The following is a 270779-nucleotide window of genomic DNA, read 5'->3' as shown; positions in this document are numbered from 1 at the left end:
TTGGGTTCAAAGATTACCTTCATCCACTCATTCATTCAGCCAGGATGTATTAAATGCACATTAGATGCTGCTGCAAGCTCTGGGACTATAACAAAAAACCAGACAAAGTTTTTTATCTTGTGTTGTTACTATAATGACACGAGACAAAATCCAATTATTTGTGAAGAAAATAATGGGAGTTAGAGCCAGGAGACGAGGAGGCCACTCAGCTGGCGTGGTCACAGAAGTTCTAGATGAATGGTGTGAAGGAGCTTACTATCTGGAGATCTGCCAGAAGTCGAGGCAGAGGGAACAGCAAGTTTAAGAGCTGGAATGTGGAATGAGTTCTGTGTGTTTAAGGAGGTGAAAGAAAGTCAGCGCCTCCAGAGCAAGGTGAGCAAGGGGGAAGAGGCAGGAGATACAGTTAGGCAGACAAGCAGGGCTCGGCCACAGAGAACCTCACTGGCTTTGTCCAGGACTTTGAAATTTAGACTGAGAGGGATGGGAAATTTTTGCAGGGGGTGCTGTTAGAAAGTGATTTGCATTGAATTATCTGGCTGATGTGTGCACAACGAAGGTCACAAGTGCTTTGAAACAAAGAGATCAGTTAGAAGTGCTTTGAAACAAAGAGATCAGTTAGAAGGTGCTCAGGAGTTTCTGCAAGAGATGCTTGTCCCTGCCCTTTGGAGGTAGCAATACAACTGGAAGATGTTTGTACTGATGGCGTGACCATGGGAGTGCTGCCTTGTTTCTTTGGGTTGCTTTCAAGATTAATGAACAATGTGCTTGACGAATTCAATTATTATGGGGCCTCTGGCTCATTGTGGGCACTCTGCAAAGATGATTCAAGTCAGATATGAAAGCTAAAAAGGAGACACAATACTCTACTGCGAAGTTGAGGACAAACTCGTTTTGAGGTCATCTGGCCCTTGTGGTTAGAGCTTTGAAGAAAGGGGATGAACCTTTGGGATATTTTGTGTCCTGTCTGTCCATCACATCCTTTTCCTTACTCACAAATCAAAATCCCCAACCTCCCCAAGTGTTAACTGAATAATTTTTTAATTCTGAAAATTAAAGTAGCTTCGGTGATCATTTCTTGAATATTCACAATACAGTTTTTCTGGGACTCTACTCTGACTTAGTGGCCAGTTTCCTGTAAATAAGATTAGTTGAGGTCATTGTATCTCCCTGATGGGTAGTTTCTTTAAAAGTGCCACAAACCCAAGTAAATCTGGAGCATACAGAAGTCTTATATTTTGCCAAAGAAGCTCTGGAGTTATACTAGCTCTGAATTCAAATCCTGGTGTTGCTGTTTAATAGCTGTTCACCTTGGATAAATTCCTTAGCTCCTCTTAGCCTCATATATAAATGAAGGTAAAAGTGCCTGCCTTTAAGTTTCCATGGAGTATATAGGAGGGATTGGAAGAATCAGTAAAGTGGGCAGACATAACAGTAAATGAACAGTATATGTCATTTCTCTTCTCCCAAGATTCACTAATACTTTGCATCACAGTGTGAACCCACTCTTTAATGCCCAATAAGCTTTGTCTCTCTTTCTTCGTATGAATACTAGAGCCAACTGCCTTCTCAAAAAAAAAAAAGTTATGGTACAGATGAACCTATTTGCAGGGCAGGAATAGAGACACAGACATGGAGAACAAACAGGTGGACATGAGAACAGGCGGACAGGTGGGATGAACTGGGAGATTGGGATTGACGTGTGTGTACTGCCATGTATAAAACAGACTGAGGGAATGCTGAGGGAAGCTTCGGTGTAGTGTAGGGAGCTCAGCTCCGTGCTCTGTGGTGACCAAGAAGGGTGGGATGGAGAGTGGGGTGGGAGGGAGGGCCAAGAGGGAAGAGAGATATGTATACGTGTGGCTGATTCACTTCATTGTACAGCAGAAACTAACACAAAATTGTAAAGCAGCTAAACCCCAATTAAGAAAAAGGATGCCATGTGAAAATAAACTTTTAAAATGTATACAGGTTATGGGGGAACACATTTTAATGACATCCTTTGTGATTCATCAATATAGATTTAGCATTTCACAATTAGTAATGCTAAATCTATACATTAATATGTGTCTCTCAAAAGCCGTTTGTCCTGGGTGTGTCAGCGAGGGCCGAGCGAGGCCGCATCATTCCCACTTACAAGAAGGAGAAGCGAGCTGAAGGCTGGAAAGGTTTGCCCCAGGCAGTCAGTCTCCTTCAGAGCCAGGATGACTACTCCAACCATGACACAGGTTAAAGAAAGTGTCCTTCGGTCTGTGTCACAAGATGTCCACCTGGTTGTGCCAAGTCCTTTGACACCTTCCATAGAAGTATCCCAGCTGTGAAGTCGTGGCGCCTTCATGGGCCCAGACGAGAGAGGTCTGTGTTTGGACACAACCCTAGAAAATAAGCCTTCTGACATCTGGCATCCACAGAGGCAGCATTCTCAGTTTAACAAAAATATAAATGATTTTAATCATAAGAATTCCTTTGGAGCAGTTACTGCAATCAGTATTGGTTTAAGACAAAACAAGACAAAAAGGCAAAGGATTTACCCCCCCCCCAAAAAAAAAAAGCCTCCTACCCCCCCCCCCCCCAAAAAAAAAAAAGGCGAAGGATTTGTAGTCTACGTTCACATGGAATAAATCACTCATTCTCAAAGGACAGCCCTTTTCAGGCTCTACTCACAGCTGAAAGGCAGGTATCCGCTGAGTGGGAAATGAAGAGTTTTACGTTATGGTGATGCAAACATCAGGGAACTCATTCATTATGTCTTTGATCAGACAATTCTAAATGTACCAGCATCTTTTGCCATTTGGGAGGTCAATGTCCCCCTTTTCAGGTCTTGGCAGAGAATAATGCTGAGGAAGTCCAGACACTTCATCCCTAGTAAAGAAATTCTGCTTTGATGCTTACGAAAAGAATTCTTCCAATATTAGCAAAATATTCAAAGTCATTCTGCCCACAGAAGGGTCAGCCTACCTTGCTGATGACCCTCCTCACCACTGCCAAACAGACAATTTATTGAATTTATCTAGAACAGGGTTGGATAAGCTATTTATTCTGACAATCATCAGAAAAGTTTCCACATTTTTGGATTACTTCTGGGGCTGACTCTGCAGCATCTCAGTTGTGGCAATGTGGCAAGTCCTTGCAAGAGACTAATACGAGCTGTTAGCTGAGCCCGATAAAAGCTTCTCCTGGCTGAGAAGGTGATAAACGTTGCCACGTTGATCTGCAGATGAAAGGCGGTTGACTTCAGTAATATTATTTAAGCTGTTTTACCCTAAGTGCTACCAGCACAACAGGAACAGTCAGCAGGTGATTGAGCCCCTTCACCTTCAGAAAGCAAGACATCTCACCACGGCACCTTAAAATAACTAAAGCGGACTAGTGATCAAGGAACCATCCAAAGGGATTTGATCTTTCTCCAGAGAATGGATGAACTGAGATCCTGAATTCATTACCAGCAATCAGCACCCATTCACGAATGCTTTCTGTGCCAGCCCCTCTGCTAGGTGCTACAGATTCAGAAATACAAGACGCTCACAGCTTGGTGCCTGAGACAAAAATGCAAGTCAATCGACACAAAACTACTTATAGCTAATATCGTAAATGTCTGTACGGACTAGCAGAGATCCATAAGAAGCTATATAGTTCCTTCTTAGAGAAACTATGTTTACACTGAGTCTTGATTGGTAAATAAGAATTAGTGAATCAAAGAATCAAACTCTGCAACATTCTGGGTTCACACAATATTGCAATACAGTCCTTACTGAGATGTTGAGAGGATAAAAACTCTTGTCAAGAATCTTCATTTGCATATGCATAGTAGGTACTCAAGAAATGTTAGTTTTCTCCCTAGCCCAGTGGTTTAAAATTCCTTCTCCTTGTTATGTGTGAATTGATGCACTCACACATAAACTTTCTTATGTGGTTTGTATGTTCAGAATCCTTTAGCATCCAGGTCAGTTTCTTTGCTACATCTCTTTTTTCCCTTTGCCCTAAGATATCCTAGTTTGCTTTCTGCTCCAAATTCTTCACTACTTCTCTACAACTCCTGGTGATTCCTTTGCCTGCATACTGATTTATTCTATGGAGCCTGGAGTTTCAAAAAAGACTCCAGTGACTGTAGCCTGCCAGGCACCTCTGTTCATGGGAAGAATACTGGAATGTGTTGTCATTTCCTTCTCCAGGGATCAAACCGGTATCTCTTGCTTGGTGGGTGGATTCCGCCTCCCCCACCCCGCCCCATACCTGGGAAGTCCGTGTCAAGGTTTCCTTAAGTTATTCACTCATCCACTGAAATGTCCTCTGCTGGTAATACTGCTCCAGTTCTGTCAATCAAATTGCTGCCTACCCTTTATACAAGACACAAGGGTTAGTTGCTCAGTCGTTATCTGACTCTTTGCGACCCCATGGACTGTAGCCCACAAGGCTCCTCCATCCACAGGATTTTCCAGGCAAGAATACTAGAGTGGGTTGCCATTTCCTCCTCCAGGTGATCTTCCCAACTCATGGATTGAATCCAGGTCTTCTGTACTGCAGGCAGACTCTACCTTCTGAGCCACTAGGGAAACTACTCTTCAAAGCCCAGTCCAATCTTTCCGTTTGCTGAAGGAATCTTCCTTCCTCTGAGACTCCTATAATATTGATTGTCTATCTCATTCATTGAACAATTTTGTGCTTGCCAGTACAATTTATTCTTGGGTGTAATATGCCACATTGCCCTCCCTTGCTCTAGATTGTCAATTCCTTGAAAGTAAACAGTGGGTTTTACTCCACTTTGTCTCTCCTGGCAGTCCTTGGCATTTGATGTACTTATTTAATTGACCCTGAGTTAATGTCTCTGGATTGAATGATTATTCACTACCCAAATGACTTCACTTGGATCCAGGAATCAGTTACAGCAAGACTTGGAACTATATCCAGGGTTAGATATGTCAGGCACCTCGGAGCCTCAATCCGTACTCATCTCCAGTGATGTCAGAAATTGGTTAAGTAAGCAGATCTATAGGTTAGGAGAGAAGCTTTGGCTAATGATCCATGTCTGAGTCATAAGCACATAAGCAGCTGAAGTCATGAGGGTAGAAAATATCTAGAGTGAATAAGAAAGAAAACTGAAGGAACACAAGTATTAATATTGAATAAGTATGAATATTTACGCCTATGAGGAGTTTAAAATGATAGCCAAGGAGGAGGAAGATAAACCAAGAAGCAGTGTTGACAGGGAAAACAAAATAGAAGGTTTCAAGGAAAGTTCAGCTGTCCTTGATTCTGCAGAAAGGTAAGTTTAAGACTATAAGTTGTTTATTAGCTTTAGTAATATGGTGGTCAATTGGTAACCTTGATAAGAAAATATAATGAACAAGGGTAAATTGTTTGATTTCAAGATTTACTATAAATCTACAGTAATCAGGATGGCAGTGTTGGAGTGATGATAGGCAAACAGATCAATGGGAAGAATAGTTCAGCAGGACTCACACTTTTCATTGGCCATTGATTTTTCAACAAAGGAGTCAAGGTAATTCAATGAGGGAAAAGATCTCTTTTCAACAAATTGTGATCGTGCAAGTGGATATCTGTATGCGAAAAAAATGTCCCTCAGTTCTTATTTGATACACAAAAATTAACTTGAAATAAATCAGACTCAAATATAAGAGGTAAACACCATTTAACTTGTAGGAGAAAACAGAAAAAACAGCTGGGACATTAGGTTAGACAAATATATCTTAAATAGGCCAGTGGAAACAAAAATTAATAGACATGAAAATTTTAATTATTTTGCTTTTTTAAAGACAGTTAAAATGAAAGACTCAGGGATATATTTGCAAAACACGTATCTGACAAAGAGCTTTTATCTAGAAAAAAATAACACTTATAATTGAATAAGACGACAAACTACCCCATTTAAAAATTGGCAAAAAGAATTGAAATTTCACAAGAGAAGACACACAAATCCCCAGTATGCACATGATACTTCTTCAATTATCAGGAAAAGACAAAGTCACAATGAGATCCACCATGCACCAGTTAGAATGACTAGAATGAAAATGACTGACATTAACTTTTTGTGACAATGTAGCATAATTAAAACCCCAATGTATAGCTATTGGGAACATAATGGTTTTTTGGAAGACTGTGGTAGTATCTTAAAAAATTAAACATATGCTGGTCATATGAACCAGCAATCTCATTCTTATTTATCTGAAGTGAAAATGTATGTCCACCTAAAGACCTCTTTCTGAATATTCATGGCCACACTATCCATAATAGCCAAAATGTGAAAACAACTCTATTTTCCATCAACTGATGAAATAATAAAAAATTATTGTGTATTAATATTATGTCATTCAAAAAATGATATGGCATCCGGTCCCATCATTTCATGGCAAATAGATGGGGAAACAATGGAAACAGTGAGAGACTATTTTCTAGGGCTTCGAAATCACTGCAGATGGTGACTGCAACCACAAAATTAAGACACTTGCTCCTTGGAAGAAAAGCTATGATAAACCTAAACAGTGCATTAAAAAGACTGAGTGCTGAAGAATTGATGCTTCTGAACTGTGGTGCTGGAGAAGACTCTTCAGTCACTTGAACAGCAAGGAGATTCAACCAGTCAATCCTAAAGGAAATCAACCCTGACTATTCATTGGAAGGACTGATGCTGAAGCTAGAACTCCAATACTTTGGCCATCTGATGTGAAGAGCCGACTTGATGTGAAGAGCCGACTCATCTGAAAAGACCCTGATGCTGGGAAAGACTGAAGGCAGGAGAAGGGGACAACAGAGGACAAGATGGTTGGATGGTATCACTGACTTGATAGACATGAGTTTGGGCAAACTCTGAGTTGTTGATGGAAAGGGAAACCTGATGTGCTGCAGTCGATGGGGTCGCAAAGAGCTGGACACAACTAAACGACTGAACTGAATATTATATCATACTACTCTACAATTAAATTATGTCATACAATTATGTCATACTACTCTACACCACAAGATATTAATATATACGACATACATAAGTCTTAAAAAAGTACTAAGTAGAAAGTCAAAGACTATATATTGTATGGTCCTGTTTATAGAAATTCTAGAAAAAGCAAACCATAGTGAGAAAAGCATATCAGTTGTTGCCTGGGATCAAGGCTTGGGAGAGAGGATTAACTGCAAAGAAGCATAAAGAAACTTTAGGGTGATGGAAATCTTCCCCATTTTGATTGCGGTGTAAGTTACACAAATGGACACAATTACCAAAATTCATCAAACTTACACTTAAAATGAGTGGATTTTATTGTACGTAAATTATACCACAATAAAAAAAAGTCGGTGAAAAAGGAGTCTTTAGGTATACGTCTGAGAACATAAATCTACTGGGCGTGGGGTCAGGTAAGCAGTTCAAAACCAAATTAATTACTCCGAAGTAGAACTTCATCCTCATCCCCTTCAACGCACAGTACTGGGGTTTTGTGCAACTCTAACTTCAGAACCTAGAGCTGTACACGTATCTATGCAGTAATTAATGTTCAATTTATGCCAAAAGCATAAGTCCTTGAAAAATTTAAAAGTTATATTACACGTGCATTTAAAAAAACTGAGATCACTAAAAATATGTGATACTAGTTCAAAACTGGCTAAACTCTAAAATGTGGTAAGTTTACCAAGGAAATAACACTCTTGGTAGTCACCATACTGTCAATTTTTCTAATGTCAGGTCTTCAAAGTAAACATTGTTTCCATATGTAAAATTGTGCTATTTATAATTATTCTAAACTATTTAAAGGCATATGGGAAATTTTTAAAAGAGGAAGCTGAAAGCAAATCAAATGAGTTTCTGTTATTGCTGCTGTTGTTTAGTCACTAAGTCATGTCCGACTCTTTGTGACCCAATGGACTGTAGCTTGCCAGGTTCCTCTGTCCATGGGATTCTCCAGGCAAGAATACTGGAGTGGGTTGTCATTTTTTCCTACAGAGATCTTCCTGACCCAGGGATGAAACCCATTTTCTCCTACGTCTCCTTGCTGGCAGATTCTTTACCACTGAGCCACCTGAGAAGCCCAAGGACATATTTTTGGACCCTCCCTTCTATCCCACTGATCTATATGTCTACCTTTATGGCACTCAACACATTCATTACTGTAGTTTTGTAGTAAGTTTTGAAATAAGAATCAGAAGGGCAAGTATTACCTTGTCACTTTTCTGTAAAGATTATTTTGCCTATTCTGTGTCTTTTAAATTTCCATGTATATTTCAGAATTAGCTTATCAGTTTCTACAAAGAAATCAGCTGGAACTGGTGGGGATTGCACTGAATCTGCAAATTTGTTTGGGAAGTATTCTCATCTCAATATCAGGTCTCCTGATCCATGAACACGGATGTCTTTTCATTTATTTAGATTATCTTGAATTTCTTTCAGTGATATAGTTTTCAGAGTATATAGTTTCTTTTGTTAAATTTAGTCCAAAGTATTTTTTTGTTGTTGTAATTTCATTTAGTATTATTTATTGCAGTTGTATAGATATACAACATGTTTGTATCTTGACCTTGTATCCTGCAACCTGTTGAACTCATTGATCAGTTCTAATAGTTTTCAGTGAATTCCTCAGAATTTCATAAACATGAGGTCTTACCATTGCAAGTAGCAATAGTTTTACTTTTTCCTGTCTAATCTGGTTCCCTTTAGAATTTTTGAGTGGTAGGTAAAGTAATGAATAACTTAATATTTGGAGGTATTGACGTATTATATATTGTTGTTTAGTTGCTAAGCCATGCCTGACTCTTGCCATCCCATGCTCCCAGAGTAGCCCGCCAGGCTCCTCTGTCCATGGGAATTTTCTAGGCGAGAATATTGGAGTGGGTTACCATTTCCTTGGGCTTCCCTGATAGCTCAGTTGGTAAAGAATCCTCCTGCAATGCAGGAGACCCTGGTTTGATTCCTGGGTTGGGAAGATCCACTGGAGAAGGGATAGGCTACCTAATCCGGTATTCTTGGGCTTCCCTTGTGGCTCAGCTGGTAAAGAATCCACCTGCAACACGGGGGACCTGGGTTCGATCCCATTTCCTTCTCCAGGAGGATCTTCCTGACCCAGGAATCGAATCTGTGTTTCCTGCATTACAGGAGCATTCTTTACCCCTGAGCCACCCAGGAAGCCACAGATTCATTTTTTTACAAAAAGGGAAAGAAAAAAGTGCTATAAAAAAGAAATCTGGTTCCCATACCACTATTAATTAGTTGCATGATCCTGAGCAAGTTTCTAATCCTCTTCTGGTTATACATTCTATTTTTCAAATCTTTGTCTACTTGGCATACCTGTGAACCTCTGGGGATATGTAAGAAGTAGCTTTCCAAATTTATTCAACTACTACAACCATGAGTTTCACTACATATAAAATTTTGTGAATTTTATTTCACAAAAGAGAATGAGATTACCGAAACTGGAAGAGTAGTTGAAAGTATCTTCACACTGAGAGTAAATATAACTCCCAGAAAGGCACAAGAAGAAGACATGAGAATGCAGGCAATGATAAAGAGTTATCCTTTGGGAAACAAGTTGTAATATCCAAAAATGCTTCAGAGGCTTGTGGAAGAAATGAGTAAAAATGAACAAATGGGTGCAGCACTTACTCTGTCCAGTGCTATGCTAACACTTTAAGGATATAATTAAAGCATAATCAATAAAGATATTTTTTTAAATGGAAAAAGTATGTTATAAAAATATACATTATCTGGAATTTTCACTACAGAGGATAGTGCTTTAAAACAGGAGTTTAAGGGAACATTTTAATTACAGTTTTGATTAAAATAGCAAGGGTCTCATATAGAACCACATTAAATTTTTCTACTACACATTAATCAGATACCTTCCTTCTGCTTCTGCTAATGCCAACAGTACCAGAATACTAAGTCATAGCTGAATATTTTAAATTTAAAGTGTTTTGGAACCTTAGTTTTAATCTCTGACTTAAAGGAAGAGGACTATCCAAACAGGTACCAGAGTCATCTTTATCCTTATGGTATCGTAGAAAACTCAGAGACTCATCTGGGAAACAGGCTTCTTCATTCCCAGCTGTTTCATAAGCCTGGACACACTGCTGAGTTTCTTTAATATATGCCTTAGGGTTACTCAACTTGGCATCATTTTTCTTGAACAGGGTTGGGCTATGCTTCTGAGAACTCTGCTTCATTTTTTGAGTTGTGGATTTAGCTTTCCCAAACTCTGGGACACTTTCTTCATCAGAGGAAGGTCTGTCAAGGCAAACGCTCTTTTTCATTACAGTTTTCTGAGCGATTTGAACGCCAGCTTTTCTACTATGATATAAAGCAGCATTTGGTGGCCCAGTTCTAACTTTGGAGGTCTTCGTTCCTGGGTTATTGACAGACAAGGGTACAGATGTATTTGATTTGTTAGTTTCTTGAAACAGCTGGCCTCCTTTTGGAATTTTACAGTTTCTAGATTCATTTTGCCAATGAATTCCTAGAAGATCCTTGGAAAGATGTGATGGACAATGAGAAGTATTATTAGCAAAACACTGTTCTTTTACAGTAAGTAGGGACAAAGTTTTTAGGTCAACATCTGGTTCTACAGTATTCTGAGGATATGATTTTATAAGTATTAGTTCCTTTAAGGGTAAATCCTGAAGACGTAAATCACTAATGCCAGAAAGGAGGTCCTCCTCAGGATTAGTCTTCTGAAGATCCCAACAGGAGAGTTTATTAACACTGGTGGTATGCCGTTCTGATTCACAACACAACTGCTCTGGATTATTTTTAAAACTGTCAGGAATAGCTGTTTCAAGTTCCGATTTTAAACCATGAGTGAATGTGTTCCTGGGGCTGGCCGGAGAATTACTAAAAGAAGTACTAAAAGAAGTACCTTCCCAGTCGATGGTGCTCAAGTGCAGATCAGCAACTGCGGATATATTATGGGATGAGGTACTAGGTTGACTAGATTCTGCAGTTAGAGACTTACTGATATCTTTAATTTGCTGCATAGCCAAAGGTCTTGGAGAAGATATTAACTGTTCTTGTGTAGTCAAACAGGCAGCATCTTCAGGTAAAAGCAAGACATTCAATGATGTGGAAATAAATTCCTCGGGTGATGTAGAATCAGGGGAAATTTCCAAGCCTAACTTGGATTTCTGCTTAGGAAAGATTTCCCATGTGGGTTTTAAAGTCATGTGTGATTGAACATTCATCATCTCATCTGATTCTGGCAAAATGTTTCCTTTAGACTTAATTTTCATGCCTGAAAAGAAACAAATATATAATACAATTAAAACCTATTTTAAATCTATTTTATTTTCTTTAACGTGGGTAAATAAAAAGAGTTCAGATCAGAAATCTATATGATCAATTTTTGGCTCTTTTGTCTCAGTGCATTCCTGAAAACTGTTTTATACCTAATTATAACAAAATAATTATTAATAAAATATTATAAAATATTTTCTTTCAGAAATACTGTTATTACTGTCATGTTATAAAATAGTGTTAAAATTTCTTCATTGAGTTCTGGGAAATAAAGAAAATGTATTTATAATCCTAAATATGTTATACACGCTAGTTGCTCAATAAATGGTTAGTGTAATTACTATTATTAATACTAAGTTAAGTTAGCAGACTCAGAGCAGAATGATTTTTTCCTGGTTTTTAGATTTTAAGTATGTCAAGACAAAGTATGTCAAGACAAAGGAGCAAGAGTATAATCCTTACTCTTGATTTTACAGAACTTTCAGCAAAATTTGGACAAGGTAGGTTCAAATAGGACAATTTATGTATGTTTGCAGCATAAACAGTTATCAAACGTGATACATACTTTTTTGTTTCTTCCCTTTATTTTCTGACTTTTGTTTTTGGTAAATAGCAACAATCTCAGGATAAGCTGCTTCAAACAATGACTCTTCTTCTATTGTTTGTAGAGCCAATTCTCCATGTTTATTTTCTATAGCATAATGTTCTAAAGGATTAAAAATACAATAAAACAACCTTACTAACAGATCTGAAATACTCCACTTTCCCAGGTAACTCAGTTTACGAGGTCAACTAGGTCATTCACAAATGGGTAACTCATGCAAATCTTACTTTACAACATCTCTATTCTAATAATCTGTTGATACAGAAGTGAGCTTTTTCCACCTGGCAAGAGCTGGAAAGAAGTTCCACTTAAATTAGAACTTTAAATTTCTCTTGTTTCAGAGATGGTAGGAACAGCTTAGAGAAAACTTTATTTATATAAGGTTAGTCAGTTTTGATTCAGTATAATAACTGTAAAATTCCAGATAAAGAATGGAAACAATTTCCTAAAACTTTAACATTGGCTTTCTTTAGTAGTAGCTTCTGAAAAGGACAGAATTGATAGGTCATCAAAAATATTACCATTTTCCAGATCATGTTTCAAAGATTATCAGTCTCTTGAGGAAATACCCAGGCTTATTGGACTCACAAGAACTCAATAAACAAAAATGAGAATGCTAATGTGTACATTTACAATGAAATACATAAATAGCACACTGGATTCTTATGTTTATCCTATATGAGGGCAAAACTATATAAGAAGCCAAACTATCATGAAATGTAAGTTAATGTGTCTGAAGTAGAAACAATGGAAACAAGTGAACTTAAGAGTATTTCTTCAAGCAACCTGGGGTTCATTTTCTCCTTAAGGGATAACTCCAACAAGGATAAGTGAAAGTGGGCACCTAACCCTGAGTTCTAGACAGAAGAGATGCATGGCCAAACTGGGTTAATGCCATTGTCTTTCCTGAAAATACACTCTAGTAGGTGAAATTGTTTCTACATGGTTTTCAAAATTCATTAGCTACTTTCCTATTATTCCCTTGAACAGCTTATGTAATTCTTTATCGTTTATCAACTAGAACTTTTATTGACAAATCTACTCTCTCACTCAGTCACATGTAATTATACAATCTAATTTTAAAGCCAAACAGAAATGAATTTGGGATTATTTTCCATTTTAAGTGCTCAGTACTTCCCCTGCCTTCAGTTTTGGAGCTAATTCAGAGTTCACTGTATTTCTGTCTACAGAAAATAAGAGTAATTTGACACTATAAATTCCCATAAAAACTAAATATAGTAAAGAAAGAAAAGGAAGGAAAGGAAAGGAAGAAAGGAACGGAAGCACCACAGGTGCTATCAGCAACCTTCATTTCTTGAGAACTGACTATACAGTGAAATCCAACGACCAGACTATTTGTAGTAGTATTTTCTTGAGAAATATATATCAAAACCATTTCCATATTGCTTTTGTAAATATTAACTACAAAAGGAATATCAATTTAAGACATTTAAAATTTACTCTGAGTTACATATAGCACAGGTACACTGGTGTATGTGATCTATTTCTTTTTATATACACGTTTTACACATGATATCTGTTAAACATACGTGACTAAATGTTATAAATTTTCCTTAAAGTATGTACATACCAGGCTTTTCCCATTCTATTTCAAAACAATGAACTCCATTTCTGATTCGGTTTTTAATGATTCTGGAAAAAAAAAAAAAAAAAAACCCACATCTAATGGGGTCTAACTGCATGAGTTATTTGGAAATCTTCAATTTGTTGACTGAATAACTCAATGCCCACTAATTTTTATTGTTTTAATAATATTCTAAAGATTCTGTAAGGAACTATTGTGTAGTTATTTCTGATTTGCTTATTTAAAAGATAGTGTTTACATGTAAATCCATGACTGATTCATGTAAATATATGGCAAAAACCACTACAATATTGTAAAATAATTAGCCGCCAACTGATAAAAATAAATGAAAAAAAAAAAAAAAAGATAGTGTTTATAATTGTTAGATCTTATCAGATTTTCCTCTCATTATTATTCAGTGTTCCTCTTTTACATAATAACAATTTTTGTTTTAAAGTTTATTTTGCTTTTATTAACTTTGCTACATCACTTTGGTAAATTTTTGCCTTGGTAAATATTTTAAGCTCTTTTATTTTCAAACTTAATATAGTTTTATTCTGCTTAATGCACTTAAGTTTAATCTACTTACATTCATTAAGATTATTGACATAGTTGGATTCATTCATACATCTTATTTGTGGTTCTGGTTACCTCATCTCAAAGATCACCTTTGTTATTTTACCTTTCCACCTTCCTATATCTTTTGGTTGGAGTTTTACATTCCTATTTTATGTACTGGTTTTAAAGACAGAAGTTGTATTTCTCATGTTTTAATGGTTATCCTTAACTGTTTACATGCATACTTTGGGATGTCAGTTTATTATCATAAACACATATTAACTATCAAGCATTATAAAGATACTTATATACACATTTTTTCCATTCAGTTTATTAAATTAGCTAAATATATTTTATCAATTTCTATGGCTGACCGCTGTTTGTTATTATCCTCATCTTCCCCCAAGTTCATTTTCCTTCTTGCTGAAGTCAACTTGTAACAGTGCTTTTAATGAGGGTCTGTGAGTGGCAAACTTTTAATCTTCATACGTCTGCAAGTGTCTTGCCAACCAGTGAATAATTTTATTTTATTTTTTCCAACCAGTGAATAATTTTAATGATGTCTAGGTTGCCAATTATTTTTAGTCAAAGCTTTGAAATATTACTCCATCATTCTGACGACTACTATTGTCATCAAAGATGTATGCTAATGGATTGTGACTCCTTTGGAACTTATCTTTCTTCTTTAATACTTTCCCAAAACTTTTTATTTTGAAAATTTTCAAACTTTAAGAAAAGTTTCAAGAATAGTAAAATGAATAATCATATACCCTTCACTGAGAGTCACCAATTCTCAGTTTCAGCCCCTCCACTTACTTTACCACTTACTGTTCCCTTTCTGGTCCACTGAGATAATTATCTAGTTAAGCCTAGCTACAACTTTTATAGGGGCCTCCCAGGTGGCACTAGTGGTAAAGGACCCGCCTGCCAATGCAAGTTAGACATAAGAGACGCATGTTCAATCCCTGGGTCGGGAAGATCCCTTGGAGCAGGGCACAGTAACCTACTTCAGTATTCTTGCCTGGAGAATCCCAGGGACAGAAGAGCCTGGCGGGCTAAAGTCCTCAGTGCCGCACAGTCAGACGCACCTGAAGCAACTTAGCACAGCACACTTTTTATATTTCTTTCTTTAACAGTCTATCATTACGACATGTTTGAGGCTGAGAAGTGTCAGAGCATGAACTATGTTATCCTGACACTAACCCCTGAACTAACTTTTAATATTCCATCAGACCTTTCCTCCATTCTTCTAAAACAAAGAGATATATTGATATATCCTGCTATTAAAGATATTAAGAAAAATATTTTAGATCATAAGATGTTCCAAAGAAAACACAGGGATTTGTCCATACAATTCTTTATATTACCGAATTGGCTGCAGCTGATTAGAGTTCCTTCGACCGAGCTTCCTTTCTGTCATGTCATAGTGGGTCAACAGTGTCAACAATTTCTCACATGCATAGTGACTGGGCCACTCCATTTTTTCAAGAGTAAATCTCTGTAAATGTAATAAAAAATATAATAAGACTTCATTATCTCTTGGTGAACAAATAGCACTCTCAGGTGATCTTATCTTTTCCGTAAGAGATAACTAATATTAAAGTTGTGTCAACAAGAAGATTCCCGTAATGGGCAGTGAGCCTCCTAAGGAGGCAATATTGCATGATTTCAGTGTGAGGGTTCTGGGTCTGAATGCCAGCATATTTCCTAGATGTTGGGTAAACTACTTAACCTCTTTTAGCCTCAGGTTTTCTCACTGTAAAATACAATTCAGCACACTGATTATGAAGTTAGGGAAGATTACATGCAATGTGTTAAATATAATATCAAATTTTAAACATTCAATAAATGTTGGTTGCCATTATTATTACTGTGGTTGTAGAGCTAAGCAATAAGCAGTTACAATTTATTGAGTGACTGTTTCTCTACTTACTATACTAGGGGTTAACACAAATAGTCTCACTTAACCCTCAAAGTGACTTCACAAGATAGGTAATCTTATTTCTTTTTTTGAGGAAAACACATATCCAGGGTTACACGGTAAGTGACAGACTGTCCAAATTTAAATTTAGGTCAGTGCACTTGTAAACTGTACTGTCTTCCATAACAATATACTTGATCTTCACATTCTCCAGTTATTAGCATCTCTCCCTCAACACAGTCCTCAACACAGCCCTGAAAACAACACACCTGCGCATGGTCCTTAAGGAGTCTTGTAAAGAACAGCATAACTGTGATTTGTCTTACAGTCTGCAATACATAGCTACTATGTGATAAAGGAATGAAAAGTAGATATAAATGTTTGTAAAACACACATGTACTCAATAGCTTTCTACTTCAAACCTCCTTTCAGAGCAATCAAAGTGATTACCCCTTCTTGTCTTTCTAGTATCCAACTTTACACTGTAAAGTAAGAGTTTATTTTCAGATACCTGAAACAATAATAAATCAGGTCTTTGGTACCTGACTGCCTTCACCAATTTATCCTTGTTCAGAAGGAATTCTTGAGTAACCTAGCAAGAGACAAGAAAGTAAGAATGGAGACTTCAAACTTTTATAAAAAGCTTCTGAGATAAATACATAGTTGAATTGTTACTCATTACCTCATGGAATGGGAATCCCTCACAACTGCAAGCTTTTCTGAAAATAAGTTATATACAGGTTATTAATATAATCAGGCAATTTTAGGTAGATTCTAAAATCATCACCTCTAATCTCATCTCCTTTATTGAAAAGTGTTCTTGCATAGTATACCAGTTATCAACCTTCTCACTGAAATATTATTAAATTACTATCTTCTAAGATGGCCAAATTTTTTAACAGAATCAAGAAAGGGATTTTGTGAAACATTATTAATCTACACATGAGGGGAAGTTATGTGGAAATAATTCAACCAAAGGTATATAAACAGGTCCCATGGCAGAAAACACTGAGTACAAAAATAAAACCTTACTTCTTAATATTGTATTCTACTACATTCAGTTGCCTCTCATGTTCTGTACGGTGCCATTCACAAGGACAACAGTATTCATAATCATGTGGATCACAGTATCGATCAGTTTGACATAATTTGCATCCATTATGTTCATGATCCTTAGATGAACCTTTACGAAAACACAAAAAGTATAATTTTCACTGCCTTTTAGAATTATCTTCTATATACATTTTTTTCTTTGCCTTACCCAAATTTTTAAAAACAAATACTGCCTAGCATAACACCTAGCATATAGAAGGGTTTCAATACATTTAGGTTGAATAGAGTAATAAACACAACAGTAATTCTGAGGATAAACTAATTCCTTAGCTGTTAGCATCACTGACACTATTTTAACTTTTTGTAAATTACTCTTCTATCTGAAAGTGTTAATTTGTAACATGACTGTACATTTAGAGTAATCAATGGAAGACTGTGGAGTAAGTGGTAGTTACACACAAGAAGGATATTGTTGGTAAAAAATTATAATAATCCTTAAAATTTTAAAAAATAAGAATATGAAAGGAATACAGCAGTTATTACCTCTGCTAGTGGCTAGCTCTCAGTTACCTATATAGCTATTTTTAAACTAAGCTTGGAACATAAACAAATTCTGGTTGTGGCCTGGATGTTGGGCCCTAATGACCATTAAAAGGAAAGCATGACTACCTTCAACACTGTCTTGAGAATACATGAGAGCTTACATAAGTGATATGACCCAAAACCATAATTCATGAGGCATCAAAAAAACCCCTGCAGAATGGCATCTTATCTATAAAAACATTTATTTCTTCCACGCTATCATCTATAATTCTTAAATGCCAATGAAAATATATTAAGAAAAACAGATAGAGCAGAATTTCTTTTAAAAGATGAGCTAACATGATCTCCTAATCTCTCCTGAGAGCAAAAGGATTTTTTGACCCAGTACAAGTCAGAAACATCTTTTTTTTAAAAAAAGAAAAAAAAAAGAATTCTTATATTACAAAGAGAGAGATGGGTTCTTTATCTATTTATCAGTTCCCTGATCAGGGATTGAACCCGTGCCTTTGGCACTGAAAGCGTGGAGTACTAGCAACTGGTCTGCCAGGGACTTTCCATGGACGTCATTTTTTAATCAAGACTAATGAAGAGAATCCAAGCTATTTTCAGTAACAGTGAACATGTATTAGAAATTAATGTTAAGTCACTATCTTCACACACAATAAAAATATACCATATAAATATAAACAAATCACTGATATAAAAACAAGGGGCTTCACTTCCATTTTCCCCTAAGATTTATCAGAATTTTTTCTTAAAATGGATTTCTACATTGAAAACATAATTTTAACACTGAAATAATTTGATAATGCAGTTTGAAACTACAGTTATCCTGTATCTATCATTGATACGACATTACTTCAGTCAGTAAGTATTCACTGAGTGTCTACTGTGCGTATGTGACACAACTCCTGACTCTGCAGGTCCCCAGTCTGCTAAGGAAGGGAGGAAAGTAAAAAGTACCACAGGAATAGATACAAAACATAGGCATATACTAAACATAGGTAGCTAGACAGCAGTGTTAGAGAGACATCATTCCTTATGTCTGCTCACCTGGATGGGAGCACACAGAGCAATGAGCCAGTTTGTTAACGAGTGCTGGTTGTGAATTAGAGTAACAAGACTTTTCACTCCACTGATTAAACCTTTAAAAGAAAATGGTTTAAAAAAAAACAACAATAAACAAATACTAAGGTCACCAAACTGCCATGTTCTCAAAGGTCAGGCTATTCTGCTCCTTTCCACTTGCCTACTTATTTTCCCTTTGGCAGTAAAGTTGCTATCCCAGCCTGGGAACATAAAAACATAAAAAGATTTAAAACTCAGGGGAAGGTTAGTCTAAATTAATAAAAATTAGAATGACAGATTATTATAAGAAAATATAACCTCATTATTTTCAACTGTGAAGACAAACATAAAATACTGCCAAAAGTTCACCTTTGCTGAAACTGTCTCAATAAGAAAGATTTATAGTTAGCCAAGAGCCATATTTGCTTGCTTTTCCTTTTTTATTTTACTCTTCACAATTCCCAAATCATTCCTTAACTCATCCCCATGCCAAAGTACACCTTTGCTTTCCTGCTTTGGAAAATGGTAATTGCTGATATTAACAATGAGTTTATTAAAGTCTTAGATCTATCATTAGTCTTACAGTGGAAAGACAGGCATCTTAGGAAAGAGCACGAATATCTGAAATCTTTCTCATGGTCATCCCAATCTTCATTTCTACCACTTGATGCTTCTTTTCATTTATTCACTATCTCATACCTACTGGAGGCCAAGATTATTTTAACTGTCCCAGTGTCCTGGTTCCTTTCCTTCTATTCATTCTATACTTTATTATCACCAATATTCATTTTTTATAAAAATTGCCCTCATCAAGCAAATGATTGATAGATTCATTTTGAAAGCTCAAAACAAAACAGCACAGTTTGCAAACTTCAATATACTCTAATCTTAATTTTCCTGAATCCTCAAATGAAATGAAAGTGTTAGTTGCTCAGTCATGTCTGACTCTTTGCAACCCCATTGACAGTAGCCTGCCAGGCTCCTCTGTCCATAGGATTCTCCAGGCAAGAATACTGCAGTGGGTTGCCATTTCCTTCTCCAGGAGAATCTTCCAGACTCAGGGATTGGATTTTGCTCTACCGCATCACAGGTAGATTCTTTACCTTCTGAGCTATCAGAGAAGTCTGAATCCTCAAATCATATAGTCTAAATTCATTGGAATTTGTGAATATAGAACAAAGGATAGTGAAGTAAAACTTTTGTTCAAGTGTTACTAATTAAATATTTGCAATATGTCAGGCATTTCATTTATAGAAAAATATAGTATTGAAGTATTTATATAAAAATAATTTGAAATATAAAATTAATTATGTTGGTTTATCTCTACTTGTTGATAAAATAGTCTAAGATAGCTTATGGCAAATGTCCATGGTTATAAATAAACCCATTTGATATCTTACTACTTGTGTTTGTAGTGAGCTAATAATATTGATGATGCAAACCACGGCTTAGGACATGTTCTTTTCAACTTTCTTTGGAAAACATCAGAATAAATAAGTGATTGTCAATGAAAACATAGATCAGCTTCAAAAGACAAAACCCTTTTTTGGAAAGTCCAATACTTATTGTATACACTATTAAATTCAACAAGACTAGAAGACTAATGTCATAAGCAAAAATAATTTTTAGTTACCTCTGAAGTAAACTTTGCCCTTTCAAAATCTTTATCAGTTTTAATGCTTGCTCTTTTCCAACTCCAGGGACTCCCTTTCAGAAAGTAGGAAAAGAAATTCAAATGTTAATCATTAAGAACAGATAAAATGAAGGATGATGCATTCATTCAATGTAGGACTGTGCAGCTCAGAGAAGGAGGTAATTCTACATGTGCAAGATGCATTGTTAGGTGTAAATGAAAACTGCAGAAGAGAATAAGGTGTGGCTTAGATTTGTAGGTTAAATAGCAATGACAGTGTTAACTTATGTAACCAAAAAAGTCAGAGTTACATACAAAAGCTCTTACAGTTTATTTTAGGAGAGGGAGGAACAGCATTTTAGATGAACAGCATTTCATTTTCTATGTTCATTATTTTGATAATATTTTAATTTAACCTAACTATGCAATATTTATAATCCAGAAAAGGCATGTTCTTTGACTATATGAAACATTTAATATTGAAAGATCCAGACATCCAATAGAGCAAAGGAGAATTCCAAGTAAATTCCTGAAATTAGTAACTTAAGAAAATTAAAACAAGCATTTAAATTCCAACACATCTAGATATATCTAGATATATATAAATCTATATCTATATATATATATATATCTAGATATATATAAATAAATCTAGATATATATATAAATAAATAAATGTATATTTACATGACAATTTCTGGTTTAGAGTTTTCTAGTTCCTGTAAAAGTTTATTAATATGCCTTTGTAAGCAATGCTGCTCTTTAGCCAATATGCATCAGGATAGACACACCAGTGTTAAAATACTTCCAAACTGGTTAGTAAACAGTCACTGCCCACATATCTTGAGCGCCTGCTGGCAAAGGGGTCTCCTCCCTAATCTGAGTTCCTTTCCCAACCCACCTACACTCAGGATTAGGGTAACACATGGCACAACAGAGGGTGCCAGAAACTTGTTCCATTTCTACAGCCTATGTCTTTAGTAAACCAGTTACTAGATATTTTGCATATGACCCTTCTTGTATCAGCATTTAGTTACATATTAAATTTTTTTCCAAAAATTTTTTCAGCAAATTATGTTATTATAGTAGTGTCTTAAAGATCATTAAGTACAATGATATAAATAGCAGTTTTGGTTGCAAAGATATAAAAAAATCAAAATAGGCAAGGCTAGTCTGTAACGTAATAAATACCACTATAGCTGAAACTGGTTCTTGTGAGTTCAAGTTTGCAAATTTCTTCTTATGTTCAACACTGGGCTGTTTCCAGACTTTAATTATGATACAATTACATATAGGGAATAGGAATCTTCTATTTCAGAATGAGAACTATAATAATTATTTTTTGTGTTATTTAACAGCTTTTTTTCCTCCTGTTTTCTTTTCTTGTTAAAAAATTTGTTGATTTCTCTATTTGGTCACTGGTGACATAGATTAGAAATCAGAATTAATAATTTCCTATCCTATTACTTTTTCCCTCTCCTATACTCTAGTGAAAAAAAATACATGTCATCCCTCTTTAGACTTCTCTTATGGATACAGTCTACAGTATAATGAAGGATTTAATAAGGATACAAAGATGATCAGCAGGGACATAATAATGGGACTATATAAAAACAGTAGGAGCTACAATATAAATCATTTTGTATTTTTAAATATCATATTTATGAATGGGGTTATCACTGTAATTCTTAATTCATCCCTCACCTATTATACCCGTCTGTCACTGAGTATGTATTGTTATCTTAAGATATAAAATAAAAAGCCTTTCATGAGCAAAACTCAATGCAATGCTAAGAGGCATAGAGGGATGAATGACTTAGCCCAATAATCATGTTACCTAGCAACAGTAACAATAACATGGAGCATGTGTACAGTTAGAAAGTTACTATAGAGATTCAAAACCAGAACACAGACAAACAGTGATAGAAACTAACACTGGCATGAGACGAGAAAAGAGTAGCTCCTATATTTCTCTAAAAGGAGAGTCAAATGTGAATGTGGATCTCTTAGAGTAATGGTATACTGAGATTCAAGCTGTAGTACCAGTTAGATTCTATTCTCACTTATAACATTCAGTGTCACGGTGCGCAAGCGTTTCAATGCCACCTGAATGTTGATTATTTTAGTTACTGAATAGTTTATTACACCCATATCTATATTAGGTCCTTAACTATATAATACCATATTATATTCATATTTATGTAGCATGTAAGGTATCAGAAAAAGCCACTATGAATAGTAAATAAATACAATTTCAGCATACCTTTGGAAGATAATCACAGCCAAGCAGTACTGCCAGCCCAACCAGAGCATCTCTATTCAAACCTAGTTTACTCGTGATGGATGACATTGCATAACAGTCAACATGTGGGTCCTAGAAGAAAGTACAGATTTAGTTTCATCTTCAGAAAACCAAACAAAATAAACATTGTAAAACATAATTTGTCAAAGCTGCCTCTAAATATTTATTCCGAAAAGTTTAAAATTATCTTGATCACCAGAGTCTTCATATAAGCTAACATTTTAACATCTGGAAATAAAATCAAGTTTCAAAAATAGCTTTAAAAAAATAACTATAGTAGTCATTTTTTTCTTCTTGTTTTTTGGTGTCTACAAAAGTAGATTTTCATCTTACATAATTAAACATAAAATGTATATTATAGAAAGTAAACATTCCCTGTAAATGAATCATCTGAAGTAACTATTATTGACAGCCATGCATAGTCCTCTAAGAAACTCTTTCTTTAACACATATATACAAATGCTTATTTAAAGTAAAAGTAGGATTATATAAAAATACTATTTTGCAATATTTCTTGCCCACTAATACATTTGGATATCTTAGTCGCTTCAGTCGTGTCTGACTCTTTGCAATCCTATGGACTGTAGCCCTCCAGGCTCCTCCCTCCATGGATTCTCTTCAGGCAAGAATACTGGAGTGGGTTGCCGTGCCCTCCTCCAGGGTATCTTACTGACCCAGGGATTGAACCCGCATCTCTCATGTCTCCTGCATTGGCAGGTGAGTTCTTTACTACTAGAGCCACCTAGGCCTTAATGACTGCTTACTTATTATATTAGATGGACTCCAAGATAGTTTTTCTTGATGGGGACACTGGAAGCATTTTCAGAAAGATAACAGAATTTTCTGGCAAATGGTTTAGTTTTTCTGGCTTCAATACATCAAATGTCCATAGTCTCCCTCGCTCAGCCTTGAACAGTTACAATGAATATGTCCCATGTAGTACCTGCCTCCATGAGAACCATGGCTGTATTTAGCCATTCCCTATCACTGGGGATTTGGGTTGTTTGCCAAGTTTTTGCAAGTATTGACAAAGCTGCAGCTACTAATAACATCCTTGTATATCTCTCTTTGCATACTTGGAGGTGTTTTCAGGCTTACTAACAGTGGAAATTCTGGTTCAAGGTAGTACATATCATATGACATTTTGTAATACATAATTGAAACTGATTTAGAGTTAAACCATGTGAAACAAATCCACATTTAAAAGAGAATGAACCATGCAGTAGTGATATTTTTAATATGAGTAAACATTTTATTTAGCAATTGCTATGTACCAAGCATTATGGTAAAGAATCCCCCTGCAATGCAGGGGATGCTGGTTCTATCCCTGGGCTGGGAAGATCCCCTGGAGAAGAAAATGGCAACCCACTCCAGTGTTCTTGCAAGGAGAATCCCATGGACAGAGGAGCCTAGCGGGCTATAGTCTGTAGGGTTGCAAAGAGTCAGATAAGACTTCACAACCACGTGCACACACACAAAAAACAGTATTACACAAGCATTACAGTAAGCATTTTACAAGTTTTAGTTTATCTAATCCTCTAGTAATCCTCTTTTAAAAAAAAATAGTTTTTAAAACAAATGCTGAAAAAGAGAAAGAAAAAATACCTTGGTGTTCATAGTGAAATTCCTATAAACAGTCTGGGCCCCATAAAGGAAAGCATCTCCATCATTGGTGAGGCAGCCATCCACATAACCACTGGCGTTGAGGTAGGCACACATGGCTTCAGCTTCACCAGCAGCTTGGACCCAGGGAATTCCTAAGCATTCCAGCATATCAAGACACTGAGAAGAAAAAGCAGGTGCGACAAATCTAAGAACATTTGCATTACTGTTTTTTACGGTGTTTAACTTACGGCTATATTACAAATACTAATAGTACCTATTTAGGTGTGTTTTAAATTATGATATTTAAGAAATAATTGGAAATTTGAACACTGAATACTTTAGAGCATTAAGGAATGATTGCTGAACTTTTATGTACATTAATAAATACTGTATTGAGTCATATTTTTATTTTTTAAGAGCTGTATCATTTAGAGAAAGGTATTGACCCATTAAGAGAAACAATACTATGTCTGGGATTTGCTTCTCTTGCCTGGAAAATCCCATGGATGGAGGAGCCTGGTAGGCTGCAGTCCATGGGGTCCCGAAGAGTTGGACACAATTGAGCGACTTCACTTTCACATTTCACTCTCACGCATTGGAGAAGGAAATGGCAACCCACTCCAGTGTTCTTGCCTGGAGAATCCCAGGGATGGCGGAGCCTGGTGGGCTGCCGTCTATGGGGTCACACAGAGTCAGACACGACTGAAGCAACTTAGCAGCAGCAGCAGCAGCAGCAATGTAGAAGTAGGGAAGCGGGTGGGAGTACAGGTGTAACAAAATTGCTCAAGTTGATAATTTTTAAAGATTGGTGATGGGTTACTTTTGTATTTATTTAAAATTTTCTGTAATGAAAAGCTAAAAATTTTGATGTCAATTAAAAAATAATCTGTATCCAGTTAAAAATCAATTTAAAAATTATATTTTTAAAGTAATGAATATTCAATTTTCACTGTTCAGTGTTATCTCAAGAGTTTGGCAATATCTTTAAATTATAATAATTAATCACATTAACATTTACATCCGTAAAACTATAGCAATCTTTTTCACATGATCACCATCCCAATATGAGCTCTTTCAAAGAAGTCTCAAGTACACAATTTTGGCTTGAGACCTTAAAGTTCAGTTTTTGTTACCTGCCCTGTATAATGAAACTCTCTTATTGTGGGAAACCACACAGGGGCTGGTTGTTGGAGTGCTCCAGGGAAGTCACAAGTCTGTGCAGGATGTTTATTATCAATCTGCTGATGTATAATAATCTGCTATAGCTTTCTTTGGGTTATGAATTTAACTCTGTTGGGTAGCTTATAGTTCAGCTTCACAGCTTAGTGCATTATTTTTTGTTATATATCACACTCTCATTCTATCATTGGGGAATACTGGGTATGGTGAGGAAAAGTGGCTATTCACTTGTCTTTTCTCGAGGGACAGAATAAATATCTCTCTTTTTTTTAACTGATTATTTACATGCTATATTATGTAATAAAAAACCTCTGCCAGATGTTGCCCAAGGTGGACAAGGTTCAGAAAGACAAAGTACCATGTCAAAAAAAGGTACTTTTCAGGACTCCAGCTGGGCAACCTTATTAGAGAGACAGACTTGTTACAGGTGCTGCTCAACTGAAACATAGTTGTTTCTTCCTGCTAGTTAAAGTATCCTTTCGCAAAAAACAACAAGAGTTTAAATTATTCCAGATTCTTGTGTATGTCCTCCTCACTCTTTTCAAAAGCTAGCAGAGAATTTGTGATGAGGTTGGCTGGAATTTTCCCTGCCCTAAGTCTCTATGATGTGGGGCAGAGGTTGTTTTGGAGGACTAATTTGTGCTTTTCATGCTTGCAACTAAAAATGGCAGTAGATTAGAAGAATGTAAGGCCTAGTAAAAGACTGGACGGAAATATGATAACGATTAATGGGCAGGCAACACTGAACCAACATAAAATGTCTAAGAACATCACAATTGGTGAAATAAATAAGAATAGAAGCATTTTCTCAAAAAGACAAACACCTGTTTGCTTTATACTGGGTGTTTAATGCCTTCAGTATGTGAACCATAGATATTTCTAGGAACTGATTATATAATAATTAGAATCCAGTACAGATATTTTCTTCAATTATTGATAGTCATTAAGATGGAATAGTCACTAATTGAAAATTACTTTTTTTAATCACATGAAAATAAAAAATAGAAAAAATAGACAAAACTTCTGGAGAAAAAAGCTTATTAATTTGTGCAATGTCTTTTAAAAGAAATTAAAATTTTAACCAACATTTAAGAAGAAAAACAGGGATATGAACTCAAAGCAAATATCATAAAAGGTTTATATCCTTAGCCTATAAAGAAACTGAACAAAATAAAAAGTAAAACCTCAAAAAGGTTAAGTGGAAAAAGGATATGATGGTCATTACTTACAGAAGGACTAAAACTAACTTAATGTTTAACCTCATCATTAAAAGAATATGACATTTAAGTATGTATTATATGTATTCATATGTATTATATAAACCAAAAAGTCTTTGACTTTGCATACTAAATAGTACAAAGATAAAACTCCTAATATCCAAAGATCGTGTGGATTCACTGAAATTGCTATCTCATACCTGTATTGGTAGGAAGTAGTTGGCAAGAATTATAAAACCCTTCTTAAACTTAGGTCTATCAAGCCCACTTTGGGTAATTTTATTTTCAAATCACAAGAAAAAGCTATGTTCACAAAAAAATGTTTCTCACGATTTCATGTATAATAGAGAAGAACTGAAAGCAAACAATATACAATATACAATCATGGGGAATGATTTCAAGTACAACCATTACAAGTAATAATTCTGAACAGAATATGGTAACAAGAAAATACGGGTATGCTACATTAAGTGAAAAGTCCAAGATAAAAATTACCTGTGCATGATTATGGCAACTTTAAAAATTAAACACATTTAAAAAAATACAACATAGTTATAGCTTCCTATTGTTTTCCTTACATACTTTATCTTGTTATAGATTTATCTTTGTTTTAAGATATATAATATTTTATAACAGATAAATATACTAAAATAATAACTTTTTATAATTACAAAGCCCTGAGAGAAGCCAAATCAAATTATATCAACTACCATTAATCCTGAATGAGTAAAGTATGAATTAATGAGACTGCTATTCTGGGAATTTGTTAAGTGCTGAAGGTTTCCTAAAACATTACATATTAAGTCCCAATTATGTACCAGTTGCTTTAGATATATGTATATTTTCTCTAATTTTCACTATAACCCTGTAAAGTATTACTACTCTCATTTTACAGAGTAGGAAATGAGGCAAAGATAGGTTAAAAATATTGCCCCTAGAGTTTCTAGATGCCAGAATAGGAACTTGAACACAGGTGAGTTTCACTCCAAAGCATAAACTCTGTTCTCTATTCACATTGGCCTTTTAGTGAAGACAGTTAAGTATTAAAGATACTGACCAACAAAGTTTATTACAGTAAAATCCATTCTCTAATTCAAATCAGAATTATTGAATCAGGCCCGAATGCTTACCTCCTTTAAGACTGTCTTAAAATGTGATCTCCCTGTTTTCTGAGACCGTGTTTTTCCAGAAGGTCCATACTGGATCTGATTCCTCTTACTAATGACATCAGCTTTCAGGTGCGGGGGTTCCCCTTCCATAACAAACACCAGCTTTACATCCATTAGCATTAAATATGAGATACGAAAAAACAGGTTTCTGAAATAGTAAAAGTTAACGATACTTTAATCATCATACATGAATAGCAGAAGTCAACATTGCAGAATGTTGACTAGTATCAAAAACTAGTATCAAAAATGTATCAAAGACACTAGTATCAAAAATGTTACATGCAATAATGTCTTACTTATGATTTTAAGTGGACTGAACTGAGAAACCACTACTTGATTTTTTAGCAAAGGAGATTTATGATTATTCTAATTGCTATGTAGAAAATGGTTTGGAGGAGGAGGAGGCCAAGAGAAGAAGCAGGGAAGCTAGTGAAAAACTTCATCTCAACAGGGCAGATAAGAGACGTTGCCATACACTGAGGTAGTGCTTCTGGAGAGAAGTTTGTGAATGTGACATATATTCTGGAAGGGGAACTGGCAAGACTTCAGATGGATTGGATATGGGGAGAGGTAAAGCAGGAGGAAAACGGCTCCCAAATTCCTGCCTTTTAGTCACTGAAACATCCTAGGGGATAGGTTAAATAGGCAGGCAGGTATATGAGTCTGAAGCTTCAAGGGCATGAGATACAAATTTGTGAGTCACCTGTATGAGGTGACTCAGTGGTAAAGAATCTGCCTTTCAAAGAAAGAGACATGTGTTCAATCCCTGGGTCAGGAAGGTCTCCTGAAGGAGGAATTGGCAACCTACTGCAGTATTCTTGCCAGGAAAATCCCCTGGACAGAGGAGCCTGGTGGGCTATGGTCCACAGGGTTGCAAAGAGTCGGACACAACTGACTGAGCATGCATGCACACAATATGGAGACGGCAGATGTGGGCATGTTAATACATTTTAAAATCTCAAAATGCAAAACAGCAACAACAAAACAAATGAAGTGGAAACAAAACCAAGACAACCACGGCTTATGCGATCACATATCTATATTCTGAGAATGTTTACTCTACCTGAGGTGGGGCTTCATGACTGTCCCAATCATTTTTTTGACTGTCTGTGCTTCACACACCCAGAGACTCAGATCAACTGCAATGGTTTTCCCACTGAGACTGTGCAAGTGGACGTGTTGTTTAACAGGCTCCAGAATTTGCCACAAGTCATTTACTCCCATCCTGGTGGTTACCTGCTGTTATTTGAAACAAACTTTTCAAAAGATTGTTAAAAGACATAGAAGCTCAAAACAAAAATTTAGACAGTGTATTTTGAGCTAGTTGGGGGTGATTCATAAATAGTATTCTCATTTCTTTTACTGGTCAGCTCTTCAGGATGAATCAAGAATACCTGAAACATTAAAAATGGTGGTAATACACTCAGTGGCGACAAATGTAGCAGCTGATGTAGCAGCTGAAAAGTTATTAGCAGATTATAGCATGCTGAATTTGTCCTTAAAATCCACTCATGTCATCCAGTATGTTTCTCTGTATTACTGAAAAATAAAGTAACTTTAAAATAAAAAAAAAACAACAAAACTTTAAAATTTAAAGACACCAAATGTCAATGGTTTTCCCTCTTCATTCTTTCTTCTTTTCCACGCTGCCTGTAGCAGTGGCTGAGAATAAAATTTTTCACATGGTCACATTAATATTGCATGAAATCTGGAAAATAAAGGAAAAATTACCCTCATCCCAAAGGGTGGTAATTGTCTTTGCTCCAGTGAATAATAAGAGCTAACAAATGCAGAGAAAATCGAAGGATCTGGTAATGTGTATGTGTCTTCTTGAGAATTCACTCCTTGATTTACATACCTAAAGAGAGAATAGGACTAGTCCTCTATCATAATCAGGAAAAAACAAAAAGACAAAAACAAGGAAGAATGCAAACACATGAACAAAAGACAAAAACACAGGGTTAATGAAGGAAAACTGATGGAGAAGTGGCAGGGAGATAGAAAATGAAGAATTGAAGGAATATGCAATTATTTTTTTAAAAAAGAGCATTGGCTTTTTAAATTACAACATCACACATGTTCATTGTGGGAAAATAAAACATCTTTTAAACAAAAATATTTTAAAATGACCTAATGTCCCATTTGGGCTTTCCTGGTGCCGTAGCAGTAAAGAATCCACCTGCAATGTAAGAGATGCAGGTTTGATTCCTGGGTCAGGACAATCCCCTGGAGGAGGGCATAACAACCACTCCAGTATTTTTGCCTGGGAAATCCCATGGACAGAGGAGCCTGTAGGGCGGGCTGCAGTCCACGGGGTTGCAAAGAATTGGACATGACTAAAGCGACAGAGAACAGCAGGCACAGTTTCACTATTCAAAAAAACTAATGTTAATCTGTTCTCTATGTACATGATATTTTAAAAACAAAATTGGCTTAAGCTCTGCTATCGTAACCTGCTTTGGTATTTTCTATATGCAAGTTTTCCTTTATTAAACATCTATAGCTGTTTTTATTTTCCTTTATCATTATTTGATAAAAACTATTATGTAGCATTTGAAGATTCAGTCTGACTACATAACAGATCAGTTCAGTCGCTCAGTCCTGTCTGACTCTTTGAGACCCCATGGACTGCAGCACACCAAAAGCTTCCCTGTCGATCACCAACTCCCAGAGCTCACTCAAATTCATGTCCACTGAGTTGGTGATGCCACCCAACCATCTCATCCTCTGTCATCCCCTTCTCCTCCTGCCTTCAATCTTTCCCAGCATCATCAGGGTCTTTTCCAACGAGTCAGTTCTTCACATCAGGTGGCCAAAATATGGGAGCTTCAACTTCAGCCTCAGTCCTTCCAATGAATATTCAGGACTGATTTCCTTCAGGATTGACTGGTTGGATCTCTTGGCAATCCAAGGGACTCTCAGGAGTCTTCTCCAACACCACAGTTCAAAAGCATCATTCTTCGACACTCAGCTTTCGTTATGGTCCAACTCTCACACCCATACATGACTACTGGAAAAACCATAGCTTGGATTAGACAGATATAGAACAGATATCCTCTGAGTAATGACCTTAATTCATTCTAAAAACACAAGACAGGATACAAAAACGTATTAAGACAAAAACTCATCATAATGTAAAACCATTCTAAATAAAATGTAACCGTATTGTCTGCTCCTTTAACAGAGTCCATAGTAAAAGTAAATGTTCTCAAATTGTACATGACTGCAAAGAAAATAAATGCTGGAAGCATGGCTGTCCTTTTCTGAATCTTAATTTTAAACGTGGCCAGTGTTACAAGCAGTATTTTGTGCACTCATTCTTATGAAGAGCTGCACAAACATTTGCTCATATGTCACTTTAGAAGGATTATAGATTTAAATAGAGAAGAAAGCATTAGCTAATGGTGGTTCCAGTGCTCATACTGTCTATTTCACAAGAAAGCCCACAGATTGAATGCGGGTGACATTGCGGCATATGCAGAATCAAGGTTGTCTTGCCTAAATATTAAGTAATGAAATATGGATGTAGTCATATTTCAATTAAATATGTGGTCAATAAAAAGCAATGTTCTATAACTTTATGAATGCATGAGTATCAAACATGACTTCAGTATGGCTTTTTTAGGGATGAGAGTCACACCTTCTGGTTTCTTGCAGAACACCTAAGAACAAGTCACGTGGTCTCAGGCAAGGTGCATCTTTTCCCCAGCCCTTCCAGATCTAAAGCTCACTCCTTGAAGTAAGCCAGAAAGAAAAACACCAATACAGTATACTAACACATATATATGGAATTTAGAAAGATGGTAACGATAACCCCGTATGCGAGACAGCAAGAGAGACACAGATGTATTGAACAGTCTTTTGGACTCTGGGAGAGGGCGAGGGCCGGATGATTTGGGAGAATGGCATTAAAACATGTAAATTATCATATGTGAAACGAATCGCCAGTCCAGGTTTGATGCATGATACAGGATGCTCGGGGCTGGTGCACTAGGATGACCCAGAGGGATGGGATGGGGAAGGAGGTGGGAGGGGGGTTCAAGATGGGGAACACATGTACACCCGTGGCGGATTCAAGTCAATGTATGGCAAAACCACTACAATGTTGTAAAGTAAAATAAATAAATAAATAAATTAAAAAAATAAAGCTCACTCCTTCCAACCACGGCTCTAGCGTTTCACGACCTAGGTTGACTGCACATACACAAATGGATAGTAACGAATGAAGGGTGCTGGGTGGCACACAGTGCACTGTTGTCCGTCATGGCACACACACACACATTCACGTGTAGGACTGAAATGTAAACTGTACTCCTTCTCTGGTTAGGCTGCACAGGGATCTTAGTTCCCCAACACAAGCCCCTTGCAATGGAAGCCCACAGTCCTAACCACTGGACTGTCCGGGAATTCCTTTCTCCAAGTTATTGATAAAGGAAATCTAATCTCCTACTTTATCTTTACATGGATGCACACTATGGAGATGAGTTTGAGCAGGCTCTGGGAGTTGGGGATGGACAGGGAAGCCTAACGTGCTGTATGTAGTCCATGGGGTCAAAGAGTCGGACACGACTAAGCAACTGAGCTAAACTGACAATCAGCATCTAATTCTTGATTCCACCATCTCTCCTCAAAACTGTCTACCCTTAGTCATTCCCAAATACTCAGTTGCTTAGGCCAAAAACCTAGCTGTCATTCTTGATTGTTCTCTTTACTAACAGCAACTTGATCAGCAAGTCCCTTGTTTCTAAAAACATACCCTAAACCCCCATTTCTAAAGAAAACTCCCTTAGTTCTTTCTGCAGTCTCCAATCTGGCCTCCCTGCTTCCACTTTTTTTTACCTCCTACTCCTACACAATCATTAAAAGCTACACACAGAAGCCATTTCATTCTTTGTCCCTTTCTTGGCACCAGCTCTGCTTCTGAAGTGATATTAAGTAGCAATGGTAAGGCTGTAAAGCATTTAAAGTTCCAAAAAGGGACAGAATGTAACAATTTTTAAGATATCCAAGTACAACTACACTTAAAGATAGAACTGATGGTTCTTGCATGAGGTCATGATCAACCTGAAAAGGTTACTTGAAAATAGCTCAGCATTAGGTAAAATTTCAAAACACTCCACAGAGCAAACTCACCCTAAACTGTGTATAATTTTACGTTCCATTTTTACTTAAATAGGGTGAAATTAGAAATTTTTTGTGGTGTAGGATTTGATGAGTCTCTACTCATATTTTATAATGTAATGACTTCATTGACATCAATCTGCTCATGCAATCAATGTATATTATTTATATAAAAAGAATCTCCTAAAATACTCATAATTCTTAAGAATTAATATGATGCAAGAACACTTATGTGAATAAGAAAGTCAGAGAAACCCATAGCAAATAATTTTATAGCCTTACTAGTGGCTTCAATTTATTTGCTTTAGTGAAAGAGCATTGGACTTGGGATAGAAAACCTAGAATTTTGATCTTGGATATACATTAACTATATGTGTAACCTTGGGAAGACATTTAACCCATCTACAAAATGAGAGGTGTTAAACCAGATGAATTACAAGATTCTGACATTATTTGAATCTCATAATCAATTTTGATAGCCTGGTATTTAAACTCTTATTTCAGATTATCACTTGGTAGAAAGAACACGGATTTCTAGTTTAAAGAAAGAGCTTAAGAATCCCCTTCAGATTAAAACAAAACCAAATCCTTTGATGTAACCATATGGTGCCCATAAATCAGTTTATGCTCCTAAAACTTCCTTAAAAGCTAATAAGCTTTTATTGGTTAATTATAAAACTGAATGAGGTGAGAAAAGCACAGAACCTTGCTAATTCCACTAATGAATCAAATTTAAAGAGCACAAAAAGAGGTCAATGGTTTTATTTATGCAAAAATATACATTTTATTAAACTAATTTTTCCAGTTTTATTTCAGGCATAAACATTAGAAATCTTTTTAATGATAAAGCAGGAAATACTTTTAATTTCCCAATTCTCATGTAGATAACTGTATTTTCATATAAAGTTTGGTAAACTGTGTAAAATTTATTTCAGTACAGGATTATACTGTATAGAATATACCACATAATTTCACTAATTAATGCTATGTTTATTATTTCTTGTTTTATTTTATCTGAATTTAGCCTAAACTTTGAAGCATAATATAACCCAGGTTTAACTTTCTAATAGTAAACACTTATTAAATGCTTATAATTTACCAGAACTCTTCTTGGTGCTGGAGATACAATAGTGAAAGATCAAGTCCTGCATTTAAGGACTGTGGTTAGGTGAGCTTAGAGATAAACAGGGAATTTCAACAATGAGACAAGTACAGGCACAGAAGTAAGGCTACAGAACTAAAGGAAAAGTAGTATATAGATCTGAAGAAGGCAGCTTATCTAGTGTAGGGCATCAAGGAAGGCTTCCTAAAGGAAGAGACAGCTAAGCAGAGACCTTCCAACCATGTTTCTCATCTTTTACCAACAAGGACCACTTTGGCCGGAGGCTGTAGAGTTTTCATCTATTTTGACTATGTCACTATGCGTGTCATGGCAAGGGCTACAACAGGAGCATGTATTTGATTATCTTTAGAAATAAAAGGGAAGTGAAAAAGTTGGCTTAAAGCTCAACATTCAGAAAACTAAGATCATGGCATCTAGTCCCATCACTTCATGGCAAATAGATGGGGAAACTGGAAACAGTGGCAGACTTTATTATTTTGGGCTTCAAAATCACTGCAGATGGTGATTGCAGCCATGAAATCAAAAGACACTTTCTCCTTGGAAGGAAAGTTATGACCAACCTAGATAGCATATTAAAAAGCAGAGACATTACTTTGCCAACAAAGGTCCATCTAGTCAAGGTTATGGTTTTTCCAGTGGTCATGTATGGGTGTGAGAGTTGGGCTGTGAAGAAAGCTGAGCGCCGAAGAATTGATGCTTTTGAACTGTGGTGTTGGAGAAGACTCTTGAGAGTCCCTTGGACTGCAAGGAGATCCAAGCAGTTCATCCTAAAGGAGATCAGTCCTGGGTGTTCATTGGAAGGACTGATGCTGAAGGTGAAACTCCAATACTTTGGTCACCTCATGCGAAGAGTTGACTCATTGGAAAAGACCCTGATGCTGGGAGGGATTGGGGGCAGGAGGAGACGGGGACGACAGAGGATGAGATGGCTGGATGGCATCACCGACTCGAAGGACATGGGTTTGAGTAAACTCCGGGAGTTTGTGATGGACAGGGAGGCCTGGCGTGCTGCGATTCATGGGGTCGTAAAGAGTCGGACACGACTGAGCAACTGAACTGAACTGAAGTATAGTTTGACGTTAGTTTCTTTAGGGGTGTTCTGGGTTAGCGGTAAATATTTTTTCCATCTAGAAAGGAAGTGTTGGAGTATAGAAAGTGGATTACATAGCTAGATTAGCATGTCACGCGAAGAGTTGTGTAAAGACAGAAGTGGGAAGTAAAGCACCGAAACCTAAGCCAAGGATTTACACTTTCTTTAGTTCGGATGTTTATTGAGAGGGTTTACAATGTAAACCAGGCACGAGCTGGTGGGGGTGGGGGCGGGAAAGAAAGTTTGTATATATAAACAACCACAAAGCCTTAAGGTAATTGCTACAAAGGAAGTTATTTCCAAACACAGAGTTAACACCGAAAAGGAGGAACACCTAAGTGTGCCCATAGGGTGATCGAGAAAGGCTCGCCCAGGATGGTCTTGCACCAGGCGTGGGACTTTGCCCCACCGGGCCCGGGCGAGACCATTCGGGACCCAGGGCCTCGGCTCTGCGCTTAGCGGCGGCGGACATCTCCCCCGCGGGGGCGAGCGCGCGCGGGGGGCAGGGAGACCCCGGGCTCGGAGAGCCGGGGCCCGGCCGGGAGTTCCGGGACGCGGTCCTACTGGACCCAGAGAGAACCATGGGCGGTGTCCTGGGAGGAGGGGCGGGCGAGATAGGGACACGAACATAGAGCTCGCCCCCAACCAGCTTGCAATCGCCCCCAGATTGCAAAGGAGTGGGTAGAGGGGTCTGGGCGGGGCCGTCTCTCTACAGATCCGCGCGGGACTTACCGGGACAAGCCTGCTTCCTTGGTTTTTGAAAGACGCCTTTCTGTCATTTATCAGTTTGGTCTGAATTCTAACTACTGCTGTCTCCAAGTTTCTAAATGTTCCTCTACTCAAAAAAAAAAAAGAAAGAAAACGAAAACTTCCTTTTTCCCTCCCCAGGCAAAGCCTAGACTTCTGAGGCTTAGCACTCAAGCCCAGAAGGCTCCCGGAAACCACTTGAATCCGGCGCCTCAGCCACCCGGCTCCGCCTCTTCCGGGAAGTGACTTCCGCCTTTCCGCGACCGCGGCTGCACACTCCGCGGCAGCGCCCAGCCAGTCGCTGTACGCATGCGCGGAACTGTAGCCGCCGTGGGGGTTCCAGGGTGTTTTTTTTTTTTTCTCCCGGCTTTCAGTTAGGCAACTCACCCGCCCCGCCCCGCTCCACGCGTCCCACAGTCGCAGAGCCCCGGCGCCCCTCCCAGCATCCCCACTGTCCGCCCAGGGGGCACTTCCGGCCCCGCCTCCTAGAGTCCAGTGGCGCGAAAACTCCGCAGCGCGCACGCGCGGGCGGAGTCCCGGCGGGCGGAGGGGGGGCGGGGCGCAGGCGCGGAGCGTCCCGCGGTGGGCGCCGGGGGCGGCGGGGCTCCTGCCTTCTCCAGCGGTGGGCGCGCGGTGTCTCGAGGACCAACGGCTGTCGGGTCGACTGCTAGAGTCCACCAACGTGGTTTTAGCGCCTTGTGCCGCGGCGGCAGCCCCGCCGATCGGGGGTTCCTTGGGGGAGACTTCGACTTGTTCGAGGTAGGCTGAGGGCGCGCTCCGTCGCTCTCTTGCTTCGGAACCTCCCGTGGCCGGCGCCCTCCCTCAGTCCACCCGCTGGCGGCCGGGTCGGTGGAGTCGCGGCGGTGCCCAGGGCGCGCGGGTCAACGGCCGCTGGTGATCTCCGCGCCCTCTCCTCGGGCGGCGCGGGTCCCTTCAGCCACAGGAAACTTGCCGGTGTCCGCGGGGCCCCTCCCTCGGACGGCTCTGGCGGCGGTGCTTGAAAAATCAGTCTCCCGCTAGCCTAAGGGAACCCGGCGCCCGGCCCCGAACGGCCCCTTATTTAGGCTTTGATGAGTGGTTTGAGGGGGAGAAGGGTCAGGGGGATGAGTTTGGGCTCGGGAATTGGGTTCTTATCACCCTCTCTGATGACCCCTTACAAGTAACAACTTAACTACATTTAAGAGATATGTGTAAATATATCTGAAGGTAGCTTTGTTGCTAAATGCCAGTTTCCGGAGAACGCAAAACTGTTACCTAGAAAAATTTAAATTGTGAAGATCGGAGGCTTTATGATGACATGTCTTTCCCCCTGATTTTCTTGTGAAGATGAATTGGAGAAGAATCAGTACTGGGAATTCCAGAACACAGAGCTTAAGGGTGGAGGGGCATAAGAGGGTGCTGGCTAATTCCTAGGGAAGCAGCTATTTGGTGTTTAAACCCCGAACACGGAACTTATGTGAGTGCTTGCTACTCTGTATATGTCGTGAGATTGAAAGGGAGTGTTCTAAATACAAGCTATTCTGGAATATACTCAAAAGAAGAAAAAGTCCAAATTTCCGGATTTTAGATGGCTGCTGGGTAGTCTTTTAAAATGCTCACTAGCTTATGCACTGGCTTGTAGATAGTTCCATGGGTGTATATGGGTGGTAAGGGAGCATGTTAGAAATACTTAGATTCACTTTATCTCCTTTTATTGTGAGAAATATGCAGAGTAATTATTTCCTGTAGAATTGTGTGTTTACAGTTTTCCGCTTTTTTCCCCCTTGAATGCCAGTAAGTACAAAGAAGTTTGGAGATTACCACAATATTGCTTTTTACATGTTTTGGTATAAGAACCAGTGTTGTTTGACCCTGAACAGGTTGGTACCACCTCTGTAAATTTCAGTTTCTATTTTGTAATTGGTCTTCCCCAGTGCGTCAGATAGTAAAGTATCAGCCTGCAATGCAGGCAACCTGGGTTCGGTCCCCCTGGGTCGGAAAGATCCCCTAGAGAAGGAAATGGCAACCCACTCCAGTATTCTTGCCTGGAGAATCCTGTGGACGGAGGAGCCTGGTTTTTTATTTTACTGACTTTATTTTACTGAGTGTCTGGATGTAGAATTTTGTATAAAACCTGCCTAAATCTTGATGACCATTTTTAGACCTAAGTTAGGAAAATTAGTCAAAGCCATACTTGGTTTACTTTCAGGAACTGGTGGCTCAGCTGGTAAAGAACCCACCTGCCAATGCAGGAGACCTGAGACTTGGGTTCATTTCCTGCGTCCTGAAGATCCCCTGGAGAAGGAAGTGGCAACCCACTCCAGTATTCTTGCCTGAAAAATTCCATAGACAAAGGAGCCTGGCGGGTCACAGTCCGTGGGGTTGCAAAGAGTCACACAACTGAGTGCGCACACACGCAGATACTATGTTTAAGGCATAATTAAACGTTACAGTTATATATGTATATATACATACGTAAGTCCAGATGACTGAGGGTCAAGTGTAGACACTTAATGTTAGTATTTTTTATTCACTAGTTAATGAGATACATCTTACTCACTAGTTTCCCTGGTGAACAAATTCAAAATAGTTTCTGTGACTTTCTTAGTGCCACTGCCAAATCTCTGTCTTTGTTATTGTCTTGACACTGAGTCTTGTCCTACTCCTTCGTGACTTCATGGACTAGCCTGCCAGGCATCTCTGTCCATGGGATTTTTCAGGCAAGAATACTGGAGTGGGTTGCCACTTCCTTCTCCGGGGGATCTTCCCAACCCAGGGATCAAACCTGAGTTGACTGCATTGGCAGGCGGATTCTTTACCACTGAGCCACCTACCTGGGAAGTCTCTACTAGAATCTACCTGTATTATTTTGCTGCCTACTGGCCTATCCATCTCAATTTCCTAGAAACACTTCAAACTCAATGTTTTCAAGAAAAATGAATGAATCATTTATATTCCTTCCTTTCCAAACCTCAGTCTACTAATGATAGCATTTACTATTAAGAGTAAAGATTGTTTCTGAAAATTAAACACAAGATAAAATTTATACAGCAAGCCCAACATTAGAAGGACATATCACATTAGAATCCTTTTTGTAGTTTTATACATTACCAAAGGATGAACAAGATGAACAGACAATTTCACTTCCTATAAACAGTCAAACTTGGTTAAACTCAGTTCATGCCAGAAGGAACCTGGACATTAAAGAAGTTTGATTTTGGGTTTTGAAAACCTGGGTTTGGATTTAGGCTCTGCTAAGATACAGCTACTTAAGTTTGGGTATCTTTTAAATGAGCCTCCCCTTTTGTAAAGTAAGGGATCACTTATAAGAATGTTGAGAATTAAAAGGTTTGTACCTCTTAATCCCCTTCACTTATTTCACTCCCCTGCTTCCCCCTGCTCCCCCTTTCTGGCAATTATCCATTTGTTCTCTGTATTGAAATCTGTTTTCATTTTGTTTGTTTCTTTTGATTTTTAGATTTGACATATAAGTGAGGTCATATGAGTACTTGTCTTCCTCTGTCTGAGTTATGTCATATAGCATAATACCCTTTGGGGCTTCCCAGGTGGCTCACTGGTAAAGAATCCACCTGCCAATGCAGGAGGTTGGAGTTTGAACCCTGGGGTGGGGAGATCCTGTGGAGATGGAAATGGCTACCCACTCCGGTATTGGCTGGGAAATCCTATGGTCAGAGGAGCCTGGTGGACTACAGTCCATGGGGTCAAAAAAGATTCAAACATGATTTAGTGACTAAACAACAACAGCAATACCTATGTTGTTGCAAATGGCAAGATTTCTTTTTAATCGTTGTATAATACTCCATTGTGTGTATGTGTTTTGTTGTTGTTCAGTCACTAAGTCCTGTCTGACTCTTTGCAATCCTACGGTCTGCAGCACTCCAAGGGTGCAGGCTTCCCTGTCCTTCACCACCTCCTGGAGTCTGTTCAAACTCATGTCTGTTGAGTCAGTGATGCCATCCAACAGTCTCATCCTCTGTTGCCCCCTTCTCCTGCTGCCCTCAGTCTTTGCCAGCATCAGGATCTTTTCCAGTGAGTCAGCTCTTCGCATCAGGTGACCAAAATATTGGAACTTCAGCTTTAGCATCACACCTTCCAGTGAATATTCAGGACTGATTTCCTTTAGGATTGACTGATTTGATCTCCTTGCAGTCCAAGGGACTCTCAAGAGTCTTCTCTAGCACCACAGTTCGAAAGCATCAATTCTTCAGTGCTCAGCCTTCTTTACAGGACAGCTCTCACATCTGTACATGACTACTGGAAAAACCATAGCTCTGACTATACGGACCTTTGTCAGCAAATGCAGATGTCTCTGCATTTAACATGCTGTCTAGGTTTGTCATAGCTTTCCTTCCAACAAGCAATCGTCTTTTAATTTCATGGCTGCAGTCACTATCCACAGTGATTTTGTAGCCCAGGATAATAAAATCTGCCACTGTTCTACTTTTTTCCCATGTATTTGCCATGAAGTGATGGGAGCAGATGCCATTTTTGAACTTTGAGTTTTAAGCCACCTTTTTCACTCTCCTCTTTCTTCCTTATTGAGAGGCTGTTTAATTCCTCTTTGCTTTCTGCTGTTAGAGTGGTATCATTTGCATATCTGAGGTTGTTGATATTTCTCCCAGCAGTCTTGATTCCAGCTTGTAATTCATCAAGTCTGGCATTTCATGTGGTGTACTCTGCCTATAAGTTAAATAAGCAGGGTGACAACATACAGCCTTGATATTCCTGTCCGTTGTTCCATGTCTGGTTCTAACTGTTGCTTCTTGACCTGCATACAGGTTTCTCAGGAGGCGGGTAAGGTGGTCCAGCATTCAATCTCTTTTAAGAATTTTCCACAGTTTGTTGTGGTCCACACAGTCAAAGGCTTTAGCGTAGTCAGTGAAGCAGAAGTGGATGTTTTTCTGGAATTCTCTTGCTTTTTGTATGATCGGTGGATGTTGGATGTATATATGTATCGTGTCTATCCATTTATCTGTTGATGGACATTTAGATTGCTCCCATATGTTGGCTGTTGCAATAATGCTGCAGTGAACATCGGCGTGCATGCCCCTGCGTTGTTCAGCGCTGCTTGTCCTTTAGAGGCGGGTCTGTTTGCCTTTATGCTCACTCTCTTTCATTTGTGCTCTGTGTTGAGGCCACAGGGATTTTTTTAAAAACACAAAACTGAGTGTTCAGATTTTATTACCTGAGTTTTGCTCACCTATAATTGTTTGATGGGTAGACTAATGAATTTTTTCACTTACTTACATTATTTATTATCTGTTGCATCTCATATTTTTTCATGATATATTCCAAGCAGTGTGCTTATATTTCAGTACATTAAAAATGAGGTGGTTTAATGCAGAATGAATTTGTCTGTGGTGTGGTAGGAGCGGAATTGAGAATGAGGTCCATGGCAGATTCAGAAGCAGTAGCAATTTACCTTCTTTAAAAACCTCTGTTTTCTATTGATATTTCCAATTCTGTTATGACTGTTCTCACTGCTGTTAGCCCCTACTTTGATATTAATGGGAAGTATGAATTACTAGGTACTCACATCAAAATAGAAAATTTAGAAATTTATAATCCTGTGTTAAAATGCTTTTGGTCTTTCAAATTTCCTGTGTATATGCTTGCTATAATTAACCCTTGGTGATTGATTTTTTTTTCTCTTGAACTTATTTTTTCTTGATAATCATATTTGTTACTATTCCTGCTCTGATGGAGCTTGCTTTCTGCAAGGGAGAAGTAATATGCTCCTTAATTTTGATTTTTTTTTAATTGTAAATAAATATTAAATACCATGAAGAGCTTTGTGAATGTATTGACAATCCCAGAGGAGCTCCCCCCCCCATGTTTATGTTTTACAGGATATTAAAGGTATTTTTCTTTACATCTGTTTATGTTATCTCTTTAGCATATTAGAAACAGTAACCTATATTTAAGTCTTAGGACATTCATGTGTGTTTTTAAAAGTCCATTATCATTAAATTATAGAATGATTCCTGTTTTTAAAGATTGAATCCTTCAGTGTCTGTTAGATGCATGTTGCCGTGGCAACCTAACAGCAAACTGCAAATTCCAGGCTAAGTACAGCAAATAAAAAAACATTGTCGTCATGTAGCACACTGTATTCTGTCTTGTATAGGATCTCACATTGATTACGAGAAGCTAATCACACGTACCTTCGTTCCCTTTCTTCCCCCTGATTTTACTTGAAAAACGACCGTTTTCTAGTGGTAAAATACTAAGATCAATCAGCTGATGTCTGAGTGTCGGCTAACTGAAGATCATGTATTAAGCATTAATAAAAACTGTCTAAAAGGACATTTAATATTGGGAAAATGAAGAAGTAATGCTTCTTCTTTGCTCTTCTGCAATAAATAAATGACTGTAACTGAGTAAGAAACAGGTATGAGTGGGAGGAAAGGCAGTGTTGGGAAAATAATAGCCTGGTAGTGTTCTAGGGAATTTAAGTTAGCTGAAATTAATGTACATTAATTCTTGCTATTAAATAATTTGAAAATTATGTTTGATTTTCAAGTTCTGACTTGCATAAGAGATTCAAAATAAACACTAAGTTACTTGTCAGAAAGATGGTGAATATTATGTAATTGTGACTGTAATGCTAGTACTCTCTCAAAAGGCGTTTGTTTAGGTTAAATGTCCTTTGGATGTTAACTAATATTCCCTTTAAATGGTATTTGATTTATCATGATACATTAGGTTCCTTGTTGCCTTAGGACAGGATAAAGTCCTAAATATTTAATGTTGTTTACAACAATTCTTCTCAGACTTAATGTGCTTGTGAGTCACCCGAGACCTTGTTAAAATGAAGATTCAGATTCACTTGTTTTAAATTGAAGTCTGAGATTCTGGATATCTAGCGTGTTCCTAGGAGATGTAGATGCTGCTTGCTGGTCCTTGGACCACACTTTGAATATCAAGTCTACCAGTCATTCTGTGGCTGGCTTCTCTGCTGCCCTAACTTTCTTACTGGTAGCTGTGTCTTGTCATTTATGGCACTGTGTCATGGGCATGCTTATAGTATTCCCTGCAGTAGCAGTTTGCCGAATGTAGTCCCAGGATCCATGAGACTGTTTCAGAGGGCCTAAAAGATCAAAATTGTTCTCATAATAATCATAAGATGTTATTTCCCTTTTTTACTTTCATTCACTTGTAACTACACTGAAGAGTTTTCTAGAGGTTATAGACGTGATGATGTCATTGCTCTGATGACTGATACAATGTGTACTTGTGGGTTGTTTTAAAATTTTTTCAGTTTTAATTTATAATATGGTAAATATTGATAGAAACAAAAGCCCTCTGAGGTCCTTGGTACTTTTAAGACACTACAACCTTTGAGAACTGCTGCCCTCTGGTTTTCTTAGGCCATGGACACAGAGACTTACATCTAGAACTTGACCAGCTCTTTCCATGGCTTGAGGTGGCTGTTGGGCTGGGGTGGGCTCCTCGCTTCTCTAGGCAGTGGTAAAAGGCCTTCTCTGACGCATTCAGTGGGAAGTGGGAGTAAGTATTATAGCTTCCTGTTATACCCTCTTAGGGGTAGACCTCTAGGTTCTTCATCAGATGCCCCTATCATGGCTCCCTACTTGGCCTGCACAGCCTTGTCTGACACTGGCCCAAATGGGATGTTGAGATGCCTCCTTTTAGCATTACCAGAAGGAGGTCCACACTACCCACTTGACCTGTGCTGATGCAGGGGGTGGTGAGGAAGGGACAACAGTTCTTTTAATGGTATTTGACTAGAGTGATCATTGTCTGAAAGTCTTCTTGTTAAACTCCCTTTTCCTGGCCTTTTGTCTGGAGAGAACAGGCTTTCACTAAACCTTTTGTTTCCCCCTGCTCCTCTTGGTGTTTCCCCTGTTGCTGGCTTCTCCAAGTCCACAGTAGTTGGGGGAAAACAAAAACTCAGTGAATCACTGTGATGTCTTTCCTTGGATTGTGAGGCTCCTACCCATCTACCTCCTTTTTCAGAGCTGTCTTATGCTTGTTTTATAGTATATAATTTTCATGGATGTTTTACGAAGCAAGAGGAATAGGGAAAATACATCTGTTCCACCTTCCTAGAAGTGGAAGTCTCTGCTTTTTTCAACTTGCACTTTGGGTTAAAGAATTCTGAACTCCAGCCCCACTGCATATCTCTTATATTTGGTTATCTAAAAATATATAAGTAAGTATTAAAATATTTTTGTTAAAGAAAAACTAGATTTGGTAAACATAAATAGCTACTTTGGGGCAAAAAAAGATTAATTAAATAGAATTGACATGAAAGGAATCACGACCACAGTTGTGGATTGTACAAAACAAGGTAATTTTGTGTAATAAATTTGAAGCTTTAAATTATCAATGTTCTGATAATTATACTGAAAATAAAATTACAGGAGACTTGACCTAGGAATCTATAGTCAACCTGTAATAACCAGTATACAAAAAAAGAAATTGAAATGATTTCATAAAATTAAAATAGTCTCCACTATCTAATAGCTTTAAGCTTAGTTCTTTTTCACTTTCAAAAAACCTTTCAGTGCCATGCCATAGTGGTGATTGCAGAGCATTAAAAGATAAACTACCCAGTTCACTTAATGAAGCATGCATTGTCATAATAAAACTTGTCAGAGATAGTTCCCCAAAACAGTTCCAACAAAATATGTATAGATATTTGATATTTCTGCAAAATTGTTTCTGTCAGTATAAATTTGGAGGGCAGTGGATAAAAATTAAGCAGTGTATGTATCTCTCCCCTGCCCTCCTCTCTCTCATTTGTGCTTTGAGTCCTTATTCTCCCATTTTCCTTTAATTTCATGCTGTCTTTGAAACATACTCCACTGGCCCCCCAGCCTCCCAGCACACACCTACATGTCTGACTGGCTATCTTGCAATTCATACATCATCAAGTTGAAGCATCCTTTTTTCTACTGAGGACTGAGTTGAATCTTTCAGTCCAAGTTCATGAGAGAGAAAATCTCATTTAATCCCCTGCTGCCCAGATACCTGGTACAAACCTGCTGTGATATAGTTCTGGGGGCACTTAAACGGAATAAAAGTAGAGCTATTTTTCATATTCTTGTATCTTAGAAATTTTTTGTTACCTATGCTGTGGATGTTTCTCGTTACTCAGCAAACAGTTATTGGGTACCTATCACTTTAGGGCTCTAAGAATTTTTAAGAGAAAAATGAAAGCAACAGTTCAAGTAATCATACCATTTCATTTCAATGAAAGACCATCAACTTGGACTTAAGATGCGGCATTTATGTTTAGAAAAGCTTGATGATGTTAATTTTCTAGGGACAAATTTTAAAGAATATTGGTAAAAACAAAAAAACTAGACAATTAGCCTGGGTTATTTCTTAGAGAACAGTGACACTGTCCTCAGTGACACTACTCAGTTCAGTTGCTCAGTCGTGTCTGACTCTTTGCGACTCCATGGACTGCAGCACGGCACGCCTTCCTGTCCATCACCAACTCCTGAAGTTTACTCAAACTCCTGTCCATTGAGTCAGTGATGCCATCCAACCATCTCATCCTCTGTCATCCCCTTCTCCTGCCTTCAGTCTTTCCCAGCATCAGGGTCTTTTCCAATGAATCAGTTCTTCACATCAGGCACCCAAAGTATTGGAGTTTGAGCTTCAGCATCAGTCCTTCCAATGAATATTCAGGACGGATTTCCTTTAGGATGGACTTGATCTTTTTGCAGTCTGTGGGACTCTCAAAGAGTCTTCTCCAACACCACAGTTCAAAAGCATCAATTCTTTGGTGCTCAGCTTTCTTTACAGTCCAACTCTCACATCCATACATGACTACTGGAAAAACCAGAGCCTTGACTAGACGGACCTTTGTTGGCAAAGTAATATCTCTGCTTTTTAATATGCTGTCTAGGTTGGTCATAACTTTCCTTCCAAGGAGTAAGCGTCTTTTAATTTCATGGCTGCAGTCACCATCTGCAGTGATTTTGGAGCCCCCGAAAATAAAGTCTGTCACTGTTTCCATTGCTTCCCCATCTGTTTGCCATGAAGTGATGGGACCAGATGCCGTGATCTTAGTTTTCTGCATGTTGAGTTTTAAGCCAACTTTTTCACTCTCCTCTCTCACTTTCATCAAGAGGCTCTTTAGTTCTTCGCTTTCTGCCATAAGGTTGGTGTCATCTGCTTATCTGAGGTTACTGCTGTTTCTCCCAGCAATCTTGATTCCAGCTTGTGCTTCATCCAGCCCAGCGTTTCTAATGATGTACTCTGCATATAAGTTAAATAAGCATGGTGACAATATATAGCCTTGACATACTCCTTTCCTGATTTGGAACCAGTCTGTTCCATGTCCAGTTCTAACTGTTGCTTCTTGACTTGAATACAGATTCTCAGGAGGCAGGTCAGATGGTCTGGTATTCCCATCGCTTTAAAAATTTTCCACAGTTTGTTGAGATCCACACAGTCAAAGACTTTGGCATAGTCAATAAAGCAGAAGTAGATGTTTTTCTGGAACTCTTACTTTTTTGATGATCCAGCAGATGTTAGCAATTTGATCTCTGGTTCCTCTGCCTTTTCTAAAACCAGCTTGAACATCTGAAAGTTCACGATTCACATATTGCCGAATCCTGGCTTGGAGAATTTTGAGCATTACTTTACTAGTGTGTGAGATGAGTACAATTGTGTGGTAGTTTGAGCATTCTTTGGCATTGCCTTTCTTTGAAATTGGAATGAAAACTGACCTTTTCCAGTCCTGTGGCCACTGCTGAGATTTCCAAATTTGCTGGCATATTGAGTGAAGCACTTTCACAGCATCATCTTTTAGGATTTGAAATAGCTCAACTGGAATTCCATCACCTCCACTAGCTTTGTTCTTAGTGATGTTTCCTACGGCCCTCTTGACTCCTATTCCAGGATGTCTGGCTCTAGGTGAGTGATCACATCATTGTGATTATCTGGGTCATGAAGATCTTTTTCATATAGTTCTTCTGTGTATTCTTGCCACCTCTTCTTAATATCTTCTGCTTCTGTTAGGTCCATACCATTTCTGTCCTTTATTGAGCCTATCTTTGCATGAAATGTTCTCTTAGTATCTCTAAATTTTCTTGAAGAGATCTCTTGTCTTTCCCATTCTATTGTTTTCCTCTATTTTTTATATTGATCGCTGAGGAAGGCTTTCTTATCTCTCCTTGCTATTCTTTGGAACTCTGCATTCAAATGGGAATAGCTTTCCTTTTCTCCTTTGCCTTTCACTTTTCTTCTAGTGCTAGGCGAAAGTGAAAGTCACTGTTTCATGTCAGACTCTTTGAGACTCCTTGGACTATACAGTCCACTACATATATGCTTCTTTGGGGAAATAATGTTAGTTTTATATGATACTGTATTACTTTATAACTTATAAAAATTGGATGATTGCTCTGGAGTAAGTTGAGAAGGCATTATACCATCTCATCAATAGATCCACAGTTTCACAAATAAAACCGTTTACCTTTTGTGAGCTTAGGAGTTAAAATACTTAGATAGGTCCGTATCAATAAAAACCTCCATCATGAATCCCTCTGAAGTAAAATCAACTAGTGTAGCATATGCAGATTTTTTAAAACAGGAATTTATTATCTACTTCTGTAGTGAGAAGTCTGACATGTCTGCCTGGGCTAAAATCAAGAGAACAGGAGGGATATGTTCCTTTCCAGAGGTTCTTGAGTGTCTGTGTCCTTACCTTTCCACCTTCTTGTGACCACTCGCATTCTTTGGCTCATGGCCCCCTCCCTCCCCACAGATGGTAATTTTACTTAAAGTGAAAATGGATGGATATAGTACTAAAACTTAAGCTTTGTCTAATTTTGTTAAGTTTTATAATATATATATGGAACAGTTGTATGGATGCTTTACATGATTTTCTTCACTGTCACTGTAATATTTGTTTAGACCTGATGGCCAAAAGAAAGGAAGAAAATTTTTTCTCTCCTGAAAATGCCAAAAGACCAAGACAAGAAGAATTGGACGATTTTGATAAAGATGAATGTGACGAAGATGAATGTGCAGTTTCTTTCACTAATGGTACCTCTACTTTGGTGAGTGCAAAATTATAAAATTAATATATTTTGATTGGCCTGTTTCTCCTGTCTGTTTTATATATTGTATTCTTAATTCAGTATCCGAAGCTGGGTCTCTAGCTGCAGAGGAAAAGTCACATGAATTTTTAAAAGTGAGGTAAAAATCACCTAATTTTGAAGTTCATGTTAATTTTTAGAAAAAATTAGTAGAGAAAACAATAAAACAAAGAGGTAGTTCTTTGGAAAGGTCAGTAAAACTTACAAACCTCTACTAAGATTGAGGAAGGGGAAAAATGAGAGAAAACACAAACTACCAATATCAGGAATGAAACAGTGGATTTGACCATAGACTCTGCAAACAACAAAAGGATAATATGGCAACTTCCCTGGTGGTCCAGTAGTTAAGAATCTGCCTTCCAATGCTGAAGACGGGAGTTGGATCCCTGGTCTGGGAAGATCCCACATGTGGCGAGGCAGCTAAGCTTGTGTGCCACAGTTACTGAAACTTGCGCTCTCTGTAGAGCCCGTGCTCCACGACACGAGAAGCCATCTCAGTGAAAAGCCCTCACACCAGAGCTAGAGAGTAGCCGCCGGCTCACTGCAACTAAATAAAAGCCTGGTACAGCAGTGAAGACCCAGCGTGCCCAAAAGTGTATTTTAAAAGAAAGGACGATAAGGGAAGATCCCCTGGAGAAGGGATGGCTTACCCACACCAGTATTCTTGGGCTTCCCCGGTGATTCAGACGCTAAAGAATCTGCCTGCAATGTGAGAGACCTGGGTTTGATCCCTGGGTTGTGAAGATCCTCTGGAGGAGGGCATGGCAACCCACTCCGATATTCTTGCCTGGAGAATCCCCATGGACAGAAGAACCTGGTGGGCTACAGTGCATGGCGTCGCAGAGAGTCAGACGTGACAGAGTGACTAAGCATAGCACAGCATCACAGAGAAAAGAAGATTTATTTTCTCCCAAAAATCTGTACATGAGTGTTCACAGCAGCTTTATTTGTAATACTCAAAAACTGACAATACAGATGTCAAACAGTGAGTGAGTAGTTAAGCCTGCTATAGTACATCTCTACCCTGAGATACTGTTTAGCAGTAGAAAACAGTGAACTGTGCACATAGACAACAAAAGACAGTTAAGCTGAGTGAAGGAAAAAATGCTTCTTGAAAGGTTGCATTCTGTCTGATTCCATGCATATAACATTCTTGAAATAACAGTGTCTCAGAAATGGAGAACAGATCAGTGGGCCAGGGTAAAGGAGGAGTGGGTGGGGAGGAATGAGGATGGGGTTCTAGAGGGACAATGTGATAGGTACTTGTGACGGGAATATTTTCTGCATCACTATCAAAATGAGCACCCTGGTGTGGTATTGTACCATAGTTTTCAAGATTTTACCTTTGGCAGAACCTGGGTAAAGGAGTCACAGGATTTGTCTGTATTATTTTTTATAACTACATCTAAGTCTTCAATTAGACCAAAATAAACTGAAGATGTTTAAAAAGTCTTCAACCATGATTTCTACAGAATTCTGCTTGTTTTTGTTGCTACATCAAGTCTGACTCTTTGTGACCCCATGGCCTGTAGCCTGCCATGCTCCTCTGTCCATGGGATTTCCCAGGCAAGAACACTGGAGCGGGTTCCCATTTCCTTCTCCAGGAGATCTTCCCGACCCAGGGATCGAACTCTTGTCTCCTGCATTGGGAGACAGGTTCTTTACCATTGAGCCACCTGGGAAGCCACTCATATAAGGATGTAAATTTTTCCTGCTTTTTAATAAGCTGCTGTTTAGTAATAGAGAACCAGAGATTTGTATAATAAATAACTTAAAAGTTGGAGACATTAAACGTTCTTCAAAAACATTTGGAAGGTTTGGTAATATATGGTTGATTTATTTTCATATTTTAACTACAAAGTGTGACCACTGTGTGTCAAACTCTTGGTTAAAACCTATGAACCGTCTCTAATTTAATTATGACATATTCACAGTATGGAAATTATAATTCTGTGCTCTCTCTGCAGTGGACACATGTAGCAATGTCTGAATATAATCTTTGGTTGTCACACCTGGGGTTGGAGGAGAGAGTGCTGGTGGGTAGTGGCTAGAGATGCTGTTAAATATCCCACAATGCCGAAGATAGCCTCTCTCCAACAGAAAGTGATCTGACTCAAGATGTTGGTTTTGTCCATATTAAAAAAGAACCCTGTGAAATACTTGTTAGAACCTATAAGGACTTAAAATGAACAGTTAATCATATGAATTAATGTCATTTGCTCATTGATTGAAGGCCTCCCTAGTGGCTCAGTGGTAAAGAACCTACCTGCCAATGCAGGAGATGCAGGTTCAATCCCTTGGTCAGGAAGATTCGGTGGAGAAGGAAATGGCAACCTACTCCAGTATTATTGCATGGACAGAAGAGCCTGGTGGGCTACAGTTCATGGGGTCTTAAAGAGTTGGACACAACTTAGTGACTGAGCATGCACTTACTCATTGATTGAAATTAACATTTAAAACTATACTTTCTGTAACTTTTTTCATTGGTAGCACTGCTGATCTTTCTCCTGCTAACAAACAGTTGGATGATTGTAGTGATTGAATTAGATTGATTGTTTTCTCTCATTTTTTAAAATTCATAGACAGCAGCAGAAGTTGGAATAATTGAGAGTATTCAGCTCAAAAACTTCATGTGTCATTCGATGCTTGGACCCTTTAAGTTTGGTTCTAATGTCAACTTTGTTGTTGGCAATAATGGAAGTAAGTGTTTTTGCCTTCCTTCTTATTTGACTTTGAGCAGTACATTGAAGTCAGAATGCTTTAACTTTTTAAAATAGGTGCCTGTTAGTGCTGATACAGCTAAGTTTTAGATCTCTGGTTTGTGGTCATGAATTTTTCAGTATTTGCTGCCAGTCTACACTTTAAGAAAATAATGAGTTAACTCTGGGTTCATTATGCAAGAGATATAAACCTTTCCTTCATGTTGTTTTGCCACTTTATTTTTTTTAATTGAAAGATAATTGCTGTAAAGAATTTTGTAGTTTTCAATCAAACATCAACAAGAATCAGCCGTAGGTACACCCATGTCCCCTCCCCGCCCTCCCAAACCTCCCTTCCAACTCCCTCCCAATCCCACCCTTCTGGAATGAGTAGTGATTTGAATCTATGTACCTTGGAATTCATACCATAGAAGAGTAGGCAAGCTATCCTCATTGCTGTTGAGGCAGTCCTGTGTCTTGTATCTATTAACTGTTGTTAACAGCATGAATGAAGTGCCATGGGAATCCAAACAAGAAAGAAATGAATTCTCACTCATGTGGCCAATGAAAGCTTTAAGAAGAGATCGGGTGGAGAGGGATGGGAGGGGGAGGGGGATCGGGATGGGGTATACATGTAAATCCATGGCTGATTCATGTCAATGTATGACAAAAACCACTACAATATTGTAAAGTAATTAGCCTCCAACTAATAAAAATAAATGAAAAAAAAAGAGATGGTATTTGTGGTGGTATTTGAATAAAAATGAAAGATCTTTTAGATGTTCGTGGGAAAGAAGTAGCTGAGACACAGAGGAAGACATTGGAGTTGGAAAGACGATTTAGGCAGCCTTTGTGGTGAACCTGCTGGGTATGACATGTTGGCTGCTTGACTGAGCCAGTGGAGAGGGAGAGGAACTTGCCAGGGTCCAGGGATGGTGGTTGTGCTAGAACATGAAACTAGTACAGATAGCTCTGTGGTCTGTTTAGTTGTTCTTTGTTTTCCTTCCTCTGTTAGTTCAAGAGAAAAGTGTTTTTAGAAGGAGAGAATAGACAAAGGACCAGAGCTATGGGGAGGTCAAACAGGACAAGTAGTAAAGACAGAGTGGTAGGTTCTGCAGTTAGAGCTTAACATTCGAAATAGTGAAAGTATTAATCTAATGAAGGTGGTGGAAGCTGTGAATTTGGAAATGAAGAAAAAGGAGAAAGTTAGGATAGGAACTCGAAAGGCATCCCAGGAACTAAATTGGGTTAACTGTTGTATACTTGGTTTAATTTAGAGTATGTTGTGAAAGATGATGAGTTGATAAGAGTTGATCTCTTTGGTTGATTGTGGAGTTGAGAAACTGGTTATCATATTCTGGGTAATTGTTACAGATTTTGCTATGTTAGCTTGTGATATTTTTTGTCTGTTAAGAGTAAAAAAGTTTAAAGAGTGAGCAAATGAATAATACTCAAATTAGGAATAATAATTGTCAAAATATCACAAAATATAAAAACATCTGTCTATACGACTGATAGTTTTTCATATTTAAACTCATTTATTCAGCAAATATGTGAGTGCCTATCATGGGCTGATATTGGAGATAGCCACTGAGTTAAGGTCCTATCCCTGTGGAGCTTGCAATCAGGGTCAAAAATGGTTTCGGGCTTCTGAGAATTTATGGGAAAAGAAAAATCCTAATTTTAATTAAATTAGGATGTAAGAGACATTAGATGAGTTAAATATATTTGGGTTAATTAGAAAGATAAGTTCATTTAATAGCTGACAGGTCAAGATGATACTATGAATTTTAGGTTGGAAAGTTATCAACCACTTTTTCCCATTTATGGCAAAAATTTGATTCCTGAAATGTACTGATTTTTTTTTCTAATAGCAGCAGCTAAATATTTCATGATTTATACAACTTTTTGTTTTTGGCACTAGAAGAAAACTATAATTGAAGTGTAACACTTCCTTTCAGGGTTAGACTATTTCACATCTCTGAGAAATATTTTTACATAAAATTGTAGGAATCAGACTTCTCCCTCTCTAATGCATGTGATTTCCTCAACACCTGTTCTTTAGGTGGCAAGAGTGCGGTGCTCACAGCTCTCATAGTTGGTCTTGGTGGAAAAGCTGTCACTACTAATCGAGGATCTTCTTTAAAAGGTTTTGTGAAGGATGGACAGAAGTAAGTGTTGGCTTTCTACATGTATCTTTCAGTTCTTTAATAAGAAGCAGCTTTAGATTCTCAATTCATGTAGACATTGTTGGAAATGAATTGGCTTCCCAGAAGTGGAGCCGAGGTGTCAGGTGTCATATCTTTTCATTGCTTTCTCTTCCCCATTGCTTTCTCTTGCTGGCTTAGCCCACTGTTGCCTCTTTCTCTCTCCTGATAGAATGCTTGTGTCACTTAATGCCATGCACCTCCCCCCGACACTTGTTTCTTTTACCTTTCTGGAAGAATGAGCAATGATAAATTTGTATACTTCCATTTAAAGGTATATTTATGAACATGGGACTTTAAATTATTTTGGCTGCGTAGCATGCAGAATCTTACCGTGACTAGGGATCGAGCTCCTGCCCCCTGCAGGAAGTGCAGAGCCTTATCCGCTGGACCACCAGGACTTCTCTGGCTCTTGTCCCGAATCCAGCTTCAGCAAGTCCACGTTGATACCACATGAGCTAGAGCAGAGTTAGTAACCAGTCAAGGTGTCCCTAAACAGAATTCTGCCTCCCAGCTCTTAAGAATTGCAAAAAAGTATTCCATTCTGTCTCTCATTTTGTATGCTTTACTCAGGTGGTTCACCAGTGAATTTGGTGTGAGGACCACAATCACAAGCCCCTTTGTGGTTCATCCTGACCCTTGTGAATGGTTATATAACAACCATGTGTGACTTTATGTTTGTGTTTCTTTTTGTTACATTCACCGTCACCTAACTGTATATTAATTGCCTGGTTTGTGTCATCATAGATTTGTGGCCTTTTGTCCATTAGGAGCTCTTGTCAGGCTGATCTCCTTATTCTTTTTAGTTCAGTCTCAGAAAACCCTGAAAGGATCCTCATTTCTCCTATGAACTGGACGTCACAGACTCTGTCATCGCAGCTCCCACAGTGAGGCGGTTCCACTGCGTGTTTCTCCCTCACATACTCGGTGCCCAGGGACTTCTGGAACTTTGATACTTGACACTGATTGTCTTTTTTTCCCCCTTGTAACTGACTTTCCTTTTGCTCAGTGTTATATCCATTTAACTTCCCTCATTTTCCATTTGATTTCTAAAAAACAGAATGAGGATGTGATGTGGATCAGGATTGCAGGTTTCTTATGTATTTCTCAGAAACCTTAGGAATCTTACCCCTAAGCCAAGGTTCCAAGTGGACTTAGGAGGAGGGAGGAAAAGATGGACAGAGAATTGTTTCCCATGCTATATGGCCTTGGAAAGGAACTACTTGGTAACGATTCTCCAGCATGTTTTCTGTCTTTCCTGACCTTATTTGGGCTCCAGTCTGGCAAGGTCTTCTCTCTCACAGTCTCCAAAGAAAGTTATGTCTGAAGTCAAAAGTTAGCTATTTGAACACTTCAAAGTTAATGGTCTCAACTCTGTTTCAGTTCAAGTTATCCAAGTATTTACCTAGTCTACCTAGCTGGATAACCCATTGATCTGTCAAATAGAAATCTTCAGGAAGAAATTTTTTATTCTATAACATTAAATGTTTTATGTCTCAAAGATTTAAAAAATTTTTTCCATGTGGGAAGTACCTGGACCAAAGCAGAAGCTTCTTTCTGAGATTTGTCCTTGGAATGCCATTAAAAAAAGAAAGATGGATAAAGGCTAGCTTGCATAAATCACCACCATTGAAGGACACAGCTGCCTGTAGATAGGAACATTAAAATATTTTAAACAGAGGTAATAACAGCTAAAAGCTTTAACCTGAGCTCAGTCTGCTTTGTACTGACCTTGTCTGAAAAAGTAGCTAAAAACAGCTTTTCCAAACCCATTCCTACTCCTCTTGTCTTCTTCCTCATTTAAAACACTCGGTGGCTATAAAATTTCTCTAATTTTATAATCTCTGATTCTGTCATCACTTTTTTTTTTTTTAATAGAATTAGCTCACTGAGTATTTTCTTTTTGTTTTGTGTCTAAAATCTGTGTGGCTGTTTCATCTTTCCTGAGGGCGCCTGTCAGCCAGGCACAGGTTTAAGGTGGTCCTCAGGACTCCCCCTCCCCCCATCTGAAATGGCCCACTTGTGACACTTGAGCTCCAGGCTGCCTTTGTAGAGGGTTCCAACCCTCCTTAGAGATGCTTGCCCAAGATGGTTAGGAGAAGCCAGAGGACTGACTGTGCCTAGAGGCTCTTTACCTGGGGCTCCACCCTCTGATCATCCAGCAAGGCTTTGCTGTAGTATGGATGTGTCTCCTCCTCTCTGAGAGACCAAAGCCTCAGGCCCATAGCCCTTCACATTCTTCAGCAGGTTCAGGTCACTGTTCCCTCCCTCAGTCTCCCTAATCCTAGTCCTGGGATCTAGGCACCAGGCCAGTTTTTGACATCAGCACTGGGGGAGTGGGTTATGGAAGGATACTACACATGCCTGATTGATTTATTCAAGTTTACAGAACGTACTGCAGATTAGCTACCCACCCAGAGAAGGAACAGGTGCGTCCTTATTCTACATGGCTTTTTCCTTGTTCCTTGTGCCTCGTTTCCGTCAACAGGCAGTGCTGCAGTCACCTCTGTACAGATAAGGGTCTCCTGAAGCCGAGAAAGAAGCCACAGCCCCCTGGAGAAGGAAATGGCAACCCACTTCTGTACTCTCCCCTGGGAAATCCCATGGACAGAGGAACCTGGCAAGCTACAGTCCATGGGGTCGCAAAAGACTTGGACACCACTTAGTGACTAAACAACCACCACCCTACGTTCTCTGCACTTGAGTTGCGTTTTCCTTCGGGGACCTCCAATAGCACTTCCCTTTCCCACTCTAATGCGAGGGCCTGTGCTCTCTCTACGTCATCTCCCTTCACCGCCCACCTCCCTGGACATTGTAAGCCACACTTCCCAAGTCTGTAACCCTTATACGTGCAGGTTTATAAGACAAGACATATATGTGGAGAAGCACACAAAAGTAAAAAAGAAAAAAAACTTCAGGTTTCCCTTCTTACCAGGACCAGAGATGTGTGCCATCTGTTGTTCTGGGTTTGAAAATGGTAGCCTCTTACATTTTTCCTCTTTCACAGTTGTTCCTTTCTTTCTGTTTTAAGCCACTTGCATCTTTTCTTATCATTGGGGATTTTCTGTGACTTTTATTTATTAATTACTTTCACAGTCCCTCATTGCTACAGCATCAAGAGGTAAATGTCTAATAAAGCTGTATTTCCCTTGTTCTCATATTTTACAGCCACATTGTGTCCCATTCTCTTCTACCCACTTTGACTTGGGCCTTCTCTCCTTCATCCCATGTATAGGACTTGCTCAGCTATTTTTTAATTATTTTTATCCCGAGAAAGTTGCTCGATGCATAGCTATAGATTCAGTGTGTTGTAGAAGGTCAGTTTGGGATCCTGTCGCCATCTTGAAATTCTAATTTTGACAGGAACTTCAATGACTTCTTTGTGGGAGTGACATCTTATATGAGAAAAAAGTTTTTGTCAAAAACAGCTTTATTGTAGCATTGTCATAAATTTCACTTGTCAAAAGTGTATAGTTTGAGTTTTAAATATGTAAAAATCTTCATGACGATAAATAAAGAGTATGTTTTGAATCCAAAAAAAAAAAAAAATGAAGCCAGAGCCTTAGGGCGGCACTGCGTATGCGTGTGTGCATGTGCTGTCATTCTGGAGGAGCTCTGTGATCATTCCTCTTCTCACTGAAGGGTCTCTCTAGTGACAGACACTGGGCTCTATGTCTCTTGACCCAAATTCCACACCAGCCACGTTAGTAGGTGGGGAGACAGCAGTCAGTCCCAGCGCAGGTATCCTGTCTCCTTATATAGGTTTTCTCAGCAGTTGTTTTGAGGGGTATTTTTTGTAAGCCTTAAATGTTTTTGAATAATTTGCCTTTCTTGTGAATTCATATGGTAGTAGGATATCAGTGTCTCCGAAGCTCTCACAATAGTCAAAATAGCTTTCAAATGCAAGGAGTGGCTCAGAAGGAAAATAAAGTTGGTGTCTGCAAATCAAGGGAGGTGTCACTTTATTTTTAAAAATGTTTTCATGAGGTACAAATATTTTTGGTTCCATGTTGTAAACCAGATCCCCTTCCCCTATCATAGACTTTAGCTGATAGTTTTCAACCTTGACTGTTCATTAGAATAACCGCAGAGAGCTTTAAAAGCTCATTAATTAGAACTTTTCAGGAGCATGTCCGTCTTAGTTAGATATTGCTATTTCTGATTAAAAACGTACACACCCCAAGCCACTCAGGGTATCTCGAGAAGAGATAGATCATAAAGATGCAGGGTATATATCTTGGAAGCTGCAGGGAGGAAGCATAATTGGATCAGGAGTGACTGGAACTGAGAGACTCAGAACCAAAGATCATCGCTCTCTGGGTCTTTCTGTTCTGTGTCTCTGGCTCTTTGTGTCTTTGTTTCTGGATCTGTGTCTTCCTTCCTTCGTCAGGCTTATGCTTACAGCTCTTCATTTCCACTACCTCCCTCCCTCTCCTCGGTGGCTGCACTTATTTTAAACGGTTTATTTTGTATTGACGTATAGCTGATTGACAATGCTGTGGTAGTTTCAGGTGGGCAGCGGAGTGACTCAGCCACCATGTGTCCGTTCTCCCCAAACTCCTCTGCCATCCAGGTGGCCACGTCTCATTGAGCAGAATTCCCCATGCTGTATCGCAGGTCCTTGTTGGTTATCCATTTAAATATAGCAGTGTGTACGTGTCCCTAACTATCCCTTTCCCCCACTCTTCCCCCCTGGTAACTATAAATTTGTTCTCTAAACCTTGTTATCTTTTCTTACTGCTATGTGGAAAAAGTTCTAACTTATCCTTTCTGTGAGAGTGTAATCCTTTGTGGGGAGAGGAAGGGTCCAGACTTCAGACAGGTGTTGCATTTTAAATCCAAGCCTCTACAAGTCAGACATTGACCTGTCACCGTACTTACGCATGTATCTGTTCTCCCCCAAACTCCCCTCCCATCCAGGCTGAGTGGCCTTCTCTTCTGTGCTGTGCTCTCCTGCCTTCCCTCTTCTGACAGGCGTGCAGTTGTGTGACTTTCTTTGCTGTTCTGTATCCTTGTTGAGGCATGTGTGTGGGGCTGCCCATGAAAGGACGTGCTCTTGAGTTCTCTATGTCTCTGATTCATGGCCAGTATCTATGATTCAGTGTCGCGCTCTGTCCGGGTGGTTTCCCAAGAGCTTAACTGTTCTATGTTCTGCTTTCCTCTGTAGTCTCTGCAGACTTTGTACTTGTCAGAACATAATGCCCCAAATTGATCTCTCTAGTCCCAGAGCCCTCAGAACTTTGTAGCTCCAAGGAATTACCGCCTTAACACTTGATTGAGTCTGAATTTGAGTTTGTTTTTAAAACTTGTGATTTTGAAATAATTTTAGATTTACACAAGTGTTGCAAAGCTAGTACAGTTTCCTTATAGCCTTTACCCAATTTTCTTTAATGTTGACATCTTAAATACCTGAGGTACTTTTATCAAAGTACTATTTGGTTAACATTGGTATATTATTATTAAACTACAGACTGTACTTGAGCTTTACTAATTTTTCTTAATTTGAATTTTAAACAAGAGTATCTGGCTCAGTTATCATCCACTTTTTATATGCTTCCCAAGTGGCGCAGTGGTAAAGAATCTTCCTGTCAGTGCAAGAGATGTGAGTTCAATTCCTGGGTTGGCAATATCCCCTGAAAGAGGAAATGGCAACCCACTCCAGTATTCTTGCCTGGGAAATCCCATGAACAGAGGAGCCTGGCAGGCTACAGGCCATGGGGTCACAAAGAGTGAGACACGACTGAGCGACTGAATACACACACATTATCGGTGTCTTCTGTACTTAGCTCAGTCCCTGTGGGGAGGGTTGGGCGCTGCTGAGCCCTCTGTCTGTGAGAGCCCTTCCCTGCACACAAGTACGGGGGAACAAGAACTGAGCTTCTTCAGGATGTCTACTAATTACCAGTTCACAGTGAAATTCATCTTGAGTATTTTTTACCTGCATTTCCTGCAAATGGAAGCAGTTTTGGAGTTTGACTACAAATTCATGAAAACAAGTTTGTTCTGTTTAATATAGCCTTTAATTACCAAAAGCAGATTTACATTAAAGGACTTGAGCATTTTTGGCAGATACTCATTTTAACCAGAGAAAATATTATCTGCTTTTATGTTTGAGGAAATTATATTTATTTATTAATGCCCTTCATTAACTTTTTAAAAATTTTTCTCCCAAGGCTTATTTTAACAGAATTTAGAGTAGAAAAACAGAGATTGATTCTCTCCTCCCCCATAATATGTTAAAATATACATGGCTATAAATGCTTCATACTTCTTTTAAACTTTGAAAATAATTCTTTTGTAATACTAATAAAACCTTAGGAAATTTTGAGATTTAATTTACATTTCTTGATATCAAATACTTTAGCCTTTTTTGTTGTGTAAGTAATAGAAGAATCAAAATTATTTCCTTTAATTCTCATCTTCTTAGAAAATATATTATTTCACCTTAATTCTTACTTCATCATTCTTAGACGCCTGTTGTCAGGATGATGCTTTATTATGTGATTTAGCATGATATTGATATGCAATATTATTATCCAGGCTGTATAATATTGATTATACATTGCAGATAGGAAAATGTGTAACTTATCTACATGACATGAAACAACCAAAACTTAAGTGGATGTTGTGAAAATGTATTTCTCTTATGGATAGCATAGTCAGTTATTTTGTTATAAAGTTTCTCTTCTCATCTTTGTTGTATGGTATCTTTAGTATTATATTCTGTAGTAGCCTCTCAGCCATCAACTGCTGGTGTAAAGCTACTTTTCCAATTAATTAGCCAAATCACTGGAGGTTTTGAAAATTACTGTAAGTTGCTGTTACAGTTGCCCTGTACCTTCCTGTGACTTAGTTTAACCTTATTGCTTTAGCTCAGCAGATATCTCAATAACATTAAGGAACAGAGGGGATGATGCTTACAGAGGAAATGTGTACGGCGACTCTATAGTTGTGCAACAGCACATCAGCATGGATGGAAGTCGATCTTACAAACTGAAGAGTGCAACAGGTTTGTTATGAATTTCTCTTTTATTTTGGAGAACTAGTAGTAAACATCCAATTAAAAAGAGGTCATTGATTGTGCTGGTATCACTGGAAGGATACGTCTCATCTCTTGAAACTTCCTTCTTGTAAGAGGATTGGTTGGTTGCATATATGTGTATATGCACATGGATGTATACATACGTACATACATATATTACACATTGTTATATTACCACAAGGGATTCTACAGCAAAAGTGTGCCTAGCAGAATTTGGGTCAGTTTGAAACAGTCTGTGATATGCCATTTTGACCTTCTTTCACCCCTATAGTTATTATCACATGTAGAAAGAGAAGATTAGTGAAAGGTGGAAAAGGGCATAAAGGAAGAGGAGGGGGGTATAAAGAGATAGATGAGAAGAAAAAAGCAAATGTTCTGCTCTGAAAAGTAGAGAAACACTGTCACTACAACTTTGCTTCTGCCTCCTCTGTACTTGTGTCATGACATGTGTTGCCTCAGTTCGTTCAGATGTGTGTGCATTCAGCATACATTTCTTAATGACATCAGGAAAAGTTTATATTTATAAATAATTGCTCATTTTTAAAAATGTATTACTGCCCTGAAAACAGTCTGATCATTTTGTGTTTCTTATAACCAGGTGCTGTGGTTTCTACTAAGAAAGAAGAATTGATTGGAATTCTTGATCATTTTAACATTCAGGTAATTGCTAAATCTGTGTTTCAGATTAATAAATACAGCTAGCTACTTTTTGTGTGATTTCATTTGTGGTATAGAAAGAATTTAAATGGCCTCATATGAGTAAATTGACCACAGGAAGAATATATTTAACTATTGTTAGTAAGCTTCCTTAAAACTTCCTAATTCATCAGAACCTTCAAGACATAACATCTTTAATTTGACAGAACACATAAGAATATCTTGTCTATAGAAATATATGCTAAAATTTATGCTAATAAAATGTATATAAGAAAGTTTCTTGGCTTTCTGTTGTCCAAGTCAGAATAGCTTCATAGTTTCCTAAACTTGGTTGCTAAGTTTCTTTTGTAGAAATGAAATTTATTCTAGAAGATAAAGAAAACATTTCTTTGTATATTTTGGAGTTATTTCATCATAACCACAGGTGGTTAAGATTTCAGTCCGTCTGCTAAGATACTTTGAGCACTTGGAAATGGGGCTCAGATAGTCCAGTAACATTAGCCCTGGAATTGTCTTGGGGGGAATATCTAATCCAGACCCTTTATTCTGTAGATGAGAAACTGGGAGCCAGCAAGGATAAATGTGCACTTAGAGTTGTCTAGGCGTGGTTACTGGCAGAGCCTGTGATGGGCCCCAGATACTCTGTTCAGTTCTGATGCTCTGTCCACTGTATCACCTCGCCTTACTCCAGGATTAAGAACACCAAGATTAGACACCAAGGGGAAAAAGCAATTATGAGTCTGGGTCTCTTTCCCAGTTTGGTTTAGAACAGGTTGTCCAGAAAAACTTCCTGTAATGATAGAATGATAGATATTAGGTATTATTGATGTCTAATGGGGTGGACACTAGCTGCGCGAGCGTCTGAAATGTGTGACTGAGAAATCAAGTTTTATTGTGTTTTACTTAAGCTGAATGTAGCTAGCAGCTTGCGTATTGGGCAGCACAGGTTCAGAAAAATAATTAATGAAATCTGAGGGGAAGCAGATACAGCGTAGAACACAGGCCAGTTTGTTAACCAAAGTCAGCAAAACTGAAAGTTAGAGTTTATGGAATCACAGGTGTTGGGAGAAGCTTAAAGGGCATCCAGTGTCATAACACACTGCATGCTCACATTGTGTGCAGTCTCCACCAGGTGTTCCTTCAGCAGGTGCCTGAGTGGGCAGTGGTGGGAAAATGATCTCTGCCTGAGGCTGCTGACCCCTGTAGTTGACTGTATTTATTAAAAAGTTGTTAATGGGAAAAGCTGAATCAAGTCTCTTTCTCTTAAGTGCCCACTTCCTTGGGGAATATAAAAACATGTTTCTTTTCTTCTGAAATATTTGAAAATATCGTAACTGCTTTAGTCCTATTCTTACACAATTCAGTTAACTAAAGATTCAAGTTCATTGATCAAAAATGCGAAAGGTCTAGAGCTACACTGAATATCCAGTAACCACTAATCATGTGTGGATGGATATTGCGCACTCAGAATGTAGGTAGTCCAGATGGAGGGGTGCTGTAGTGTGAAATGATGCAAGCTGGATGTTGAAGACTTAATGCAAAGGAGTAACTCAGTTTTCATACTGACTACATGTTGTGCTCAGTCTCGCTTAGTCGTGTCCGACTCTTCGTGGCCCCATAGACTGTAGCCTGCCAGGCTCCTCTGCCCATGGCATTTTCCAAGCAAGATTGAATGTTAAAATGACAGTATTTTAGATGCATTAGATTTAAAATATATTACAAACATTAGTTTCACCTCTTTCTATATTTTTAACGTAGCTACTAGAAAGCTTAATTGTATGTGTCGTTTACATTGTATTTCCATTAGATGCTGTGGCCTAGTATTGTCAGGAGGAAGGAGGGTGTTTAATGTCTTTAAGTACCCAATTGCATTTGTCCATCATACCTCTTACTTTTTCTCTGAAGTTTACCTGTTTGTGCTTACCTTTTGCCTACTCCAGGGTCTTGACATATAAGGCTGCCAGATTTTTAAATAATCTCTAGTATAAAAACTAGGAACCCCATTTCAGAGGATGTGGAAAAAAGAACATGAACTTTGGCGAAGCTGGTAATCCAAAGTTGGTGATAAAATGGCTGTCATCGAAGCTTAGTTTTGAGAAATTAGTTGCTGTGTGAAATTAAGATACCACATAGGCTATTGTCTTAGTTTTAAGAAATTAGATGCTGTGTGAAATTGAGATACCAACACAGGCCTTGTTTGAAAAAAAAAAAAAGGATGACAATCAGAGCCTGAGCTACGTATATAATGAGAAACATGTAATATGTAGGGATTTCTTTATAACCACATAAATCTTTTTTATCATCTTGAAAGGAAAGACCCAAAATCTTACTTGAAAGAAAGTATACTAAATAAAGTATAGTCAGTATTTTACAGATGGTAAAATAAAGGAGTTACACATTTTTTCATTTCTGCTGGTCCTTCATATTCTGTGTATACAGACAAGATTATTTTCTTACATATACAAGACTTTGTTGGCAACCCACTCCAGTATTCTTGCCAGGGAAATCCCATGGACAAAGGAGCCAGGTGGCTACAGTCCATGGGGTTCACAAAAAAGTCAGACACGACTTAGTTACACAAATTAACACCAAAGATATAAATGGGAAATGACTGTGAATCTTTTTGAAACAAGTAGAAAAAAAAATTCTTAATTCCTCATGAAGAAATAACAGGAAATAAGAAATCTGAAGAACTGCTGTACAAAAAATAAACAATACTTGTCATTTTAGTTCTGATGAGAAGTAACAGAGTCGGACTTTTTGTATTTAGTTGGAGGGAGGTAATTAACTTGCCTGAGATTACATAGAATGTTCAGACAGAGCCAAATAAGAGCCCACGTTAGCTACTTACCCGCTAGAGAACTTCCAACTTTGTAATCTGATGGTTAACCAGTAGCATAGGAGTGGTATCTATAAAACAGGTGGAAGGAATGAAAACTTTCTAATAAAACACTTTTTTAGAAAGTTCTTATGCCTTTATATAATGGGAGAATATTTAATTTTGACTGTAGTATTTAATTGGAGGGTAATTGTTTTACAGTGTTGTATTGGTTTCTGCCATACATCAACATGAATCAGCCATAGGTGTAGTATTTGTTTCACTACCATGAAATTTTGAAATATTTTCTTTTCATTAAAAGTTTCTAAGATTTTCTTTTTATGTATTTAATGCTCTAACCTCTGGCTAGTACCTAGCCTTCCTGATGGCAGCGTCTTGTAATGGATATCTTAGTTCAGTTCTCTTTAAGACATTAAAATGAAATATTTAAAGATAATCTTTTGTTTGTTTGTTTTAGGTAGATAATCCGGTTTCTGTTTTAACACAAGAGATGAGCAAGCAGTTCTTGCAATCTAAAAATGAGGGAGACAAGTACAAAGTAAGAAGCACCGAAATAAACATAAACCTACCCAAAAAAGAATACATTTATAAATTAAGCATATATACTGAACATTAATCTTGGTCATATAGTAAATATCAAGTTTTTTTTAAGCTACTATTTAAAGTAATATTGTATGACTAATGTAGAAAATTAAGTAAGGTGGGAGTATAATTTTACTGATAAATCCTTGCTGTAACTTTTTTGGCTTTTAATTCTCAAAGAGTGAATTCTAAAACTTATTTTTTTTTTTTTTTTTGCTGTTGATACCTTTTTTTTTTTTTCTTTAATTTTTTTATTAGTTGGAGGCTAATTACTTCACAACATTTCAGTGGGTTTTGTCATACATTGATATGAATCAGCCATAGATTTACACTTATTCCCCATCCCGATCCCCCCTCCCACCTCCCTCTCCACCCGATTCCTCTGGGTCTTCCCAGTGTACCAGGCCCGAGCACTTGTCTCATGCATCCCACCTGGGCTGGTGATCTGTTTCACCATAGATAGTATACATGCTGTTCTTTTGAAACATCCCACCCTCACCTTCTCCCACAGAGTTCAAAAGTCTGTTCTGTATTTCTGTGTCTCTTTTTCTGTAAAACTTATATTTGTAGAAATAGAAGGGAATGAGTGACCATACATACATAATAACTTTTGAACATTAGATTATTTTGCACTCTTTAAAAAGCCAACAAAATATATGACTACTACTATAGCTTGCAGTGTGACTTTTAAATGGTTTTGGTGTTTTCTATGCTAAAAAATTATGATGCATTGAGATCAAGGATACAAATGTTTTCTCTGTTTTCACATTTGCTTAAAGAATGGAAGAACAGTGAAAATGAGAAGTCAGAATGGTATTACCTTCACACCAGATGAGTTTTCTTTCACAAGGCTTTAAGAAATTTTGCAAGTAAACGTGTACGTTTGAATATAGCACTTTAAGTAAATTTGGAGTTTGAAATAAAATGTATTCTTTTGTGTTTGTGTTTAGTTTTCAGAGACCAAATTCTTTTTTTTTCATAGTTACATGGAAGTTTACAAACTCCTAATTATGTTTTTCTTGTTTATTTAGTTCTTTATGAAAGCAACCCAACTTGAACAAATGAAGGAAGACTATTCATACATTATGGAAACAAAGGAGAGAACCAAAGAGCAGATAAATCAAGGAGAAGAGGTTTGTAAGCACTTAATGCAGATGTTTTTTGAAATCAGTCAAATTCTTATGCCAGGTAAATGGTATTGTAAAATTATACACTGATGTATCTATATATGTGTACCTATATAAAAATAGTAACATTTTTGTGTGTTTTTTACCTTCAGGGTATTTATTAGCCTTTGCTTTTTTTGTTTTATAATAATGGGTATGTCCATGTCTTAATCATAGACTGGAGGGCAGTGCAGTATCTAACCTACTTATCCCTTGCTGTGTGTCTGGTTGCTTCCATAATAACGTGTCACTAATTCCCACTGGGCAGTAGTTTAAAAACTGTATTTCTTTTGATGGGAAAATAAGCAGGAGCCTCAAGCTGGTATTTAACATAATATGCATTTATAATTATAGATGACTCTTCATTACATTGGTTAAATGTGAACATTCTTTAAGCACCTTATGTTTCAGCTGTTTATCCAGTACTTTAAGTCCCAGCAGTTTTTCTGTGATTCTGTATCTTGTTCTTTTGTCATTTAATCAGTTTTATGCAGTCAATTGCTTTCAGCAACTTCATAGTAAGTTCTTTTGAGACAGAATTTTATTAATGATTGACCCAAGTTAAATTTATTAGATGTTACACTGACCTTTTTACTTCAAATTTTTGAGGAATACATATTTAAAATTGGGTTTATAGTTATATGGTTCACCAAGTGAAAACTGAAAAAGTCAAGTGGAGTATATTTATTTTTATTCCTACATTACTGCTTCAAACCTGAGGTATGTGATACTGTGTGCAAGGAGGTGCTGTAAGCCATAGAATTGATTTAGCCCATGTTCTTTGAATATCAGTGTTATTACTGGGGAAAGGAAATGGATAGTCAGACAAATATGCATAGTGTATATTAACATCTATTATTTTAAAAGCAATAGATCAGGACTTTGAAGAAATTTGTTTGCTTTAAATAGCTTGATGTTTAAATACCCACTTTTCTTCACGGTATACTTTGTCGTCAGCAATTGAAAATAATTTGTTTATGAAGTTTAAGAATTATGTCCCTGTATCATGTAGCTGAGTTTCTTATGTATAATATGCACTTTGTAAGAAGTTTTTTTCTGACTAATTAAATGTGCTAGATTCTCGAAATAAACCCTGGATCAGCCTTTAAGTAGAATGTGACCTAATGCAACATTGTAAATCAACTATACTTCAATAAAAATTTAAAAAAAAAAAGCAATCAGGAAAGGATTCAGTGGGAGATACAAATAAAAATAAGTCAGAGAAAAGAAATAGAACATGAAGATTAGAAACTGAAAGTCACTCAGCCATCAAATACTGAGTTCCTACCGCATGCCTTCTAGCATTGTGCTTTGGCCGTGGCCATATAATGGTAAATACATAACAAGATTCTTGAGGTCATGTACCTAACTATGCAGCAGAAAGCACATGGTAAATAACTGAGTATGGTGAGTGCTCCTAGAGGAGTTAAAGATTAGTTTTAATAGGTGACTAGCAACAGGGGGCAAGTCAGGGGCAGTGGGAGAGGTGTAGTTATTAAGTAAGTAATGCCTCAGGTAAAAAGTGAACGGTGAGTAATAACAGACAAAGGATGGTGAGAGTGAGGAATTGTGTTCCAGGAGATAAGCACAGATGGAGTTTTGGGCAAGAGAGCATGTGGTGTTTTTAAAAAGCTGAAGGAATTCTACGTTGTCTAGAGTGAAGAACACAAGAATGAGAGTTAAAAGGCCAGGTTGTGGAGCAGCTTTGAAACTTAAAAGGCAGTACAACACATGAAAGTGGGTGGCTTGATTGAATATATATTTCCAGTAGATCACTCTGCTACAGAAGAGAGTGGACTGCTCTAAGGAGAGAATATACATAGATCAATAAAGAGGGTATTATTGTCCAAACAGATGATGACGATAAGGTAAGTTAGAGTAGTGGCCATGGTAATATGGAAAAGAGCTTTGAAATGGTCATGGAGCATGGAGGGTAGTGATGAAAACAAAAGCCAGATTTGTGGGGCTGAAAAGCAGGTAGAATGGAGGAGCTGAAGATAATTTTCATGAAACTTAGATGTAAAGGGGAAACCACTTTTAGAGAAAAAGGTGGTGCCTTGGGGTGAATATTGCTGGGTTTGTTTGTAAATGGAAAAGATAAAGATTTAAATGTGATCCTGGAAAGGAGTCAATGAAAAGGAATAAGTGGAAAAAAGGTGAAAAGATGGGATAAAGACTCAACTAATTTAGACCTCCTGAGAAGGCAGATGAGGAAAACAATGGAAACAGTGAGAGACTTTATTTTTTGGACTCCAGAATCACTGCAGATGGTGACGGCAACCATGAAGTTAAAAGACGCTTGCTCCTTGGAAGAAAAGCTATGACCAACCTAGACAGCATGTTAAAAAGCAGAGACATTACTTTACCAACAAAGTTCTGTCTAGTCAGAGCTATGGTTTTTCCAGTAGTCATGTATGGATGTGAAAGTTGGACTATAAAGAAAGCTGAGTGCTCAAGAATTGATGCTTTTGAACTGTGGTGCTGGAGAAGACTCTTGAGAGTCCCTTGGACTTCAAGGAGATCCAACCAGTCCATCCTAAAGGAGATCAGTCCTGGGTGTTCATTGGAAGGACTGATGTTGAAGCTGAAACGCCAATCCTTTGGCCACCTGATGTGAAGAACCAACTCATTTGAAAAGACCCTGATGCTGGGAAAGATTGAAGGCAGGAGGAGAAGGGGACAACAGACGATGAGATGGTTGAATGGCATCACCAACACGATGAACATGAGTTTGAATAGGCTCCGGGAGTTGGTGATGGACAGGGAGGCCTGACGTAGTGCTCTCCATGGGGTCACGAAGAGTCAGACATGACTGAGCGACTGAACTGAACTGAGAAGGCAGAAGAGGAGGGGGTGGTCAGGATCCAAATAAGAGGTGGGGACTGGGCTTACGTATAATGAAGCTACCTCTTCTTTTTAGCTGGAGGAAAAGACTGCTTTTCAGTTTATATATCAGGTTGTTGAAAGCTGTAAGAACTTGCTTTCTACAGCTTCTGGATTCTATGAAAATAGGCATCAGGGAGGAGTGAGGGATTAGGGTGGTAGGTTTATGAGGTTTGAGGAGAGTGATAATGGATTGAAATAATCCTGAAGAATGGGAAAGTGACTTGGATAGAGAAACACCCTAAGATCCACAGCGAAGTCCGTATTTGAACACAGAAACTGTGAATGGAGAGGAGAGACTCTCTAGTCAGGTGTGCAGCTTTAGAAGCTGTTCATATACCACTGTAGTTAGTTTTTGCTTGATAATTTTATTGATTAATTATTGAGAGAAAACTTTGATGAGAGAAAATATAACATTTGATTTTTAGAAATAAATTCCTTTTGACCTTTCCAGTAGCATTAAAATGGATCTAGTGGTATACTTCACCCAGTCTGTCTCTCAGATAGGGAATTGAGAGAAAATGAGAAAACTGAGTTTTTGTGTGACCTTGAAACATTTATTCCTTCATTCTTCCTCATTTGAAGACTAGCCATTTTTAGAGCGCAGATATTAACGAAACTATTGCATGCAGTAAAAGTATACCAAAGAAATGAAAATATTTTTATTTCTGCTCTAATTAAAGAAGTAATTGCCTAGCAGATCTTTTTCAGTACTTGTTTAGCCAGTGCGTTCAAAAGAAATATATTGGCAGAAAGTCCGTCTTTTCAGTGTTAGTAAGAAATACATTCTTTTTTTTTTTTAAAGCGACTTAGTGAACTAAAGCGCCAGTGTTTGGAGAAAGAAGAACGTTTTCAAAATATTGCTGGCTTAAGTACAATGAAGACCAACCTGGAATACCTGAAACATGAAATGGCTTGGGCAGTGGTAATTTCACCTAATTACTTATTCACACATATTTGTAATATGCAGAATATACTTGGTTATATTTAGTCTTATATGTGATTTGCTGTATAAATTCTTTTTAGGTCAATGAAATTGAAAAGCAATTGAATGCTATCAGAGATAACATCAAAATTGGAGAAGATCGTGCTGCTAGACTTGAGAGGAAAACGGAAGAGCAGCAGGTGATGCCACTTTTTTTATGCAGAGGTAGAAGTTGGTTGAGTGGTAAATAAAGGAGTGATTTTCTGTTGAGGGTCCACATGGACCTTTGGACCGTGAACAGACCCACTTTTATATTTACCTTTCCATTCTCCCTCTCTTTTTAAAAGTTATGTTTACACAATTCTGGAGTTATTTTTTATTTATTTATTTGGCTGCACTGGGTCTTAGTTGTGGCGCCAGGATCTTCGTCGAGCTGTGTGGGATCTTTTCCGCACAGCACACGGACTCTCTCGTTGTGGCACCCAGGCTCAGTAGTGTGGCCCGTAGGCTTAGCTGTTCGTGACATGTGGGATCTTAGTTCCCTGACCAGGGATCGAACTTGTGTCCCATGAATTGCAAGGGGGATGCTTTCCCACTGGCCACCAGGAAAGTCCCTTTCCATTCTCTTTTAACAGCTTTACTGAGATATAGTTCATATACTGTACAGTCCACCCATTTAAAATTTACAGTTCAGTGGGTTTTGTTTTGTTTTTTTGTATGTTCACAAGGTTTTATAGCCACCACTGTGGAATTCTCTGCTGTCTTGCCAGATCTAACCTTTCTTTATAGGAGCTCCCATGTACTCAGGGTGACTGACTTACATATTACTATTTTGCTCTACTTAGCTTATGAGCTTCTGGCTGCCAGGCTTGGTTGTACTACAGGGTGTAATCTTTCCCAGCTTGCTTTTTCCTGTCTACCTCTAAGATAAGCAGATAAGTGTTTTTCCTTTTAAGAGCTATAGCATTAATCCATGACAGGTAATAGAGGAATGTGTAAAAGTAGCAGAAATGGTGAAGGCAGGACATTTACTTAGTGATCTCTGGGCTGAATTTCTTATTCCCTCTTCAGTTAGTAAATGGGAAGTCAACCTCACCCACCTCTCTCACTTTACTTTTTTTCATTTCTGAGAGAATATTCTGAAGTTCACTCAATTTTTCTCAGCTTCGTTTCATAGCTTGTCATTGGGGAAGACCTTGTTGGTTTACTCTTTAGATATTTTCCCAGTCTAAAAGTGAAATCAGTTTTAGTAATAAATGCTCAGTGTTTTTTCAAATGAAGAAAGGAGAATCTTGAGGCTGGGTGATACTTAGTTCTGTAGGTATTTGCTCTACTTGAGTATTTAAGTATTATACTGTGTAGTAAGTGGTAAATTTCAGGAGAGTATGGATTGTCTTAATTTATATTTATATTCTTCCCACCATGTCTTACATAAAAACCTTTCGTATAGTATATACTTGTTTATAGATTATAGCATAATTATTGAAGAGAAGGCTTCTGAAAAAATAGTATCTAAAGCAGACTTTAAATTTGTACTCACCTAATTTAAAACTGAAAATAGATGGATTTTGTTTAGTTTGTATAACACCTGAACCAACTCAATTATTATTAAAAACATACAGATTGTACTGCTGATATCTTCATAATAAAAATACACTGTTATTCTATATAATGTTTCCTAAATGTCTTACATAGTGACAGTCCCTAATCTATATCTCCTATTCAGACTTTTATCCTGAGCACTTAATTCAAATATGTGTCTTCCCATCTTTACCTGCATGTTCCAGACACTTCAAACTTAGCATGTTTAGTTGAATAGCTATGACAGATACTTTACAGCCCACAAAGCCTAAAGGATATACTGTCTGGCTCTTTCTAGAAAAAATTTGCTACTTTCTGATCTGAAACATTTTGATTACTCTTTTAAGTTTCAGCTTAAATGCTGCTTTGAAAGCATTCCTGACTTTTTCTGACAGACCTGTAAGTTCTTCCTGTGTGCTTTCACTATTACACATACCCTACTGAAGCATTATTGCATCCAAACTGTATAATCCTCTTTCATGGTTGTTTCTCTGCTAAATTGTATGTCTCCCTTTACACTTACTAAATGTGAATTTAAAATTAAAATATATTTTAGAATAATAGAGAAATGCAAATCAAAACTATGACGTATTACCTCATGCTGGTCAGATTGGCCATTGTCAGAAAATCTACAAATAATAAGTGGTGGAAGAAGGTGTGGAGAAAAGGGAATCCCCCTGTTAACACTGCTGACAGGAATATAGATTCTTTCACTTGGAAGACAGTGAAGTTCCTTAAAAAACTAAAGATAGAGTTGCCATATGATCTAGGAATCCCACTCCTAGGCATATATCCAGAAAAGACAGATGCACCCCAGTATTCATAGTGCTATTTATAATAGCCAAAATATGCAAGCAACCTAAGTGTTTATCAACAGGTGAATGGATAAAGAAGTGGTATGTATATACAGTGGAATATTACTCAGGCATAAAAAAGAATGAGATACTGCCATTTGCAGCAACATGGATGGACCTAGAGAATATCATACTGTAAGTGAACTAAGATAGACAAATGTTATATGATATCACTTATATGTGGAATCTTAAAAAAAGAAGCAATACAAATGAACTTAATTTACAAAACAGAAACACCTCATAGATATAGAAGACATGGAAAACAAATTTATGATTATCAGAGGGGCAAGGGAAGGGCAAAAGTAAATTATGAGTGTGAGATTAACATATACATACCATATAAAATAGATAAGCAAGAAGGACTTACTATGTAGCATGTATGTGTGTGCTCACTCAGTTATGTCCGACGCAAGAATACTGGAGCATTTCCATTGCCATCTCCTACTTCAGGGGCTCTTCCCAACACAGGGATCAAACCTGTGTCTGTTATACCTCCTGACTTGGCGGGAAGATTCTTTATTGCTGGGCCACCTGGGAAGCCCACTGTATAGCATAAGGAACCTATATTTAATATCTCGTAATAACCTATAATGGAAAAAACTTGAGAATGAATATGTATATGTATAATTGAATCACTTTACACCTAAAACTAATGCAATATTGTAAATCAACTATACTTCAATAAAAATATATATGTTTTTTGGCATTTTATATAGGTTATTTAATTACTGTCTTGAATTTAGTTAAAGCAAAATTAAATTTATTTGAAATGTGAACCATATATAATTATTTTTTTAATTTTTCTGTTTATTTAAGAAAAATAAAATGTATTCCAACAATGTTAATTTTCTTAAAGGTCAGACTTAATGAAGCAGAAAAAAAATACAAAGACATTCAAGATAAACTGGAAAAGATTAGTCAAGAGACAAATGCACGAGCACCAGAATGTATGGCACTGAAAGCAGATCTTACTTCTAAGAAAAGGGCCTATAATGAAGCTGAGGTGAGAGAAAAGCTTTCACATCAAACGTAAATACTGCTCCTCTGTCCATGGAATTCTCCAAGTAAAGATACTGGAGTGGGTAGCCATTCCCTTCTCCAGGGGGTCTTCCCGACCCAGAGATTGAACCTGAGTCTCCTGCATTCCAGGTGGACTCTTTACTGAGCCACCAGGGAAGCCCATTAAAAACTTCATCATATCAAATATCAATACTGTTTGTTTATTTTTAAAAGTAGAGGTTTTGTAGTTATGTTGATTTTGGGCTTTAAAAAATGTTACGATTTCATGTGGCCATATATGTACTTCATTTTAAGTATATATTTCTGTGTATATTCAACCTTTGGTTTGACCATTTGGCAAAAGTGGACTTGAATAGGGTATTTGTTTTTTCATTTTACTAAAGTGTGTCTGATTTTTTGTTAGGTTTTGTATAATCGTTCCCTAAATGAGTATAAAGCATTAAAGAAAGATGATGAGCAACTTTGCAAAAGAATTGAAGAACTGAGAAAAAGGTAAGATAGTTACTTTGCAATTTTCATTTTTACCTCATTTTGTAATAAAGTAATCCAAGTGAAATGGAGTATTTTATTTTCTGTTTTTTTTTAATTTTTTATTTCATATTGGGGTATAGTCAATTTGGGCTTTCCTGGTGGCTCAGACAGTAAAGAATCTGCCTGCAGTGCAGGAGACCTGGGTTTGATCCCCTGTTCAGGACGATCCCCTGGAGAGGGGTTTGGATACCTACTCCAGTATTCTTGCCTGGAGAACTCTATGGACAGGGGAGCCTGATGGGCTACAGTCCGTGGGGTCACAAAGAGTCGGACACAACTGAGCAACTTCACACGCACACTTAGATACACACATGGTGCATTAACAGTTGTGATAGTTTCGTGTGAACAGTAAAGGGACTCAGCTATACATACACGTGCATGGCTTTCTTCCCTAAACTCCCCTCTCATCCAGGCTACCACATGACATTGAGCATAGTTCCCATGTACTGTACGGTAGGTCCTTGTTGGTTATCATTTTAAATATAACAATGTGTACATGTCCTTCCAAAACTCCCTGTTTCTTCCCCCCAGCAGCCGTAAGTTTTCTGTACTACGGCTGGAGGAATTTTATTACATTGCTTTATGTTTTTTAAAATGTTAGGTTTTTAACTTAACATTTCCACTTTGGACTATTTACTCTTAGTGCCGATCAGTCTTTGGAACCTGAACGGTTGGAAAGGCAAAAAAAAATATCTTGGTTAAAAGAGAGAGTAAAGGCCTTACAAGATCAAGAATGTTCAGTCAATCAAGAGATTGAACAGTTTCAGCAAGCCATAGAAAAAGACAAAGAAGAACATACCAGGATTAAGTAAGTGTCCACATCCTTGTATTTTTTCAGTTATTTGAAAATCATGTAATTTTCCTCTTTATGAAAATAAAATACTTGATTTTTATTTTGTTCTTCCTCATAATAAAGTATCTTTCAAAATCACTTTCCTAATAAAACTTCCTAATTAAACTTGTAGAATTGGACAATTTCTGGGTTTTCTTGTTTTTGTCACTGTTGCATTATTGTTATTTTCACGCTAAGTTTTGAGGTCTTCTGACTTTTTTCTTGGTAACACAATTGTTTTTAAATAAAGAATCTGCTTTTAGTTCTTAGGGTAGCTGTGTCATTTATTGGTATGCAGGTATTAGGGGAAAAGTCCGGATATTTCTGTATAACCTGTTAATGTACCTATTCTGTTTTTCCACGTGTATTTCTTAGGAGAGAAGAGTTAGATGTGAAGACTACACTGAACTTTAACCAGAGGCAACTGAAAGAATTGAAAGATAGTAAAACCGATCGACTCAAAAGATTTGGCCCTCACGTTCCAGCTCTTCTTGAAGCCATAGATGATGCCTACAGACGGGGGCTCTTTACCTATAAACCTGTAGGCCCATTAGGTATTTGTCACCAGTTAGTCAGGATATCATAAAAATTAGAAGTGTATTTTTATTTTCAGGAAGGAGTCTGTTGAATATAATTTACCATGTAGTTATGTGTAGACTTTGTATGCATTCTAAGAAATAATGATAAAATCACTTTAAGCTTTGTAACTTTCCTCTTATATCTTTTAAGCACAAAAGAATCAAAAGAGAACTTGGGAAAAGGAAAAGTAGCTATAGAGTTAATCTGGTTCTGATTTTTTTCCTGAATGAATAAATCAATGAACTAATTTGCATGTAATTGATTAGTAGGAAGTTTCTATTTAGGTTGGACAACATTATTTTTGAGTTCTCTTTCAAGTATAATCTGGAGTTATTTAACTATCCTTATATGTACATGAGAAAAAAAATCAATTGAGGGACTTGCCTGTTGGTCCAGTGGTTAAGACTTTACCTTCCAGTACAGGGCTGTGGGTTCAATCCCTGGGTGGGGAACTAAGATCACACATAAATCATGGCCAAAAAACCAAAACATAAAATAGAAGTAATGTTGTAATAAACTCAATAAAAATTTTAAAAATAGTCCACATCAAAAAAAATCTTTATTAAAAAATACATTGAGTTTTGAGGAGTTATCTTTAATTCTGTACATCATTGGGTGAAAATGATGGTATAGATACATTTTTAGCACAGTATTATATACTGCATTAAGTATTGTAGTAATGTCTCTTCATTTAAATGATATGTGTGTACCTCTATACCAGGATCCATTTCAATAAGTGAGGTATTTTTTTCCCTCTCTAAATCTAAAATTTCAATATTAATCAGTTTTGCATTAAATAGTAGTGTCTATAACCCTTTTGGCTTGATTTTCAAAACCATTCAGAGGCTGAATTAGTATACACAAAGGAAAAACACTGTTGATTTACATTAGAGCAAGACAGCTTTTCATAGGATTCTGTGCTGCTTCCCCAGTGTATCCCAGTGGGATGAGGGTATTTCCCATTTGATTAAAATAAGATCTGTAATATCATTTAAATTGCTTAGTATGAAAATATTTTAAAGTCATCTATGAACTATTATACAAAGATAATAGTTTCCCTGGTGGCTCAGTTGGTAAAGAGTCTGCCTGCCATGTGGGAGACCTGGGTTCAGTCCCTGGGTTGGGAAGATCCCCTGGAGAAGGAAATGGCAACCCACTTCAGTATTCTTACCTGGAGAATTGCATGGACAGAGAAGCTTGGCAGTCTACAATCCATGGGGTCACAAAGAGTTGGACATGACTGAGTGACTATCAGTTCATACAAAGATAGTTACATTAATATGTCAAGTGTTTAATAGGCATTTTAATAACTTTCTCTCATTTTTAGGAGCTTGCATTCATCTTCGGGACCCTGAGCTTGCTTTGGCTATTGAATCTTGCTTAAAAGGACTTCTGCAAGCCTACTGTTGCCATAACCATGCCGATGAAAGAGTGCTTCAGGCGCTGATGAAAAAGTTTTATTCACCAGGGACCTCACGGCCACAGATAATAGTTTCTGAGTTTCGGAATGAGATGTATGATGTAAGACACAGGTAAGGCATCAGTAATTATTTAAAAGCTGTTCTGGTTTTGCTTAGTCATGTACTAGCTCAGAAAGAATTAGAACATTTTTAATGTTAACCATGTCTACATGTAAAAATTCCGACCTGTAAAAATTCCATCAGCCACATCTTTAATTTGAATCTAGGCATTGGAGATACATAGATCGATAAATGATAGATACTCCCTGCCTTTGAGGTCCTTACACGAGGTCTGTTGTGGGAGACATACCAGGATATAGACCTTGTGTGGCTTAGAAATTGTACTGAAGAGGGAAGTGGTGCATACCTGTCCATGTTAAAAAGGAGTGTGTACGGCAGAGCTGTGGCACATATTGTTCACAGTTCAACTGGAGGTGGTTTACAGAGTCCATAAAGAGCTGTGGTTGTTTTCTTTGATCTTTGACTGTTTTCTTTGACCCTAACAAACCTCGAGGGCACCATACCCAAACTGGCCTCTTTGTTAGTTGCTAGCTAGCTAACAATTTACTCTTTTACACACACACACACACACACACACACACACACACACACACACACACACACACACACACAATGTATATGATATATATGTAAGGTGTATCTTCCTACATATATATATATATATTCCTCTGTATATATATTTTCCTATTACTAGATTACATTTTTAAATTTTTTGTCCTCTTCCACTCCATTTTTTTCTTATGAATCCGATTTTTTCTTCTTTCGAGTAAGTCTTCTTATATTTGGAGACATGAAAAATGCCCTTGTTTTTAAGCATGTTTTTTCCATATTTAATTTGATTGTGGTATTTTTCCTTTTATTAGGCTTTAGCAATCATGTTTTATTAAGATTTCTTCTAAGCTTAATTAGGATTATCAAAGCATTTTGTCCTATAATTGCTCCTACCACTGAGGCTCATCGTGCTTGCCTGGAATTTGATGTGTGGTTTTTCCTTTGTCCCCATCCTCTTTAGGCTTCTCCATTTTGTTGTTGCGTGAGCCTGTGTCGTACTTGTCCTTTCCTTGTCTCATGAGTGACCTTTTATTGCTACTATTCCTTCTACTTCTGGTCTCCTATGCTGATTTTACCACATGTCAGCAGGCAACTGATTGTGATATAAACTAAATACGAAGTACATCCCAGGGCAGTAGAGCTCAAGGAAGGGGTGGCTGTGACTGAGAGCTTTAGAGCTGGTAGGAGCAGGCCCATCCAGCAATGGCACATGCCTCCTTGAAAGTACTTGCTCCTCCCCAGCAGAGAACCTGTGCTCTCAGTGGACTGGCCAAAGTCTATGTTTTACTGCAGTTCCCTTCCACATCCCCTCCCTCTTAGACTCCCGCTTCCCACCCTCTCTGCCCTCCTTCCCTGCGTTGTTTCACTGACAATGTATGACATTTCTACAGCGCCCACCCCCTGTTCTATCTTTGTTTTTACTTCCGCTTGAGCTCTGTCCTAAGGTTACTCTCCTGTTTCTCTGCCTCGTTTTACAGGAAAGACTCCTCAGAAGAGTTGTCTCTGTCACTCATTTCTGTCTTCCTCTTCTTTCTTGAACCTTACCAGTCAAGCTTATATAACTTCATCATATCCCAGAACAGCTCTTGTCTAGGCACCAGCGAGCCTTGCTTGGCTTGGTCCTGGAGTCCTTCCTTCCTACTCACTGGCTTGACCTATCAGCAGTATTTGCCGAAGTGTGTTCTCATCCTCTTCAGGCCTCACTGCGATCTCTCGGGCTTACGTGATCTGTCCTCTTGCCTTCTGTCCTGTCCTACTGTCTAGACACACTTGCCACACTGCTTGTCCACTGCATACCAACCTCCTGGCTTCTCCAACAACCAAAGGAGCAAATGCTGCTCCTTTGGCATGAAATGCTCTTCAGGGTGCTAATGTGACTCCCATCCCCTTAGGTGTCTCCTCATTGTTGTCCTAATAAGGCTTTTCCTGACCTTTTCTGTGTGAAAAAGGACTTTTTCTCGCTTTTCTCTCTCCCTTCAATAGACTGTAAGATTTATGGGGAGAAGGATATAGTCTGTTTTGTTCCTATCTCCTCATCCTTTGAACAGCATTTGGCACATAGCAGGTGCTCAGAAAGTACATCTTGAATTAATAACTAAGTGGAAAACATACATACACACACACACACACACACACACACACACACACACAAAGATATTTCGTTTTGGAATTCTGTAGCTAAGCATTATGAATGCCATTGCCATTTCCCCATGTCTTTTAATTAATTGACTTTTATGTTTGTGTGGTAGCAGTGTAGGACTTAAGGAAATTGTAATAATTAGTTACAGTGGGCAATAGAATATAATGATTAAGAATCTGGGTTCTAGAGTTGAGCTGCCTGGTTTAAATCCTAGCCTGACTTCTAAGTTAGCTTTAGGACATCAGGGAACTTGCTAAACTCTTTGAATCTTCCTCACTTGAAAAAAAGTAGAATAATATTACCTATCTCATATAGTTGTTCTGAGAATTAAATAAGCCAGCACGGTCAGTCTTCCTTTGGTATCCACGGGGCATTGATTCCAGGGCCCTCTGTTGGTACCAGAATCTGCAGATGCTCATGTCCCATAGTCGGCCCTCTGTAGCCACAGTTCCTGATTCAGACAAACATGGATACTGCAGGACCTACTGTGTTCATTGAAAAAGAATCCACGTATAAGTGGGCACATGCAGTTCAAACCTGTGTTGTTCAAGGATCAGCTGTACTTAGAATATACTTAGAACATTGCCTAGTATTATATAAATGTTTGCTAATAAGATAAAATTAAGCCTATTACAGATGTTTGCAAATGTCTTCCATGTCTTGTTATTATCCATCATCTCCTCAACCTATTTAAAATATATAAAATATATAATATTAAAGTTGGGTAAGTTATTCCTTATATATTTTTGTCTCCTAGAGCTGCATATCATCCAGAGTTCCCAACAGTTCTGACAGCATTAGAAATAGATAATGCAGTTGTTGCAAATAGCCTGATTGACATGAGAAGCATAGAGACAGTGCTGCTAATCAAAGTAAGTCCAGATGCTTCCTGTGTTTTATATTATTTTTAAATTTCCTAAACTTAAATTGGTTATATCAGTTCAATTCAGTTCAGTCGCTCAGTCATATCTGACTCTCTGTGACCCCATGAACGTCAGCACACCAGGCCTCCCTGTCCATCACCAACTCCCAGAGTCCACCCAAACCCATGTCCATTGAGTCGGTGATGCCATCCAACCATGTCATCCTCTGTCATCCCCTTCTCCTTGTGCCCTCAATCTTTCCCAGGGTCAGGGTCTTTTCAAATGAGTCAGCTCTTCGCATCAGCTGGCCAAAGTATTGGAGTTTCACTTTCAACATCAGTCCTTCCAATGAACACCCAGGACTGATCTCCTTTAGGATGGACTGGTTGGATCTCCTTGCAGTCCAAGGGACTCTCAAGAATCTTCTCCAACACCACAGTTCAAATTCTTTAGTGCTCAGCTTTCTTCATAGTCCAACTCTCACATCCATACATGACCACTGGAAAAACCATAGCCTTGACCAGACGGACCTTGATGACTAAGTAATGTCTCTGCTTTTTAATATGCTGTCTAGGTTGGTCATAACACTCCTTCCAAGGAATAAGCGTCTTTTAATTTCATGGCTGCAATAAACCTAATCCACCTTACTTCCTCTAGGAAGTAAAATATTAAAGATTCCAGGTTTTCCCTACATAATTCAGTGTACTAATCTTTTCTTGGAATTTGCTCTTTGCTCATCTTTCTAGGGTGTAAAAGACATTTAGAAAAAAGTAAGATTTCATTTTTCTATGAAAAATAAGATTTCTAAGGTAAATATGTGAAAAGGTACTTAAGATTTTTTATTTTAATGGATAGCAGTATTAGAATTTAAAAATAAAATATGTCAGTTTGTCATAGAACATCGTTTCCTATGTTTTTAAGACTTAGTTTAATTCTTTGAATCTTGAAAGCTATTTTTTAAATTCTATTTATCTTCATGGAATTATTTCATTTGAATGTTTAAACAAAAATACTTGAATCTTAAACTAGTGATAGGTAACATTTTGAAATTATATATAGTGGAAATGCTGTGGCATATTTTAAAAATGTATTTTCCCTCTTTTTTTCTTAGAATAATTCTGTGGCTCGTGCAGTGATGCAATCCCAAAAACCACCCAGGAATTGTAGAGAAGCTTTTACTGCTGATGGTGATCAAGTTTTTGCAGGGCGTTATTATTCATCTGAATATACAAGACCTAAGTTTCTAAGCAGAGATGTGGATTCTGAAATAAGGTTGGCATGCAATGTAGCTTTATTGTATTATTCCCACCCTTTCTTTTTGATTTATTCATTTTTGGCTGTGCTGGGTCTTCTTTGCTACACATAAGCTTTCTGTAGTTGTGGCAAGAGAGAGCTACTTTCTAGCGGAGGGTGTGTGGGCTTCTCATTGCAGTGGCTTCTCTTGTTGCAGAGCACGGCTCTAGGGCGCATGGGCTTCAGTAGCTGTGGTCCACGGGCCTAGTTGCTCCACAGAAGGCGGGATCTTCCCAGATCAGGGATCAAACCCATGTCTCCAGCATTGGCAGGTGGACTCAACCATTGAGCCATCAGGGAAGCCTCTGAACTTTGTTGTTTTTTTATTTCTTTAAACTGTTTCTCACATTAATGAACTTTATTGATTGAAAATACAATGTCATGTGCTCGCTTCGGCAGCACATATACTAAAATTGAAAATACAATGTTATTATGATACTTTGACCTGAACAAGTATAGTAGTTGTCTGATATTTCGACGTTTAAAAAAAATTCACTGGTGTTTTTTAAATACAGAAAAGTATAAAGTAAAGCAAAAGTATAATATAAAATATTATATAAAAATATAAAGAAAAATAAATATAAATTAATAATAAATATATATATATAAATATAAAAATATAAAGAAAAACAAAAGTAACTCATAATCTGATTTCCCGACAGTCCCTATTGACATTTTAAAAATAATTAAAAGTAACATATGCACATGGTGAGAAAAATTCAAACAGTCCAGAAATGTATGCATTGAAAAGTGAAGCTCTTTGCCCCCATATCTCTTTCAAAAGTAAGGTAACAGTTTCTTACATATGTTTCCAGAACGGTTTGTATACTTGTACTTTCTTAAATTTATTTCCAGAGCGGTTTGAAATTGAGATATAATTCAAGGGTACAATTGGGAGATTTTTGTGCAGCCGTAACTTTTGTCTCATTCCCAAGCATTTTTGTCACACCAGAAGGAAGACTCCTGCCGTGAGCAGTTGTTCCCACGTTCCTCCCCACCCTCAGCCTCTGGCAACCACTACTCTTTTTGGATTTGTCTTTATGGATTAGTTTACTCTGGATACTTCATATAAATGCAGTCATATAAAATGCATCCATTTGTGTCCAGCTTCTTCCACTTAGCATAATGTTTCAAAGTTCATCCATTTGTGCTGTGTATAAGTACGCATGTGGTTTCTATGTCTTGCTTTTTGTCTCTCAATATTATATCTTGGGCAGGGCTTCCCTGGTGGCTCAGTGGTAAAGAATCTGCCTGCAGTGCAGGAGACAGGGGTTCAATCCCTAGGTTGGGAAGATCCCCTGGAGTCAGAAATGGCAACCCACTCCAGTATTCTTTCCTGGGAAATCCCATTGACAGAGGAGCCTGGCGCGCTATAGTCCATGGGGTCGCAAAAGAGTCAGACGTGACTTAGTGACTAAACAACAACAATTATATCTTGGAGATTGTTCCGTATCAGCACGTGTAAAGCTGCCCTGTGATATATGCTTGACCAGTTCCTGTTGATGGACAGAGACACTGTCTGCAGTTTTCTCTTACTATAGCAGCCCTGCAGTGAGAACGCACATGTGTGTCTTGGCATACTTTTGAAAGTATGTGCATAGCTCAAATTCTAAATAGTGAAAATGCTGAGTCAAAGGATATGTGGATTTTAAAATAATTTAATAGTCATTGTCATTGTTTTATTAACATACAATTTATGGCCCAGTTTTAAATACTTAATAGCATTAAATACTATTATTTTTAGTACTTAATAATGTTAAGTGAGCCTTAACATTTGTTAAAAGAAATAATTTAATATTTAGAATTTCTTTGATTTGCATAAATTGATCACTTAATAGCAGTTGCCAAATGACTACAGAATGATTGATTTCCCTAATGCCCTCTCATACTGTGACTATATGAAGAGTGCTTCTCTGTGCCCGCATCAACTCAGCACTGGCAGATTCCCATTGATGAAAGATTGCCCTGAAAGAGATTTTGTGTCTGGCCCTGTTTTTACCAGAAATATACAAGTACTCTCCTCTTTTCTCTCATTTTCTCATTTGTTTATCATTCATTCAACATTTACTGATTGTTTTTTTAATTTTGAAAGTTCTACAAGGTTGCATGGCTATAATAATAGTACATCAGATTTTAAATGCCCTGTTATTTTATATACGAGTATAAAAGAAAAATATTGCTAGTTGAACCATGGAATGGAAGATGATTTTAGAATTCAGAGATGTTAAACTGTGGGAAAAGATGCTCTTAGTTAAATCTGGCATACACTCTTTATCAGAGAAAAGCTCTTCCTAACTGCACAGGTGATTCTCTTCCACCAGGCACACGGTTTTGGACAACAGGTACTTGGGTCAGTGAGGCAGGAAAAAAGATCACTTCTGAAGGCAGGTTCCTCTGCTGGTGTGGAGACCCTTCTGGCTTTAGTATCTGCTGACCTTATCCTCTACCTCTTTTCGTTGTGCTCGTCTCTTCCCCTTTCTCTCCCCACACATTCATTGTGTTTATTTACCACCACAAATGTGGGAATCTGTTTCTCACTTCGTGTATTTCTTTCCATCTTCTCCTCCAGTTGCTGCAGCTAGTGAAAACTTCAGAGGACACGCATCAGTTGTCTCTTGTCCCAGACTTGCTCTTATGTTCTCACAGTGCTGTGGGCATGCGGTGCAGTGTCCCGTTCACATTTCAGTGTTATCGTTTATGTCCTGACGTTTGGGCTTGTTGTTTAACTTCTTCATGCCTTAATTCTTTTTATACCTCTGCTATCACTGTGCACAGTGTCTGTCACAGGTGGATCATAAGTACTTCTTAATGAAATAAGTAAAATTTAATTCCAGTTTAAAAGATGTTTTTTGAAATCTCCATGTTTCCATGTTGTGAATTACTTGTTAGGAATAGAAAACTCGTTTAACTGCATGAGGTTTAGCAAAACTCTGTTACAAGTAAGGCTTTCTTTGTAAAGATCTAAATATTTGTAATATTCAGAAGTAGATTTAAAGTATTTTTTTACCCACTCTTTTATATTAAGTGACTTGGAGAATGAAGTTGAAAATAAGAAAGCCCAGATATTAAGTCTTCAGCAACATCTCTCTACCCTTGAAAAGGATATTAAAGGCAATGAAGAACTTCTCAGAAGGTACCAACTGCATTATAAAGAGTTAAAGGTAAGAAAACATCATTTTGTTTTCTCAGCTTAATCATTTGCAAGTTATTTTTAAGGTCTTAACCATGGATTTAGTTAGGTGAGTAGTTCTCAGATTTTTTGGCCTCAAGCCCCTTTATAATCTTAAAAGAGCCCTCATCTGTGTACGTATTATCAGTATTCCTATTATTAAAAATTAAAGCAAAATTTAAGAATATTTAATAACTAATTTAAAAATAATAAATATGTATTAACATAAATAACATTTTTATGACAAATAGCTAGTTTCCAAAGCCAGAGAGATTTAGTAAAAAGATTGACATTTTTGATATTTTTCTAAATCTCTGATATTTGGCATAATAAAATTCACCTAAACTATCATATCAGCTTCTATAATCAGTCTGTTGTAGTATTGCACATTATAGTTATAAACCTCCTGTACACTTACAAGAAATCGATAGTGAAAGAGATCTAAAAAAAATAATGACTTAATGTTTTTATGAAAATAGTTTTTACCTAATGGACCCTCTGAATGAGTCTCTTAGACTCCCAGGAGATACTGGGATTGGATTTTAAGAACAATTGGAATAATCTTTCTAGCACTTTAGACTGGATGTTTAAAGAAAACAGTGTCTCTGTGGACTCAACACTGTCATACTGTCTTCATTTTAAATGCTAAAATGGAATACTTCTATCTGCTTTGTATGAGAGTTGATTAGCAATAATGGTGATCGATACAGACTTTATATATAATTTTCTTTGGTTCTTTTAAAACGAATGTGTCTTTAACTGTGGAATCCTTCTGTAATATAAACCAAAGTAGAATTTTGTTGATTAATACATCCTTTCCAGGGTTTTTGTTTCAATTTTTCTTTTATTTTTATGTTACTAAAATCTAAATACCTTTTTTTTTCAAAAGATGAAAATAAGGAAAAGTATTTCTGAAATTCGGGAACTTGAGAATATAGAAGAACACCAGTCTGTAGATATTGCAACCTTGGTAAGATTCTTTTCCTCAACTTAAATATAATGTAAAAGACAAAACTATTACTTAGGTTAAGAGAATCTAGTCTCAGATTTTTAAAAATAACCTTTTTGAGGCTACTTTTTATAATTGCTAACTCCATTTACAAATAAGTTAGAAACTTCCTGGTGTATGGCCATTTAAGTTCCTTAATATTTTGTGCATATAACTTCCATGTATTGTAATTGGTTTTGTCTTCTACATGTAATAAAACTTTGTCAGAGCTTGTTTATCTGAACAGTAACTGTTCGAACTACCTAGCATAGTATTTTTCATAATTAATCAGTACCAGTATTAGTGATATCATTTAGTCAGTTGCAGTTGGTCTCTTTGAACTGTTTTCCTTTTTCCAAGTTTAATGGTTTTTATTTACCACATATTAGTTCTCTTAGGCATCTTTTTATGACATTCAGCTTAATTCCCCAAGTTATGATAAGCAGTGAATTAAATATATAGCAGAGTCTTGTTAAAATGAATCAGTATTTACCTGATTCATTCAGAGTAAATCAGTATTTACTCTGTACCAGGCATCGTGTTAAATGCTGAGGGACACAACAGTAAACAAAATAGATCAAGTCACTGCACTGATGGAGCTTTACTACAATAAGAATTTGTCTCCAGTTTGTATTAGTAATTTGGTTTTCCCCTTAATGTTTTTCTGCTTTCATTCCTATTGTTGATAGACTCAATTTCTTAAAGGTGTATGTATTATTTATTTTTGTTCAGTCAGCATCTGATACATTGCCTGGCACAAGGTATATATTTATATATACTATATTTTGAAAGAAAAAGTAAGTAATAGAGTAAAAGTTATCCCCTTTGATTATGACCTCAAGCACAATAAAATAGTTTGTCTTCTAAATGTAATCCTTTTCTAATTTTTAACCTATATTCTCCTACTTTCTAATTTACCAGTAAGAGTATGAAAATATCATAATGTTCTTTGTATTTGTCTTTAATCTGGTTTTCTTGTAGCCTATAGTTTCTCCTTTTCCAGAATTGTATTGTTTTCCTCTTGGATAACTTAAGTATTTGAATTAATTCTGTATGCTCTGTAAATGTTGCCAGGAAGATGAAGCTCAAGAAAATAAAATCAAGATGAAAATGGTTGAGAAAAATATGGAACAACAAAAAGAAAATATGGAACATCTTAAAAGCCTGAAAATAGAAGCAGAAAACAAATATGATGCAATTAAACAGAAAATTAATCAGCTCTCAGAGCTAGCAGATCCACTTAAGGTATATATTGCTATTCTAATGTGTGTGTGTATATATATATATATATATATCTGCAGTATACCTGCTAGAAGGTCTTTCCTGGTAACTCGCTGGTAAAGAATCTGCCAGCAATGCAGGAAACCCCAGTTCAATTCCTGGGTTGAGAAGATCCACTGGAGAAGGGAGAGGCTACCCACTCCAGTATTCTTGGGCTTCCCTGGTGGCTCAGCTGGTAAAGAATCTGCTGGCAATGTGGGAGACCTGGGTTCAATCCCTAGATTGGGAAAATCCCCTGGAGAAGGGAAAGGCTACCCACTCCAGTAATCTGGCCTGGAGAATTCCATTGATTGTATAGTCTGTGGAGTTGCAGCGGGTGGGAAAGAGTCAGACACAAATGAGCGACTTTCACTTTCACACCTGCTAGATAATATTCTAACAGAATTTATGACTAAATGTAAATAAAGCTGTATAAAACTGGGATGTACAGCAACTTTTCATCATTTGATCAATCAGAAGGAAATGGCAACCCACTCCAGTATTCTTGCCTGGAGAATCCCATGGACAGAGGAGCCTGGTAGGCTACAGTCCACCAGGTCGCAAAGAGTCAGACATGGCTGAGCGACTTCACTTTGATTTTCACACCTTTACAGAAAATAAATTGCCAAATTATTCTCCCTCCCCAAGAAGGTTATATTTTGTGGGATATTTTCATCTTTTAGAATCAGAGACAGGGATATTTATCTGTCTATTCTGTCTCTGTGCTTATCTGTTCTCTTGTCCTGCCTCTTGTCAATAACTCTAGGGTTCAGTCCAGTTCAGTTGCTCAGTTGTGTCCGACTCTTTGTGACCCCACAGACTGCTGCATACCAGGCTTCCCTGTCCATCACCAACTCCCAGAGCTTACTCAAACTCATGTCCATCGAGTCAGTGATGCCATCCAACCATCTCATCCTCTGTTGTCCCCTTCTCCTCCTGCCTTCAGTCTTTCTCAGAATCTGGGTCTTTTCCAATGAATGAGTTCTTCGCATCAGGTGGCCAAAGTATTGGAAAATATCAGCTTCAGCATCAGTCCTTCCAATGAATATTCAGGACTGATTTCCTTTAGGGTGGACTGGTTGGATCTCCTTGCTGTCCAAGAGACTCAAGTCTTCTCCAACACCACAGTTCAAAAGCATCAGTTCTTCGGCACTCATCTTTTTTTATAGTCCAACTCTCACATCCATACATGACTACTGGAAAAGCCATAGCTTTGACTAGATGGACCTTTGTTGGTAAAGTAATGTCTCTGCTTTTTAATATGCTATCTAGGTTGGTCATAACTTTTCTTCCAAGGAGTAAGCGTCTTTTAATTTCATGGCTGCAGTCACCATCTGCAGTGATTTTGGAGCCCCCAAAAATAAAATCTGTCACTGTTTCCATTGTTTCCCCATCTATTTTCCATGACGTGATGGGACTGGATGCCATGATCTTAGTTTTCTAAATGTTGGGTTTTAAGCCAACTTTTCCCTTTCCTCTTTCACTTTCATCAAGAGGCTCTTTAGTTTCTTTACTTTCTGCCATAAGATTGGTATCATCTGCATACCTGAGGTTATTGCTGTTTCTCCCGGCAGTCTTGATTCCAGCTTGTGCTTCATCCAGCCCAGCATTTCTCATGATGTACTCTGCATATAAGTTAAATAAGCAGGGTGTCAATATACAGCCTTGACATACTCCTTTCCCGATTTGGAACCAGTCTGTTATTCCATGTCCAGTTCTAACTGTTGTTTCTTGACCTGCATACAGATTTCTCAGGAGGCAGGTCAGATGGTCTGGTATTCCCATCTCTTTAAGAATTTTCCACAGTTTGTTGTGATCCACACAGTCAAAGGCTTTGGCATAGTCAATAAAGCAGAAATAGATGTTTTTGTGGAACTCTCTTGCTTTTTCGATAATCCAGTGGATGTTGGCAATTTGATCATTGCCAAGGAGTTTAATCTTTGAACTCTAGGATTAGTTCATGTAAAAGTCAGCTTGAAAAAAAGTGCTATCCACTTCCTACTTACTAACATATCTGCATTATGTTCCAGCCAGAATTCAGTTGGCTTTTTTTGTTTGAAGACACATGCTTTTTGAAACCAAATTAGGGAAATAAAGTTTATTATCAGCAGCTTATTATCATTCTAATTGAACAGCTCAATTATTCTCAAAACTTTAGATTTTATTTATAAGACACAAAAGAATCAGTAGTATGTCTTAAGAGGGAAGAGGTATGTTGATGATATAACCTCTTTTTTGCAGGAAAATTATCTTCTTTGACTCAAAATATGTTTAAATATTTTAAAAGTTTAAAAGAACTTGCACGCATATGTGCTTTACTGTAAGTGTCTCCACTGACAGTTTTAGAAAGTGTAATTTATTAAAGAGAGTTAGAGGAGAAGCTGAATAGAAACAACTTTTCCCTGTTTGTGGTGACCTCTATATTGTTGCTTTCCATAGAGCTGTGATTTCTGGCTGCCTTGGTAATGCATGTTGGTTTTGTTTTTTTCTATTTGAGCTAAGAATTTTAAAAAATCTTAATGTGTGGAAGGAAAACATATTAAGGATACTATTGAAAAAGACAAATAGCAAGTAGTTACTACAGGAAATTAGAATTAAAAAGACAAAAAATCCAAGATAAATAAAGAATACAAAATTAATTTTTAAAAGAAAATAGAATAAGAGAAAATAAAATAAGTATGAAAATTGTCAAGAATGGGAGAGACTGATTTCAAAACTCAGGGATTAGAGAAGTGAAGTTAAAACAAAGATGATTTCAAAGAAAATTTTAAATGGTGAAGGACTGAGCAGGACAACTTAAAATCGAAATGATAATTTATGCTAAAATAATATAGAAAAAGAAATAATTAGCACCTGAATTATCCCATGGACTGTAGCCTGCCAGGCTCCTCTATCCATAGAATTTTCCAGGCAAGATTACTGGAGTGGGTTGCCATTTCCTCCTCCAGGGGATCATCCCCACCCAGGGATCAAACCCACGTCTCCTACACTGGCAGGCAGATTCTTTAGCACTGCACCACCTGGGAAGCCCTGAATTATCCCAGATAACTTAAGCTGTGTTCTGTTCTTTTAGGGACCTGTAAGCTAAAGCAACTCCTAGAATTGGAAGTCCACAGATAAGTTCAGTAGCAGAATATACATGCAGAAAGCAGTAAGAATTCTTGATCTTAGCTCTTTGCCTTGGTTGCCAATAAGTGAACCCTTCAGTAACCTGCACACAGTAGTCAAGAGTCCAGTAGTCAAGAGGGTTTTTCTTTACAGTGTCACATCCCACTAGCCATCAATAACAGGACCAAGAAGAGTTGACTAACAAAGGAATTTAATTCCTCATAAGCTGTCATAATGTATTAGCAGCTTCTAGATAATCTGTTTTCTGTTAGGACATTTGTTCATTTTGTGTCAGAGGAGTGGCAAGAGGGTGGAAGATGCTGTTCAAATATGTAGTCATTGAAATCCTGGCATAGGGAATATTTTTCTCACTTTGAACAGTTTATTTTGATTTATACTGCAAGCTTAATGCTTTAGTTACATATTAAATTTTTTGTATAGGGAGCATGATCTACATTAAGAATCATGGTCTGCATTATTAGAGTAGGTGGGCTTCTCAGTTTCTGATAGAGATAATGAGTATTTATTTCTATTGAGACTGACTATGCTTTTGAAAATTCCAAGATCTAATGATTGATAGCTTTCTAAAACCTCATAATTGATGTAATTATAGGAAGCAAGTGGTTATAATACATACTATAGTAATTTATCCAATGTCAGCTAACTAAAATTTGTTATTTAGACATCAAGGAGAATAAAATTTTTCAATGATTCTGTCCCTTCTAGCATCTCAGCCTATTTTTCTTTTTTTTCAAAGGCTGAACTTTCTTAAAGGTTAGAAGCTCTACAGACGTAGGGCTACATCAGAATTTAGTTCTAGATCTAACCCATCCTAGCCCTCACCCCAAAACAAGGTGAGTGTCACTTAAGTGAATTTAATATCTTTAGGTCTCTGTTTCACCATCACCAAAATGAAATGAAAGGAAATACTCTCTTGGTTCCTTTTTAAAGTTGTTAAATTTGTTGGTACCTAGGATATAATTTTATTAAATATTTGAAGACAAATCAAAAGCCCCAGTAAGAGAAAGAACCTTAAGTTCTTTTCATTCTGTTTTATAAGTCAAGTTTTTCCCTTTCTAAAGTTGCTCAGAAAAAATTAACCAGCACAGATCCATCCTGATATAACTGACCGCTTTGGCTCCGTAAAGCTGATTTGATCCCCTGAAGCAAACATGGACATATTTTGAAAGTTTCTACCAAAAATGATTAGAAAATTTAGTGTTGGCAACAACTCTGTTTCGTAAGCCATTCCAATTCCCAACTGCAATATCTTCTACTATGAAAATTATACCCGTTTTCTTTTATTTTCTTCAAAGGAAAGGAGCAGCTTATCTCTATCCTCCATGTAATTTTTTATTTTTAATAGACCAGTGTTATAAAAACTGTATATTATTGTCTACCTTGGGTGGTAGTTATTTTTAGCAGTGTGAATGAATACCTTGCAGAAAATTGCATTCTTAGGTCAGGAAGTAGCCTATATCTACTTTTCTATATGAGGTGTAAATAACTTGGAATTTTTAGATACATCACGTGTTCTTTTTCTTTTCAGGATATCTGTAAATCTTCTGTCTTCCTTGATGCTGTTGTTTTGGTTTGTGTTTATTTCTTTTTCTGTCTGATTCCTGAAGGTAAACATCATCATCATAGTGTATATGTCCAGTGTTAGTGGTTCAGTTGTGTACGACTCTTTGTGACCCCATGGAGTGTAGCCCACCAGGCTCATCTGTCCATGGAATTCTCTAGGCAAGAATACTAGACTAGGCTCAAAAAATAGACAAACTCGGCAAAATTTAATTTGGTGATTCTTAAATCAAGAGCCGTTTTAAAAACCGAGGTGTAGGGATTCTCAGCCTACTAAAATAAAATCTCCAGAGGTGGAGTTTGAAAATCTATGTTTTTTTAAAACATCAAAATTGATGATAAAGAAGGCAGTCTGTATATCAGTATTTAGGAAAGCTGCCATAATTTATGGCTTTGCACATATATCATCTCTAAATGCTAATAAAATCTTTTCACCTGCCTCTACCTCCTTTAAAGAAATTTGTATGTTGTATATACTCTAATGGAAGACAGATTCCCATAACAATGGAAAATTCCAATAACAGAAGAAAATGTGTTTTGGGCATCATTCATGTATAAAATTATCAGGCAAAATAATCAAACTGTGTCCTTGACATTCAGTCTATTAACTTAATTATACATGAACATCACAGAATCACATATATGTTTAACATTTAGAAATACTGCTTTGTTTCCATTTACATTTCATGAATTAATTTTTTTAACCTTTCTCATGTGTCTTCAGCATTGGCATCTTTATTGTGGTTAGAGCTATATTTTGAGTAATAAGAATAGTTGAGTGAAGCATTTTTCCAACACTCACAGAAGGATATGAACTCTTAACACTGGCCTCTTCAAGCAGCATAATCCTGTCCACTTGATTACTTGTCAGTTTATACCTAGGCTGATAATTTTTTAAAACAATCTTTTCCTTATAGATTATTTTGGTCTTATTTAAACAGGATGAATTAAACCTTGCGGATTCTGAAGTGGATAACCAAAAACGAGGGAAACGGCATTATGAAGACAAGCAGAAAGAACACTTGGATACTTTAAATAAAAAGAAACGAGAACTAGATATGAAAGAAAAAGAGCTAGAGGTTATCCATGATTTTTTAAAACATTTTGTTTACAACTTTGGTCATGATTATTAAAATGCGTTTTCCTTAATGTCATATTTCCAAACAGAGACAAGTTGTCTGATGGATATCTGTTTTCTTTGGAGTAATAGCTGTTTCAGTGAATCAACAGAGGGAAAGACTTAGGGACTCTCAAAGTGTGGCGACTTCATAGACCAACACGAAGAGTACTTTAGGCAGGACTGCCACAGCCCCTTACCGTGCCTCCAAGTGATTTGGGAAGTGGCACTCCCTGCTCTGAAATAGTTCCTTAAATGCCCAACCTGGCAAGTGCATAGCAGGTTTATTTCAGAAAAAGACTCCGCTGCCTCTGAGTTAACTTGGGAGTGAGTTGGGCTACAGTCCAGCTCCTCCTTACTAATAACCCTGGTTGACGGTGGAGAGCGGAAGCCCTATTTTTAGAGGAAAGTAAGTTGAAGGCAACCATAGTTTAACCTAAAAGAGATGGATTCCAGCTTTGTTTTTACATGTCCTAGGAAAATGGTTTCAACTCTGAAACCTATTGCCTTATTTGTTTAAGACATAATATACGAATGTCATGAATGGAAGTACTATGTGTGCAAGTGCTTTGGGTTTTTAATATTTTACAAACAGAAGGGTCTTTATGTTTTCAGTACTATTTGATATTTAGAATCCACCCTAAAACTCACAGAAAGCTATGTCTGACCTCAGCATCTGGGGTGCCAAACCTTCATAACTTCTAATTGAAATTTGTTTTTCTAGGAGGTTATGGAGCTCCTCTAAATCGTTAAAGTTGTGTACACTAATGCAATTTTCTTTTGAAAATTTATGATGACTCTGAACTGTATTCTTAGTATAAAGCTTAGAAAAATAACATTGATATTAAGTGTAATTAAAATACATTTCTTAAATGTAAGTTCAGAATTCTACTTGGCATATTTTGGTACAAATAGTACAGTGAATTGTTGTATCAGAGACGTTTTAAAGTTAAACGTCTGTTATTTTAGGAGAAAATGTCACAAGCAAGACAAATCTGTCCAGAGCGGATAGAAGTAAAAAAATCTGCCTCAATTCTAGACAAAGAAATTAATAGATTAAGACAGAAGATACAGGCAGAACATGCTAGTTATGGAGATCGAGAGGAAATAATGAAGTAAGTGCTTGCTTTTCTACTTTATGACATTATCCATATATGTTAGTAAAACAAAAGAAGTTATATAAAATCTTAAGTTTGGGTAAAGTGTTTCTATGGCATATGGTTACAGCTTAACTAGCCTTTCATACATGTAATATTAACAATAAATAAATTTTTTCTTTGGAATTATTATAGAACTTATTAAATATATTTGAGATTTTATTTTATGTTTCATTGAGTGGTATTTATTTGCTTAATTTTTTTTTTTCATAAAATAGGCAGTATCAAGAGGCAAGAGAAAGCTATCTTGATTTGGATAGCAAAGTAAAAACTTTAAAAAGGTTTATTAAATTACTGGAAGAAATAATGATCCATAGATATAAAACATATCAACAATTTAGAAGGTAAGTGCATTAAAAAATATTACCACATATTATGCATTTTTATTTTTTCTTTGTTTTCAATTCTCCCCTATAAACAATAAAATTAAATTAGAAAAACTTTCATGATTCAATTAGAAAAGATGTAGTAGTGCTTGGGACCCTATAATTTAATCATAGCATTCTAGATTTGAAGGGAGTTTTATAAATGAGCTTTTTTAACTTAAACTCCATTAGAGGTACCTTACTGGGTAACTCATAGCTGGCTGTTCAGTCTCTGCTTAAATGGGCCATTTGGAAGCTTATTGGCTCCAAAACAGACTATTTCAGTCTTAGTGCATGTTCTAATGAGAGACAATTTTTTATGGGCTTTTTATGGGCCCTGTTGAGGCAGGTTCTCAGTTGATTACCCTGATCTCCTAGAACCATATAGCTCCTTGGATACAGAATCTCTGTTTTGTTCATAAATATATCCCCAGTGCCTACTGTGGTGCCTGAAATGTAGTAGAAAAATGATGTATATTGTTTGAATGAATGAGTACAGGGTCAGCGACACTGAATCTCATTAGTATACCCAGAAATGTGCAGATTGTCAGGGATCAATTAACCCCAGCTAAAATCACAAACAACAGAAATAAACTAGAGGACAGTTGATAGGTAGACTTGGCTCTTGATATATTTGAATCCTAGGCAGCCCTAGTCTTTCCACCTGACCTATTTTCCCCATGGCATCCCCTCAGTAGCATGTTTCTTAACTATTTATACCAAGAACTATTAGAGAAGGAAATAGCAACCCACTCGTGTACTCTTGCCTGGAAAATTCCATGATCTTGGGATCCTGGTGGGCTGCAGTCCACGGGGTTGTGAAGAGTTGGAGGCAACTGAGCATGCATCCCCATACCAAGAGCTATAGTCTTAAGACTATAGAATTTTTTAAATTTTTGTAAATTTTAAGTTCCCCTAGTATCAGTTCAGTTCAGTCACTCAGTTGTGTCTGATTCTTTGTGACCCCATGAACCGCAGCATGCCAGGCCTCCCTGTCCCATCACCAACTCCCAGAGTTTACCCAAACTCATGTCCATTGAGTCGGTGATGCCATCCAGCCATCTCATCTTCTGTCATCCCCTTCTCCTGCCCTCAGCCTTTCCCAGCATCAGGGTCTTTTCAAATGAGTCAGCTCTTCACATCAGCTGGCCAAAGTATTGGAGTTTCAGCTTCCAACATCAGTCCTTCCAGTGAATACCCAGGACTGATCTCCTTTAGGATGGACTGGTTGGATCTCATTACAGTCCAAGGGAATCTCAAGAATCATCTCCAGCACCACAGTTCAAAAGCATCAATTCTTTGGCTCTCAGCTTTCTTTATAGTCCAACTCTCACATCCATATATGACTACTGGAAAAACCATAGTCTTGACTAGATGGACCTTTGTTGTCAAAGTACTGTCTCTGCTTTTTAATATGCTGTCTAGATTAGTCATAACTTTCCTTCCAAGGAGTAAGCGTCTTTTAATTTCATGGCTGCAGTCACCATCTGCAGTGAGGGGAAATTCAAATAAAGCCATAATGAGAAATAGGCTTTGCGTGTTTGGCCATATTCCTTAACTAAACAATAGGTTAGTTTTTGAAATGTGTGTTTCAGTTTTATATGCATGTTATTAGGATTTGATTAAAGAGTTTCCTATTTTATCCTTTTGAGGCAGCTTTTAAGTTTTGTTAAGTAGGACCAGAGTAGTCTTCGATCAAGGACAATTTTTTTTTCTTACCTGTGAAGCCATGTTCTTCTGAGTCCTTGTTGATGCACTATGAGTTTACTCCACTCGTGCCTGTGGGAAAGTGAACTATTCCTGACTCTGGGTGACCTCAGGGGTTGTTTCTGCTTCTTTTGGGTGTTTCTTTTGCCAACCTCAGGCAGTATCCCCACACCGCCACTGATAAGAAGAATGCTTAGCCTGAGGATCTCCCAGCCCCTCTGTGGTTCTCTAGAACTCTCTCAGTGCAGTTCTCTCTTCCCCACACCCTGCTTGTTGAACCGGAGGGCCTGGGCCTCCCCAGACTCCTTAACAGGGCTTCTGGGCACCCCGTGGGTTTTCACTGCCCTTTTACTCTTGTTGTTGTTCAACCGCTCTCATGTCCAACTCTTTGCAACCCCACAGACTGCAGCACACCAGGCTTCACTGTCCATCACCATCTCCCAGAGCTTGCTCAAACTCATGTCCATCGAGTTGGTGATGCCATCCAACCATCTCATCCTCTGTCGTCCCCTTCTCCTCCCACCTTCAATCGTTCCCAGCATCAGGGTTGGTCTTTTCTAATGAATTGGCTCTTCGAATCAAGTGCCCAAAGTATTGGAACTTCAACTTCAGCATCAGTGCTTCCAATGAATATTCAGGACTGATTTCCTTTAGGATTGATTGGTTTGATCTCCTTGCTGTCCACGGGACTCTGAAGAGTCTTCTCCAACACCACAGTTCAAAAGCATTAATTCTTTGGCACTCAGCCTTCATGGTCCAGCTCTCGTATCCATCCATGACTGCTGGAAAACCATAGCTTTGACTATACGGACTTTTGTCGGCAAAGTAACATCTCTGCTTTTTGATATGCTAGGTTGGTCATGGCCTTTTTTCCAAGGAGCAGGAGTCTTTTAATCATGGCCTTTTACTCTTAATGTGTAATTTGTGGCATCACTACATCTTTTCCAGAAACAGTAGGATTTGTTTTCTTATTGTTATCTAGAAAATTTGTATTTAAAGTGTTTTCTGTTAAAGTATTGGTCTTATAATTTATTATCTTAATATGTTTCTTCACCACTGACAAGCTTTACATAGTTTACCTAATCTTGAGAGGACAATAGAGATGGTTAAATTTTTTAAATTGTTTTATCTCTTTACACTGGAGAACCTTGTCACTTTATGAGGACAATCTTTTAGGCATCCTGTGAGTGGACACAATTGAAAAATGCATATCAGTATTTCAGAAGGAAAGCTAACAAAAAATTCTGAATACCAGCTAGCAATAGTTATTGTGGCAACAAAGGAAAGACTGAAGCTATCAGTATTTTCAAATGTGGGAATTTAATGCAGTTTAGGAAGGGAATTGGGAGGGAAAAGAATAAAATACAGTTCTTCTAAAGAAAGGAGCCTTAAGTTCTTTAGGAAAAGCACTCCCCACCAAAAGGAATCAAGGCTCCTTGGAGAAGTGGTTAATAATACGGAGCTGAGCAGGGAAGGTCTAGATACCAGAAATGTAAGGAAGTGCTCCCCCAAAATGTAGAGTCATGATGAAAGGATATAGGCATCTTGAGAGAGGCTCCCACTGGCAAAATGTGGGACAATTTGAGGACCAAAATAAACAAGAACAGTAATAGATGGTGGGGCTTCCTTGGTGGCTCCATCGTAAAGAATCCACCTGCCAGTGCAGGAGACTTGAGTTCGATCCCTGGATTAGGAAGATCCCCCAGAGGAGGAAATGGCAACCCACTCCAGTATTCTTGCCTGGGAAGTCCCATGAACAGAGGAGCCTGGCAGGCTACAGTCTACACAGTCACAAAAAGTTGGACACAACTTAGCAACAACAAATGAATTGTAACCCAGTGAATAAGATAGCAATCTGACTGCATCCTTATAAAAAGGGTGTAAATAAATAAATGAGGAAGAAGGGAAAGGTCTCCCTGACAGCAGGATGCCGTCTGATAAATAAGTGGAGTTTTGTGTAGTGTGAGGCAGTGTGTAAGGTACTGCAGATACATGACTGAGAGATTGCCCTCGCCATTTTTGCTACTATAAAGTTAGGAGGAGACAAGCTAATGAATAGGCCGTTTACCACTATCTTAATACTGCTAAAGTTTAATCATCTCAAGGGCAAGATTTATGTCTTCTGTGTTAGGGTGATATCTTGTATAAATTAGTTGACTGATACATTCATATGGACTTGCTGTAATATAATGGTTTTATTCTGTGTGGGACATTTTTATTCATCTTATAGATGTTTGTTTATTATAAAATGAATTGATAAAAATTTGGGGACATAAATGAAATATAAAGACAAAGACAAAAATCACCTAAAATTTTACCTATTTAAATAGGCACCAGTGTTAACACCCTGGCATATTTTCATCTGGTCTTACATGCTGGCTTAAAGCTCATGCTGAATCTACAGTTCTCTAACTTTGTAATCTTTTTAATGTGCCCAATGTCTTTTTTCAAGGTGTTTGACTTTACGATGTAAATTGTACTTTGACAACTTATTATCTCAGCGGGCCTATTGTGGAAAAATGAATTTTGACCATAAGAATGAAACTCTTACTATATCAGTGAGTATCTTAACTCTTTGCATGTTAGTCATTAGGAGGATTACCTGCTTCATTTTTTTTTTCTGGGGGCGGAGGGGGGTGGGGCTTCATTTCTTTTGATGATATGTTGATCTGTTGTCATTGGAAACAAAAGAACTTATTTTTAAGTTAAAGATGGTTTTTGCTAGTGTTGAAAATTAAATTAATTCTACTGACTAAAGCTGCTGTTATAGCTCTTTCCCTTCCTCCCTGCCCTGTGGACAACCAAATTATCTTCTTTTGGTGATAATTAGGAATTTTGTTTTCAGCAGTAAATGTTTACCGTCTCTTCTCACTCCACTGGCTCCTTTTTAAAATTCATACAACATTTTAAATTTTGTGGGACTGTCTGTAATTATTTTCAAAAGCAGTTTAACCACTAGATGTCACTAGAAATCAAGTAACAAAAGAGTATTTTGGCACTTAGAAATATTTGACAAAAAGAAACATGACAATCTGGTTAACAGCATCGAAAACAATAAAATACCTAGGAATAAATTAACCAAAGAAGTGAAAGATCTGTACAGTGAAAAATATAAGACACTGATGAAAGAAAGAAATTGAAAGAGACACAAATAAATGGAAAGATAACCGTTATACATGAATCAGAAGAGTTGATATTGTTAAAATGTCTATACCATCCAGAGCTGTCTATAGATTCAGTGCAGTCCCTGTCTAAATTCCAAAGGCATTGTTCACAAAAAGAAAAAACAGTCATAAAATTTGAATAGAACCAGATAAAATAGTAGCTAAAGCAATCTGGAGAAGAAAAAACAGTCTGAAAGCATCACATTTCCTGATTTCAGGTTGTGTTGCAAATATATAATAACCAAAACAGTAACCAAAATAGATATATAGACCAGTGGAACTGAATTGTATGTTCTTGAATTGTATATTCTTGGCTCCTTTATCAAATATTAGTTTTCTGTATTTGCATGGGTTTATTTCAGGGCTCTCAGTTCTATTCCATTGGTCAATGCATCTATTTTTATGCCAGTACATATACTGTATGTATATTTGAAAGTTGCTCAGACAGTAGATCTCAAAAATTCTCACCGCTGAAAGAAAAAAGAAAAAAATGGCAACCGTGTGAGTTGATGGACATGTTCACCTTATTGTGGTGATAATCATTTTGCAATGTATATGTTTGTGTCATGTCCTAATACCTCAAAGTTATGCAGTGTTAAATGTCATTTTTATCTCAATGAAACTGGGTGGAGGCTATAACGGTTTTCATTTGCCTAATATTAGTACTCTTATTAAGCTTTTAGAATTTTGGTATGTTAGACCTGGTTAAGGGGAGAAAATGTTTTCAATTAGATTTCTCATAGTAAAACAGAAGCCGCCATTATACAGTTTATATTTTTATTTAAAATATTTTAAGTGGAATAGATGTCATTTCCAAGTCACTGACTGATTTTGTTGCTCATTTCATTTTTACTATAAATTCATCCTTTTTAAAACGGTAGCCAACCACTTCTGTAAAGAAGTTAATCTGACTATTTTCTGCATTTTGTTTTTTGTTACCTCCTTCAAGGTTCAGCCTGGAGAGGGAAACAAAGCTGCTTTCAATGACATGCGGGCCTTATCTGGCGGTGAACGTTCTTTTTCCACGGTTTGCTTCATTCTTTCTCTGTGGTCCATCGCTGAATCTCCTTTCAGATGCCTGGATGAGTTTGATGTCTACATGGTACTGATAACTTTTAAATTCTCTAGTTTTTCTCTTTTTTTGGTGGTGGTTTGAAATGTATATTTTGAAAGGAAACTATTGATTTGTTAGTTCTTCTCAACAGAAAAGATCCTGCTTTGACAGTTCGGTCTGTGATAAGTGGTAGGGAAGAGCTAAAGAATCCCAGTTCTTTCCCTCGCTAACACACCACACTGACAGGGCCTCCATCCTGGACTTGTGCTCTTTCCCCTCGTTTATTATGATAAGCAGTTCACCACCCTTGCTGTGACCTTCGCACCACTGTTGTCTCCTTCCTGTTCAGCCACACTTTTCAAAAGAACAATTTCTGTAACATGAGAACAAGAACACTGGACTTTGAAGTTAAAAAACTTAACATCGAGGCCTGCCTCTGTCACCAGTTACCCAGGTGACTGTGGACTCGGTATCTGTCCTTTTCAGGCCTCAGTTTCTTCATCTATAAGGTAAGATCCTTAGCCTTTCCTCCCTCATAAGGGTAGAGAGACGCTCCAGTGAGGTCTGCCTCGCTGTGATTCAGGCACATAGTAAGCCTCTCATTTCAGCTGTCCATCCTTCATTCTTCACTAAACCCACTGCAGTCTGGGTTTGGACTACAGTACTGCAGCAAAACTTGTTTAGCAAGGATCATAAATGAACGTTAATTCTTTGAAGTATTTGTACCACAGACTGAGCCTCCATCTCTTAAGGTGTGTCTTCTTACGGGTTTCCACACTCCTCTTTGTTCTCAACATGCCAGTCTGTCCCCACCACCCCAGTTCACATGCCCTTAAATGTTTAAGGTCTTCTTTGTTTTTTATAGTGATGTGAGTTTCCCTGGATATCATATTCTGCCTACTCCCCCACCTGTCACACACGCACACAGTCCACAGTCTGGTACCTGCATTTGCTGCTGCTGCTGCTAAGTCGCTTCAGTCGTGTCCGACTCTGTGCAGCCCCATAGACGGCAGCCCACCAGGCTCCTCTGTCCCTGGGACTCTCCAGGCAAGAATACTGGAGTGGGTTGCCACTTCCTTCTCCAATTCACGCATGCATGCTAAGTCACTTCAGTTGTGTCCGACTCTGTGCGACCCTATGGACAGCAGCCCACCAAGCTCCTCTGTCCACAGGATTCTCCTCCATTTGGATTCCTACCAAATCTAAGCGTCTCTTCCGACATCTCTCTTGCCCCCTGTGAGACCTCTAGTGAACAACCTACATCCCAAACTGAGCATGTCTGAGACTGAATTGGTTTTCCACTCAAAGCTTTTCTTTTCTTGAGTTCCTTTCCTTGAATGTTCACAAATTGCCATTACCAATCCAACACCTGACTGCAGCACCAGTGATTTATCTGTGGTTCCTCTTTCCTTGTTAGGACCTGTCTCCTCCTCTTCTGTAATTTCTCCCTAGCCTCTGCTCCTTCTGTCACCTCTTCTGTCCTCAGCTCTTGCTCATTGTCTTCGTTTCCTGTCCAGACTTCCAGACTTTAATCCTGTTCCTTCTCACTTTCTCCTCACCATCTTGTCAGGTTTCTGTTTCTAAAATAAATCTAATTTTGATCACTCCCTTGTTGAAAAGTCTTTGGTTTGATTCTATAGTGTGACTGAGACCCTTTATGATACTGTATCCACCTGCTTTTTCAGCTGGACTAAGCTGCTTGTGATTTTCCAAACACTGTGCCCTTCTTCCTTGTATGTCACACTCTGACTCATCTTTCAAGACTTGGTTTGGATGTCACCTTTATGTAGCCTCCACACCACCATGCTGCAGGCAGGGTTAGGGACTTCTCAGAGCTTCCTCAGCACCTCCTTATATCAACTCATGCAATTGTATTATTTTTATGTATGATAGTATATAATGTTCACCCACGTGGTGCTAGTGGTAGAGAATCTGCCTGCCAATGTAGGAGACGCTAGCGACAGAGGTTTGATCCCTGGGTTGGGAGGATCCCCTGGAGTAAGAAATGGCACCTCACTACAGTATTCTTGCCTGGAAAATTCCATGGGCAAAAGAGCCTAGTGGACTATAGTCCATGGGATCACCAAAAATAAAACGAGACAGAACTGAGCACTACTACTATATGATATTCAGTGTATTATACATGTTTTATTTCATTTTGTTGCATTCCCCTATTTTCATGTATGAATCACTCACCAAATTATTTTTTAAGTTATCAACTATGTCTTAATCATATTTCTATCTCTTAATGCCTAATCCATAATTAGGATTTTAGAGAACGCTTATTTGCAAATCAGAATTCATATTCGCAAACCACTTCAGTGGATTTTTTTCTATGCTGTCATTGCTGAAGATTAAGAAATTCCTTTGAGATTTGGATTCAAAGCTGATTCACAAATCATAGATGATGATTGCTCTTTCCGTATAATATTTTTGTCCAAAATGCCATTATGCAGTCTTATCATGCATATTATTTTTCATATTTAATCTGAATAATTTCTTTCCCGTTCAGAAACTTAGAGGTTCTTAATCAGAATGACATTTTGCCTTGTTGAAATTATTCAGAAAAATGTACCCAAGTTCGGAGAACCAGTCTAAAGGAAATGAATAAATACTTCTTGGTGCATTGGCAGCTTTGTTATTAAATGATAGACTTCCCTCCAGGCATTGTTTTGAAAGGACAGTATTCAGTTTGGGCAAGCCCTGGTTACTTTTGTACCTTAAGTTAGACTACAGATATGCCCAATGGAAGAATTTCTAGAATAAGAGTCACTGAGCAGTGTGGCCAGGATGCTGGGCCCCTATCTGCCCTCCATAGTCCAGGTTCTTCACCACCATACTGTATGGCCGCGTGTGGTTTCATTTGCTTGTGTTTTCACATTTCCGGAGTTTTCATGGAAGGGGAGTGATAACTTTCTTTTTTATCGTTTTTTATTATTTAGCTCAGAAGACATAAACACAAAGTTTAATTCATTTAGTTTCACAACCTACTACGTATAAGTAGGCATTTTCCCCCTATGCACTGATGTGCTGTTTAACTTATTTTAAAGATTGAGTTGAGCAGTTAGTCTGTAAATTTGAACTTATTACTATTGTACAAATTGTAGAAGGTGATGAGGACAGAGTTTTTAAAACATCTTAATCATTGAGGGAAAATTTAAGAGATTTAATAAGTTTGAATCTGGTCACTTTTGATACCATTTTCCTAACTATTACTGTAGAAATTAGATTCACTTTGCAACAGCTAATTTTGACTATTTTCTGATTATTTTAATTGTTAACTATATTGGAGGCAAGGAGCTATACTTAAAAATACTTAGACTATAGAAATTCCTGAAAGATATATACATTCAGTTATTTTCCCCTAATAATTTAGATACTGGGTTTCACAGTATGTAAGAGTTGCTTGACATCGTAGATAAGATAATGGATGATCCTTGGATAAAATCCACGGGTGTGTACAACCCAAGGCTGCTTCCCCAAGAGCATAGTTGACACGCCAGCAGCTCTGACTTCCGCCTCTGTTCCCCAGGATATGGTTAACCGGAGGATCGCAATGGACATGATACTCAAGATGGCAGATTCCCAGCGCTTCAGACAGTTTATCCTGCTCACCCCTCAGAGCATGAGGTAACTTAAAAATTTCTTCTATGAATATGTATATGTGTATATATGTCTAGTGTATAAAAGGAAGTAAGAAATCCTTTATATTCTTAATTTTTTAAATGCAAATGCAAAAGTGACCAATAAAAAGAAAAACAAACCCCTAAATTCATTCCAGAGATTGAAGGTAGTTTTTCCTTAGATATTTAAAATACTGTGTGTGTTATCTTCCTTCCATAATAGAGGAGGTTTTATTTGAATGTGAGTATTTACTTTTTTAGTATTTCTGTCTTGAATCTGCTCTTCTCTGGTGATCAGGAACCAAATAATATAAAGTAATTTTAGTAACTTACTTAGATGAAAGAAATAATTCATAGTCTCCCTAATCTTGAATCTTTTTCTGGTGACTTACAAGTCTTTCTAAATAAAGAATGCTACTTTGCTGTCAGTCAGCATTTATTAGGTACTTGCATGGTGTCAGGCTCTGTGTCACTTAAAGCTGATATTCTTTCTCTAAAGTGGTCACTTGATCATTTGGGGCTTTAAGTTTATGACAGGAAATATTCAGGTGACTCCTTCCTGACTAGATAAGAAGAGTAAGAGAGTTAGATGTGTTTTTTTTTTTAGAGAGTTAGATGTTATATAAATCTGCTTCATTTTCTTTCTCCTCCAAAGTGAAAACTCATGGCATTAAGCAGGAAGTTAATTTTTGAAAATGAAAATTTATTTCCTTCTTGTAAATTATATTTCTAGAATTTCAGATATCAGACTTATATCCCCTCCCCCATTAGCAACCATTTGACTTGTATTTTCATGAGGTAGTATTAGAATTTTTTTTAATGTGAAAAAGTTTACTTGGAAATTGGAGTAATTAATTTTGCTTCCTTTAGTTCACTTCCATCAAGTAAACTGATTAGAATTCTTCGAATGTCTGATCCTGAAAGAGGACAAACTACATTGCCTTTCCGACCTGTAACTCAAGAAGAAGAAGAAGACCGGAGTTGATTTGTGACTTAATATGCCATGTCCTCATGTTGAAAGACATGTAAAGGGAAGAAACATCCAGGACTATTTGAAATAAAATGAAACAAGGTATTCTAAAATAAAAGAAACTCCTTTATGTATCTGACATTATGTATTAGAAAACATGTAAATAAGCCTAGAAGACCAGCCACAACCAGCGATTTAAAATTACAGTTATTTTACTTTGAGAAAACCCAATTTCAGAGTACTGGTTTTAAATCTTTTTGTTTTTTATTTTAGCCATCTACTTTTATAGATTCTTTTTCAGAAGTTTCAAATTTTGTACATATGTACATGTACATATCTGTTAAGTTTGGGTTCATTTCTATAGTATTTTGTAAGAATTAAAATAAACATTTGAGCATCTAGTTATATTTAGTTTTGCTTTTCCAGGATATTACGTTATTCTCATGGCGGGGAGTAGGGCAGTGCACAGGCGGGCTGTGGACAGGGACCAGCTTCCAAGAGATTTATTGTCTGTTTTGTTCATATTAACGAGGAAAGACCTACACAGGACCTGAAAAAACTTGGTCACAACCTCCGCATAGGCCATTGTTAATCCTGGAGCTACGACTACAGATCTGGACTACAGTTTTAATTACTGTGTTTCTTCACATTTGGGATGCTGTTAAGGCACTTTCTCGGAGCACTGAAGCACTGCCAACTCTGACCCAGTGCCTTTCCCTCAGTCCTTGACCGCCAGCCACCCAGCCGAGTGTCCGACCCATGTCGGAACCAGGCTACAGCCCACTTGTGCACCCTGCCCTGCAGTGTGCTTGCCTTCTTTAGAGTCCCTCGGTTTGCGGTCCAAAGCCTCTCCAGCTCTGGCTCAGCTGAGAGGATGCAGGTCAGAGGGACTCCGCAGTCGCAGCTGAGAAGAAGGGCTGGGGAAACAACCGCAGGCAGCTCCCCCTGGAGCAGAGAAGCCACTAAAAGTCAAAGGCCTGGCTGCTGGGGGCGCGGTGGGGTGGAGCGGATGTCAGTTGTGAGACACATCCTGATTTAGAGTTGTTAAGAAGTGTGCTGCTTAGAATGATAAAATAACAGCCTGTTGTAAGCGATGGTGTTTATGAATGCCTTTTTTTTTTTAAAGAAAACATGAGTAGAACTCCTGTTTGTATTCTCTTATGTTTGATACTAGGATTAGTGCTAACCTTTTTAAAAAGACGTGCATATCCAACAAGAATTCCCTCTATTGCTAGCAGTAAATATTTATGAAATTGAAAGGAAGTATTTTAAGAACAAGGCAGTATTTTCAAAGCAGTGGCACTTCTGTAGTTACTGAGAAAAACTGGATTTTGTTTTTGGTGAGGGGAGGGAGTCAAATTTAGTCCTAAGTGGAGATCAATTGGTAAATGAGAAGTCCAAAACTGTGCTTTTGTAATCTAAGAATTTGCAGAAAGAGGAAACGTGCTGAATGTTTTAAACATCCCCCACTACCAAGACAAAGTCTGATTTTTTTAAAGTTACATTTATAATTCATTTGTATCAAAACTATTTTAACATACATGTGCTTTTTCAAATAAAAAAAAAAAAAGTAGAATATACCAAATGCATAAACTTTTATCAACTACGCAGCTTCAGTGTCTGAGTTTTTGTGGTCATTTTTTAACGTTGTGGTTCTTAATATAGAATGGGAAAACTCCTCAGGTATCCAGGCATCTCTTGTTGAGCTGAAGATTTTTCATTGCTCTGGCCTCACAGGGTTTTGGTTTCAACTATCATAAGTGAAAATATTTTTCAATTAATATTCTAATTAATGGTAATATTAATTAGAATAAAAATAAATTGCTTTTTTAAAATATGTGTAACTTCTAAAAATAAAACTTTATATGTATTCAAAGTCATGTTTCTGTGAATTGGGGAAGATATAATTGATAAAATCAAGCCTCTTTGTGAATAGTGACTTGAATGCCTCATAGAGATGACTCTTCCACCCCTGATTTATCATCCCGGCACCTATGACTGAACCGAGTCATAAAGTCTTGGGAAACAAGGAAGAAATGCTTCCTTGGGCTTTTAAATCCTACCTTCTCAGAATTTTGGGGTGAAAGTGAAAGTTGCTCAGTTGTGTCCAACTCTGTGATGCCGTGGACTATATAGTCCATGGAATTGAATTCTGCAAGCCAGAATACGAGAGTAGGTAACCTTTCCCTTCTCCAGGGGATCTTCCCAACCCAGGGATCGTACCCAGGTCACCCACATTGCAGTCGGATTCCTTACCAGCTGAGCCACAAGGGAAGCCCAAGAATACTGGAGTGGGTAACCTATCCCTTCTCCAGCAGATCTTCCCAACCCAGGAATCGAACTGTGGTCTCCTGCATTACAGGTGGATTCTTTACCAACTCAGCTATGATTAAAATCATTCTCAAGTAAACCAAGATGTAAATAATAGTGTTACTCATACTGATGATCAACCCTAGAGATTCAGGGATCACATTCTTCTTAAGTATTTTCCAAATTTTCCCTTCTCCCTTCTTCCCATCACCTGGTGCCTTTTTGCATGTCTTAAAAATCTCTGGGCTGTTTTATAGGAGATCTAAATTTTTATTTGGAGTTCTGCCTAAGAAACTATTGCCTGCAACTCAAAACCTACATCAGAATTGTTGCTGACTGTGATGAACATCAAGTGATCCAGGGTGCCTGATTAGAAAAATTCCTGAATACGAATTAGATGTGGTACAAATTATGTCCTGAGTCAATAGTTACCTGGTTAGATTTTTTACTTTATTCATCTACATAGAGGCCTGTACTTTACATCATTCAGATTTTCAGAATAGGTTTGAAACTTGTAGCTCTGAAAGTTACTGTTATTTCATGATTTTGAACTAAGTACCTGTGGGCTTGAAGGTATATCAATATAATTTTTTGATACATCTTTAAGGAGTTTTCTTTAAAGAGTGAATATGAATTAGTTGTTTCTTTGAGTCAGCAAATGAAATTTTCTTAATTTTATATAATATCAATACCATGTGCTAGGGACTATTTTAAGCTCTGGTAAGATTGCCGGGAGAAATATCAATAACCTCAGATATGCAGATGACACCACCCTTATGGCAGAAAGTGAAGAGGAACTAAAAAGCCTCTTGATGAAAGTGAAAGAGGAGAGTGAAAAAGTTGGCTTAAAGCTCAGCATTCAGAAAACTAAGATCATGGCATCTGGTCCCATCACTTCGTGGAAAATAGATGGGGAAACAGTGGAAACAGTGTCAGACTTTATTTTTTTAGGCTCCAAAATCACTGCAGATGGTGATTACAGCCACGAAATTAAAAGACGCTTACTCCTTGGAAGGAAAGTTATGACTAACCTAGACAGCATATTAAAAAGTAGAGACATTACTTTGACAACAAAAGTCTGTCTAGTCAAGGCTATGGTTTTTCCATTGGTCATGTATGGATGTGAGAGTTGGACTGTGAAGAAAGCTGAGCACCAAAGAATTGATGCTTTTGAACTGTGGTATTGGAGAAGACTCTTGAGAGTCCCTTGAACTGCAAGGAGATCCAACCAGTCCATCCTAAAGGAGACCAGTCGGGTGTTCATTGGAAGGACTGATGTTGAAGCTGAAACTCCAATACTTTGGCCACCTCATGCGAAGAGTTGACTCATTGGGAAAGACCCTGATGCTGGGAGGGATTGGGGGCAGGAGGAGAAGGGCATGACAGAGGATGAGATGGCTGGATGGCATCACTGGCTCAACGGACATGAGTTTGGGTAAACTCTGGGAGTTGGTGATGGACAGGGAGGCCTGGCGTGCTGTGATTCATAGGGTCGCAAAGAGTCGGACACGATTGAGCAGTTGAACTGAACTGAATTGAATCCTACTGTAATACAAAATCTACCTTCATGGAGCTTAAAGTCTAGTTAGGGAAACAGTACCACATGTTATTTCAGGGTATGGTCATTGCTATGAATAATAATAAGGTAAGGAGTTGAGATGGAGAAGAGAGGTGTTTTGGATGGAGTGTTAGGACAAGACTTGGCAGAAGCTGATATTTAAGCAGAGGTCTGAAACAAGTAAGAGCTATGGAAAGTTGGATGTAGGGTTGACACTTTGAGGCGGAGATGAGTGCAAAGCCCTTAGTGTGAGGATGAACTTCACATTTCAAAATCTCAAGTCCAGAACTTAGTGAATGTAAGGAATGAAGTTCATAGGCAGACAAAGAAGTGAGATGGTTTGAGGTCCTGGGCAGGTTTTCAGACCTAGTCTGGAGATCATTTTCAAAGAATCTCTCCAGCTATGAAAGGAGTTAGTTAGGAGGAGTTAGGAGTTTGGGCCAACATGTAAAGAGCAAACAATCTGGAGGCTTCTGCCATGATCCAGGTGAGAGGTCACAGGGGTGACTTGGACCAGATAATGAGGATAGAAGCATTCGGATTTGAAGTTCAGAGGCAGCGAGACTTGCTAATGAGAATACTGTTGACCCTTGAGCAACATGGGAGCTAGGGGCAGTCAAAAATCTGAGTTTATCATCAGTCCTCCACATACGCATTTCTGCCCCTGGCATCATGGTTTGGAAAGCACTTGTTTAGTCACTCGTGTATGACTGTGTCGTCATGGACTGTAGCCCACCAGGCTCCTCTGTCCATGGGGTTTCCCAGGCAAGAACACTGGAGTGGGCTGCCATTTCCTTTTAGTATTTACTGTTGAAAAGATCCACCTGTAAGTGGGCCCACACAGTTCAGATCTGTACTGTTCAAGGGTCAGCTGTACTGTAGAGTTGTGAGAGGAACCGAGGATCGTTGGCCGGGAGCCTGGGGTCTGAAAACCTGGCTGAGTGATGGTGTCACTCATAGAGCTAGGGGAGATGTGGGGGGGGAGAAAAATGGACAACTGGCGGGGAGAGGTAGACTGGCTCTGATTTGAGCAGGCGGTGGCATTTGAGACAGTCATTCAGTTAATTGGGTATTTGATGGGTTACTTTACGTTGGTAAATGTAAGAACTTGGGAAATGATAGCATAAGGTAAGAGTCTAGAGATCTATATTTTGCTGCGAAATGCTGGGAAGAACCCAAATTGCGTGCCCAAGATATTTGGGAAACTGAATTGCTTACACAAAAGGCCCTATGGGAACTGTGTCATTTTATTTAGAAGCTCTAATTGACTATCATTTTCTCACTAAACCCCTACACATCCGGTGAGGTAAGGCTCTTTGAAGACGTCTGCTGAAGCGGGTGTTTTACTTCCTGACATGGTTTCCAACGGTGTGGAGGAAATAAGCATCTGGCTTCTTTAAGAATGTAGTTCATATTATTCATCTAGAGACCGTGATCCTGAAGGAAGGAACTACAGGGAAGATGAAGCCTTAAAGTAGTATGAGTTCTTTTTAGCAATAGTTTTATAGCTATTCAAGAAAAATGAAATCATACAAAAAGAAATAAGGAAACTTAGTATTTCAAAATGCAGAAAGAGTTCAAGTTAGCCTAAAAGTAAGACATTTGGAAGCATTTTCCTTTCAGGACAGCAGGAGTTAAAGAGCCAGTTGACAGGGTAATCAAAATAACTGAGTGTAAGCTGAAACAGAGAACGCAGGCCACTGAATGATGAGAGGATGCCCATAGCTTCTCCTTTCTCAAAGGACCTCTGAGGCTGGGAGGGACACAGCTTGCAGAGTATCCTTGTCACTGAGGTGTGTGTGTGTGTGTGCGTGCTGGGCAGGACACAGGTTCCTGAGCATCCTTGTCGCTGAGGGGGTGTGTGTGGGGGTGTGTTTATGTGTGTGGGGGTGTGCGTGCTGGGCAGGACACAGGTTCCTGAGCATCCTTGTCACTGAGAGAGAGTGTGTGTGTGTGTGTGTGTGTGTTTATGTGTGTGTGTGTGTGTGTGCTGGGCAGGACACAGGTTCCTGAGCATCCTTGTCACTAAGAGTGTGTGTGTGTGTGTGTGTGTGTGTGTGTGCTGGGCAGGACACAGGTTCCTGAGCATCCTTGTCACTGAGTGTGTGTGTGTGTGTGTGTGTGTGCTCTTGTGCTTAAATGGAACTTGATTCCAGAAATTGTCATGGCTCACCTTCAACTCTGGTCCATGCAATACTTATTTCCTTCTACCTCCTTTCTTCATTCCCTGCAGTAGATTGTACTTTTTAAAGATGGCCACACACAAGAGATCCCTTCTGTCTTTTTCCAAAACTTTGCTTTGTAGAGCCTAATTCCCTTCTTAAGCTAGACAGATTTGTATGTCACTTATAACCACTAGCATGACAGTAGGTAAAAATGTGTTAACTTCAATGGTTCAGTCAGAAAATGAAAAGAAAGAGAAGTCCCACCTTGGTCTCTAGAACATTCATGCCAGATCACAGTGCCTCCGTGGAAGCAGTCTGACTTCCATGAGGCTGCCACTCCATGAGGCCACCTGAACGAGACTAGCCTGTGTAGGAAAGCACTTGGAGAAGCCCTGGGACTACATGAAGAGAAGCTCCCAGCTACCCTCAGCTGCTCCAACCCCGCAAAGACCCCTGACTCTGTCCATCAGCATGAGATCTCCAAGCCAGAACCACCCAACAGAGTCCTTCCTGACACCCTGGCCTAAACAACCATGGGAGATAATACAGGAATTATTGTGTCAAGCCATTAAGTTTTGGGGTGATTTGTCACATAGTAACAAACAGATTTTGGGATCTGAGAACAGGAATACCCAAAGAAAAATGAATTTAAACCATATCGCACTGGTTGCAAGGACCTTGAAGTTAAGATTCACAAGGACATAAATTCAAAGGACCTTGAGGAAGGTACTCGTGGAAGCTTAAAAGGGCCTTGGGGAGAGTGTTAGAAAATAAAGCATTTCAAGGATGCTCTTGGTGAGAGGTAAAAGAGGAAAATGCCATTGGAAGCAGGAGTAAGAAGGGGACCCTTGTGTAGTGATGGAAAGTTGGCATAGCTGATGCTGTGGTACTAATAACATGGAAATGTACCTAATCCACTGGTGATCTAGCCGAAGAGATGTGTAGGTAGACTATGAAAAGTTACTTCTGGTTTCTTGCTCCCTATGACAAAACATGAGAGAGGAGAGATGAATTAAAAAGTCGGCAGTTACATATAAGAGGCCAGGACTATTTTTTATTTCCACACTCTCCCAGATGACAACTAATTTTTACACTATGGAGAGGCTTCCGTGCAAAATCAAATCCAGGATAGAACACTGTAAGACCCTTGCTTAGGGCCTAAGAAAGAGTTAAGGCAGGGCTTTTAGACCTTTTCAGACAGATAAAAGGCCTCTTTCTGAGGGTGTGACTTTTGGGTGCTCTTCATTAAACAATAGTCTAAGAATATCAGGGGTGTTGTTCCCAAGCAATCACACAATGAGCCCCTTCTAATGGCATGGATTTTATAAGTTCATTTCAGTCACTTAGTCGTGTCCAACTCTTTGCGAGCCCATGGACTCCAGCACACCAGTCTTCCCTGTCCATCACCAACTCCCGAAGCCTACTCAAATTCATGTCCATCGTGTTGGTAATGTCATCCTCTGTCATCCCCTTCTCCTCCCACCTTCACTCTTTCCCAGCATCGGGGTCTTTTCCAATGAATTGGTTCTTCACATCAGATGGCCAAAGTATTGGGGTTTCAGCTTTAGCATCAGTCCTTCCAATGAGTATTCAGGACTGATTTCCTTTAGGATGGACTGATTGGATCTCCTTGCAGTCTAGGGGACTCGAGAGTCTTCTCCAACACCACAGTTTAAAAGCATCAATTCTTCGGTGCTCAGCTTTCTTTAAAGTCCAACTCTCACATCCATACGTGACTACTGGAAAAACCATAGCTTTGACTAGATGGACCTTTGTTGGTAAAGTAATGTGTCTGTTTTTTAATATGCTGTCTAGGTTGGTCATAACTTTTCTTCCAAGGAGCAAGTGTCTTTTAATTTCATGGCTGCAGTCACTATCTGCAGTGATTTCGGAGCCCCCCAAAATAAAATCACTCACTGTTTCCATTGTTTCCCCATCTATTTGCCATGAAGTGATGGGACCGGATGCCATGATCTTAGTTTTCTGAATGTTGAGTTTTAAGCCAACTTTTTCACTCTCTTCTTTCGCTTTCATCAAGAGGCTCTCTAGTTCTCCTTTGCTTTCTGACATAAGGGTGGTGTCAGCTGCATATCTGAGGTTATTGATACTTCTCCCAGCAATCTTGATTCCAGCTTGTGATTCATCCAGCCTGGAATATCACATGAGGAACTCTGCATATAAGTTAAATTAGCAGAATGACAATATACAGACTTGACATACTCTTTTCCCGATTTGGAACCAATCTTTTGTTTCATGTCCAGTTCTAACTGTTGCTTCTTGACCTGCATACAGATTTCTCAGGAGGCAGGTCAGTCTGGTATTCCCATCTCTTTAAGAATTTCCCACAGTTTATTGTGATCCACACAGTCAAAGGCTTTGGGGTAGCCAATAAAGCAAAAATAAATGTTTTTCCTGGAACTCTCTTGCTTTTCTCATGATCCAGCGGATGTTAGCAATTTGATCTCTGGTTCTTCTGCCTTTTCTAAATACAGCTTGAACATCTGGAAATTCATAGTTCATGTACTGTTGAAGCCTGGCTTGGAGAATTTTGAGCATTATTTTGCTAGTGTGTGAGATGAGTGCAATTGTGCAGTAGTTTGAACATTCTTTGGCATTACCTTTCTTTGGGATTGGAATGAAAGCTGACCTTTTCCAGTCCTGTGGCTACTGCTGAGTTTTCCAGATTTGCTGGCATATTGAGTGCAGCACTTTCACAGTACCATCTTTTAGGATTTGAAATAACTCAACTGGAATTCTATCTCATTCACTAGCTTTGTTCGTAGTAAAGCTTCCTAAGGCCCACTTGACTTCCTATTCCAGGATGTCTGGCTCTAGGCGAGTGATCACACCATCATGGTTATCTGGGTCATGAAGATCTTTTTTATACAGTTCTTCTGTGTATTCTTGCCACCTCTTCTTAATATCTTCTACTTCTGTTAGGTCCATACCATTTCTGTCCTTTATTGTGCTCATTTTTGCATGAAATGTTCCCTTGGTATCTCTAATTTTCTTGAAGAGATCTCTAGTCTTTCCCATTCTGTTGTTTTCCTCTATTGCTTTGCACTGATCACTGAGGAAGGCTTTCTTATCTCTCCTTGCTATTCTTTGGAACTCTGCATTCAAATGGGTATATCTTTCCTTTCTCCTTTGCCTTTAGCTTCTCTTCTTTTCACAGCTATTTGTAAGGCCTCATCAGACAACCATTTTGCCTTTTTGCATTTCTTTTTCTTGGGGATGATCTTGACCACTCCCTCCTGGACAATGTCACAAACCTCTGCCCATAGTTCTTCAGGTACTCTATCAGATCTAATCCCTTAAATATATTTCTCACTTCCACTGTATAATCTTAAGGGATTTGATTTAGGTCATACCTGAATGGTCTAGTGCTTTTCCCTACTTTTTTCAATTTAAGTCTGAATTTGGCAATAAGGAGTTCATGATCTGAGCCACAGTCAGCTTCCAGTCTTGTTTTTACTGACTGTATAGAGCTTTTCCATCTTTGGCTGAAAAGAATATAATCAATCTGATTTCAGTATTAACCATCTGGTGATGGCCATGTGTAGTCTTCTCTTGTGTTGTTGGAAGAGGGTGTTTGCTATGACCAGTGTGTTCTCTTGGCAAAACTGTTTAACTTTGACCCGCTTCATTTTGTACTCCAAGGCCAAATTTGCCTGTTACTCCAGGTATCTCTTAACTTCCTACTTTTGCATTCCAGTCCCCTCTCATAGGACTTTATAAACCAATCCATAAAAAAAACCATAAGATTTTTCTTTAAAGAACTGTATCAGCTTAGACAGAGACAGCACAAAAATGAGAACAAGTTTTTGTACTCCTGAAACCTTATGGGCAGGCAGTAGGCAGAGAAACCACTCAGCTATAAACAGGCTACTTTTTTTATGAAAAAGGAAGGCTAACTCAGAAGGTAGAAACAAGAACACAAAAGGCAGAGCCAAAAGCCCTGGAGAACAACCCGCAGAAAGTAGGACTGAGCCTTAATCAAGGAAATTACAAGATGTACTTAGCTGGATATTTGAATTGCTATGGAACAGAGATTACCTTAAGCTTTCCAGTTTCCCCTTTTTTGAAAGTGTGTCTCTACTGTAGTTATGCTTCAGTTCAGTTCAATTGCTCAGTCGTGTCCAACTCTTTGCAACCCCATAGACTGCAGCACGCAAGGCTTCCCTATCCATCACCAACTCCTAGAGCTTATTCAAACTCATATCCATTGAGTTGATGATGCCATCCAACCATCTCATTCTCTGTTGTCCCCTTCTCCTGCCTTCAATCTTTCCCAGCATCAGGGTCTTTTCAAATAAGTCAGTTCTTTCCATCAGGTGGCCAAAGTATTGGAGTTTCAGCTTCAGCATCAGTCCTTCCAATGAGTATTCAGGACTGATTTCCTTTAGGATGGACTGGTTGGATCTCCTTGCAGTCTAAGGGACTCTCAAGAATCTTTTCCAACACCACAGTTAAAAAGCATCGATTCTTTTGTGCTCAGCTTTCTTTATAGTCCAACTTTCACATATATACATGACTACTGGAAAAACCATAGCTTTGACTATGCTTCCCCATCCCAAACGTTCTTTGTTGCGTAAGGCGAGTGGGAAAGGGGGCATAATTACCTATTGGTTATCCACAGGCCTTTGGATCAAAAAGAATGGTCTCAATGTGCTATATTTGATGAACCAACTCTGAGGAACCTTTAGATGGTGGGATCTAGGGCTTCACGCCCGACTTTTGTCGTTACTTGGGAGCAGGTGAATGCATTTTGAAAGTGGAAGAGATGAATTCTGGCTACAGGGCAGACTGTGGCCAATGGTTTTCCAAAAAGGGTGGCAACAACATTGCTCCTGTTCTAGAAACTTTTTAGAACCTATCAAGAAAGACATGGAGTCTAATTTCCTTCTTGACTATGGGCTAGGTTTGTGACTTTCCTGTAATCAATGGAATGCCGTGGAAGTGCTATTTCGTGACAATTGAGGCTAGGTCAGAAAAGACCATGAAACTTCCAGTTGCTTTGCAGGAATGCCTGTGCTGAAGACCTGAACCATCAGGTAAGTATTATGGCTGCTCTAAGGTTGCCATGAGGTGAGGAAGCACAAACTAGCCTGTGTGGAGACGCTCTGAGGCTGGAAGAGGAGGGATGCCCTCTCCACTCCAGGCTGCTCCAGGGACCTGTTTCAGCTCAAACTATCATGTGACTGCAACTGCATGAGAAACCCCAACCAGAAACATTCAGGTGAACCTTCTCAAATTCCCAACCCACAGTAGCCGTGAGGAATATTAAGATGATGGCTTCTATTTTAAGCCATCACAGTTTGGAGAGGATAAAATGTTGTGGTACACCCCCCAACTCTAATGTGATATTTTCTTTTATTTTATGTGCCTTTGGCGTTCTTTTGTGAGAACGTATGCTTCATTTGTATGTATTATACTGTGCAACAGATTTCACTGTTGCTTTTTCTTCCTTTCAGCATTGTAAAAACCCGTGTGTGGACGTTGGCTCCCAGCTGAAGGTTAGTGGGTCATAGGGTGAATGTACCATGTCTTACTCACCTAGTCTTCTGGTCATTGAACCACTAGTCACAAACCACTAGTCACCTCCTGTCCCCACACCAGAAAGAGAGTTGTCATGGACATGCTGGGACAAGTCCCCATACAGACCCCTGTGAGAGCATCTTGGGCAACATACCCGAGAATGGGGATGTTGGGTCAGAGGGCATATGTGCACTTATTCTAACCAATACTGACAAACTGCTCTCAGCACCCTGTACCAATCTATACTAGTAGAGCAGTGAGGACTAAAACAAATAATAAGATGTTCACTTGCTGGCCCAATTTCTACATTTTATTTATTTCTCAGTGAGTCTGCTGGGAAAACAGGTCATGGCATCCAGTCCCATCACTTCATGGCAAATAGATGGGGAAACAGTGGAAACAGTGGCTGACTTTATTTTTTGGGGCTCCAAAATCAGTGCAGATGGTGATTGCAGCCATGAAATTAAAAGACACTTGCTCCTTGGAAGAAAAGTTATGACCAACCTAGACAGCATATTAAAAAGCAGAGACATTACTTTGCCAACAAAGGTCCATCTAGTCAAAGCTATGGTTTTTCCAGTAGTCACGTATGGATGTGAGAGTTGGACTTTAAAGAAAGCTGAGGGCCGCAGAATTGATGCTTTTGAACTGTGGTATTGGAGAAGACTCTTGAGAGTCCCTTGGACTGCAAGGAGATCCAACCAGTCCATCCTAAAGGAGATCAGTCCTGGGTGTTCATTGGAAGGACTGATGCTGAAGCTGAAACTCCAATCCTTTGGCCCTCTGATGCAAAGAGCTGACTCATTTGAAAAGACCCTGATGCTGGGAAAGATTGAGGGCAGGAGGAGAAGGGGTTGACAGAGGATGAGATGGTTGGATGGCACCACTGGCTCAATGGACATGAGTTTGAGTAAACTCTGGGAGTTGGTGATGGACAGGGAGGCCTAATGTGCTGCAGTCCATGGGGTCACAGAGAGTCGGACATGACTGAGCGACTGAACTGAACTGAACTGAGTCTGCTGGAGGGTGCATGATTTGTTTTTTTCTTGTTTGTTTGGCTGCACCAAGGGGCATGCGGGATCTTAGTTCCCTGAGCAGGGATCAAACCCATGCCCCTTGTGGTGGAAATGTGGAGTCTCAACTGCTAGACCACCAGAGAAGACCCTGGAGAGTTTGTTTTTCCTAAGTGCCCCAAATACCCATGTGGCTCACTTCCTTCTCTTGGGTCTTACATCAGTGTCACCTAACCAGCTTAGAGCAAACACCACTGCTGCATCCCATCATTTTCCATCTGTCTTCACCTGTCATGCTTTTCTTCAGAGTTCTTACAACTGGACGTTTGTGTGGGTGTGTGTGGTTACTGTCTTGTCTCTCTCCAGAAGAATGGTGTTGGGTGCGTTATAGGTGATCAGTCAAAATTTGCTAAGAATTCATTGACTCGAGCTTGATTTCACCAAGTGCCTTTCTAAGGTGTCTTCCCAGTTCCTCGACCCACCCCTCCACCCCACCCTCAATCAGAGGAGAGAGTACTGGGGGCTCTGAATGACCCCGTCTCCCCCTGCCTCCATTCTGGACTCACCAAGCCCAGGGTTAAGGGCACCCGGAAGTCCTATGAGCCCTTGGGACTGTTCTCTCTGGGGGCGGAAGTGTGGTCTGGCAGGGTTTCAGGTATCGCTGTTCTCCTGAGAGTTTGTGGGGAGTTTTGCTCACTCCCAGTTTCTTGCTGAATAGTTGAATGGAATCATCAGGCCCTGGTCTCTGGTCTCACTTAAGGATCCTAAGACAGACAAGGGATGAATATTTAGGAAGAAAGGCAGCCCATAAAAAGTGAATAGTTTAGCACTGTACTGTCTGATACGATGACAACTCGCTACATGGGGCAAATTAAATGTAAATTAATTAAAATAAAATGAAAAATGCAGTTTGCCAGTCATATTAGCTGAACTTGAAGTGCTCCAAAGTCACATGCAGCCAGTGCAGACGTTTTCACCATCCCAGCAAGTTCTACTGGATGGTCCTGGAGAAAGAAACCGGTTTCATCCATGCTTGCTCTGAAAACGCAAACCCGCCCCTAGGGCTCTTCCTGGAATCTCTCTGCCTTCCTTCCTCAAGCTCAAAAGGGTCAGGATTTTGTTCCATCTTTAAAACCGTGAGTACGTTTATGATGTGGCAAGACAGAGGGCCGCTTTTCTGCCAGCATCTTTCAGAGGACACTTCTCACTCAGTGTGTTGTGTAAAATGTAACACACAGTCACACTGAGATAGCATGTATTCTCATATAGTGAGCATTTTTTGAGAATGAGCAAGTTTTATGTTTCATTTAAACTTGACATGCCATATTAATTTTCCCTCTTCTGAGAGCCAGGATGAAATATCGAGAAGTTGCTTTTTCCCCGTTGGTTGTCACTATGTCTTCAAATTCCCAAGTTGTGTGTTCAAAGGGAAATTTAGTAAGTTTGTTGCTACTGACCCTGGATGATTATGAAACATCTGTTTCCAATTTGAAATTATGAAATAAGAACTGAAGGAAAAAGTCAAATGTTATAAATTTATTTGGGACATCTATTGCCACCTCTTTGGAAGCCTTTGAAAATTCAAGCAGAAATCAATACACATCCATCTTTTTTTTTTACTTTCAATAAATAATATCTTTGAGTATATGTATATTATAGATAGATATACTTATGAGTCATTTAGCAGAGTTTGTAAGGTTTATACTGCATTAATTCCAACACAGCTCTTTCCAGGTTGATAGGGTGCAAATGAGGTAAGAATTAAGGCAAACCTAAAAGGCATGCAAATGTCGTACATTTATATTCACTGATAATACAAGCTCTTGTGTGCAGACCACACAGAGGAGTCAAGATCTCCTCCGTGTGTCTGTCTAGTACTATTTTACAGGAGAATGGTGACACAGCTTAAAATTCAGTTACATTACCATGGGGGTCTCAGTGCTACTAACATTATGTAATCAAGGAGACACAAGCAATAGCAAACCATGAACAAGAAATCATAGAACTCTTTGCAGCACGTTTCTGCCCAGGCTTTGGAGGAGGAAGGTTTTTTTTATGAAATGATATTACACATATCACATTGTGGCAGGTTGTCTGTTTTACAATATATGCTTTTAAAATTCATTAGCAAATGACATTCTCATGCACACAAGTGTTTCAAACACAAGAAGCAAGTCCATTTATAGGTAGTCCAAGCGATATTTGTGTGTGTGTGTGTGTGTGTGTTAATAGCTGCAGACTGAATGGAACATTGATATTCTTGTGCAGTCCATAGCGTTGACCTCCGCTCATTTCTGAATGTCGCACTGCAGAAGTAGTACAATGGAAGGGTCGCTCTTGGCAGCTTCTTTGAATTCATCCAGTGTAATCTGGTCATCTTTGTTCTTATCCATCTTGCTGAAAATCTTGTCTACTCGTTGCTCGGGCGTGAGGCCATCCTCATTCATTTTCATCATGATCACCGTGCCCACCATTTTGTAGATAGCCTTGGGAAGACAAGAAATAGATCATAAAGTTCACCTAGGATGGGGTAAAGAATTTAAATTTACTTCAAAGAACTCCTTAAATGCTTTTAAATAAGAGAGTGGTGTAATCAAATCGGTGTGAGTCTCATGACTAATGGGATAAGAAGAATTTCGTGTGACTCCTAACTTTTCTGGCTGGAGGAAGTTAGTGAAAAGAGTTGTGGTGAGATCAAGAATGATGATCAGGGAGGTTTAGGGAGGAAAATGATGAGCTCGGTTTGAAAACTTCTGAGTTTAAGGTCAGATGGCAATCAACAAGCTCTACTCCCTGGAGATCTAGGAAAAGATGAAGTGGTCCAGATGAAACAGACCATAATCAGTGGTCCCAACTGCTAAGGGACTTAGAATCTGTCAAGAAAGCAAGCGAGGTGCACCAGTAGATTAAGCCCTAAAAGAATTTAGCTGAGGGGGATCTGCGAGTCAGGGACTCTCTTCATGAGTGAAAGAACACATTTTAAGATGATTAATTTTAAGACATTAATTTTAGACGATTCCATTTTCCATTCAACTGCACATATGTAATTCTCAAAATGGAAATTAAAGGTAGAAATGAGTTTCATTCTTAGGAAAGTGCCTTAAAAAAGAAATGCTCATCTACACAAAGACTTGTAGGTGAACATATAGCAGCAATTTCAATAATAGCCCAAAAGTGAAACAGCACAAATACTCAACTGGCAAAGAGAGAAATAAAATATGACATATCTATACAACTGCATATGATTTTAGCAACAGAAAGGAATGAAGCGCTGATAGATGCTACAACATAGATAAATATCAAAAAAAGGTGCCATATATAAAAGGCCAAACGTATACTGTAGGATTCCATCTATATGAAATGCTAAGCGAGACAAATCCATAAAGAAAAAGTAGAAGGGTAGTTTCCAGAACCTGGGGATACCCATGAGCATAAGAGATCCTATTGGGAGAATGAAAATGTTCTACAATTGGATTATGATGACGGCGAATACCCTAGACCTTAAAGCATAAAGAAAGATTTGGGTGGGCCCAGAGCCCTGAAGGAAAAGGTGAAAAGCCCAGATGAAAAGCATGGTAGAGGCCAAAGTGGCCAGCAGTGTGTGTTCAAGGGTGAGCAGCCCTGGAAGGACAGTGAGGCTGCAGCGGACATGCAAGCGAACGGATGTCAGCTGGACAGCCGAATCTGTGTGCACAGCTGTGCCTGGCATGGAGGCACAAAAGTCTGTAAAGACTTTTGACCAAATGAATGAGCAGCTCCTGAAGTACAGAGATGCTGTTAAGACTGTATCAGTTACTGATGCCTTGCTTCTGAAAAGGCGATTCAGCAAAAAGGAACCTGGAGGCAGGAAAGGGTGCCAGGGTGCAAGTGCAGAGGGCTAGAAGCTGGAGAAAATACTGGAGGAGGAGATAGAGAGCCATGTGCAGAGGGAGCATGAAGAAGGGGCACGGCTGATCAGAAGGAAAGGAGCTGAGAGTCGAGGTGAATGGTATTTCCAAGGGAGACAGGGCCTCGAGAGTGAACTGCTGTGTACTGAGCATTTCCTACATGACAGGAAGTATTGTTGTTTAGTCACTCAGTCGTGTCCAACTCTTTGTGACCCCCGGACTGTAGCCCACCAGGCTCCTCTGTCCATGGGATTTCCCAGGCAAGAATACTGGAGTGGGTTGCCATTTCCTTCTCCAGCGGATCTTCCCGACCCTGGGATCGAACCTGCGTCTCCTGCCTTGGCAGGCAGATTCTTTACCACCGAGTCATCAGGGAAGCCTGAGAGAAAGTGTTCCAGGTGCTTAATTATTACTACAGTCTTGAGCAGTAGGTTTATTATCATTTTTTCATTTTTTGATGGTTTGGTGCTCAACGCCCTATAGCCAACTCCATGCCTGAACCTTACTGGGTCTCCCAGTTTACTTGGGAAGGGAAGTGGGTACTAAAGGCAGGGACTAAAGCTGCTGGGGCGGGTGGGGTAAGTGGAAGGCAGGGCTCCAGAGGCCAGCGCTGACTGCACTGGGGAGCGGCCCCAGAGGGAGGAGAGTCAGCATAGCCTAGCGGGCATCTGGGGGTTTTGGTCACTTGGGTTTTGACTACTGTTTCTTGCCATCACCCCTTAGCTCTGCTTTGGGGATCCACCCCCATCCCCGCTGCCCCCCAAATCTCAGCCCTGTGGTCTGGGCAGGGCCTTGCCCCAGCTCCAGGATGAGACACTTGGTCCTGCCTGTAGCGCACCTCCCTCTTTGGGTCACCTGGTCAGCGCAGAGGTGGACACACAAGCTAAGACCGTCAGTGAGGGAAGAGGCATTGACTCATTCATCAGTGGGTGAGTGCCCTGCAGGCTCCCGGACTGTTCCAGGCTGGAGGGAAACAGCGGTGAGAGAGTATGGCTCTCTCTTTACATGTAGCTTGTGTTCTACTGTATCAGGTTATTTAGGGCAGTGATAAAATCTGTGACTAGAAAACAAAAAAACAACGTTGGTAAGGGATTAGATGGCCCAGGGGTAGGGGGATGTGAGTTCAGAGAGGAAGGCCTGCCAAGATGTTGAGATGAGGCGGCAGCCCCGAGAGGAATGAGGGGACCTGGGGGGTGTCCCGGGCAGAGGGAGAGGATATCCAGGCCCTGATGTGAGGCTGTGTGTTCCAGGAAAACCAAGGCCCAGGTATCACACTCAGCGTGTAAGGAGCGGTGTTGAAGACTGAGGTCGCCGCAGTGGGTCCTGGGACATTTACTCAGGCAACAGAGGAGGATGGTTGTCCACGTGGAACGATGGGAAACTGGGGACCACGGGCAGCATCTTGTGCCCCCCGTGGGGAAGCTGGCTTGAGGAAGAGAGTGGCGTCCAGCAGGGCAGAGCTAAGCCAAGAGCCAGAGAAGCTGAGTCCTGATACCATCCTTCGCACCCTCTAGGCTCTTGTTGGTGGAAGATCCCACAGTACAAGCGTGGCTGGTTGAAATGTGGTTGACAGTCAGAGCCCAGCAGCTCGGAGCTGAGACATTATCCAGCATGGAGGGAGGGACAGGACAGAGGATTCAAGGCCTGCCAGGGCTCCTGGTGGGGGAGAAGGGGACTGCCATAGGCCTGTGTCCAGGGAGCCTCTTCCCAAGGTCTGCATTCCTGCCAGCAGCAGCCCAGGCCCTGAGAACACCCGGGGACCTCACCTCGATGATCTCTAGCATCTCCACTCGGGTGATCTTGCCGTCCCCGTCTAGGTCGTACATGTTGAAAGCCCAGTTCAGCTTCTGCTCAAAGCTGCCCCTGGAGGTGATGGACAGCGCGCAGATGAACTCTCGGAAGTCGATGGTACCGTCCCCGTTCTTGTCGAAGGTGCGGAAGGCGTGCTGGGCAAACTTGGAGGCATCTCCATATGGGAAGAACTACAGAACAGAACACACAAGATCACCTATCAGCAGGGGAAGAATTGCAGGCCCTGAAGTCAAAGGCCACCACCACACGCTGACCCGGGGCTCTCCCAGACCTCCAGGATGGCGAGAAGGGCGGGGGCAAGGGGGTCAGGCTCGCCCGCTTGGAAAAGGTTTGGCCCAACACCCAAGGCTAAGGACGGGCACAGGGAAGCGGTCTCCCTATGCGTCCTCACTCTCAGGCTCCTCACTCTTTCCCAAGGGTGAGGCTGGAGACACTGGGCTTTGAGGTAGGTGGGACCTGCATCAGGGCTGCTAGAATTCCTCCTCTGTGACCTTTCTGGTCATTCTCCCTCAAGGTCTAGGACAGGGACAGCCAGCTGACTTCTGTCCTGCACAGGGTAACGTGACCTGGACCTCACATTTCTCTGGGTGTGATCATCCAGGTTCACGGCCCATGGGACCTGAGCAAGGTGGCCCTGACCTCCCGCCAGTGACTCCCAGCCCCCAGCCCACCATGGTCCCCCTGGGTGTTGGGCCAGTGTCCAACTCATTTTTCTAGAAACTTTTCTTTTGCAGGGCATTTAAGACCCATTAAAAATAGAACATGACTGGGCTTATTTCTGAGAGACATAAAGAAGTGTCTTCTCAGAGCTGGCAGGATGCTGCAGGAGACAGGAGAGGGACACAGGAGGAGGAGGGAGTGCAGACCCCCAAAGTGGGAAGACCACGGAGACCGTGGCGGTGGCCCCGGTCCTGGACGCACGTCTGGGCCCACCACACACAGCAGGGAGCTCTGATACCTGACCCTCTGCCCCAGCAAAGCTAAAGGACATTCTCCATATATGTATGTACATATATGTATGGCTGATTCTCTTTGCTGTATAGTAGGAACTAACACAACATTGTAAAGCAACTATACTCTGATAAAAATATTTAAAAAAAGAAGGAAAGGACATTCTCCAGGTGGAGCACAGGAAACTAGCAAATAAACCTCATCCCACCCCCCAAACAAAAACAAACCACGTGCTGTTTTAAACCAGAGAAGGTGCATACGTGCTTCTGGATGAAGAAATCCACCAAATACAAAGTCCAAAGCAGATTCCTAAGGATGCTGTGGCATTCATATTCTGGTGTGGGTGTTGCCACTTGCTAAGTGGGTCAGGCTGGCCGTACACAGATGGCTGGCGTCATGCCCTCTCTGACTGCATCCTCTTTCTCACCATACATCCTGACCTGGACCCGCTGAGCCCTGCTACCCACTGCCCCTACACTGAGAAGCACATTGGATGGTAGGAAATCTCCCTCCAGAAACAAAAGACAAGCATTTCATGTAACAGGCGAATACAGGAGGCCCAGGGATGATACAAGCATTCCCGGGGGCAGGGGTGGGGGATGGGGTGGAGGGTGGGGAGAGCTGGTTTCAATTTACATTTCAGTAGCTCCCACTTCCAGACGCCAGGATCTGATCTGGTGCTTGCTTTTGTTGTGTAAGAAGCTACCCCTAAACCTGGTGGCGCGAAACAGCAACAATCATTTTATTAATCTTGGAAAATAAAATTTGACCATCTCTTCTTTTCTAATCAAACAACTCATTCTGTAACTATGAGCCTCATATACCCTGAACTGTTCATTATTCGTAACACTTATAACACCACATGTGGAGGGGAGGAGCTGGGGGGTGGTTCTATTTTTTTCTCCTCACAACCACCAATTTTCCAACTGGCTGTATCCAAACTGGGTGTTCTATAGGTCAATCCACTTCTGACCTTAATGGCCTGGAGTTACTGGGGGCTTCCCTCATAGCTCAGTTGGTAAAGAATCTGCCTGCAATTCAGGAGACCTGGGTTTGATTCCTGGGTGGGGAAGATCCTCTGGAGAAGGAAATTGCAACCCACTCCAGTATTCTCACCTGGAGAACCCCAGGGACAGAGGAGCCTGGCAGGCTACAATCCATGGGATCGAAAGAGTCAGACACGACTGAGCAACTAAACCACCACCACCACCACCACCAGAAGGGAGGATCAGTCCGGAAAGACTGCCCCCACCCTAGATGCCAGTCGCAAGCCTCAGGCTGCCCCCTGTGCCTCCCAGAGACCTGCTATGAAGTGAAAGGGTTCCCAAGGCCTCCTCCTCAGGTGGGAGAATTTGCTGACTCACAAAATTCTGAAAGGCGCTTTATTTACTAGTACCAGTTTCTTGGGGCTTCCCTGATAGCTCAGTTGGTAAAGAATCTGCCTGCAATGCAGGAAACCCCAGTTTGATTCCTGGGTGAGGAAGATCCGCTGGAGAAGGGATAGGCTACCCACTCCAGTATCCTTGGGCTTCCCTTGTGGCTCAGCTGGTAAAGAATCTGCCTGCAATGATGGAGGCCTGGGTTCGATCCCTGGGTTGGGAAGATCTCCTGGAGAAGGGATAGGCTATCCACTTCAGTATTCTGGTCTGGAGAATTCCATGAACTGCATAGTTCATGAGGTCGCAAAGAGCCGGACACAACTGAGCAACTTTCACTTCACTTCACCAGTTGGTTATAAAGGATACAACCCGGCGGAGGAGATGCACAGAGTAATGCAGGCGGTGCATGAAGCTCCCAGTACAGGTTGCCCCACTCTCCCAGCCCTTGAATGCTTTCATCAGCCTGGAAGCTTCTGGAACCCCGTAGTTTAAGGGGTTTTTATGGCAGCTTCATTATGCAAGCATGATCGATTAAATCATTGGCCATTGGTGATTGAACTCAATCTCCAGACACCCTCTCTCCACTGGAGGTCTGGCTTGGGGCTGGAAGTTCCAGTTCTCTGATCTGCCCCTTGTCTTTCTGGGACCAGCCCCCCACCCAATCCTGCCCCACTCCTGAAGAGACGAGCACCCAACCACCACTCATCTTATTAACATCCAGTAGACACTAAAGAAGGAAATGCAACCCACTCCAGTATTCTTCCCAGAAAAATCCCGTGGACAGAGGAGCCTGGCAGGCTACAGTCCATGGGGCTGCAAAGAGTTGGACACAACCGAACATGCATGTGGACAGATCACTCCAGAGATTCCTAGAGTCTTAGAAACTTCTGTACCAGGAACCGAGGACTAAGATCAAATATGTTTATTTCTTATTCTAAGTATCATATGTGCCCTCTGCCTGGGCGGTCTTTCTCTTTCTCTAAGGGGGTGCTGTCTGCTAACATGCTGTCTGTGTTCAGGGGTCTTGAGCAGAACCTGTACCTGAGAAATATAATAACCTAAAAACAGAGCAGACCGAGCCCCCTGGTGCATTCCAAGGTCTCCCTAGGAACTTTTATCCATCAGCCTTTCTGCACCCAGTGACATGAAGCCATTGGGTATAATTTTTCTCCATCCCTGTAGGTTTCTGGTGGTTATATCTCACAGCATCCTTTTAAGTTAAGGGCTATCTGATATTTTTATCTGAAAATAGCTGGGCATCTTAGGTCAGTGTATTAAAAATTAATTTAGATCTGAAAGGCCTTCAGAAAAAAAAATCGATGGTAAATTTTGAGCTATAAAAGTTGCATGTGCCTTGCTGAAGGTCTGTTTACTGACTTTTACAGCCAACATGTTTTCTCTGGAGGAACAGAGTGTGTGATGAAGAGCCCTCAGATATCTGGAGTGGTTGTTTCCTCTAGAAAATTCATCCTATGATTTTCTGAGTACTTCAAGTTTTTCAAATCAGGGGAATGATCCTTCTTTTGATGAAATAATTCAACTCTGGATGGGTCATAACAGAAAAAATGAAGCCATACTCCCTTCAATTTCTAGGAAGAAATCAAGGTCTTGAACTCATATCCACTCCTCTCAAAGGAAAACACTGCCTAAGAAGTACAAGTATTTGGAGGGTATTATTACTTGAATTTTTAAAATTCAATGTATTTTGCATCAACTCCTGAATTAAATGTTGATGTAGAAATAATTTTGTGTTATTAATAATCTAAATCTTTTAACATAATAAAAAACTTGGAAGTTGAAAATTTTAATATATATATTTATATATATAGTCTTAAATATTTCACTTGTGTCTTTGTGCATGCATACTAAGTCACTTCAGTCATGTCTCTTTGCAATCCTACGGACTGTAGCCCACCAGGCTCTTCTGTCCACAGAATTCTCCAGGCAAGAATACTGGAGTGGTTTGCCATGACCTCCTCCAGAGGATCCTCATGACCCAGGGCTCAAAGCCGAGTTTCTTACGTCTCCTGTATTGCCAGGCAGCTTTTTTACCACTAGTGCCGTCTGGGAAGCCCTTAGGTTGCTATAAAAAACTATCATGGATTGGGTAGCTAGTAAACAACACACATTTATTTCTCATAGTTCTGGAGGCTAGATGTTCAAGATCAAGATGCCAGCAAGGTCAGGTACTGGTAAGGGCCTTCCTCTGGATTGCAGTCTGCTGACTGTTTGCTGTGTCCTCACGTTCTGGAAGGTGCAAGGACACTCTATGAGGTTTCTTTTATAAGAGCACTAATCCTGTTCATGGGGCTTCCCGGGTAGCTCAAATAGTAAAGAATCTGCCTACAATGTGGGAGATCTGGGTTCGATCCCTGGGTTGGGAAGATCCCCTGGAGAAGGGAATGGCAACCCACTCCAGTATTCTTGCCTGGAGAATTCCATGGACAGAGGAGCCTGGCGGGCTGCAGTCCATGGAGTTACAAAGAGTTGGACACAATTCAGCAACACTTTCACTTTCTTCAATCCTATTCATGAAGGTTCCACCCTCATGACCTAAGCACTTCCCTCCTAATACCATCATTTTGGGTATGAAGTTTCAACATAAGAATTTAGGATACACGGACATTCAGTCCATAGCAACTTGTTTAAAAGGAAATAAATTTTGTCATAAAAATTTTCAAAAACTATATTAGATAATCTAATATAGCTAACTTTCAATTAATTTCCATTGTCTCTTTTATGCCCATGTATACACACACAGTTCTATTTTTGGTCAAAATTTTAAAATCTAGTGTATCTTGTATTTCCATTAAAAGGAAAGTAAAAAAACAAAAACAAAAAAACACCTCATCTAAGAAACAGATTGTTTAGCTTTGTCTGACTAAACAACAGACTACACTGTTTAGTCACCAGGCTGTGCCTGACTCTTTGCGGCCCCATGGACTGTAGCCCACCAGGCTCCTCTGTCCATGGGATTTCCCAGGGAAGAATACTGGAGTGGGTTGCCATTCCTCCTCCAGGGGATCTTCCCAAGCTAGGGATCTTGGGATCTGAATCTACATCTGCCTCTCCTGCATTGGGAGGCAGATTCTTTACCCTGAGCCACCTGGGAAGCCAGGGAAGCAGCTGCAAATGGCCAGTTAATAACTCCTGCTTGATGTGAATCCAGGCTCCCAGCCAGGAATCCTTCTGACCCCAGAAGCTGTGTGGTGTGCTTCCCAGAGGCATCCTTTGGGGTTTGGCATCAGTGGAGCAGCCTGTCCTCCTGAGGATACCCAGGAGAAGGCTCCTTTTTGAAGAGCAGGGTTTGGGGTGGAGCAAGGTCTGCTCCAGGTTCAGGCCAGCAGAGCCCTAGGCTTAATTCTGGGGGGTCTGAACTGGCCAGTCCCCCAGGCTCCTTGGGCTGGGGGTGAGGCTGTCCTGGAGGCAGTCTTCTCTACAGCTCTCTTTTATCCTTGCCCCGGTGTAGCCCACAGACCTTTGGTTCAAACACTTGGAGGCTCAGAGCTAGTAACAGAAGGTGGGACCACCAAGTAGCCCCTCTGTCCCTGGGTTCTCTGGGACCCCCAGCTATGGAGGGCTGAGTGTACTAGGCCAGCTTATACAAGGAATCTGAGCATCTGGGGATTTTGGTATTTGAGTCCTAGAACCAATTCCCATGGATGCTGAGGGACCGACTACTGTATAACAAACAGAAGGTAGAAAGTTAGGGGAAAAAAATTTATCTGCCTGATCTGCCTGGAAGAGTCTGATCATAAACTCTGCATCGTACTCTGAACACTGTGCCATCACAAACTCCTTGTGGACAAGCTTGAAATGTCAAGGCCTTTGCTCATGGCGCCTGGCTGGCTATGATAGAGGCAGGATTTGAACGTGTATCTGTCGGGTTATTTCTGCTACATCTTTCTGTTTCTCTTAATCAAGTATTGTGTGTGTGTGTTCAGTCTCTCAGTTGTGTTCGAGTGTTTGTGACCTCATGGACGGTAGCCTGCCAGGCTGCTGTGTCCATGGGATTTCCCAGGCAAGAATACTGGAGTGAGTTGCCATTTCCTTCTTCAGGGGATCTTCCCAATCCAGGGATTGACCCCACATCTCTTGCATCTCCTTCATTGGCAGGTGGATTCTTTATCGCTGAACCACCTGGGAAGCCCTAACCAAGTATTAGCTGAAGAAATAAAGCTAAATCCACATCTGATGAAACAAACGAATTTGTTGCATTATGTAATTCTTAGCTTTCATCCTGCTAATACTGTGTATTTATCGCCATCTCCTGGCAGGATGTATGTACTACATGAAAATCACTAGAATGCTCCTGAGGGATATTTTTCATGATTCATTCATTCTTTAATGCAACAAATATTTACTGAGCAGTTACTACCTGTCAAGCACTGTGTTGAGGGGTGGCCAAAGTAGAAAAAATATATTTTTATAATCGTGGGAGACCTAGACACTAATCATACAGCTACATAAGTATAAAACTGCACTATGATATGGTAGCTCAGCTGGTAAAGAATCCACCTGCAATGTAGGAGACCCCAGTTCAATTCCTGGGTTGGGAAGATCCCCTGGAGAAGGGATAGGCTACCCACTCCAATATTCTTGGGCTTCCTTGGTGGCTCAGCTGGTAATGAATCCACCTGCAATGCGGGAGACTTGGGTTTGAAAGATCCCCTAGAGAAGGGCATGGCAACCCACTCCAGTATTCTTGCCTGGAGAATCCCATGGACAGAGGAGCCTGGTGGGCTATAGTCCCTAAGGTCGCAAAGAGTCAGACACGACTGAGTGACTTAAGCACAACACAAGTGCATAGAGCCACAAGCGAAAGTTATGGGAATGATCTTATGAGTTTGAAACTTAATGAAAACTTAGTGTGCAGCTTCCTTCCCCCACCCTGATATGCAGGTGGTGACAATTCACTGCTCTTCATCATAGCTTAAGAAATGTCTCAGAGTCCAAAACTTGGGGGATTACACAAATCTAGACTGTATCCCACTGTACTCCACATCCTTACTCAGAACTAACCAATGCGCAGAAGAGGAAAAAAACCAGGAAATGCTCAAGGACACTGCCTCTCCCCAGGGGGACAAAGGGAGACTTGGCACAAATTAATCAGCCTACTCCAAAACCACAGCAGAGGTTTTCCTTACAGAGAGTGGACTGATGTTCCTACATTTCCATCTTTTCAATAATCTATGCAGTGGTGAATATTAAATGGGTTGTCTCCTTAAGAGATGGTGAGTGAACTCCAGATATCTCACACTGAATATGCCAATGTTCTCCCAACCCCCCACTATCCCCAGTGCAACACAGGTGGCTGTGTCAAAAAAAAAAAAAAAAATGACGTCAAAACATAGTGCTTCCATCCCCGACTCCAGCCCCAGCTGCTGTCTGTGTGTCTACCTCATCCTTCTAGAAGTTGTACTAAGTTCCGAGAAAACATCGTAACATTTCCCATGAGAATCCTCCCTTCTCTCTCGGAGTCACTGGGGCCTGCCTCAGTTTGATGGAGGATTTGGGTGCCCTAGAAGCTCTCCGTCCAACCTTCAGGCGGAGCAGGTTTTCACAAGCAAGGCTTTGACCCACTGTGACAGCTGACTGCAGACCTGCTGTATCAGGAGGGAGTGGCCGCGGGACACTGAGGAGGGAGGTCTCTCTCCAGCTCTGGACTGCTGCTGGGCAGCCCTCAGACCTCAGAACAGATGTCTGCCCATTAGTCTGCCTGAAATAGCGCTCATGATGGGATCAAAGAACAGAGTATTCTTGGACCACTTTGCGGCTCACTGTCATGGACAGGCCTGCCATCCAGTCTCCCATCAGACACAGTCCCTTTGGAAAAGTCCTCACTCAGGCCAGTTCTGTTTTCCTTTGTTCTCAAATGTCAAAAGCCTATATTGTCTGGCTTATGAACCCACCAACACAATCCCCTCCCCGAGGATGGAGTGGTAGTAGGGAAGAACAAATCTGACTCCATACTGGATCTATTTTTTTTTAACTTTAACCTTTATATTCTATTGCTTTTGCTACAAGCTCATCACTAAAGGAATGTTGTTGTTAGTTGCTAAGTCGTGTCCCGCTCTTCGTGATCCCATGGACTGCAGCCTGACGGTCTCCTCTGTCCGTTGGATTTCCTAGCAAGAATACTGGAGTGGACTGGCATTTTCTTCTCCAGGGGATCCTCCAAACCCAGGAATTGAATCTGGATCTGCATCTCCTGCATTGGCAGGCAGATTTTTTTAAATTGCTGAGCCACCTTAAAGTATACATAATGTCCCACCTCCAGGAACCCTGCCTCCCATGCCTGAGAGTTAAGCTAAAATACCTTTGTTTAAGCTCACAGGAAACATCCTGACCAGGCCCACCTGTGAATGGATGCAGGAAAGAAGAAATTAACACATCCTCCCTGGAGTCTGGCTGGAACCAGGAAATATTTGCAACAACTTATTGCCTTTTTTTACTTTACCTTCTCACCTCCCCATCTTTGTTCTATAAAATAAGCTAACATCCAAACTGGGCAAGATGGTTCTTAGGGACAGGAGTCCACCATCTTCTGGGTCTGCTGCTCTCCAAATAAAGTCACTATTCCTTGTTTGAACAACTTCTCTCTCGATTTATTGGCCTGTTGAGTGACGAGTGGTACGACAGAGTCTTCTCTATCGCACCCCTGAAATATGGCAGTTCTGCTTCTGAGGTCATCTCCCCTCCCCTCTGCTGGAATTAGCCAGAAGCGTCTCATGGATGACCTGGCTCAGAAATCAACCTCTCCAGGTCCTGCCAGTAGAAAAGTGGTTCGTGAGAGCCTATTGGGGAGTGAGGTCCTAGGCAGGTCCTTCTCATGTGCTGCCTCAGCTGGTCTTTCAACACATTTAGGACTAGAGGGTCATCACTCTGCATTAAGTAACTGGCTCAAGGTTGTATCATTGGAAAAGACCCTGCAGCAGGGAAAGATTGAGGGCAAGAGGCGAAGGGGGTGACAAAGGATGAGATGGTTGGATGGCATCACTGACTCAATGGATAAGAGTTTGAGCAAACTTGGGGAGACAGGGAAGGACAGGGAAGCCTGGCGTGCTGTAGTTCATGGGGCTGCAAAGAGTCGGACTTGACTTAGCGACTGAACAACAACAATAAGGCTGTATCTCTAAGGAGGGGGAGGGCGCTGGGATCAAACCCAGCTTGCTCAGTGGATGCTGCCTCTCCTACACTTGCTGGGTCTGCCTGGCCTTCTGCACCAAAGTGGAGCTGCAGCCCACCTCCTCCACCAGGTTCTGGAAAGGATCTGCCCATCTGGCCCATGACTCTGCTGCTTCCTCCCCTCATACCGGGCTCACAGGAGCCTCAATTCTCGTCATCAAGGCTGGGCCAGGTCAGGGCAGGCTCACAGGGAGGGGGTACCCACTGTTAGGGACAATGGGGGGACACACCTGTCCCTCACAGGGGACACCCCCTCCTCTCTAGGCAGCAGGAGAGGAGCTCTGGGCAGGTCGTCGGGGACCATAGCCCCTGGCTCCGGGGCAGGTACTGTTGTGGAGGGAGAGAGGCCAACCAAGGACGGCACTCAGCCTCCGGGACCTCACTGTGGCCCAGCTCAGAGCAGATACTACATCTTGCTCCCAGAGCTGCAGGGGGTGGGGTCCTTGAGAGAAAGCAGGACCCACCCCAGGCTCACAAGAGGCAGAGGTGAGATGAGAGCACAGTTCTGCCTTATTCTGTGATGTGGACGAAGTCATCTGAGCCTCAGTTTCCTCTTCCACAAAATAGGGCAATAATAATCAATACCTATGATGTAGAAGTGTTGTGAGATGTACTGGGGACAGAACATGTGGAGACTGTCTGAGGCTGTGAGGAGCCGGGCCTGGTCCCCTCCATGTTCCCCTCAAAGCTGCCCGGAAGCACCCCATCTCCTGATGTTTGCAGATGGCAGCTGGGTGAGCAGCTGGTTAGAGCTGGGCTCTCTCACACACATGCCCTGGGCTGCTGGCCAAGCTGGTGTCCTTGAGGATTCACTTGGTATTTGGTTTTGGCTTTAGGCTCATCATGCCCACAAGCTGTCCAGAGGAAACTTTTCACACCCAAGTTTTCTCCTGTCCACTTCCCATAACCGTCAATAGCATCTAACTGTTCTCAGGACAAGGAACAAAATTACCCCCAAGCCTCTGTATCCAGTTTTCGGTCCACTCCCCTGCCCTCTGGGATTCTTTCACTACCTGCTACCTGGGACCTTACTGAGCTCTCAGCCACAGCATGCGGCCTTTGCCATGTTTTTATCTTTGTCTGGAATGCTCCTTTTCTGCTCCAACCCAGTCAATGCCTGCTTCTTTTTCAGACCTTGAAGTCTTCTCTGAGTCAACGTCAGAAGCTCTCATTATACACATGCACATCACTGAGTCCCACCCTCGGTTACATTTATCCTCATAGTGAAGAAATGTTCATGGCATTGCTTGATTAAGGCCCATCTTCCTTAGTAGTTGTTGTTGTGGTTGTTTAGTCGCCAAGTCATGTCCCACTCTCTTGTGACCCCATGCACTGCAGCCTGCCAAGCTCCTCTGTCCATGGGATTTCCCAGGCAAGAATACTGGAGAGGGTTGATATTTCCTTCTCCAGGGGATCTTGCTGACCCAGAAACTGAACCTGCGTCTCCTGCATTGACAAGCGCATTCTTTACGCCTGAACCACCAGGGAAGCCCCTCCTCTAGTAGACCATAAACTAAACGGAGGCAAGGAGTGGCCTGTTTTCGCCCACCACTGTGATCCCTGGCATCTAGCACAGGGCCAGGCACACGGGAGGTGTCAGATGAACATATGACTCAGCACAGCAGGTCTTTTTCGAGCCTGAGGAAACAGCAGCAAATCTACCCCACGGCCAGGGAAGGCCTGAAATGTGTTCCGAAGGGTGTCTTAAGTCAGCTCAGCTAAAGAAGGCTCCCACTTGGCCTTAAATCGTGTCATTCCCGTTACTGCTTCAGCTGATGATTCATGAGGACTGAATCATCATCAGAGCAGTACGTGCACTTGGTCATGTGCAGGGGATAAGGAGAGAGATATTTCCCCTTAATCAGAAATGGTGCATCCCCAAACTGTTCTCTGCCAAGATGTTCATTCAACAGATACTCCCAAGAGCCAGGGGTGGTGCCAGGCCTCATGCTGAGCTCTGTGTGGGAGGGAGGGAGGGTGAGGGGCAGCGAAGAAGAATAAGAGTAAAATATGAGACCCGGTCCCTGCCCTCGAGCAGACATAACCAATCAAATGTAGATGCAGCCCAAAGTGTGAGCTGCCTTCCACATGTGGGCTCTCTGGAAAGAGATTAAAGACACAGCCCCTCTACCCTGCCTGCCATGGGGGGCACCCAGATCCGGAGGTCACTTTTCAGAACTGCCTCTTCACTTGTACTCTAGGCGACGATATCCATTTTTTACATTATGGGTCCCGCAGGACTCCAGGTTTTATTATGAGACAACCACTATTAGCTCATGGTTCTTGAGCTGCATCTATTTGAGAAGAAAATTAGTCCTGAATTAAATTCCTAGAGAAGGGGTTTTGCCCCTTGGGTCACGGAAGTAATTTTCACTTATGTCCTGGATCAGGTCCCTCCATAGGCGTATCGCCCCAAGAAGGTCATGAGGCCCAGGGAAGTTCTCTGACCTTCTTATAGAAAACAAGACACAAGCAGCAGAAATCCTGACTAATGTTCAGGTCTCCCTCATTTGAGAATCACACCACAGGTAAAGCCAGAATCGCCTCTTCATTAAAGGAAATACTATGCTCTTAATTGCATCTTCCCTGGTTTTAGACTAGGATCTGTTATCCTGCAGATGCTTGATAAATGCTTTATAAATGCTTAGAGTGGATAAAGAAAGCAACTCGCTGCAGAGGAGCCAATGCTGGGTTGTAACAGGGTATCTAAGTTGTGACTGAACTCAAGCCACTTTGGATATAAAATGACTGCATAAATCAGGTAAGCTTCAAAATTTCTTTTAGCTATCACATTTTATTTCTTTTTTTTCCTGATTCTAGAAGTGAAATCTTTAAAATAGAAAAAGGAGAAAAGAAAATGATTTTGGCAAATGGGTGATACTTTCATGAATTTGGACTTGTTAATTTACTGCCCCCTTGTGTGGCTGTTGTTTAGTTGCTAAGTTGTGTCTGACTCTTTGTGACCCCATGGACTGCAGCACGCCAGGCTTCCCTGTCCTTCACCATCTCCCAGAGTTGGCTCAAACTCATATCCACTAAGTCAGTGATGCCATCCAATCATCTCAACCCCCGTCGCCCTTTCTCCTCCTGCCATTAGTCTTTCCCAGCATCAGGGTCTTTTCCAGTGAGTGTGGCCCCTTTCGCTGGTATAGTCTAATTACAGGATCAGACTTTGAGGGGTGAACATATCTATTGTTGTTGTTTAGTCACTAAGTCGTGTCTGACTTTTTTGTGACCCAATGCACCGTAGCCCTCCAGGCTCTTCTGTTCATAGGATTTCCCAGGCAAGAATACTGGAGTGGATTGCCATTTCCTTCTCCAGAGGATCTTTCCAATCCAGGGATCAAACCTGGGTCTCCAGTGTTGGCAGGCAGATTCTCTACCACTGAGCCACCTGAGAAGCCCACTCACTGGTTACTCAGACTTTAAAAATAAACTCTCTCTCTCAATAAATAAATAAACAAACTCTCTCTACTTCTGCCCAAATACCCAGTTCATATTACAAATTGGTTCAATGACATCTTAATTTGGGACAAGGGGTTTCCATGCAGTACTTCTTTTGTTGACTAATGTTGAACCACCAGGATAAAGCAGTCTACTGTTAGCATTTATTACAAAATAGGGGGCCAACAATAGTAAATTACTCAACAGTAAATTGTCTTGTTTCCATTTAAAGTCAGTCTGCTCTATTAGAAAGAAGACAATTTTGTCAATTTAAAAAGAAACCCATCATTGAAACTAAGGAAGGGGTGAGGCTCTCTGAAGATGCTCAGTGGAAAGCTGGTCGTGTAGGGGAAAACTGGAAAAGGATCCCTCATCTCACAGTCTCTTCAATTATTCCAACTGAAGTGGGTAGAGCAGCAGATTTTGCAGCAGGTCTGAAACTGCTTATTTATCTCACCTCCTGAACTCCTCCTAGAATAAAGCAGTCTCCTCAGGATCGATGACCATTTCACCCTAGGCCCAATTCATTTCACAACGTCATGGTGACCATGATGAGAATGCTCAGCCTGGCCGCATCTCAATTAAAACCTTCTATTAATATAATGTCGCAGGTCACCAAGGCTGCAACTCTGAAGAGAGAGCTGTACACCTCAGCTGGCAACAGGAACCGCAATAATTGCCTGAGATGGGGAGTTCTGTCTGTAGCAGTTGAACTCATTTGTAAGAAACGAACACATACAGGGTCACCACCTCAGGAGCTGTGCTCTCCCATTCCCGGAAAGAGAAGTCTCCCTCCCAACTCTAAAATGTTTCCCTCGATTTTTTACTGTCCATCATTGCTGACATATCCATAACTTTTACCTAAATTATTCAAGTGAAAGTGAAAGCGTTAGTTGCTCAGTCATGTCTGACTCTTTTTCGACCCCATGGACTGTGGCTCCCCAGGATTCTCTGTCCATGGGTTTCTCCAGGTAAGAATACTGGAGTGCATTGCCATTCCCTTTTCCAGGGGACCTTCCTGACCCAGGGATTGCACCCAGTTTCTCTTACATTTCAGGCAGATTCTTTACCATCTGAGGCACCAGAGGAGCCACAAATTGCTCCAGATGTAATGCCATCTCTGCCACCAGAGGTATAAGAAAAAGGTCTGACTGCAGACTAAGAAATGAACCAGAGAAACAGATCACATGGAGGAGGAAGGATGGTGTGCCATGATGGTAGGATCAGATGGGTCTGGGATCGAGTATCAGTTCTGCAGTTTCCTAAATGTGGGACCTTTGGCAAAGTGTTTTTAAGGCTTTTTCAAAGTCTTTGTTTATATGAAAACTGGGCAGGGGAAAAATTGGCTGCTGGGCTGGGATCTTTGGGATTTAAGGAGGAGGACACTAGAATCGAAAAAATGGAACGATTAGTCAATAATCGTCTACTAAATAGCACCCAAGTGCTAGTCTAACTGCAGAAAGGGATGCAGAAAAGCACAAACTGTGGCCAGATTTCGAGTTGAGACAAAGAATTCTTGCAACAGGAGAAATTCTAAGAAGTGTAGGCTCTCCCTCGCCCCCCAGGGCAGCAATATACCCCACCTTCCCAACTTAGCTCTGGAGCGAAAGAATGAAAAAACCAGAACAGATCATAGCAGTAGATTCCTGCTGCTACAGAAAAACCCCAAACCCCTATTTCCAGATCTCACTGGACTGCTGATTCCAGGAGGGGTTCCTTTCTACCACAACCCAGAGTTCGGAACCTGCCATGGGAAGGAGAAGGCTTTGTTTGAGAAGGGCCAGAAGAGGAACTGGGCTGGTGGCTCAGCTGGTGAAAAATCTGCCTGCAATGCAGGAGATCCAGGTTTGCTCCCTGGGTTAGGAAGATCCCCTCGAGAAGGGAATGGCAAGCCACTCCAGTATTCTTGCCTGGAGAACTCCATGCACAGAGGAGCCTGGTGGGCTACTCTCCATAAAATCGCAAAGTGTAGGACACAACTGAGTGACTAACACACACAAAAGAGGCACCAAGAGTCAGGACTCAAGGTTACAAAGAGCAGGAACAGAAAACTCATGCAGACGCAGCCAAGCTGGGGCATCAGACCCTTACCACTTCTCATCCTGCTGCAGAGCCAGCCTTGGACAGAGATTCCTGGGACGGAGTCTGCCTCTGCAGCTTCTCCTGCCAAATCCAGACTCCTTGATCCTCCTCTCCATGGGGAGTAAGCCCAGCAAAGGCCATTTGATTCTTGACTCGGTTGTCTGAGTGAGTGAAGTGAGTGAAGTTGCTCAGTCGTGTCCGACTCTTTGCAACCCCACGGACTGTAGCCCACCAGGCTCCTCCATCCATGAAATTTTCTAGGCAAGAGTACTGGAGTGGGTTGCCATTTCCTTCTCCAGGGGATCTTCCCGACCCAGGGATCGAACCCAGGTCTCCCACATCACAGCAGACGCTTTACCGTCTGAGCCAGAGATTAGATCTCAGTCAGGGTGCAGGGGAAATCTCTGAAGAGTCTGCCAGTAGGGGGCCACGAGAGAACCCTCCCACTCTTGATGTGGACAAAGGCAGGAGCCACTGGGGTTCTGGGTGCCAGACAGCAGAGGTTTTACTCTCTATCTCCGGCAGGCCATGACCCCAGAGCAGACAAGGGGCGGAGTCCAAGTTCTGAAGGTGACACTTATTGATGTCAGGGAAGGGTCTGAGCAACTGGGCCTGTTTCCTCTCCTGTAGAATGAGGGGGTTGATTCTCCATCAGCCCGAGAGGGTCTATCAACCCCTGTAATTCTAAATCTGCATAATTGACAGCATTATACTTGACAAAAGATGCTGATTTAATTAACAGCACTTTTATAGCACTTCCTACGTTCCAGGCGTGTTTCAGCACACTGCCAATGTTTCCCCGTGGAATCCTCTAAGAACCCTCTGACAGAGATAGCACTCCCAACCCATTACAGAGACGAGTCAGCGGAGGCACAAGGGGTATTATGTTACTTTGCCCAAGATCACACACCTAGTTATTGGCAGAATTGAACTCGTTTCACTCTATAGGCTACACTCTTACCAAGTTACTTGCCTCTGATCTAACACGTAGGAACACAGATACCAGAAAGGGCAAAATCCCAATTCTGACTCTCAATCTCACCACAGTAGACCATCTGCGTCCATTCTAGTCTGATAGAGAAGCAGAGAAGCCTGGCGGGTGAGGTCAGCAGACCTTCTGAAGCTCCTGATGGGCTCGGTCGCTCAGAGATTGCATAGGATCGTGGGCTTTAGCCACAGCCAAGGCTTCTTGACTTAACTACTCAGCATCGCTGGTGGGGGGTGGGGTTGTTGGGGGGTGTTGAGGGTAGGGCCCGCAGCGGGTGCGGGGGGAAGGTGCAGCAATGGCGATGTGGGATGGCACCGGCACCTGTGAATGAGCTGCTTCAGCTGCATCAGTCTGCCTGGGTGATCCTGTCTGGGGGTGGGGGAAGGCTGGAGAGGGGGCTGAGCTGGGGTTGAGGACTGAGCCATTCAGCCTTAAAGAGCCAGAGCTACCTCCTCTGGCCCCGGGTGCTTAGGCATTAGATGAGGTGGCAGTTCCGACTCCTGATGGGGAAGTTCTCTCACATTTCCATATTTATCTCTCAGCAGGGAAAGCAGAGAGCAGACTTACCAAGGCTCCCGGCTCCTCCCTCCCACCCCCGCCCCCAGGTTCATGAATAAAGATGCAGAACCTCCCAAGGAGAGCCTTGCAGGCCTTCCCCTAGGGAGGGGAGGGGAGTCCACGCGGGGCAGGAGGTGCTGAAAAACACCCACCAGCAGCCTTAAGAGGGGGCGTGGGAATGGGGGCCGGGGGCCAGGTGGAGAGTCTACAGATGATCATGGAGCACCAGAACCATTTCTGCTCTCAGCACCTCAGCTTCTCTGCTTATAAATGGGTTGTTGTTTAGTTGCTCAGTCCTGTCCACCAGCTCTTTGTAGCTCTATGCACTGCAATCCACCAGACTCTTCTATCCATGGAATTCTCCAATCTGGAATACCAGAGCAGGTTGCCATTTTCTTCTCTAGGGGAACTTCCTGACTCAGGGATCAAACCCGTGTCTCCTGCACTAGCAGGCAGATTTTTTTTTACCACTTAGTCACCAGGGAAGACCTAGAATGTGTTTTAATTACCTAGATTTTAGAAATAGGCTACTGCTTTAAATGAACTTTGGGACGATGTATATGTTATAGCAGAAGTGTCCACTTAGTCAGGGAAGCAGGGGTGTGTGTGTTAACAAGGAAAGTTGTGCCTTCTCAAGCCCAGTCACTGGTTTTTCCTTCCCGCCCTTGGACACCCTCGGTCACGCCCTGGACACACCACCACCCGCTGGTCTGGGCCTCTTGGTGACGTGTGGCACTTTATTCCAGATCCAGTGTCTAATGCCTTCTCACCTTGGTCACATCTCCCATTTCCTCAAAACCCAGGCTGGTATTTCCCCATCCTGGGTGCATGCACAAGGAGTGCCATGGTGCAAAGCCACTGGATTTGCACAGTGTTTTAAGCTGTCACTCTGGGGAGGCGCTGTCTCCAGCGACAAATCCTGACCCTCCGAGAGAGATCAGTGTTCGTTTTGCTTCTCAGAGAAGTAACAGGGGAGACAGCACCGTTGTCAGAGTCCCTCAGAGGGAAGCTCTGAAGCCACAGCGACCACATCAAACCCCAGTCCACCTCTGAAGTGGCCGTGTGACCTTGAGGGGGCACTTTGTTCTGAGCCTCAGTTTCAGGTGTGAAAGGACCAATCCCACGAGTGGTTAAGGCACTAGCTTATGTAAAGCATTTTGGACCATGTCAGGTACATGGAAGACAGTAAAGAAAAAAAAAAAAAAATAACAGCTTACACCTCTTCCTCCTGCCCTCAGGATCATGCATGCCTATGTTTCAGAGTCTATGTTACAGTTTGGGCCATCTCTGACCACAAGCCATTTTTATCCCAGAGAAGTGTAAATGACCACAGGTTGATCCACCTCTGTGAGCTGGACCTCAGTTTAGGTCCTTTTACCTGTGAAGAGCTGATTCATTGGAAAAGACCCTGATGTTGGGAAAGATTGAGAGCAGGGGTGACCAAAGATGAGATGGTTGGATGGCATCACCGACTCAATGGACGTGAGTGTGAGCAAATTGGGAGACAGCGAAGGACAGGGAAGCCTGGTGTGCTGCAGTTCATGGGGTCACGAAGAGTCAGACACCACTGAATGACTGAACAATAACCTGCTTTAACTTAATTCTCACAACGGTCCTGTGAGGTAGTGCCCATAGATGAGAAATCTGAGGCACAGAGAGGTTAAGCAATTTTCTTAAGGTCACACAGTAAACGGCAGAGTGGAGGTATGAACCTGGGAAAGCTACCTGCCTGGGGGCCCTTTTTCCCCTGCTGCTGCACCAGACGCAGGACTCTTAGGGGAGAGAATTTTGACTTTAAGCCCCAGAGGCAAGAGCTTTACAGGTGGTGCAATGGTAAAGAACCCATCTGCCAATGCAGGAGATGCAGGTTCAATCCCTGTATAGGGAAGATCCTTTGAGGAAGAAATGGCATCCCACTCCAGTATTCTTGCTTGGAAAATTCCATGGACAGAGGAGCCATGGAATGGAGTCCATGAAGTCACAAGAGTTGGACATGACTGAGCAGTCACTCAGGCACCAAAGGCAAGAACCACAAACCAGTGTGGAAGACTAATGACCTGACCCAGGTCATCCTGCCAAGGCAAGTCCCATCAGCATATATTTATGAATTTGTACATTTTCCCTGCCACCTGTTATCAGCATCTGGGCTGCTTCCCCACTGCCCACGGCTTTCTGTCGGGATTCTATTTTCTGGACCATCATTCCAGCAGGTCCCTGAGAGTCCTGGATCAGCACCAGTGCCTCAGTTGTCCTGTCTCTGCTGTCCTCCTGGCCGCCTCACAGCCTTGTCCTCAGCTCAAGTCCCTCCCAGGGACCCTCCTTCTCCCATGGGGCACCTGTGGTTACAGCAGCTAGAGAACCATTTAATTCCCAGTTTGGCCCAAGGGTGTGTTGCTAAGCAGCTGGTGCACGCTGAGATGTATGGAAGGAACCCTCGTGGTGACGAAAAACAAACCCTGATGTGCCCGGAGCCATGGGCATGAGTGTGTGTGTGTGTGTGTGTGTGTGTGTGTTTAAAGGAGCTGGGGGTGGGTAGCAGTGAGCTTCCCACCCACTCAGGTCTAGCCTGCAGCCAGCACTGGCTTTGGGACCAGTTCCCTGCAGCAGGACTGCAACACAGCATGGGTGCGGCAGGAACGCAGGGGGCAGATGGGGGGGTGCGGGGGGGGAGGGGGTGCAGCTAAATGACCTAAAGCAGGGAGGTAATCATTTTCTCTTCTTTAGTAGCTGTGCTCCTCCAGGAGGAAAAAAGAATACACAAAAATACCTGTCTTCCCCCCTCTCTTTCAGCGCCTACTGTGAACCTCATTTTTGCTGTCAGTTCGGTTGCTCAGTCGTGTCCAACTCTTTGTGACCCCATGGACTGCAGCACGCCAGGCCTCCCTGTCTATCACCAACTCCCGGAGTTTACTCAAACTCATGTCTATTGAGCCAGTGATGCCATCCAACCATCTCATCCTCTGTCGTCCACTTCTCCTCCCACCCTCAATCTTTCCCAGCATCAGGGTCTTTTCCAGTGAGTCAGTTCTTCACACCAGGGGGCCAAAGGATTGGAGTTTCAGCTTCAATATCAGTCCTTCCAATGAATATTCAGGACTGATCTCTTTTAGGATTGACTGGTTGGATCTCCTTGCAGTCCAAGGGACTCTCAAGAGTCTTCTCCAACACCACAGTTCAAAAGCATCAATTCTTCTGTGCTTAGCTTTCTTTATAGTACGACTCTCACATCCATACACGATTACTGGAAAAACCATTGCTTTCACTAGACAGACCTTTGTTGGCAAAGTAATGTTTCTGCTTTTTAATATGCTGTCTAGGTTGGTCATAACTTTTCTTCCAAGGATCAAGTATCTTTTAATTTCATGGCTGCAATCACCATCTGCAGTGATTTTGGAGCCCATTCTTTCTGGGCTGATCCCAGTTTCCACAGAGAGGAGAATGGACAGGAGAAGGGGGCCACAGTCAGTGAGCCTTGGACTCAGGTTTCTTACTCCTGCATTGCAGGGCATCTTTGAGGGCCTGGGCAAGGCCACTCATAGCCCCCTGATTTAGCCCCCTGACATAGTCACTCCTGTATTGTAAATGTGTTGAGAAGACCTTTAAATACAATGGCCAAGAGAGGGAGAGACAGAAGCCAGGATGGCCTCCTACTCTGGTCCACTGAAACATGAAGTCTGCCTCTAGTCTTGGCAGGACATTATACATAATTTGTGGGGCCCAGTAAAGAAACCGCCTGCAATACAGGAGAAACACAGGAGATGCAGGTGCGATCCCTGGGTCAGGAAGGAGGAAATGGCAATCCACTCCAGTTTTCTTGCCTGGGAAATCCCAAGGACAGAGGAGTCTGGTGGGCTACAGTTCATGGGGTCTCAGAGAATCAGACATGACTGAGCAACTGAGCATGCATGCATGAGCAAAATAAAAATGTGAGTCCCTTGTTCAACAGTGATTAAGGATTTCAAAATGGCAATACGAACATTAAAGCAAGTGCAGGCTTTTCTGAACATATGGTCCTGAACCGCTGTTCTCACATCCATGGGCGGACCCCGGGTCTCGCCTCCACACTACTGTGGGAATGCACTAGTACATAAACAAATCTAACCCTTTCACATCTCTACTGAAAGCTCTTTGATGTTCTCACCATCACAGGATCCCACAGCCCCAGGAACAAAGGCACTCTTTGGGACCTGGGTCCAGCTGTCTTCCTGGTCTCATTTCCCAGGCCACTCCCTGGGCAGTCCATGCCTGTGTGATCCAATGGAAATCCTCCCAAAGCGTTCTTTCAAACTTCTCTCTCTCTCTCTGCAAGGAATATCCTTTTTCTCTCTCACTCCTGGCTACTTCCCATTAAGCCTATGCCACTCATCTCAAGGGTCACCTCCTCTGAGCTGTCTTCCCAGATCATCCTTCCCTTTCAAGCACAGAGCCCACACTCTCCCCTCTTAAGCTTCGCCTCTGAGGAGTGATGGAGCCCAGCCTATGTCACTGTGTACAGGACACTCACCACTCATCACTGTCCTGACCTGTTATGTGCCTGCCTCCAACTCTACTATGAGGTCCTCAAGAGAAGTACTGTGCCTGACTCATTTATGTATCTCTAGCGCCTGGAACACAGTGGATATTCATTCTCTAGTTCTTCATCAATTTAATGGGTGAAGCCCTCCACCAGATCTGTCGTATACAGTTCTGCTGCAACTTTATATGAAGTGAGCCACGAGAAATTTTTCACATTCTCTGTTTCACATTTCTTTTAGAATTCTTCTCCATAGAGTGATCTGCTCAATATCTAACTGAAGGAGATTTGTTGTTGATTTTAAAGAAGCATTTCTATTTTCATTTAATGAAAATAGCAATTTTTCTGACTATAAAGTCCTGGCGTGCTGCAGTCCATGGGGTCGCAAAGAGTCAGATATGACTGAGTGACTGAACTGAACATAAAGATAAAACACCTTTATAAAGAAAAAAAATTAAAACACAGTCATTAAGGACTAGCTATCCAAAACTCTGCTGCTTAGAGAGAGATTATAATACATTTTAATACATGGTAAACATTCCTTTTACTCTTTTTTGGATTATTTTGAAAATATGTTCGTCAAGAGGAACTTCAAAATAATGAGGTCAAGTTCAAAAACAACTAAACAAAGCAAAACCCAATGGGATTTTGACTGAGGTTGCTCTGAGCTGCTACATTCATTCACAGAGAGCTGGCATCTCTGAGTCTCCCTATCTAAGAACTAAGAGCATTCATGTGCCGATTGATGTCTGCCCAACCAATTGGGCTCTTGGAGTGTGAACAGCCAGCTCCCCAGGCCTTGAAGACTGGAGGGGAGGCATTGAGCTCTTGAAATGAGTCCCCCAATGCAGAAGGACTCTGGGCTGACATTCCTGGGGTAGCTTGAACCCACTGCCAGGTAAGTCAATTCTATTGGACTCGGAGGTGCATACACAGGGAAGGAATTTAGAAAATCCTGCCCTGGGAATAAATATATCTTCTCTGGAGAACTGCCCTAGTCTAGATCTCAGTAGGGGTGACTCAAAAGGCCTTTTCTGAGCCAAGTGAAGTGGTGCTAATTCTGGCCCACCTCCTAAGGTAGGTGATTTATGTAAGCATCTCACCACATCTTCTCACTGACCCTGGAGGTGGATGATGCTGCCCCATATAACAGGGATAGAGAGGAGGGTTTGGTGACCTGCCCAAGCCCTGGTAACTGAGGCTCTGGGATTGGATCCTAGATCTGCCTGGCTCTAAGCCTTTCATTAAATCATTGTGATCATCAAGGGACCTAATAACAGCCTGAAAACCCAGCCTAAGGGAGGGAGGAGACTGAAGGAGGGGGCAGCTCTGGATCCCCAGGCTGAGTGCCTGGGAGGGGGGTCAGGTGGGTGGATACCCAAGAGAAATGCATGGATGGAGGAGGATGGGGCTTTGGCGCTGAGCCCCCGTGGAAGGCAGAGGTTCTGCTTGTCCAGCGGGAGCTGGGAGCTCTGAAGTTCAGACAAGAAAGAGCCAATGCTCTGTGAGTGTGGGGGAGGCAGAATCTGAACAGGTGGCACAGAGGAGAGAATGAGGATGTGTCCTCCAGCGCCTGGGGGGTGGTGGGCAGAGAGCCAGCTCCTCAGCCCTGGCCCCTCAAGACACTGATGAGGCCACAGACCAGGCAGAAGGCCGAGCTTCGTACCCAGCTCAGGGTCCACCTGCCAGGGTCCAAGAGCCTTCCCTGACCTTCCAAACTCAAGGACCTCGGATATTATGGGGTAACCTCCTTCACCCCCAGAGGTGGCTAGCCTGTTCCAGGGCTCCAGGACTTTGAGTTTCTCTTTTAAAACTGTGAACAAAAAATGAACAGAGTGTCACTCATCACCCAGTTATATAAAGGGTAAAGTCACAACCCAGAGACAGTGTACTGGAGGGGAATTGAGGATGGCAAAAACAGGACTGGACTCTCTTATCCTTTGGGAAAAGTTCCCTTAGCTAGTTTTATGTATATCTCAGAAAGAATTTCAATGACCCTAGATTCTTGCATCTTCCTGAATATTCATTGAAAGGACTGATGCTGAAGCTCTAATACTTTGGCCACCTGATGTGAAGAGCTGACTCATTGAAAAAGACCCTAATGCTGGGAAAGATTGAGGGCAGGAGAAGGGGACGACAGAGGATGAGATGGTTGGATGGCATCACCGTCTCAATGGATGAATTTGAGCAAACTCTGGCAGATGATGAAGGACAACATATTCAAAATGCACTAAAATCATTAACTTGAGATACATGTTCTTTGCGATTAGCGGTCATCTTTTATCAAGATGTACATTTGACCATATGGATTTACTAACCACAATGACTCATACGTATACTGGCTCCTCCCCTGTGTCTTTGGAGCAATTTATCAGAGCCACTGAGAGACTGTCTCCTGAGTTACAGTCCTTGGTAAGACCCTGAATAAAACATAACTCACATCTCTTACGCTGTGCATTTTTCTTTCGGTTGACAACACCATTTAAAAGATGTACCAACAAACTGAAACCCACATTTGAAGGCTCAGATGACTGCAGCCCTCAAAAATCTCTTTCCCTCGAACAGAACTCCTTTGCCACACCTCCTGTCTTTAATCACCACCCAAGGGCAGTATTTTCAAAGCCACACGTTTCACAGCTTCTCATATCTCTTGAACATCTTTTCTGCCCCTTCTTGCCCAGAGGAAACAGTGCTGACTCCCATGCACAGCATCCCAAAGCCTTTGAAATGGGGGTACCAGATCTCTCTTCACAGTTTCTTCTCTCTCTGTTGGAACTCAGACGTGTTGAATTATTATTATCTTTTTTTTTTTTTTCCAAATTCTCCATATGCCTCCAATGATAAGTTAACTTAACAAATGTTAGGTATCCAATATGTGTCAGACACAGTGCTAGACCCAGAAAAATAAAGAGAGAGAGAGAGAGAGAGAGAGAGACGATGCAAGGCTGTCCTCAGCTCACACTCTTGTGCTTTTGCTGATTCAGATTAGAATCCCTATCCTCGGGAACTTTCCTGATGGTCCAGTGGTTAAGACTCCACATTCCCAATGCAGGGGGCCCAGGTTCAATCCCTGGTCAGGGAACTAGATCTCACATGCCACAGCTAAATGATATCATAAGCAGCAACTAAGACCCAGCACAGCCAAACAAATTTTTAAAAATATTAAAAAAAAAAAGAATCTCTATCCTGGATGTATGCTTTCTTAACCTTTTATTTATACTTTTCTAAGGGTTCCTACCCTATTGTATCTTATTTTACGGGTAGGTTGTCTGTTTCCAGGGGGAAACGGTCATTTCTATCTTTGTGTCCCTCAAGGCACAGGGCAGGGCACAAGATAGGTGCCCCACTGAAAGAATGAATAACTGAAGAAGCCCTGGACGCAAGTACAGTTTTGTCTGATGTGTGCTATGTATGAGTGTTTGAGGGGTGCTCCTCTAAGTTCTTCCAGTAACCTCAAGGCAGCCACACAGCAGTGGTGCAGTAGAAGGAAGCCAAGTCTGGAGATGCGCAGCGCTGGATTTTCATTCTGACCATTGAAGCTGTTTGGAGGCAGTGTTGTTGGAATGAGGGTGGAGATGCTGGGATAGGCCAGGAACAGTAGGTTTTGGACAAAAGAGCCCTTTATGGCTCTTTCTGCTTGGGTCTCACTCATCCTGAGTCTCTGTGAAGGCATGGGGGACCCAGCAGGCCCTGGCAATGGTCAGCTGGAAGTGGGGCTGGCATAGGAGTGCTGGAGTTCTTATCATGTGAATACATTAATGAATCTTCCTGGTACTTCTTCTTCTAAGTCAGTGAAGCGTCTAGCCAGTGACAATTTTTTCCTTGTGTCCTGGAATTGTGGCCTAAGGCCCAAAGTGGGAATTAGAGGCGCTAAGCACTTCTCATTCTAGCTCCAGAGAGCTGCTGGCAGTTGGGGTCAGCCATATGCTGAGGGGGGTTTAAGAGAAGGTGCTAATCCCAGAATGAGTCCTGCATCCAACCATGGTCTCCCGGGTAGCTGAGAGAGCCTGATCCCTTTTCCTGCCATGCCTCCCTTCCTCACCATCAAAGTGGGTGGCTCTATAAAAAAGAACGAAATAATGCCATTTGCAGCCAACATGGATGCAACTGGAAATGATTATATCAAGTGAAGTAAGTCAGAAAGACAAAGACAAATGCCACAGGCTATCACTTATATGTGGAATCGAAAATACGACACAAATGAACCTATCTATGAAATAGAAACAGAAAAAAAAAAGAAGAAATAGAAACAGAACCACGGACAAGGAGAACAGATTGATGGTTGCCAAAAGGCAGGGGAGTAGGGAAGGGATGGAGTGGGAGGTTGGGGTTAACAGATGTAAACTTTTATATATGTATAAATATATATATATAAATATACATATATAAATATATATATATAGAACAGATAAACAACAAAGTCCTACTGTACATCACAGAGAATGACACCCAATATCCTGTGATAAACCACAATGGAAAAGAATATTTAAAAAGAATATATGTAGAAGCATAACTGAATTACTTGGCTGTACAGCGGAAATGAACACAACTTGTGAATCAGCCATACTTCAATAAAAAAGTGGATAAAATAAAAAAAAAGCAGTTTTTGTTTTGAGAAAAAATAAAAACACACAAATTAACTTAATTAAAATAGCTCCAGGGGGATTACTATAAAAGAACAGCCTTTGCGTAAAGCGAAGGCTGGCATCTTGTTCCCTGGATGAATGCTGTGTAGGCGGTTTGTTAGTGGCCCCCAGGCCTCTGACGGAGGAGCCCTGGAGACTCACAATGTGGTCGAAAAAGACTAGGCTGGAGGCTCCCCATTCAGGTCCCCCTTTCCAGTTCTTCGTTCCTAAGGGGGTTAGACAATGGATCTGGCATGCACGCACTAGCCCGAGTGTTAGCCTGGGGGTGGCTGAGGGGGAACACAACCCAACTCCTCACAAAAAAGTGAAGTCGCTCAGTCCTGTCCAACTCTTTGTGCCCCATGAACTATAGCCTACCAGGCTCCTCCATCCATGGGATTTTCCAGGCAAGAGTACTGGAATGGGGTGCCATTTCCTCCTCCAGCGGATCTTCTGGAGCCAGGGATCGAACCTGGGTCTCCTGCATTGCAGGCAGACGCTTTACCGTTTGAGCCACCTGGGAAACCCTGAACTCACAGAAAGCAGCATGAAATCCAAGGGCGTGGGGGGTACCGCAGGGTCATAAGCTCTGCCCTTGCTGGGGGAGCCTACTGGAGTCACAGCCGTCCTTCAAGGAGCCTCGGCCATCCTTCAAGGAGCCTGCGACAATGGTTAGATTAGATCAGCCAAGGAGAGGATGTAACCAGCCCAGTTCAGTTAGGAGAGGACTCCCTTTTCTCTACGTTCTCCCTGCCCTAATGCACTGAAGGGGGAGAGGAGCTATAATCGTAGAGAAAAGAGGAGTGCTTTGCCAAGAGCTAATCATTGAAACTTCCCACTCTCGTCACGAGAAGCTGAGGCTACAGACAAGTCTGCCTACGCCGTGGGGCGGGGCAGGGGGAAGAGAACCAGACATGAGATAGAGATGGGATTTTTATTTTTTAATGAATAGGACTGAGTCCTAAATACCTGAAATGAGTCTATTCTAATAACCAAAAGTGACTGCAAATGTAGGGAATCTTGCCAAGATGCTGTCAAAGTAACTACTACAAAGGGTAGAGTAGCATGGTTGCTATGTGGGATTGTGAGGGAAAAAAAAACCCAAAACACTTCACGATTATAAGTCAAGGAGTCAAGACTCCTCAGGAAATCTGATTACTGAGCCTTATTACAGCTGCTCTGTTAAGGCAAACAGTGCTTTCAATTGAGCATCTGGATGCCAATCACCATACTAGCATTTCACATAGGTGCTTTCATTGAAAATGTCTTAATCATACATTGAAGTATTATTCGTTGCAGGCTTCCCAGGTGGTGCAAGTGGTAAAGAATCCACCTGCCAATGCAGGAGACATGAGACGTGGGTTCGATCCCTAGGTTGGGAAGACCCCCTGGAGGAAGGCATGGCCACCCACTCCAGTATTCTTGCCCGGAGAATCCCACGGTCAGGGGAGCCTGGGGGCCTATAGTATGTGGGATTGCAAAGAGTCGGACTCCACTGAATCGAATTAGCATGCATACGTTATTTGTTGCATTGGTTTCCTCTTGGTGCTATAACAAATACCTCAAAGTTGTGGGCTAAAAACAAGGCAAATGTGTTATCTTACACTTCTGGAGGTCAGAAGTGTCCCATGGGTCTCCCTCAGTTAATAGCCAGGTGTTGGTAGGGCTGCATTCCCATCTGGGGGCCCTTGTCATTGTTGCTGTTCAGTTGCTCCATTGTGTAACTTTGAGACTCCATGGACTAGAGCATGTCAGGCTTCCCTGTCCTTCACTGTCTCCTGGAGTTTGCTCAGGTTCATAAACACTGAGTTGGTGATGCTCTCTAACCATTTCATCCACTGTCGCCCTCTTCTCCTTTTGCCTTCAATCTTTCCCAGCATCAGGGTCTTTCCCAATGAGTCAGCTTTTCATATCAGGTGGCCAAAGTATTGGAGTTTCAGCTTCAGCATCAGTCCTTCTAATGAATATTCAGAACTGATCTCCTTTAGGATGGACTGGTTTGATTTCCTTACAGCCCAAGGGACTCTCAAGAGTCTTCTCCAACACTATAATTCAAAAGCATCAATTCATTGGCACTCAGCTTTCTTTATGGTCCAACTCTCACACCTGTACCTATTAGTAAAACCATAGCTTTGACTATACAAACCTTTGTCAGCAAAGTGATGTCTCTGCTTTTCATTACATTGTCTAGGTTTGTCAGAACTTCCCTTACAAGGAGCAAGTGTCTTTTAATATCATGGCGGCAGTCACCGACCACAGTGATTTTGGTGCCCTGGAAGCCCTAGAGGATAGTCCATTCCCATGCCCTTTTTTCCTTCTTCTCTAGGATGTCCTTTTCTAAGTCCAGGCAGAAGAACCAGTGATCAAATTGCCAACATCCGCTGGATCACAGAAAAAGCAAGAGAATTCCAGAAAAACATCTACTTCTGCTTTATTGACTGCTTTATTGACTAACCCTAACCCTAACCCTAATTTTGATCCTAGCCTTTGACTGTGTTGATCAAAATAAACCGTGGAAAATTCTTCAAGAGATGTGAATACCAGACCACCTGATCTGCCTCTTAAGAAATCTGTATGCATGTCAAGAAGCAACAGTTAGAATCAGACATGGAACAGTGGACTGGTTCCAAATTGGAAAAGGAGTACATCAAGGCTATATATTGTCACCTGCTTATTTAACTTATATGCAGAGTACATCATGAGAAATGCCGGGCTGGATGAAGCACAAGCTGGAATCAAGATGGATGGGAGAAATATCAATAACCTCAGATATGCAGATGACACCACCCTTATGGCAGAAGGTGAAGAGGAACTAAAGAGTGTGTCGATGAAAGTGAAAGAGGAGAGTGAAAAAGCTGACTTAAAACTCCACATTCAGAAAACTAAGATCATGGCATCCGATCCCATTACTTCATGGCAAATAGATGGGGAAACAATGGAAACAGTGCCTGACTTTATTTTTTTGGGCTCCAAAATCACTGCAGATGGTGAGTGCAGCCGTGAAATTAAAAGATGCTTGCTCCTTGGAAGAAAATTTATGACCAACCTAGACAGCATGTTAAAAAGCAGAGACATTACTTTGCTAACAAAGGTCCATCTAGTCAAAGTTATGGTTTCTCCAGTAGTCATGTATACATGTGAGAGCTGGACCATAAAAAAAAGCTGAGCACCAAAGAAGTGATGCTTTTGAAATGTGGTGTTGGAGAGGACTCTTGAGAGTCCCTTGGACTGCAAGGAGATCCAACCAGTCCATCCTAAAGGAAATTAGTCTTTAATGTTCACTGGAAGTATTGATGCTGAAGCTGAAACTTTAATACTTTGGCCACCTGATGGGAAGAACTGACTCACTGGAAAAGACCCTGATGCTGGGAAAGATTGGAGGCAGGAGGAGAAGGGGACAACAGAAGATAAGATGGTTGGATGGCACCACCGACTCGACGGACATGAGTTTGAGCAAGCTCTGGAGTTGGTGATGGACAGGGAGCACTGGTGTGCTGCAGTCCATAGAGCTGCAGAGTCAGACATGTCTGAGCAAGTGAACTGAACTGAACTGAATGGATGTCCACCTTCCTTGGCTTGTGGCCCCTTCTTCCATCTTCAAAGCCAGCAATGGGCAGTGGAATCCTCATATCACATATCTCTGAGCTCCTCTTCAGCTCCCTTCTTCTACTTCTGAGGACCCATTGTGATTACATTGGGCACCTGGATAATCCAAGGTTTTCCCCCTATTTTAAGGTGAGCCTATTAGTAATCTTAGTTCTACCTACTACCTCACTTCTCCTTTGCCACATAATGTAGCATATCCACAGGCTCTAGTGATGGTGCTGTGGACATCTTTGGGGAGCATTATTCTGCATCCCACACTTGTCATTTTCCACAGGAGGCAAAAGCCACAGGGAGGCAGAGAGACTACTCCAACTTTACCCGGTAGGTAAATGCAGGCCAGTTGATCATCACACACTGCAGGTATCTGTCCAAAGTGAGGCTTGGCTTCCCAAAAGCACTGGGTCTGACACGTATCAGTGAAATCAACACTGCTCTCCCAACCTCTGGCAGACTTGAGCACGTCCTTTCTCAAAATCTGCCTTGCAGAAATCGGTATTTTTGATCAATAACTTTAGTCCTTATTGTAACTCAGCACAAGATGCTGCTACAGCAGAATTGGTTTTTGGTCTTTAATTTAGCCTGGGGCCTTTCTGGATTGACAGTATCTTTAATTTATATATAGTCAAATTACATGTATGTAAACAAATTGAACAGATATTTCCCATTACTTTTAGAAATCACCCTTCCTGCAGATAATTAACAGCCCCTTCTTTAGATGGTAAAGAATCTGCCTGCAATATAGGAGACCTGGGCTTGATCCCTGAGTCAGGGAGATCCCCTGGAGAAGGGAATGGCAACCCACTCCAGTATTCTTGCCTGGAGAATCTCATGGTCAGAGAAGCCTGGAGGGCTACAGTCCATAGGGTCACAGAGTCAGACATGACTGAGCAACTAACACTTTTCTATTTCCTTATTTTCCCTATTACTTAATTTAAATAATCAATTCTTTCATTTGCCTGAATTTATTTAATGCTGGATGGAAGGAGAGGATCTGAATTTCTTTTCTACTCTCTCCCCACAGAAAATGAAAAACTGACAAATGTCCCAGCAGTCTTTAGTTGGTGATGGCATCTGAGCACATACGATGTTCTTATGCAGCGAGGCATTGTTTCCGACCTAACTGCCATTTTTTGTGTTGGAGACTGGTATCATACTGTTTTAATTACTGAAGTTATGAAATGTGTTCATATCTGAGAGAACAAGTATCCCACTTACTTAAGAGTTAACTGCTCTCAGCTATTTATTCTTCCAAGTTGACCTTAGAATCATCTAAAATTGACATTTAATTACAGGAAAATTGATATCTTTATAATATGTAATTTTGTTGTCCAGGAATATTGAGTTTCCCTCCATTTACTTCAGTCTTAAGGCCCTCATCACACAAGTCCTGCACATTTTTTTCAAAAGGTTGCTTCTAGGTGTTCTATTTTGTTGCTACTATAATTGCTACCTTTCTTCTAATATGTTTTCTGATTAATTATTGATGTATATAGGGAAGGTGAAGACTATTATATTTTTAACCTAGTTCACTTAAAATTAATCATTATTAATACAAATTTTTCTGTTGATACTCATGGAGTTGTTTTGGGGGGCCATGGTCCCTTGATAATTATATCTCTTAACTTATGATACTAGTGCTGATATCCTATCTTATTAAATGGGGAGAATTTCCATAACAAAAATAAATAACAGCAGTCAAAGATCATGGATGTACCTTCATCAGTCTTGACTTTAATAAAATGTTTATTATTAAAGATGATGATACCAATTAAGGTTTATGATAGTGAACCTCGCTCAAATTGAAGAATTTCCCTCAGTTATTATTTTAGATGATGTTTTAAAAAAATTTTGGTGTAATTATATTATAAAGTATTTATAGTTTTTTATAATGCTAAACTATCCTTAAACTCTTGGGAGAAAACAAAACCTTAGGGTAAATGATAGTTTTACTATGCATTAAATATGGTTGCCTAGGGGGACTTCCCCGGTGGCTCAGTAGCTAAGATTCCACGCTCCCAACGCAAGGAGCCAGGTTCGATCCCTGGTCAGGGAACTAGATCCCATGTGCCACAACTAAAAGGTCTCACATGCCACAACTAAGACTGGTATAGCCAAATAAATACATAGTTAAAAAAATATGGATGACCAGGATTCATGGAAGATTTTTTTATGTTTAGAGGTAAGATTTGTGCTGGATTAAGAGATGAGCTGGAAGAGGTTGATGGTTTGGGAATGCCTCTGGGTTTGATTTGTATCATAAGTAGGGGGAAGAGGGAGGTAAGAAAGCAGAAAAAGTGAGGAGAATGAATGAGGACTTCACCTATTCAGGTTAGCCTCTTGCATTGTGACTTCTCCTGGTCTTCCCAGAAGAATCAAACCTAAGAACCAGTAGCCTCCCTGGAAACCACTGATTATTTCAGGGCTATCTCTCAGCAAGAGATTCTCTATTAAGTGAGAGACTGGATATTGTTTAAAGAAAGCTATCCGTCATCAAGTTCATTCATGTATATGAAAATGACCAGACTGCTCCTGACTCACCATTATGTAACACAAGTCTATTATATTTTCATATTAACTTGCCTTATTCTACTCATCAGCATTTGATGACACAAATATTCTCTTGCCGTTAGATGTGAGAGGACTATAATTGCATTTCTTTGGAACCATGTAAAATTCAAAGAAGCCCTCCCCAGTGAGTTTAAATTGAGACTTTTCACTCTATGTTTTTCCTGAATTTATCAGGAGTTTCTATCTGAGCTTTGTTTTTTTTTGTTTTTTTTTTAATCACAAGCAAGGAACCATTGTATAATCTTGCTTTTTTTTTTTTTTTTTTACTATACACCCTCTTTGATTTCTGAGGCTTTGAATCTATTTTGTAATGCTACTAGAAGAAAGACAATGGTGGGTGAGAAAATCTTTTTCTCAAAAGAGAATATCATGACTAACACATTACTCACTACCTCCTACCTGCCCACTTCTCCAGGAAAGCAGAGATGACTGCACTTTCCAGTGGCCCCTTGGTTTTAATTAATAGGATTGATCTGTGGGTGAGGGTGCATGCATGCTCAGTCGCTTACTCATGTCTGACTCTTTGCGGCCCCACGGACTGTAGCCCACCAGGCTTCTCTGTCCGTGGGATTCTCCAGGCAAGAATACTGGAGAGGGTTGCCATGCCTTCCTCCAGGGGAGGGAGCCCACGCCAAAGCCAGAGACAGTCCTCTATCCTGAAACCTTCCCATGCAGGGCAATCCCCTGGGGGTTTAAGGACCGTCCTAAGGGAAGTGGCAGGGTCCCGCCCTCCTCACACCTGGGTTACCTGGTCAGTGGCTCCGGACCTTGTTGCCTCCAGCCCACCCCTCTCATTTTGCCAATCCATTGTCCACACACACACTGCCACAACCAACTACTTAAAGGGGCTGTTCATCTCTCTAGGGTTTATCCCATTTATACAGCGGTGCCTTACCTGCCTCATCAACACTTTCCACTCTAGTAAAATATACTTTTGTATCAGTACTTCTCAACGTACCTCCCAATGTAGTTTCACACCTCCATGCTTCTCCCATTATATGGAAATCTTTCACTCTGATGCTCTCCTACCTCCTGGCATTTTCCTACATAACTTCCAGGACTCAAGTCACATAGGGGAGCCTGAACTCAAGCCAGGCAGAGTGCTCTGCCTCCCCACCCTCTTAAACCCCCAACAGGACCCAGCGTGGCACCAACCACATGCCAGAAGAGCCCAGTAACATCCCTGGGTTCCTGAAGAGTAGGGACTGCATCTAATTTTTATTTATTTATTTTTTGCATCTAATTTTTAATTAAAAAAAAAAAAAAGACTGACATTAGGGACTTTCCTGGTGGTCCAGAGGCTAAGACTCCGAGCTCCCAATGCAGGGGGCCCGGGTTCCATCCCTGGTCAGGGAACTAGATCCCACATGCTACAACTAAGAGTTTGCACGCTGTGACTAAAAAGATTCCTCATGCTCCAGCAAAGATGGAAGATCTTGCGTGCCACACCTAAGATCTGGTGCAGCCAAACAACTAAATACATATTTTAAAAAGACTGACATTAACTCATCTTTGAATCTCTGGTGTCTAGTACAGTTCCGGGTCATCACAGGTGCCCAATAAACCTTGACTCAGTGAATGAATGAGTCACTCCTCCTTTTTCAGGTGGGGAAGTGCAGCTGGTGAAGTAAAAGAAGCAGGAGATGGCAGTCAGGACAGGACAATTCTAATATTGTCAGTGACCCACTTACTCTGCCTAGAAGAGGCCTTTTCTAAAAAGCAAATATAAGACAATCGACCTGGTTGAGCACGTGGGGGGACGAGGCTCAGATTTGCCACCGGTGTACAGCTTGAAGTAGAGAGTACCTGTGGCCTTGGCAAGCTTAGTGGCTGCTATTTGAAGCTTCACATTTTACTTAACATGTATTTATTTACTTCACATTTTATTTCCATGAAATCTGCATTATGCTGCCTAAAATGTCTTATTTTAAAAACTGAAACATGTAACTCAACTCTCCACTGACAGATGAATGGATAAAGAAAAATGAAGTATATAGATACAATGGAATATTATTGAGCCTTTTAAAAAGGTAGAAATCCTTTCATATGCAGCAATGTAGATGGACCAGAAAGACACCGTACTAAGTGAAAGATGTCAGTCATCAAAGGGCATGTGTTAAATGATTCCGCGGTTAAGAAGTATCTAAAACAGTCAGACTAATAAAAGCAGAAAATAGATGGAGTTTGCCAGGTATGGGGGAGGGGGCGATGGAAAGCTGCTCCATGGAGATAAAGTCACAGTTACAGAAGATAACTAAGTTCTAGAGATGGGCTCACACTTAGTGCCTGTGGTTAATGATACACTCTCATGCACTTAAACACTGGTTAAGGTGAGCACATCTCAAGCTAAGTGTTCTAACCACACATAAACACACACGAATCACAAAGGGACACAAAAAAGTTTTTGGAGGTGATGCATAGGTTCATTACTTGATTGTGGTGATGGTATAGTGGGTATATGTCTAGCCCAAACTCATCAAATTGTACACATTTTACACATTAAACATAGGGCTTCCCAGGAGGCGCTAGTGGTGAAGAATATACCTGCCAGTTCAGGAGATGCAAGAGACGCCTGTTCGATCTCTAGGTTGGAGAGATCCTCTGTCCATGGACAGAGGAGCCTGGTGGGCTGCAATCCATGGGTTTGCAAAGAGTCAGACATGACTGAAGTGACTTAACACGCACTCAATGTAATCAAAAGGGTCCTTAAAAAAGTCAGAGGAGATGTGAGAAATAAGCAGAAGCAGACAGAGACTCGAAGATGCCATTCTTCTGTATTTAAAGATAGAGGAGGAACCATCAGTCAAGGAAAGCCAACAGCCCCTAGAAGGTAGAAAAAACAAGGAAGTGGATTCTCTATGAGTCTCCAGGACAAACACAATCCTGCAGACACTCTGATTTTAGCCTAGTGAAACCCATGTCACACATCTGACTGTTGGAACTACAAGAATATAAATCCGTGTTGTTTTAAGCCACTTAGTTTGTAGCAATTTGCTGTAGCAACAGTAGGAGACTGATACACCAGGTGACAACAGTCTTGAACACTGACAGTAACAATGACCACCAAACTCTGCTCACTAGGTACCGTGGTGATAGCTGGTCCCCCTCACACTTCTCTCATCCCCTCTCCCCACATCCCCTTCCCAGGTAACTGATGCTGTCTGAGGCTGGGAAGGTGCTTCTATACCTGAAAAGGGCCACTGGGAATCAAAAGTGGTGTGTGTGTGTGTATGTAAACAAAGACATTTTCAAAACTGAAAAAATATTACACAGTGGGGCAAAAATTCAGCCCTGTTCTACTCCAGAATGCCTAACCTGGCAAGCCGAGGATGAAAGGCAGTTGCCATGGAAACAGCATCCCTTGGCTTCTGCTCGCTGCTTCCTTAGAACAGCTCTGCCACTGTGCAATCCAGTTACCACCTAGGGCTCGGCAGTTCCTGGTCAAGACAGGGTCTGACTTACCACGAGGCTAGAGCACTTCTGCTACGCTCCCGCTTTCTAAATTAACTGCAGATTCCAGAAGCCAGGAAATTGGATTGAGAACATGGTTCTCAATGGATAGGAGGCTGCAAGGAAGAGTGGGCAGAGCACTGGATTCAAGATCTCTTCATTAAGGCCTTTCCTGCTTAGCCTATTAACTCTTTGGTGTGATGAACACGTGGTTGCCCAGGAGGGCCCCTGAGAGCCCCTCTAACAATTCTGAGATAAAGTTCACTGGGAGACAGTAAACTTTAAGTCAAGACTGAGCTGGAGCTAAAGAAATCAGATTGATGGCTATTTTTCAGTGTTCCCCAAAACCAACCTTTTCCCTGTGGCAGCGGGGAGAAGAGCCCCAGCAGACAACTGCCAAAAGATGCTACTCTCTGTGTTATTTCAAGTTCTCATTTTTCTCCAAGGAATGCCCCATCCCATGGTGGATGAGGTAGGAGAATAGGTCATGTATCCACCTTCTGGTTGCCATCCACTGGAGGAGCCCCTGCTGTGAGACCAGAGAGCCTTGCTTCCTGTACTATTTATTCCTCAGAAACCATGGCATATTCTTAAGCCCCAACCCTGGCCAGGATGGACTCTGAGACCCGGTTAATACAAAGCAGGAGAAGCTCCTCCAACCAATCTGATCCACCAGGTAACTTTTCTAAGGATGCTCAACTAGCTCCTGACTTCCAGGAGCTGTAGTCAAGCAAGTTGAGACATATACACAAGTAACTGTAATCCAGGGTTGACATGGAGCTCACCTTAACTAAGGTTGCGTTTAGAAAGCAAATTCACTTCACTCTGTCAGCTCATGCCACCTAACACTGCACTGCCCATCAGCATGGGGTATTCGGAGAAGTTTATTCTGTCCTTCCTCATCTTCGTGGGACTTGCTAGAGTGCTGCAGAGAGCGTCCAGGGAGCTAGCAGCATTCATGGGACAAGGCTACACGGTGCCATTTCATAACACTTCATAATAAATAAGTAGGACTTCATTAATTAACCATGAGGGCCCAACAGGAGCCACAGAGCTGGCTGCAGGGCCACCTGGAGTCAAGAATCAGTGTGTGGCAGCTGGGCTTCTCTCTGTGACAATGTTCACAGTATGTGAGGGCCTTGTTCCCTTCACCATGACCTCCCAAGGGAACCTGTCTTAGCCAAGAGAACCGTGGAGTACAGGGATGCAGGTGCCACGTGGAGGCTTGTTTGATGACAGCAAGCTGTCTGTGTTAGCTGGTGCTTGGACCAACTCCATGAGAAAGACAAGTTACCAGGCCATCCAGCAGATAGTTTAAGTCACCTCCTGCTTGCTCTTCCCCATGCCTGACTGCTAAGTCACTTCAGCGCTTCAGTCGTGTCTGACTCTGTTGTGACCCTATGGACTGTAGCCCGCCAGGCTTCCCTTATCCATGGGATTCTCTGGGCAAGAATACTGGAGCAGGTTGCTATGCCCTCCCCCAGGGGATCTTCCTGACCCGGGGATCTCACCTGCATCTCCTGCATTGGCAGGCGGGTTCTTTACCACTAGCACCACCTGGAAAACCCAAAGTCCTTGGGTCCGCTGTCTCACCAACAAGCAGGTTTGCATTTTTCCATTTTCCTTCACAACTGCCCATGTGTTTCATGCTTCCAGATGCAAATATATCTGGATGGCTTTGATGGGACATAATGCAAAGTGAGCACCCAGGGAGCTTCCTCCTGGTGGGTTCTGCCACGAAGCAAAATGCTCTGAACCTGATCCTGAGGGTCAATGCCCCCTTGGGTGCTGGCCAAAGCTGAGTAAGTAAGGCAGGGACAAACTGGCATGGGTTTGGAAGAAAAGGACAAGATGAGAAAGCCACAGAAAGTGCTGTGGGGAGCCCATCAGATTGCTTTCCTTTCTGACTGTTAAGCAAAGCTCTTGGGAAAAGTGACAACTGGCAAAACTCATAGTGAGGGGTAATTATGCTGTCAGAGGCACTCTTTAGTGCTCAGGGCTGGCAAAATCTGCCAACGGGATTCATTGTGAATATGCAATTTGCTGAACATCGTTAAGCCAATGCTTCTCCCAAATGGGAAGTCTGACAACAGGAAATGCTGTTTCAGTGCCCTCTCTTCTGCTGCCACAAAAGCAAAGGTGGTGGGAGAGGCCTCAGATAGACTGCAGGGGGCTTTGCCCACATAAAAGGAATGCCTGTTGCAATGCCTTCCCCATTACAGTCCTGGGGAATTCTACCTTGGTTCAGAGCCCAGCTCTAATACGACCTCTTCCATGAGGTCTCTTCTGACGGCCCCTCCGCAGCATGTTTCCCTCCCAGCCTCCTTTCCAAACCTTTGTGACTTCCCTGTTGAAGGCAGCTGAGCATGTTTTGCTTTATAGAGTTAACAGTTCATCCCTGACACCTGGACCAGGAGCTCTTTATGGGGCGGGATCCTGTCTGGTGGATTTTTCTCTTGATCACCCTATAAAGAGCTATGTAACTTATGTTTTGGTGGAATAAATGAATGAATAACTGGTGGGAAAGATGTATCCTTTGCTTCTAAGCAACTGTATGAAAAGTGAGGTGAGCCAATGAGCTTTGGACCAGTAGCTCTGTCCAGCTCAGGGGAAAATGAGCATTCTCCGGCACATAGGGCCCCACCTTCTGCCTGGCTGGAGTGGAGGGCAACCATGAGCAGAGAAGGGAGTTTAATATGAAAGAAACATTGGGGTGACTGTCCCAAGAAGGAGAGTCCTTAAAGGTTATTTAGTCCCGACACCTTTCATGAGGAGGGAATAAACCTAGAGATGAGGTTTATCTGGTCTGGGATCTCATGACGGTCAGTTGGAGCCACCCCTGTTCTCTTCAGAATAATCTTCCAAACCTCATCCTAACCCGAAAAAATCTACCCTTTGGCCCAGGTCAAGCCCCACTTCCAGGATAAAGCCAATCCCAGAGCAGTCATACATGAGTGTTCCACTGTGTATTTGTCATAGGCATGGTTACCCTTCATTTTGTATCTATACGAGCTTCGTATCTCAACATAAATGACTGAGCTGGGCATGAAGCATTGCTGTGTCCATCAATGAGATGGAGAAACTGGGGCCCAGAGAGTTTGTGTAATTTGTCCATGGTCATTCAGTAAAGGCCAGAGCTGGGGGTTCCAAAGTTGAAATCTGTGTGCAGTTTAGGTGTTCAGCATTTGTGTGACCTTAGACATGTTACAGTTCTCTATTTGTGCTCAGCTGCCTCATCTGCAAAATGGAGACAGTAAAGGTACCCAGTGTAAAAGGCTGTTGTATGAATTAAGTGAATTAAGACATAGAACATACATAGTATAATTCCTGGCATATAATACCTAAGTGTTTGCTATTATTATTGCTCTTGTTCTTGTTATTGTAACTATTCACTAATTTTCCAAGGAGATCCTGTCTCCCCGGTTTCTGTCATAGCATCTACTGGACACACAGTAGGAACTTGGTAACTATTAGCTCCTTTCCCCCTTTCTTTTCTCTTTCTGAAAACTGCCATCAGGAACAGAAAAGGGACATAATTGCTTGTTTAATGGAACAAAGATTTTCATGTTCCCCGGGAGAAAAAGCCAACAGAGGCACTACTGGATCAAAGCAAGCAAGGTTCAGGGCTTTGAGCTGTGCCCTTGCTTGGCTGGAGTTCAGAGGAAGATTCCTTGGAAACACACAGTGGAGACAGACAGCCAAGGCCCCATCACCCGGATGTTTCCAGTCCCCTATCACTGACACGTTGCAATCCAGCGTCATGTTTTTGGTCTTCGACAGGGCTCTTCTGATAAAAGGCTGACTAATGGGCAGGAAGGGGGACATTCTGCCAGCATGCTTGTTTCCATTAGATTATGGATGTATTTTTAGTGTGGCTGAGAAATATCTAAGATCTTGCCTTGCAAGATGATTGTGTGGACTAGGACTAGGAAGAAATAAATCTCAGCCAAAAAAAGAAAAGGATTGCAAATGCGTGCTGCTGTCAACAGATCCTTCTTTTCATTGCCAGTTGGCTCAATGTGTTAAGATATGGCTCAAGTTTTATTTCTTCTGGGAAGCCCCCTTCTTCTACCCCAAGTCTCTTCCTAGAACTACCTGCTTTTCACTGCTGCTACTTCATTTACCTCATTGTATCATCAACGCTAGCTTCCCAGGTGGCTCAGTGGTAAAGAACCTGCCTGCCAATGCAGGAGACGTGGGTTCAGTCCCTGGGTCGGGAAGATCACTTGCAGAAGGTAATGGCAACTGACTCCAGTATTCTTGCCTGGACAAATCCCATGGACAGAGGAGTCTGGCGGGCTACAGTCCATGGGGTCGCAAAGAGTTGGACATGACTTAGCAACTAAACAACAACAAATATCAATGTCAGTTTACTTGACAATCTCTCCCATTGACTGAGCTCATTAAGGACAGGAACTCATGGATCATGGCTATTGATTCAATATCCCCAGCTCTTAATTCAGGACTTTTGTAGGGCATTTTAATGAATAAATGGATGGAGGGATAGATGGATGGATGGATAGATAGACAGATGGATGAATAGATAGATGGGTAGATGGGTACATGAATGGGTGAATGGACAGATGGGTGGATAGATGAATGGATAATTGATATACGGAAGGAATACAAAGACCAAACAGTCATTCTGCATCAATAACTCTCATAATGAATGTGATCACAAGCCCTGTGTCTCAGTATCTCTCATCCATTGTTAGGTGTTTGTTCCTCACGTGATGGTGCATTTGCCTAATGCCCCCAGAGGCCTGCTGTTCATGTGATATTCAAGTCACTGAACAAATAAACACCTTTGCTATCAAACCAACACAAGGAGAAAAATGCAAGCACTAAATCATGGTCCTCTAGTCCAGGGCTGCACCCTGCAAAGGCAGCCCTGTGGGGATTAAAGATTCAGGAAGCAGACACAGGAAAAGGGTAGAAGTGGCAAGGACTTCTTGTGTTAGCAAATTATGGACAACAGTTTCTCATGCTTCAAAAATGAACGCCACTGCCTGCAGCATACGGAGTGACCACCATTGGTACATTTATGGCTGCGTCAATTTGGATGAAGTTTCCATCAAGCCCCAGCACATCAGACAGAGCAAAACCTGGGAGAGGTAGGGAGGCCCAGTCCAGGCAGAATGGGTAACTTGGCATTGCACACTTTTGGTAAAACAAAAGTACACACAGAGTGAGTCCATTTCTGCTTGTCATGCCTCAAATCTCAACCACAGAGATGCTCAAACAACTGAATGTCTGTTTCAACTGAAGAGAGACTGGTGACAGGCTGCTAGAATTCCCCATCTTTAGTCTTCTCTCCTTCCAGGGTGAGTGACTTATAAGCTGGGCATGTTGCCATCCAAAATTAAGGCTACTTTTCCAGTGCCCTTTGTGGCTAGGTATTACAGTAAGACTAAGCTCTGCATATGTGCAATTTTGGGGTCTTGCCTTTAAAAGGAAGGGTATGTTCCCCATCTTTTCTGACTTCTCCTTCCACTAGCTGGAATATGATGCCGTGGGGAGCCACTTGGGGTTGTTTGAATCAGAGCAACACCCCCGGAAGGGGCACCAGGAGAGAAGAGGACTGAGTCCCTGAGGGCTTGCTCAGCAGAGTGGCCAGGCCAGCTTGGACTTTGCACAAGAGAAAAATAACTTTCAGTCATGTTGAAACGAGACGAACCTCTGTCACAGTTGAACTTTCATTTTAATTAAGGCACCCATATAACCAAATACATTTATATGTGTGTAAACTGGACATATAGACGTGTGTGTGTATGTATAAAATCTTTCTCTCTCTCTCCCACAAGACACCCATATAAACAAATCTATTTTTATGTGTATAAATTGAACATATATGTATGTATATGTGCCTGCAATGCAGGAGACCCAGATTTGATTCCTGGGTTGGAAAGATTCCCTAGAGAAGGGAATGACAACCCATGTCAGTATTCTTGCCTGGAAAATTCCATGGATAGAGGAAACTTGCAGGCTACAGTTCATGGGGTTGCAGAGCCAGACACGACTGAGCAACTAAAACAATGTATCTGGACAGTATGTGTCTGTGTATCAAATCTCTCTCTCTCTCTCTCACACACACAAACACACATACATACACTAAGCAGTATCTTATGTCTCCTCCATCAACAGTTACAAATTCAACTGAATCCTGGTCCTTCAAGTGAGTCATTCGTCCATTTGAACAATAAACACACATAAACACAAAATAAGAGGGCATCTTCTTCAATATCTCTGACATCTTAGAAGAAAACAGTGAGACTGATTCTTAGGGAAATGGTCATCCTTGCTTTTATGTTACGTTAATTCTCTATCCACTGGAATTCTCAGTTACCCAGAGCTTTCTTCATCAGTCTGTTCCCTAAGATATTCCATTTAGGTGGCCAACCCAGGTGTCTAACGCTGTCCACTTCCAAGTGTCCCCACCTTGATCCATGTCCTCCTCCTGAAGGCAGAAGGAACTCTTTTCATCCTTTGACTCCAGGACTTCCCTTAGCTCTTCCCAGTGGGTCTTGTCTTATGTAATCTTTCCCAAAACCAGCCCCATCCTCATCCAGTGAGTTACCCTGGCAACCCAGCTGTGTCATCTTGAAAGATGTCTCCAAGTCCCTGCTTCTGAGTCTGCAAGAGACTTTACTGGGCTGATCTGTGAAGCCACAACATATTAGCTTTAAACAGTGTCATCATTTATCGTGCTCTCAGTAGACACATCACATTTTTTAAAAGAATAGGGATAAAAGTAAGTCCTACCTTGACTATGCAGAGAGATTTACTTAGAAAGCAGGCAGTCATCTATTTTCAGAGACCATCTATGTTTTTAATGGTCTCCTTAGCATCTCTTCTAAAAGAAAATCCTTTCAGTTCTCACAGCTTTTTTTCTTTGACAATCTCATTACAAACTCAAACGTAAGCAGCCTAATTTTCAAGTCATTACATAGCTTTTTCATATAAGACATCTCGACTTTACATTTTACTCTTTCATTTCCTCTTTGGGAAAAATAGTACTTAAGGAAGCTCATGATGACTCTCTTTTGCTGGCAAATATTTGTAAGAAAATGAGCCACTTGACTCTGAGAATGGGGATGCTATGCTATCCTGTTACCTGATGTTGTATCCTATTTACTTAAAAGTACTATATGCAAAGGTTCATTATGAATCTCTGTAGGTTTATTATCCTGGATTACACACTAGAAAATGTTTCATTCATTTATTTTTCAAACACTTCAGTTAACCTGTAAGACAGAGTCCTTTATTCATTAATTAACTTGTTCTATTAACCAATTAATTTTTGTTACTGGGTGCTGGGGAGACAGTGATGAGTAAGACAGTCCCTGCCCCTGAGGGCAGTTGGGCAGAAAAACTGCTATGATGTCAAGTGACATGCGGTACTGGGACATTCACATCTAGCAGAGATCTAGTGACAGCTCCACTTGGCTTCCAGAATCTTAGTATTGGAGAAGAAATTAAGAGGCCATATGGTTCTCCCCATCATTTTACACAGGTGGAAACTGAGGCTGTGCTTACCTCCTCTACCTCCCATCTTCCGCCTCTGGTCCCTCCATCTCCTGTGCTCAGTCATGTTGAGCTCCTTTCTTCTGTCTATGGAACGTGGAGTTTGGCCCCATATTTGCCTTTTAAAATTCATTTTACCCATTCATTCTATTTCATTTCATTTATTCATTCATTTTTATCCATGCCCTATTTTATTCATTTCTGTTGGATAGACCAAAAAGTTCGTTAAAACCCAAAGGAACTTTCTGGCCAACCCAATATGTCTTCAGAACAAAGTGGGAGGTGGGGCTAAAAAAGTTTCATGTGGTTTCACAAGTGTTCTGAGAAAGAGGTAGCCTCTTCAATAAATTAAGGGACTTTCCTGGCAGTCCAGTGGTTAAAACTAAATGTTTCCATTGTAGGGGGCACGAGTTTGATCCCTGGTCAAGGAACTAAAATCTCGTGTGCTGCAAGGTGTGTCTGAAAAAGTAAAAAAAAAAAAAAAGAAAAAAAAGTATAATATAAAAGTAAATAATGAAATAAATAAATCGAGACTATGCCTCGGAGACATTGGTAACTGGCCCAGAGTCACACAACTTCTTAGCAGCGGAGTCCTGACCAGAACCAACGGCTCCTGGCTCTCGGTTTCAATCTCCTATGATACTTTCTTCTGCAAGGAACAGACCAACCAAAGATGGCCCACATCACAGAGGGTTAATTATCCCATATGACGCACGGTCCAGACACTGTTTTAGGATCAAGTCAGCAGCTCAGGGATATCAGCAAGGGCCCAGGCTCCTTCTGTCCTTCCATTCTGCCATGTTCAGCTTGGAATCAGCATCTTCCTTCACCTCTGAGGGTTAGCCGTAGCAATTCCAGAAATCACATGCAGGCACTATACAAATATCACTACACTGGTCCTTCGAAAGTGAAGAAATCCTTTTCCAGTACCAGCTCCAGCTTCCAGCACAGCTTTTCTTAGACCAGGACTGGGTGACATGCACACATTTCAAATGCAAGATGGACCTGGGTTTTTAGCCTCTGCCATGGGAGGTAGGCCATGGGCAGAGAAGAAATGGTGAGGCGAGGACCATGGCCCCCAGGTATACAACCCACGATGTCTACCACTCATTTAATCCAGCCACCCTCTGTGTCTCCTCTGGTCAGTGCCAGGCAGTAGGGGGCCTGGTCCCATAATCTGTAGTCATTAAGCCTGCTGAGAAGGAAGCTGCAATTCCTCGTAGTGAGTAGGCTTCTCCACCCTCATACACACAGTCAGCTCTCCTCGGTTTTCCACTGAGCCAACCCTAACACTGCTGGCGAGGAGCTCTCACACCGGAAACACAGGCACCTTCAGACCTCTGCCTCGTTGGCCTTCACAGGGACCCTGGCCTTTTCCTTGTCTGGTGAAAAAACGTAGACTTGGAGAATGAAGAACTTGACTCAGTCCAACAGACTCCTGGACTCCAGGCCCCTCACTCCTTCCACCTGTCTGCACTTGGGAACCACATCAGTTGTTTATTTGGATGTTTTAAATTAAAGACTGTGGGAAGGTAAACTATACAAACTACCCTTTTTAGTAGGGATCAGGTCCTCTGAGATGTCTATTAGGATCCACCCACCCAGTAAAGAGAACCAGCAATGGGGTGTGAATGTCACGTGACCCTGGGAAAGTTATCAATCAACTTCTGCCTCAGCTTCCTCATCTGTAAAGTGGGGGAATACCAATGTCTACTTTATACACCCTTGTGAGGACCAAATGAGTCAACATACACAAAATGCTATGTTTGGAACCGTACCTGACTCTTGACAAGCATTCAGTTAATGTTGCCTCTTGTCACCTATCCATCATTCATCTTCACACCTAGTAACAGTTTGATTTGTCCTAGAAAGGACCTCGAGGTACTGCCTTCCCAGTTTTGAAACAGTCCATGTCTGATTCTAACTGTTGCTTCTTGACCTGCACGCAGGTTTTGCAGGAGACCGGTAAGGTGGTCTGGTATTCTCATCTCTTGAAGAATTTTCCACAGTTTGTTGTGATCCACACAGTCAAAGGCTTTAGCGTAGTCAATGAAGCCAAAGTAGGTGTTTTTTGGAATTCTCTTGCTTTTTCTATGATCTAATGGATGTTGGCAATTTGATCTCTGGTTCTTTTGCCTTTTCTAAATCCAGCTTGTACATCTAGAAGTTCTCGAGTCATGTACTGCTGAAGCCTAGCTTAAAGGATTTTGAGCATGACCTTGCTAGCATGTGAAGTGAGCGCAATTGTCCGGTAGTTTGAACATTCTTTGGTATTGCCTTTCTTTGGGACTGGAGGTCAAATCAGTCAATCCAAAAGGAAATCAACCCTGAAGATACATTGGAAGTATGGATGCTGAAGCTAAAGCTCCAATACTTGGGCCACCTGATGTGAAGAGCTGACTTACTAGAAAAGACTCTGATGCTGGGAAAGACTGAGGGCAAGAGAAGAGGGTGGCAGAGGGTGAGATGGTTGGATGGCATCACTGACTCAGTGGACACAGGTCTGAGCAAACTCCGGGAGATGGTGAAGGACAGGGAAGCCTGGTGTGCTGCAGTTCATGGGATCGCAAAGAGTCGGACATGACTGAGTGACTGAAGAACAACACAACAGAAAGAACCTAAAGCGTGCAGTTTCTACTGTAGTTTTTGTTATCATGACAATCTGCCCCCTCTCCACTCGCCTCCAGGGTGTGACAGTGCCCTGGAGCAGACAGCGTCTTTACAGATTGCGCGAGGATAACAGGAGCCTTCCCGGGCACCGACCTCCATCCCTAGTGTGAGGCTGCTTTGCCTCAAATGGGATCCTACTCCGCCCGTTCAGTCCTCCGAGGGGGCTGGACACGTGCCCCAAGTGCGCCACCTGGGCTCCCTGTCCAGGGGAGCTCACTTCCTCCCAAAGCTCTTCTCTGGAGTCAGGGTAACACCTCCGAGGCTGTTACTGTCTGCAGCAGAGACGCACAGGGAGAGGGAGAATTTTCTGTCTGCTGGATTCCCTCCCCGACCACTGGGAGAATTCAGGCTGGCATCTGTGCCTGGAACAATCTCTTCTCTTCCCCTCTTTCCCCACAGGGGTGGGATGGCTGGTCCCGGGGAAGCCTGGCTCACAGGATGCAAGGCAAGACAGCTCTCCCCCGCAAAGAGGCAGACAAGGCTCTGGGGCAAAGGGTGACGTGAGGCTGCTGAGAGGCTGACAGAGACAGAAGGATCTCTCCCGCACTATGAGGCCAGCCTCCTCACCTCGGCACCCCTGTCACCAGTCCTCAGGGTCAAAGTGACTGGGGCATTAATTGAGCACCTTTAGCGGAAGCACTTGTAACAGAGAGAGGGAGAAGCACTTAAGGGCGGCAAAAGCGAAGATAAGAGAAGTGAAGGACCATGTTCAAGAACTCACAGATCTTAGGGGCAGAACCTGGGTTCAAACTGTGGCGTCGGCTCCAGCGTTGTTCTTTATACACAAAAGAGGCTGCCTTTTCAGCTCCTTCTTATTTAACACATATTCTGAGCTGCTCTCTGTGTCTCATCTGATAGAGGGATCCAAGCCCCAAATAATCTTAATAATATCCATTACTTTAGCTCCCATCATTGTGCCCTTTAGCAAATAATATATACACAAAACTGGACTGCATATGTCTTACACTTTTCCCTGAACCCATCCTGCACTAGGCTAGTAAAAAAATCCAATTTGTCTTTCTTAGGATTTTTTTTTTTTTTCTGGTGAGGACCATTTCTTAAGTCTTTTATTGTATATTGTCACCCAGTTTATTTAACTTATATGCAGGGTACATCATGCAAAATGCTGACCTGGATGAAGCACAAGCTGGAATCAAGATTGCCAGGAGAAATATCAGTAACCTCAGATACGCAGATGACACCACCCTTATGGCACGCCTTTGACTTTGACAAGGTACAGCTGCTAAAGGGAGGAGGCAGAGAGGCTGCCCCGGTGAATAGACAATGGGAAGGAACATTCCAAATGCCCCTGAGCATTTCAGAAGGCTCCGGCCACTCTAAGAAAGAGAAGAGGAACTGAAGAGCCTCTTGATGAAAGTGAATGGGAGAGTGAAAAAGCTGGCTTGAAACTCAACATTAAAAAAACTAAGATCATGGCATCTGGTCCCATCACTTCATGGCACATAGATGGGGAAACAGTGGAAACAGTGACAGACTTTATTTTTTTGGCTCCAAAATCACTGCAGATGGTGACTGCAGCCATGAAATGAAAAGACACTTGCTCCTTGGAAGAAAAGCTATGACAAACCTGGACAGCATATCAAAAAGCAGAGATATTACTTTGTCAACAAAGGTCTGTCTAGTCCAAGCTATGGTTTTTCCAGTAGTCAAGTATGGATGTGAGAACTGGACCATAAAGAAAGCTGAGCGCCGAAGTATTGATGTTTTTGAACTGTGGTGTTGGAGAGTCTTCTTGAGAGCCCCTTGGACTGCAAGGAAATCAATCCAGTCCATCCTAAAGGAGATCAGTCCTAAATAGTCATTGGAAGGACTGATGCTGAAGCTGAAACTCCAATACTTTGGCCACCTGATGTGAAGAACTGACTCATTGGAAAAGATCCTGATGCTGGGCAAGTTTGAAAGCAGGAGGAGAAGGGGATGACAAAAGATAAGATGGTTGGATGGCATCAATGACTCGACTGACATGAATTTGAGCAAACTTCGGGAGTTGGTGATGGACAGGGAAGCCTGGTGTGCTGCAGTCCATGGGGTTGCAAAGAGTTGGACACAACTGAGTGACTGAACTGAACTGAACTGATTGAATTTGTTACAGTATTGTTTCTGTTTTATCTTTTGGTTTTTCAGTCGTGAGGCACATGGGATCTTAGCTCCCCAACTGGAAATCAAACCCTCACCGCCTGCATTGGCAGGTGAAGTCTAAACCACTGGATAGCCAGGGAAGTCCTACTATTTCTCTTTCATTTCAAATCAGAACACACTGAGTTTGCTCCTTGTCTTCAGAGAGGAGGAATTTCATCCATAGAAGACAGGGGTGTGGGATCTGAAGGCATGGATGCTGCCTGTAACAGCCAGACCCAGAGGGTCTTTCTGGAACACCCAGAGTCACTGTCTTCACCCTGAAAGTTTTGACAAATTCACTTTCTTTCTCAGCAAGCAGAAGGCTTGGAGCAGGCAGCTCTGGCTAGGAACTGGGCCAGATTGACAGGACAGGACTAGTCTTGTGGGGTGGGGTCAGCCTTTACTGCTAAAGGGAGGAGACAGAGAGGCTGCCTGGGCGAATAGACAATGGGAAGGAACATTCCAAATGCCCCTGAGCATTCCAGAAGGCGCCGGCCATTCCAAGAGCAGGGCTTTATCCACCTACTGCTTACTGCCTGTGCTGAGGAGGCAATATACTTTTTCTCCACTTTGTCTCTTGCTTGGGACCCAGCCCCCAGCTCCTACACTGGCCCTGTACCCTCTGCCCAGGAAGCCTTACCAGTCCCTCCGTGGTCCTTTGTTTCCCTTCTCCTCACCTGAGCTCATAAATCTCCGACTGACCCATAACCTCACTGAGCTCTTAAATTGTCCCCGCACTTGTCTGTTTGGAAGGCATCATCTTCCGCAGATGGCCCAGTGCTTCCATGGGAGTCCTACCTCCAGCTCCCCTCAGGGTTTAGTGCGCACACACAAGGGACAGCTGGTGTACGTGATGAAAAACTCCGTTAACGTTGACATAAGTCAAAGTTTGACGTAAGTCAAAGGCGTGTTGGAGGGCACGCCGCAAGCTCCTGCAGCCTCACCCACAGAGTCACTGCGGCCATTTACAAAGGAAATGAAAAATAATTCTTCCTTCCCGATCCCGTCATTATGCTGTTTTAAGAGGAAGACAACACCAGGTCACCAGTATTTCCATGGTCCTCAAACACATTCTGGCAGGAAGCCGTCTCTTTACCTCGCCCACAGCATTCAGGACGTCAGAGCTTTTTCTGGCAGTCTGAGCTCTCTGTGATTGAACCCCACTCACATCTCCAACCTCACTTTTCCCTGATATCTCTTTGGTGAGCCAGCGTTTTAGCCAACACAGTGGCTTGCTGTTGTTCGCCACCCCACCCCCTGCTCCCCTGCACCCCTGCCTTATATCGCTGCTAATGTTGTCATCCTTGCAGCTGCCAATCTGACCTATATTTCAAGGTACCATGAAATCTTCAGTGAAGGGTTTGTTTTTTTTTTCCCCACACCATGTGGCAGGTGTGATCTTAGTTCCCCAACCAGGGATTGAACCCATGTCCCCTGCATTGGAAGCATGGAGTCTTAACCACTGTATTGCCAGGCAAGTGAAAAGAATTATCCCCAACCAGGGATTGAACCCATGTCCCCTGCATTGGAAGCACGGAGTCTTAACCACTGTATCGCCAGGCAAGTGAAAAGAATTATCTAGAAATTCACTATGCTAGAACATCTACACAGGTTTTGCACAGATATCACTTTCTCTATGATCTTTGCCCTCTCTACATGGATTGTTCTACTAGGCTGCAAGCTCTTTAAAGGAGTGAGGGAGTCTGGCTCAAACTGCATCCTCTCAGGGCTCTTGGTTACAGACTTGTTATACATATAACCCAGTAGTGCTTGGCAAAGTGGGTGATTGGTAGAAACTGCTATGGGTGATTATCTACAAAAGGATTCCCCTAAGATAGTGAAGGATGCCTTTGGGCATTTCATAGATGGAGAGCCCTGTTTCATGGCTGAACCTCCCCCCTACCTTTCCTGCATTCTCTCCACACTGATGACAGGAACACACTGATTGCAGACGCAAGGGGAGAAGCTATCTTAGAGCTCAACTGCTTATGATACCCAGCAATACAAGCGCTGTCACAGGGAGGGGACCCCAATTTCCATCACAACCTCGGAAGGACAGATGAGGGTCCAAGAACCATTTCAAGTGGAGACACAGAGGTACATAATCAATAAGCCAGACAGCTTTCTTCTAGCAGGTGCTGAACAGGCCACAGGAGGAGAGGAAATGATTTCCACAAAGATGGGTCAATGATATCAGATCTCAGCCCCTCTTACCCTTCCAAAGGGTCAGAAAAATCCAATGATGTAAAATGGCTTTACACTGAGAGATCCAGATATGATTTTTTTTTTCAGGTATGATTTTTTATATTCAAGTCCAACCCTGTAAAAGAAATGGGCTATTTCTTCCTCTTTGGCTCTGTTTCCAATTAAAAGTGTATTGTCCTTTTATAATTAACTGAGGAACCACAGATGAAATTGCCAACTTCCATTGGATCATCAAAAAAGTGAGAGAGTTCCAGAAAAACATCTGCTTCAAAGCCTTCGACTGTGTGGATCACAATAAACTGTGGAAAATTCTGAAGGAGATGGGAGTACCAGACCACCTGACCTGCCTCTTAAGAAACCTGTATGCAGGTCAGGAAGCAACAGTTAAAACTGGACATGGAACAACAGACTGGTTCCAAACAGGAAAAGGAGTATGTCAAGGCTGTATATTGTCACCCTGCTTATTTAACTTATATGCTGAATACATCATGAGAAATGCTGGGCTGGAGGAAGCACAAGCTGGAAGATTGCCGGGAGAAATATTAATAACCTCAGATATGCAGATGACACCACCCTTATGGCAGAGAGTGAAGAACTAAAGAGCGTCTTGATGAAAGTGAAAGAGGAGAGTGAAAAAGTTGGCTTAAAACTCAACATTCAGAAAACAAAGATCATGGCATCCTGTTCCATCACTTCATGGCAAATAGATGGGGAAACAGTGGAAACAGTGGCTGACTTTATTTTTGGGGGCTTCCAAATCACTGCAGATGGTGATTGCAGCCATGAAATGAAAAGAGGCTTGCTCCTTGGAAGGAAAATTACGACAAACCTGGACAGCATATCAAAAAGCAGAGACATTACTTTGCCAACAAAGGTCCGTCTAGTCAAAGCTATGGTTTTTCCAGTAGTCATGTATGGATGTGAGAACTGGACCATAAAGAAAGCCGAGTGCCAAAGAATTGATGCTTTTGAACTGTGGTGCTGGAGAAGACTCTTGAGAGTCCCTTGGACTGCAAGGAGATCCAACCAGTCCATCCTAAAGGAAATCAGTCCTGAATATTCATTGGAAGGACTGATGCTGAGGCTGAAACTTCAATACTTTGGCCATCTGATGTGAAGAACTGACTTATTTGAAAAGACCCTGGTACTGGCAAGAATGAAGGCAGGAGAAGGGGATGACAGAGGATGAGATGGCTGGATGGCATCACTGACTCTATGGACATGAGTTTGGGTAAACTCTGGGAGTTGGTGATAAACAGGGAGGCATGGCGTGCTGCAGTCCATGGGGTTGCAAATGACTGAGCAACTGAACTGGATTAACTGAAGAGAGTAGCTAACAGGAGAGTAGGTTCTTCTGGCTTTAAACCCTCATACAGAGGCTGGAGTTAAGGCAAGTCCTTTTAGATATTAATTGGAACCATTAGTAAACAGCTCCTTGGACAGCCCTCCCCCTACACCCCAGGGCATCTGTTTCCTCTTTTGTAAAATGGGGGAAGGGTGGACTCTTTCCAACCTTATCCTGAGGCTGCAGAAGTTGAGGTATTCTCTAAGAGCATTCCTTTGGATGGCATGGCTGCAATGAACATTGCTATCTCTCTAACTGACACCTATCCTATCATGGGAAAGCACAGTCCCAAGGTGTGGAAGCCATTCAACATAATTTCACACACTTTGAGACAGAAGAAGGTTATCACTTCCACTCTTCTGGGATAAATGCTCCCTCTAATGCAAGACATGCAGGAAATAGCGAACTATTCCCTGAGACAGTCTCACCATGATAAAGTATCTTTGCAGTCTTATATGGGACCTTGTTTTCCCAGAACTGTAACTTTATTGTCATCTCTTCCTTGAGATTTCAGACCCCAGCTCTTGTTTTCCACATTAATTCATGCTGAAGTGAAGCCTGGATCATGTTGGCAAACATTCCAAGTGGAAACGGATTTCTAGGTTCTCACTAAAAATTACCATGTTCTCACCAGCCCAATCTGGATAACATTTTGTGTCTTATGTAATGTCTATTCCCCAAAGGAATTAAAATGCTTCTGTATATCACTCTGTCCAACAAATTTTTAATAAGGCCTGCTCCTAATTACTTCTTATGAACAAGCAGAATCCCCAAAAACCGATTACCCAAAAATCTTTTCTTGAACCAAGAATGTTATTTTCAAAATGGATTTGAATCAGGTGTTGAGAAGCAATGTTACGTTTTATTTTGGTAAATATCTGATAGGGGAGCCAGCTCTTGATGCCACAGCCCCAAAGACTGGCTATTGGGCATCTGGAAGCCTTCCCATGCCCAGGTGCCTAAGATCAAGTCCTGATCCGTCTTACCTGGGCAAGGATAGTCACTGTTTACAAAGCGCTTTAGTTGGCTCTCACATGATATAAGCAGGCCTCAGAGTAATTCTCCCCATCTGAAAGGTGAGGAGTCTGAAGGTCAGAGTGGTTTGTTGACTTAGTTAACAACATTTAAGCATAAGACATTCCCAAGTTCACAAGACCAGCTGACGGAAGAGCCAGGTACACTTCTAGCCTTCTCATTAAATCACATCACATTTAAGTATATTCTGGCAAAATACTGACAGCAGTACAGGCTCTGGAGAATGAAGAAGGCTTCTATTTAGAGAGAAGGTGAAAAAAGCTTACAGAATTTTGTTGCAAACCATAATGTCTTGAGCTGGATGCAGATGAATCAAAGTCAAAGGAACTCAGAGGAGAAAGAGATTCTTCTGGCTTTGAGGGTAAGGAGATCAAAGGAGGCTCTTCCAGGGCGAGACTGAAGGAGGAAACAGAACGGGCTCTATCTTGAAAGCAGGACTCCATCTCGGGCCAGACTGTGGACTTTGACATACCAACTGGAAAACCAGGCCCCGGGAGGAAGAGCCCCAGGGCTCTCCGTTGCCTAAAAGAATACCCTAATTATCTGTGTAACCGAATAGAATCACACATTCTATTATGCTTATTGGGGTATGACCACAAGCCTATTGATAATTGTCCACTGTTAAGTACCTAGGCTTAAGACATAAGAATCAGGGGTTAACTTTTATCTTTCTTTTTCCTTTGTTCAGACTAGTTTCAGGGAATTTTAGGGAGGTGGGTTTGGACACATACGCTTAGGGTATATAAGGTTTTCACAAAAAACTGGTCGGGGTCCTTGGCTAAGAGGAGACTCTGCCTTGGGCCTGCCGGTGTAATAAACTGCACTCCACTAACTGCATTGTCCTTCTGAGTGAGTTTGTTTATGGGAACATGTGGCTACAACAAGATTTCTGAGCTGGTCTTAGAAGGATGGCTGGGTGTGGCACATATGGCTCACAGCAAAGTAGACAGAGCAACGCCAGGTGCTTGCTCTTGAACGTGACCCAGAGGACACAGGAAGCACAGCGAGGAGGGGAGAATGCTGCTTGCAAGGTGGCCCACATGTCTGACTGCTGGCCCCCCTGCAGCCCTGGTCAGGTCTCCTGACTTTCCAACTCCTATGGCTTCAAGTGAGGAAACACTATGTCCAAAGTCTGGCTCCTCGGTCATGGAGAATCAAGTGAGCTACCAGGCAGATTGAAGCACTTTAGAGTGATCACAAAGGAAGGGAAGAAAGGGAGGAAGGGAGAAGAGGGGAAGACACCAGAGAGGAGGCCTCTGGTGGAGCCCCGGTGGGTATGAGCTTTGTCTTCAACAGGTGGTTTTCCAGATTATCTCAGCAAATTTCTGCCGAGAGGCTTTGGTGAGTGAGTTTGTTGTGTGTTGTTTCATTGTACTTTTGTTTCAACCTAATTTGCTCAATCAGATGGGCCTCCTGCTAGCATTATGCAAAGGAGCTCTCAAACACAATAGTTCTTTTTTTAAAAAAATTTTTTATTTTAGCTTTTGTGATTCTGGTCACTGGGATTTTGGAGTTTCCAGACAGACTGACAGCTCCTCATGTCCAAATCTCAGCTTCAATATCTCCTTCCCACCAGCCCGCCCTGGGCCTTCATGTCCTTCCTTGTCTTTCATGGTCTTGATAACAATAGCCCCTGTACCATATGTGTATGTGTTTGTGTGTATATAAAAAACACATACTTATATATATATATCATACACACACACACATATATGTATGTATATATTCACCTACCCATTTATAGCAGTTTCCTGGGTGGTACTAATGGCAAAGAATCTGCCTGCCAATGAAGGAGACTCAAGAGATGAGGGAGGGTTTGACCCCTGGGTTAGGAGGATTCCTTGGAGGAGGAAATGGCAACCACTCTAGTATTCTTGCTTGGGAAATCCCATGGACAGAAGAGCCTGGCAGGCTACAGTCCATGGAGTTGCAAAGAGTCAGACATGATTGAGCAACTGAAAACACACACACACACATCTCATACACTCGACCTATAGATTTCTTGATTGGACCAGATCATAACAACTTGAGGTCAAGGATCTGTGATGTGTTCTGTAGACCCAGAGCCTCCACAGCATCTGGCACATAGGTGCTTAGGAGAATGAATGGCAAGCAGATACATTTCACCCCATGGGGCCTTCCCATTTTCATGGGGCTCTGGACAAAATATAGCTTAAATAGTGGGCCCTGAATGAATCAGGAAAGCATCCCCAACAAACTGAAAACAATTTCACAGAGTGCAGTCTAGAAACTTTTGTTCTTTTATTGCCTGCAAAGTTTATTTGAAAGTCTAGTATAGAAGGGAGATCTTCCCCATTTGTCTCATATCCATTGAGACCCCATAACTCTGCTGTTATGGAAATTAGAATGTTCAACCTGTCAATGATACAAGTATCTTTGGTGATCGTTAACATTTTCAGACCCTGATGGAAAAGACCCTAATGCTGGGAAAGACTCAAGGCAGGAGGAGAAGGGGATGATGAAGGATGAGATGGTTGGATGGCATCACTGACTCAATGGACGTGAGTTTGAGCAAGCTCCAGAAGTTGGTGATGGACAGGGAAGCCTAGCATGCTGCAGTCCACGGGGTTGCAAAGAGTTGGGCATGACTGAGCGACTGAACGATGACGACAACATTTTGAGAGCTCGCAAAGAACCCTTTACAAGTCTGAGGAAGGGACTTCTCTGGTAGTCCAGTGATTAAGAATCCACCCACCAATGTAGGGGATGTGGGTTCAATCCCTGCTCTGAGAGGGTTCCACATGTCACAGAGCAACCAAGCCTATGTGCCACCACAACTACTGAGCCTGCAAACCTAGAGTCCAGGAACCACGACGACAGAAGCCATTGAAATGAAAAGCCCACGGACTGCAACTAGGGAGTAGCCCCTGCTGGCTGTAACTAAAGCCCGCAAACTAATGAAATAAAATAAAACAAATCTGAGGAAGTTATCCCGAGAGTGTAGACACAAACTTTTACATTACAGTGTGTATAGAACTTCAGGAGTCTATCCCAGGATACTCTCAGGTTAGGCTCTAGGCCAGTGTCTCTCAAAATATGGGTGTCCCTGTTAGGACTATCTTTGAGGTCATATTTCCTTCTAATAGTAGGTTTTTAAACATAAGAGCACAGTTTGAGAGTAAACTGCTAAAACCATAAAGTGAATTAGGTGTAATGTGTAATGTTAGTCAATTAGTTGTGTCTGACTCTTTGCGACTCCATAGACTCTGGCCCACCAGGCTTCTCTGTCCATGGAATTCTCTAGGCAAGAGTACTGGAGTGGGTTGCCATGCCCTTCTCCAGATCTTCCCAACCCAGGGATCAGACCCAGGTCTCCTGCATTGCAGGCAGATTCTTTACCATTTGAGCTACCCAGGGAGCCCTTTAGCAAATTAGGTGATAATGCATTATTATCTGGAAAATCTCTCGTTCTATTAAAATGTCTTTATCATCAAATGTTTAGATGCTCCTGATTCTATGATAGCATTTTTTAAAAAATTTTGTTTTAATCCTTTTCTCTGGGTAGTTATATCATCAGAATTTTGGGGTCAAGATTTGTATTTCTTAAGTTTTAGGCCCTGAAAATTGCTCATTGAATGGAACTCCAATTATATTTTATTGTAAAATAAACATAGTTTTGTGACGTGAAAAGCATTATACCAAAAAAAAAAAAAAAAATTCCAGCTCTACCAGGTCCTGAGAGTACCAAAGGCAAGACCCAAGACAGAGAACATGTTACAGAAAGCATAAAGGAAATGGGCCTTGAATGACTAAATGAATAGATAAACCCACTCTTGAAGGATAAGCTGCAAGGGTATTTTCTAATAACCAAGTTACAGGAGCTCTTCAGGAAATGACCACTTGGCTGGACACATGGAATCACTAGGCAAGAACTCTTCTGTTATATGTAAATAAGTTTTACTAAAATTCAAACTGTTGGATTAGAGATGGTTCAAAGGCACTCTAGGGCCCTCCCACCTGCCTCAGTGCCTAACACTTCACATTCTTGAGGAGAAAATTTGGTGCAATGGTTTTTGCTTGGTGGAAAAGCAGTGGCTCAGGAGAATTGGACTAGACCTCAGGTGGTACTAGTGGTAAAGAATCCGCATGCTAATGCAGGACATGCAAGAGATTCAGGTTCAATCCCCAGATCAGGAAGATCAACTGGGGAAGGAATAGCACTTCATTCCAGTATTCTTGCCTGGAAAATTCCATGGACAGAGGAGCCTGGCCCGCTACAGTCCATGAGATCACAAAGAGTTGGACATGACTGAGCGACTGAGCACAGAACAGAACCAGAGGAACAACCTTTGGCTATTTAGTTACCTCTGAGAATGCATCTCTTTTTCCATCTGCAAAATGATATGCAGTAGAGACTGAGGAGGTAGGAGCCGGTGGAGGTGTGGGGGACAGGACACCGAGTGGTTGGCAGGACTGAATATAGAAGATCTGGAACACCACACCTTATTTTGCCTGGTAGCAGGGAGCTGGGAGAGGCCACTGTGCTGGAGAAAACACAGAACTCAGTGGCTAAGAATCTCAGGGCCAGGGATGTGGCCTCGTGGTGGGTCTTGCTACTCTGGAAACATGGTAGACAACACTATTTGATTCAGGCTCATTTTCCTATCGAACCTCCACAGAGCCTCACTGCCTCCTCTATAGACTGTTCTATGCTGCCACTGCCTTTGGCACTGGACATAAAACCTATTTTCCACCTTGGTTCCCTGAGAATAAATGAGCGGATCATCTATCATGACGGCAGAAACATCTTGTTATAGGTTGCAAGTCATTTTCACTTCCTTTCTTTCCTTTGGGACTTCACCACTGAGGTAACAGGACAGGGCTTATTATTTTCATCATGTAGATAAGGAAACAGATTCAGAGAGGCAGAGATCTGGCAAATGTAGCACAGCTAGGATTGAATCTCAGGTCTGTCAGATTCTAAATCCCATGACTTTTTAAAACTCATTCTCTCTTTTTTTTTTTTTAATTGGAGTATAGTTGCTTTATAATGTTGTGTTAGTTTCTGCTGAATAATGAAATGCATCAGTTATATGTCTGCATGTATCTCTTCCCTCTTGGGCCTCCCTCTCAGCCCATGCCCTATCCCATCTATCTATGTCGTCACAGAGCACTGAGCTGAGCTCCTTGTGCTATATAGCAGGTTTCCACTATCTGTTTTACACGTGGCAGTGCACATATGTCAAATACTGTGTATTAACGCATGTGAGAGCCAAAGAATTGATGCTTTTGAATTGCGCTGGAGAAGACTCTTGAGAGTCCCCTGAACTGCAAGGAGGTCAAACCAGTCAATCCTAAAGGAAATCAATCATGAATATTCATTGCTGATATGACTGGTGCTGAAGCTGAAGTTCCAATACTTTGGCCACTGACGGGAAGAGCCGACTCATTGGAAAAGACCCTGATGCTGGGAAAGATTGAGGGCAGGAGGAGAAGGGGATGACAGAGGATGAGATGGTTAGACAGCATCACCAATTTAACGGACATGAATTTTGAGCAAACTCTGGGAGATGTTGGAGGATAGAGGAGCCTGGCGTGCTATATAGTCATGGGGTCGCAAAGAGATGACTTAGTGACTGAACAAGTGGAATCAAGAAAAATGGCACAGATAAAGCTATTTGCACTGCATTAATTAACTTCTTACTTTAATATGCCATCATGAAATTACATCTCCCTTCCGCTCAGGCCCCAACAACATGCATCAGTGTCATTCTGCCTTGGCTTGTGGTTAACTGCGTCTCTACAATTAGCTTCTGAGTTCCTGCAGAGTAGGCAGGACTATCCTTTAGCCACTTCTTTATGCCTCCACCACAAGGCTTCCTGAAAAGGAGATACACAGCCAGCGTTTATTATTTACAGGTCACTCACCAAACACTGATGCTTGCTCTGTGGCAGGCCCTGTGCTAGCCACCAGGTCTTATGTTAATAGAAGTGAGCTGACTGTCCCCTATAATAGTGGTCCCCAACTTTTTTGGCACCAGTGACAGTTTTTGTGGAAGACAATTCTTCTACGGACTGGGGAGGAGGTGGGGTGGGGATTATTTCAGGACAATTTAAGTGCATTACATTTATTGCACTCTATTTCTATTATCAATACTTTCTATTACTGTTATATCAGCTCCACCGCAGATCATCAGGCATTAAATCCTAGAGATTGGGGTCTCCTGCTCTACAGAACTGATGAATGAATCCTGCAAAACTGTGCCCCATAGGGTTAACAGAAATCCTTGACTTCTACAGAACAGCAGATAAGGGAACAGATTGTTAAACAACAACACAACAACAACCCTGCTTGTAACCTGCCTTTACTGATTAAGCTTGCTTTAGTGTTTGTTTTTTTCTTTAATTGCATACCCTCCAAGTTTCACATATCGAGGTAATATATCACAACAGTACTTAACCACTCTTATAGATAACTCCTCTGATGTATGGGCCCAACAATGGGCACTTAAGCTGTTTTCCAGAAACCTGGCATCAGCTCCTGTCTAGTCAGGCTGAGGAAAGCAGGTAGGGACCATTGACCCTAAAACTGGGCCTGCACAGTTGTCTGATGAGTGACTTTTTGATGTCAGAAGGCCAAACTCTCCACCCTCAGATCTTGCTAAAGCACCTCCATTTTTGAACATGCATCCCATGAAGAAGCATGTAACCCAGACCCCTGCACAAATGCTGATAACTCACCTTTTCTCTACCGCCCATCACCTTGCCCCAGGCCTCAGACAACCTTGCTTCTTTATATATAAATATCTCACACCCTTTGCCTTCAAGGAAGTGGATCTGAGATTCCTTCTCCTGTCTCCTTGCTTGGCTGTTTTGTGAATCAGCTCCTTGGTTGGCTGTCTTGAGTCAGCTCTTTCCCTGCCACAAACCTCAGCATCTCAGCGTTTGGCTTGCCGTGTGTCAGGCAAACGAGCCTCGTTCAGTTAACATGAGCCACAAACCAGGAAGGACCATGCCCAGCCCTGTGTTTTTCACATCCCATTCCAGCAGCTTGTATGGTGGAGGGACTTGGAGGGAAGGTGATGAGAGGCTGCCAAGAGAATCCAAAATGATAGGCAGGGCCATGTGCAGCTGGGCGAGTCAGGGTACCCATCTTTAATGTCTGTCCTGACAGCCACTCTTCTTGTGACACTGGGAAAATGATCTACTTTTTCTGAACTTCAGTTTTGGACAGTCCTAAAGAGAGACTGGATGGAATTTCTTTATATTTTGCATACAAAGTCTTTTGAAGTTCAGGGTTAGTGGTTCCTGGCCTTGCAGGGAGCGGATGGGGGGGCCTCTCTGATTACCCTGCTCCTCCCCATGTTCTCATCACAGCTGACTCTACAACAGTGAGGTGACTCTCCTGAAGTCTAAAAGGGGTCAGGTCAGTAACAGTAAATGTGCCAGGCTGACCTCACAGATAGGGGCAGAGGCCACCGGCAGCTTTGCTCACTCAGCTGGATTCCAGGATCCAACTGGAGACAGAAGCAACTATTGAAAAATGCCTATTGACCAAGATAAAGACTGCCTTGGTGAACATTTGTACTTTTAAGCAGCATTAAGGGAAGAGTTTTCTTCCCAGCCCTTCTCCTGGGCCCTCATTACATAAACCACATCTCCCTTCTAACCTATCAGACCTGTCTTTCTTTCTTTTCTTCTTTTTCCCTGTAGAAAGAAGTGGCATATTTCCTCTGTGATTCTTTTTTGTATTTTGCCCTTGGACAACGCTCAAAGGAGAGGAAGACTTTGACTTCTTTCTGACTATTTGATAACCAGAGCAGCGGCTGAGTTTAAATACGGTTGTTAAGAATCTGCCAAGAATCTAAACTCCATCTACCAGGATAAAACTTCACCTTCTTGGAAAAAAGTCTACTCTGGGGTGGACTGGGGGAGGTAGAAACGGGGGCTGATGTTGGTCCATATACATCAGTGGTACTATAAAACACTGAGGGATGTTTAATGTTTAACACGCTCCTCCCTTATCTTGAGGTGGATTTTATTTTCAGTGTGGAGTCCCTCCAGCATGTAAATAAAATACTTCATTTCCTGCATTTGAACTATTTCTTCAAAGGCAAAATTGCTCTCCCTGTAAACAAATAGTGAGAAACGAGGTACACAGAGCTCTCTTAAACACAGAGTGACAAACTGCATGACCTTTCCTGGTAGGAAAGTGGCTTTGACAAATCTCATTTATTTGTACTTTCCTTGGGGCTGAGGGAAGACAATGTGGAGGCACAGGCTCACTACTGTAATAAAACGATAGAAGATGTGACTTTGAAAGCTACGGAGAGTGGGATAAAAATTTAGGAAAATGACCATCCCCTTTCTGTGCAAAAGCAATTTATGTCTACTTATGTCAATGATAAATGCATTTCTCAGTGTTTCCATATAGAAGATCTCTACACACTAAAACCAATGGCTCAGGTCGTCTTAGAAATGTCACAGTGATCTTATAACATGCACACCTGCCACTTTTTGTCCTTTCTACACACATGCAAAGAGAGAATTTTATAGATACCTCGCACTCTCAGGGGGTCAGCACTGGATTCATGATACTCATGGATTCTTGACATTCACTAGTGGTCTGTGCTTATTGCATTAATAAAATTAATAATTTAATAAGCACCTGCAAACCCAGCCCCCAAAGCTGTGGCTAAGACTCTGACACCATCTGTATCTAACCACGTGGCTAAACTTCCATCTCACCCCTTGCCTCTTATGCATGGGAGGCAACCGTCAGTTTTAATCCTGTCTTCATCACTCTCTCGCTTTCTTTCCTGCGTGATTCTATTGCTTTTATTTGTAGTTCCATGAAACATATTTTTATCTTATCTGTGTTTAATTTAAAGTATTTTGAGACTGACTTTCAGCACTTAATGTTTCAGTGTTGCTGAAGTTCAACTGTTTGGGTGACTGTGTGAGAATACCACAGTTTATTTTCCACTCTCCTTTTGATGGGCATTTGGGTTGTTTCCTGGTTTTGCTATTGTGAACGGTGGAGCTATGAGCATTCTTATGTAGATCTTTTTTATATGCACAGGATGGTATTGCTGGAGCAAAGGCTATGTGAGATGTTCAACTTCAGGAGAGAATGACAATGTTTAATATTTTATATAATCATCCCAACACACATACATGCATGTGGATGGTTCATATTGCTCAAATTGGTATTCGCTGCATTTAAATGATAAGAGCACTATTATATATTGGTATTTTAGTGAGAAAAAATTAAAAGAAAAACAATGCGTTTCTTCCACAAGCCTCAAATTATCCAAGTATAAATAAAATGGAATGTCTTAGATGATGCCAAATCTAGAACCAATACAACTAATAAACTCAGAAAAACCGAAACATCACCACTGCAGTACAAATACCTTTCTTGGAATGGTTTTGTCTACTGTCCATGGCTTCTGTGGTGGCTCAGTGGTAAAGAATTGCCTGCCAATGCAGAAGACAAGGGTTGGATCCCTGGGTTGGGAAGACCCCCTAGAGAAGGAAATGGCAACCCACTCCAGTATTCTTGCCTGGGAAATCCCAAGGACAGAGGAGCCTGGCAGGCTCCAGTCCATGGGGTTGTAAAAGAGTTGGACCTGATTTAGTCACTAAACAACAAGAGGGGAATTTTAACTTCTAAACAGAAAATGCTGGGAAGAATTCATATTTTAGAACTTGATAAAATGATAGAAGACCATCCATGCTGACCTTAATATACATCAGAACTCCCTACTTCCTTTTAAATTCAAAGCTTTGGGCATCTATATATTTTTCTTATCTGTAAATAAAGGAACCTTTGTTGCAAAAGCCCTCCCATGCACTTCCTCTTTAACTGAGGTGTGCTGTGCTGGGCTTAGTTGCTTAGTCATGTCTGACTCTTTGCGACCCCATGGACTTAGCCCGTCAGGCTCCTCTGTCCATGGGGATCCTCCAGGCAAGCATACTGGAGTGGGTTGCCATGCCCTCCTCCAGGGGATCTGCTGAACCCAGAAATCAAATCGGGGTCTCCTGCATTGCAAGCGGATTCTTTACCAGCTAAGCTACCAGGCAAGCTGGAGAAACACGTAGATACCTTTAACAAGCCAAACAATGCAATTAGCTGCTTGTCCATAATCATCAGCAAACACTATTATCTGAGATTTTTATTCTTCTTTACCAGATGCTGTTAAAGTCTGAACTCTGGTGTTTTGATTGAACAATTACTCTTCTTGTTCAGAAATTGCTTGACTTATCTCTGGAACAAAACACATTCCTTTACATTTAAAAAAAAGTGACCATTTTTCTTTTGGGGTGGAAAACCACCAGAGTTGAAACAAATAGGCTACTTGGAGTTTTAATTCCACGTGAAGCTATAGTTGATGAAGAGAAAGTTTTCTGGCCTGAACAATTTTTTAAGAAGGTTCAAAAACAACTTACCTTCACATAGAGCTGCTGAAATTCCTCGAGATTCAGCCTCCCGCTTGGACAGTCCTTGAGAAATCCTTTGTACCACTGCTTGAGTTCATGCTCATTAAACTCTGTGCTCTTCACCAGGTCCTCCATCACTTCGGGGGCCAGTTTGCTATTCTGTTTCCCCATTCTGCCTGAAGAAAAGCAAATTAATGCAATTAGTGCTGTGGCTGTGATCATTTCAAGCTTGATTAGGAGCCAAGCTAGAGTTCTGAGCAGTCCCTTGGTTGGATGTCCCTCCAGTGTGTCTGATCAGTCTACCCAAGTCTGTTTCCTTCTATTTGATATTCTAGAAAAGAGATGCATGAAAAATACTTCTCAAAAGGCTATTGACTTCATCTTCCTTCATCATGTGTCATCTTTTACACACATTGACTCCCACAAGGAAATCCAATCATCTCCTTTTATGCTATTCAGGTAAAGTATATGGAAACTGTTTATAATCTAATTTTATGAATTATGATTCCTTAGCACTTACTGCCCAGATACCTAATTCTGCATTTAGTTTGCAGGGTTACTAAGTGGGGCTATTGACAAGAGCAATAAAGCTTTGTAGGCAAATTATCAAAAAGTGGCTTTGAAAACATGATCAGCAATGGTGGTTGTTCTAATTCTAAAGTTTCTACTGTTTTTTCTTTTTCAGATGGAAACAGCTCATTTTTACTAGTCACATTAGCTCTCTATTTCTCTTCTCATTTTCAGAGTCTTCCTACAACATTGCCTTCAGTGTTGACAACCTCTGGGTGGCTTTTTTTTTTTTAAGATTGGTTAGTGAATTTCAGTTGATATAGTTTCATTCTTTTATTATTACTGTTAGTAAGTAAAAATAATAGTGCATAAAATAAAATATAAAATTTATCAATCACATGCCAGGTTGTGTGACCAATATCACTCTCAGGTGTAGGTAGGCAGAGCCTAGATTTAGAGTTATCCCTGATTTGGCCATTTATCTTGTGTGCTGCTTAGAGAAATATTAATTATCTGCTTTATCTTCAATTTCTTTCCCAATAAAGCACACATTTAAAAAAACAAAAAAACTCTTTCAGATTTACTGTGATGACTAATTAAGAAATAAGTAGGTAAACAAAGACCAAAAATTATTCCAAAATTAGTGAAGGAAAATTAAAGATGATTTGAACTTTTCCCCTTTAATGTTGTTGTTTTGTAACAAAAAAGAATGAAAACAAAACAAATCAACCAGAGTGATTTAAAAATCAGGTTAGACTTGAAAATACGAGGGGTCACCAGAACAAGAAATGTATCACAAGATCTTTAAAGTCCTTCCTGTTAGAGGAGATAGAGGTTTAGAAGAATTTACCCAAGCAGACCTAGCCCTTTTATGTGCTGGAGACAAATTCTCTACCAGGCCTTCAGCAGGTCTACACTTGCAATAGCCCAAGAGGTGTAATCTTACCACATACCTTGTTGTTATTATTATTTTACCTTCTTCTAAAACAGATTCCACACCCATTGTCAGTAGCCTGCCCTAACACTGCACAATTCTTTCATTGTAATGAAACCAGACCACTTCTGCTGCTTTCAGGAGAAGATTTCCTCTTGGGAAGAATATGACACAGTAAAAAAATGCTGTTAAGATGGCCCTGAGGATCAGCAACAATGACCTCCGAAATTTCTTTACTTAGTTTTGCTCTTAATTTCAAGTTCCAAGTCTCTTATTAGCAACTGTCTCTTAATTATAAGTTTCTGTGGGATTCCACAGCTGGATATGGAAATCAAGTGGGTACTCAGGTGTCAGATTTAATTAATCTGGGTAAGAAAACTGTAATTCATGGTTTTCTTGATAATCAAAAGATGTATTACCCAACCTTTCAGTATTTCTCTTTGCTCTTTTCAGTAGAGAAGTACAAATGGTCATTTTTGAACTAGGATCTCACCTAATAATAATAGCTATTGAGCCCTGACAGTGGCTGGGGGGTGGACAGTATGAACACTTCATAAACTTGACCTCTAGCCCCATGACAACTGAGCAAGTGATTAGAGTGGCTTTCTTGTACAAGTCATACAGCCAGAGCTAGAATTTGAACCTGGAACTGTAAGGAAGACATCAGTGCACAACTACTGAGAGATAGGTGGTTGGAAGATATTTCAGAAGAAGGAACAGGAGCAGAAGCAGGAAGGTTTGAATCAGTGTCCTTTGGCACTGAAAGAAGGGATGAGAGGGCAATCACTTTGCCAGGCTCTTGTTTGGAAAAGCCTGTTTGTTAGATTTGCCAAAACCACAATCTCAGAAGTGAGTTTATGTGAATGATGGGAAAATGGATTAACCGTTATTAAAAACCTCCTCTCCCAAGGGCCTTTAGAAGGTCATCAGTGTCAGCTTCTCTCTGGAGCAAGGAAACTTGGATTCTCCAAGGATCACTGTGATGCCTTAAGCTGTTCAGTTGACCCAGGAGAGGATGGCCTCTTACACACAAGGGGAACACCATTAGCACCATGAATCACAGTTTTGGAGACTCAAATACATAACCTCATGCAACTTGGTTATGGGTCATGGTCAGTATCATCACTCAGGTGTGCCAGGAAATAAGTGAATCATATGGGAAATCAAGTTCTGGCCTGGATCTGAGCAGCCTGCCACTGCCCTTCTCAGGTTTTGCCTGGATTAGTAATCCTCACTGGGTTCTCTGACTGTAGCCTGCCTTCTGCATGGCTGCTTGACAACATTTCTGAAATGCAAACCTCAACATCTGATCTTCTTCCTAAAACCCTCAGCAGCCCTCCATTGTCTATAGGATTTAGCCCCAGCTTGCTAGCATGGCACAATCCTGCCTATTCATAAACTCATTTTCTACCATCCTGTCTTTTCATTTCACATGCCAGCAATAATCAACTGTTACAGGTCCCAGGACTTGCATGCTTCTACACATTCATGCTTGGCATGTGCTGTTTCTTTTCCTGGAATATCATCCTCCTTTGTCTGCTCAGCATACTTCTTTAAGTACTCAGTTTCACATACCACCTTGTCTGTGAAGTCTTTGTGGACTTTCCAAGGCTTTCCAAAGGACTTTCCTTTGTCCTAGGCATCTCCCTTCCCTTATAAAAGCTTCCAAGATCATTATTTCTCTACTGGATTGTTAGTTGCTTGAAAGGACTGCTTTTTTATTTAATCTTTGCAGCCTGGTACCTCATACTAGGGACGACAGAGGATGAGATGGCTGGATGGCATCTCCGACTTGATGGGCATGAGTTTGAGTAAACTCCGGGAGTTGGTGATGGCCAGGGAGGCCTGGTGTGCTGCGATTCATGGGGCACAAAGAGTCGGACATGACTGAGCGACTGAATTGAACTGAACTGAACTGAACCTCACACTAGATGCTCAACAAATATTTTTTGAGGGAGTGAATGAAGGATACATGGGCCACTATGAAGGAGCTGGTCACCGGTCTTCATTAAGTTATGGGATTTGGTATGTTTCTTTCTGGGAAAATCAGCCTCATAATAATCTATACATGAGGAAAGTTAGTGCAACCATAAGTATAAACATAGGGTGCAGATGGCAGACGGGAGGAATATTTCATTTAACTGTATAGAAAACAGCCTGCCCTTCTAAGAGATTGTTTCCTTGTCTGTCTTCATCATTACATTCTACATTGCTTGAAGCAGGGCCTGTGCCTTTGTCTTAGCATCCTCAGTATTCAGTACAAAGATGGTGCTTAGTTATATGGTTTTTCCAGTAGTCATGTTTGGATGTGAGAGTTGGACCATGAACAAGGCTAAGCACCAAGGAATTGATGCTTTCAAATTGTGGTGCTGGAGAAGAATCTTGAGAGTCCTTTGGACTGCAAGGAGATCCAACCAGGCAATCATAGAGGAAATCAATCCTGAATATTCATTGGAAGGACTGATGCTGAAGCTGAAGCTCTGATGCTTTGGTCACCTGATACAAAGAGCTGACTCACTGGAAAAGATCCTGATGCTGGGAAAGATTGAAGGCAAAAGGAGAACGGGGTGGCAAAGGATGAGATGGTTCGATAGCATCACCAACTCAATGGGCATTAGTTTGAGCAAACTCCAGGAGATAGTGAGGACAGGGAAGCCTGGTGAGCTGCGGTTGAGCTGGACATGACTTAGCCACTGAACAGCGACAACCATGCTGGAGTTGCAATGATGTGGGCCAAGTAGTCTCTTTCATTATGAGATTGGGATGAAAGGAAGGGTAAAAAGGATAGTAAAGCTTAACATGTTCCCTGAAGCTTCCATGACATAATGGGGAGTATTTATCCTCGCTCTGTTTCTAGTTAAATCTGTGATGTTGGCCAAGATCCTTTCCTCCTCTGTTATTCAGTTTCTTCAACTGAAAAATGAGTGAGTTGGACAAGATAATCTTTAAGGTCCTTTTAACCCCACTGTTCACTGATTGCAACATAAGTTTTTTAAGTATGAAAATACACAGAATTCCATCTGGCTTGTCTCTAAAGAGTCAAGGCATGTTGGCTCTGTGGATTCTTTACCTGAAAGCCAGTCGGTATTTGAGAGTCTGTTACCTAAGAAGCGAGGGAACAGAAACAGGAGTGTATTATTTTTAGGCTAGGGCTCCAGGCTATAAGATAAAGGGCAGCCCAGCCCCAAATCAAATCATGGTTTGAGTTATCATAGAGAGTGATTTGGCGCTAGGCACAAAATGGGACTGGTGGAAGGGTTCTGATGGGCAAGAGAAGACCAGTAACAGACCCATGGGCGAGGCACCAAAGTGCAAATGATAACCAGAAAAGACCACGTTTTTATACACTACAGCTTGCAAAAGGCTTTTGTGTAACAATATTTACCCACATAACAATACTGTTTCGAAGAGATAATTATCATCCCTTTTATCGGTGAGGAGTTTTTCTTTTTTTTTTCTTTTTTTTTCTTTTTTTCTTAGAAACTGTCCAGGGGTGGGGGGCGGTGTATAAGGAGGAAAAATGAAACCTGAAGCACAAGCAGCAGAAGCAGTCACCAGAGAGCCTTAAAACGCAACCAGTTTTGAACAAAACAGTGAAAGACATTTTGGAAATGACAGGAACTATGACCACAGAGCAGATGGGAGATGGCCTCCTTAAGGAATCAATCTCATCGAGGATGATGACAACATAGCCATTAAATAGAAAAAATGCTATTTTAGAGACACTGTGTTAATTATTTTGGATGAATTAAGAAATTTATTTCCAAAACATGAAGTACACAAAAAGCAAACATGGCGAAACGTCCTGTTAAGCGTCTATTTCCCTGTATGTTTGGGGATTATAACAACGAAAAGGCAATATATGGGACAATGGCAAAAGAGTAATGAATGGATGAGAAACTGCCTTCCACTTGTGACAAGGCAACAGTTAGGATAAGATTAACTGTTTTCTAAAAGGAGAAACAAAGCTGGAGGAGATTCTTGCTGGGTTGTGGTGGGGAAATAGAAAATCGGCTAGCTATTCCTGGGCTGGATCTCCTTGGAGGAGGTGTGGTATTGCTCGGGAGTCGGGAAAACGCTATCTATAAAGTCCCATTAGCCCAGAACTAACGCTTAACAAAACTCTGATGTTCTGAGCAAGCACAAAACTGATATTTAAATGACTGTGTCAGAATGATTCCTGAAAGTGAACGAAGGCCCCATTTACTTTGTCCGACAACTACTCTCCTTTGGTTCTGACACAACCCTGTAATTCACTTAAGAGATCCCACTCCCACTTCTTCCGTGGCAACCCTCGAGGTCCTGTCTCTACCTCCCACGCGGCCTCTGTTCTACATCGCACAGACACGCCAGCCACATGAAATCAGAATACATAAGAACGATTTCCTAAGGAAAGCACGTGTAAGCTAACACTGGAGTGGAAAACCTCAGGCAGAAAGACTATGTCATAAGCCTACCCTCCCCACCTCTCCCCACCCCGCAAATTCCCCCCAGAAATTGACAAGATGGCGGAGCCCTGAAACGTGGGCAGCAGACACGGCGCAGCCAGACTGCGGCGCAAAGGAGGGCCAGCCCCGGGGGTCCGCCTTCGCTTCGGCAGCAGGACTCCTCCTCCACCCCCTGAGCGCCCCCAGGGAGCCATCACCCTCTCCGAGCGAGCCACTGCCGCCCCGAAGGGAACACTCAGGGATCGCCTCGAGGCGCGGGTGCTTACGAAGGTCCTGACACCGTCCCCGCCACGGCGTGCCCGCCCCCGCTGCAGCCCCGGGCACACACGTCACGCGTGACCGAGTCCCCAACGCGTGCCCTCCGGCAAACACCAGCCAAAACAGAACCTCACCTCCACTCTCCGCAACGCTATCGGTGAGGAGTTTGAAGCTCCTTAGAAAGATGAAGTAATTCACCTTAGCTCCACAGCTAGTAAAAAGCGTGAAAAGTGAAAGTTGCTCAGTCGTGTCCGACTCTTTGCGACCCCATGGACTGAATGTACAGGCCATGGAATTCTCTAGGCCAGAACACTGCCTTTCCCTTCTCCAGGAGATCTTCCCAACCCAGGGATCAAACCCAGGTCTCCCGCATTGCAGGCGGATTCTTTACCAGCTGAGCTACAAGTACAGAGTAAATGGGTTGTCTCAAACTCCACTGGTTTCCAGATTGTCATCTCTTCCCTGGATACTGCAACCACCTCTTAATTGGTCTTCCTGTCTTGCGATTGGCCACTTCTCATCCATTTCCTACCCTGTCTGGGTAACAGGTTTCTAGCACAGAAGAGGTGAGACATGTAAGAATGCTCTAAGGAGACAACTGGGAAACTTCCTGGAAGGGGGAAGAGATCCCTAGAAGGCCTGAGAAGCTCCCATGACCATCTTTCCTCCACAGACCCTTTTGGTCTTGAAGAGGATTCAAATTAAATATATTTTTGTGTGGTGTGTGTGTTTGTGTGTGCATGTATTGCCCTGAACATGTCCCCTGCCTACTCTGACATCTAAGCCCAGCTTCTCAGGTCACACCAAGGCTTGCTGTGTGCATTGAGGCACCCAGAATAGCACACTTGGCTTCTCCTAGGAAACTGGCCATCAGCCTTGCTGAATCTCGGTGAGACTCATTTAAAGACTGGGGTTGAGATGGGGACGGGGCCACCTCATATGCAGGTGGACAGCAGGATGAGCACCACTGATAGGGAAATAGTGCTGGAAATAGAGTTCAGATCGGAGGATGAAAGATTTTTAGGGGCTCAGGTGGGAGGCTTAAGGAACATACAACAGTCCCCGGTATGGAAGGAATCTTGAATGGAGTTAAGGTGGTTCTAGTGTCAGTTACTTGGGCCAGATCTGAATGAGTGAAAAGTGAGTGAGTTGCACAAGATAATCTTTAAGGTCCTTCCGACTCCACCAATCACTGATTTGCAATCTAAGTAAGTACGAAAATACAAGTTAAAGACTTCCAACTGGCTTGCCTCCAAAGGCTACATCCAGCTTTCTTTCTGGGCCGTGGGATCCGTACCTGAACGTGGAAATAATTGGAGAAGCCTGGTTTTGCTCATGCTTAAACTTCTGCCTGGATTCCCCTTTCTTGTTCTTATAGCCTGCTCAAATCTTACTCCTTCTGCAAGGCTCAGTCTCCAAGCTGTCTTCTCTGTGGCACGTCTTTACAAATTCTCCTCTCCTTGTCCCTAAAGACATGGATTTGTACCAATAATGACTGATGGTCTGGTTAACTGAGGAAGATAGAAACTCTCTGGGCAACTCAGTTCAGTGGACATTATAGTCATCGTCTGTGAAAAAGGCCCTGTGCTGGGCACAGTGGAATGTAAAAAAGAAGACACGGTTCCAGCCTTGAAGGGCTCAGAACTGGATGAAATAGACACCTCTTGGAATGTGGGGCTTGCTGAAATGAAGGGTCACAGCTGAAAGCCAGGGAGCACAAGGGACAGAGAGAGAAATTCCCATCAGGCAATTTTACCTATGACTGGACCCCAGGTGAAAATTCTTAAGCAATGTGTCCCTAAGTTGCCTACGTTCAAGAATCATCCTTGGTTATTTTGTTACAAATACAGCTTCAAGAGACCCTCACTTAGAAGGAAGCTTGTACTTTGAACAAGCAACTCAGGTAAATATGATTCTCAGTCAATTTGGGAATCACTGATGAAAAACATGAACGAAAATCAAGGTAGAAAATGCCCACAGAAGCACAGACTGTCTCTAATCCCTCATGCCTTCCATCTGGCATCCTTGATGTGGGTTTCAAGATCCAGGGACTAGCAATAAGATTTTAAAAATCACACAACCAGGGAAGATCAAAGCTTGTAAAGACTTGCCTCTGGGTCGTTCTGTTTTAAGCCCCCTGGTTGTAGGTTGGTGCGTTTAAAGTTCCTCCAGGATCACACGGACAACTGATGGCACAGCCAGGATGAGAACCCCGATTCTCCCAACCTAACTGGGCTCCCCCACCCTCCCAGCCCTGCAGCACACTGTCCTCATGCCAAACACGCACAGTCCGTCAGCCAGGAGGCATGTTTTTCTCCGTGCCAGGATGTTGAAACAATCCCCATCACCACCCCCTCTTGGATCCCATAAACAAATGACATTAGGTTGCTAGTTTCCAGAGACTGTTAAAACAACCCTGAAGACTAGGCCTCAAAGTTTCCCAGTACACTGTGTGGGGTTTTCTTTTCTAACAAAGGCAAATATGTGTCCTTCTGGCTTTTTCTGTTCTTCTCATCTTCAGCTCCTGAAAGCCACATACTTACAAGTCCCCAGCAGCATTTCCTGGGGGGGTAAGGAGAGTGCTGATCATAAGCTGGCATTTCACGCCACCTCTGGGGACCAGAGCAGCTTCAGAAAAGGGAGAGACAGGCTTTCTCAGGGCATTCTCTGCTGACCGTACCTAGAACTGGGAACCTCCTGGGATGACAGTGGAAGTCCTAGCCCACAAGCATGAAACAGGCAGGGGGCAGAGATTACATCCTTGAGGACTCGAGATAAGGCAAGAGTACTTATTTGATTTGTCATAAATGAGGAAAAACATTTTGATGGCGGTGGCAGTGCACTGTTAGGGCAAGTGACAAGAGTTCTATTCCAGAAAAAATAATAAATGCGCACACGAAGGTGAAAGTGCCAGAGGGCCCCAGGGATCCGCCGTCTGATTCCGGGGACCACAGAAGTTAGTAACAGGCTCTAGCAGCGCCCTGGCTACCGAGACTTGGCAATAAGATTTGAGGCTGCTGCAACGTCCAGGCCTGTGATCCTCAGGCGCTGAGATGGGCCAAGGGTTCTAGGCCCTGAAGGATTGGGAAGAGCCATCCCATGACCAAGGTGTGGAGAGTGGCCTCCTCCCCAAGCCCGTGTCTGCTTCCCCCAGGCAAGTTACATCTGAGTTGTCCTTGCACAACTTAGGGTCTGAGAGCTGCAGAGGCCCTGGAGAACCTGCTGGAAGGGACAGCCCGCCCTGACCCCAGGGCAGGAGCTGCCAATGGACGTTAGCCCTTGGATCTGACTAGGTGGTTCCACACTGAACCCATCTGGTAACTAGGTGGCCAGGCGCTCAGGGACTCTGATCTGCGAGGAATCAAGTGGCCTTATAAGCCCTTAAGGGTCAGATTCAGCTGCCATCTTCCCCCTCATGTTCTCCGCACAGAGAACACTTCCTGAACATCTGGAAATGCCACGCAGACAGAAGCCACACTCCGTGACCAGGTGCTGGGCTACGACCTTGGGAAAGTTTCTACTCAGACCCAGTTTCCCTTCAACCTCATTTTTCGGGTTCCCTACTCTTTCCATGATGCCACGTGCCTCTTTCATTTTGCACTTGGACTAAGTTTAGTGGTGGGGAGCGGGAACATGTGCTGGAATCAGACCTGAGATCAAATGAAGCTCCTGCTGCACACAAGGTGTGTGACTTTTGACAAGTTACTTGCCCACTGGGGCCTCGGTTTCCTCATTTGTCAAATGGAAATGATGACATTGGTTCACTGAGCTGTTATGAGAATTAATGAGCTAACACACTGAATTCCTTCCAACAGTGCCTTCCACACACCAGGTGTTCAACAAACAGTAGCTATTATTACCCTCAGCATAGGACCCAGAAAACTGGGCTATTCCAGAAGGGGCAGAGGCCAACATTTCAGGTTTCAGGTCTAGACACCAAGGTGTCATTCTAACCTTGACACCTACACCAGGCCTGGTGTGTAAACAGAAGTACGTGCGTGCATGCGCGCATGCATGTGTGCTGAGTTTCTTCAGTCATGTCTGACTCTTTGCGACCCTATGGACTGTAGCCCACAAGGCTCCTCTGTCCATGGGATTTCCCAGGTAAGTATACTGGAGTGGGTTGCCACCTCCTTCTCTAGAGGGTCTTCCTGACCCAGGGATTAAACCCACATATTTTTAAGTCTCTTAAATTGGCAGGTGGGTTCTTGACCACAAGTGCCACCAAACGGAAGTACACACATAGTCACACACAGAGAATTTTACTGTGGTCCTATTTTCTCTGCTTCTTTCCTGTTAGTAAAAGTGCTTCATACCCAACCTGACAGAGGAAAGTCATCTGAGGATTCCACAGTCCTGACGAAGCCTCAACTGTTGAGTGAAGCTTCCATCCAATTCCTTGCTCACCCAGTGAACAGAATGTGAGCTGATTAATAGCTGGTAACCTTTCATCTGGGAGTCATTCAAGCCACCGCCCACTTTTCTGAGTCTTCTTTTTCACTTCCCCCTGGGTCTTGCCTCTGACCATGCTATGTGTTTCTGAACAGCGATTTCTGTGAAAGGAAATGGGCTGCCTCTGGCAGTGTCAGAGCCCCGCTTAGTCCTGTGAGGTCACAGAGGAAATGCTTTCATTAATAATCACCCCCTTCTGTCCAACAGATTGTGTTCCAGGTTGTGCTGCCAAGTCCCAGTGGGGAAGAACCATGGCCCTTATCTCCGAGTGGCAGGGAGCTGTGAGAGAGAAGTACAGATCAGGGGCACTGATGTCACGCACACATCCTTAGGCACAGGGCTAGGAGCAGACTGGAGCATCAGTGGTGCGAGCTCCTCCTTGCCTGAAGAGTAAGGAAATATCCCAAGGGGTGAGGGATGCATCCGAGTGTCTACCACTCATGGCAGAGACATGCAAGTTTTCTGACTCTTCAGCTGGTGGCCTATCCCCTCTGAGAAGCATTTGCTCTTACCATGTTCCTGAACTGTTATCTCTACAGTATTTTGAAAATTACTTTAACTCATGTTGGTGGGCCTTAAGTACAGAGAACTTGGAAATTCTCAGATAAACGTGACTTGGTAGAAGTAAAATGCTCTATTTGAAGAATGCGTGCATGGGTGCTAACTCGATTTGGTCATGTCCAACTCTTTGTGACCCCATGGACTATAGCCCACCAGGCTCCTCTGTCCATGGGATCCTCCAAGCAAGAATACTGGAGTGGGTTGCCATGCCCTTCTCTAGGGGATCTTTCTGACCCAGGGATCAAATCCCCATCTCTTATTTTTCCTACATTGGCAGGCGGGCTCTTTGTCACTAGTGCCACCTGGAAGTCCATTTGAAGGATGTGCTCAGTCATGGTTGACTATTTGCGACCCCATAGACTGTAGCCCTCCAGGCTCCTCTGTCCATGGAATTTTCCAGGCAAGAATACTGGCTTGCCATTTCCTATTTCACATTTCAAGGATACATGATATTAAAATTTAATTTGTTCATTTATTTAACAAAGCTTTATTCAATATTAACATATATTAGAAAGGTAAACATGTTCAAGCTGGTTTTAGAAAAGGCAGAGGAACCAGAGATCAAATTGCCAACATCCACTGCATCAATGAAAAAGCAAGAGAGTTTCAGAAAAACATCTATTTCTGTTTTATTGACTATGCCAAAGCCTTTGACTGTGTGGATCACAATAAACTGTGGAAAATTCTGAAGAAGATGGGAATACCAGACCACCTGACCTGCCTCTTGAGAAACCTGTATGCAGGTCAGGAAGCAACAGTTAGAACTGGACATGGATCAACAGACTGGTTCCAAACAAGAAAAGGAGTATGTCTAGGCTGTATATTGTACCCTGCTTATTTAACTTATATGCCGAGTACATCATGAGAAATGCTGAGCTGGAGGAAGCACAAGCTAGAAGATTGCTGGGAGAAATATTAATAACTTCAGATATGCAGATGACACCACCCTTATGGCAGAAAGTGAAGAACTAAAGAGCGTCTTGATGAAAGTGAAAGAGGAGAGTGAAAAAGTTGGCTTAAAACTCAACATTCAGAAAACAAAGATCATGGCATCCTGTCCCATCACTTCATGGCAAATAGATGGGGAGACAGTGGAAACAGTGGCTGACTTTATTTTTTTGGGCTCTAAAATCACTGCAGATGGTGACTGTAGCCATGAAATTAAAAGACGCTTATTCCTTGGAAGGGAAGTTATGACCAACCTAGACAGGATATTAAAAAGCAGAGACATTACTTTGTCCACAAAGGTCCATCTAGCCAAGGCTATGGTTTTTCCAGTAGTCATGTATGGATGTGAGAGTTGGACTAAAAAGAAAGCTGAGCCCCGAAGAATTGATGCTTTTGAATTGTGGTGTTGGAGAAGACTCTTGAGAGTCCCTTGGGCTGCAAGGAGATCCAACCAGTCCATCCTAAAGGAGATCAGTCCTGGATGTTCATTGGAAGAACTGATGTTGAAGCTGAAACTTCAATCCTTTGGCCAGCTGATGCAAAGAGCTGACTCATTTGAGAAGACCCTGATGCTGGGAAAGATTGAGGGCAGGAGGAGAAGGGGACGACAGAGGATGAGATGGTTGGATGGCATCACTGACTCAATCAATGGACATGGGTTTGGGTAGACTCTGGAAGTTGGTGATGGACAGGGAGGCCTGGTGTGCTGTGGTTCATGGGGTCGCAAAGAGTTGGACATGACTGAGTGACTGAACTGGAACTGGAACTGATTCTCAAATCTTGTTCTGTGGTGAACCTTTCCTAAACATTAGAGAACATACCCTCTACCTGCTGGACATTTCTACCTTCGTCCTACAACCATATCAAACTCAACATATCTTCCTGTGCTTCTCACTGGGTAAATGGCCTCACCACCTGCCCAGGGTCTCTTCTGTAGCCTGGGAGTTACCCAGGACTCTGTCCTCTTCTTCGTAATCCTATATCTAGCCCATCATCCAGTTAAATAATATGTAGACGCTAGTTTCTAACTGCCTCTTAAATTCCATCTGCTTCTCTCTGCTGCGTCTACTTTAGTTCAGGACAGGATCATTTCTCATTTTGATTATAACAACAGCCTCTACTGAGATCCATCTGTGTTGCCCTCCTGAAACCCATCTTCCACACTACAGCCAGAATGACCTTTTCTCTAGAACATGAAATCCAATCACATCACTGCCCTGCCTCACCCCACAGTGGCCTCCCATTGTCCTTACTCTGAATCGATCCTCACCTGGACTTACTCTGGCCCCCACCCAGGAACCTTTCTGTCCACCCTTCCACCCTGTGCTCCAACTTTCTTTACCGTCTTGAACGTCTCTGGTTGTTCACTAGCTGTTTCTTTTGCTTTGAGGGCAGTCCCATCAGGTCCACTTTGGTCTGCCAGTAAATTCCAATGTTTACTCCAGACACAGATGGGGATCTTCGTCAGTGACTTTGTTGTCTGGTTTCCTCTTTCTCACCTTGACTCTTGTACACACTGCTGTTACCACACCACCTGCCATGACGTGGTCACCATAAGGCATGTCTGCTGTCTCATCAGACCTGGGCTTCCTCAAGGGGAAAGTAGACTGTCATGTTCCCCTTGGCATCCAGTTCAGAGCCTAGCTCTGAACAGGTGCCCAGGAAATGTTGTCACATCAATTAATTATGATGTGATCTCTGTCGACAAGGAGCTAGAGCTTATCAGCTGAATGATAAGCAAGAAACAGATCAAAGATGACTGCTTAGTGCCATTAGAGAGAGACCAGCAAAGTTTTGGGAGAAAGAGACAGAAAGAGAGAGAGGGAGAGGATGAGGGGTGGGGAACTTCTGGGAATCAGTAACAAAGCTACTTTAGGAGATGAAATGAAAAAACTGAATGAAGGATTTTTCCAAAGTGGTGCCACAAAACTATTGCAAGGAAATAATCACAATTCTGCAGAGACATATACAAAAGAATGTTTACCCCGTCATTGTTTAAAACAGTTTTAGAAAAACCTTTTAAAAAAATAACCTAACTATCCATCAAAAAAAAAACCCCAAAAACAAAAACCAATCGGTTAAATAGATTTTGGTAGAACTATACAATGGAAATGACAAAGCCATTACAAGTGGTAATGCAGATCTATGTTGATTGGGATGAATTAGCATTGCATCAATGTCATTTATTTAAATTAAAACACACAAATATACAAAACAACTGTATATATGCAAGGATAAAAACTCACTGAGAAATGTATTAAATGAAATAGAACGGAAGAGGAGAACATAAGTGAGTGCAGAAGATAAAAATATGTAATAAAACCCAAGAGGGACTTTATAATATAGACAATGATTGTGTGCCATGAACAGAGGAATATGATTATGATAAGTGTGCTCTTTAGATCCAAAAAAAGAAAAAAAAAGGAGAGAAGACATTGCAATAAACTGTTAAGTAGAAAAGACAAGTCATAAGACAGTGTATGTAGTATTGTCTTGCTTTTACTCTGTGTGTGTTCAAGCTCAAGTTATTGTGTGCACTGAAAGTTGCGGCAGTACATCATTTATGATGAAGTCTTAACAGTGGTTATTATTGCTGCTGGCAGTATAATGGTAATATTTCACTCCTCAGAATCAATCTGGAATTTTTATAATGTCTACATATAACATTTATAGTCAGAGGAAAAGAACATGAATAATTTCAACTAACAAATGAAATGTCTTTTGTTAACAAAACAATCAGTCTCAGGAACTGTGGAAAGAGAACTTTTATGGTGGTTTCAGTTAAAGCCACTTTTTTTTTTTTCCAAACAATTAATTCACAGCAATATTTCAGGGTTCAGTCTGAACTGGATGCCAAGGAGAACATGATAATCACTTTCCCCTTGAGGAAGCCCAGGTGAGGTGAGACAACAGACCTTTCGCTCTGAAGCCATGGTTAGCTCTGGGTGAAGTGATGAACATGGAAGAGAAGCTCAGAAGAACCCCGAGTCTGTCACCTCCTCACCCACATTCACCCTGGAGAGGCAGTGATGGGGAGACACAGTGTTGGAAGGGGAACCCTCTGTGTCAGAGTCTCTGAGGTGAAGGGGAATAGAATTTGTCACCTCACAACATGTCTCTTTGGCATAAGGATTATTTTAGGCTGATTACTTTTAATAAACACCAAACATAGGAGAATCTCTGAAAACCGAGTAGAAGTTAGCCTTCTGAAAGAGACATTTACATTTATGGGGGAAATTTCTATTTGTAAGGTGTCTCCCTCTCTAAGCAGAAGAGGATAATGACTAAATCTCCAGGAACTCTTATCAGTGGAGAAGGCAACTGACTTAAATCTGCATCACCATACCCTGTTTACTGAGATTTGTCCCCCACCATAGCGTCCCACATCTGGCTTTCCTTCCCACCAACATCTTCTTTATCCTTAGCTGGAGATGGTATTTAAGGGGACGGTTTGGATCATTTCAGAGAGTTCCTCATTTTTTTGGACATTTGCTTGTATAAGGAGTTATACATGTTATTAAACTTCTGTTTTTCTCCAGTTAATCCATCTTAACCAAGGACCCATAGGGCAGAAAGAGAATTATTTTTCCTCTCTTACAAAGGTTTTGGAAATAGTGGTATCTCTGAATGTATCTGGGATGAAGCTTCCCTGCCATCTTCCTAGGAAATAAGGAAATGGTGATGTGCCTGAAGGTAAAGACCACCATGGGGCTTCCCTGGTGGCTCAGGGGTAAAGAACCCACCTGCAAATTCAAGAGACCTGGATTTGATCCCTGGGTCAGAAGATCCCCTAGAGAAGGAAACAGCAACCCACTCTAGTATTCTTGCCTGGCAAATTCCATGGACAGAGGAGACAGCCTGGAGGGCTACAGTTTATGGAGTCACAAAAGAGTCAGACATGACTAAGCAACTAAACAACAACAACAAAAGACCACCATCCAGGGTTCTCAGTCTGGAACTTTTGGCCATGAAACCCATTGACATCCTCAGGAAAAGTTTCCCAGGGCCTCCCCAAAGACCTGTATGGATTTTCTGTGCTTTGATAGGTTAATGTGACCATGCCTTTTCTTAAAACACGAGAGCTGGGTTTTAACCCAACTCTGCCCATGTTTTCCTATGTGATGTTGGCAAAAGTTGACTTCCTCTTTGAACTTCCGTTTTCTCATCTCCAAAAGTTCTATGAAAGAATTCACCTAATTCACTGGGACAAACCACAGAGGCAGTTTGAGAAATGGGCAAGTGTTTTTAGTTCTCAATGTAGGTATTTTCCAGGACACCTCAGGAGAGAGAATAAGACCCAGACATGTGGAAAGAAAGGAGTGGGCTTTATTAGGCAAGAATGAAGAGAGAGAGAGTGACTTGCAAGTCCAGTGAGAAGGAGCAAAGACACAAGGGGATGAGCAGCCATCAGAAGCTTCATAGACAGCTAGAGAAGAGGAGGCAACCACACGGCCCGCCATGAGGCTTTGGAAGGGGAATGGAAAGAGAATATTAACCCAAAATTGCCAGCAGAGAGCTGACCCTCCCATTGAGGTTCCTATCTCTGATGTATTTCCAGCTCTGAATTATGCTCACCCTGTCCTTGCTGGGCCTTTGTGAAGCACCCGGTAAGGCTGGAACAAAGCACTTTTTTATGGTGCAGGAAAAATATCTTGGCTAAAAGGGACAATGCCAAGGCTGAGAGGGCTAAAATTAAACCTTCCGGTGCTGTTTGACTTGGCAGTTGCGTGCACAGGCTGCTAACGTGGCCCCATCTCCCTGCCTCCCTCCCGGCTCTGGGCCTTCTGAGAGCACAGGGAACATGTGCTGAAGGAGTGGAAATGCTGCTTCCCCTGGCACCCTGTGGGGATGACAAATGCTTCTGGACCCATGTCACTGCCGCTTGGAGCTGCAGGTGGAGTAATACTTAGTTGGAAAAGAGTAGGTTTCCACACCAGCTAATTTGTAGGTTAAGATCAAACTGTATCTCTGCTTCCTGTTAATCTAATGGCTTTTCATGTTGAAACCAAAAAGAAATCTCAAGATAATCATATATTTGAACCTTATATTTACCTAGGAATTTGCAGCTTCACTTATGTAACTGTCGCCGAACCCAAAGAACCAGTTCTTAGTATTTTACATCATGCCGTGCGTTAGTGTTATCTATGAGAAACAGCCCAGACCTTGGAGTTAGACACATGAGGTGAGATCTCCACCTCCAGCACTTCTGTTAGTTGGTGCCTTTAGGAAAGTTATTTAATCTTTCTTATCCCATTCATCCAACTTTAAATTAAATGTACCTTAATAATTATCTCAAAATGCTAAATGGCTCAGTGGTAAAGAATCTGCCTTGCTGATGCAGGAGACATGGGTTCGATCCCTGGGTCAAAGATCCCCTGGAGAAGGAAATGGTCACCCACTCCAGTATTCTTGCCTGGAAAATTCCATGGGCAGAGGAGCCTGGTGGGCTACAGTCCATGGGGTCGCAAACACTCGGACACGACTTAGCAACTAAACAACAGCAACAACAAAAACTAAATGAAACAATAAATCTATTTCAATGATGTTTTAGCAGTAACAATCCTGGCTTATATTAGCAAGTACTTACCATGTGTTCATTCATGGACTAGGCACTTCATCTTGACACTGATTTAGAGTAGATGCCATGTATATCTTCATTTTAGAGTCAAGGAAAATAAGGCTCAGAGAATTTAACAAACTTGTCCAAGGTCACACTACAAGAAAACAGTGGAATTTGAACCCTAGAAGGCTCTTACCCTCTGTTAGCTCTTCTGCTTATTCAAGGAGATGAAAAACAAGAGAGTGCTTGCCAGGGCAAAACCTGTTATTTTAATGTAAGTGTTCATTATTCTCCTTTCTTGCCTGGGTGCTGCCTGACCTATGCACTTCTTTACCTAAATAAGTCAACTTAGAGGTACTGGTAGTCCTAGTCAGTTACCTCCCAGTTGCTGGGCTTTGGCCCTCATGGGGTTGGGGGAGGGGTTGGTTGCTAAATACAAGGGCAGCAATTGAAGGAAATGGGAATGTTTAGGCTGGAGAAGCAAAGGCTCTAGAGAGGAAATTTGAGCTCTCCTCATATAAGTGAAGGATTTACTGGTACAAAAATAGACTTATAAATCAGCATAACAGAGCGGGGAGTCTAGAAATAGATCTGGCTATACATAATTACTTAATGTATGATCAAGGAAGCTTTTCAGAGCAAGGGGAAAAGAAAATACAATTTTGTAAGGGATGCTGTCGTCATCACTTGCTAGCCATTTGGTGCAAAAAGGAAATAAGAACCATACCATGTACATCTTTTAACACATCATTACCATTTAAAATAAACACTTTCATATAAAATTAAATGAAAGAAAACTATTAGAAACTGAAAATATGCCAGACAAAATGCTAATAGCTATTATATATATATATATATGTATATGGCACTGGGCTTCCCTCATAGCTCAGTTGGTAAAGAATTCGCCTGCAACGCAGGAGACCCAGGTTCGATTCCTGGGTTGGGAAGATCCGCTGGAGAAGGGACAGGCTACCCACTCTGGTATTCTTGGGCTTCCCCTGTGGCTCAGCCAGTAAAGAATCCACCTGCAATGTGGGAGACCTGGGTTCAATCCCTGGGTTGGTAAGATCCCCTGGAGAAAGGGGCAGCTTCCCAGTCTTGTTTTCTGGCTTAGAGAATTTCATGAACTGTATAGTCCATGGGGTCTCAAAGAGTCTGTCACAACTGAGCTACTTTCACTTTCACTTTCATATGGTAAAGAACTAATGGTAAAAGCTAGTGGTAAAGAACCCATCTGTCAATGAAGGAGACATAAGAGACGTGGGTTCAATCCCTGGGTCAGGAAGATACCCTGGAGGAGGGCATGGAAAGACACCCTAGAGGAGGACAGACACTCCAGTATCCTTGCCTGGAGAATCCTATGGACAGAGGAGATTTTCGGGCTACAGTCCAGGGGGTCGCAAAGAGTCAGACACAACTGAAGCAACTTATCATGCATGTACCAATTCCATCTGAAAATACAAACCTTAGAGAAACTCACACAAATACACAAGGGGACATGTGAAAAAGATGTACACTACAAATTTGTAATACCAAAGTAAAAAAAAAAATGTGACAATAACTTAAATGTTCATCAGATTTGTTGTTGTTTAGTTTCTAAGTCATGTCTGACTCTTTGTGACCTCATGTACTGTAGCCCGCTAGGCTCCTCTGTCCATGGTGATTCTCCAGGCAAGAATACTGGAGAGGGTAACCATTTCCTTCTCCAGGGGATCTTCCTGACCCAAGGATTGAACACACATCTCCTGCATTGCCAGGAGATTCTTTACCACTGAGCTACCAGGGAAATAGCAAATGAGTAATTAATTTGAAGTATAGTCACATGATGAAACACTATAGAGTAGTCAAAAAGAACAAAGATATTATATGAATAAAAATGGTGATCTAAAAATATTTTTGAGAGGAGTTGGAGAATGACACATGCATTATGATGTCATCTACTTAAACATCAAAGAGCCAAACTGATACTATAGAGATATACATAATTGGTCCAAAGAATAAGGTATTCAAGAAGAAAATGCATAGCAAATAACAGAATGATTTTTCTGAGGAAGAAGGGAGGTGAGTGGGATTGAGAAGGAAAATGATGATAATTTCAAAACATGAGATGGCAATAGCATTTCTGAATTCTAGGTAGTAGGCCAACGGATATTTGTCATACTATTTGCTAAATTTTTCTGGATGTTTGAAATTTTTCACAACAAAAATGTAATTTATTTTCCTTTGTTCTGTAATTCAGATTTCTGTCAAATCCCAACTGACTTTTTCCTAGGTACACTCCATTGCAGAAGATTAACTAATCAAATGGCTTGGGTGCCATTATGATTTTGAATGATGATGTTTTCTTTCAGCTCTTATACAGAGTAATCACGTTCATTTCAAAGAAAACATGTGGCAGAAAACTGAGGAGAAAATTGTGCCAGACTCTAAGAATTTTACTGAATACTTTAAAGCATGTCCATTTTAAGTCTAGTAAAAAAAGACATTTCTTTTATTCTCCATTGGTAATTCTCAAGTGGTTTCATTTTTGTGGTATGCAAATTGGTAGCACAAAGCAAAATGGAAATCAAGTTAATTTCCATAGTCTCATGACTCTTTCTTTGGTGCTACAATTGCATCTACAGTTAACACTTTCTAGGTAGTTTTTGTGCATTACAATTATTTGTTTCCTTGCCTGTCTTGACTAGACTCTTGGAATGCTTTGAAGATGGAGGCCCAATTTCATTCATCAAATACCCTTATCACATGGGCATTCAGTGAGTGCTTTTAAAATGATTTTATAAAATTTTAATTCTCATCTGTGCATGTGTGCTAAGTTGTTTCAGCCGTGTCCGACTCTTTGCAGCCCTATTGACTGTAGCCCACAGGTTCCTCTGTCCATGGGGTTCTTCAGGCAAGAATACTGGAGTGGGTTACCATGCTGTCTTCCAGGGGATCTTCCTGGCTCAGGGATCGAGCCCACATCTCTTACGTCTCCTTCATTGGCAGGAGGGTTCTTTACTACTAGTGCAACTTTCATCTGTGAATGGAGATATTAGATACAACAGTTTAATGAAACATTGGCAAGACATTCTGAGAGATTCTGACCTTTTGAGGTGCTGAATCAATAAAGTTGGAATGACAGCAACTCTTTGGGTCCATCTGGTTTCCTGCCATTGTACTAAACACATTAAATGAGTATGTAATTGCTTGCAGTTGCTGTTGTTGTTTTTCCAGAATTGTAAGCATGAGTATTGGGATAATTTTGTAAAGGTCACTCTGAATAGTCTCATGGAATGGTATAATAAAGTCCACTTAATGATAAATATGTGTTTCATTGCCATAATGGAACATAATCCTTGGCCAACTATCTAGGCACAGTTTCTTTCAGCCTTAGGCTCTAGAAGCATATTTTGGGTCAGAGGACTCAAGGAAGGTAGAGAGGAGCTTGCCAGGTCACACAGAAAAACTTCCTTGTTTTCCTTTTTTGAAACCTTTCTTTTCTAATTAAATTTTTTTTACTGTTTTATTTCACTGTATTTGATACATTTCCTAAACCTAACTGAAATCACTTCTGAAGTATGGAAGACTAGATAAAAGAAAACAGAGAAGAGCATGACTCTAGAAAAATACGTGCTACCATTAGAAGAATTTATTTTAAAAAGGAATACTTAGAAGGAGGTAAATTTTATTTATATCACAACTATGTAAAAAAGTAAGCATATAGAAAAAAGATCAGAAAGAAAATGTCAAATAATCACAATAATTAACTTTGAATATTAAGATGATGATTTAAATTTCTTTACATTTTAGAATTTTTCAGATTCTTATCATTGTCAAATATTATCTTTATAATGAAACCGAACATTACTCTTAAAGGACTTAAACATTTAGATAGCACACAGGCAATTCTCAAATGTCTGGCAATTATATATTTGCTTAATGTCTTTAGAGTTGTCTTGACTGACCTAAATTTAACCAAGTTGACTGATTAACAAGTGTTCTCCCCAGAATTAAACATATAATACTGACTAATGCCAGGGACAGCTAAACACTCCAGGTTAGAAGGGGTCTGCAAAAAGTTCAAGTTCTGGAGTAAAAAAGGCCTGGGTCTGCTGGATGACCAAGTACATTGTTCATTCCCTCAAAGCTCCACTGTCCTCTTCGGTTAAATACAGAACTTTCATAAACCCTCTGGTTTTGTTCTGAAGATAATGTGTTCTGTTATGGATGCATGGGAAGTGCCTGAATTATTTTTGTCATGAAATAGTTCCCATCCCTCTGCATCTTCCTCTTCCTGGTTATTCCTCACTAGATATACTGGATATGTTACTATTATGTCCCATCTCTTCTTTAGCTGAGACGGCCTTATCTGATTTCATATTCAGGGAAGTATTGTTAAGGTGTTTTTAGGCAGAGATGACCTAAAAATCTAATCAAAGTTGGCACAGCACAGGTCAGTCAATGACGTTGGATGGTGGGAAGGGCTGTGCAAATAGAGATAGAAGTCATCAGACTTACACTTTCAGGGATTTGGAATGGAAAGCAGATGGTACTGGATCCTTCGTCAATAGTGATTACAAAGCTAAACTGCAGAGAGAGAAGCTGAGATGCTATGTATAGAGAGAAGAACATCTTGGATTCCACAAGACCAAGAAAAGGAGACAACAGCAAGTCCTCAGAGTTCTGCTGGTTCCTGACGGCTCCTTAGGTCTAGTTCTGACGCTCATTCTTAAAATAAGTATTCTTTGTATAAATTCAATGTTCAGAGGCAGATAACACTGCTTTAATGCAATGTATGCCCTGACTGGAGAGAGCTTCTAGGTTCTAAATTTATGCCGCAGCTGAGAGAATACCTGCTTATGTAACCTCATGGCCCGGTCTGAATGCCACCACGAGGGAGCAAAAATTGATTCTTTCCTGTTAACAGCAGCATTCTTTTATGTAAAACTAAAACTTTTTTTAATCATCAAAAGATACATTTTGGGCTGTGGACTTCTGGGTGAATTGTGGAAGTGAAGACATCCACTAAATCACTAAATTCACTAGGGGATCTGTGAACACATGTGAAAACTAAGCCTTGGAAATGACATAGTGTGTCTTTCATATATCATTGCATTATTTTCAAATATATGTCAATGCTACTGCTATTAATAATACATGAATTTTAAGCATTACTGAATTTTATAGTAGCTATTTATCACTCTGTATTCTTTCAATTGACTAATAATGAAATCACAAAGATTAACTTTGAGACTTAAAAAAGTGCTAGCATTACAAAGAAGTCCTAGGAGTGTAAAGTAGTGCTGAAAAAAATTAGGAATGCTTGACAAACTGTAGACCTGATGAAAACCTCAATAAATTTGAATTTATCCTCAATAGAATAGAATATTAATTCTGAAGGGTGGGGTACTGAAGAACCTGCTGGCTGGATTAGAGGGTTTGGTGTGAATTACATTTTTTATTCTGTTGAGTAATGGCAGCCCACTCCAGCATTCCTGCCTGGGAATCCCATGGATAGAGGAGCCTGGCAGGCTACAGTCCACTGGGTCGTGAAGAGTTGAACACAATTTAGCAAAAACCATCTTTGGGGCTTCCCAGGTGACGCAGTGGTAAAGAATCTGCCTGCCAAGCAGGAGACATGGGTTCAATCCCTGAGTCTGGAAGACCCCCTGGAGAAGGAAACGGCAACCCACTCCTGTATTCTTGCCTGAAAAATCCCATGGAGAGAGGAGTTTGGCAGGCTACAGTCCATGGGGTTGCAAGGAGTCGGATACGACTTAGTGACTAGACAACAACAAATACCTTTTTAGAACAACATAAAAGGAGTGCCAATTTCTCTATTAAATTCTGGGCTGTATAGTTAAGAGTTACAAAAAAGAACAGATATTCAACATTCATTCTCTATCTGATGAATTATACCATCAACCCAATTTTCCATGAACACAATATCTTCCTCTCTCTCTTCACAAATACAGTCATGCTCCTATGTGATCTACCTCCTAAATATTTCCCAAGTTTGTACAAGTCTCTGAATCTGCACTGCACCATTTCAGCCCAAGCCAATATCACTTCTCACGTGGACGATTATAATTGTCTCCAAACAGGTTTGTTTACATTTAGCTCCTCCCTAATTCATTCTCCAGAAGGATCTTTTGCAAATGCAAGTCTGATCAAGTCACTTCCTTTCAAAAACCTTCCATAGTTTCCATTTTCTTCTTTGTTGTTGTTGTTCCGTTGCCTAGTCATATCTGACTCTTTGCAACCCCATGGACTGCAGCACACGAGGATTCCCTGTCCTTCACTATTCCTCTTAGCACCCAGTTAAAAAAAACAAAAACAAAAAACACTCTGAACAGTCCTCATAAGATTCATCACAATATGAAATCAGGCTGTTTGCCACTTTTCGGAGTTGCTGTTTCCCACCAGGTTCACTTTCAAATCCAGCTCTTTGCACTTGCTATTATCTGTGTTGGGAGCACTCTTTCTGTGCCTCCTTCACCTGTCTGACTTCCACTCTTACTTCACTGTTGTTCTTAGTTGCTAAGTCAGGTTGGAACCTTTGCAACTCCATGGACTGTAGCCTGCCAGGCTCCTCTGTCTAGGGGATTCTCCAGGCAAGAATCCTGGACTGGGTTGCTACTTCCTTCTCTAGAGTATCTTCCCCACCCAGGGATGGAACCTGCATCTCCTGCATTGGTAGGCAGGTTCTTTATCACTGAGCCACCTGGGAAGCCCCTACTCTTACTTTAGATCGCAGCATAAATCTTACTTTGCCTCTGCACTAAGTTCCTTAGATTAAGTTAATCTCTTTGCCTTGGTAGCTTGGAAGGTAAAGCATCTGCCTACAATGCGGCAAGACCCAGGTTCGATCCCTGGGTCAGGAAGATCCCCTGGAGAAGGAAATGGCAAACCACTCCAGTATTCATGCCTGGAAAATCCCATGGACTGAGAAGCCTGGTGGGCTACAGTCCATGGGATCGCAAAGAGTTGGACACAACTGAGCGACTTCTCTTCTTCATACAGGACCATAGGAGCATAATCTCTGCTTCCCCCAAACCCACCGCCTGATCAGTTCTGAATCATTTGTTTGTTGTATTTTCCTTACTATAAGCTCCATGAAAGAGTCTAGGCTTTTTTTTTTCCCACTTCAAAAATTTCCATTACAGGGCTTGGCACATAATAAGCACTCAATTAAAATCTGCTAAGCTGGATTAATCAATTAATGTTTATTGAGTTGGATTAACTGTCATACTCTCACAGAAGAAATTCTGAGGCTTAAAGAGGCAACTTCAAAAATCTACTGATAACAGATTTGTTTCAGATAGTTAACATCCACAAAGCATTTGCCTTCCTTAAAATTTTTAATCCTAAATATTTTGTGTTGGTTGTTATTGAACATAGAATATTTTTCCAATTTTCATTTCTGAAAGCTTTTTTGATAGACTAAAAGTCTATTTATTTTCATAATTTATCTTGCATCCAGCCTCCTAATATTCACTAATTTTTGTCTCTACTTGAAACTTTGGATTTTCTCTAAATAAACTCAGCAAGGCTTCCGTGATAGCTCAGTTGATAAAGAATCCGCCTGCAATGCAGGAGACCCTGGTTCGATTCCTGGGTCGGGAAGATCTGCTGGAGAAGGGATAATCTACACACTCCAGTATTCTTGGGCTTCTCTTGTGGCTCAGCTGGCAAAGAATCCATCTGCAATGTGAGAGACCTGGGTTAGGAAGATCCCCTGGAGAAGGGAAAGGCTACCCACTACAGTATTCTCACCTGGAAAATTCCATGGACTGTATGGAACCCCATATTTCATGGGGTTGCAGAGAGTTGGACACAACTGAGTGACTCTCACTTTCACTTTAAGCTCAGCAAAAAAAATAAAAAAATGACAGCTTAATCTCTTTCTCGGTGTTTATTCTGCTTATTTTATTTTGTCACCATATTGCTTTTGCACAAATAAAGAACAATAGAAATTTTTAATTTTTTCTGAGTGAAGACAAGGTATAAATGAACATGAAAGTGTTAGTTGTTCAGTCATGTCAACTCTTTGTGACCCCATGGGCTGTAGTCTGCCAGGCTCCACTGTCCATGGAATTCTCCTGGTGAGAATACTGGAGTAGATTGTCATTTCCTTCTCCAGGGGATTTTCCTGATCCAGGGATTGAACCCGGGTCTCCTGCACTGCAGGCAGATTCTCTGCCATCTGAGCCAGCAGGGAAGCCTTGAAAATATAAATATACAGTAATAAATTTGTATCTATTTCTGAGAAAAGTGGCTCATTGCAAGATTTTTGCTCTATAACACTTTAATATTCTGGTAAGACCTTGAGATTTACCTATTGCATTTGATAATAGTAGGTAGAGATGGAAAGATCTTAGAGATATCCTAGTTTAACCCAACTTATTCTACATATGAACTGAGGCCCAGCAAAAGAAAGTGATTTGACCAAGACAAAAAGCTAGGAGTAAAGCCCAGGCAAAAATACCAAAATGTTATGACCCCTGGGACAATGTCTTTAATAAAACTTTTGTTGATTAGAACTTTAGATGTATTTTTTTGTGTGTGCTGATTTTTTAATATTACACATAAAAAACACTTTAGTAATCTAAATTAAAATATTTATTCTAAAATTTTATTATTACTAGCATGGCAGAAGCTTCCAGCTTCCTTCAAAATCCATGTCCTTCTTCCTTAATAATAAAACTCCTAATTTATAGCAGGGGTTTTGCTAAATGTGACTGAATTCTGGCCAATGGTATATATGCCAATTTTCAGGTCTGACTTAGGGAAGGGTCCTTAAAAGGAAAGAATGCACCCTTTATCTCCCCCTTCTCCTTCTTGCTAGTAGAAAGTATATGTGAGGCTTGCAGCCATGGCGGATGGAGAGGTGGAAGCGACCTGTGAAGGATGGCAGAGGTGAAGGGCAGAAGGAGACTGAGCCCTTGAGAACTTCGTGAAGCTCCCCTATCAACCTTGCACTGCCAACCGCTGGATTTCTTTTATATGATTGAGAAATCAACTCTCCTTTTAACGTTTTGTTATTTGGGGTTCTCTGTCATTTTAAGCTGAATCTAATTCTAACTGGTCTGTTAGTAAATTATAGGAATGCAAGCTCTTGCTCAAAAAAAAAAAAGAAAAAGAAAACATAATAGATTATGAAAGTGTTAAGTCACTCAGTCGTGTCTAACTCTGCAACCCCATGGATTATAGCGTGCCAGGCTCCTCTGTTCATGGCATTTCCCAGGCAAGAATACTGGAGAGGAAAAAAAAAGAGAGAGAGAGAGAGACAGAGAAAGAATACTGTGGGGGGGGGCGGGGCGGCGGAGAAGAATACTAGAGTGGGTTGCCATTTCCTTCTCTAGGGGATCTTCCTGACCCAGGGATTGAACCAAAGTCTCCTGAATTGCAGGCAGATTCTTTATTGTCTGAGCCAAGATGTTTAATAGAATTCTGGTTATATTCTCAAGAACTTGAAACTTAAAATAATGATAATGACAATAACAGCAGTGTATTGACTACTGTGGGCAGCCTGTGGAGAGCAATGGCTCTGAAATGGCTCTGAAGTCATACTTTCTGGTCTTGCCGCTTATTGGCTGTGTGACTGTGGGCCTGTCGCCTACTGTTTCTAAGTTTTCTTTGCAGTCAGAACATCAGAAGTTCTTCAGCATGGGTTGCGAGCATTAGAAAAATAAACACATATGATAATGTCAATATAAATTAACCCCATGTAGTATTATTGATCTTATCATTGAAACCATCACTACTACTACCTCTAAAGTCTAGATATCATATATACTTATGTGGTAATACCTGTAATTTAATTGTCATGATAATACTGCCCCATAGGTATCATTATCAATATTTCATGATAAAATGATTCACCTAAGTTGGAATATTTTGTGACAGAACCTGACTACAAAACCCACAATTCTTTCCATTACACCATGCTCATCTTATTTAAGATTTTATAAACTTTAACACTTTATGTCAAACACACTCATTTGAAAGTATTTTCTTACCATTATTGTAACTATACTGTGGTTCCTGATCCTTCTGTCAATAATAGAGTCCTTACTCCTCTTTCCCACTGTCTTCCTAATTCATAGCCTTGGTGTCCTCAAAGTGATCCCACCTCCAGCTCTCACCCTAGGGAGGTCTGGGTCCTGTGTATCCCGGAAGTTTTCCCAGAGCACACTCTGCTTCTCTCACAACTGTTCTTATCAGACTATCAACTATCTATCTTCCCCACTGGAGTGTGAGTTCTGAGAGGGTATGAACAATGTCTTGTATCCTCAGAGTACCTTGTAAGTGCTTAATAAACACTTGTTGAATCAATGAAAACCACTCTAACTTAGCGGAACTATAGAGGCATTTGGGTGTGTTTAAAGGCCCACATGAAAACAACCAAGGGTTTAGGAGAAGTACTTGACACACAGGTGCTTGCAAGTTATCTGGAAACTGTCCCAGTGAATTATGCATCAGATAGTGTGGTTCTCTCTCCAGAGGAGCTGGCATCAAAAGCTCTGTTTTCCTTATTACTGGGGGGCTTGTGAGTGATGGATAAAGTGGGGGATGCTAAAACCTGGAAGCAAGGCCCATTCCTCTCTTCTCAAAGAGAAATGCAGCACTCATTTCCTTCTCAAGACAGCCACGGTAAACATGCCTCAGTAGCAATCCCAGGAGACTGAGTTGGAAATCTTGACCTCAGTGGATTTCCCTGGAATCTATTACTTCAAGCAGCTCAAAATAGATCTCCATGTTACCATTTCTTACAGCACCAAGTATTTTTCTTTCATGATACTTAATCTTACTTGTAATTTTAGGCTATTTTGTGATTTTCGTGCTTGCGTGCATGTGCTCAGTCCTGTCCTACTCTTTGTGACCCCATGGACTGCAGCCCGCCAGGTTCCTCTGTCCATGGAATTTTCCAGGCAAGAATACTGGCGTGAGTTGCCATTTCCTTCTCCAGGGGGAATTTCCTGACCCAAGGATCAAACCTGTGTCTCCTGCATTGGTAGGCAGATTCTTTTATCACTGTGCCACCTGGGAAGTCTAAAGGCAAGGATTATAGCTGTTTTAGTTTACCCTGTGCATTTAGTACTAGGCAAATGATAGATGCCTTCAACAGGTATTTGTTGAAAGAATGAATGAACTGATGAAGCACAGGGATGGTACTTCATGTAAAAGTAACATAGTGAAGAGAAAAGCAACATAGTAAAGTAAGTGGAAAGAGCACAGATCTGTTTGGGTCTAAGAGCCATCACTTACAAATTTATGAATTTGTGTTAGTTAATCAATCCCTGTAAGTACTAATCTCTTCATCCAGAGTACAGATACTATTTCATTGAATTATTGTGAAAATGCGTGAGATAATATGTATGTAACAGTAAAGCGTCTACACAGTCCTTGGCACAGAGGGAGGGTAAGTGCCACAAGTGTTTGCAAACACTGCACACCTTTAAAAACAGCTCTTCCTCTTTTCCCCTTCGTTGCTCAATTAACTGTGGGGAGTTTCAGAACATTTGCACATCATAACGTGTAAGACTCTGTGACAAGTGGAAAGAACTCTGATGAGTAAACCCTGGGGAATGTGAGGTTCTTTTGCCCCTGAAATATCTTCCCCATATAACCAGAAATTTCCACTTCCCTATTCCATCTCTTAGACCTCTTGGGGTCCTTTGATTCATTAAATCCATATTTATTGAGCATCTAGCTGTATATGCTAATCACTGGATTTGGTTCTGAGAATACACTGGTGAATTACATAGAAGTTGAGTCTAAAAGCTTTGTTGTGCAAATAAGTCCTGGAAGAACCTAGGGACCTTAATGATTCACATTATTGCTGTAAACAATAGTGATAATAATTATCTGATATTGCACATTCCTTCTATCCCCAGCTCTGTCCTACGTATGCTTCATACATAAACTGATTTAATTTTTATGAGGACGATACAAGATAGACTTTCCATTTTCAGGCAAGGAAACAGAACATGCTGTAACTAGCCAGTGGTAATGCTGGGGTTTGACTTCAGGTCTATGTAACACTACTGACATGATTTTTCCATCTACCACCAATGTCTGCCTATCACTTTTAATGGTCTAACTGATTTAAGAAGTGATGAACTGGCATTAGTTTATAATTTACTTCATTTTATTAGGCTAGTCACTTTAATAAATATAGTTCTTATAATAACTGATATAAAAATATAGGTTCATAAAAGTTGAGCTTTCACACCACTTGCATTTGGTACAGCAATCTTAAAAAAACAAAACAAAACAAACCTTAAAATGATAGCAAAAGTCAGGATCCAGGTGTTTTTCTTTTACACCAAGAGTGTCAAATTAATGAACCTTGAACCACAAAAGACCATGTATGTTCTTATCTTGGCCAGTTTACTCTACACTATGTTTTAAAAGTGGAAGCAGTGACAGATATTATTTTCTTGGGCTTCAAAATCAGTGTGGATGGTGACTGCAGCCAAGAAATTAAAAGACACTTGTTCCTTGGAAGGAAAGCTCTGACAAACCTAGACAGCATATTAAAAAGCAAAGACATAAAAAAAAAATAAATAAAAAATAAAAAGCAAAGACATCACTGTGCCAACAAAGGTGTGTACAGTCAAAGCAATGGTTTTCCAGTAGTCATGTATGGATGTGAGAGCTGGACCATAAAGAAGGCTGTTCCTGCTGCTGCTGAGTTGCTTCAGTCGTGTCCGACTCTGTGCGACCCCATAGACCGCAGCCCACCAGGCTCCTCCGTCCCTGGGATTCTCCAGGCAAGAACACTGGAGTGGGTTGCCATTTCCTTCTCCAATGCATGAAAGTGAAAAGTGAAAGTGAAGTCGCTCAGTCGTGTCCGACTCTTAGCGACCCCATGGTCTGCAGCCAACCAGGCTCCTCCGTCCATGGGATTTTCCAGGCAAGAGTACTGGAGTGGGTTGCCATTGCCTTCTCCGAAAGAAGGCTGAGCGCCAAAGAAATTATGCATTTGAATTGTGGTGCTGGAGAAAACTCTTGAGAGTCTCTTTGACTGCAAGGACGTCAAACCAGTCAATCCTAAAGGAAATCAACCCTGAATATTCATTTGAAGGACTGATGCTGAAGCTGAAGCTCCAATCCTTTGGCTACCTGATGCGAAGAGTTGACTCATTGGAAAAGACCCTGATGCTGGGAAAGATTGAAGGCAAAAGGAGAAGAGGGTGGCAGAGGATGAGATGGTTAGATAGCATCACCGACTCAATGGACATGAATCTGAGCAAACTCCAGGAGATAGTGAAGGACAGGGAAACCTGGCGTGCTGCAGTCCATGGGGTCACAAAGAGTCAGACATGACTTAGCGACTAAACAACAACAACAACAACAATGTTTTAAAAGGTAGAGATTCTAGGCAAGTATTCTGTTTGATCAAAATATCATCATTTTAACACTCCTTTAACACATAGCCCACTTTATTTAACTACTGCTTTAGATCTTGAGCTTCTTGAAGACAGATATTTGTCTTAAAGATCTTTGTAGCCCTGGAATCAAACTGGATCTGTGGCATATGGTAAAAGCACAAGAGGAGTCTGCTGTTGAGTAAGAGAAATTCTGCCTATTACGAGCTCCTGGGAGTGTCAAAATGGGGCACAGGGCTGGCCTGGAACAGAACAAATTCTGAATGCAGGAAATGTTATTCACCACCTTCCGGGAGCCTAACAGTCTGCTATTTAGTTTCTTCAAACAAAACTTGCTTTCAAGAGAAAAACTCAGAAATTTATTTAAGCTAAAACTATAAGGGTAAATTCTGTTTTAAAGCCCCTAACTATGTCCCCTTAGGTGTATGGCCCTGTGAAAGATCCAAGGATTACTGAGGCCCTGTGTCTGCTTTCTAGGAATTCCCAGATGGGTTAGGAAGCGTACTACTGGAAATGACGATGAAGAGGATGATGATGATAGTGGTAATAGCAGTAATAATGATAATAAAGGCAAAGCGTGCTATTAAAAATGGTAATCAAACAATGTTCTGGGATCTTAGCCTAGAAATGACTCTCTCTCCTATTTCCTGCTCCAAAACAAAGTGACAGACGTAATGACATTTCAGGAAGGTTTTGATCAGAAGAGGTTTTTCAGAACTTTGGAAAGGAATACAGCTATATGCTCATAAAGTAGTCTCCAAAAACTACAAACTAGTTTAGGTGAATTTTCCACAAAGTATTTAACATTATGACTCCTCGGGCCTACTGTTTCTCCAGAGTCCCATTCTCTGTCACTAAGCAGAAAAGCCTACATTCAAAGAAATTACTCATTCTGCTAGTGATGCCCGGAAATGTATACCAAGGACATTGTCCAGTCCATTCTTAAAAAGGCAGTGAAGTTTGTGCACAAAGATGCTCCCTTCAGTGGTCTTTAAAAAGTTAAAAGTGTAAGAATAAGAGAATACTGAAGCAAATCTTCTCTATGCATATGGTGGAGTGTAATGTCTTAAAATTACATCTGTGGGGCTTCCCTAGTGGCCTTGTGGTTAAGAATCTGACTGACAATGCAGAGGACACAGATTTGATCTCTGGTCCGGGAAAATCCCATATGCTACAGAGCAACTAAGCCCGTGAGGGTCTAGAGCACAGGCTTTGCAACAAGAGAAGCCACTGCAATGAGAAGCCTGTGCGCTGTACTAGAGAGTAGCCCCCACTTGCCGCAACTAGAGAAAGCCTGCAGGTAGCAACGAAGACCCAGCGCAGCCAAAAATAAATAAATAAATCTTTTTAAAAAATTACATTTGTGAGCAGTTTTAATTGCAAAGGTGGTGTTAACGGGGAAAAAAAGCAGAATACAAATTTTAAAGAAACAAGTAGTCTCAATTAGAAAAAAAATATTTATAAAGGAGGAAAATATAACCTATAAATGATAGATTGTAAGTGATTTTTATTCTTTCCTCTGATTTTTCTTTTCTTTTCTGATTCTATTTTTTCTGGGTTTTGCTTTCTAAATTTTCTACAATGAGCAAGTTTTATTCTTTTTACTCAGAAAAAGTACTTTAAAAGAGCAAAGTCCTGGCTTTCAATGAAGCTCATTTAAGAGCTGTCATATGAGTAGCAGCTTGAAGTGTGGTTATTTGTTTGGTGAGTTATCTGGAATGCCAACAGTAACACTCTTTAGTTCTAGTTTTTGGAGTTTTGTCAAATGAATGTTTAAAATTAGATTTAAAAAGTCTTTTGAAAGAAAAAAGCAGTCTCTGTCTCCACTTAATTAAAAAAGAAAAATTCTGCACTCATATCTAATCTAAGACAACCACAAAACTGGAATATTCTCACTGTTATAATGATGCAAACTCAACCACCGTGATAATCAGTGGTGTCCAAATTAGATTCAAATTCAGAGAAATAATGTGATTTTGGCTATTGACCATAGAAATCAGTAACTACACTTCAGATAAATAGCTGGAATGCTGTATGAATTTTTAGCCTTCCTTCTATCAGCATTACATCACCTCCTGCTACTGCTACTGCTAAGTCACTTCAGTCGTGTCTGACTCTGTGCGACCCCATCCCTGGGATTCTCCAGGCAAGAACACTGGAGTGGGTTGCCAGTTCCTTCTCCAATGCATAAAAATGAAAAGTGAAAGTGAAGTCACTCAGTCATGTCTGACTCTTTGCGGCCCCATGGACTGCAGCCTACCAGGCTCCTCTGTCCATGGGATTTTCCAGGCAAGAGCACTGGAGTGGGGTGCCATTGCCTTCTCCGACGTTACTTCCTAGTGAGTTTCAATTCACAGATGTGTAACCTTATAGACTTATTACAAAAATCTGAATACTCTTCACCAGCAACCTCTGGTTCTCACATGACACAGAAAAAACTGCTTACTTTATATTTTCTAAATAAGCAGGCATAAGCACTATAAGAACATTATGTTACTGTCACTGGGCTACAAGCTTTTATAAATACAATGTTTTGAATTCAAACATCGTGTTCTAGATAAAATACCTGTTAACTTCATAAATGGGCTTTAGATGGGCTTTAGATGTCCCCAATTCAGAGACGGCCTTTCAGCTGTACTCAGTTCTATGCTTCTTGATTATGAATTCATTTAATTTTCTCAATTTAAATGAAAAACTCTTTGAGAACAGCAAATACTACTTTATTATTTAAAAAATGAGTCTCAATTAAATGCTTGGTTTCTGCTAGTCATTTAAAATGTACATATAACCTCTGGTTTTCACAACAATTTTGTGAGACAACTATAATTTACATTTAACAACTGAGAAGACTGAAGTTCAGAGAGATTAAATTATTTGCCTAAGGCTACACAGCCATTAAATGGCAGAGTCAGAATTCAAATTTGGTTTTATTGCCCAATATTATTTCAATTTTCCCATGTTGCTGATGTCTGATCTTTAGATTATTTTGATTATCTTATTCAGAATTTCTATTTTATACCCTAGGAAACTGGGATCTCGAGGAATGAAGTGACTTGCCCAAGTTCATAAGAACAAAAAATAGATTCAAACCTGAATCATTTTAATTGCCCCTATTTGTTTTTTTTTTAATTATGCTACTTATGCAAAGTTATGTTAACCTCTGCTAACATGATATCATATTTTAATTTTTCCTATTCCTTTTAATTGACATGATAATAGCTTGTAACATTTCACTCTTTTCAACTTGAGATCACTTTTAAATTCACAAATTTCCTTCCTCTTCATGTGGGAAACCACATGAAACATGCCAGTGAGGAGGATTCAGAGCTGTTAGTCATCAGCCATTATGGGACAACTGTGGTCAAATTTATACCCAGAAGCAAAACGGAAGTGATCACAAGGGTCAGTAGCCAAAGCACTCCAAGAAGTTTTCTCAAGTTTCTTGGCCTAGTATACTATTTTTTTCTTTTAAACTTCTTTAAGGAAAGGAAACTAAAATTCACTAAAATATTTGTACATGCCAGAGATTATTCTAAGCACTTTCATAGACATTATGCTATTAAACCTTGCAACTAATCTCAGGAACATAATTTTTACTTTTCAAAAGTTAGATAACTTGTTCAGAGCAATTAGGCTCATCTTTGAAGCCATGTCTCTTTTATCCATACCATATTTTCCTCTAGTGAGAAACATGTCTTATATAAATGTTTTATATAAAACAGGCTGCTGTCTACTGGAGAAGGAAATGGCAACCCACTCCAGCATTTTTGCCTAGGTAATCCCGTGGACAGAGGAGCCTGGTGGGCTGCTGTCCATAGGGTCGCACAGAGTTGAACATGACTGAAGTGACTGAGCATGCATTGGAGAAGGACATGGCAACCCACTCCAGTATTCTTGCCTGGAGAATCCCAGAGACGAAGGATCCTGGTGGGCTGCCGTCTATGGGGTCGCACAGAGTCAGACACGACTGATGCGACTTAGCAGCAGCAGTGGCAGTTGTCTACTAACCAACTGGGATGTGCAGACCTTATCTAGATCCGGATTCAGATAAATTATAATAATACTTATGAGCTTTGAACACTGACTAGATTTTCGACGACATTAAATAATTTTGGGGGTATATAACAGTACTGTGGACATGTTTCAAAGATTCCTTACAGATATATATTTGAATATTTATAGATGCAATGACATAGTGTCATAATTTGTTCAACTAAACCATTGGAGGGGGAAGTATGGGTATAGAAGTAAAGCAAAGTGACTCTTAGTGGTTAAAATTGAGTGATGGGTACCTAAGAGTCATTGTATCATTCTCTTCAAATGTGTATGCTTTCCATAATAAAAAAACAAAGCAAAGAAAAAGCCTATGTAGATAGGCAGGCTTTCCTGGGGGCTCAGCAGTAAAGAATCCGCATACCATAGGAGACATGGGTTTGATCCCTGGGTCAGGAAGATCCCCTGGAGCAGGAAATGGTAACCCACTTCAGTATTCTTGCCTGGGAAATTCCATGGACAGAGGAACCTGGCAGGCTACAGTCCATGAGGTCGCAAAGACTTGGACACAACTTAGCAACTAAACATCTACAAAAAGATAGATAGAGCCCTTGGTTTAAGTAACACCTTTATTACTTAGTAGATGTGTGACCTGGAAAAAATTACTTTCTGAGACACAGTTTCTTGGTCATAAAATGAAGCTTACCTTGCAGACCTGTAATGTGGATTCAATGAAGTAACGTGTAAATAGCCAACATAGTGTCCTATACACTTTAAATTCTTTACACCACTACTATTTAATGTTATTACCAAGTATAAATGATCTTTGCTTTCATTTCCTTGCTCTCCTGAAATTAGCTAAGAGAGATAACTTCCAATATTCAGATGAATCTGATCTTGGTTATGAGCCAAAGATGAAGGATACAAGCGCTCTGTGTACTTGGATATCTACTGAGTGCCTCTTTGGAAGAACATCATTCTTTTCCAATTTCTCCTGTACCATTGGTGATCTGGATCCAGACAATTTTCTTCTGTCACTCCAGTTCACACCAGTTTCTTCTTTCTAACACCTACACCAGCAATTCTGGCCTATACCTCTTGCTTTATGAATGAACGATATACCATTTTGTATTGTTTCTTTTATAACCAGCTTATCGAATGGGTTGGTTACATAGCTTTATTTTCTCATCTCTTCCTCAAATATGCTCTAACTGTGCCTTCCTTTCCCATTTCAGGATGATATATTGGGTTGATCTGTATCTTTCCAAGTAACTTTCGGGTATCAGAAAAGTAGGTATTAAAGTAGGTATTAAAAAGCTCAGTCTAATTTAAATGTAAATTTCCACTATATATCCAACCTAGTCTCTCCTTTCTCAGCTCAATTTTGACTGAGCAGAAGAGAGGAGATTTTAATCTATTCTTTATTCTGCTTGCTTCCCTCTTTCACTGTTTGCTCTGCTGCTCCAGGGAGGGGCCAAGAAAAGGAGGTTATATAGGAAATGGGCAGTCTCACTTATTCTTACAGGTACTGTGTAGCCTAGCCATCAACACCCTTTGTGAGTCAGAGGCCCAAATGCTGCTTCTCATAACCCCAGGTGTTTTCGGACTCTTTAAGAGTGCCTGACTGGTGATTGCCACGCTTTACGACTTATTAATGGGGCAACGTACACTTGACAGGCTACCACTCCTATTCAGCTGCCCTCCAGTGGCACACCTCTCTAGAGGGGGCCTGAAAATTTATCAGACAGATTTCCTTTCAAGGAACTTCCAGTTCCCTATGAGAACTGGCACATATACAAGTGACTATGAGTTCAGATGTGGTAAAAAGCCTGAGAGAGAACTCTTGGCTAAGACGACTAGGGCAGGATTCCGAGGAAAGAATAAGATTTTGATAATTAGGGTTGTGGAGACTCGTGAGAAATGATTTCCATTGTCCCTGAGGGGAAGTCGTTGCTCCTGCTGACCTGCACTGAGAGGCACAGACCTTGTTCAAAATGGATTCTCTTTGGACACAGACATATACGGGTCTCTTTTGTTTCTTCAGTCATTTCCCCCCGTCCTTGCATTGTTCAGGTCTGCATACACATGCTGCATTCAAGGATGCAAGGCCCAGTGACTCTTACAGACCTGTTTATTCCATTAGGATAAAAGTTTTATTGCCAAAGCCTGTCTGCTGGAACAAACACTTGGGCATGGCCACGGTTGCCTCTCTTTCCACAAGAGTGTCTCTGAAAATTGGAACATGCTTACTCCACTGAGAAACACTGTGGGCTCAACTACATGAGAAATCCTGAGGAAAAAAACCAGAGGTTGATGTGTCTAAAATTTTAAATAATTTGATTTTCCCCTCCAGATTTATTTTATTTTAAAATCACCTTTTCAATTTTACTGTGTGAAACATAGTTACCATATGCTTGCCATTTTACACTAGGAACTGAGGTAGGGGAGGATAGGGGGCAGGGGACTTCTTTCAGTAGATGTAATCTCATTGCAATAATTTGCACCAGATCAGTACTCTGATTCTTAATTTATCTTTTTAAAATAAAAGATAAACTAAAATTCTAAAGTTGAATAATAATCGTAAGCCTCTTACCATTACTTGGCACTATCCAGTTTACAAAGTATGTTCAAAGTCATTTCAATCTCACAATAAACTCCTAACCAGAGAAGGGAAGACAGAAAATCTCATATTTATTTTTAAATGACAAAACTAAAACTCAGAAAACTAAAGCAACTCTTGCAAGACTTCACACTTACAATACCTAAAACACAACTTTGATACCTAAAAGACACAATTCATGGCTCCTTGTCCTAAAGTATCTTTCACTATATACTTCAGCTTTTGTCCTTCTTTTCCAACTGCACTCTTCAGAAGCACAATGAGAGAGTTAACAAGCGCATTTTAACATAACTTCACTGTGCAAAAAGGTTTGGAAACAAAAGGTTAAGCAAACGAAACATAATGCTGGGTCTTCTCAACAGGACCACTCAGACTTACTATTAACATGAAAATGTGCACTGAAAAGAATTTAAGACTGGGATGTTGGAAACATTATTTACATCAAAAAGGGTTTCCACAAGACTCTTCGAGGGGAAATAACTATTAGCATTTTGGAAATATTTCTTTAAAGAAACAAAGTCTAAAATGTCCTTAATGTGTGAGTGCTTGGTTGTGTCTGACTGTTAGGATCCCACGGACTGTAGCCCTCCAGACTCCTCTGCTCTTGGGATTTCCCAGGAATGGGTTGCCATTTCCCACTCCAGGGGTTCTTCCTGACCCAGGGACTGAACCGAATCTCCTATCTGCATTGGCAGACAGCAGATAGCAGAACTGCATCTGCATAGGCAGGCAGTTTCTTTACCACTGCACCACCTGGGAAGCCTTAAAACCTCCTTCACTTTCAAATCTGCTACTTCACCTAGAAAGAGAAGACTTTCAACAAGGCCTTCCTTTTAATGCCATCTCAAAAGTGTTGATTTATTATCCAGCTATTTGCTCTTAAATATTTTCCTTAAAACGTAAAACAACCTATGACAACATTCTGAGCTTATTGTGTGTCTATCATGCATGTAAGTATGTATGTATTTATGTATCTGTATGTAGGCGCACCTCTCCCTCACCCCTACTTGGAGAGCCGTCCTCCGCTCCTAGCTAATGTACATCAGTATACACTTCTACAAACGCCCAACAAACGAAGGCTCTGAGAGGCCAACCCTGCCATGAACATGCTTTGCAACATGTATTATGTACTCCACCGAGGGCTCCCTTTCTACCATTTATTTGATGTTATTTGATGGACATTAGTTGGACCAAAAATATAGAAGTGATAGTGCTGGACCTGAAACAAAGAAGTGAAGTAAGGATGTCATTAGAATGTTTAAAACACACTCAAGGCACCTTGGAGGAAAAGGTAGGGGAGAGAGAGTATGAAGATTGAAAGATAATTAAAGGTTGGCAGATATCCTCTGACAAGATTTATGAAGAGCATTATAAATCAATGGAAACAGTGACAGACTTTATTTTCTTGGGCTCCAAAATCACTGCAGATGGTCACTGCAGCCCTGAAATTAAAAGATGCTTGCTCCTTGGAAGAAAACCTATGACAAAGCTAGACAGCATATTAAAAAGCAGAGACATTACTTTGCTGACAAACATTAATTTGCCGACAAAGGTCCATCTAGTCAAAGCTATGGTTTTTCCAGTAGTCATGTATGGATGTGAGAATTGGACCATAAAGAAAGCTAAGTGCTGAAGAATTGATGCTTTAGAACTGTTGTGTTGGAAAAGACTCCTGAGAGTCCCTTGGACTGCAAGGACATCAAACCAATCCATCCTAAAGGAAATCAGTCCTGAATATTCATTGGAAGGACTGATGCTGAAGCTCCAATACTTTGGCCACCTGATGCGAAGCACTGACTCCTTGGAAAAGACCCTGATGCGGGCAAAGATTGAGGGCAGGAGGAGAAGGAGACGACAGAGAACGAGATGATTGGATGGCATCATTGACTTGATGGACATGAGTTTGAGCAAGCTCTGGGAGTTGGTGATGGACAGGGAAGCCTGGCATGCTGTAGTCCATGGGAATGCAAAGAGTTGGACACGACTGATCGATTGAACTAAACTTATAAATAATTGAATGGGGATGGATTATTCATCAACTGAACATAGTCAGTAGAAGCTTTGGGAACTTTAGTAGGAGGCATGTCTTAAATGAATGGAAGGCTTTTTCAAACAGATGTAGGAACACAGGTCTATGCTGGGACATTGATTCAGTTAGGATGCCTTCTCTAGGACCACACTCACCATGCTACCTGGGATACGCATGTCCTAGCTATTATATTATTTAACCACCAGCAAATTAAGACAAATATACCTGAAAAGAACAGAACACTTTAGTGTTCTGCTAGAATAAATGGTGAAAAGGAGATGGGAAGGTGGAGGTTTGGAGGGAGAGGAAGAAACATTTACTATGTGCTAACCTCTTTTAAGTGGTGTGCGTGGGTGCATGCATCAGTCGTGTCCATCTCTTTGTGATGCTATGGTTTGTAGTCTCCCGGGCTCCTCTGTCCATGGGATTCTCCAGGCAAGAATACTGGACTGGGTTGCCATGCCCTCCTCCAAGGGATCTTCCCAACCAAGGGACTGAACCCACGTCTCTTGTGTCTCCTGCAGTGGCAGGTGTGTTCTTTAAGTGGTATACATATACATGTCACACACACACACACACACACACACACACACACACGTATTAGTACCAAGGTAGATATATGACCCCATTTCAAAAATGAGAAAAAAGCCCCCAAATTAATTAGAATCAAAACTCCTACCTAAATCTGTGAATCATACAATACTCCTCTTATAGAAAAGAGCCTCAGAATTTAGGTGCAACTTTGTTACAGACTTCAAAAGGAGAAAAAGATGCTCCTCTTTAACTCCAGATAAGAAATATACTTGAATTTTCCTAGTAAATGGGGCAGGAAATAGAGAATTGAGGAAAAAGCTGAGGAGAAGTGAAAAAGCTTTTAGAAGAGCTGAAGATAGTTAAAGCCATTTTGGATTTATGTTATGTATGTGTGGGCTTCCCTGGCAGGCTACAGTCCATGGGGTCACAAAGAGTCAGATATGACTGAGTGACTTTCACACTCACACACACACACACACACACACACACACACGTGTGCGCATATGTGTGACCTCCCTGGAGGCTCAGTAGTAAGCCTCAGTAGTAAAGAATCCGCCTGCCAATGTGGCAGACACAGATTTGATCTCTGAGTCGGGAAGATTCCCTGGAGGAGGTCACGGCAACCCACTCTAGTATTCTTGCCTGGAGAATCCCCACAGACAGAGGAGCCTGGCAGGCTACAGACTCCATAGGGTCGCAAAGAGTCAGACATGACTGAGGTGACTTAGCACTTAGGACAGAGAGTATCAGATAGAAAGCTCTTTTTTGGAAGGTATTAAAGGACAGAAGTATCATTGTATAATATTTAAACCAAAGGCAAGGCTCTTGAAATGTTTTCACTGAGTTTCAATGACCCTCTGGAGGCTTGGGTGGGAGGCAAGGGCCACATTATTTAGCTACATTGTAAAATAATTAATAGATGACCTTAAAATGTATTCAATAAGGAAACAAGTTTTAAAATGTCTCCTTGGTTCCATATTCTGTTGTGTCCAATTATACGCTGGTCTTTTATGGTAGGGAGATAACGGCAAAGAAACAGTATAATGAAAGGAGATGCATTTAAGGAAAGAATGAAAGAAATAAGAATGAGAATAAGGTCTCAGTGTAGGCATTTCTTCTACAAATTATTTCCTTTATGCATCTATACCATGTTTTTGCTTCACTTGACTTACTGAACTGCGCTTACCTTCCTCATTAGGCATAAATTCTTTGAAGGCTGAGATTGCAACTTATTTAATATTGATTCCAGTGACTACACAGTGCTTGGCACACTTACTTAATGGATGTTTTTTTTTACAAGGTAGGTTAAGCACTGTTAACTGTTCATTGATCATAGCTCAATTTCTTATTCAGAGGTTCTATTATGAGTGGGATTACTATAACTCAGAGACTAAAATGGTTTATGAACCACTAATTTCTAATAAAAGAAATGACAGTAATGATAATGACTATCATTAATTGCACATTTTTAATAATGAGGCATTATATTATATTCTTTAATACATAGTCTTCTATTTCTGTTCAAGAATTCAATTTTAAATGGAAACTGAGCTTGACGGGTTAAACAATATATTCAAGGTCATAGAACTAATAAACTGTGGAATTAGGGATTTTTATCTAAGTGTATTTAGCTTGAAAACTCGTTTTACACTTTCATAATTTCTTTTGAGCCAATTGAAACTGTGAGAATTGAGGAACTTTTCCATTTACTAGTTAAAAATGGCAGAAGATTGCATGGATGGTTTTCACCTCACTCTGAGGAATAAATATCTTTATAAACTCTTAAAAGAAAAACTAACAATTTTGTTTAGAATTTAAACTTATTTCACAATTTCTTTTTTATTTTTCATAAAATTTCCCATATGAACAAGAAAGCAAACCACGCATCTTATGTATAAATTTCAGAAACACTTGAACTTCTGGAATAAACAAAATTGATAGTCTTTCATTAGCCCATAACATCAAAAGCCAAAAAACTCCAGAACAGAAGTTGCTAATTGAAAATCAAACTTGTATAGCACTATTCCACACATTAAAAATAAGATATTATATTAACAAGCATGTCAAGTTTATTGATAATCCTTAATGGGTCTCCAATGGGAAATTTCACTCATAATTTAAGACTGGGTTCCAATAAGTTAAAAATAAATACACTAATCACAAATTAATGAAGCCAAGGCAAAATGTAAAACACCAGACTCCAATAGCATCAAAATCTACTATTCGGAGAAGCTTTCAACTGCAATAAATATTCTAAACTATGAAACAGCAGAAATATTAGGATCTAGTTGTTCGCACTGGAAAAAATTTACCAAGGCTGCAAAGCACATTGAACACGTTAATAATTTGCAAAAAATCTATTTACATTCAGCTCTTCAAAAGTTCACAGTCTTTCAGAGCCTGAGAGATAATAAATAAGATCCAAAGAAAGGAGAAAAAAATACATTTAAAGGGACATATTTCCTAGAAAAGTCCTTATATGAACAAGAATAAACAAAAGTCATATTCATTCTATAGATATATAAAAATTGCAAGTAAATTTAGCTAATTTGTTAACATGTTGCCTTTTATGAGCAATGCTTCGTAAAAATGAACTCTTTTTGAGAGTCTTATTTTCCATACAAAGTTCCGCAATTATTGCATTAGATACAGTGAGCTTGAAGGTTGCTGGTGAATGAGAATATTCCAAATCTTAAATGTTATTTAGAACAAAAGGAAATATGTTGTTCACCTGAAAATAATCCAACAAATGGTTAGAAATGCAGGGTCTTTCTGTCTTTTTAAAAAAACCATTGATGGCTACAAAGCAGGTCATCTGTGTTAGAAATGCAGTTAAGGAAGGCAATGGAGAAATCCAGAGTGAAACAAAAGAATCACCAACAAATTACCCAACTTGCATGCTTTAAGTTAGCTGATAAGGGTATAGAGCATCTTTAATGTATTCATAGACACCTTGTTATTAAAGTGTCAAACCTCTTTGAGGATTCTTCAGTAATTTTCTATTGCATTTCTATTTCATTCATTAAGCAGTTTCTAAAGCACCCCCAAGATTCCATTTGTGGAGTTGTCAATGAATGAAGCTGGAAGCAACTCAAATTATTTTGATTCACTTAAGAGAGCATAAGCTATCTTTAGAAACAACCTGTAAATGAGAAATCCAGTGTTATGGTCCCTTCACAGTGTGAACACATTAAAATAATTCCCTAGTTCAAGAGAATCATGATTTAAATACATGGTATACGTATCTACCACAGTGTAGGTTTATACTCCCTTTTTGACATATTGATATAAATTCTTGTAAATACATAAAATAATTTGCATTTTTACCTATGATGAGATAAAAGGGAGTATATTTTGTAAGTACATTAAAAAGCATGCTTAAAAAAAAGCATGCTTAAAGGTATTAGCATTGTGCTTTTATGTCCTTATTGAAAATAAATTATAAAATAACTTTTAGTTTAGATTTCCCTTTTAGTAACATAAAGATACTTAAAGCAATTCTAATTTTGTGCATGCTTTTTGTGGTGGTGGTGGTTTAGTCACTAAGTCGTGTCCAACTCTTGCAATCCCATGGACTGTAGCTTGTCAGGCTCCTGTGTCCATGGGATTCTCCAGACAAGAATACTGGAGTGAGTTGCCATTTCCTTCTCCAGGGGATCTTCCCAACCCAGGAATCAAACCTGGGTCTCCTGCCTTGCAGGCAGATGATATACCAACTGAGCTATGAGGGAAGTCATGCTTTTAGTATACATGATTTAATTTATTGATATAATTAACAAGGTACATGTAACATTCTAATTAGAATATTTAATTGAGAAATATTACAGAGTATCTACTATAAAGGACATTGTATATTTTGTGGAAATATGAAAAAGATCATTAAAATCTCTGCCCTTAAAAAAAAAATCTCTGCCCTTGTGAAATGTGTTTTCACATTGCAGAAATGTCTTTAAGATAAAATGTTCCTTGTTCAGTCACTTCAGTTGTGTCCAACTCCTTGTGACCCTATGAACCGTAGCCTGCCAGGCTCCTCTGTCCATGGGATTCTCCAGGCAAGAATACTGGGGTGGTTTGCCATGCCCTCCTCCAGGAAAATGTTCCTTACTATACTGTATTTTTTATGTATTGAAGGGATGGATTAGGTAATTTATATGGATCCCATCCAGTTCACATACTCTATAAATTATGTGAATTAACCATCAGCATAGTAGAAATATCAACCATTTGTTCATTTATCTCTGTGCCATTTGATACTTTAGAAAGTGCATATATTTACATCTAATAATGCAACTGAGATGGACATTGTCGATTTCAACCTTAGATCAATGGCATGTGATCACCTCTATGAGAAGAGCCTTTCTATCTTTCTAAATAATTGCTAATTGTAGAAACATAAAAATCATTCAACACAAAGAAAAAGACCTTTGGAATGACATTAAACATATTTTGCTCTTGCAAACTAGGAAACCACGCATTTGATATTGATATTATACTGTCATTCTATGAAATTCCACCGAGAACTCCTCAGCAAGGTTTGGAATCCATATATACATGCAACCCAAATAGAAAACCTACCCACTCCAGTATTCTTGCCTACAGAATCCCATGGACAGAGGAGCCTGGTGGGCCACAGTCCAGGGGGTCATAAAGAGTTGGACAAGACTTAGCAACTAAACAGAGTCATCAGGTAATTTAATTGTTTAATTTAATTGCTAGTAACCCGATCTTACAATGTTTTCCATATTACTCATTTTTCTTTGTCCCACTTGAGACAGGATCTCATCAAATCCAGACATCTGTCCTCAGGAGAGAATGACATAGGCCAAGGGGGTGGGCAGGGCTTAAAGAGAGAGTGGTTATTACACGGAACTCTCTGTTTCGTTCTTGTTGTTTCGAAGTTAAGAGGCAAGATGATTGGCATTGGGATTCCTTCTCAGGATCACATTTGCTGCCACATTAGTTAATATCAGAGCACTTTAATCCGAAGGATGATACTGTAACTTGATTGAACTAATTTGCTTTTAATTATCAATAGCTGTTTTATTTAAAACCCTCCTACATACAATACTAGGGACCACTGTAAACCTCTCATATAACTCGTATTTTTGTAGTGCTACGAGATTTATTTACATCCCAATAAAGAGAACTGGACATTCACTTGAAAAAAAAAAGAAAAACCTATAGCTCGCTCAGGACATTTCTAATCATGCTGTCTTATTACAGAATGAGATTCACACCACAGCAAAGCAAAGCAGCACCTTTAGTAGCTAATAGTCTCTGACATCTGTATAAGGTATGTGGTGTATAGAATAGCTTGGACATGCCTGTTTTCAGAACAGAATAGCAAGACCAGGTGACATTTGACCCAAGAGTATGTGTTAGGGACAGACTCTCTCCAAGACAGAGCTCATCCCAACTCAGTAAAAGTTTACCATGAGGGAAATGGTTTAGTTAAATTGTTAATTGGGAAATGTGTTGAGAAACTCACTACCTTGCTTTCTGAGCTTCAACACTTGCCAAGTGTATTTAGCTTATCTCTCAAATGAGGAAGAGTCTCAGACTTTGTTTTTCTCAAGCCTCCCCCAACTTCTCAGCTTTTTCAGGTAAGAATTCCTGGCATTTCCCCAAAGGGGACATTTGTGATAGTTTCTGAGTGCCTGGGGAGAAGGGACAGGGATGACTGGATTATCTTTAAAAGGCCTAGAGCTTCATGGCACAGATACTCAAGAAATTTGTACGGAAGGGAGAATATGAGGGAGAAATGGAGAAAGCAAATGATCGGAAAAGAGATTAAAAAAGAAGGAAAGAGAAGGGCCAACTAGGCAGGTATTATTATTGCCTGCTTTGCAGTCCCTGTCCAGCAAGACTGTGCTTTAAAAGCTCTAAGGGCTTTAAAAAGCTGCTCTGCCCTCCGCTATAGCGCCGACCCCAGGAAGGCACAAACAGTCAGGTGTCTTCCTTCAGTCTTCCCGCCCAGCCTTCAGTCCCTCTCTCCGCAGGTGGCTTCATCTGGTGGATTTCCATGAAGGCTGGAAACAACTAGGCATCTTGGATTTGGACTCTGCCTTCTAGGAGCCAGGGGCGAGCTGGCAGCGCCTGCTGTGTGTTGACGCTGCAACTTCCTCACTCTGCTAGGTCCCGGAGCCCGCAGCTGCAGCAGAGCTGAGGGAGGTGAGACGGGTAGGGCAGAAGGGGAGATGCCTGCAGCGTCTCAGAAGGCTGGGTTCCCTGAAAGGTCCTGGGGAACAGAGCAGAGAGGGGTTGGCGATGGGCCTGGACAGTTTTCAAATGGGAGCTGAAGATTCCAATTGGTTTGTCAGTTCTCTCCAAAAACTCGAAGGATTCCAAACGAACTGACTGAGATGCCAGGAAGGCCAGACTAAACAGCTAATGAAGTGGGTATATTAGAAGTGAGGGGCAACAGAAAAACGAGACAAAGACCTTACCAAAATAGAGAGGCAGAGAGGTGCAGTGGTGTAAAAAGGAACCTTCGGGACTCTCTTAAAAGATGTGCTGGGAGCAGGCAATTATTTATTTTAAGACCTCAGCGATGTCACTGAGGATGCTATAAGTGCAGAGAGAAGGGAACATTTTCCCTCAACATTACTCTTTAATTCTTTATTCCATAGACTCGAAGGTAATTGACTTTTCCCTAGCTTCATGGTTCTGGGCCTCAATTTTCTCATCTATAAAACAAGGGGTTTGGACTAGATGCTTTCGAAGGTCTCTGCCCGATGGGATTCTCAATAACTCAGTCTTATGAACCAGGGTATGGGAGAAAACATCTATGAGCTTTCACACCAGGTTTTCCCCTTCTTTCTCCTCCACCCATTTATCAATGCAGTGTTGCAGCTGCACCATTCAGAGAGCTGTTCCAACTTTCACTGATGACAAGGCGTACGGCTCAGTTAGGACAAATGACTGGTCCTTCTGCCCTGGAGTAAAGAAAGGAGGGACCGAGAAGGCAGCATGATTTACACTTTAGGTTTCCAAGGAGAGGATATTCTCGAATTTTCTACTTCAAATTTCCTTAAATAAATTATAGATTCCTTCGAAAGGTTCCAAATAGTTGAACTGACTAAAGGGTCAAGAGTCTAAAATGGCTTGTCCTATTTGGAGTAAAATGTATTTCATTTCATCCTAGAAACTGGATCTGCATTTTCTGTGGAAATTCAGCACACACTGGCCATGCTCTTCTCCTGTCTGCCTGCCTCATGCTATTCTGCCAGCTTGCTTCAGTGCAGCATTTTCTGGGGTTAAACACTGAAGCTTAATGAGCGTGTACTCAAGAGTGGGGTGTTCAATGATGCAGGACACCTCTACACCACCACCCCCCCCCCTCCCCTGCCCCTGGCCGCCTCCACCAAAGACAACAATAGCCAGTTTAAACGGTAGTGAGAAAAAAAAATGTGTCTTCCCAAGAGTTTCATTTTTAATTTTTTCAATGTGAAATTCCTTTAAATTGAAAAAATCAATATGTAGAAATACAGCTCCCTGGGTCCTCTTGTCTCCAACTGAGATGTGACACATAGATAGTATACACTTTTTCTTCTACACCCACTAGCATTTCCACTTCATTTTAATCTCCAAGATATGGACAGGAGGGCAACTCTAGAAAAATGTATTCTCACTCTGGCATCTCCTTGCAGTGCTGAGCACCCACAGAGAGCATCACCATTTCCTGCACCCTCCCCCAGTTCCCCAGACCCCCTGATTTGCACAGGGGGTTTGACCTTGCAAAGACCCTTCTTCAGTATCCGGGCAAGAAACAATCCATTTTAACTCAAAACACAGAACGACCTTTTCTCCTTTAAAGAAACACTACAAAAAGTAAAACATCTGGTTTTATATTTTTTCAACCCTGCATTCTGGAATGCAAATACAGCATGCAAAGGCAGGTAACTAGTTTGGATCTGACAGTCCCCATTCAAAGGCTCTGAGTCTCATACTCTGTTCAAAACAGACCGGGCTGACCAGGTGGTTGAACATATTTCCTTTTTCTGCCCATTCACCATCGTGACGAAAAATCAAAACAGAAAAATTATCTTCTCATTTCTAAACACTAACGGAGAAATGAGCTGATTTTGCGCCTAGCCCCGTGGTTCTAAACATCCCACTTTGGAAACCAATCCTGGTCTCCACACCATCTCGTCCACTCAGTTTTACTTAACAAACACGTCCGCTCCTCTTCCACGGTGAGAAAAATGGTGCACCAGCCCCACGAATGACAGGTTGGTACTTGACTGCAACCGCTCAATAGTTTTATCAGCAACCGGAAAACTTCACAATCGGTCCATTAGCTACTTAAATCTGTGTAAGGAAATCTGCCTATGTATAGACAAACTTAAAAAGCACCTCGGTTTCACCTGTCTAAAATCTAGCCTAAGACAATTCCCCAAACACGCCGCATGTAAACACTCCCCCTTCCCCCACCCCCATTATTCCAAAAGGTCCCCCGTGGACTAACAGTATACGTTTAGATCACCAGCATTAACCAAAGCTATTGTCACACCATGCATTTAGACGTATCTATGCAAAGCCAAGTAGGCGACAATAACCAAAGCATCTCCTAGACAATCGGTTGCACTACACATGCACAAATACAACGAAGATTGTATTTTCCACTTACAGTTATAGCGCTGCTCACGGTCACTTAACGAAAATGATAAAACTCAACAGTTCTCTATAAATAAATGTATGTATATATATATATTTAATTCGGATAAACGGTTAAGCCGTCTCTGGGTATGGTTCTCTCGCGCTCTTTTTTCTTTTTTTTCCAGTGGAGCTCTGGGCTGCTTAAATCCCTCCTGGATCGCGCCTTACAAGCCCAGTCGCCGCCGCAACACGCTCCGGTAGGTCTCTGCTGCAGATTGGAAATCCCATAGAAAACCTAGGGTCCCTGGAGCCGGATGCGCAGGCGCGCGAGCCGCCGCCTCTCCAGGCACCCCCTCCCCTTTCCCCTCCTCCCTCCTCCTCTGGCTCCGCAGCCCAGCTCCGAGGGAGCTGGGGCCGGTGACCAAAAGCAGCCAGGCATTGGCGCATGCTCAGTTGGAGAGGCTCGGAGTTGCCGCGAGTGGATTCCACGTCTCCAGATTTTAGCAGAAACTCGGAAGGAAAGTAGATAGGAAAAGGGAGCCTGGCCAGTGGCACAGCCCTTCACCTGAACTGGCTGAGCGAGTTGGCCTCACCACGCCCCCGCGGTTAACCAGCCAAGTCTGGTGGTGAAGGCTGAGGCCAGAAATGGGACACGTGGAGCCAGCTTCCCGCCACCCTCAGGCCTGGAGGGTCCCCGGCCCACTCTTTGTCAGGCTAGTAAGGTGAAGGAGAACACTGCAGAAACCCCTTGCTCCGAAGGAAGCGTGCCCAGCAAGCTGTGAACTTGTCTCTACAGCTCACTCTGAAGAAAACCCTTATGGTTGGCACTTTGCGTGGGCCAATTCTTCCGAGGGTCTTATACTGAGAGCACTGGGAGCCAGGCATTCTAAAAGCCTTCTTCTCAGGATGGTCGTGGTCCCCAACGGCCTTGGAGAAATTGTGTGTTGAAGGGAGGGGGGGCTGAAGCTCTCCTCCGGTCCTGGGTGACCTTGGGCCAGTCATGCTAATCATCAACCAACATTTACCAATAAGCATCTTCTTTGTGCACTAAATACATTTTATTGAATATTCTCTGGGTGGGGCTGCGGCGGGCAGTGAAGGGGAGGCAATGAGCCTTCATGGGAATCCAGGGTTGAGGGATTGGACTAAGCCACCTTATAAAGCCCCCTTCTGTGTCTTTGAAGGACACGTACATTTGCCAGTCCTCCCCGGATCCTGACTGTCCTAGCCAAAGCCTAGAAGACTTGGCAAGGAGTAGTGCCCAGTAAATGTTTGTTCGCTTCTCTACCAGGAAAGCAAGGTGAAGTCTCAAATGTTCTCAACCCAATCAATTTCCTAAAGTGTGTTGTTTGTACTTTTGCTTGCTGCTGCTGCTAAGTCGCTTCAGTCGTGTCCGACTCTGTGCGACCCCATAGACGGCAGCCCACCAGGTTCCCCGGTCCCTGGGATTCTCCAGGCAAGAGTACTGGAGTGGGTTGCCATTTCCTTCTCCAATGCATGAAAGTGAAAAGTGAAAGTGAGTCGTGTCCGACTCTTCAAGATCCCACGGACTGCAGCCTACCAGGCTCCTCCGTCCATGGGATTTTCCAGGCAAGAATACTGGAGTGGGTTGCCATTGCCTTCTCCGGTACTTTTGCTTATTTAACAATTATTCATTGACCACCTGCCCACTGACTTGAGGCATTTTTCAATGCCTTGGGGGTAAAGACAGCAAACAAAATCCCTCTGAGGTTTTCATTCAGATGGGAGTTTTCAAGAGAGGGAAATGCTGGAGGGGCAGTGAAGATGGGGATTTCCTCAATGGCTCAGTAGTAAAGAACCCATCTGCCATTGCAAAAGAGGAAGGTTTAATCCCTGGGTGGGGAAGATCCCTGGGAAGAGGAAATGGCAACCCATTACAGTACTCTTGCTTGGAAGTTTCCATGGACAGAGAAGCCTGGTGGGCTATACAGTCCATGGGGTAACAAAGATACTGTTTGTTACACAGTGAAGATGGACTTTCTTCTTAAGCAGAGAATTTTACAGCTTGCAAAGTGCCTTCAAACACCTTATCACATCCAGGAAGCTGATTCACTTTGCGGTACAGCAACTTTTTTTTTTTTTTTTTTTTTAACCTGCAGTTAACCTTTCGGTTCTGAGGACACCAAGAGTATCTCTTTGGGCAAAAGAGCTGGAGATAGACAAATCTCCATTGCTAGGAGAGTGCTTACTCCTGACTGCTAGTAGGGGGCGCCCAGCTTGGAAGACCTTGAGACTACTTAAGCAAAGATCAAGTGAAACCCCTCAGGAGCAAGCCTCTGGTTTTGGAAGGCCAGTGGTGGGTGAGGGCCCCATGTGGTGACATCTAAGCCGGCGCCTCAAGCTCAAAGCCAACCTGGCCAGCCCAGAGCTCAGGAACGCGCTCTGCTGGGCCGGATGCCCCGGGCAGGCGGCGCAGAGCAGAGGAGCGCTCCCGGGACTCCCTGGACTAGGCTCGCCGAAGCGCCCTCCCCGCGGGGCTCTTCCGCGCGGCGGCGGAGACCGCGGAAACCCGGAGCGTGGATTGGCGCGGAGCAGGGCGCGCCGCTCCGGCGCGTTGCGGCAGCCGAGCAGGTTGTGGATCTGGCGGGCGCCAGCCCTGCGCTCCGGGGACGCAATGCGCACTGCGCAGCGGGGCTCGCCGGGTCGGATTCTTTCTGCTTCTCCGGATGGGTTGGGGGCAAAAGTCAGATCCAGATGAGTCGCTTTGGTTGGCCAGGGACACAACCTCCAAAAGCTTTCAAAGTGATTCCTCGTCTTGTGTCGGTTTCCCTACTCAAACATTTTACGCTGTGCTCTCTGATTTCTCTCTCGAGAACAGTCTCCGCACTGCAATCTGCATCAACCGAAGGGGTCATGATGCCATTTCTTCGGAGAGATGTACCTATTCATTTCCCCTGGAGGTCTCTTTCGTGGCTGTGTTAGGTTTTAGATGACTTACGGACAACTTGTGTGTAGGGTAAAGTGAACACTGAGACTTTAAACCGTGTTCTCTTGTAGGGGAGATTTGATTTAGAAGCGTGCGCTTTTGTGAAGCTGCTTTGTCTCATTGGGCAAGCAGATTTTGTTCTGTTTGCACTGAGGCGTTGTTTGGCGATATCTTTTTTAATCCTCAGTTATTGTGTACCTTTATCATTTTAGTGTTTGTTGTTAAAATGTTTTGTGTGATGCCTTTTATATATGTAACACTAAGTCACATGTAGTCACATAGGAAAGATGATTCTAAAAACATCGAAGGAATATTATCACTTGAATTACAGAAAGCAATTCCCTTCTATAGGATGGTAGAGTGAACTCTAAAAAAGGGGTGTGGTAAGAACACTAAATTCGGGAGCCCTGTGTTTCCTTCTTTCTTTGGTCATTTACACTTGTGATCACAGAGAGCAGAGATGCGCGGCCCTGGGACAGAGGTACTGGGATGCTGCGCCGTGATGAGCGGAGAATGCCGTCGGCTGTAGCAGTTGCCCCATTACTTGAAGGCAAGTCCCCGACACTGCGGATCGCGGTGTCAGCTTTCACATCCTGGAGGTCTGGGAAGTGCTAAGTCGCTTCAGTCTTGTCGGACTCTTTGCGACCCCATGGACTGGAGCCCGCCAGGCTCCTCTGCCCATGGGGATTCTCTGGGCAAGAATACTGGAGTGGGTTGCCATGCCCTCCTCCAGGGGATATTCCCGACCTAGGGATCGAGCCCCCATCTCTGAAGTCTCCTGCATTAGCAGGAGTGTTCTTTACCACTAGCGCCACCTGGGAAGCCCGGAGGTTTGGGCGGGGCGGGGGGGCTGTGTAAATAGGGGCTGGGGGAAGGGAGGGAGGAAGGTACTTTAAGGAGAGAATTGTTTGTTTGTTTTTTTCTGGAGGACCTGGTAGAACGCTCACTTGCCTGGAACCCCCTGAGAAGCCATTTTTCCCTTCCTCAGTTGCAAATAGCATTCTTTTCTGAAGTAACTTTACTTTTGCCTCTCTCCTTCCGAGATTCAAACAAAATAAACAAAACTAAGAACGATGTTCAGGTGTACATAACTGATTTAATACTTGGTAAATTGATTTAATATTTCCATCCACTTTATTTGTGACATAGACAAACTGAAAACTGAGAATGGCAGTAAAAGTGCAAATTGCCAGTGATATAACAGATCTCAGCTCATGGTAATATTATTTATCGGACATGCTCTGTATAAAATATATGAGCCAAGAAGGGCGGAACTGAAGGCATGGGCGCATTTAGGAAATTGGAAGAAAAAGTGTTCAGAAGATGACATTAGAAAATGAAAAGAGGCAGGAATTGGAAAAATGAATTTATACTCATTTAAATTCATAAAGAATAGTGATAGTAATTTTTTTTTTTTTTGGTATGGTGAAGTGTCTTTATTTAAAAAACCTAAGGGTATTAATCCTTACAGAGGGAAGATATTATGTAAAATAATTATGTTTAGGAAATGGCAATCCACCCCAGTATTCTTGCTTGGAAAATCCAATGGATAGAGGAACCTGGCAGGCTACATACAGTCCATGGGGTTGCACAGTTGGGCACGACTGAGCAACTGAGCACACACACATCCTGATTTTTTAATAGTATTTTAAAAAATATATGATAGACCAACAAAATAACTTCCCTAAAGAAAAACAGAAAGCTATCACCTACAATAAAACTGTACAGTAGTTTTTCTGATACATAAAGTGTTTCACTCTTTACGTCTATACTCCTTCTACATGCTTTTTCCCCCCCTAAAATTGGTGGAAAAATATAAGATTACTCCCTGAAGGAATAATTCCCATGCAATTAGAGGGAGTGTTCTATGCCTTCCTATATAGAAGACGAATTAAAAGCCCTACTTTTTTAATGGACTCAGTTGGTCATTTCACCCATCCCAGTACTGATTTGTCTCTGTAATCCATGATCGAATCTAAATTCAGAAAGATCATTCTTTGCTGTGTCACCAATTCCCCTTAAAATTTGAACAATCTGCAATGAAAATTTAAGTCCCTGCTATGTGAATTATTGTCAATGTTTTGAGTTTCCAGAAGTTTCTTGGAGTGTTAGAACTAGTTTTAGCAAGTGCAGGTGATCTTCAGCCTTAAGAATATAAAATGCTTTATTCCATTCTTTTCCATTCATTCCATGTATTCTACATTTGGGCCTAACCTGTGGATTCATAGTGGTGCACTTAAGCTGGAAAAATTGACTGTTTTTAGTGACAACACAAAAGCAATGATGATAGCAGAATTAGACTATATATGACTTATATTCCTTTTCTTTAGTGGCTTTTTAGGTAGTCCTGTTTGCTAGGCTGTACACTTTTTCAGTTGTGTGACTAGCCACTACAAATATTATTGTGGATTAATGTTCTGGAACTTTTGTACTTTGGATACCATCTGATCCTGAAAGATCTTCAAAAGCACTTCTTACCTGAAGCAGATCTTAATGATTTGTTTTTCCCTTCAATCTTTATTTTCCTTACTATAGTTCCTTTGAATTTTTTACTTGAACACAACAAAGAAACCTAAGGGAAAAATAAATATAATGAATTCTGCATCCCTTCTGAGACAACCACCAGAAGCAAACCCACATTCTTTACCAAAGGATTTTCACAGTGAAGTTTACATTTTTACCTACTGTCTGAAGGAGGAAAGAAACAGTTGGCACTCTCAGTTTTTTGTGTTCTTATCATATTCCCCCTTTAAAGTTCATGGTACCATCCTGAGAAGGTTTAAGAAGAGAAAGAGTGACCAATGATGACCGTTTTTTTCAGAATGTAGATTTAGCACTTGTACCATAGTCTCTAGGTGAGTGGATTGTTTTGATTGTTTAGAAGAAAGAAAATGCTTGAGTAACCCATGATTGTGTTCAGTAATGCATGCAGGCTGAATTTCTTTTGATCTCATTCATCATTCGTTTATCAAACACCTATTGAGCACCTACTTTGTGTCAGGCAGTGTGCTCAGCACTTTATATGCAACACTGTATTTAGTAACAAAGCTATTTACCTGTGAGATAGGTGCTATTAAAACCTATTTTCAAATCCTAAAAGATGATGCTGTGAACGTGCTACACTCAATATGCCAACAAATTTGGAAAACTCAGCAGTGGCCACAGGACTGGAAAAAGTCAGTTTTCATTTCAATCCCAAAGAAAGGCAATGCCAAAGAATGCTCGAACTACTGCACAATTGCACTCATCTAACACGCTATCAATGTAATGCTCAAAATTCTCCAAGCCAGGCTTCAATAGTACATAAACCATGAAGTTCTAGATACTCAAGCTGGATTTAGAAAAGGCAGAGGAAACAGAGATCAAATTGCCAACATCCGCTGGATCACCAAAAAGCAAGAGAGTTCCAGAAAAACATCTATTTCTACTTTATTGACTATGCCAAAGCCTTTGACTGTGTGGATCACAACAAACTGTGGAAAATTCTTCAAGAGATGGGAATATCAGACCACCTGACCTGCCTCCTGAGAAATCTGTATGCAAGTCAAGAAGCAGCGGTTAGAACTGGACATGAGAAAAAAAAAAAAAAAAGAACTGGACATGGAACAACCAACTGGTTCCAAACTGGGAATGGAGTATGTCAAGGATATATATTGTCACCCTGCTTATATGACTTGTATTCAGAGTACATCATGAGAAATGCTGGACTGGATGAAGCACAAGCTGGAATCAAGATTGCTGGGAGAAATATCAATAACCTCAGATATGCAGATGACACCACGCTTATGGCAAAAAATGAAGAATTAAAAAAAAGCCTCTTGAAAGTGAAAGAGAGTGAAAAAGTTGGCTTAAAACTCCACATTCAGAAAACTAAGATCATGGCATCTTTGTCCCATCACTTCATGGCAAATAGATGGGAAAACAATGGAAACAGTGAGAGACTTTATTTTTTTGGGCTTCAAAATCACTGCAGATAGTGACTTCAGCCATGAAATTAAAAGACCCTTGCTTCTTGGAAGAAAAGTTATGACCAACCTAGACAGCATATTAAAAAGTAGAGACATTATTTTACCAACAAAGGTCTGTCTAGTCAAGGCTATGGTTTTTCTAGCAGTCATGTATGGATGTGAGAGTTGAACTATAAAGAAAGCTGAACACCGAGGAATTGATGCTTTTGAACTATGGTGTTGAAGAAGACTCCTGAGAGTCCCTTGGACTGCAAGGAGATCCAATCAGTCCATCCTAAAGGAGATCAGTCCTGGGTGTTCATTGGAAGGACTGATGCTAAAGCTGAAACTCAACTGTATTGACTCAAACTCAAAGTATTGACTTTGGCCACCTCATGCGAAGAACTGACTCACTGGAAAAGATCCTGTTTCTGGGAAAGATTGAAGGTGGGAGGAGAAGAAGACAGAGGATGAGATGGTTGGATGGCATCACTGACTCAGTGAACATGAGTTTGAGGAAACTCTGGGTGTTGGTGATGGACAGGGAGGCCTGGCGTGCTTCAGTCCATGGGGTCACAAAGAGTTGGACATAACTGAGCAACTGAAGTGAACTGAACTGAAAACCCATTTTACAGATGAGGAGGAAACTGAGGCAACACATGTGTTAGTAGCATCTCCAGATACCTTCTTCAGTTGGCCTTCATTCTTCTTTATTCTTTACCCCATTCCAAATAATATTATGATTCTCCCTCTATAAATTACTATATTTTTATCCACCTAATATTCCTTTGCAAGATAAATATAGTAAATATTGTGATCATCTTATTTCTCTTCAATAATCTCCAGTTTCCTCCTGAGGAAATGTCAAATCCTAAGTCATGTATTCAGAATCTTCCACTACGTGGCAACCTTAATCACAGAGCATCTGGGTTTTTTCAGAGGGGTAAGCAGGAGGCAGGAAGGAAACAGGTTTAGATAAAGACTGCCTTTCCCAGCATTACTACCTTTTTTCTACAGCCTGAGGAAGAGAAACAGAAGGCTCCTCCATTTTTTTGCAGCCCTTACTGTATTTCTTCCTTAAGTTCATTTTACCATACTAAATAGGAAGTGTTCAAAAACAGAAAGAAGAACAACTGATGGTCTTAAACCCAGACAATACTCTCTAGTTCATCATTTATGATTGCCTACAGAACACCTTCATATGAATTTCTTACAGATACTTCAGGTTCAACATGTACAAAACACTTACCTCTCTGGCCCCTCACTACCTCCACCAACCTCCCTATGCCCCTACCACTTTGAAGGTACCTTCTATCAGCCCAGTCCTATAAGGGGTAGCACCTTCAGCTCCCCCATCTTTCTCATTCCCCGTCAATTCATCACTTAAGTCCTAAAAGTTCCATGTTTTGAAAGTCTCTCAAACTTATTCCTCACTGACACTGTATTAGTTAATCCTTTTATCATCCTTTTTGGACCCTTTCATCATCCAAGCATCATATATTTCCTTCTCATAACTATTGAAAAAAACTCAAATAAAATCACATCACTGTTTTGAATAAAACCATTAAGTGGTTTCTCATTTTATATAGTAAAAAGAAAAGGGCACAGCATACAAACCCCTTTATTTTCTAGCTCTTGCATACCCCTTCAGCCTCACCTCCTGCTACATCTTTTCAGGCTTCTCTGTTCTGTCATACTGTGGAGCAGTACTTGTTTGTACTTTTGCATTTACTCCTTCTCTCTTCTTGAGAAACTCTTCTTTCTTTTGCCTGAAAGATTTCTGTTAATCTGTGAAAGAATAAAATTTTGTGTCTAAGCCACCCAATCTGTTGTATCGTGTTACAGCAGTCCTAGGAAATTAATATAGAGGATGAAAGTGAAAGTGAAGTCGCTCAGTCATGTCCGACTCTTTTCGACCCCATGGAATGTAGCCTACCAGGTTCCTCCATCCATGGGATTCTCCAGGCAAGAATACTGGAGTGGGTTGCCATTTCCTTCTCCAGGGGACCTTCCCAACCCGGTGATCAAACCCGGGTCTCCTGCACTGTAGGCAGACGCTTTACTGTCTGAGTCTCAATATAGAGGATAACTACATTAAGCAGATAGGTCTACAGTAAGAATATTCTGGCATTGAGATGATAGAAAGATAAAATTTTCTTTTCTACAAGTAGACATTTCTCTTTCCCCCTCTTTCTTATATGAAAATCACTGGATTTTGAACTAAGAGATTTTGATTCAAGAGCCATCTTTGCTACTTATTAGATATGGTATTGGGAAAATCAGCTAAGTTTCCCTCATGACTTGATTTACTCATTTAAAAAAGTAGAACTCTATAGTTCAAAAATTCAAGATATTGGGCATCTACAAAATTCCAGATAGTAAGCTAACAGTGCTAATTTACATCTAAGATAATATTGAGCCAATTTCTTCCAATTGTAAAGCAAATTAAATTCATGGTTTTGAGTTCATTTAAAATAATTTCCTTAGAGGAAATCGAAACTGTAATCAAAAATCTTCCAGCAAACAAAAGCCCAGGACCAGATGGCTTCACAGCTGAATTCTACCAAAAATTTAGAGAAGAGCTAACACCTACCTTACTCAAACTCTTCTAGAAAATTGCAGAAGAAGGTAAACTTCCAAACTCATTCTATGAGGCCACCATCACCCTAATTCCAAAACCAGACAAAGATGCCACAAAAAAAGAAAACTACAGGCCAATATCACTGATGAACATAGATGCAAAAATCCTTAACAAAATTCTAGCAAACAGAATCCAACAACATATTAAAAAAATCATACACCACGACCAAGTGGGCTTTATCCCAGGAATGCAAGGATTCTTCAATATCCGCAAATCAATCAATGTAATACACCACATTAACAAATTGAAAGATAAAAACCATATGATTATCTCAATAGATGCAGAGAAAGCCTTTGACAAAATTCAACACTCATTTATGATTAAAACTCTCCAAAAAGCAGGAATAGAAGGAACATACCTCAACATAATAAAAGCTATATATGACAAACCCACAGCAAGCATCACCCTCAATGGTGAAAAATTGAAAGCATTTCCCCTGAAATCAGGAACAAGACAAGGGTGCCCACTGTCACCACTACTGTTCAACATAGTGTTGGAAGTTTTGGCCACAGCAATCAGAGCAGAAAAAGAAGTAAAAGGAATCCAGATAGGAAAAGAAGAAGTGAAACTCTCGCTGTTTGCAGATGACATGATCCTCTATATAGAAAACCCTAAAGACTCTACCAGAAAATTACTAGAACTAATCAATGAATATAGTAAAGTTGCAGGATATAAAATTAACACACAGAAATCCCTTGCATTCCTATATACTAACAATGAAAAAACAGAAAGAGAAATTAAGGAAACAATACCATTCACCATTGCAACAAAAAGAATAAAATACTTAGGAGTATATCTACCTAAAGAAACAAAAGACCTATACATAGAAAACTATAAAACACTGATGAAAGAAATCAAAGAGGACACAAACAGATGGAGAAACATACCGTGTTCATGGATTGGAAGAATCAATATTGTCAAAATGGCTATTCTACCCAAAGCAATCTATAGATTCAATGCAATCCCTATCAAGCTACCAACGGTATTTTTCACAGAACTAGACCAAAGAATTTCACAATTTGTATGGAAATACAAAAAACCTCGAATAGCCAAAGTAATCTTGAGAAAGAAGAATGGAACTGGAGGAATCAACCTGCCTGACTTCAGACTCTACTACAAAGCCACAGTCATCAAGACAGTGTGGTACTGGCACAAAGACAGAAATATAGACCAATGGAACAGAATAGAAAGCCCAGAGATAAATCCACGAACCTATGGACACCTTATCTTTGACAAAGGAGGCAAGGATATACAATGGAAAAAAGACAACCTCTTTAACAAGTGGTGCTGGGAAAACTGGTCAACCACTTGCAAAAGAATGAAACTAGAACACTTTCTAACACCATACACAAAAATAAACTCAAAATGGATTAAAGATCTAAATGTAAGACCAGAAACTATAAAACTCCTAGAGGAGAACATAGGCAAAACACTCTCCGACATAAATCACAGCAAGATCCTCTATGACCCACCTCCCAGAATATTGGAAATAAAAGCAAAACTAAACAAATGGGATCTAATGAAACTCAAAAGCTTTTGCACTACAAAAGAAACTATAAGTAAGGTGAAAAGACAGCCGTCAGATTGGGAGAAAATAGTAGCAAATGAAGAAACAGACAAAGGATTAATCTCAAAAATATACAAGCAACTCCTGCAGCTCAATTCCAGAAAAATAAATGACCCAATCAAAAAGTGGGCCAAAGAACTAAACAGACATTTCTCCAAAGAAGACATACAGATGGCTAACAAACACATGAAAAGGTGCTCAACATCACTCATTATCAGAGAAATGCAAATCAAAACCACAATGAGGTACCATTACACGCCAGTCAGGATGGCTGCTATCCAAAAGTCTACAAGCAATAAATGCTGGAGAGGGTGTGGAGAAAAGGGAACCCTCTTACACTGTTGGTGGGAATGCAAACTAGTACAGCCACTATGGAAAACAGTGTGGAGATTCCTTAAAAAACTGGAAATAGAACTGCCATATGACCCAGCAATACCACTTCTGGGCATACACACTGAGGAAACCAGATCCGAAAGAGACACATGCACCCCAATGTTCATCGCAGCACTGTTTATAATAGCCAGGACATGGAAGCAACCTAGATGCCCATCAGCAGATGAATGGATAAGGAAGCTGTGGTACATATACACCATGGAATTTTACTCAGCCGTCAAAAAGAATTCATTTGAACCAGTCCTAATGAGATGGATGAAACTGGAGCCCCTTATACAGAGTGAAGTAAGCCAGAAAGATAAAGAACATTACAGCATACTAACACATATATATGGAATTTAGAAAGATGGTAATGATAACCCTATATGCAAAACAGAAAAAGAGACACAGAAATACAGAACAGACTTTTGAACTTTGTGGGAGAAGGTGAGGGTGGGATGTTTCAAAAGAACAGCATGTATACTATCTATGGTGAAACAGATCACCAGCCCAGGTGGGATGCATGAGACAAGTGCTCCGGCCTGGTGCACTGGGAAGACCCAGAGGAATCGGGTGGAGAGGGAGATGGGAGGGGGGATCGGGATGGGGAATAAGTGTGGGTCTATGGCTGATTCATGTCAATGTATGACAAAACCCACTGAAATGTTGTGAAGTAATTAGCCTCCAACTAATAAAAAAATTAAAAAAAAAATAAAATAAAATAAAATAATTTCCTTAGAGAACTTGCATGCTGTTGCTTGTGAAAATTGGATTGGGACAGTGATCACAGCACCCCTACTAGATGTAATACAAGTGGGTTTAAGATTTCTTGGGCTAGTTTAGATGTTCTAATAAAATTAAGTATTAATAATACTGTAGTGTTAAACATTTTGAGCTTAGACTTACATAAATAACACTTTACCAGTATAATATCTTTTTAAAAAGACTATTTTTAGAGCAAAATTCATTGACCTTTTTGGTTCCGGTAGTATAGATTATAATATAGTTTTGGAAGCTCAAGCATGTTGATTTTGGATTGAATAAAAAATAAGACTAAATAGCAGACTAATTATATTGCTTATTTAATATATTATAGACCTTTGACTTTCCTGAAGGATATGTTCTAAAGCCTTCCTGATTCCCTATTATATGAATATCACTCTAGGATAAAATTGCTTTGTTGGTCAAGTAAGCTATATTGCTTATTTATAGAATATTAAGTGAAATAATGAATTAAATAAGAACAACACAGCTATATTTAGATGCAGACATTAGGTGGTCATTTGATCAGATTTAATACCAATTTAGTTATCAGTTACAACTACCAGCTTCCTAGTTGTATAAGATTTATATTTGAGTTTTAGCAAATGACATATTACTGTCGTTATAACCTTCAGGGTCATTCATAAATAGATACAGTCTAGAGATTAAATCTATAAAGACCACATTCTATTAAAATCCTGCTACCTGGAAACATTAAAATGTTCATACATCATTGTACTACTTGAAAAATAAGTGATTGAGGCTTGAGATCATGGCCATTTTGAAAGTAATTTGAATTCAATGGATGAGGGTCAGGTTTGAAAAAGCTAAAATTTACTCTTCGATTTTAATAAATTCAGCGTGCATTTTTACAATAGACCTTCCCAAATACTTCTAAATAGATTGAAGCTCTTTCTCCCTAGAAGTTAATAAATCTATTAATCTTAGAGAATGAACCATTAATGATACTATTTATGCTTGTACTCTTTCTGTCCTAAAAGCTGTGCAAACAATTTGTTACTTGGGCCAGGAGGAAAGAATACAGTAACCCAGCTCTATTTATGTCTTTGGGAAGCTACCAGTGTCCATCTGAGCAGTCCTGTATCTCTCCAGCAGATGTTAATATAACTTGAAGGGTCACCTTGAAACAAATTAAGAAAGCCTTATTCAGGAACATTAAGGCAGTTAAGACAAAATGTCCTTGTTGCTATTAGGTGAGTATGCTTTCTTCTTATTTCTCTGGATATTTCTTTCCTCCTTCTCCCATAGAAAGGATCACATTCTTCCTTGGTGATGCATTTTATTAAAAAACAGTGTGAATGAGTGGAAATATGACAAAGATGAATCTCTTCAAATTTATGACCAAGCATTTTTCCTTCAGAGAGAAGAAAATTGTCCTCTTTGGTAGTTATGGTGATGCTCTGCTGTGAGGTGAATCAGAGCTGGGGCAAGTAACAGGTTGTGGTAGTAATTTCTGATCAGATCCTAGATCTGGAATTAGAATAGAATACAGTTTTCCATCAGGTCACAAAAAGTCAGACATGACTTAGTGAATGAACAACAACAGTTGTCTTGGTGTCTACAGGGGACTAGTTCTAGGACCCCATTGCTATTGAAATTTATGGATGCTCAAGTCTCTTATATAAAATAGCTTATATATAACTTATGCATATCTTCCCGTATACTTTAAATTGTCTCTAGATTACTTTTATTACTGAATGTAATGTAAATACTGTGCAAATACTTGTAAATACAATGTAAATGCTGTGTGAAATTAAAAGGGTTAGTCGCTCAGTCATGTCTGACTCTTTGTGACCTCATGGACTATAGCTCTCCAGGCTCCTCTGTTCATGGAGTTCTTCAGGAAGAGTACTGGAGTGGGTTGCCATTCCCACCTCCAGGGGATCTTGGTAAATAGTTGTAAACCTAAGTGCTATGTAAGTAGTTGCCTGTTCAGCTTTTTGGAATTCTCTGGAATTTCTGCTCCAATATTCTCAATCCTTGGTTGGTTGAAGCCGTACACATGGAACCAGTAGATACCAAGGGCCCACCATAGCATCTTTTAAATGAGCCTGAGCAGGGCAAGATCTTCTCAAACAAATATTTCCCGACTCACCAATTTGTGCCCCAAGTGAGGAATTTTAGGATGGATTGGCAAGTTTCTACCAAAGAATCAGAGTACAGGGCATGCTTTGAATAGCAGTAACATTTCCTACTTATTCTTCAAGGTCTTATTCAAGTATTGTGATGACTTCCCTGATTGTCTATTCCAAACTGATAGTTCTTTCTTTTCAGTTTCTATTGGACATAAGATGCTTGGAACAATCAATGAAATATCACCAAGACACATAGTTTTCCTTTTAGATTTTAATATCCAACTGTATTTTAAAGCTCCTTAGTACAGAATCTGTGTCTTATATTTCTACTTTAATTCACTCAAACTGCCAAGTTCTTGCTTCATAGTAGAGCTTAGTAATTATTTGGTGGATTAATTTCCTGTCTCTTTAGTATTCATTTTCAGTGTGTTGTTTTACTGTAGATTTTACTACTTAGAAGATTTAAAATTCAGTTTAGAATTCTGATAATTGGAAAGATTATTTTTACAACTTATTAATGATTCTGTTTCATAATTGGTATTGTAAGTATGATACATAATTTCCTGTTTATAGAACTCTAAACAATGAAAAGCAGTTGTTTTTATACTGATTTTAAAGAGAAAACATCTCCCATCAGGTGATTATATTTATTATTCTATATAGGTTTGTACCATGCGTAGTGAGATATATTATAGAGGAGTTTAAACAAGAAGTGATTTAATGCTTGAATTAATTTCCATGATGCCATGTGATTGAATTTATGAAAAAAAGAGGACTCTATATTTGACAAATGGGAGTTTCTAGATTTATTTGACTGGGCAACAGTGTTTGCAATTGGCATTAGACACTAGAACCAAACCATCTTTTGGCAACCAGTGTAATCATTTGTAAGCCAAGAAAATTTTTATATTCTTCTTTATGTTGACATCTCTTCCTCCCCTCCCCCTTCCTTTCTCTTCTCCTTGCTACTGACAAATGAAGGTTGTGCTAGATTATTTTTCCCCACTAAGTGTTCCTTGGACCTAATCATGGCTTTTCAAGGCCTTTGTAAAAGTTTAAATGGTTTTTCCTTTTAGAGTTTCTAAGGGAAACATCATGCATCTCAATGTTTTGTGGGTGATTGTCTATATGTAGGTAACACTTTTTGATCTAAGACAAATAGACTGCCAGTTATTTCTCCAGCAAAGATGGGTTTATTCAAGTTCTGCAGAGAATTACAGTCGAGGTCTGCAGCCGTGGCAAGCCACATGCAAGTGCTTGCACAAGCAAGGGAAGGAGAACTTTTTTTACAGAGGGGGAAAGTTGGGAGGACTACAGTAAGAAGAGCCCATCGCTTTTCATTGGCCAATTTGTTGCCAGGAAAGAAGAGGAGTCTTCCTTCTTCCTGTTGGGTTCTACTATTGCTTTACGGTGTAAGAATTCCCACTTCTGATCTCTTAACTCTATTTAAATATTTTGTGGTTCCTGACAAAGTTTGACCTTGTATCAATACTTCAAAGATGGATAATTATAGTTTGAGATAATTAGTTGATAAATAAAATCCAATAGAAAAGGTTTTTTTCTTCAGTGGCCTGCATAAGTTAAAATATTGCCTTTTTGAAAAAATTATTTTATCAGAGAGGAGTTTGGAGAGTAAAAGTGGAAAAGATGATGCAGCTATTACACTACTGTGCAAGCAGAAGGCTATTCAACAGTGAGACACATATATAAGTCTGTACTTTTCAGAAGAGGATGGCATCTAATACAGCGTTGAGCACAGGCATTCATGTCTGCTAAGTCGCTTCAGTCATGTCTGACTCTGTGAGACTCTATGGACTGTAGCCCACCAGGCTCCTCTGTCCATGGGGTTCTCCAGGCAAGAATACTGGAGTGGGTTGCCATGCCCTCCTCCAGGGGTATCTTCCTGACCCAGGGATTGAACCTGTGTCTCTTATGTCTCCTGCATTGACAGGTGGGTTCTTTACCACTAGTGTCACCTGGGAAGCCCATTGAGTACATATCGTGTACTAAATATTGTTTGAATTGAAATGAGGGTTTTTTTTTTTTTTTGGTGTTTTCGTCCAGCAGAGATATTATAAGCAAAAAACAAAGAAAACCTCTATGCCTTTTTATGTAGTATTATTGAAGATTAAATTACTACAAAACATGGATAGTCATAGATCATATTAAACTAAAATTCTATTTTTAATCCTTTGATTCTTTATATTATTTTTATAATGGAGAACATACATGTTTTTCCTTTATATTCTAATTAGGAGAGCTTGGAAATGTATGGTCACAGTGCTTCTGCTTCTCCTTCTCACCTATTAGTTTTTCTCATATGAGAAAAAGGATCTTCATACCAACCATGATGGTTGTGGTTCTGTCTTTGCTTAGCTACCCAATATATACCAAGCCCAGCCTCTGTCCTGTTTCTCTATTTTCTGAAAGATGGCATTGTTATATATATATGTTTTTCCAGGTTATTGTTCAAGATCTGAACTAGATAACTTTTAAGAGTCACCTCTAGAGTCCCTCTGAGTGGTCTCCAGATAGCATGGGTTTAGCTTTTGGAAGTTGATATATAACTGTAGTAAGTGAGTGATTACTACAGTTACATATGGGGGCTTCCCTGGTAGTTCAGTCAGTAAAGAATCCACCTGCAATGTGGGAGACCCGGGTTTGATCCCTGGGTTGGACAGATTCCCTGGAGAAGGGAGCAGCTTCCCACTCCAGTATCCTGGACAGGAGAATTCCGTGGACTGAGCAGGACACGACGGTGCGACTTTCACTTTCACTTTTCAAGTGAGTGATTAGCATGTCTGGCCTCAGGAAAACTGCAAAACACGTGACACTTCTAACCCTAATCTATTCATGATTAAGTACTATATATAACAAATATTATGTATATAATGAATATGTGTCAGATAACTTTATGAAACTGAATATGTATTCTTGTGCTACTTTGTTTCTCATAGGGCATAGCTATCTATGAGAAACTTTTAAAAATTAAGGAAAGAGTTGCTGTTTAATAGAATTGTGTGACAACACACTACAATGGGCAACTAATTGCCTCTCTGCCTGTCCTAAAGTTACATTTCCTTTCTACTTTCTATGATTCTTGGCTGTCTTTTTTCAAGACTCCCTCAAAAACCTCCTCAAGAGAGTCATAGCCTGGGTCACATTTTTCTATCATTAACTCTTCTCTGATAAGATCCACTAATGTATAGAATGTGCGGGGTTCAGTTATGAAGAGTGTGCTCAACTCATTCATTATAATTAGGAATTCTGGGGCATATATTATTGATACATTCACAATAGATATGTTACTATATTATAGTCTCTATGTAGATTTGGTTTTAAAAAATATCACTTTATTTCTTTCAGACTGTAGTTATTTTATGTCCTTTCTATAGGCAGACTCCTTTCCTAATTAGTTAATCCTTATTTCTCTCAGTCCAATGTTAGAGCTATTTCTACACTTCCTTTATTTCTGTGAAAGCAGAGTTCTATTTTTTTTTTTTTTTTTTTATCTTAGATCCTTTTTGTTTTCTAGTTGAAACGACTCTCCTGAGGCTGTCTAGATCCTGTTTTTTCAAGACCCAGTTCAATTTCTCTCCTCTGTAAAGATTTCTCACCTTCCTATCTAAAACTTACTTCATTCTTCACTGAATTCCACAGAGAATGAGATGATTGGATGGCATCACTGACTCAATGGACATGAGTTTGAGCACACTCCAGGAGACAGAGAAGGACAGGGAAGCCTAGCATGCTGCCCTCCATGGGTTTGCAAAGAGTTAGACATGCCTTAGTGACTAAACAATAACAACGATCAATTTCTTAATAGTGCTAATATTACTCAATTGGTATATAGTCAACCCAACAATTAAAAATTATTATTATCTATTATGTGGTAAGACCCATGCTATACACTAGAAATACAAAGGTAAACAAAGTAACTGTTTTAAGTGTCAAGGAGCTAATAATTTAGTAGAGGAGATAGTATATAACATTATGTAATTTTATAAGTGTTACAATAGATGTCTGAAATAATGGGGATATAGATAAAAACTGGTTAGTATGGAGAAGAGAAACAAAGGTATTTTACAGAAAATTATAGGCTCCTAAGCATGGAATGAATTAATGTATCCTTTAAGAATGAGCTTTTGGGCATCATTTCTTGCTAGGTATCTTCCCTAAACTTCCAGACTAGATTTTGTCTTGCCTCTTCAGTGCTTGGGTATTCCTCTATTGTAGCACTTATACTATTATATGTCTGCATACTTTATATGCCTGTTTCTCCTATTATATTGTAAACCCCTTGAAAAAAGACCGTCTTGATTTTGAATATCTAATACCTAACACAGTTCCTGGCACATGAAAGTGGAAGTGTTAGTCATTCAGTTGTGTCTGACTCTTTGTGACCCCATGGATTGCAGCCCACCAGACTCTTCTGTCCATGGAATTCTCCAGGCAAGAATACTGGAGTGGGTTGCCATTTCCTTCTCCAGGGGATCTTTCACCCACGGATTGAACCTGGGTCTCCCACATTGCAGGCGGACTCTACCAACTGAGCCATCAGGGAAGCCTGGAACATAATACTCAATAAATGTCTTGAGAACTGAGTAACAAGAAAACATGAGTGTTTGGGGAATCGAAAGCAACTTGGTGAGGCAGAGTGTGAGAGGCGTGGGAGAAGGGAATGTATTAGTTGGAGATCAGGCTAGAAAACAGTCTAGGACAAAGTTGTGAATGGCTTGATTAACTGGGCTATGTAATGGGCAATGTAGTGTTAGTTTTATATCACCTTTATCCTTTTATATGCATATTTCTGGCTGGAATGTATTTGTTAGAGACAAAGATTACATTTTATATGTCATAGTATTTACTTCAGTATGAGGCATAGTTTCTTGCAGATAACAGGTATTTCATTCAGCAAATTGAAGGATATTTAAATCAAATCAGATGAGAACATTCACTTAAAGTACTTTGAAAATTATGTTATTTAGTTGCCAGTATTATTGATTGATAGTAAACAGTGACTATGTTCTGCCCTAAATAGTGATAGAAGAAGCATTCTTTTATCCATTCCTTTCCTCTGAACTGAACCTATGGCCATTCTGAAATTATATAACCATAGGCAAACTTAAAATATTGAGAGAGTTATACTTTTTTGTGTGTGGCAAATTTAGGATTCTTCACCCATAAAAATTATCAAATGAGATGAAAACAAACTAACATAGTTTTGTTTTGTTGTAACAAAGTTTTCACAATATGTCCTGGTACCAATATATAGTCTGTCGAATTGCCTCTCTGAGTTGGACATGACCTAGCAATTGCACACACATGCACGCATGCATGCACTACTTTAGCCAGACGAGACACAAAAACTCCCTGGCTTACCACAGCTACAATTCTGTACTGAGAATTGATTTACAGAGTAATGTATCTGAAGTATTGTAAAATAGAGTTTGATTCAATACTATGCTGGTAACTGTTTGACACCTGGCTTGTCTAGAACTTAAAAAAAACACTCCCTAATTTGTAGTGTTTCTGATTTTGCCAATTTAAATAGAAATACTTCCATCAAGGCCTACTCTAAGCTACCCACAGAATATTACTGAAATGGAGGGTTGGATAGAGATGCTGACATTCATCAAACTGTAAGAACTAGTCTAACACTTTGCTAGTTCGATGTTAGTAATAACTATCATAACTTAAGAAATGTTTAATAAATATCTATTTACATGTCCAACTCTCTTCTAAATGCTTTATGTGATGTACTTCATTTAAATCACAATAGCCTAAGAAGTAAGTTCTATTACTACTTTACAATTCCCATTTACAGGGATCTGTCTCAGAAAGGTTAAGTTATTGGCTCAGATTACAAAACTAAGAAGAAGTAGACCAAAGATTTAAACACAGACAATTTAACTCCAGAGCCTACTCACCTTAGTGTTATTCTATATTGCTTTCAGGATAAAAAAATTACGTTCAGTGTAGTTTTTAATGTATACTGTATTTTGTATTTAATGTAAATGTAAGTAATTCCTTCAAATTTTGAAGTAAATTATAGTTTTATGAATTTTCAATGCCCAGCTAAATATTTATGATGCAACCAACCATAACAAAATGACTAATCTCAGCAGAAAAATTGTACAAAAGGAGAAGGCAATCTAGGTAATTATAAGTTTGTATGGTAAAAATAATTATGGACATTTTGCCATCTCAAAATCTTGAAAAGATTCTTGTGAAAGGTTAATTGAAAAGAATTCACAATTGTTTTTTAAAAAAGGTGTTATTTACAATTGTATGAATTTCAAAATAATGCAGACTCTTGCTTTTATCTCAGCAGCAAAGAATCTTTTAATTGGTGCTGAAATTTATTAAACCATCAAAGGAATGTTGGAAATAGTAGAACATTTACCCTGGTTTTCCAACAGTCAGGGATTAGGAAAAAAAATTATCTTTGAATAGCTAACCATGCAAAAATATAATAGTACATTAATGAAATCATACGCAGAACTAAATAATGAGGAGCAGATGAAACTGTGGGTATCTAAACATACAACATAGCTGTAAACTGGAAGAAATTCAGAAGACTTTTAAGTAAAGCCTGACATTGTACTTACACAAATGAACCAGTATATGCCCAAGACTTGAAGTTGTGAAAGGGCTTTATATTTTTGAAGAATGGTGAAAAGCTTAGTGATGCAGGAAATCAAGTTGTGTTGTGTAATAAGATAAGAAGCAGCTGAAAAAACAGTTTGGAGAACTACAAAGAACTTTGCATATCAAATTAAAGAGTCTGTATTTTATTCTATGGGCATCAATGAGTCAAGAGAAGTCCTTGGTTAGGAAACAAGCAACAAAATGATTAATATTTTAGGAAGAAAAATCTCATGATAGTGGTGGGTGGAAGTCGAAGAGGAGACTAGTAAAAAGACCATTCTTTTTACTATTTTCAGCAGGAGGTGATGAGGGTCTAAAATAAAGCAGAAGCATTAGGGATAAAGAGTAGAGGAGTCATTCCTGGGTCATATTCAATATGGAATTAATAAGATTTGATGAATGTCTACATAGGGATTGGGTGATGGGAAAAGACTGTAAGAGAGAGAAAAAATTAAGGATAATGGTAAGAGTTTCTAGTTCAGGAGACTGGGTAGATATGATGTTATTAATGAAAATGGATAATAAGGAGATAGTTTAAAACAAAGTATTTGCATATACATTGTCTCATTTAAGACTTATAAGTTATTGTTGTCACTCAGTTGAAAGGTTAATTGCATATGTGGATATACAGAGCATCACAGTTTTCTTAAATATTTTCCCAATTAGAGCTTCTTAGTGACTTTATAAAGGATGCTTTTTGTGTTATTTATAGCCATATTTATTTTAAACATTTTTAGTAAATGGTGGTATTTTCTTCTTTAACCCCTGTATTTGTTTTAAATATTTTTGTTAGTTATTCTTATTAAGTGTTTAAAATATATTTGATTAACTTGTTGGTCTGAAAGTTTTAGGTTGAGTGTACTTATTCATCATTTACATGCTTTACTAAAAGATATAAAAGAGAAAAACTGCCCTGTCAAATATCTGGTCTTACCATGAAACTTAAACGACATTAAAACCAGCAATATTTAAAGTCAGATTTTGGCTTTATGTTGATATGAGCTCAATCAACTCTCCATTTTAACACATAAAATCAAAACCAAAACCAGAAGCTTAAAATACACATAAGACACCACTAAATGAATCTGGATTAGTAAAAGTGTTGTTGTTGTTATTTAATTATTTAATCATGTCCAACTCATGTGCGACCCCACCAGGCTCCTCTGTCCATAGGATTTCCCAGGCAAGAATTCTGGAGTGGGTTGCCATTTCCTGCTGCAGGGAATCTTCCTGATCCAAGGATTGAACCTGCATCTCCTGCAATGGCAGGTGGATTCTTTACCACTGAGCCCACCAGGGAAGCCCAATGGTAAACGTATAGTAACAGCAATATTCCTACATTTTATTTCATTAATTGAAGTTAACTGTGGCACTGGGGGTGTAAAAATGAAAAGATCTTTGCCCTGATTGACAAGTCTAGTAGAGGGGATGTAAACAACTTAAGACAAAGTTATAAGTGTTATAGTATGGTTGACAATAAACTTCTGTAGGAACAGAAATGAGGATCCAAGTAATATTTCCTAGGATTTGGATAGGGCAAGGATGCAATAAAGATGCTTCCTTAGTGGAGGTAACTTTTGGGTAGCACCCTTTTACACTGAAAAGGAATTTGTCCGATGGAGAAAGAGAAGGGCATTGAAAACATACATGAAAAGACAAGAAAATAACAGTCTGGTGTAGGCAGCACAGGGCAAATTATAAAAACAGATGAAGCCATAAAAGTTAAGGTATGATCTAGTTGTGAAGATCCGCTTCACTGAGCTAAGGACATTGGACTTCAGGCATCCTGAGGTACTGGGTGAACTTTTGACTTTAATAGGAACTAGTGTCATATTTTCAGTATGGTATTTATTTCATTCTTTCCTTCAGAGCTGCACTGTAATAGGACACAAAGCTGAAAGGAATGACTGGTGCTGGCCTTAAAGCTCAGTTTATTGTTATTAAAGGAGGTAGGATTTTTCAAAGGAAGGGCAGGTAAAGCGATACAGAAAAAAGGGACATTTAAAATGGGCTTTCAAGAGTAGGTAAGATTAGAAGTCTCATGTGTATTTTGATTAAAATGAGTTGAAGATACAATTTTTTTTTTGCACTTATCACTTGTAACTAGTCTATTTTCAAGACAGCATTTTAAAACTCAAGGAAAATGCATATAGTAGTTTCAATAGACATTGATTAAAACGACAGTGGTCATTAATGTTGAAACAAGTAAGTTCGAGAAAAGATTTCTTTTTCTGACCTTATTGCTATAAATTTCTTCAAAACAGAAAAAAAAAAAAAAACCCATGCATTCCTATACACTTAACAGCATCTTAGACATAGTTCTCAAACAATTGTTGAATTAAATGGAAAACTGAGTTTTATTTGAATTCTAGTCCTTAATGCAATTTTAAAATAATGGTGTGATGGAGATTTGAAAAACAGTGTGTTATTGGGAAAACTAGCAAGTTGAAGGAAAAAACACCAAGTTACAGATCTATCTAGAATCACAAAGCTGTAACAGTTACTATACTGATAGAAAGCTTATTTCTAATATTATGTCACTATACCAATTACATCCACTGAGAGTTGGACTATAAAGAAAGCTGAGAGCCGAAGAATTAATGCTTTTGAACTATGGCCTTGGAGAAGACTCTTGAGAGTCCCTTGGACTGCAAGGAGATCCAACCAGTCCATCCTAAAAGAGATCAGTCCTGGGTGTTCATTGGAAGGACTGATGTTGAAATTGAAACTCCAATACTTTGGCCACCTGATGCAAAGAGCTGACTCATTTGAAAAGACCCTGATGCTGGGAAAGATTGAAGGCAGGAGGAGAAGGGGACGACAGAGGATGAGATGGTTAAATGGCATCACCGACTCAATGGACATAGGTTTGGGTGAACTCCAGGAGTTGATGATGGACAGGGAGGCCTGGTGTGCTGTGGTTCATGGGGTCGCAAAGAGTTGGACACGACTGAGCGATTGAACTGAACTGGCTATGCAAGTCAGTCTATGGGTTGGTCAAAGCATACCACAGACTGCATTTGAATGAAGTGTAGAATTATGGAAAATCTGAGATTAAAAAAAAAAAAACAATGCAACTAAAGATATATAGGAACAGCACTTTGAGAACTTGCTGATATATAACCTGAACCATTGCCACATTTATATTTATAGTGTTGATGAAGTGCTTATACTGTAAGGCTTTCTATAAATTTAAGTAAACATTTTTCTGGAGGAATTCACAAGCTAAAGTAACATCTAGAATTGGAATCATAATATATCTAAGAATATTTATGAGACAAGAGGCTGATGAAGTTTATTAACTAAAGCAGTATGCCAGTCATAGTTTGCCATTTATACACTTACAGTTTCTGAGATTTTATATATATGTATGTATCTGTGAATGTACAGCTTATCAACTTTGATACTATCATCAAGGGGATAGAACCTTTTGATTACTGAACAGTAATTACATATTTCTTAATGAACATGTATATAAGAATAATAGTAAACATTTTGAAAATAGCTTTCTTTAGAATTATGACATTCACAAAAATCAGAATTGATTGAAGAGAATAAATATATTGTTTTCAAACCAGAAGAAAAAGAAAAATAACATTTACAAAATTTATTATGTGAGTCAGAACTGTCTGATTACACTTACAATAAATAGAATAGTTGAAACATATAATTTTTAAGTAATTGTATTCACAACATTGGGAAAGAAAACTCCACAGTGCATTGAAAATTTTCTACAATCTTAAAGTATAGATTGATAGTTATCTGGATAATAATTTCCACACGACTTTTTTCCTGAAATATTCAGACTATTAAGTACCAGTGCTGCCTTCTCTCAAAACACTTCAAGACTGAAGTGGGAATATGATTTTAAACGCCACTGGCATCATTAAGAGCACTTTAGGAAGTTTTACCACACACAGGGAGATTTGGTCTGGTGTTTACAAAGCTACACAGTTTCAATGGACAAGATGGGTCCAGAGAAACTGTGGAGACGTTCTTCTGAGAAAAAAACAGAATTTTAGAATTTAAAAAGTACAGCTGTCTCCGTTCACAAATTAAAAAAAAGATTTTGACTTTTTTCTTTAATTCTAACCAGAGGGAAGAAAAAGTTTAGATCAGCTACAATTGTAACAATAGCAAGGGGCGCTAAAAATAGACAAAATAACGGTCACAGCCGCTTGGTGTTTTTTGAGGTAGAGACTACGTGGGTGGGGCTCGCTGCAGGGGGGTGGGTGGGGGCGTGGCCCTGGGGCGGGCCCTGGGGGCGTGGCTGAGGCGTGACCGAGGCGGGGCTGGAGGGGGTGTGTTGGTTCAGAGCCGCCTGGTACCGGCTGAGACCCGAGTCTGCCTGGAACCTGTGACAGATTCCCTCAGTTCGCTGTCATGTCTCTCACGCAGCGCGACCCTCGGGTTTCCGAACTCGGGGAGCCTGTCTCCCCTTTACCACCTGCTGACGACCCTGATTCCCTACCACCCCGTAGTAAGAAACCCCGTCTTGAGGAGCCGGGTGGTGTTTATGAGGTGGAGTGGAGGCTGCCTTTGGTGCCTTGCTTGCCTGAGGTGGAAAAAGTCTGGGAGTTGCCGCTCAGACCCGTCAAAGCGCCCATGATTTCAACTAAGGAGATTTTTGGTAACGCCACAGGCTCGTGTGCGAAGAAATCTGTCAGTGAGAAACAGATACATAATCCGGAATACCAAAATAGCAAAATTGAGATGAATAGTTGTTTGCCGTCTCTACCCTCACAAAATTTTGCTTCTGGTGTGAAGGCTTCTAGAACGTCTTGTGAACCAGGGCTGTATGACAGAGAGATTTTCGATGTGCATTGCAGTGATATATTTGAAACAGAGGCTGGTCAGCTGTCCCACGCCTCTGTACACGATGTATGTGTAATTAAAAACGAGAATGGAAAACAATATTTAGTCCAAGAGAGAGACAATAGTCAGGAAGACAATAATGACATAAAACTGACAGAAAATCCATTTTTAGATACTACCTTTTACAAGGATACTAAATCAACATTTCATGATATTAAGAACAGATGTAAAGCTGGTAGTGTTATGCCATCAAAGAAAAAAGAAAATAGCATTCCAGCATCTACACTAAAAATATCAAAATCTCAAAACCAGCCCAGCATGGAAATTGCCAAACCTAGCTATTTTAGAGATAAGAGTACAACAAGTATCCCTGAGTTTCCAACTGATTTAAATAGCAAAATGTCCTCTGTCTATTTAAAGGAAATAGGGAAGAAAAATGACAAAAATGAGGCATATGTTAGGGATTTCACAAACATTCACTGGTCCCAAAATAGACCTGATGTTAAGAAGCAAAAGTTACAGAATGATAAAAAAATTGTGGATGCAGAAAATATTTTTTCTGAGTGTTATGAAAGTAACCACCAGTCACTCAGCAACCAAAGTGTTTGTGTGAGAAAAAAAGACTTGATCAGTTTACACTACTATAATCACAGTAGTATCAAGTCTGATGCAATAGACTCTGCAAAGAATTTCACTATAAAACTAGAAAATGCAAATTGCAAGGAGACAGAAACAGGCCTGTACAGCTACATATTTACCAGATTGGAAAAACTGCAAAACTGGGACTGTAACATTATATATATTTTGAGAAAAAATAGGGAAAATAGTTGGACTGTGGATAGTTACAAGGTGAAATATGAAAATATGAAAAAAGCTGGAGAAATACTGAATTTGCAACAATTTTTAGAAATAGATCTAAGTAAAGGAAATTGTCACAATATGAAAGTCATGAAAACACATGATGAAAAAGCAAAGCCTCTCATGACAGAAACACTGGGTAGTCAAAAAGTTTTAAAGCAAATTTTTTGCTTAAAATATAAAGGAGAAAATGATAATATGCTACACTTCAGATATTATACCACACAAAAAGATTTTCATTTAGGCAGTAGTTTTGAAAATTTAATTACAGAAATTTTTTATTTCCATGAAAGTATTTCAGGAAATCAAAAAGATAATATCTTAATCTGGTGTGGGATTTTGAAGTGTAAAAAGCAAATTGATGTTCAAAATCTAATAACTGAGACTATGAATGTCAATACAAATAATGATATTTCAAGCATATGTTTACAAAACAATGTTTTGGACCTTTTAAATATTATATTGAAAACCAGCATAACTTCTTTGCGCAATGACTTTGTCTCTTTTACAATTGTTGAAAATGATTCTAAATTAGAAGAAGGATGCATTTTCAAATGGATGATGTATTTGAATTATCCAAAAAATATCACAGTGGAAAATCATACTGTAGATCCAGTCAGGACTTTAACTTTTTCAAGACTATTAGAAAATAATATGAAATCTATGTTAAAGAAAAGAATATTTAAAAGTGAACAAATTTTTGAAGAGTCTAAGAAAAAACTTACCAATTCCTTCAGTATGACAAGTAAAAACATATACTTTCCAATTTTTGAAACATATGAAAAAATTCCTCTTTTAATGGACTTTGATGACACTGATGAAATTTTTCTGACAAAAGAAATTAGTTACAAGAATCAGAATTGTCCTGAACAAATCATGAGTGTGGAAAATTGGGTTCACTGTAGCTCTAAAACTAATAAAACACATGTTAGGTCTTGTTCTCAATTTACACAGAACTGGAAATATATTAACAAAAAAACTTATGAAGTAAATGTGCAGAACCAAGATTTATATGCTGAAGGAAAGCAAAAGCATAATAAGATCAGTAGTTTTAATTTTAACTACATATTTAAAGATTTCTTCAATACTAGGCAACAGGCTTTACAGGCAAGCCATGACAAAAAGCATAGTGAACAAACCAATCCCATGACTGTAACTCAGGTGCTAGATTTTGGGAACTTGATAAATGAAATTGAATGTAAAAAATATGACTTAACTTTGAAGGAGGAAGAAAAAATCACAGCACAAAATTTAACAAACTTTTGCCAAGGTTATGAAGACATTAAGACAGAAAAAGAAGAGAAAAATAGTTTTTATTCAACGGATGACACGTTTATTGTGCAACCAGTTTCATTAATAACTAAATTAGATATGGAAGAGACTAAATACATTAATCAAAGTAATGTAGTTGACAGAAATGAATATGAGAGTATTTTTCAAGAAAGTGAGTTAGCTAATTCAAAGCATTTTCATCCAAAGAATGACTCTTCAGAATGTTTTAATCATCAGTTTGAAACTCATTTGAGTGTAGGGAACAATGAATGTTTTCAGGACTTAACTGCCAAGTGTTTATCAACAGACGTTCTGACAATAGCAAACAATTTTGAAATGAAGAGTAAATTTAATTTAGTGCTTGAAGAACTTCGTATGTTTCATGAAATTAGTAAAGAAAATGAAATTCTAAGCACTGTGGAAACCAACAATAGGCAAGAAAATTACTTTGTAGGAAGCAATGCTGTTGAGGAGGTAAAAATAGGGATAAAAAAAGGTTTGAAAATGGGTACAGAAAACAAATTATGTTCATCTTCTTTGCTTGGTGATATGATAGCAAGTCCTAATATGCATAAAAAACACCAAAGTTTATTTAAATGGAAAACAGTTCCCAAAAATGGTGAACAGGAAGTTCCTAATGATTGCTGTCTAAGAACACCAGAGGAAGAATCACTTTATTCTACTTCTAAGGAAGGTATGAAATTGATTTTAAAATGTACTTTCTGAGATAAAATATGGCATTTTTTCCTTTGTAGGTCAAATATATAATTTTGGCAAAAAAGAAAATAAGGTGTAAGACAATGTTTATTGATGTTATTATTTTTCTATTATATATAAGGAACCAATGGGAGGGAATATTTCTAAAAAAGTAATTTGTTTATAGTATTGACACTTCATATAAAAAGTCACTTTTTGTTATAACACATTGATCTTTATTTTCAGGTTGTGAAAATCCTTCACCTGAAAGACCAACTTTTTTCTCTGATGAATTTAAGGGAGAAAAATTTAATTATCTACTGAAGGCAGGTAGGAGTTTTGGTTATTTTCTTTAATACTTTCTAAGATGATTACTGCATTCTTGTATTTTTAGCATAAGGAAAATATGCTTAGGTTGTTAAAAAATAAATACAAAGATTTAATACTTTTGTAAACAGTAATAATTTATTGATACAAATTCCTACAGTTAAAAACTGGCTACAAATGAAAAAAATCATTTAGAATGTAACTAGAAAATATACTCTATAAAACTGTTTAAATATCTTCAGTGATGTCTTGCAGTAGCTATATGATAAGATGGGTATTATATATATCTAATATGTACATCTAATGTATGTAACATTAATTAGCAAAAGCGAAAAAGGCATTTGTCTAAGTTAGATTTACATTGGTGTTACTCCCAATTATAAATTTATTATCATTGTTTTGTATCCTTTAAATATTATAGGGCTGTTTATATGAACATTTTATATGTAATTTTGAAAGAAATTAGCATCATTTAGATATATTAACATCATTTAGTACTATGGCATTTAAATGTTTGATTATAAAAGAATCAAACTAAAGAAAAGTTAAACAGCTAACCTTATTCTTTGCCTAAGAGGTCTGTAATATCAGAATAAAGTACACTAAGTCTACCATCTGTTCTAACTTGTAGTACCAATGAGAGTGAGGTAGGGGTTGGATTGAAATTAGGGAATTATTTTCTAAATGACTACATTTTCATTTGATCTGAAATTGCTGGTTTTATACAAGACTAGATCTAGAAAGAATGATGATGTAGGTGAAATATATTTATCAAAATATCTTCAGTCTTGCATCACTTCTCAAAGCATTTCTTCTGGCTTCTCATTAGGAAAAATTGCTGTCCCTGACACTTTTTATTCAGTCACTTCAAAACTGCATAATTTCTTTTTTCTTAGCTTTCAATGAAATACTCTTAAAAATTAATCCAAGCCCTTGGAAGATCAAAAGCCTGTGGATTTACTCCCCTGAAAAAAGGAAACAATTTAAGGAACAATACTCTATGAGAATGAAAGTGGGGTAGTAGAATTAGCCTGAAAAGGATAGGGGTAGTTTCTTCTAGAACAGGAGGAAAGGAAGAAATTGGGTTTAGGAACGTATTCTCTGATAGAGGAAGATTATTAGAGAACACAAACTCATATTGTCATCTTGATGATAATTGTGTTAATGAAATGGATATTTAAGACAGATTAAAGTATTGCCTAAATCGGAAAAGAAATGTTACATTTGTTGGAAATATCTGAACCCATAATACTCTATTGTGGCTTCACAACGAAAGGTACCTCCTTGTCAAGAAATATGAAAAATAATGTTAGAGGTCAGCCAAAATTACTTAATACTATGTTAGGATCATTGTGAAGCCTCTTTCAAAGTGCTTAAAAATGGAATGATATACCTGGGATTTGTTAAAATCCATAGTGTGAGGGAAAAGTTGGGAAGTACTGGGGAAAATGGACAAATTATGGACTAAAAATGGACTAATTCTATCTAGGCAGACCAGATCCCTACTTATGCAGGGTGTTTTTTAAAGGTATTGAAAGACTTCTGATTGTGCAGAAATGTTTTTGATACCCACCCACTTGTCATCATGATGCCTCCAATTAAAGTTTCTGCTACCAACATTTCTAGTGCATCCTATCTCCCTTTCAGTCTCTCTCCTCTCTCTCTGGTATGGAGGAGGCAAATACTTTGAGTGTGTCAAATGCCAGCTAGCCAGTATGCCAGGAGCTTTATATATCATTTAGTATCAATACTTCTCAATTTTTAATGTATATGTCAACCAAAGAATGTCATGAGTCACCTGATTCTACAAGGAGTGAGTCATTAGGCACTGCTCTTGCTGACCTCTAGCATAGTCTGAAAGGAGTTCAGGGCAGAGATTAAGAATGAGGCATTCTGTGCTCCGGAAAAACTGGCAGAACAGGTCTTCAGATAGATATTTTCAAGAGAAAATTGTATGAACCTAATTTCTTACATCTCCCCATACTTAGAAAAGCACTGAAATAATTGACTAAAACATCTGTTACTCCTCACTGGCACTAAACTTCTACCAAGATGTGAGTCTGGTTGCATATACCTCTTCTCCAAAATCACATGTATGCGCACCTCCTCTTTAACCTGTCCAGAGCAGTTCTTTAGAGCTATCTGAGAGGCTGTATCTGGAGGGTATGCTCCTCGGTATATCCCCAAACAAAACTGAAACTCACACCTCTCAGTTCAGTTCAGTTCAGTTCAGTTCAGTCACTTAGTCGTGTCTGACTCTTTGCAACCCCATGGACTGCAGCACGCCAGGCTTCCCTGTCCATCACCAACTTCCAGAGTTTACTCAAACTCATGTCCATTGAGTCGGTGATGCCATCCAACCATCTCATCCTGTCATCTCCTTCTCCTCCCCTCTTCAATCTTTCCCAGCATTAGGGTCTTTTCCAGTTGAGTCAGTTCTTCGCATCAGGTGGCCAAATTATTGGAGTTTCAGCTTCAGCATCAGTCCTTCCAATGAATATTCAGGACTGATTTCCTTTAGGATGGACTGGTTGGATCTCTTTGCAGTCCAAGAGACTCTCAGGAGTCTTCTCCAACACCACAGTTCAAAAGCATTAATTCTTCGGTGCTCAGCTTTCTTTATAGTCCAACTGTCACATCCATACTCCACACATGACTACTGGAAAAACCGTAGTTTTGATTAGACGGAACTTCGTTGGGAAAGTAATGCCTCTGCTTTTTAATATGCTGTCTAGGTTGGTCATAACTTTTCTTCCAAGGAGCAAATGTCTTTTAATTTCATGGCTGCAGTCACCATCTGCAGTGATTTTAGAGCCCCCCAAAATAAAGTCTCACAGTTTTCACTGTTTCCCCATCTATTTTCCATGAATTGATGGGACCAGATGCCATGATCTTAGTTTTCTGAATGTTGAGTTTTAAGCCAACTTTTTCACTCTCCTTTTTCATTTTAATCAAGAGGTTCTTTAGTTCTTAGCTTTCTGCCATAAGGGTGGTGTCATCTGTATATCTGAGGTTATTGATGTTTCTCCCAGCAATCTTGATTCCAGCTTGTGCTTCATCCAGTCCAGCATTTTTCATGATGTCCTCTGCATATAAGTTAAATAAGCAACGTGACAATTTACATCCTTGATGTGTACTCCTTTCCCGATTTGGAACCAGCCTGTTGTTCCATGTCCAGTTCTAACTGTTGCTTCCTGACCTGCATACAGATTTCTTAAGAGGCAGGTCAGGTGGTCTGGTATTCCCATCTCTGGAAGAATTTTCTGCAGTTTGTTGTGATTCACACAGTCAAAGGCTTTGGCATAATCAATAAAACAGAAGTAGATGTTTTTCTCTTGGAATTCTCTTGCTTTTTGGATGATCCAGCAGATGTTGGCAATTTGATCTCTGGTTCCTCTGCCTTTTCTAAATCTCAGCTCTCACGTTGTGTGTTTCGATTTCATTTGACATGTACATCACCTGGGTGTTTTGTTAAATGATTCTGATTTTGTTGTGTGGTAGACTCTAAGATACTGCATTCCTTTTTTTTTTAAATTTTGTTTTGTTTTATTTTTTTTCCTTTTAAAAAAAATTAATTAATTAATTTATTTTACTTTACAACATTGTATTGGTTTCTGCATTCCTATCAAGCTTCTAGCAAATGGAGGTGCTGCTAGTGTTTGAGTTGAACTGGAAATTTGAGTTGTAAGGATTTAAAAAAGCAACTGAGTTGGTATTGTTTTTAAAAGACCACTAACTAATAAACTTCATGAATTTTTTCTTTAACATTGATGTCTAAATGAGCAGTTGCTGGTATTATGCTTGGATGTATAGAATTGTTAAATAACACAAAGCAATAAATTAATCTAGTACCTAGTAACAGAAAAAGGGATTTACTTTTTACATAATTTTCTTCATGAAAAGGGAGGAAATCAAAGGAGGCAAAGAAGTATATCCTTATAGCCACTCATTAGTGACTGTTTAAGATTAGGTCCTTTGCCAGAGACCTGCTGTTGTTACAAATTTGTTCAGCGATTTCCCAGAAGATGCAAAATTACCAGAAATATCTATTGTATTAGAATATTAAAGAGGAAAGACATACTTTGGAAAGGTAATCAAATAGACTAATCATGACTTTGTTCTGAAACAATAATTTCATAATAAAGAAGTACACTTAGCATAAATTGCCAAGTTATCTAATTTATAACCAAATTGTGTGTAGTAGACATGAGCCAACAATTTTATTTTAATTAGATCATCTCTTTCTTAAGAAATGAAAAAATATAGGAATACATTTTCTCTTATTTTTACAATTAACTTTATAATTTTAATGTTTAATAAAGTATATGAAACTGATTTATAGCTATTTTATATTGTTTTCTCCCTATTTACATATAGCTAAATTTTATATTTTATTTCATTATTATTTGCATATATACATACACAATTTATATTTGATTCAACTTGGTATAAATTATGCTATTTACCTTTTTCCATATTTAGCATTAGGTTAATTACACTGTTTTTGGCATAATGTGCTATTATATTAAGGTCATACTAATTGATGAAAGTTTGATACCTTTTTAGCTTCAGATATTTACCCTACTGTTTATTTAAAAAATATTCAAAGAGCTATTTTGATAATAAGAGGTACTCGTTATCAAGAGTAGTTGATTCTACCTGTTTGGTTAACTGATTAGTAAGGTGTATTCAGTTCAGTTCAGTTCAGTCGCTCAGTTGTGTCCAACTCTTTGCGACCCCATGGACTGCAGCACGCCAGGCTTCCCTGTCCATTACCAACTCATGGAGCTTGCTCAAACTCATGTCCATCAAGTCAGTGATGCCATCCAACCATCTCATCCTCTGTTGTCCCCTTTTCTTCCCACCTTCAATCTTTCCTAGCATCAGGGTTTTTTCCAATGAGTTCTTTGCATCAGATAGCCAAATGTTTTGAACTTTTTACAAATGTTAGTGTCATGTTAAATAAAACTTCAAAATTAGAGCTCTCCATTGATACATGATGATGAAATACATTTGTGCTGTATATAATAATATACAGTATATATATGCTGTATATATATAATATATAATACATATATATTATATATATAGTATATATAATATTATATATTATATTATATATATATTATATTATATATATAGTATATATAATAATCTCTATTAGAAGCCACATATACATATTAATGATATAGTCTAATAACTTCTAATAGAAAAATAACATAGTCTTTACAGCCACTACCTCATGTTAAGTTTAAACTCTGTATAGTTTTGTTAATGTTAAGCCAGATTGCATGACTGGAATGCTGATTTTATTTAGTTGCTATGTTATGTTATGTTGGGCAAGTTACTTAACTTTTGTGTGCTGAGTTTTCCACATTTAAAAAATGGAGATAAGAGTAAGTAAACTAATGCACTCAAAGCACTTAGCTCAGTGACTTAGTAAATGTTGTTAGTATCGTGATTTTAGAAGTTAGTAATCATTTTTAAGCATAGAAACTATGAGTGATTTTTACTCCCTTATGTACTTTTATTGTCTTACATTTTTAGGTAGCAGTTTTTCATATGGAATTTCAAGAGTACTACCTCTTAAGACATGCAGTCGACCAGTCAGGATTGGATTGTCAAGAAAGGCGAAGGTTAAACAACTTCATCCCTATCTGAAATGAATATGTTTCGAGAACTTAAAAGAAGATTTTGGACTTTAATATTTCAAAACATTTCACATCTATAAATCTTTTGTTTCTTTCTTTGGATAAATGCTTTCTTCCAGCTTAGGAGTTTTGTGCTTACTTTATTATAAAGTTTGGAGAGGGTTTTGTGTATGTGTGTATCTAATGTGTGTATCTACCTTTAAATTTTATAAAACATTTCATTAATGTTTTCATAGCATATTAATAAATATACACATGAAGACTTTTCATAGTCTTATAAAATATGTCAACTTATTTCCATGATACATGTATATAAAGTGTTTGTGGAGAGCATTGATAGTATTTATTGGTTTCTGAAAAGAATCTATGACTCCTAAAAATGTTACAAACTACCTATTCTAATCCACTCTCCCTATTTTTAAAGTGAGAAAAACAGAGGTACAAAGAGGATGGGTAAATTTTTCAAGACCGCTTAGGATTGAGGGGCTTCCCTGGTAGCGCAGTTGATAAAGAATCCGCCTGCAATGCAGTTTGACTTCTGGATCAGGAAGATCCCCTGGAGAAGGGACAGGCTACCCAATCCAGTATTCTTGGGCTTCCTGATGGCTCAGCTGGAAAGAATCCACCTGCAATGTGGGAGACCTGGGTTCGATCCCTGTGTTGGGAAGATCCCCTGGAGGAAGGGAACAGTTACCCACTTGGGCATTTGTCCATGGGGTTGCAAAGAGTCGTTCATGACTGAGTGACTTTCACTTTTCACTTTTGTCAGGATTGAAATAAAAGCACTCTCCTCTCCCTGTAGCAATTTTTTCCACCTTTCTCTGAATTCACTTTCTAGTTTTTGTTTTCCCCTCCAGCGTCTATCTTTGGCTAGAGCAGAATTATGATCATGTAGTTATCAATTAATTAATTTATAAAACTAACATATTTTGAAGGGTTACATCCTCAGTGAAGGAGTGACAAAGAAAAATAATAAAGGACCTTTACTATCTTTTTTTTTTTTTCCAGTGGGTTTTGTCATACATTGATATGAATCAGCTATTGTATTAGGCTCAGTAATAGAATGTATGAGAAGACATATATAAGACCTGCCTTAATGAGCTTACTTTTTATACACAGAGAAAATATATGATATACATAATTTAAAGATATAATTTAAAGGTCACCATTAGTAGAGCAATATTTTTCAAAACACTTGACAGAGAAATAGCAATAAAGTGGGCTGTTTAGCAAAAAGTAAGGAAAAAAGGAAGTGTCAAGAAAGGATAAAATCAGAAAAAGGAAGACTAATGTATCAGTTCACAAATAAATGTGACCGGATTAAATTATCCTGCTACAAGTCAAGGTTCTCAGACACACTAAATACCATTTCAAATTTAGCTCTATTCATTAATTTTCATCCCCCACCGTGTACTTCGTAACTTCAACATCCTGCTCTAATTTCTTATTTTTCCCCACAGAACTCACCACCTTCTCACACACTATGTAATTTATATCTTGCTAGAATGCAAGCCCCTTGAAGGCAGGTTTCTTTTCCCTCCCCCAGCTTATATATCCTAAGTGCCTAGAAGAGTACCTGCCCCTTGTAAGTACTCATAAAATATTTGCGTGTACAAGTGATTAAATTTCTACACCAGGTCACGATATCTATGTCTTTTGAATTCTCACAGAAGCTCCCTCCGATTGTCCTCAGGGCACTCAGGCCCGGACCCTACCCCAAGCAATGCCGCCTAAGACTCCCTTCCCGGGACGGATCTCCGTCCTTAGCTCTTTTGTCTCACTTTTTATCTTTTATATTTTGTCCTACCTCCTTTCGAAGACAATGGGCTGCTTTTCTGGACGCCTGATGACCTCAGCTAGCGATCAGAAGTTGTTTTGTGAAGTTTGCTCTGCGTTCAGTTATTCTTTTGATGAATTTGTAGGAGAGAAAGTGGTCTCCCCGTCCTACTCCTCCGCCATCTTGGCTCCTCCTCGTCTTTTGAATTCTTAATGGCTTTATGACCTTGGGAAAGTCTAAAAAGGGGATAAAAATATCTCATGGGATCATTATGATGTTAAATGAGCTAATGCATGTGATATATTCATAATAGCTCTGATATTAGTAGAAACTGCTCAGTAATGAAAAATAAAGTACTGATACACAGTAAATACTCAATAGCTAGTAACTAGAATGTTTTGACTTTTTCTTTTTTCCCTGTATTTTGAGTTAGATTATCTTTGGGAGTATGCCTATTCCTTTGAGTCTGTTGAAGATATTCCTTTTACTTTTTTTCTACATGGGGCCTCATCTTCCTTCTCCTTCTTTTTATTATTAGTCTAAGCTCCATGTTGGATTTTTCTTTCATTTTATACATGGCAGATCTCATCACAATCAAAGTTTGCCTTCACAAACCTTGGTCCTTTTCCCTATTCTTTGTTGTTGTGTGTGAATATTGAATTCCCTTCTCTTATCAATTTCTCTAGGACAAATTCTTATGCTCCCAGTCTTATTTTTAATTTCAGGAAGCTTTTATATATGCTTTCATTTTTCTCTAATAAATGGTGCATAAACTTAAAACCACTACGGGTTCTTTCACACTCTGAACTGCATAGTAAGTGTAAACTCCTAGCACATACCATTTCTATGCTGCTACACCATTACTGGGCTTCCCTGATGGCTCAGACAGTAAAGGATCCACCTACTATGCAGGAGACCTGGTTCAATCCCTGCGTCAGGAAGATCCCTTGGAAAAGGGAATGGCTACCCATTTCAGTATTCTTGACTAGAGAATTCCATTGACAGAGAGCCTGGAGGGTTACTGTCCATGGGGTTGCAAAGAGTCAGACACGACTGAGTGACTAACACTTCTTCACTTCACACCATTACTATTAATACTTTGATCTATAGAGGTTTTCTTATTAAAATTTTGAGGAAGATTGCACCTCCTCAAATTGAAATTTGCTCATACTAGCGTCATTATTCAAGTTGTCCTTCCCTCAGTACTTCCTTCCCAAATACACGTATGCACACAAAAGCAGACACCACCTTCCTCCTTATGCCTAGTTTTGTGAATTCTTGTTTCCGGAATTAGAAAGTTGGAGGATAGGAGGCA

At 40.5% G+C, this 270779-nt stretch overlaps 4 protein-coding genes across 8 annotated transcripts; 2 read left to right on the top strand and 2 right to left on the bottom strand.

Moving 5' to 3' along the window:
* Positions 1-9072: 9072 nt before the first annotated feature.
* On the bottom strand, positions 9073-35919 carry GEN1 (GEN1 Holliday junction 5' flap endonuclease). 4 transcript variants are annotated; one of them, XM_043917154.1, is made up of 14 exons: positions 35725-35919; positions 28722-28894; positions 27620-27806; positions 24094-24270; positions 22450-22560; positions 20187-20260; positions 18539-18630; positions 16922-17072; positions 16572-16608; positions 16401-16481; positions 15336-15466; positions 13417-13478; positions 11787-11927; positions 9073-11219 (listed from the first exon to the last, which is right to left on the bottom strand). In XM_043917154.1, the coding sequence occupies exons 2-14, from the start codon at positions 28880-28882 to the stop codon at positions 9874-9876; spliced, it is 2751 nt and encodes a 916-aa protein (XP_043773089.1). In that variant the 5' UTR covers positions 28883-28894; positions 35725-35919; the 3' UTR covers positions 9073-9873. The 4 variants fall into 4 exon arrangements, with proteins under 4 accessions (XP_043773089.1, XP_043773088.1, XP_043773091.1 ...); XM_043917153.1 differs by having other exon boundaries at positions 28722-28897; positions 35725-35855; XM_043917156.1 differs by having other exon boundaries at positions 28722-28914; positions 35725-35808.
* Positions 35920-36360: 441 nt separating this feature from the next.
* Positions 36361-104884, top strand: SMC6 (structural maintenance of chromosomes 6). The gene is made up of 27 exons (XM_043917152.1): positions 36361-36498; positions 47632-47777; positions 50399-50516; positions 52581-52686; positions 59595-59731; positions 60363-60424; positions 63718-63798; positions 64874-64975; positions 68697-68816; positions 68918-69016; positions 72108-72254; positions 72675-72763; positions 73446-73610; positions 74010-74188; positions 75541-75745; positions 78643-78757; positions 79860-80020; positions 83067-83202; positions 84100-84180; positions 85273-85443; positions 91089-91226; positions 92234-92379; positions 92640-92765; positions 96946-97051; positions 98607-98759; positions 102244-102341; positions 103205-104884. The coding sequence occupies exons 2-27, from the start codon at positions 47637-47639 to the stop codon at positions 103317-103319; spliced, it is 3297 nt and encodes a 1098-aa protein (XP_043773087.1). The 5' UTR covers positions 36361-36498; positions 47632-47636; the 3' UTR covers positions 103320-104884.
* A 12525-nt stretch (positions 104885-117409) lies between these two features.
* VSNL1 (visinin like 1) lies at positions 117410-233451 on the bottom strand. Of its 2 annotated transcripts, XM_043917757.1 has the most exons (4): positions 233117-233451; positions 184271-184437; positions 121542-121757; positions 117410-118374 (listed from the first exon to the last, which is right to left on the bottom strand). In XM_043917757.1, the coding sequence occupies exons 2-4, from the start codon at positions 184430-184432 to the stop codon at positions 118177-118179; spliced, it is 576 nt and encodes a 191-aa protein (XP_043773692.1). In that variant the 5' UTR covers positions 184433-184437; positions 233117-233451; the 3' UTR covers positions 117410-118176. The 2 variants fall into 2 exon arrangements, with proteins under 2 accessions (XP_043773692.1, XP_043773693.1); XM_043917758.1 differs by lacking the exon at positions 233117-233451 and having other exon boundaries at positions 184271-184440.
* A 25000-nt stretch (positions 233452-258451) lies between these two features.
* On the top strand, positions 258452-267992 carry RAD51AP2 (RAD51 associated protein 2). The gene is made up of 3 exons (XM_043917750.1): positions 258452-261707; positions 261956-262039; positions 267584-267992. The coding sequence occupies exons 1-3, from the start codon at positions 258452-258454 to the stop codon at positions 267700-267702; spliced, it is 3459 nt and encodes a 1152-aa protein (XP_043773685.1). The 3' UTR covers positions 267703-267992.
* The last annotated feature ends 2787 nt before the right edge of the window (positions 267993-270779 follow it).

This window comes from Cervus elaphus, chromosome 11, assembly GCF_910594005.1.
Source record: "Cervus elaphus chromosome 11, mCerEla1.1, whole genome shotgun sequence".
Classification (NCBI taxonomy): domain Eukaryota; kingdom Metazoa; phylum Chordata; class Mammalia; order Artiodactyla; family Cervidae; genus Cervus; species Cervus elaphus.
This window is presented reverse-complemented; position numbering and strand designations above follow the sequence as displayed.

Excerpts from the sequence above, each read along its gene's own strand:
- GEN1 (XM_043917155.1), bottom strand. Across the intron at positions 27,807-28,721 it reads GTCATGAAGCCCCACCTCAG|AAACCTGTTTTTTCGTATCT; the intron begins GTAGAGTAAACA and ends TTACTATTTCAG. Across the intron at positions 24,271-27,619 it reads TTAAGACAGTCTTAAAGGAG|TGTCTTGATATGCTGGAATG; the intron begins GTAAGCATTCGG and ends TTTTCTTCTCAG.
- SMC6 (XM_043917152.1), top strand. The coding sequence starts at position 47,637 with ATGGCCAAAAGAAAGGAAGAAAATTTTTTCTCTCCTGAAAATGCCAAA. Across the intron at positions 52,687-59,594 it reads TTTGTGAAGGATGGACAGAA|CTCAGCAGATATCTCAATAA; the intron begins GTAAGTGTTGGC and ends TTATTGCTTTAG. Across the intron at positions 73,611-74,009 it reads GAAGAACATACCAGGATTAA|GAGAGAAGAGTTAGATGTGA; the intron begins GTAAGTGTCCAC and ends TGTATTTCTTAG.
- RAD51AP2 (XM_043917750.1), top strand. The coding sequence starts at position 258,452 with ATGTCTCTCACGCAGCGCGACCCTCGGGTTTCCGAACTCGGGGAGCCT. Across the intron at positions 261,708-261,955 it reads TTATTCTACTTCTAAGGAAG|GTTGTGAAAATCCTTCACCT; the intron begins GTATGAAATTGA and ends CTTTATTTTCAG. Across the intron at positions 262,040-267,583 it reads TAATTATCTACTGAAGGCAG|GTAGCAGTTTTTCATATGGA; the intron begins GTAGGAGTTTTG and ends TTACATTTTTAG.
- VSNL1 (XM_043917757.1), bottom strand. The coding sequence starts at position 184,432 with ATGGGGAAACAGAATAGCAAACTGGCCCCCGAAGTGATGGAGGACCTG. Across the intron at positions 121,758-184,270 it reads TTCAGCAGCTCTATGTGAAG|TTCTTCCCATATGGAGATGC; the intron begins GTAAGTTGTTTT and ends TCTGTTCTGTAG. Across the intron at positions 118,375-121,541 it reads AGATGCTAGAGATCATCGAG|GCTATCTACAAAATGGTGGG; the intron begins GTGAGGTCCCCG and ends TGTCTTCCCAAG.